The 280,204-nt window shown below is 57.0% G+C and overlaps 6 protein-coding genes and 1 long non-coding RNA gene across 12 annotated transcripts; 3 read left to right on the top strand and 4 right to left on the bottom strand.

The window, feature by feature from the left end:
- Positions 1–9,080: 9,080 nt before the first annotated feature.
- AIRE (autoimmune regulator) lies at positions 9,081–18,043 on the bottom strand. The gene is made up of 14 exons (XM_058296495.1): positions 17,894–18,043; positions 17,499–17,673; positions 17,172–17,327; positions 16,730–16,804; positions 16,071–16,184; positions 14,905–15,041; positions 14,715–14,795; positions 14,233–14,348; positions 13,679–13,778; positions 12,924–13,106; positions 12,611–12,732; positions 12,307–12,409; positions 10,612–10,680; positions 9,081–9,161 (listed from the first exon to the last, which is right to left on the bottom strand). Exons 1-14 carry the CDS (start codon positions 18,041–18,043, stop codon positions 9,081–9,083), a joined length of 1,662 nt encoding a protein of 553 aa, XP_058152478.1.
- A 10,471-nt stretch (positions 18,044–28,514) lies between these two features.
- On the top strand, positions 28,515–42,234 carry DNMT3L (DNA methyltransferase 3 like). Its single transcript, XM_058296494.2, has 12 exons — positions 28,515–28,623; positions 28,954–29,043; positions 29,286–29,330; positions 29,957–30,036; positions 30,119–30,231; positions 31,169–31,340; positions 31,991–32,078; positions 34,116–34,204; positions 36,227–36,302; positions 36,721–36,860; positions 40,619–40,704; positions 41,773–42,234. The coding sequence occupies exons 1-12, from the start codon at positions 28,515–28,517 to the stop codon at positions 41,936–41,938; spliced, it is 1,254 nt and encodes a 417-aa protein (XP_058152477.1). The 3' UTR covers positions 41,939–42,234.
- A 6,264-nt stretch (positions 42,235–48,498) lies between these two features.
- On the top strand, positions 48,499–58,985 carry ICOSLG (inducible T cell costimulator ligand). The gene is made up of 7 exons (XM_058296331.2): positions 48,499–48,671; positions 51,000–51,040; positions 51,813–52,162; positions 53,529–53,820; positions 55,486–55,647; positions 56,610–56,645; positions 57,380–58,985. Exons 1-4 carry the CDS (start codon positions 48,658–48,660, stop codon positions 53,694–53,696), a joined length of 573 nt encoding a protein of 190 aa, XP_058152314.1. The 5' UTR covers positions 48,499–48,657; the 3' UTR covers positions 53,697–53,820; positions 55,486–55,647; positions 56,610–56,645; positions 57,380–58,985.
- A 12,353-nt stretch (positions 58,986–71,338) lies between these two features.
- LOC131278318 (uncharacterized) lies at positions 71,339–75,941 on the top strand. Its single transcript, XR_011648738.1, has 3 exons — positions 71,339–72,289; positions 72,368–72,508; positions 75,175–75,941. It is a non-coding gene; the product is annotated as an uncharacterized lncRNA (long non-coding RNA).
- Positions 75,942–108,728: 32,787 nt separating this feature from the next.
- Positions 108,729–116,979, bottom strand: GATD3 (glutamine amidotransferase class 1 domain containing 3). Its single transcript, XM_071214996.1, has 7 exons — positions 116,724–116,979; positions 116,485–116,537; positions 115,173–115,286; positions 114,009–114,128; positions 112,149–112,241; positions 109,967–110,123; positions 108,729–109,526 (listed from the first exon to the last, which is right to left on the bottom strand). The coding sequence occupies exons 1-7, from the start codon at positions 116,883–116,885 to the stop codon at positions 109,398–109,400; spliced, it is 828 nt and encodes a 275-aa protein (XP_071071097.1). The 5' UTR covers positions 116,886–116,979; the 3' UTR covers positions 108,729–109,397.
- Positions 116,980–120,432: 3,453 nt separating this feature from the next.
- On the bottom strand, positions 120,433–139,253 carry PWP2 (PWP2 small subunit processome component). The gene is given in 23 exon segments (XM_058296326.1): positions 120,433–121,115; positions 122,578–122,652; positions 122,720–122,870; positions 122,966–123,008; positions 123,010–123,185; positions 123,927–123,992; positions 124,973–125,081; positions 125,728–125,875; positions 127,634–127,814; positions 128,506–128,656; positions 128,866–129,013; positions 129,106–129,254; positions 129,733–129,869; positions 130,439–130,509; positions 131,106–131,249; positions 131,620–131,702; positions 131,704–131,859; positions 131,996–132,131; positions 132,886–133,029; positions 134,946–135,045; positions 136,131–136,225; positions 137,081–137,193; positions 139,176–139,253. Coding segments are annotated over 23 exon segments (2,748 nt in total). The 5' UTR covers positions 139,194–139,253; the 3' UTR covers positions 120,433–120,961.
- Positions 139,254–139,906: 653 nt separating this feature from the next.
- On the bottom strand, positions 139,907–245,118 carry TRAPPC10 (trafficking protein particle complex subunit 10). Of its 6 annotated transcripts, XM_058296322.2 has the most exons (24): positions 242,371–242,489; positions 220,031–220,112; positions 195,017–195,152; positions 185,322–185,518; positions 181,381–181,576; positions 177,713–177,824; positions 175,192–175,439; positions 165,875–166,021; positions 165,189–165,303; positions 164,295–164,371; positions 163,447–163,538; positions 161,144–161,284; positions 160,733–160,845; positions 158,316–158,830; positions 157,545–157,686; positions 156,072–156,230; positions 155,200–155,429; positions 153,916–154,016; positions 150,950–151,076; positions 149,703–149,873; positions 145,624–145,746; positions 145,086–145,263; positions 143,305–143,499; positions 139,907–143,012 (listed from the first exon to the last, which is right to left on the bottom strand). In XM_058296322.2, exons 1-24 carry the CDS (start codon positions 242,435–242,437, stop codon positions 142,774–142,776), a joined length of 3,903 nt encoding a protein of 1,300 aa, XP_058152305.1. In that variant the 5' UTR covers positions 242,438–242,489; the 3' UTR covers positions 139,907–142,773. The 6 variants fall into 6 exon arrangements, with proteins under 6 accessions (XP_058152305.1, XP_071071095.1, XP_058152306.1 ...); XM_071214994.1 differs by lacking the exons at positions 145,624–145,746; positions 242,371–242,489 and adding an exon at positions 245,059–245,118; XM_058296323.2 differs by lacking the exon at positions 145,624–145,746 and having other exon boundaries at positions 242,371–242,488.
- Positions 245,119–280,204: the final 35,086 nt, after the last annotated feature.

Genomic DNA, 280,204 nt, shown 5'->3' with positions numbered 1-280,204 from the left:
GCGCCACTCCTGGGCGGGTTGCACTTTTTTCAAGTGGGGCAGCTATCCTTGCAGGGTGCACTCCTTGCACGTGGGGCCCCCCTACATGGGGGACACCCCTGCGTGGTACAGCATTCCTTGCTCACAGCAGCACTGCGCTTGGGCCAGCTCACCACACGGGTCAGGAGGCCCTGGGGATCGAACCCTGCACCCTCCATGTGGTAGGCGGACGCTCTATCAGTTGAGCCACATCCGTTCCCAGAAGTTTTTCATTTTAATGAAGCCCAACTATCAATTTTTTCTCCCATGGTTCGCCAAACCCAAGGTCACCCAGCTTCCCTCCTCTGTTGTCTTCTAGGAGTTTTGTAATTTTGTGTTTGCATTTAGGTTTACAATCCATTTTGAATTCGTTTTTGTGAAAGGTGGAAGTCTCTCAGATGTCCTTATTTGCATGGGCCCGTGATGTCCAGTTGCCCCAGCACCAGTTGTTGAAAAGTCTGTGCTTTCTCCACTGAATGGCCTGAGTCCCTTTGCCAGAGATCAGCTGACGGTCTGTGTGTGGGTCCTTTCCTGAGCCCTCGATCCTGGCCGCTGACCTCTCTGTCTGTTCTTTGCTGACCTCTCTGTCTGTTCTTTGGCCAAAACCACACTGCCTTGATCGCTGTAGCTCTGCAATAATTCTCAAGGACAGGTAGTGTCAGTCCTTAAGTTTGTTCTCCTTAAATATCGTGCTGGCCATTCAGGGTCTTTTGCCTTTCTATGTAAATGTGAGAATTAATTCGTCAATATTCAGAAGATCACTTGCCAAGGTTTTGATAGGGACGGCACCGAGCCTGTATACGTGTATCGTAACAACATTCCGCCCTCCTATCGGTGAACGCGGGCAGCTCTCCATTATTTTCATCGACTTTGATTTCTTCCAGCTTAGGTCTTTCTAAAAAGTCCTTTGCTAACCCTCAACAAAATACTTGCTAACCAAATCCAAAAACACATTTAAAAAATGATACATCCCGATCAAGTGGGCTTTATCCCAGGTAGCCCAGGGTGGTTAAACAGTAGGAGGTCCATCAGTATAATATACCACATTAATAATTGAAGGAGAATCACATGATCATCTCAATTGATGCAGAAAAGGCATTTGACAAAATACAAGATCCTTTCTTGGTAAAATCACTCCAATAGGTAGGAATAGAAGGAAACTCCCAATGTGATAAAGTTGCATATATGGAAAACCCCAGCTAACAAGGAACTCAAAGGAGAAAGGCTAAAAACCTTCCCGCCGAGATCAGGCACAAACCAGGATGCCCACTGCCCCCACTGTCATCCAGTATTGTGCTAAAAGTTCCAGCAATTAGGCAAGAAAAAGAAATAGAAGCCACCCAAATAGGAAAGTTCTAGCTGGAGCAATTAGGCAAGATAAAGAAATAAAAGGCACCCAAACAGTAAAAGAAGAAGTAAAACTTTCTTTATTCACTGATATGGTTCTATACTTAGAAAATCCCCCCAAAAAACACAACGAAACTATTAGAAATTATAGATGATTTCAGCAAAGTGGCAGGATACAAGATTAATCTGTAAAAATCAATAGCATTTCTATACGCTACTGATGAACAATTGGAGGAGGAAGTGAGGAAAAATTTCCATTTATAGTAGCAACTAAAAGAATCAATATTGAGGATAAACTTAACCAAGGACATGAAGGACCTGTATTTAGAAAATGATAAAACATTGCTAAAAGAAACCAGTGATGATCTGAATAAATGGAAGGATATTCTATGTTCATGGGTTGGAGGACCAAATACTGTTAAGATGTCAATTCTACCCAAATTGATCTACAGATTCCAGTATCCTTCTACAGATTTAGCATAATCCCATTAAAAATTCCAATGTCTTTCTTTGGAGAATGGGAAAAGCCAATTATCAAATTTATCTGAAAGGGTAAGGTCCCCGAATAGCCTAAAATATCTTAAAAAAGAAGAACAAAGTTGGAGGACTCTCACTTTCAGACTTTAAAGTGTATTATCTAGCTATGGTGGGACAAACAGCATGGTGCTGGCATAAAGATAGACAAATTGACCAAAGGAATCGAATTGAGATTTTGGAATTAGACCCTCACATCTAAGGTCAAGTGATTTTTGACAAGGCTGTCAAACCCACTCAGCTGGGCCAGAACAGACTATTCAACAAATGGTTCTGGGAAAATTGGATATACATACAGTTTAGTCAGCCAAAAGGGATGCTGATGTAAAAAATACCAGAAATTGGTTGGTTTTTATAAAGGGCATTTATTTGGGTAGGAGCTTACAGAGACCAGGCCATAAAGCATAATTTCCTTCCCTCACCAAAGTCTGTTTGGAGCAAGATGGCTGCAGACGTCTGTGAGGGTTCAGGCTTCCTGGGTTCCTGCGTTCCTGGGGCTTTTCTCTGGGTTCAAGGTTCCTTTCTTCCTGGGGCTGGCTTCTCTTTCCTCTGTGAGCTGACTTGCCGGGGCTCCAGCTTAAGTCTTCAGCATCAAACTCCAACATCAAAACTCCAACATCAGAAACCCTCAACTCTGTCCTTCGCCATGCCTTTTATCTGTGCCCAATTCATAATTCAATCATGCCCAGGTACAGATCAGATTACAAACATAACCCAATATCTATTTTTGGAATTCATAACCATATCTAACTGCTACAACATAGCTAAAAGAAAGAAAGAGGACCCTTATCTCTCACCTTATACAAAACTAATTCAAAATGAATCAAGGACCTAAATACAAAAACTAGAACCATAGAACTCCTAGGAGAGAACGGATGGAAACATCTTCAAGATGTCATGCTTTGTGGTAGTTTTTGGACCTTACACCCAAGGACAAGCAACAAAAGGAAAAATAGATAAATGGAATTGCCTCAAAATTAAACTTTTGTTTATCAAAATACTTTGTCAAGAAAGTAAAAAGTTAACATACTCAATGGGGAAAATACCCTTCAGAACCAATGTATGTGATAAGGGATTGTATAAAACACAGAGATCACACACTTAACAACAAAATAACAAACAACCCAATTTAAAAACGGGCAAAAGAATTGAACAGAGGGAAGTAGCTGTGGCTCGAGCAATTGAGCTCCCACTTACCATATGGAGGATTGGGGGGTCAATCCCTGGGACCTCCTGGTAAAAAAAAAAAAAAAAGAAAAAAGGTGTCCCAGACCTGCACAGTGAAGAGAAGCACGAGCCCCTGCATGGCAAAGCAACACGTTAAAAAAAAAAAAAAAAGATGATGACGTAACCAAATAGGAAAAAATAAAGAATGAAAAAATAAAAGAGTGGGAAGCGGACTTGGCCCAGTGGTTAGGGCATCCGTCTACCACATGGGAGGTCCACGGTTCAAACCCCGGGCCTCCATGACCCGTGTGGAGCTGGCCCACGCGCAGTGCTGATGTGCACAAGGAGTGCCCTGCCACGCAGGGGTGCCCCCTGCATTGGGGAGCCCGACATGCAAGGATTGTGCCCCATAAGGAGAGTCGCCCAGCGCAAAAGAAAGTGCAGCCTGCCCAGGAATGGTGCCGCATATATGAAGAGCTGACACAACAAGATGAAGCAAAAAAAAAAAAAAACACAGATTCCTGTGGCACTGACAACAACAGAAGCGGACAAAGAAGAAGACACAGCAAATAGACACAGAGAACAGACAACAAGAGTGGGGGGGAAGGGGAGAGAAATAAATAAATCTTTAAAAATAAATAAAAGAAATTTTTAAAAAAATTAATTAAAAAAAAAAAAGAATTGAACAGACATCCTTCCCAAGTGGAAATACAAATGGCCAAAAGACACATGAAAAGACGGTAAACATCACTAGCAATTAGGGAAATGCAGATCAAAACCACAATGAGACATCATCTCACACCATACAGAATGGCCATTGTTAAACAACAAACGAACAGAAAATTACAAGGGCTAGAGAGGATGTAGAGAAACAGGGACACTCCTTCACTGCTGGTGGGAACGTAAAATGGTGAAGCTTCTGTGGAAGATGACCTGGCAGCCGCTCAGGAAACCACACATAGAACTGCCATATGATTTGGCAACCTCACTTCTGGGAATATATTCAGAAGAACTGAAATCAAGGATGCAGACAGGTATTTGTACACCAATATTCACAGGGGCCTTGTTTGCAATTGCTAGAAGAAGGAAACAACCTAAGAGTCCTTCCACCAATGAATGAATAAACAAGATGTGGTGTATACATACAACGGAATGCTATTCAGCTGTAAGAAGAAATCAAGTGGTGAAGCACAGGCGAGCATGGAGGAACCTTGAGGCTATTATGTTGAAATAAGCCAGACACAAAAAGACCAATATCTTTGGAACTAAGTACAATGAGTAGACTTTCGGAGTAGGCCTATGGCGTGGAGGCTGGTGGGATGGAATGTGGGGTGAGAAGGGGAACACGAGGCTGGATCTGCATAAAATGTTTAACAAGGTCAGGTGTAAATAAGTGGTAATGGACTTGATGGTATCACGTTAGAATGAATGTCATAAAGCACTGTGGATTTGTGGATGTGGTTGTGGTGAAACGAGCAGTCTAGGGAGATTAATGTTAGTTGGAGGACAGCTGGAGGACACTATCGGGAATGTCAAAATGATTTTGGCAGTAGATAAGGACTGTGGTTAATAATATAAACACAGGAATGTTCCACAGGCTGTTAAGAATGTGGTGATACATGGGTAAAATATAACTAATGTAATTTATGGTCTATAGTTAACAACAAGATTGTGATGTTTTTGTAGCAAAAGCAAAGTTGATACTGTATTAATTCTAAAGGTAAAAAAGGAATATGGGGTTTGGTTTTGTGAGATAAAGATATGATAAAACATTTTTTTCATCAATAAGGAGCCCCTGACTATCTCATTTACCTAATCTGTGTTCATCTGTGCATGTTTCTGAACACTGGAGGAACAACTGAGTTAGCAGTTTGAATTAGATGAGATAAAAGTGCCTGAAAAGAACTTTTTAGGCGTAATGTTTCCGTAACTCGTTGAGCTGCGTTTTTCTGTTACTTTGTTTCTTTGAATTTTAAATAAAGTTATTAAAAAATAAAATAAAAAGTCCTTTGCTGTAATTTCAGCTGAGTTTTGGGAAGAAATGTGTGGTTCAATCCTTCTTAATCCAGAAGCCAATTTAGGCAATCTTTCGAGAAGGTCAGCCATGACGGGAGGTGCCAAATAGGGCAAAAGCGCAAGGAGTGTGTGGCGTGAGATGAAGTTTTTTTAAGATGGAACAGACATGAGCATATTTAACTATCTGAACAGAAAAAAAGAGAGCTGAGGAAGAGATCGGGATTTCTCACCTTCACACCTCAGCCACTGGTGTTTTGGAGCAGATGGTTCTTTATTGTGGGGCGTCCTGTGCTCGTAGGGGGATCAGCGCCATCCAGGATGCTACGTGGGAGGTGCCAGCAGTGACAGCCAAAAATGACTCCAGGCAATGCCAGATTGTCCCCTGGGGGGACACCCCCTGCTCAGACCCCTGCTACGTGGACAGGAAGTTAAGAGGCGGGTCAAGCAAACGCCTTGTCTGGATCTGGGTTTGAACAAACCACCATGAAAAGTGCCTTTGTGAGCGGTCAGGAGGTTGGCACCCCTGGGCACCAGGGGCCAGGTGATGCGGCTTGGTCATCATCATCCTGGCAAGCTGGTGGGAATCTAATCCGTTCAGGGACGCAGTTAGAAGGGCAGGTCAAGGTGCAAGGGTTACGAGAGGCTCTGGAGGGGGCTGGATGCCCAGGCAGGTGTGGGAGGAGCTCAGCTCCCCCTGCAGAGGGAGAGGAGTGGGGGCTCGGGGGCTCCTAATGTATCTTTGTGTGTGCAGGTGTGCAGGTGTGTGGGTGTGCGGGCCTACAGGTGGGTGGGCGTGCCGGTGGGCAGGGATGGAGGTGGGCAGGTGTGTGTGTGGGGGGGTGTGGTGCATATAGGTGAGGAGATGTGCAGGTGTGGGTGTGTGTATAGGTGTGCAGGTGTGCAGGTGTGTGGATGTGCAGGTTCATAAAAACCTGACTTTCAGAAAGTTGTGGCTCAACTGATAGAGCGCCTGCCTACCATACAGAGGGTCCAGGGTTCTATACCCAGGGCCTCCTTGACCCGTGCGGAGCTGGCCCATGCGCAGTGCTGATGCGTGCAAGGAGTGCCGTGCCCTGCAGGGGTGTCCCCCACGTAGGGGAGCCCCACGCACAAGGAGTGCACCCTGTAAGGAGAGCCGCCTGCACAAAAGAAGCGCAGCCTACCCAGAAGTGGCGCCGCCCACATGGAGAGCTGACACAGCAAGATGACGCAGCAAGATGACACAACAGCAAAAAAAGCAACACAGTTTCCCTGTGCCACATGACAAGGATGTGAGCGGACACAGAAGAACACACAGTGAATGGACATGGAGAGCAGACAACAGAGGGGAAGGGGAAAGAAATAAATAAATATTTAAAAAATAAATAAAATTAAAAAAACAACAAAAGACCCTAACTTCCAACGATCCCCCAAGTCTGGGGGCACAGTTGCGCCCACCCCTGTGGGCATCCTCGCCCTCTGCGCAGCTGCCGGCGGTTTATTCTCGCCCCTCCCTGGTCCTGGGGCAGGCGCTCGAGTCCTCCCGCCAGCTTTTCCACACTGAAAGAGCTTCTGTGGCCGGATGCGTGCAGACCGAGCCCTCCGGCCGCCGCGCAGTCCCCCGTCCTCTCTGTCCTGGGAAATGCACGCCTGGAGGAGGGCGCGTGGGAGGTGCAGGCAGGCCGGGTCCTCGGGGGCCCCCGGCGGCCTCCCCTGCTGGGCCTGGGCTCCTGGGCTCGTGGCCGCCGCGCCACCTCGGCCTGCATCTTCACCTGTGAGCCCGTCTCCCCCCTTCTCCCTTCCTGGGGACGCTTGTCTTTGGACGTGGGGCCCACCCTAAACTCCATTGACTCCGCCCGCAAAGACCCTTTTCCCAATCGAGGTCACATGCACAGGTTTCCGGGGTCAGCATGTAGGGGTGTCTTTTTTGGGGGGGTCACAACTGAACCCCAAACCCTTGCTCAGGAACCAAAGCTGACAGGGAGTCACTGTGGAAGGACCTCGTTCCAGGAACGAGGCAGACAAGGGTCTGTCCCCACAGTAAGACAGACAGGAACCAGCCAACGTGCAAGAGCGGACACACAGACCAGGGGAGCAGACGGGGGCCCACGGGGAGGCAGCGCCCGGAGCGGCAGCCTTCCCAAAGCTGGTCGTGCATTCCCAAATACACGAGAGCACGGGACGGGACACACGCGGGCTGACCAGCCACCAGAGCCGGGCGAGGTGCCCAGAGGAGCCCTGAGCCGAGACCACAAGTGTAAGTGCCCTTGCCCACGCCGGGGCCGAGCGCCCCTCACCTGCCCCAGGGCCCCGCGCCCCGCCTGTGCCTCCGCCTGCCCCAGGGCCACGTGCCCCCTCCCGCAGTCCCACTAACTCGCGGGGTCCCCCTTGACCAGCAGGGGGCACTGCTGCCCGTGGAAGCCCACGTGGCACAGAGTGGCTGAGTTCAAGGGAGTCGGGGCCTCGAGAGCTAAAGCCCCAAAGAGGAGCAGCCCCGAATCTGGGGACATGGCCAAATAACGGGGTGCACTGGAAGCCACTGGGCCCCCAGGAGTGGGAGTGCTGAGCCCCCGGGAAAGCGCCCCTCAGGCCCGTCTGGGAGGAATTGTGACCAAGTCTGGTCCCCTGGGTGAGACCAGTGGCCCCTGAGACCAGGGCCGCCACGTCTGAACGGGCTCGAGGGGGCGTCCCGGGGCGGGCACCGACGGGCAGGCAGGAGGCCGAGGCCCCTGGGCTCGCCCTGGCTGGCCCCCGACAGCCCCCGCTGCGCCTGGAGGGCCCCAGATACTGCCCCCAACAGCCCCCTCATCCTATCAGCGACCCCCCCACCCAAAAACCAGGGGTGGAGGGGCAGGGACAGCTGCTCTGGGGTATTGGCCCCGCGTGGAGGAAGGTGCAGGCTGCAGGCAAGCGGGGCCACAAGTCGGGGTGGTGCCCCCTCCTCCCGCCCCACCTCCTCTGCTTGCCAGCCCTGCTCCGTGCGTGTGAGCGTGTGAGCATGTGCGTGTGTGTGCATGTTCCCAAACCCGCGTCTGAGTCCTTCCCTTCTCTCTGTCCTTCCCTGTCCAGAGATGTGTTCCAGCCTCCAAGCCACGTGCCCAGGATGCACCACCGCTGGGGTCCACCCTGGGTGCTGGGTCCCCCGCTATCTGGGTGCTGGTCTGCGCAGGGAACCCCTACTCCTGCTCCTGCCCCGGCCCCCCCGGGGGGTTGTCAGCCAGGGGCCGCCCCAGCTCAGGCTCCCACACACCAAGGTCTACGGCTGTCCCCCCAGGGGCTCTCCCCCCGCCCATATGGGCTGTTCTATGAGGGGTCCCTGTGGTGGGGGCTCATGATGCACGAAGCCCCCAGGAACGCAAGTCCTGGCAGAGGGGGCAGCCGGGCGGGGGGCCTTGGATCCAGGAGCAGGGAGGTGGACCATGGAGGGGGCAGCCAAGGGCCAGACTCGGCCATCCTTTTTTTTTTTTAATAAAAAGCTTTTTTTAATTTTTAGGAGATACCGGGGAACGAAGCCGGGACCTTGTACGTGGGTGCTCAGGCAAGGAGCTATGTCCACTCCCCATCTTTTTTTAAATGAAACAATTTTAATCAAATTCTCCAGTTGTTTCTAAAACGTACGTCACGCTTTATGTACTGCTGTTAATGATTTCGTCGCTTTACAGTTTTTCATGTTTTTAAACAGCTCTTCCCAGCGGCCGGAGTCCTGCACTGCCCAGCTCGGGGCATCAGATCCACCACTCGGATCATGCTTCCGGCCCGGGCTGGGCGTTGCCGGCCCCAGGGGTGCAGGGCACGACCCCAAGCCAGCGCCCTGCAGCGGGCATTGCGGGGCCCGGGCAGCGCCGGCCACGTCCGCGGCTCGGGCACTGCTCTCAGCGGCCAGCTCGTCTCCGTCCTGGCGGCCCCGGCGGGGCGGAGACACGTGTCCCCCGTGGTCCCTCGCCGTCCCTCTCGGAGCCTGAGCCCAGCGGCCGCGCACGCCGCGGGCGCTCGCGGGGAGGGCAGGGTCCCGGCCCGCATCAGGGGGGGAAGGCGGGCGCCTCGGCCAGCGGGCGGGACATGCTCTGCACGGCCCACTGCAGGATGCCGTCGAAGGAGTGCTGCGGGCAGGCGGGCACCTCGAGAGGACCGCCGGGAAGGTGGCATGCCCGCCCGGCCCCTGCGCGGCGCGGACAGGAGACCCCCGAACTTCACCCTCCCTCTCCCTTCCCCTCAAGGGGGCCCAGGGTGAGCCAGTCAGGGGGATGCTCGTCCAGGGCTCCACGGCCACCCCGAGCTCAGGCCCCCTGGGGCCAGGTCCTCCTCGCTCTGCTCGGGGCAGACACCCCAACGGGATGGGGTGGCGAGGCCAAATGCCCCCCCATTGCTCCAGGCTGGGTCGGGGTCCCCCCTCCCTCCGTCCAGCACCGTGAGTCACCCCTCACCCTCCCGGGGCCCCTGGAGCCCCCCAGGCCCCCGCCCCATCTGAGGTGCAGCGCCCACTGCCGGGGTCGGGCCTGGCCCCGTGGCCACCGGAACCCCAGGGTGCCCCACTGTACGCCGCAGGGACGCACGGGACCGGGGGCGGCCGGAGGAGCACGAGCTCCTGTCGAAAGAAGATGGGGCCCACTAAGGCCATTTGCTTCCCCGTGACTCTCACTGTCCATCTTGGGGTGAAGGGGTGTGAGTCGGGGGGGCTGAGTGGGAGACCCCAGGGGAGAGGTGCAGGACCCCCGCCGGGGACGCCACCTCCTCCGAGAGGCTCATGGGACACCGAGGGTCGGGGGGCCGGCGGGCTGCCAGGGGTCCTGGCCCGAGGCGCCAGCTCAGGAGCTGGGACCCCGCTGGCCCGGTCCCGCCCGCAGTGTCCATCGCCAGCTGGAAAGCGTGCCCTGTAACGCCTTCCCTCCTGCCCCGCACTCCTGGCGCCGCGGCGCTGGCTTCCTATGATCTAACCTTCGGGGTTTACTCTGTACTTGGTCCCACCAGGTCGCCGAGCTGACCTCGCCTGATGCCCTGACCGAGTAGGATGACATCCCAAGGCAGACGCCACGGGTGGCCGGAGAGGCCAATGGCCCCGAAGCCAGGACCGTGCTCCTAAAGGCACGCGCTCGGCAGCCCTGACGGGGCGGCGGGAGGACGCCTTCACGGGGGCGTGCACTGGGACGTCCGAGTCTAAACCCGACGAGCCACCGAGACCGACCCCGGGAGCAAGTGCGCCGTGCCTGTGGCGACCCGGGACGAGAGGGCGCCTGCTCACCAAACCCCACGGACCCGAGAGCGCGCCCCGCGGCCACCACGCAGCTTCCGGCCCTGGCTCCCGTCCTCTACCCATGAACACGCAGCCCCCAGCCCCACGTGGGACGGGTCTGGGGGAGACTCCCCAGTTCCCTGCTTGTGTGCGCGCCCTAAGCTGCCTTCCCACCGGCAGACAGGTTCTCCTCCGTGGCGCCGCCACGGGCAGTGGCCACGCCCGCGGGGACCCCCTCAGGACTCCCGGGGCCCCAGGGGGCTGTGTGGGGCTGGGGGCCCAGGGCAGGCCAGGTGTGCCCGGACCAGATGGAACCTTACCTCGCTCAGGAGGGCCTCCAGGTCGTCCCTCTGCGCTGCAGGCTCGTGCCCCGCGCCCACATCCCCCGCCTGGAACCCACAAGGCCCCGGGTCAGCCCAGCTCCCGCCGGCTGGCTGGGGCCACAGAAGCAGGACCCCTGCCCAGCCGGCCCAGGGCTGAGAGTGGGGGGCTTTCGGCAGGTGCCCCCCCCAGGCTGGGCCCCGAGAGCAGCCCCTGATGCCAGTTGCCTGGGGGCAGCCTGCCAGGGAAGCTGGCCCCCCGGGGGGAGCCGCTGCGATGGAGAGCTCGGCCCCGAGGGAGAAGGACGCGGCCCGGGCAGCCCCTCTCCCTCCAGGGAGCAGGGCTGGGGGCACCCGGGGTGGGGCTGGCACAGGGACCACGGCACAGGGCGCCCCGGGAGCGTGGCCATGCGGGGACCCCGTGAAACTGCCGCTTTGGCAGCTGGAAGCAGCTGGATCTCAGCTCATCCCGGGGCACCCAGGAGCGGGCCCCGACGGCCGGGGCCCTGGGCTGTGAGTGGGGTGGTGCGGAAGCCCCTTCGGGCCGGGTTTGGAGGATGCTGTGGGGGTGCCTGGGTGCACTCGGGAAGGATGGGGAGGTGACACCCCCACTCACGGGGATTCCCCTGGGGAAAGCGAGCCAGGGGAGGGGCAGCTCTGACGTTTTACTCAAAAACCGCCTTCTGTGCGTGACAATAAGGGGCCTTGGGGTGCAGAGGGCTCAGGTGGTCTGTGAGATAAAGCATCCGTGGGAGGCTTCCTGGAGGAGGGGGCGTCTGAGTGGGCTTGGTGGCCCCAGGGACACCTGAGGTGCACACAGCTGGCGGTGATGCCAGAGACGTTCGGGAAGAGGAGGGGGCGGTGGCAGGAGCCGATGGCCTGGGTCCCTGCTCCTGCCAGGCCCTTGCCCCCTGGGGCTCTGACCCCATATGTGAGAGGGAGGGGGTGGGACTCATTGCCACCCCTGCTGATTCGGGAGGGACAGGGAGGCCACTTGGAGGGGCTCGGGGAGCAGGCCGCAGCAAGGCCCCGCTGCAGGCAGACGGGAGGCTGACCCCCGCGGGCCCTGCCCGGTCAGCCCCGCCTGGCCCCGTCCCTGCCCCCAGCACAGCACGTCCAGCTCAGGGCGAGCCTGGCTCTGCACCTGCAGCATGCCCTTGGCCCCGGCTGGCTCCCCTGGAGCCCATGTCCCCATCTGACAAGCAGGACACCACGAGGACAGAGAGAGCTGCCCGCTGTCGGGATCGGGCCGAATTTACTGGGGGGGGAGCGGGGGCTGTCGGGATCCTGGGCCAGATCACAAGGGGGGGGCAGCACTGAGCCTGCTTCACTCAAGGTCAGCCTGGAGGCCCCTCCTCGCCAGGGACGTGGGCTCTGGGCACCCAGGGCTGCGGGTGGGGGGCTTGGGGGGGCTTGGGGGTCCAAGTAACTTGTGAGAGTCTAGCGTGGAACCAGCGATTCCAGAGCTGGTATTACCTGGGTTGCTTCCTTTTTAAAAAGACTTAAGTTACCAAAAAGGAGGGACTTGGAGGAAAGCGTTTTTAAAATCGTGAACACGAGCTGAGCGGCAGGTGCAGGCCGCGAGCTGGCGCCCCGGTGCTCGTCCCCATGCCCGCACCCGACTCTGCCCACTCTTTGGGGCCGGCGCGAAGCCCACGCCGTGGCCCCAGGCCCTGAGGGGGGGACGGCACTGACCTTGGCGGGCCCAGTTGCTGAGCGGCCAGGGCTCGGGGCGGGCGCCCTCTCCCCGGGGGCGGGAGCAGGGTCTCCAGAGCAGGCCTTGCAGCGCGGGGCGGCCCTGTGCACAGGAGAGGAGGGGCTGGCCCCAGCGCGCCCCAACGGGGGTGTGGGAGGCACTCGCAGGCCCCCGGGGTGCCGGCCTCGCCCACCGCCCCACCCCCGCCTCTGCCACTCCCATGGGACCCCACCCCCCAGTCTCCCTGCCTTGCTCTGCTCTCCTGCCCGGCTCGCAGCTGAGCACCGAGCACTGAGCACTCACCCGGGCCGCGCGGCGCCCGTGGGGAAGTGGCAGTGCCAGTGGAAGGCGGCGGCGCAGTGTGCGCATCTGAGCGCCTCCGCGCCGTCCCCGCACACGCCACAGCGCGCGCCCGCCGCGAGGCCCTGCGAGGACAGCGACAGCGCACACGTGACCCTGCAACCCCCGCCACGGACCCCCGTTATTCCAGGGCAGGGGTCTGCGTGGCTCCCTGGGCCCAACTTGCCACCTTCTCGTCCCAGGTCCACCCGCCTGGCTCCCTGAAGTCCGACCCGCTCTCCCCACCCCACCGCACCCCCGCCCCGGGGCCCCTCACCTGCTGGCCCTCGGGGCCCGCACACAGGAGGGGACGCAGGGCTGAGGCGTCCAGCACGGGCAGGGGGCTGGCGGCAGGCGGGGCCAGCAGGTGCTTGTAGGCGAGCGTGGCGTCCCCCGTGGCCGGGGGCTCCCTGGGCAGCCCCCTGTCCTCCTCTGCCACCGGCCTCAGTCCCAGGAGGGCCTGGAGCAGAGGGTCAGTCTCGGGGGTGGGGGTGGGCAGGGGACACCCCACACACCCAGAGGGTGGGGACGCTGGTTCCTCGCCGCCCCCGGCAGCCAGAGAGCAGGACGGGTGAGAAGAGTCCACGTCGGGGCGGGAAAGGCTGGACGTGGTCCCCACTCCGTGGCTTTCCCCATGGGCTCGATCCTTCCCCACGGAAGAATGGGGGTGCCCGTGGCCTTAGCGTGGCCAGCACCCTGGATCTGTGGAGCATCCATCCTCAGGCCCCTGGACTGCAGGGGGCAGCTTAAAACCACTTTTGGAAAAAGTCCTCTGTGGTCTTGTGGCCCCCTGGTTTGGGAGTGCGGCACCGAGGCCACTCACCGGAGCCTGGGAAGTCCAGGTGGGACAGTCTCAGCTTTCCAGGGGCCGGGGTGCCCCTGTTCTAGTCTAGAAAGCCGGGCTGGGGCAGCCAGCGGGGTGGGGCCATGATTCCGTGGCCTGGGCTGCCTGGCCCTGAGGGTGGCCAGGACAGAGCACTCCAGGGGACAGTGGACGGGCAGGCGACCCGGCCGGAAGTGGCCTGAGCATACCAGGGTCTCGAGGAGCGGCTCCTGGGGCCGGGGACCCTCAGCCCGGGGCAGGTCCCGTGGGGCTCCTCCTGGGGCACAGCTGGGGCACCTCCAGGTCCCACTGCCCACGTCGTCACCAGTCAGAGGCATGCAGGGACAAGGCAGAAGGGATAATAGGCTCCTGCACCTGCAGGGCAGGGCGGTCCGGGAATCCCCCAGGTCGCCCTCTCCTCGGACAGGAGGGGAAACCGAGGCCCAGATAGGGCAGGGGGCAGAGCCACCGTGGAAGCCCTTGGCCCCCACTTGGGACCTGCCGGTCAGCAGGAGGGCGGGGAGGCGGGTGTTCACGCCACCGGCACGGCCAGCGGACCCTCTGCACATCAGGGGGCTTCTCCGGGCACCTCAAGAATTCTCCCGGCTGCCCCTGCTGGCCAGGCAGGGCCAGGGGGTCGGGGGGAGGGTGGGGTCCGGGCACCCCACCTGGGGCTCACCCCCCGGAAACTGGAGACTCCTTGCACTGCCAGCCCCGGGTGTGGGGAGCAGGGGTGGGGCGGGTGCTGGAGGGGGAGGCCCACCTGGGGACGCCAGGCAGGGGCGGGGACAGGCAGGCCAGGTGGAAGGCGCGGGGGCAGCCGTCGCAGCAGATGAGCTCGCCACCGTCCCGGCACACGGCGCACTCGTCCTCGTTCTTCTAGCGCGGCCAGACACAGGCGTCCTGGCTGCCAGGGCGGGGGTGCCCGGGCGGCCTCCCCAGGGGCACCGGCCCCTGGCAGGGGCAGCCCACGCTCCCTCCCACTTCCCCGTGCTGGCGGGTACCCGAGAGCCTGCCCACCCCCCGCCCGCGGGTCCCCCATCCTCCCTAGGTCCCTGGATGGCCCCGGTGCTCCCGGCAGAGCCTGCCAACAGGGACCACCCACCCCACCCACGGGCGCACCGCGGGCAGCTCGCCCAGCTGGCACGTGCGTCCAGACGCCGTGGCTTTAGGAGCCGGGAAGGGCCGCAGGTTCTGGGACTTATTTGAATTTTTACAAGGACTGTGTTACGCCTGGGGCGTTACCTGGAGGGGCTGCAGCTCGCTGGGGGGAGCAGGCGGGGCGTGCGCCCTGCCCTGCGGGCCTGACCTGGGGTCTCCTCCGCTCTGCGAGGGAGAGGGCAGGGTCACCGACAGGAGGCCCCCTGGGACCACCCGGGACCGCGGGGCGGGGGAGCCCAGGGCCGGGCCTCCGGGGACACCGGGCTGCACTCACCGGAGCCGCGCCCTTGGCTCGGACGAGGGGCTTCAGGCTGCCCCCGCTGCGCGCTCTGCTCCTGCCCCCACCGGGGTCTTCCAACTTGCTGGGCGTGTAAAACTCCCCTCCCACCTGGATGCACTTCTTGGAGCCACCTGTGGTGGGGGCAGGGATGCTGACAGCCCCGGGCCCTCACCTGCCCGGGGCCTCACCTGCCCCCCCCGCCTCACCTGCCCCGGGCCTCACCTGACCCCGGCCTCACCTGCCCCGGGCTCTCACCTGCCCTCTGGCTCTCACCAGCTCCTGGCCCTCACCTGCCTTGGTTCTCCCCTGCCCTTGGCCCTCACCTATCCTCTGTTCTCACCTGCCCTCGGCCCTCACCTGTCCTTGGCCTTCACCTGCTCCACTGCGCCCCTGCCTGACCCTTTACGCCAACACCAAGGCTGGCGGGCAGCACTGGACCCCCTTGGCCGCACTGCAGGACCCCTGGCCCGCTGCAGGCGGGGCCAGCGGGGGACTCAGTGCCGTCTCCAGAGCTCGCCGCTCCCCTCCCTCCGCCGCACCCTGGCTGAGCCTGGGGCCGGGGTGCTGGCCGCAGACAGGGAGTTCCTGCTGGGGGCCCTTGGGCGGCCCCGGTGGGTGGGTCAGGGGCTGGCTGCCCTTGGCGTGCCCCGCGGTGCCCAGCAGAGGAGCTGCCACGGCAGGGGCTGCTGGTGAACGGGGCCCGCCTGTGGCTGTGTCCAGCGGACACTGATGGACCGCACCGGGCCACACCAGGGGTCAGTCAGCCTCCTGGTGATGTTGGAGGAGTGGCCGGGTCAGGGGGTCTGGACCCTCACCATGCCATGCCCCAGGAGCAAGCCAGGGGTCAGGAAAAGAGCAGCTGGGGGGCTGGAGGCGACAGGCAGCCCTGGTTGCTGGGCAGAGCCACGGCGCAGGCTTCAGGCTGCGGGGGAAGGTTCGCGGATGCACCCCTGGACCCTGAAGGGGCTGCCTCTGACGCAGGCGACGCAGCCACTCGGGCATCAGCGCTGGGTGCAGCCCGGCGCCAGGCCCCGCCACAGCCCCAGCGCTGCGCGTCCACCTCCCGCCTCCCTGGGGCGGCCAGGGAGCCACGGCACGGCCGTCCTCCTCCGGGGCGGGGGCCTGCCTCTGCCCGGCCCCCTGGGGCCCCGCGCCGCTACCTGACTCAAACACCTGCTGGATGAGGATCCCCTCCACGGCCCCGCGGGCTCCGGGGACGTCCCCGGTGGACACGGCCACGGCTCTCTGGACCGAAGCAGACACGGCCTGAATGCCTGGGGACAGAACCACCGAATGGGGGGGTCGGTCGTGCGTGGGGAGGGCCCGGCGGGAGGCCCCCCCGGCCCCCGTGTCCTCGGCCCTGTCCTTGGGCAGGTCTCTGGGCCCCTGAGCCCTGGGGGGGGGACTGGCTGTGTGTGCAGAGGGAGAGTCTAAGGCTGCCTTCAGGGGGGCAATGGGTCTGAGCTGGCCGCACAGGGGCCACTGGGGACCCCCAGCTCTGTGAGCAGAAGCTGGAGCGGGTGCCGTGCTGGGGGCATGGAGAGGAAGGTTCTGGAAGCAGAGGTGGTGGGTGAGGTGGACAGCAGGCAGCAGGGGAGGGCCCTACGGTGTCCAGCTGAGCCCCTGGAGGAGGGTCTCAGGGCCTGGGGGCTGCAGCGAGGCACGTTGGGGACAGGCACCCGCACGTCCGGCCCGAGGCAGCCCCCCCCAGGTCTGCTGTGCAGCCGCCGGCCTGGCCCCGCTGGCCCTGCTCCCCGAGAGGCCCTCGGGGGGCAGGCGGCCCCCAGCCCCACCCCCCGGCCCCACGGGCGGCACTCACCGTTCCCGAGCGGGAGGCCCTGCGGCTCGGCCGTGCCCTCGGGCTTCTTGGCCGTCTTGGGCTTCGGGTGGGAGCCTGGGGGGGGCGGAAGCCGGAGCAGCTGGCCCCTGTCCCCTCTGGGGGCGAATACCAGGGCCGGCCGGGGCACGGCGTGGCGGGCAGCGTGGCGGGGTGGGCACAGGAGCCCTGCTCCCCCGCTCCCCGGGCGCCCCTTCGCGTTACCAGGCTGTTTCCTCATCGGTGAGGTGGAAGGAGAACCGACCTGCCTCTTCCCAAGACCCCCAGGGAGCTCGGCGAGGGGGGCAGAGGGAGGCGTGAGGCCTGGCCAGCTGATTACACAGAGGGAAACCGAGGCAGCGAAGGGGGCCCGGGGCAGCGGCCGCGAGCCTGGGGCTGGGCTGGGGCTGGCCGGGGGCTGTGGCAGCAAGTCCCCGCTGGGCACCTGGACTGGGGCCGGCCCGCGGGGTCGGGGCTGCCGGCGGGGCGGCCCGCGCCTCCTCTGGGGCCTTCCTCTTGGCGGGGGGCCTGGGCGGCAGAGCAGGGGCCTTGGGGCCGGTGGGGGGCCTCCGCGCCTTCCGGGGCTGGCTGAGGTCCACGTCTGCGGGGCCAGGGCAGGGGCCGAGCCTCAGCACCTTTCCCGGCCCCCCGGGGCCTGGACCAGGGCCGGGGGCGAGGCTGGGGCCCCCCCGAAAAGCTCCCCGGGAGGTCAGCCCACCCCCGTGTGACATCTTCTCCGGCACGGGGGTGCCCCAGCCCCCAGCGCCCCCACCTTTGGGGAAACTGTCCAAAATGGGCTGCAGCCGGGCGTATCTCTCCAGGTTGTAGTCCTTGAAGAGAACCTTCCAGAAGTCCAGGATGGTGGCCGCGTCTTGGGTCAGGAGCCAGGAGAGGAGGGCGTGGAAGGCCTGGGGGCAGCCCTCCTTGTCCTTCAGCCTCAGGGTCTCCTGAAGCGAGAGCGGCGGAGCTGGGGGTGGCTAGGGGAGGGGGCCCTGCCTTACGTGATCAGACAACCCTTCGCAGCCTGCGCTCTTGGGCTGGAGGGCGAGGACCCCCACTCACGGCGGGGGACAGTGGGGTAGCGCCCTCTCTGGGGCCTGAGCAGGCGCTGGGGGCCCCCCGGCCCGTGGGGTGGGGTGGGGGCCCTGGCACCCGTGCGGGGCCCACCTGGAACCTGTCCTCGGGGACCACGTCGTGGTCGGCCAGCGCGTGCAGCAGCGGGAAGGCGCTGTCCACCGCCACGGCGATGTCTGTGCGGTGCCGCCGCAGGAGCCGGCGCAGCGCCGCGTCCCCTCCGGGCCGCGCCTCGCTCGCCATCCGGCCACCACGGGGTCTCGGGGTGTCGGGCTTGGGGCGCCGCGGGGGACGCGGAGTGGAGGGGTCCCCAGGACTCTCCCGGGTCGGCCTCTGGGGCTTCCCGCGTGTCTGTCCGTCCGCCCCACCGGACCCTCCCTGGCACCTGCGGGCACTGCTGGCCGCCCCTTCCCGCCCCTGCCCTGCAGGGCTGGTTATACCCGCGGGAGGAGCAGGGGCCATGGCAGGAGCCAATCAGGGCTGGCCGGGCCGCTGGGGTAGGGGAGGAGGAGAAACCCCCGGGGCCCTCCCCACACCCCCACCCAGCCCTGGAGGCGTGGCTTTCCTTCCCGGGTGCTGGAAACTTCTGGCCCTGCCTGTCTCACTCACGGGACGGCTGCTCTGGGGCCCAGGCCCCCAGGTCTCTCGTCCCCTAAGTGGTCCTGGCCAGGCCCCATGCGGCCGCCCAGAGGGCCCTGTCCAGTCCCGGGAAAGCCCGCAGAGGGGGCTTCCTTCACCCCAGGCCCAAAACCGCAGTCCCTCCAGGGCCAGATCAAAACCACAGCGGGGATAGGTTTGGGGCAGGGGTCCCAGGTGGGACAGGGGGACTCGTTGCTGCCCCCGCCTTGGGTGCGAGTCCTTGGTCAGGGACCTGGGCCTGGCCAGAGGGATCAGACAGAGGGGTCTCAGTCTGACGGAGGAGACGGGGCAGCCAGTGGCCGCAGGGCCCCGCCCCGCCTCCGTGCTGGCCCTGCCCTGCTGGCTGTGACGCGGGCCCATCTCTGGGCCTCGGTCCCTCCTCTGCAAAACAAGCACACTGGACAGAAGACCCCAATCAGGCACATCCTGTGGCCTAGAAAAGAAAGTGCTGGAAGCAGCTAACCTTATGGCAGGCGCTGGTCCCATAGGGGCCACGTGCGGCCTGGGCTGTCTCCTGGGGGAGCCCGCGTGAGCACGGAGCTTCTGGGGCGGGGAGGGAGGGCGGCATCCTGGAGGGGTGCAGAGAAGTAGGGGATGGGGTGGACAGGGCGTCCAGGACCCGAGCCCCCCGCAAGGCCTGGGGAGTGGGGATGGGCGGCGACGGGTCAGGCTGGGCATGTGTTCGAAAGCCGCCGCGGCTGTGTGGTTTGGGCTACAGAGCGTCTGCGTGGCGCGGGGAGGCGGGCGACGCAGTGGACTCTCACGGGGCTGCTCGGGGAGACGAGAGCCCGAGTTGGGGTGCTGGGAGCCTGAGGTGGGGTGACGGCGAGAGGTATCGCTGAGTCATCTCACCTGGGTTGGCTGTGAGGTTTTGTGCTGAGACGGGAGCTCAGGACGGAGAGCAGAGAGGGGCGCTGCCTCCCTGCACGGGGAGCCCTGCCTCAGTTTCCCTTCCTGCCTCCAGGCCCAGGGCCCCACCTGAGACTTCAGCTCTGACCACGCTGAGATTGGCTTCTCAGGAAGGTCGAGGTGGCCGCCGTGGCAGGGAGCCCAGGGCCTGTGCCTGGGTGCACAGGAGTAGCGGGGGTGTCAGGGCTGCTGTGGAATGTTCCAGGAGCCGGACTTCGCGTTGCCCGCCCCGGCTCTGGGACCTCCGGCCGCAGTGCCGCGGCTTGGGGTGTGGACGCCTGTTCTAGAGTCAGGCGTGCCCTGTGCCTCCTGAGCACCGAGGGGGTCCCCGCCCTCCAGGCAACGCCGGAATGGGGCCGCCCATGGGGCAGGCGTGCCCCTGACCCCGCCGAGCTGGGGCACCTGCCCAGGGGCTTTTCCTGCTCTCTCCTGCGCGTGTGTCTACCGGTAAAAACACGAAAGGAGCCTAAACCAGTCCCTCGTCACCGAGGCTTGGCCCCCGTTCCCAGCAGTGCCTTAGAAGGTCCCCAGCCTTTTACCACTGCCGGCTGGGGTCTCCTGAATGCCATGTTACACAGCACCACACGGCCAGCAGCCCCGAAATCCACGCCTAAGGCACCAGTGGCCGTGGAGCCCCGTCCCCCAGCGTCACCGTCCCAATGTCACTCCTTGGGCTGGGGGACTGGGGGGCAGCTTCAGGATGAGTCGACCGTTAAGGGGGAATTAAACCCACTGAGGAAGCTCAAAGTCCCCACTTGGCGTGGTAAAAAGAGCCCTGCCATCGCGGCAGGTGCACCTGTGGCTCCCGGCGGCCTCTCCCCGGCCTGGCAGCTAGCAAGGAGGCTCCTGTAGAATTCTGGACTTTCCGCCACACCGGGGGCTTTCCAGGGGCGCAGCCCCTTCCCAGCGGGTGGCCGGGGCGGCCGGGAGGAGGAGGGCGGAGGCCCTGCTGCGAGGCGCTCGGGACCAAGTGTGGGTGCCCCCAGCCCCTGCGGCCCCTCCAGATGCTGGCCACCTGATATCGGACTCACCTGACCTCCCGGGCGCCAGGCCCTGCTCTAAGGACTGGACGGCCCCTGCCTCAGTCTCCAAAACTGTCCACACCGTTACTGGCCCCACGCTGCCAACCAGGCGAGCCGGGCCGGAAGGGCCAAGGGACGCGCGCAGGGCGGCTCGGCTGGAGGCGGCAGCACCGGGCAGGGCAGGGGGGGACCACACCTCGGCTGCCGGGACTGCCCCCAAAGAAGCCTGGGCTCCCTGGCCTCCTCCCCCACCTGAGATGAAGGTTCCGGTTTGGGGGGCGGGGGTGCCCGGAAAGGCTGGGCGGTCAGTGCCTCATGAGGTCGTGGGGCAGGGGGCCCTGGGATCCCCGGGAGGCCCAAAGAGCCCGGGGTATGCAGGTGCTCCAGGGTCGGGGGGCCCCTTGGGGGACCCTCTTTGGGCCTCCGTTTCCCCATGGGTAAAGGGAGGGAAGGGCTTTCCCTCGTGGAGGTAGGACGGCCTCCAGGTGGGCGCCCGAGTCGGGGCAGGAGCTCCCAGCTCACCTGCCGCAGGGCAGGCTGCCTGCGCGCCCTTCCCGCTGCGCGGCCTCAAAGCCGGCCCTGCCAGGGCGTAGGTCTGCGGCCAGTTTCCCCACTGGGGTCCTGTGCGGTGTTTGGCCCTGGGGTCCCCTGTGGGGTGTCTGGCCCTGGGGTCCTGTGGGGTGTCTGATCTTGGGGTCCCTGGCAGGGAGTCTGGCCCTGGGCTTCCTGTGGGGTCCCTGAGCCCTGGGGCCATCCGAGTTTGCATCCTGAGCAGGTCCCTCCGGGCTTGGCTCCCGCAGCCTCACATCCTCGCACTCGGCACCGCGTGGCCGGTCTTGGGAGCACAGACCTGGGTCTGTCCTAACCCGAGGCGGGGCCGGCAGGCTACTTCTTCCTTACCAGCAGACCATCTGCCCTGCAGCCTGACCCGAGTCGGGGGGCCGCTCGGAGCAGTGACCCAAGGCCCTGCAGCGGGAAGCCCAGACAGCCCAGCCGCCCCACCCTCAGGGGCACCGGGTCCCCACAGGGCCCACCCCGACAGTTTCCCCGGCCCCTTGAGCTGGGGCTGAACAGACCAGACCCACGAGGCCCCTCCCCCAGAGGTGAGGGTGGGCGGGGCCTCGGGGGCTGTGGGCGGGGCCTCCCCTGGAGGTGATGGTGGGCGGGGCCTCCCTCCTGGAGGTGGCAGTAGGCGGGGCCTCGGGGCTGTGGGCGGGGCCTCCCCTGGAGGTGATGGTGGGCGGGGCCTCCCCTGGAGGTGATAGTGGGCGGGGCCTCGGAGGGCTGTGGGGCGGGGCCTCCCCTGGAGGTGGCTGTGGGCGGGGCCTCGGGGGCTGTGGGCGGGGCCTCGGGGGCTGTGGGCCAGGCATCCCCCTGGAAGTGCCATTCGCCCAGAGGCAGGCGAGCCCCGCCCCTGAGGTATGGACAGCACAAACCGGGTGAACTGAGCTGAACTGAGCGGCACCCACACACCCCATGTCAAAGGGCGTGCCAGCAAGGGGAGGACGTGTGACATCACAGCCACTGCGCTTACGTGATGTCTTGAAATGGTCCTATTTTGGAGGAGCTGGGTTAAATAAAATAAACTTTAGAACGCATGTCCGCTGTTCATTTTGCCTTTCACAGTGCGACTCCTACAGACTCGTCGCTGTGCCTGTGGCTCGCGTGATGTCTTCCCTGGGTGGACCTCGGCTTTCCTCGGGCTCGGGACCGCCAACCCAGCTAGCGGGGCAGCCAGGCTTGCGTGGGTTACAATTCATCAGGGAAAGCCACGGTCGCCTGGCTCTTTCTTATGCTTTTTTAAACAATACTTAAAAAATCTGAAACCCTTTACCTTGAGACCCTGGCAGATTTGTGTGCAGCTGTGAGAAGCAGCGAGACGCCACGTGCTCGGTGCCCACTTCCCTGAGGGTCAAGCGGCCACTGCAGCGCGGCATCACGAGGTCACTGACGAGGGTGCGGACCCTGGCAGCACCTTTCCGGCCGCGCCCACTGCCCGCCACCCACTCCCTCCGTAACCTTGGCAACACGCACCTGCTCTCCATTTTATCATTTCAAGAGCGTGATACGAGTGGAGGCACGTCACGGTTTGGAATCTGCTCTTTCACGCTGCGTAATTCTCTGGAGATTTGGTCGTGTTGAAACTCTACCCCTTCTCCTTGCACAGTAGGTTTCCATCGTAGGGGTGTGCCACGGGCTGCTCACCCACTAAAGGACATTTGGGTTGTTTCCGGGTTTTCGGCTGTTATGAATAAGCATCTGTGAACAGCGTGTGCAGGTTTCCTGTGTGAGCATCTTCACTTGCTGGGACAAACGCCCAGGCGTGCCGTCACCACGGCGTGAGGCGCGCTGGCCTCGGCGGCTCCTCTCTGCGGCTTTCGTTCTTTCCCCAGCGCTGACGATGTTCTCTTTTCATGTTCTTATCAGCCACTTGCTGATCTTCTCGCGTGACGCGTATTCAGATCGTTTGCCCATTTTAGAGTCGGTTGCTGGCATTCTGTTGCTCTGTAGGAGTCGTTTCTGTGTTCCGGATGCAGGTTCTCGGTCAGCCTGTGTATCGTGGGCACTCTCTCTCGGTCTGGGGTCCACCACCTCATTTTCCAGCGGTGTCCTTGGATGAGCAGGGGCTCTGGATACTGGTGAGCGGTGCTCCCGCGGTCGCTGCTTCCCGCGTTTAAGACGCCTTCGCCTCCCTGGGGCCACGCAGGTGTTCTCTCTGTACTATTGGGGCGGCTGCCTCCTTACCGTCCTCACGTGCTCGTGTGTCCCTCCTCGCGCTGACCTTTGTGTGTGACGGACGTAGCCGAGGCCGGGGCGACCCTTTGCTTGTGGCCGTCCAGGGTCCGGCCCCCTGGCTCAGATTCGCTGTCTGCGTGCGAGGGCCAGTCCCCGGCCTCTCTTCCATGGCCCGCGTGCCTGTCCCTCCGCCAGGTGTGTACGTGGTGACGTGGGTGGTGGGACCTCAGCGCCTGCTCTTTGAGGGCCTCGGCTTTCCCTCGGGGAATCTTGTCCACTCTGCCCACTTCTAGGGCAACGCCATGGGCCGACCTGCATCTTTCCACGTGGCTGCCTGGAGGGTGTGTGTGGGGGGGCTGCAGGGGCCCTGAGACCCCCGACTCCAGGCCCGTGGCCAGCTGGTCAAGGGGCGGCAGGCCGAGGACCGCCACTGTTGGGGCTCCAGTTCTGCTCTGCTCACCCCGGAGGCCCGCCTGGGGGTCCCCAAGGGCGCACCAAGCTGTGGCTCCCCCCCCCCCCACCCTAACTGAGCAGCGCCAGGGCCTCCCACCAGACCTGCCCTCGGGGGCCTGCACCCCGCCAGGCCTTTGCCCCACTGAGGGAGCGGGCGGGCGCGTGGCCCCGGGGAACTCCCGGAGCGCTGTCTGGGGACCCCCGTCTGTGTTGGGGTGGGGGCTGGAGCCCCCCCCCACGAAGGAGCTGAGAGCCGGCAAGGAGCTGACACGGCGCCAGAATTGGTGAAGGTGTGCAGGGGGAGCCCTGGGGAGCACGCGGAGGGGCTCCCCGGGCCAGTGGGGGTCCGGGTGGGCTGGAGAGGACGTGTCCGGTGGAAGCCGGCCCCGAGCGTCAGCCGAGGGCCCCGAGTGTCAGCCGAGGGCCCCGAGGGCCAGACGGGCAGATCCGCGGAAGGCCAGGGAAACGCCGCGCCAGCGGGCACTTGGCCGCCCCTGGGCTGTTGGTGGCTGTGGGCAGCCATCCCCGATCGGCTGTGACAAGACCCCTGGCCCCGGGGGCTTGGGGTGGGGCTGCCGCACCTGATGCCTCCCGGGTGGGAAGAGCCCACCTCCCAGGCGGGAGCCCACCCTGGGAAGGGTTGCTGGGCAGCGGAGCCAGGGCCCTGGGGGGCCTCCACGCCCCTCCTTGGCCTTGCGGGGGTCAGCCCCGGCTCTCACTCTGTGGTGGGTGCCCTTGTGTCTCCAGTGGTGCCCCCTGACCTTGCCCACCCCCCTCCCCCAGCTCCTTGACCCCAGCTACTGCCCTGCCCCACAGGGCCATCGCCCCCAGCTCCTTGACCCCAGCTACTGCCCTGCCCCACAGGGCCATCGCCCCCAGCTGTGCTCGCTGGTCCTTGGGCCAGGCCTGTGGGGCAGGGTCAGCACGTGCTCGTTGGGCGACCAGGCCAATGACCAGCGACCTCAGCCTCGCTGCCCGGCCAGGTGGTCTCACACAGGGGAAGCACCTGTCAGGATGGGGCAGGGGAGCTCAACCGCCTCGTGTACGGCGCTCCGGGGTCAAAGGGCACCCGGCGGCACCCCCATTCCTCAGCCTGCCCTCCGCCGCCCTGCGGGATCCTGACCCCGGGAGGTTGTGGAAGCCACACGCTGAGACCTGGGCTCTGCGGGACGGCTCAGAAGGCAGCTAGCCTCCCCCCATGCCCGCTCAGGTCCAGTGCTGTGTGCCGGGGAAAGGGCGGTGGACCTGGGTGTGTGGGGAGGGACTGAGAGGTGCCGCCACAGTGAGCTTCCAGTGCTGTGTGCGGGGGGGGGGGGGGGGGGGGGGGAAGGGCATGGGACCTGGGTGTGTGGGGAGGGACGGAGAGGTGCCGCCACGGTGAGCAGCCGCCCTGAGGCACGGGGCGGGACGCAGGTGTGCCATGAACCTGGACCCGGGCCGAAGTCAGCTGCAGGTGGAGTGGAATACGTGGAGGTTAGAGGTTAGAGGTCATCCCATCATTGGAAAGGCCAGGGAGGGGAATATTGAAAATAGAAAGTAATATACAATGGAAAAACATTCACAATACCACCCAAAATATCATCAAATGATTAAGAATAAAGATGATACCTGAAAAAAGAAAAAGATAAGAAATCTGAAGCACTCGTTTCAAATAAAAGAAAGGAGAAATAAAAATATATGTAGCATGTTCCTGGATTTAAATTCCTAATTGTATTATTAAAAGTCAGTTTTTCCTTCATTAATCTATAAATTTAATATCATTCCAATCCAATTTCTAACGGGATTTCCTCAAAGTTAATTCTAATGCTCTTTTGGAAGATGAATGGATAAGATGAGAACTTTTTGAAGACTGTCACAACACAGCAGGGAAGTGGACTTGGCCCAGTGGTAGGGCGTCCGTCTACCACGTGGGAGGTCTGTGGTTCAAACCCCGGGCCTCCTTGACCCGTGTGGAGCTGGCCCATGCGCAGTGCTGATGCGCGCAAGGAGTGTCGTGCCACGCAGGGGTGTCCCCCGTGTAGGGGAGCCCCATGCGCAAGGAGTGTGCCCCATAAGGAGAGCCGCCCAGCATGAAAGAAAGTGTAGCCTGCCCAAGAATGGCACCGCACACACGGAGAGCTGATACAACAAGATGACGCAACAAAAAGAAACACAGATTCCCATGACGCTGATAAGGATAGAAGTGGTCACAGAAGAACACGCAGCAAATGGACACAGAGAGCAGACAACTGGGGGGGGAGGGGAGAGAAATAAATAAAAAATAAATCTTAAAAAAAAAACCACACACACACCAGGTATGTAAATATAGCTTCAGAGAGTGCGACAGGTGTCTGCCACAGAAACAGGTCACCAGAGTGAAGCACAAAAGCCCCAGAGCACTCCAAGCACTCCTGGCCTTCGCTGGGTGGTAAAAAGCATCACTTGGAATGTCTGGGGGAATCGGTGGATTATTCCCTCCACGATCTTGAGACAACTGGCTTATCATTTACAAAACTCATACCAAACATCCAAAAAAGTATCCCATCTTCTTTAGAGATAATAAACTGAGAATACTAGATACAATATGGTAAGAGAATAAAGATGGATGTCCCTATCCTGGAGTGGAAGAGAACTTTTTAAAGTATGATACATCAAATAGAAACCCTAAAGGAAAAGATTACTAGGTTTGACTTAATAATAATGGAAAATGTTTGTATATAAGAATACCATAAACATTAAAATGGATACAGCAAGCTGAAGAAAATAGAGGTGGCATATATACAAGGATTACATGAGAGCTAATATCCTCCATATGTAAACAGACCTTTTCAAATCAATAAGAAAAAGACAAATCCCTAAGCATTCAAAAAAAAACACAGAGGAAGGAAATTGAGTCTTTGTAAAAGTTTTATTCCACAGCTCACAGCCATTGAGCTTATTTCATTGCATCTCCTTTGTGTCTTTGGAATATTGAACTATGAAAAATGTATCATCTAGGCACAGATAACACTGTTTTGTGAAACACAGTTTCACACACAGTGTTTGTCAACGTGCCCTAGCGGGACTCTGCTTAATTAGGTTTGGGGACACAGTGGTCAGAGTAACGAAGCGGACGCGGGTCTTCTCAGAGGCTGAAGCAGCGCCCGAGGCCCTGAAGCTGCAGGAGGGGGTGCAGTGCCCGCCTGCCCCAGGCGCACACCTGCCAGCCGGGCTCTGGGCCACCTGGTCTGCTCGGGTCGGGGCCCAGCCTTGGGAACCGGCCACTCAGGCCCCGGCTGCAGGGACGACGCGGTAGCTGCTCGCCGCGGCCAGGAGAGGGGGGTGTTTGGTCATTTTTGCGTGTTTTGGGTGTTCCGGCCTCGCTGGCCGCCTGTGAGGCTGCTCTCGTCCCCCAGGAGGGCCCGAGGCCACGGAGAGCTGTGGGGCCCGGCTCCGGCTCGCCGTCCAAAGGAGCGGTCAGCGGAGGTCCCAGAGCGGGGACAGCGACAGGCAGAGCAGGGCTGGGAGCGGCAGGGGCGGGGCGTGCTGAGGTGTCAGGTGACGGCACCCCCACGCCTTCGCACGGAGTTTTCAGTCCCTTGTTCTTGTTTAAAATCTGAAACTAAGTAAAAGGAGGAAATGGCAAGGCAATTTTACCCAATGCGGGGTACATGATCGCCGTCACCAGCAATATCCTCTTCCCTCTGCTTTTCAAAAACAATTTTTTTAAGAATCGTTTAAGGTTTGCAGAAAAGGTGCAGACGGCAGAGCTCCCGGCACGGTGCCCAGGGTCCCCTGCCGCACGCGCCGTGCCGGGGGGACGCTGCGACAACTGACGCTCAATCTCACCAAGGACTGAGCAGACTCGGGGCCCCCAGGGTTTCCTCAAGTCCCCCCAGGACGGGGCCTTGGCCACTTGGGGGAGCCGGGAGGTCCGTGGCCGCCCCTCAGCCGGTTTCCGGGGTTTGCCCCCCGGGGAGTGAGGGGCTGGGCTTGGGGAGGGCGCCAGGGCCGAGAATCGTCCTTCTCCTCAGCCACCGGGGGCCCCGGCGCCCGCGCCCCTTCCCTCCGGCCGGAGCGCCGGGCTGGCGTGCAGCCCGTCGGGTTTGTCCGACAGCTAAAAGCAAGAGCAAACCCCAACCCGACTGCTGTCCCCCGCCCGCCCCGGCCTTTGGGGAAGGAAGTGACCGCGCAGCCCACGCGTAGGCGGGGGAGGGGCTTTATGCTCCCCCTCCTGGAGGGTCCTCCCCCACTTTTCATTTTTTTAATTCTGCTAGAAGTTTATTTTTAAGTCGTGTTTTAAAAAGCAAAATTTGGGGTAATTCCGTACCTTTTATTTACTTATCTTTGAGGCTTTTTTTTTTCTTAAATCCCACTTTTGGTCAGCGCTGTAATTACCCCACCCCCTCGACCCCTCCACCCTGCCTCCACCCCTGCTGAGCACCCCCTTTGCTCCATTGCCCCCCCAGCCCACCAGACCCGACAAGCTCCGACGCTCCCACCCCCCCACGAGAGCCCCAGCTCCCCCCACGAGAGCGCGCCTCCCCACTGCACTTCCACCCCGCTCAGCTCCCTCTCCCCATTCCACATCCCACCCCGCCCCCCGTGACCTTCTGCCCTCCCCCCCCCCCACCGTGAGTGCCTCCCCCGCCCCCTCTTCCTCCACCCTCACCTCCGGGCGGCCCTAAGCGCCCCCAGCCTCCCCGCGAGCTCCCTAACCCCGCCCGCCGCCGCACCTCGCTCGCACCGTGCGCCCCGCAGAGCCCCTCGCTCCCCCGCCGCGCGCCGCCTCCGCGCCTCCGCGCCTCCCCGCCCCGCACTGTACGCCCCCGCAGAGCCCCCGCCCACGATGAGCGCCCCCCGCCCCCTCGCCGAGTGCCCCTCCCGCCCCGCCCCCGCACGCCGCACCTGGACCTGCTCCGGACACCCACCGCGGGGCCCCTGGTCTGCTCGGCCCATCCTGCTCCCCAGCTCCTGGGCAGCCCGCCCTCGGCCCCATGGCCCTGACCCCTCCGCGGACCCTGAGCCCCGAGGCCCTGGGGCGCTCGGACCCTGACACAGCCAGCGGCGTGGACGGCAAGCCGTGGGGGCTGCCGGCGTCCATCCGTGAGGCCCTGTCCCCTTCTCCCGCACCCTCCCCCGTCTTTGGGGGGCTCCCCAGCACTGCGGGAGGGGGAGCAGGGCAGCGAGAGGCCCCCGGCTGCCTCTGAGGCCTCCCTCCCCCCCCAGCACCCCCTTACCCATAGGGCTCCCAAGGGGCCCCTTGTCCCAGGGTCGGGGGGGGGTGGCAGGGTGGGGGCTGGGTGGGCCGAACCTGGCAGGGCGCCCGCCGACGGCCTGCCTCTGTGTGTGCATGCGCCCTCCCTCCCGCGTGGCGTCCCCATGGTGCGCCCCGTGGCCACCGTCCTGGCCTCTGGACCCCCGGCCTGGCCCCAGTCCTGGACGCGGAAGACGAGGGGAGCATGGACGTGATCTTGGTGGGCTCCAGCGAGCCATCACTGCCCCCTTCGCCCCGGCCTGGCAGAGGTACGGGTCACTCAGACCAGACCCCCCCTGCCTGAGTCCTGGAATAGCCAGTTCATTCAGACCCCCCAAGCAGGGGCGGCCCCCCACCCAGAGCCCTCAGCAAGACAAGCAGAGGGGGTGGGGGCCGACGGGGCCGGGGGGCTCGTGTCTTTAGGAGACCAAGTTAGAAGGCTCGTTCTCACGACCTTTAAATAGGGAAGCACAAGGAAGGAGGAAGGTCTGTTTCTTATTTTCTTTTCCAGAGCGCATTGCCTATGAGGTCAAGGTCAACCAGCACAGCATAGAAGGCGAGTGGCAGCCGGGGGCATTGGCGGGCGGGGAAGGAGGTGGCCGCCCCACGGGCACACAGGTGTGGCCCCTCCGCCCGCCCCGGACCCCTGGGGCTTCACTTCAAGTGCACAGACCAGTGTTTTCACTCTTTTTACAGAGTTGTGCAGTCATCACCACAATCTGATCTTGGAACATTTTCATCATCCCAAAAAGGAATTCCCCGTTCCCCCCCCACTCCACACCCTGGGGTCTCCCCCTCCTTGAACCCTAGCCAGCCACTAATCTACATTCCAGCCTGGCGGTTCCATGTGGGTTTTAGGACCAACTTGTCAGTTTTGCTAAAAAGCCCGCTGGGTTTCTGCGAGGCATCTCAGGGACAGTTTGAGCAGCTCTTTAGGCATCTTAAGTTTTCCTATCCATGAACATGGGATGCCTCTCTGCTCATGTAGATCTTCATTCTCTTCCAGCAGTCGCTTTGTCGTATTTGGCGTTTCTCTTGTCCAATCCATCCTTAAGTGTTTTGCTGTTGTCACAGCACACGCGCTGCGCTTTGTGCGCCGCGATGCCTACATCTGTGACACACACCCTGCTTTGTGCGCCGCGACGCCTGCCTCTGTCACACACCCCCCTTTGTGCCCTGCAGACGTCTGCCTCTGCTGCGGAAGCTTCCAGGTCTGGACACAGCACCCCCTGTTCGAGGGGGGAATGTGCGCGCCATGCAAGGTGAGCGGGGCGGCGCGGCGTGACTGCGGCAAGGCAGCCGGGCTGAGAGGACGGAGGCGAGCTGGCTTCGCTCTTTGCCAAGGACAAGTTCCTGGACTCGCTCTTCCTGTACGACGAGGACGGGTACCAGTCCTACTGCTCCATCTGCTGCTCGGGGCAGACTTTGCTCATCTGCGAGAGCCCCGACTGCACCCGGTGAGGAGGGATGCCCGGGGGGCTGCTGCCAGGCCTGGGTGGCTGCGGGAGGGGCGCCCCGAGGTCAGCTCCCTGGGACTGGGCAGTTTGGGGTTGAGGGGTGCCCCGAGATCACTTCCCATGTCTGGGCAGTTGGGGGAGATCAAGGGGTGCCCCAAGATCAGCTCCCCATGTCTGGGCGGTTGGGGGAGATCAAGGGGTGCCCCCAGTTCAGCTCCCCATGTCTGGGCAGTTGGGCGAGATCAAGGGGTGCCCCAAGATCAGCTCCCCGTTACTGGGTGGCTGGGGGATGCGGGGTGAAGGAGCCGTGGCCCACATGTCCGGGGCGCCCATCTTTCTCAGCTCCTCACCCCGGGGTGTGGACGAGTGCCTCTCCCCGAAAGGCTCGTTTCCTCCCAGGGCTCCATGTCAGGTCCTGTCCAGGGCCTTGGCATTCGGGAGGTGGGGGGCCGGGAGCTCTGCGCTTGGGGTTTTGGTGTTATCACTGCCAAGGCGCGGCCGCTCCCTCCGTGGTGATGGGGGCCAGTGACGGGCCCACGCGCAGGCCGCCGGGCTCAGCCAGGGGCAGAGGGCACGCCCCGCAGCCGGCCTCCGCCCAGCGCCCTGCCTGTCCCCTCGGCCCTGCCGGACAGCCGCCCCGCCCCCGGCTCGCCCCGGCTTCTGGTCTTGCTGCGAGCCCCTAAACTGGCTCTTCAGGCTCCGGAGTTTGGGGGGCAGGCAGGAGGTGTCGAGGCTCCTTCGAGACCTGCCGCTGCCCGCAGGCCCCCTTGCCGTCCCCGCCGGTGGCTCCCGCCGCTCGGACCCTCCTTCCGCGTTCCACCGCGCGGACCCCTCGTGGGCGGGCAGCGTCAGACGAGCCCCGAGCGGGGGGGGGGGGGGGGGGCCGCAGGGTGCGTGCAGGACCCTGCCTCCAGGCCGCGGCTGTGTTTGCCTCCAGGTGCTACTGCTTCGAGTGCGTGGACACCCTGGTGGGCCCGGGGACCTCGGGCAAGGTCCACGCCATGAGCAACTGGCTGTGCTTCCTGTGCCTGCCCTTCCCCAGCCACGGGCTGCTGCAGAGGCGCAGGAAGTGGCGCGCACGGCTGAAGGCCTTCCAGGACCGCGAGGCGGTGAGCGGCGCCCGGGGGCTCCCCTCGGCGGGCGCGGGGTGCCCGCGGGCCACGGGACGCCAAGCGCGAGGCTTTCAGGCTCCTGCCTTCTCGTTCCCTTTGGGACTGCGGAGTCCACCACGTGGTCTGTGCTGTGGCAATGACTTTAGCAATCACAGGACAGGGCAGGACGGCCGTGCGGGTGGGAGGGCCAGCTTGGGGGGGGGGGGGGACGCTGGCGAGTGCTGGGCCCCTGGAGTGGCCGCTTGTCTGGAGGGACTCAGGAGCGTCCCCTGCTGTGGCTGGTTAGAATTTCTGGATCTAAGCCTTAATTTCAGGATTATAGAACAAGTATTTCCCCTTAGGATGGTGTAACCTTCCTTTAAAACCAGGAAAATCCTCTCTCCCTCTGCTTTTCCTTTGCCAAGTCAGGGTTGGAAGTGGCTGCGGCCAGTGGCCTGGACGGGGTGGCCGCCCTGGGGAGAGGTGGGGTCAGCCTCGGGGGCAGCAGCCAGGAGGGCCAGCAGGTCCCCAGGGCACGCGCCGGCCATGGGGGGACGCGCCCCTGCTTCACCAGAAGGGCACCTGTCTCTCGTGGGCTTGGGGCCAGGCAGGTGGCAAGTGTGTTTTCCTTTTTTTTTTTATTTGAGCGTCTTTCTCTCTCTCAACAGGAAAGTCCTCTTGAAGTGTTTAAGACCGTGCCTGCGTGGAAAAGGGAGCCCATCCGCGTGCTGTCCCTCTTCGGGGCCATCGGGCAAGGTGAGCCCACGGGCGCCCCACGTCGCCCCCCCCAGACGGCCGCGGGAGCTCCAGGAGGGCGCGTGGGCAGAGGGGGCCAGGAAGGAGGGGGCGGCAGGGGGGCGGCCTCAGGGGGGACCCCCGAGAGTGCAGGGCCGGTGGGGACGTGGGAAAGCGGATCTGCAAAGCCTGGGCCTGTCCACCCTGCGCGGCGCACCCTGGCGTACCCGGCCACCGGCCCCTGCGTCCCTGTGGGGGTGCGCGGCCGTGGTGGGGCACGGGCTGCCTCCCAGGACGGCTGGGCCTTGGGTCGGGCGGGATGGAGTGACTGACGGGGCGGGAGCCCGTGCCAGCTGCCGCCGCCTGGCGCCCCAGGCTGCCCCCCATCTTCGGTCTTGGGCTCTGCATCCTCCCCTCTCGCCTCCACACCCCAAGGCACCAGGCATTCCAGCGGGGAGTGGGGGGACTGGGCGGACCCCAGGCATGGCCCCCTGTGCCTGCCTGCGGCCCGACCTGGGGGAGCTGCAGCCCCCCGCCTGGAAGGGGAGCCGGAGTTCACGGGCCAGGGGAGGGGGCTGGGGCCACGTCCCGGGTGCTCTCGCGTCCACGCACACCCGCGGGACGCCCTGACCTCGCCCTTTGGCTGAGGGCGCGGAGAGGCCCTGGGCGAGGCGGGAGCACAGATGGCTGATCCCGGAGCCCGCTGGACACAGTGTGAGGGGCCGGGCCCCCCGCGTCCAGGCTCCACTGCAGGTGCCCACGCGGGAAGCCCATTCTCCGGCCTCAGTCAGCCTCGGCCTCGCTCAGGCCACGACCCCCGCCCCGGAGACCCCAGTCCATGGGTGGCCCACCCCCCCTCTGCGCCCAGCACGGCTTCCAGGCCTTTCCGCCCCTGCTCCCATCACCTGCCATCCCTGCCCAGTGCCGAGGTGGCCCCGTGTGGAGGCACGTCTGGGGAGGGAGGGCACAGGGTCTCCGGAGCCCACCCCCAGCAGAAAGACCCAAGGGTGATGCAGTGGACAAGCAGCTACCGAGGGGACGGACCCTGCGCCCACAGCTGCCGAGGTGACCCGAAGCCCTCCGGATGCCACCACACACCTGGCCACCATCCAATGCCCCCCGTCCTCCCAGGACCCCTGCATTCTCCTTGGGGCCCCCACAATTCTCCAGGGCACCCCCAATCTTCCAGGGCCCCCCTGCAACCTCTCTCTGCCCCCTGAAACTTCCCAGGGTCCCCCATCTCCCTAGAGTCTCCCTTCATTTCCAAGGCCCCCTGCCCTCCCATGGCCTCCTCTACCCTCCTAGGGCCCCCCACAACCTCCCAGGGCACCCCCAATCTTCCAGGGTCCCCCACAACCCCCAAGGGCCCCCCACCATCCCAAGGCCGCCCCCCCCTCCACCCCCATCTCCAGCTCACCAGGCTCCAGCTTACCCAGGGGTCCTGCCCGCCTCTGGGCCTGCGCTGACCCCAGCCAGCGCCTTGCAGAGCCTGCCGTGGACCTGGGCCCGACAGAGACAGGGGGCCCCCCCCGCACCTGGCCAGCTCCGCTGGAGCCCTGAGATGCGCGTTCTTCACGGCGTCTGCGCACGACGCCACACGGGACACAGGGTTACCCGCAGCGCCCCATGTCGCGGTCGGGGAGACTGAGGCACGGGGTGGAGGCAGCAGCCTGTCTAGCCGTGCAGCTAGGCTCCTCTCGGCCAGTCGTGCAGCTGTCACTCTGGGCGTTTCGTCTGTCCCCCGACGGTGGCCTCCTGCAAGGCCAGTTCCTGGGTCCCTGCAGCCCATGTCTGCCACGGGTGGGCGGCGTTGGCGTGGAGGCCACGGACCGGGCTGTTGGCTGACCCACAGAGCGCCAGGCCTGGTTTGGCAGCCAGTCAGCCAGTTTTCCTATTCGGTATTTGGTGTCGTCTGTTCAGCTGTTGGACAGTCCCTGTCATGTCTTTGAAGGGCGACGGGTGCTGGCCGGTGGCGGGCGCGTTTCCCGACAAGCCCCGGGCCTTCCTCCCGCGGGAGGCGAGTGGACACCAGCCCCTGCGCCGCCTTCCTCCCCGCAGAGCTGGCGAGCCTGGGCTTCCTGGAGAGCGGCTCGGGCCACGGGCGGCTGAAGCACCTGGAGGACGTCACCGACGTCGTGCGGCGAGACGTGAGCGCAGCTGGGTGGGCTGGGACGCCCGGTGGGGCGGGGCGGGCCGGCGGCCTGTCGAGAGGACGGGGGCGGGGAGGTGGGGGAGCCTCAGGGAGCCCCGGGGGCGTCCCGCCCTTGCAGGAATTGCTCCTCCTCTGGCGCAGCCGTGGGCCGGGGGACGCCGCGGGGAGCTGGGCTGGGTGCTGTGCCGCGGTGGGCCCCCAGGGGCCGTGGCTGGGCGGTCAGGGCCGGTGCCTCCCGCTGGCAGAGCTGTCGCCCTGTCGTGGCCCATGCCCCAGCCCAGAGCAGGCGGCGTCCGTCCTCGCCCGTCCTCCTGAAGCCCGAGTGGCCGGTTTCCACCGCCCATGGCGGGGAGGGGGGGTGCTGCTCGGCGAGGGCACCGCAGCCCCACCCCTGCCGAGGCGCGAACCCGCCACTCTCCCATCGCCGGGGCTCAGTGACGTTGTCCGGGCGGCGCGCCGAATGTCCCGGCGCTGGACTCTAGGTGCACAACGCCCTGCAGGCGGCCTCGTCGCGAGCGCCTGAAAGCGGAGAAAGCGCCCGAAGCGGGCCCGCAGCCCCGTTGCGCCACTCGGGTTCTGGGCCGCTGCTGCGATGGGGTGTGACCGCGAGAGGGTGAGGGCTCCGCTCCCAGGGTCGGCAGTGATGAAACCTGGAGAGGAGGGACCCCAGGGCCTCCGGGGGCTGCAGGGCGCAGGCCCGGAGGGTGGGGGCGGGAGGAGGGGGCCGGGGGCCTGCCCCCACCAGCGCCTGCGTGGAGCCGGGTCTCCCTGCTGCACCCACCTGGACGAGGCTGGGCTCCTCCGCGGGGGGCCCCGAAGCCCAGAACTGTCTGGGTGAGAGGACGCCGCCCGCACCCCTCGGACCTCACCTGCCGGCCCCAGAGCCCCCTTTCTGGCCTCTGTCCGGTGCTTGACCCAGTCACCCCAGGGCGCCGTCCCCTCGAGGGCAGCACGTGGGAGCTCTGGAGGCCTCTGGGTCTGGCTCCCATCGGCCTGGATGCTGTTTCTGGGACCGGGAGGGCACCGAGGCCACCCCACCCCATGACGGGCGGTGGGTGACGAATTGTCAGGATCTCCAGAGGTGGGCTTGGCCCCCTCCCTGCGCAGGGCGAGCTGGGGCATCCGGTAAGGCACCAGGGCAGGGCTGCGCGGGGCCCGCCCTCACCTCCCGTGTGCCCCTGCCCTTCCTCTGTCCGCACCGCCTGCCACGCCCTCCTCCGCTCAGCCAGGCCGGCCGGAGCTCCGGTGGGTGCAGCGAAGGCCACGAGGCATTTGGGAAGGGTGGCACGGGGGTGCTCGTTAGGGGGGGGCGCTGGCGAAGGGCTCAGGGGTGGGTGAGGCGGGGTGCTGCCGGGAGGCAGGCGCACAGCGCTCGGGCACCGCGTTGGCTTCCACCGAGGAGGCGGCGTCCCTGGAAACGCAGGTGGCCTGGGAGAGCGGCCGGCGCTCCGTGCTCCCGCGTGATGCCCATGCTTTTGGGGTCACCCTCCCCCGAGCTATTGGGGGACCTTGCCAGACGGCCGCGCGTGTGCGGAAATCGTCTGTCTTCAGCGGGCCGGCCACGTCCAGTGTCCAGCGTGGCACGGGGAGCCCGTCTCGTCGCTTGCGCACAGAACTCGGGGGCTCCGTGCCAGCCCCCAGGGGAGGCCTGTGAAGGGCGGTGCCTGGCGCCCAGGAATGGTCCCCAGCGCCCGCGTGCCTGGGGTGGGGGTGGCCCTTCCCAGGTGACCCGTCCGGGCGCCCCTCGCTCGGCCCCGGAAGAGGCCAGGGCTCTGTGGCTGCGCAGCTCCACCTGCCCGCCACTGGCTGGCACGGGGCCCGAGGGGCCGGGGGCTTCTGTCATTGCCAGGGGCTGGGGTTTCCTGGGTTGGGGTCCTGCAAGCCAAGCGGGGCGTCATGAATCACGTGGTGGCCGCAAGGCGCCTCCAGCGCCCGCTCTCAGCCGGGAGCGATCCTTGCCCCGCAGCAGGCGTGACCTCGCGCTGCAACGAGGCGTCCGGTGCGCCGTGTCTTGCAGGTGGAGGAGTGGGGCCCCTTCGACCTCCTGTACGGCGCTACGCCCCCCCTGGGCCACACCTGTGAGCACCCTCCCGGTAAGAGCCGCTTCCGGAATGTGCTGCACTCAGCCCCTTCTGCTCCACCCCTACCCCTGCCCCGGGAGGAGGAGACGCAGCTCAGCCGTGTCTCGTGAAACCACTTTCCGCGAGGGCTCCCGAGCCTTGACGAGCCGCCCTGGTTCAGGGGCACAGCCCGATGAGCTTTGGCACCGGTGTCCCCGGGAAGCCGTCGGAGTGCGCACGCCGCGCCCATCCCCTGAGGGCGCTCCGTCCCCGCCCGGTGCACAGAAGGGGAGCTCCTGGGTGGCAGCTCGGCCCCCCCACCACTGGGCCCTGCGCTAAGCTCCTGGGTGGGGTGCCGGGGCCTATGCCCCGAGGCCAGGGGTGGGGGGCAGCGAGCACGGGGGCAGGGGTGCCCCTCCCGCCACGCCCTGCACCCCCGCCTGCCCCCCAGGGTGGTACCTGTTCCAGTTCCACCGCGTCCGGCAGTACGCGTGGCCCCCGCCGGGCAGCGGGCGACCCTTCTTCTGGATGTTCGTTGACCACCTGCTGCTGACCGCAGATGACCTGGCCGTGGCGGCACGCTTCCTCGAGGTGCGCCCTGCCCCGCGCCGTCCGCGCCACCGGCCCTCGGCGGGGACGTGCTCCCCGCAGCCCAGGCTCAGGTGGCCCCGGGCGCCTGCGGGCTGCTCGGGAACAGCCAGGACCCCGCTGCGCAGAGCCCATGCCCTTGGGACACGCCCCACTGATGCTGTGCACACACGCTCACACACACATGCACACGCTTACACACACGCATGCATGCACTCACGTGTGCACTCACAATATATTCACACTGACGTGCATGTACACACGCCTCCCCTGGCCTCTGGACCTGGCGGACCCTCCACTCCTGGCTCAGGCTCCCCTCCAGGTCCTGGCCCGCCCCCTCCCCTGGGGCGCCCCTGCCCCTGGAGCTCTCTTTCAGGCCATCTCCCCACATCCATGTGGTTCAGCTTTTTAAAAATCTTTCAAAGTTTACGGTAAACGGTCTCTTTGCTTCTCCTGTCCCCAGCCACCTCTTTCCCCTATTTTGTCTTTTTTTTTTTGGTGTCTTAGTTCTCCTTCCAGAGCTTACTTCGCGTCCGTCCCAACAAGCCCGAGCAGAGTTTTGCACCTGCCTTATTTTCATTTCCGCGTTCCCTCAGAAAGCCTTGCCTTGCAAAAACGCGCCTTTCTCGTTCTTTGTTTTGTCTGTGTGTCTTTTATGCAGAGTTTTCTTTTGTACAGACGTACCAAAATGTATTTGGATGGTTAGCCAGGTCTTCTCTAACCTTTTGCCCTTACAAACAAAACTACAACGAAGGGCCTGCATGAGAGTGTCTGCAGGAGAAATTCTGGAAGTGGCCTCCTGTACCAGAGGAGACAGTGCTGGCCCTTTCTAGATAGCCCTGAGCTGCCTGTCAGGCCCTCCCGGCCCCCCTCCCAGGCCCGGCCGTCCTCCCGGCTTGTCTTGCCCACACGACATGCCAAAAACTCCGTGACATTGCTTACTTTATTCCCAAGCATTTATTCTTTCTTTCTCCTCTGGTGAGTGGAATCCTCCATTTGATCGTCTACCTGGCTATAACTGGTAAATGGGGAACTACCGGTTTTTATTGATTTTCTTCCTGTTTCCTCATTGGATTATTAGTCAGTTTACACTTGGTTCAATTAGACTTTCTACGTATTTGCTCGTATTGTCTGCAAACGGAGGTTTTGTTCTTCCAACTTCATACCTTGGTCACCTTTCTCTCGCCCAGTCGGGCCGGCTGGTACCTCTAGCACCAAGTTCAATCACAGTCCTGACAGGACATTCCCAGCTTATTCTTGTCATGGGAATGTTTCCCAGCTAAACGCATGCTGACTTTTAGGCTGAGAAAGATGTAGTTTAATACGTAAGGAAGTTTCATTGATTCTTAGTTTTTGAGCATTTTTATTGGGAATGGTTGTTGGATTTTGTCAAATGTTCTTTCCAATATCTATGGTGATAATCAAGTAATTCTTTGGTCTATTACTAAGATATAATATACAAACAGAATTCCTATGATGAACCATCCTTGCATTCCTGGAAAAAGCTCCACTTTGTCATGTGTGTTGGCCTTTTACTCTATTACTGAGTTCTGTTGGACGGAGTCACCAGGATTTGATCCGGGGGACCTCTGATGTGGAGAGAGGTTCCCTGTCAATTGTACCACCTCAGTTCCTGGTCTCTGCTGTGCTTCCCTTTGACTCTCCCCTTCATCTCTCTTTCATTGCATCATCATCTTGCTGCATGACTCACTTGCACGGGCACTGGCCCACCGCGTGGGCACTCAGCTTGCTGCACAGGCACTGGCTCACCCCATGGGCACGCGTTCCTCTTCTTCTCTTTCAGCAGGAGGCCCCAGGGATCTCCTCCCATATGGTAGGCGGAGGCCTTATCACTTGAGCCACATCCGCTTCCCTCAAAAATAGTTTTTGTGGAGTTGAGCCCAGGGCCGTGATGCTTCTTTCACTCTCCTGAGTCTGGGTGTTTCCCCTTCTTAGGAAACCTGTTTTTTTCCTGCACTGACATCACGCCACAGAAGAGCAGTCAGGAACGGGTTTGCAAGTTGCGCCGTTTAAAACTGACTTGCAGGTAGCCGTGGGTGACAGGGAGCACGCTTTCCAAACCTGGGCACCAGCTCTGGCAGACTTGGCCGGCAGCAGAAGGCCCACTCTTCATTCTTTTGCTCACACTTTGAAGGGTCAAAATTCATCAGGTCAACTCAGAAGGGGGCAGAAAGTGAAAGTGCCCTCGCCAGGGGCCCTCACCCCCGCTGGGGGCCTGCCTCTCCCTCCCAGCTGGGGTCTGGGGGGGGGTGCCTCCTCTGCAGTCCCGGGACCAGGCCGCCTCGTGGTTGGGGGACGGGACCGGCGGCCTCGTGCACAGTCCAGCCCCCGGCTCTGTCCCCCGGGCTGCTCCTTCCAGCGGTGGGCGGCCCCTGCCCCGCTGCCTGCTGGGTCCTCCCCTTCCCTTCCAGGGCTTCTGGGGGGCTGCGATCCTTGCGTTCTAGGAGCCCACAGAGCTCCTGACGAGCACAGGATGTGCAGGCGCTTTAGGAAACCCCTCTTCCTGCCGGCAGAGCCCCTTACCTCCCCGGGACAAAGCATCAGGCTCACTCTCCAAGCCCAGGGCTTCATCAGCCTTGGGGGGCGCAGGGACGAAGGCCAGCGGGCAGCGGGTGGGGCCACTGGGCACGTCAACGTGGGGAGTGGAAGTCCATCGGCCATGGTGCAGAAGGACAGATGGCTGTGCAGGACAGATGGCTGTGCAGAAGGACAGATGGCTGTGCAGGACGGATGGCTGTGCAGGACAGATGGCTGTGCAGAAGGAACGATGGCTGTGCAGAAGGATGGATGGCTGTGCGGGACAGATGGCTGTGCAGAAAGACAGATGGCTGTGCGGACAGATGGCTATGTAGAAGGATGGATGGCTGTGCAGAAGGACGGATGACTGTGCAGGACGGATGGCTGTGCAGAAGGACAGATGGCTGTGCAGGACGGATGGCTGTGCAGGACAGATGGCTGTGCAGGACAGATGGCTGTGCAGAAGGAACGATGGCTGTGCAGAAGGACAGATGGCTGTGCAGGACAGATGGCTGTGCAGAAGGACAGATGGCTGTGCAGGAGGGATGGCTGTGCAGAAGGAACGATGGCTGTGCAGAAGGATGGATGGCTGTGCGGGACAGATGGCTGTGCAGAAGGACAGATGGCTGTGCGGACAGATGGCTGTGTAGAAGGATGGATGGCTGTGCAGAAGGACGGATGACTGTGCAGACAGGTGGCTGTGCAGAAGGACAGATGGCTGTGCGGGACAGATGGCTGTGCAGAAGGACAGATGGCTGTGCAGAAGGACGGATGGCTGTGCAGAAGAATGGATGGCTGTGCAGAAGGATGGATGGCTGTGCGGGACAGATGGCTGTGCAGAAGGACGGATGGCTGTGCAGAAGGACGGATGGCTGTGTAGAAGGACGGATGGCTGTGCAGGACAGATAGCTGTGCAGAAAGACGGATGGCTGTGCAGAAGGATGAATGGCTGTGCAGAAGGACGGATGGCTGTGCAGAAGGATGAATGGCTGTGCAGAAGGTCGGATGGCTGTGCAGAAGGATGAATGGCTGTGCAGAAGGACGGATGGCTGTGAGGGACAGATGGCTGTGCGGGACAGAGGGGCTTGCTTTCTCGCAAGGCGCCTTCTGAGCAGAGCGGTGGTGGGCGGGAGCCAGGCCGGCGCCCCCGAGTCCAGTCTGGGGCCGGTGCCGCCTCTGGCCGTGGGCAGGAGCCCGCTGAGCGCCGTGTGTCCCACCCGCAGACGCAGCCCGTGACCATCCAGGAGGCGCGCGGCAGGGCGGTGCAGGACGCCGTGCACGTGTGGAGCAACATTCCCGCCGTGAGAAGGTACCGGCTCCACACCACGTCCATCCGCCAGCGTCGCGCTGGCCGGGGAAGCAGGGGTCGCAGCCCGCCAGCCCTGCATGCCCCTCCCCCTCGGACCCCCCAGCTGCCTGCGCAGGCCAGCCGAGGTGCTTGCCCGGGGCCGTCCCCGCATCTGGGGCCTGAGGAGGGCCCCAGGCCTGGCCACGGGCCACACGCAGCCAGCAGCCACGGGTGGCCTTCCCTGGGCACCACCCGGCTCTCATGCTCACACACCAATATGTGTGCCTGCACACGGGCCCACACGCGCACGTGGCTCCCTCGTGCTTGCACACTCATCCACGCTCCCACGCATGCTGGCACACCGAGGCCACATGCACTCTTACCCACCAGCTCACACAGCACTCGTTCCAACAGTGCTCAATCTTAGACTCACACCCGTTCACACCCCACCCTTTCACACATCCCCACTCACGCACACTCACACACACTCTGCTGCCCAGAACATTCCTCTCCCACTCCGCCCCACTGTCCTCCCCCTCCCATCCCAGCTGCCCCCCCACCCAGCTCCCCATCCCTGCTCCCCCATCCCAGTTCCCCCTCCCCTCCCAGTTTCCCCTCCCCTCCCAGCTCCCCTCCCCTCCCCCTCCCATTCCCCCTCCCCTCCCAGCTCCCTCTCCCCTCTCAGCTCCCTTTTCCCAGCTCCCCCTCCCCTCCCAGCTCCCACTCCCCATCACACCCCCTTCGGCCACCTCCCTTCCCTCTCATTGGTGCCCTGCGCTGGCTGTCACCTGCTCCCGGAGTCGTGCTTCCACAGCCTGTTCTTCACATGGAAAGGGGAACCACCCTGCACCCCGTGGGGAACCAGGAGAGGGGGTGCCCAGACCCCAGGTTCCCTGTTCCATGGCTGCGTGGAAACCAACAGTAGGAGCATCTGACCTTCCGCGGACGCTGCCCTAGAGACCCCAATACGCTCGAGGGGCTGCTCCAGCCACAGCCCCACGTGCACGGCGCCCCCGCCCCCATGCGCTGCCCCCACGTGCTGCAGGGCGGTGGAGCTATCGGGTGCAGGGGTCCTTGTCTCCTCTGCAGCAAGGATTCGGCTCTGGCCTCTGAAGACGAGCTGTTGCTGCTGGCTCAGGACAGGCAGAGGGCAGCACTGCCCACCCGGGGCCCAGCCAAGCTGGTGAAGAACTGCTTTCTCCCCCTGAGAGAATATTTTAAGTATTTTTCATCAGAACTCACTTCCTCTTTATAAATGAGTCATTAGACTCTGGAAAAAAAAAAGGACTTCCTAGAACAAAGACAACTTTCCTTACATTGTCCCTTTTTCTTCTTCGGAGGGTTGTTTACTGCTTGCCTTTCGGTTTCTCGTGGTTGGGTGGGTCCATCTTTTATTTGGGTGTGGGGTGCAGGACCCCGCCCCATCACGCCCGTTTGTGGGGTGGCGCGGAGCTCTCTGTGATTACAAACAAGCCCCTGACATCAGAACCCTGTGGTCCCGCCCAAAAATATTTGTGTTCTTTTTGAAAATAAAAAATATTTTCTTATTTTTCTGGCGTTTTGTGTCCATGCCCAGCCTCCACATGATTCCGTGGGACACGGGGAGTGTGGGGGCAAGGTGGGCAGGAGGATTCTGTAAGTGCCGGCCGCTGGCCGCGCTGGCCATGCACGTCGGCCCCGCACCTCAGGCCACCCCTGCGATCTGCTGAGAGCCAGCGCACACGTGCTCATGGCGTTTAAACATCCATCCTCTGCAATGTAAAGACTATCCAGCTTGGAACGTGAAGAACGGGATGAAGGTAAAGCCCAGAGACCGGGGTGGAGTGTCTCAGTTTGCTAGGGCCGCTATGACAAATATCCACAGAGAGCTGGCTCCAGCCGTGGGAATCCCCTGCCCAGTTTCGAGGCCAGGAGAACCCACAGTAGATAAGACAAGGCTCTCTCCCAAGTCTGAGGCACTCTGGCACTCTCTGCCAGCCGTCCTCGGGGCTCTGTGGCTCTCACCTCTGCTTCTGCCAAGTGGCGAGCTCTCTCTTTGTGTCTGTCTTTGGTTTCCGCTACTTCCAGCTTCTCCCTGTGGCCTTCTCTAGCTCTGGCTTCCAGTTCCTTCTCTCTGTAAGGTCGCCAGTCACAAGGGTTAGGACCCACTCTCATTCAGCTGGGCTGCATGTGAACTGAAGATGACACTTTCAAGAGGTCCTCTTTGCTCTGCTGCACACGGGACACAGAGGGGGAGCACGGCGGTGCTGGGCGTGAGGCTCAGCTTTCCACACACAGTACCTTGTTGCTCCTCCTTTTCCCAGAGGGAAATGCCCACGAAAACAGGACCCTCCTCTCCCTTGAGTCCCAGGAAGGTTTAAGGTAAGAGAGCTGAGGAGAGACCACCACCACAGACCACCACAGACCACCACCACAGGCCACCACAGACCACCACCACCACAGGCCACCACCACCACAGACCACCACCACAGACCACCACCACAGAATACCACAGACCACCACCACAGGCCACCATAGACTACCACAGACTACCACAGACCACCACAGACCACCCACCACAGACCACCACCACAGACCACCACAGACCACCACAGACCACCACCACCACAGGCCACCACAGACCACCACAGACCACCACCACCATAGACCACCACTATGGACCACCAACACCACAGACCACCACAGACCACGGCACCAACATAGATCACCACAGACCACCAGTCCACCAACACCAGCTAGGGACAACCACCACCAGCCCATCAATATGAGAACATCTACTCAACCTGGGCTCAAATCACAGGCCACAAGCCCTAAAAGACTCTTCCCAGGTTAGCCAGAAAACTCCCACAGGGATTTGAATTTAGCTAATTAATGGACTCAACTTGTCCTGGGCACTGCATCTGGGATTTGAGACCCCTGGCAGCCAGTGCTCATGCTCTTGGTGGTATGTTAAATGCTTTGAGAAAGAAAGGTGGGGTTAAAATGTAATCTTTTGAGAATTGTTTAAAAATATCTTGAAATAGAAAAGTCTTGAGTCTATATGAGAGGACACCTGTGGTGGTTTGAAGCTCTAAGCACCCCAGAAAAACCTGTTAATCCATCCCTGTGGGTCTGGACCCTCTGTAAGGAGGACTTTTGATGAGGCGACTTCAGGTAAGGTGTGATCCTGTCCGATCAGAACGGGTCTTAATCCTCTTACTGGAGTCCTCTGTGAACAAAACGAATACAGAGAGAGAAAGCCAAGGAAGCAAGAGGCTGGAATCAATGAAACCAAGAAGAGGAGGGAGAGCCCAGCAGGCGCTGCCACGTGCCTTGCCATGTGGCAGAGGAGCCCAGGATCACTGGCATCCAGTGTCTGGGAAGAAAGCCTTGCCTTGAGGGTGCCTTGATTTGGGTATTTTCCTGGTCTCAAAACCAAGAGCTAATAAACTCCCATCGTTTAAGCTAACCCGTTGCATGGTATCTGCTTTAAGCAGCCTAGAAAGTGGGGTGCTGCTATTGTAAATATCCAAAAATGTGGGAATGGCTTTGGAATTGGGGGACAGATGGACAGAGGCTGGAATAATTTTGAGGTGCCTGGCAGAAAAGACCGAGATTGCTTTGAGGAGACTGTGGGTAGAAACATGGATGCTAGATGTTCTTCTGATGAGGCCTTCTATGGAAATGACGAATGTGTTATTGGAAATGGGAAGAAAGGCAATTCTTGTTTTAAAGTGGCAGAGAACTGGTGAAATGGAGTTCTGATGTCAGGTGCAAGGCAGGACTTGAGAGTGATGAGCTTGGCTATTTAGCTGAGATTTCCAAGCAAAAGGGGGAAAGTGCAGCTTGGTTGCTCCTTGCAGCTTAAAGTAAAATGTGACAGAGAGGGGTAAGCAGAGAACTGAACTCCTGGACCCAAGGAAACCAGCCATCGAGGGTTTGGGAAATGCTGAGCTTCTGCATCGCGAGTCCCCAGAGACTAGTGCTCCAGGTGAGGCTTTACCGGAACACGGGCGCGGTGGGCTTTTCAGGGCAGGTGCAGCCTGGAGGTGCAGCTGCGGGAAGGGCGGGCGGGGGTTCTGCTGTCGGGGGGCCTGGGCCCCTGGGAGCTACATGCAGCACCCACAAGGGTTCTTTTTTTGCAAGATCTGCATAAAGAGACCACTGCCAGCCTGGAATAAAAGACGGAAAAGGGACAGACTGAAGGAAAAATGACTTCAAAGGCAGAATGGAAGCTGAGGTCTGAACCAAAGACACCTTGAGCCGAGAGGGTGCACCCACCCACGTGTGCAGAGAGGGCGAGCCTGCCCCAGAGCCTGGAGGGGGGCTTCTGCCCTGTTGTTCAGGAAGAGCACTGCAGACCCCCAGGGGGCCGGGCCGGGGAGCCTGTGCTTCCCAGTGGGGTGCAGCGTGGCCAGGCTGCTTGCGCCCGAGTGGGGGAGCCTTGGGGCCCGACGGAAGCCATTTGCCCATCTCCGTCATGCGCTGCTTCGAAGGGGGTCCCGGCTTGAAGCCAAGGCCTCGGCCCCACGGCTGGCCGCTTTGCCACCCCAGCTTCACGCCCAGCCCTCTCCAACGTGTGGACAGCCTCACCCTCGCCCCTGAGATCTCCCCCGGAATATTCCAGTCGTGCCCACGAGGCCCCTTTCTATCGGCTCCCAGGGTAGATGGGCTCGGTCTCCCAAAACAGTCCATCACCCCCAATCCCTGGAACCTGTGAAGGCCACCTGAACTGGCTCAAAGGACCCCTGCAGGTGCGCTTAGACTAAGGACCTTGAGGCGGAAGTCGCAAAGGGTGGGCCTGCGGCAACCCCCGGGCGCTTTTGACAGGGGAAGGGGGCAAGGTCGCGGGGAGCCAGATGCCCCAGCAGGGCGGGGGTGGCCTGCCCAGCCCCCGCACTGACCTAGAGCCTCCAGCGCTGGGGGAAGCAGAGCTCTGTGGTTTTCAGCCACCAAGTCTGTGGTCCTTGGTGACAGCAGCCCGGGAAACTGAGGCAGCCCCTAGGAGAAGAGGTGGGCTTCCTGGGACCAGAGCAGGAGGTGGTCCAGCCCCGGCGTGGCTGAGCACTGGCCACATCGAAGGGATGCCTGGGGCCGAGGGAAGCCTTGGGGTGCCTGCGGCCGAGCAGGGGGGTGGGGTCTCTGGGCGGCGAGGCCCCGCCCACCTGGGTCCCTGGTATGCCTTGGACTCTGGCCGGCCCCCTCTGCAGGGGGCTTCCCCCCACCCCAGGAATCAGTCCATGTGGCCTGCCTGCCTGAGAAATGGACGTGGTCAGGGGCAAGGAGGGAAGCCTCCCCCCAGCGCCTGGAAGCCCCCCCCACGGCGCCCAATCATGCCCATGAGATGGCTGGTGCCGGGCGCGGGCGCTGGCCAACGCAGGGCACGGGTGACCTTTGACAGCTCTGGAGAGCTGACGGCGTACCCCGCTTCCCAGCCTGGAAAATGAGGGGCTCAGGGATCTGCCCAGTCACCTGGCTCCTGGCTTGGATAACCACAAACTTACCATGGCCAGGATTGAGGGGCTGGTCTCAGCTGCCCCTCCTCACAGGGGGCCCCCGAATTGCCCAGGCCCATCTGAACACCCCCTTCCAGCTCTGCCACGCTCCCTGCTGCTTCTCTGCCGTGCTCAAGACGTGGCAGGTCTCCCCCAGCCCAGGGACCCCCTCGGGTGGGCCTGGCAGCAGCTGCCCCCTGGAATCTCCGGGGGACTCCTGGGATGCAGGGCCGGGAGATGGAGAGCTGGCCCCTCTGCAGCCGCAGCGCCGGCCCCAGCCCCCGTGTGCGGCCCGCTTCGAGCCTCTGGCCCTGCCCCACTGCCAGGGGACAGCAGCCTGGGGGTAAGGAGCCGGCCACGGGCAGCCCCCTACCCCGGGAAGGGAGCAGCAGGTGTGGGCTGTGACTGGAGCCCTCCTTAGCCTGCCCCTGCCAGCCTGGGGGAGGGAGCGGCACAGGCTCCTAGGCCACGGCCTGCCCCTGCCACACTGCACCTGTGGACGCTGGCGGTGGGTGCTCTGGGAGTGGGCAGTGTCCCAAGCCCGCCCCAGCCCCCTCTGATTCACCCACACCCAGGCCCTGCTTGCTCCTAGCTCAATCCTTCCTTTTCCTCTTGTATCCCACCGCCTCCCAATGGGCCACGGCTCCGAGGTCTCGCTCTCTGCCCCGCCCGCGGCCTGGCCTCCTGGCCTCCTGGCTGAGAGGCAACCCCGAGGGGGCCCCCCCTTGGCCCTGGCTGGGGAGGGGGGCTCTCACGCCACGGCAGTGAGACCGCCAGGCTCCCTCTGCCTGCAGCCCCCACCCCACTCCAACTTTCTCAAGAGCACGGGTCACCATTTCACGTCCCTTCGATTTGCGCCCTGATTTTGTCACTGTCTGTTGCCTCCAAATGTTAACTTCCACGTGGCCAAGTTTTAGGCTATTATCTGGCGTGGGCGCCTGGGCCTGGCCTGCGGGGGGGCCGGGGAGGGGGCGAGCCACCCTAGTGCTCTTGGACAGCGTCTCCCTGCCTCCCTGAGCCCCCTCCAGGCCGGCCTCTGGATGACCTGCAGCCTGGGGGGCTGGGGGTATCCTAGTCAGAGACCACCCCATCCTGCCAGCCCCACGGAGACGGAGCGTGCAGACCTGAGGTGGGGGCCTGGGAGGGGCTGCAGCTGGCCCCACCCCCCCATCCTGGGCCCTGCCGGGTGCAGCCTCTGCACTCCCTCGCCCCTTGCCTTGGGCCTGGCTGGGGTGGGGGTGGCACTGGCTCAGCTGGGGGTGGCAGGCTCCGAGGAGGGGGGGGGCAGGTGCAACCTGAGCGCAGGCGCCGGGCAAAAAGCAGCCTATCCCAGCCCAGGTAGGGTCAGGAAAGCAGGTGCCCCGCAGGGAGGAGCCGGGAGCAGAGCCTTAGCAGGCGACTGTGCCGAGCAGGTGCCCGCGGCCCCCCTGGGGAGAGGGCGCCCAGTGCCCGCCCCGTCCGCCGAGGACGGAAGCTGCGAGCCCTCCCCCCGCCCCCTCCCCACTCATTCCTGCCTGAACAGTTGCTGGGAGCTCACTTGGGGGTGCCTCCTGTTTCCCACGCGGTCGGTCGGGGACGGGGTGGGAGGGGAAAGTCAGGAGGGGCGGGGCGCCCTGGGCGACTCCTGCTGGGGTACCTCCCCCTCCCCCTCGGGCACCTGCCCCGCCCCCCTCCCCTGGAGTACCTGCCCCGCCCCCTGGAGCGCCTGCCCCGCCCCCTGGGGCACCTGCACCCCCTCCCCTGGGGGTGCCTGCCCCGCCCCTTGGAGCACCTGCCCCTCCCCCGGGAGTACCTGCCCCGCCCCCTGGGGTACCTGCCACGCCCCCCTGGAGCACCTGCCCCTCCCCCGGGGGTGCCTGCCCCGCCCCTTGGAGCACCTGCCCCTCCCCCGGGAGCACCGGCCCCGCCCCCTCCCTGGAGTACCTGCCACGCCCCCTGGGGCACCTGCACGCCCCTCCCCTGGAGTGCCTGCCCCGCCCCCTGGGGTGCCTGCCCCGCCCCTTGGAGCACCTGCCCCTCCCCCGGGAGTACCCTGCCCCGCCCCCTGGGGTACCTGCCACGCCCCCTGGAACACCCTGCCCCTCCCCCGGGGGTGCCTGCCCCCGCCCCTTGGAGCACCCTGCCCCTCCCCCGGGAGCACCGGCCCCGCCCCCTCCCTGGAGTACCTGCCACGCCCCTTGGAGCGCCTGCCACGCCCCCGGGGGTACCTGCCCCTCCTCCACCCCGGCGCCCCGGCCCGCGGGGAAGCCCCGGCTTTGCCGGGCCCGGCAGGCGCCCCCGCCTGGGAAGGGATCCACTTTGGGGAGCGGTGGCCAAACTTCCGCCCCCGCGCGGGGGCGGGGCCCGGGCCAGGACGTCAGGCGCCCGCGGCTCGCGCAGCCCAGAGCGCGCTCCGCTCCAGCCCGGCTCCCGCGGTCCGAGGTCCCCGCGGCCGGGGTCGCCCAGGGGAGCGGGTCTCCCGCAGCCGGAGGTCTCCGCGCCCGCACGGCCCGCCCCCACCATGAGACCGACGAGGTGAGCGGCGGGGGACCCGCGGGGGGGACGCCCGCGCCCTGGGCCGGCCGCAGGGGACCGGGCTGGCGGCGGACGGGGCTGGCGGGGCTCGCGGCCGAGGGGCCGGGGGCGGGGGTCGCGCGGGGGGCGGACGCCAGGGGCGCCGGGCCCTGGAGCGACCGGGCGCCCCACCTGCGCCGGGCGGGGACAGGCACCCCGCCCAGGCGGGCGCGGGCCGGGAGCGCGCGGCACCCAGCGGCCCCGGGGGACGGACGACCCGGCGGCGTGCGTGGGTGTGCTTGGGGCGGGGTCCACGCGGAGGGCAGCTGCCCAAGCTGCAAGGCCAAAGCCGCATAGGCGGCCCCTGCCGCGCAGGACACAGCCACGGCGGGGCACACCCCCCCTTCCTGGGCACCCCTCACCCACGGGCGCCCCCACAGGCCTGGCACACGACCCCCCTCCCTGGGCGCCCCCACAGGCCTGGCACACACCCCCCTCCCTGGGCGCCCCCACAGGCCTGGCACACACACCCCCCTCCCTGGGCGCCCCCACAGGCCTGGCACACCCCCAGCCTGGGCTCACACTCTCCCCAGCAGCCCCCTCCCCCAAGCCCTGGGGAAATCCCAGCAGGTAGAAGAGGGAGGAGGTGGCCTTGCTGGACACCTGGAAGGCCCCGCTGGTGCCTCCCCTGCCCCACCTGGGATCCCCCCATCAGTGGCTCTGAGCTGAGCTGGGGGTGAGGGGCTCCTCTGGGCCAGCCCCCCACTCCAGCACTTTGTGGCTTGTTCCCTGGCTTTGTGCCAAAAAGCCCCTTCACTTGTGTCCCCCTTGGTGACCTGCAGAGGCAGCCCCCCCCTCCCCGCGTGAGACCCCCAGGTGGAAATCATCCCCAAGAGAAGAGAACATAAAATCCCCAGGGAGGGAGGCAGCAGTCACGGGCCACCTCTCCTCGGCTCCACCCCACCCCCCGCCCCCCCCCGTGCTCTCTGTCTGTCCCAGGGCAGAGTGGGCTGGGACTGGGCGGTGGCCTGGTGGGTGCTGGTGGCAGCGGAGGCCGGGCTTGGGGGAGGGCACCGGTGGGGCCCTGAGGGGCAGCGGAGCGGACAGCACCAGGGGAGGGGCAGACCTGTCTCCCTGCACCCCCGAGGCCCCGACAGTGCGAGCCCCTGAGCCCAGGCAGGGTGGGCCTCCCCGCCTGTGGCCGTGGGTGCCGTGGGAGAGAAGGCGGGTCCCGAGGGGTCTTCGCAGCCCCTGGCTCCCGGAGGCGGGACAGGGGTGTGGCAGCGTTCACAGGGGAGGCTGGCCGTGGGAAAGGGAGGAGGGGCCGCCCTGCAGGGGCGGGGACAGTCCCCTGGGGCCCTGGGCCGGCTTGGGCAGACAACGGTGCAGCCCCAGTGCCAGTGCCCGGGGCGCAGCGGGCTGTCTGTGGGCAGAGCCCAGTTCTTCCACCCCTGCGGCCACTGAGCTCCCCCAGGCGGGGGGGGGGGGCAGGCATGAGGGTCTCCACAGGCAGACCCCCGAGCGACCCGCGCTGGAGGTGCTGGTAGATGGGGGATGAGAGGCACGCGGCCCCTGCTCCAGGGGTCCCTCGGCATGGGGAGTTGGCCACAGAAACACAGGTTGGGGGGACTGGGGTGAATGCTGGGGACCGAGGGGCCCCTCAACTGCCGGGGGCATCCCGGGAGGTCTGCCTGGAGGAGGGGGGTGGCTGGGCCCAGGCAGGAAGGGGTGGGGGCTCCCAGGCCGCAGGCGAAGGTGCCTGGAGCCTCAGACCCCTTCGCCAGGGTTTGGTGGGGCCGGAGGATCTGAAACCAGCAACACCGGAGGTTTGCTTTCAGAATTACCCTCTTCCGTCCCCCGGCTTGTCCTGGAATTCTCCTTCCCCGGCCCCTGCTGTTGGGTATTTTAAATGTCTCCCGACTCCCCAACATTGAGTGAGGCTGCTGCTTCAGCGCCCAGAAAGCTGGTTCCAACGCTGTCCTCGGCATCCATTCCCAGAAGGCCAGGACACTGGGGGCAGAGCCGTGGCCTTGGCCGGTGGCTCTTGCCAACGGTGGGTCTCCTCGCCTGGGTTAGGAGGTCCCTGCGGAGGGCGGTGTGGACGGCCACAGGATCACGCTGTCCCGCGGGGGGCTGGCCAAGGACACCCAGCCCCGGTTTCCCACGCCAGGGAGGGAGGGCCCAGCTCGTCTCCCAGGATCCCCAGCCCCCTGGAGGACCAGGGGCCGGCCGGGCTGTCGCCATGGCCAGGCTGTCGCCCATGTACTACAACCACCACCCACGAGGACCTGCCCACTGCCCACGCCTGCCTCACCGGCCTCACCTGCCTTCCCGCTTGTTTCCTTCCAGCCTCGGGCTGCTCTTGCTGCTGCTCCGTGGCCTGCTAGCCGGTAAGTGCAGCTGCGGCGACGGGGAGACGTGGGCCCGGAGCCTTCCCCCGTGGACGCAGGGCTGGAGGAGCTGGCTTCCCCTTTCGAAGGGCCCTGTGGAGAACTGGAGAAAGCCGGGTCCCCCGAGCCTGGGGAACGTGGGGGCCCTGAGGGCACTGCTCCTTGGCCCCTGGCTCCTGCTCATCGCGCACCTGGAGTGGCAGGGCCGCCCCTCTGCGCGTCGGCCCCCGTTTCCAGAGGAGCTGGGGGTGCCTGCCTTTCCCAGCCCCCAAAGCCACCAGCTTCCGAAAGAGGCAGGAACAGGGTGGGCCCCGAGCAGGGGCCCCTGAGAGCTGGCCTTCCACCCCAGGGGCGGGGGCAGAGGGGCACGCGCAGGCATTTAAGGGGCTGTCCCTCGAGTGACAAATGCCTTTAAGATATGGTGTGAGTACCATTGTCAAGCTATTGTTGAGAAATTAACGTTTTCTTTAAATGTCTGAATTTTTAAAAGGTTCTTATTTTGAATTAATCATAAACTCTCTAGGAGTTCGTTGCACCCCCGCTGCTCCCCTGGGGGCCTCTTGTGTCACTAAACCAGGGCGTCTGCCCCTGGACAGCACAGCGGCCTCGTCTGCGGGAGATGCCGGGATTTTTAAGTATTCCTTCGCCCTGAAGCGTTGCTCTTCCTTGAAGTCACTTCTGCCGAGACGAGGTGGACTCGGGGCTCGGTCGGGCGACGTCACGGCTCGGTCGGGTGACGTCACGGCTCGTGTGGCTCTTTCTCTCCCCGCAGAAACCCAAGGAGAGCGGGCGCAGGGCCTGGGTGGGCGGCAGCGTCGAGCTCCGCTGCGTCGACCCGGGGGCCACGGCTTCAACCCGAACGAGCTCTTCGTGTACTGGCAAATCGGCAAGACCGTCGTGACCTACTACCTGCCGGGCAACAGCTCCCTGGGCCACGAGGAGAACCGGTACCGGGGCCGCGCCCGGCTGTCGCTGGGCGGCATGCGGCACGGGGACTTCTCGCTGCGCCTGTTCAACGTCACGCCCCAGGACGAGCAGACCTACAGCTGCCTGGTGTTCCAGCGGTCCTCGGGTGTGGTGGAGAAGGTTCTGGATGTGACGGTCACGCCTGGTACGTGGCGGGTAAGACCATCAAGCTGAGAAAGCGGATCCTGGAAGAGGACGGCCCCCCCCCTTTCCGACCCGGTGCCCCCAGTTTCCTTCCTGTGCCGCGCGCGGTGCCGCTGCCCGGCCGTGCGTGACGCTGAATTGCCTGACGAGTCGCTAGGCGCGTGGGAAACTTTTCCACGGCCGGAGCCCCACCCGGATTTGCAGAACTCCTGATCTTGTCTTTTCCTTGAACTCTCCAGCTCAGCTCCAAAGGGGTGTCGTTTTAAAAGAATTAGGAGGGAGCGCTTCACCGCAATAAATGAGTCATGATTTCGGGAGAAAAAGTCAAACTGCGAGCTCGGTGGGGAGCCGTGTCCCCTTTCGGCCAAGTGCAGTGTCCCCTTCCCGCGAGACATTCCACATCCAAGTGGTGCAGACCTCCCTGGAGCAGAGCCCAGAGCACCCTGTATTGTGACGAGGGTGGGGTGGCTTCTGTATGGGGTGGGGCTGGCGACCCCTGCCGCACCCACGGCCCCGGGCTCCCCTGTCCCTTGACCAGGGTAGCTACCCATGTCTGAGGGTCCCAGGGCTGCCGTGACAAACCGGGCGCTCAAACCCTGAGAATCAGTCTTCTCAGAGGCTTGGGCAGCCCCTTGGAATCTGCCGGGGCTTACCCCTGGTGTCTGGGGGTCCCTACCCCCGTGGGGCCCCGTGGCTTCATAGTGGCCACGCTGCAGCCTCTGCCCGTGGCCTCCTCTCTGTCTCTCTGTGTCTCTTCCCTTCTTTTTTATTTTAGATTTATTTATTTATTTATTTATTTCTCTCCCCTTCCCTGCAACCCCCCCATTGTCTGCTCTGTGTGTCCATTCGCTGTGTGTTCTTCTGTGTCCACTTGCATTCTTGTCAGTGGCACCCGGAATCTGTGTCTCTTTTTGTTGCGTCATCTTGCTGCGTCAGCTCTCCGTGTGTGCGGCACCATTCCTGGGCAGGCTGCACTTTCTTTCGCGCTGGGCAGCTCTCCTTACAGGGCATACTCCTTGAGCGTGGGGCTCCCCTACGCGGGGGACACCCTGTGTGGCAGGGCACTCCTTGTGCGCATCAGCACTGTGCATGGGCCAGCTGCACGCAGGTCAAGGAGACCTGAGGTTTGAACCCTGGACCTCCCATGTGGTAGGCAGACACTCTATCCGTTGAGCCAAATCCACTTCCCTCTCTTCCTTCTTAAAAGGACGCCCACAGTGCTGGACTTAGAGGGCCCCTGATCCAGGATGACGTCATCTTAACTAACTCCATCTGCAAAGACCCTATTTCCAAATGAGGGCTTGTCACGGGCGGGGTGGGTGGGGAGACTTTGACCACGTCTTCTGGGGGTCACTGATGCCCGTGTCCCTCCCTGCAGCAAACTACAGCATGCCCGACATCAGCGCCCGCAGCAACCCCCTCTTCCGACGAGCTGACCCTGACGTGCCGGGCGGCCAATGGCTACCCCAGCCGAACGTGTACTGGATCAACGAGACGGACAACAGGCTGCTGGACGGGGCCCTGCAGAACGACTCGGTCTCCCTGAACGCGCGGGGCCTGTACGACGTGGTCAGTGTGCTGCGGCTCGGGCCGGTCCCACCGCGGCCACGTCAGCTGCTGCATCGAGAACGTGCTTCTGAGCCAAAACCTGACGGTCAGCAGTGAGACAGGTGAGGCCCCCGGGCCTGCACACTGCTCCCAGCCCACAGCGCAGGCCCAGGACGGCTCCACGGGCCACTCGGCCGCTCCTGCCCGGGTGCCTGGGCAGCGGCTGGGGAAGAGGGGTGGGGCAGGTGGCAGCCCCCCCGAGAAGACCGGAGCCCCCAGGCGAGGGCTCTAACTAGGCCCGGGCCCCCCATGGGGGAGCGTGGGCAGCGCACCTCGTGGAGGCCACGGCCCCCCAGTCTGCACGTCTGTCCTGAGCGTTGCGTGGGGGGCTCGAGGGCGCTCTCGCACTGCCCCGCACAGGGTGCTGCCAGAGGGCCCCACGGCCCAGTTCGCAGGGTCCCGGCGCAGCGTGACAATGCAGAGCGCCTCCTTTAAAACGTGCTTTGAATTTCACGTCAGTGACAGCAGAGCCCTGGACCGAGCGCGGGCCCTTCTGAGCACAGCGTCGTGCACCCGCGAAGCCACCCCTGGCCGCCGGGAATCCCTGCAGCCTGGACACCCTCCTGAAAGTGGGGTGCAGCCCTTTAACTCAAAGCTCACGGCCTTGGAGCGGACCAGGGCACAGGCTGCCCCCAAAAACCTGCCTGAGAGCTGCCTGGAAGCTGGCCTTCTCCCCGGCCACGCAGCCCCTGTTGAAAGGTGGCCCTGGAAAGTTTCCAGGAGCTGGGCCAAAGCCCCAGGGCCCCCCCCCGGACCCCTTCTGTCAGAGGAGCTGGCACCGGCCATCATGACCGTTTTTTCAGGGCTTCCAGATGATTCTAAGGCGTGCTCAAGGTCAAACCAGTGCCTGGGTCATTGTCCAAGTGTTCGTGGGACACGGGGCGGCAGCTCCCAGGGGACGCCGCCACTCGCCCGATGTGTGAGACCCGCTCCCTGGGACAAGAGGGGTGGGAAGCCCCATGCATCGCTGGCGAGAACATGAAACGGAGCAGCTGCTGCAGGAGACAGCCCGGAGGATCCGCCGAGAGCGAAACGTGGCGCGGCCACGGGACCGCGGTGCCACGCCCGGGGATAAGCCCCAAAGCGGTGGAGGCGGGGACTCGAGCAGACGCTCCTAAGCAGCGTCTCTCACCATCGCCAAAGGTGGAAGCACCCCAAGTGTCCCCCGCTGGGGAGCGGATGAGTAAACAGGGCCGCAGAAAGGAAGGAGGTTCGCCACGTGCGACCAGGGGGATGAACCCTGCAGAGCGCGCTGAGAGCATGCAAGAAGCCAGACGCGAAGGCCACACGTGGGGCGATTCCTTGTGCAGGAAATGCCCAGAATCGAGAAATCCGTAGAGACAGTGCGCAGGGCGGGAGCTGCCGACGGGGACGGGGTTCCCTTTGGATGTGCTGGAATCTCCCGTGGCGGCTGCACGTGGCCAGAGTCCCAGATGCCCCTCACTGTTGGGTGAAAAGAAGACGGGGCTCTGCCAGACCCCTGCCCCGATGGAGCCTTCCAGAAAGGGCTGGGCCGGCGCCTCACAAGGGTGGGTGGGAGGAGAGAGACCCCCGGAAGTGCTTGCGTGCTAGAGGTGACCCTCCCGTGCAGCCTTACGCGTGAAGGCGATGATGAAGGGGCGTCGGTGGAGCCTGTTGGGCGACGCTTCCCCGAGCTCTGCCTGACGGTGGAGGCCCCGTTTCCCCCGGCCCCCGCTGAGCCGTGGGCTATTTCCTGTTTCCCGCAGACCCTCCCAACGGGACCCAGGGCAGGATCACTGAGAACCCTGGCCACACCCCTGAGCGGAGCCACACGGCTGTATCCAGCGTCTTTGGAGCCCTGGCCGTGGCGGCGGCCGTGGCCGTGGGCTGGCTTTGCAGAGGCCGGTGTCCCCGGGGGAGACACCCAGGTACGGGGTGCATTTCACTCGCGTTAACCCTGAGCGTCAACGGCTTGACCACTCCCAGAGGTGGACGAAGCCCCGATGTCTCCGCGTTCCCGACGCGGACGGGCTGGGGGCGGCGGCGGTGCCCGCTTCCGGGTGGGGGGAGCGGTGGGGTCCCGGTTCAGAGGCCAGGCCGGGCTCGTGTCTGCAGCTCAGCCCGAGCCTTTCTGAGGCCATGGGTGGGCTGGCTCCAATCCCAAAGATAGATCCGGAAAGCAGGCGCTGAACCACGTAACACCCAGGGGCAGAGCCCACGGCGGAGCGGGCAGGCTGGAGTGCAGCCCTCGCGGCGGCTGCTGCCCGAGGGGCCTGCCGGGTCTGCCCGTGCCCAGCTCCTGCCACTGGGGGCGAAGGGCAGTGTCCCCAGGTCGGCTGGATGCAGCCGAGGGCAGAGCATGGCTTGGGGGGAGCCCAGCGGCCCCGCAGAGCGGGCACATGGGCAGAGCGCTCCCTGCTGCGTTCTCCTGCGCTGTCCTGTGTGTGCAGCTGCCCTGGCGTTTCTGAGCTCGAGACGGCGCCCAGGAGTCCTTTCCCCGCCCCCAACCCGCGCTGCTGATGGGGCCCCTGGGAGGGCGCTCGGTGTCCGGGGCACCAAGGGTCTTACGTTGCGTCCCGCTCGCTTACGCGGTGGCAGCCCCTTTCTCCGGGGTGAGGGTCGAGAGCGTGGAGGCGGCTGTTTGTGGAGGGGACCCTCATCTGGGTGTCGACTCCCGCCCCTCCCGCCCCGAGCAGGGAGCATGGGACAGACGGCCAAGCCCAGGGCCCAGGAGCGCGGGGCGGGGCGCAGGGCCGGGGCTGACCAGGGGCGCGGGAAGGGGCGCACGGTGGGGAGGGCAGGGTGGGGGTTCCCGGACCTCGGGACCTCCCGGGTCTCTGCAGCACCCGCTCCGCTGCCCACCCTGAACGCCTGTGCTTCGCCCTCACAGGTGCCTGGAGAGCGCGGCGGGAGCTGGAGCCTTTAGGTGAGTGCACGGGGGAGGGCGTGGGGCTCGGGGCCTATCTTCACTTCCAGGGAAACGTCTTTTCCAAGCCCAGCGATGCGGGGGGTGCGCTGGCATTTCCCACTCGCCCCCTTGGGCGCACTGTCTCTAACGTTCCGGAAGTTTGCAAACGTACCCAAAGGTAGAGGCTAGCCTGACGGACCCCGCCTCCCCTGCAGGCGCCCCCCCACCCCACTGGCGTCCCGGGCGCCGGGCTGTTTGTCTCTGATGGTCAGCTCTGTCGGGGCTACAGGGGCCTGGCTCTTCCGGCGGTGCCGAGCCCCTCGCAGTCCCGGGACAAAAGGCCAGGGGTCCCCGGCCCGACTCAGGGAAGACATTCAGATGCTCTGAGCCAGTCCCTGTCTGGGGTCCCTCGGCTTGGGGTGACGAGCTCTGCGCTCGGGACACGGTGTGACCTCAGCAGACCCCAAGACCCTGTGCCCTGACCCCCCACACGGCGGAACGGGCTTCCTGGGAGGGGGCCCGGCGGTGGACAGTGGCTGCGCCTGGCCGGTTATGCGGGGGCCTGGGCCCTCTGGCTCTGCGAGGGATGCGTCCCAGAGGCCTGGGCAAGCCGAGGTCGGGTGACGCTGGGGACATCGCCTGCTGCACAGCAGGGCTGCCCGGCCTCACAACACAGAGCACGGGGCAGCGGCTGTCCGCGGGGCCCCTCCGAGGGCTTCACACCCCTCTCCTTTCTTCTCTTTCCCTCCAAGACCACGTTGGACTGGACATGCCACCAGGACACAGCATGGCTCCCGGGAGGTGCCACCAGGAAGACTGTCAGGCGGTGGTGACCGCTCAGACCTTGGCCGCCTGAGCAAGTGTCTGTCCTGTGCAATGCAGGGCCGGGGCTTGGACAGGCCTGCGGCCAAGGGGCAAAGGGCCGCCTGTCCCCACGTGCGTCCCCGCCCGGGACAGGGGCGCCCCGGCACGGAGGGGACGTGCCTCCCTGGGCGGGACCACAGCCACGCCAGCGAGGACGTGCTGGGGCAGCAGCTCAGCGCCAGGGCCCCCGAGGGCAGGGCCCGCCTGTGCTGACCTGCGCCCGCCGTGAGCCCGTGGCCCCGTGTGGCTTGGTGCTGGGCCCTCGTCGGTGTCAAGTCCTGCGCCCCAGGACCCTCGCCTGTGGGCACGGGGCTTCTGGAGCTGAAAGGATGTCCAGGGGGAAGAGGAGGGCTGTGCCCGCACGCGCCAGGACAGCCTCTGGAAGGACGCCCTGCGGCTGAGGCCACGGGACCTCGCTGCCCCCTCCTGCCCGTGGGCTCGCGCTGCCTGCCGCAGAGGGGCAGGACGTACAGCCCGTGCGTGCCCGTCCACGGACGCAGGAGCCGTTGGCGCTGAGGGGACCCCAGGGAGCTTCATTCTCCTCCCGGACGTTTACCCGGAAGAAAACCTGGCCTGGCTGGTGTTGACCGAAAGCCACCTTTTCCTCCTGGAAAGGCCCCGTGGAGTTTTGCAAGAGGAAAGGCTGCGCTGGGGCAGATTCCACGCAGACGGCAGCTGGGGTCCTGGGTCTGAAGTCACGTGCCCCGAGGAGAGGCCCCCGCGAGGCTGAAAACACCTGCCCAGTGCCCCCGTGGGCCGCGGGGCGCCGTGACCCCTGTGGTAGAAGCGCTTCCAGGCAGGCTTTTAGGGAGCGGAGAGGCCGTTTTCCCGCCGGCTGCCGTCCTCCTTCAACACGCGGGGCCGCCGTTCCGTCGGCAGGGTGGGAGGGAACTCTGCACCCCTGCGGCCTGCGTCTCCCTCCGCCCGGCGCCCACCCTCCGCCTACCAGCCTCAGCAACCCAAGCCTGCTCTTCCCAGAAAGACTTTGGTGGCGGGGAGACGGGGTGCACGGCCATGGCCCCGCACCCCACCGCCACCCCGGCGTGGCTGCCGCGGCCTTGCCCGGAATGGGCCGGGCCGCGCGTGTTTTCCGGGTTCCGGGAAGGAGGCTGGCCGGCCAAGCCAGGGGCGCACACGCCCCGGGAGCGCGGTGGGGGGCGGCTCGTGTCCGCCCAGAGCTGCAGGTGCCGCCCCTCCCTCGGCTTCCCCCAGAACCCCCAGCCACCCGCAGCGCCGGCAGGCCCGCTCCTTACCTCCGTGCTCCTCCGGCGCTGACCAGCGCGGCCTGCGTTTCCCTGCCCCTGGCTTGTGGCAGAGGGGACCCGGGGTCGGGGGCTCAGTTGCGAGTTCAGCACTCGCTACGACAAAGTGATTTGGTGCAAAAAGTTCTCACGCGGGCTTGTAGATGCGCATGAGTGATCCGCACAGACTTTGAACGCGAAAGCATTAGACGATGTGTGTCGTTCCGAAAAGAGCAATAAAGTTATCCACGGATGCCTTCGAGTCCAGCGGGGCGGGGGCGAGGGGGGCAGGCGCGTTTTGCAACAACCGTGAATTCAGCTCTTTCTAGAACAGCCTCCTTGGGAAGCGTCCCAGGAGCCCCCCAGCCCTGGGATTGGGGGGCTCGGCTCTGGTACCACCTTTCTGCCCACCGTCAGGTCCCGACACCCCTGGCCACTCTGGGGTCCGGGGACCTCGTCAGGCCAGGACGGGGGCAGCCAGGCGGGGAGACCGAGTCAGCTTCCAGCCCTCCCGCCAGAAGCCTTTTCCCTCTCCCAGGGAAGGAGAGGGGGTGCGGCGCCAGCTGGGCCCTGCTGTCGGGTGCCCTGGCCCTCCCACGCCCCCTAGCCGGGCGCCCCCGGCGCGTCTGCGGCCCCCTTTGCTGCCTGCAGTGCGGCGCCCAGGACGTCATCTCCCCGCTGTCCCCGCTGGGGCTTTTGGCCTGCGGCTGCTGACCCTTCCTTGGCCTGCAGCTCCCGGCCACAGGCCATGAGATCTTTCCAGAAGGTGCCGGGGCTGCTGGCGGGGGACCTCCCCAGGGGTGCCCCGCGCAGCTTGTCCGTGGAATCCCTTGCCCCTCCTGGCCTAGAGGGGCTGCTGCGTGGGCACGACTCCACCGTGGAACAGGGCACATTGTGGAGCTCTGACCTCGTCTCTTCCGAAACCTGATTTATGAGGCCACAGGAGCGCCTGGCCCCGCAGCCCGCGGCGGCCGGTCCACGGCCGGCACCGTCGGAGGCCCTGGCCTGCGCGATGGCTGACCCGGGGCAGGTCTGCCCCCCGCGAGCGGCAGTGGTGGTGGCGGGCCGCTGGTTGTCATGGACAGGCCAGGGGTGCTGCTGAAGCCCCACAGCGGCCGAGACCCCCCCCCCAGCCCACGGAGAACGAGCCGGTCGGCCCCGGGTGTCGGCCGCAGCCCCCCCGTGGTCTCCCTCCCAGGCGAGGGCGAGCAGGTGTGATGCCCCCCGGAAGCCGCCTGCCCCAGCCCCCCGCGGCGACTGGGCGAGCTCAGCCCCTGGCTCATGTCGGCAGGCCCGGCTGAGGTGCCAGGTGGGGGCAGCCCCCTCCCACCGCTCGCCCGAGCCTGGAGCCTGGAGCTGGTGGGTGGCTGGGGGGCGTGGGGCCTTGCCGTTGGGGTTGTCGGTCTGGGTGGGGGTGTCCGTGGCCCCTGCACTGGCCCCACCCCTTGTGAGCAGTGGGTGCACAGTGAACTTTCATCAGGCACGGCTCACGTCAAGGCCGGCAATGGGATGGCTGTTTGCTTTCTGTGCCTCAGTTTCCCCTCCTATAAAATGAGGCAGCTCGGACACGCCCTGACCCCAGTCCCTGCCTCCCCCAATTCACGGGTGGAGCAATGCCGAGTGCCCAGCCTGGGGTCCCCCAGTCCACGGGTGGAGCCTGAGTGCCCAGCCCAGGAGTCCCCGGGGAGCAATGCCGAGTACCCAGCCTGGGGGTCCCCAGCCCACAGGTGGAGCAATGCTGAGTGCCCAGCCCTGGGGGTCTGGCCAAGGCGCTGCCCCTGGGGGCCTGAGCCTCCCCCCAGGACCTGTGATTGCTCGAGAGCCTCCAGGGAGACCCCAGGATTAATGCTCCCTTGGAAACACTGCTCTTGCCTGAAGGGGCAGAAGCAACGAGCTGGGGGGCTTCTGGGAGAAGGGGGTGGGCAGCTCTCCGTGGGCAGGGCTTGTACCCCAGCCCGGGGGCCTCTGGCCTGTGCCATCAGGGCCCAGGGGCTCCGTGCAGGCCAGCGTGTCCTCCATGGTGTGGCCGGGGGGGCATGGCGTCCCTGCAGCCCCTCGTGGGTCCAGCTGGGCTGAGAGAGGGGCAGGGACGGGGGCCGGCTGGCCCCGCGGTCCCCCAGGCCCGGGCAGGGCCCTCCTCTGGCACTTTCCCCGAGGAGGGTGCAGCACCCTTCCCGGGAGGGCTCCTGGCCCCCTGCCGCACGCACCTGGGTCCCAGGGCCCTGCGGCAGGGGTGGCCGCCCCCCGCCCTGACCTCGGTGGGGGCGTGTCCGCGGAGAGTCCACGGGGAGCTGCTCAGGCGCCCACCCTGCCCCCACACTGGCCTCTCCACTGGCTTCCCTCATCCCTCTGCCCCCCCGGCTACCCTCCCCCCACTGGCCTCCCTGCCTCCTCCACTGCTCCCCTCCCCAGCCTCCCCACTGGCTTCCTTCATCCCTCTTCCCTCCCCCCACTGCCCCCCCAGCCTCCCTCACTGGCTTCCCTCATCCCTCTGCCCCTCTGGCCTCACCCCCCACTGGCCTCCCTGCCCCCCCACTGCCCATCACCCACTGACCTTTCCCTCCTGCCCCCCACACCAGCCTCCCCCTCTCACTTCCTTCATCCCTCATCCCTCCCCACACTGGCCTCCCTCGGCACCCACTTTCCTCCTGCCCCCACTCCCCGCCCTCCCCCCACCTGTGGTCCAGCCCCCCCTCGAGGCTTCGGGAGTGGGGGAGGGGTGTGACTCATCTCTGGGCTCCCTCCCAGCAGCCTCTGCAGGGTCACCCCGCCCCCAGCGACCACGATGGGTGTGGGCAGCCACAGGCTGTGAGTGATGGGGGGGCACCCAGAGAGCATTCGTGCTTGGCAGGAGGCGGGTGACGGGGAGCCTCTCCTGGGTAGGTGAGGCTCGGCTGTCCCAACGGGCAGAGCCCCTCACCGAGAAGGCACCCCACTCGCAGGGATCCGGGCAGGCCCCTCCTCCTCTCTCGTGGCCCCCCTGAGCCTGGAGGGACCGGAGCAGGCGCCGGAGCAGGGGCCTCCCACCCCGCGGGCCGAGGGCCGGGCCAGGCCTCCCACAGCCCCCCCATTTGTCCCCCTGAGGCCGGGCCACGCTACCCTCTGTCCCTAACGTGAGGCTCGGGCCAGGCGTGGGGGCCTTGCCGGGAAGGCTTTGGGACCTTCGCCGCCGGCTGCAGCCTGGGAGAGGCCCCGGGGAGACCCACCGCCCCCTCTTCCTGGAGGCCAGAGCCCTCGGGGGTGTGCCGGGCCCACAGTGACGTGCACCCAGGGGCCACCGCTGCTGCGAGGGAGGCAGGGCCCAGGGCGTGGGGAGCGAGGACCGCTGAGTTTCTGGCGGAAGCTGGGCCCCCAGCAAGGACAGCGGGCCCTGGGGCCTGGCTGTAGATGCTCGGCGTGTGGGACGAGCATGGAACGAGGGTCCGGGGCAGCGACGGCGCACGCTCAGCCGTCGCGGGCGCTGAGGACTCGGCCCGCCGCCTCTGAACTTCAGCACGAGCGCGGCGCACTTTGTCCACCAGGCCCTGCTCGCCAAAACCTTCCCCGCACGGGCCAGGCCAGGGGCGGAACGCCAGCCCTGCCCGGCTCAAGAGGCCAGTGCGTGGCCCTGCCGGGAGAAGAGACCCCACCCTCTCATTCCAGACTCCAAACTCGGGCGACTTAAAGCCACACTTTAGTTTTTAGAAAAAAAGGTTACTTTTTAAAAAATCGCTTCCTGTAAGCCTCAGTGTCACTGGTAGTGAGTGCACCTCACCATCCTGTTTTTACCTTGGCCCCAGAGGGACCAGCAGGGAAAAATGCCCTCGAGAGCCAGGTGGGGGTGGAGGCAGGGACAGGCTGGGCCACGGGTGCCGAGAAGCAGCGATTGAAGATGGGAGAAACTGGGAAGTGGACGTGGCTCAACTGATGGAGCGTCCGCCTACCACATGGGAGGTCCAGGGTTCAAACCCAGGGACTCCTGACCCGTGTGGAGCTGGCCCATGTGCAGTGCTGATGCGCGCAAGGAGTGCCCTGCCACGTAGGGGTGTCCCCGTGTAGGGGAGTCCCACACGCAAGGAGTGCACCCCGTAAGGAGAGCCGCCCAGCGCGAAAGGAAGTGCAGCCTGCCCAGGAATGGTGCTGCCCACACGGAGAGCTGACGCAGCAAGATGACACAACAAAAAGAGACACAGATTCCCAGAGCCGCTGACAAGAATATAAGTGGACGCAGAAGAACACACAGTGAATGGACACAGAGAGCAGACGATGGCGGGGGAGGGGGGGAGAAATAAAAGAAAAAAAGAAAATGGGAGAAATCTGTGTTTTGTGCTTTCTACAGGCAGGGGAATCTCACAGATCTGGAAGGGGTTATTTATAAAACATTGCTTGATAGAATAAGCCCAGAAATCTTTTACCCGTATGTGTCAGTTTGAGTCTTTTGTGGACCCCAGAAACTGATGTCCTTAAATTGACCTATCATGAGCCCTGGATTAATTAGACCAGTTGAGGCCTGTTTGATTAGCTGCTCTGGGGCATAGCCCAGGGCGGGTCTTGGTCCTCTTACCGGAGCCCTTTACCAATGGAGGAATAAAGCTGCAGACACAGGGAAAGCCACAGTGAGAGAGAAAAGCCTCCAGAAACCAACAAACCCGGGAGAGAAAGTCACAGGTGGAGCAGCCCAAAGTAGAGCGAGCAAGAGGCTGGAGGGAGAGGGGCCCCTGCCGTGGGGCTGGTCGCCCGCAGCCGAGCCCCGGAGACGCCGCGCCTGGAGAGAGGAGGGCCAGCCCGCTGGGCCCTGCCCCGTGGTGGGGTCCAGGGCCCTGCTGCCCTCCTGCAGGAGACCGTGTCTCAGATGATGCCCTGGTTTGGCCACTGTCACGCCTCAGAACTGAAGCTTTCACCCTAATAGATGCCCATTGTCACAGCCAGCCCTTCTCTAGTAAATTGCTCCCAGCAGGTTTAGTAAACGAAAACATCCTGCTGCACAACAGCCAGGCATGGGCTGGCGGCAACGCGGGCAACGCAGAGGCCTTGAGAGGGCCCTTCACTGCTGGGTCCGGAGTTGGGGAAAGCTGGTGGCTTCGGGCCCACGGCGCCACGGCAGCCGAGGTCAGCGCCCCCCATTGTCCTTCTCCATGAGACTCGGGGGGCAGAGTCAGAATCGGCGAGCCTGGCCCTCTTGGCGGCTACGGTTAGGGCTCTCCCAGCAGTCCCTGCCCGCTGGCATCCTGGCCCGAAGGGGCGGCTCTGCCACGCCACGCGTCCGCTTTTCTCGGGGAGTGCTGGGCGTCTGCGTGGGAAGGGAGTTGTGGGGGGCATTTGCTTCAGTGCAGGGGTCTGGGCTTCGGCGAGCATCATTCCAAGGAAGATGCTGGAAACGCTGCGTCACCGAGGGCCGGGAAGGTCCTGGAGCAGCGGCCAATGGCAACACGGAGACCGGAACTGCAGGACAACCCAGCCCCGGCCGTCAGAGGAAAAGGCAAGCGGCGCTTTGTTAGAATGCCCTCCCTGAGCTTCCTGTCCCTCCTCCAGGCCCAGGAGAGGAAGTGACACATTCCTAGCCCGGCAGGAGCTAAGCTGGAAGGGCCGTCACCTGCGGGGCCCCCACGCCAGTGCCCGTGTTCCTCCCGGGGGGGACCGCTGCGCCCACCTCCTCGGTTCTGGACAGCGTGGGGGGCAGCGGGCCCCGACCTGGGATGCCCGCTCGGCGCTGCGCAGGCAACACCATCCCGCCCGCCACCATGGACAAAGTGGGAGCTGCGTGCAGCAGACGTGTTAGGGGGTCGTTTTGCCAGGGCTGTTGTGACGAGTACCCCAGCCTGCTGGCTTAAACCGTGGGGCTGTGTCGCCCCCCAGGCCTGGGGCCCGAGGTCCACGGTCAAGGCGTCGGGGGGCTTTCCCGCCGCCCGGGCTGTGGCGCCAGCTCGTCCTGGCTCCAGGGCTTGCAGGAGCACCTCTGCCCATCCACGCGGCCCCCTCTCTCCTTCTCCTTCCCTCGCTGGCACGGCTGTGTCCATCGGGTGGGGCTCAGGGCATTTCAGGGGTCCCAGTTCCAGCTGGGCCCCTGCGGGAACAGGGGCAGGAGGCTGGTTTCAGGGGTGCCACCAGTACCCTAGTGCAGGGGCGAGAGGGGAGCAAACAGCGACCCGTGGAAGGGTTTTCAGAGACTGGAATGTTCTCCCTGGGGGAGCAGGAAGCCTCCTCCACTGCTGGGCAGGGCACGCGGGGGGCCTCGGCGGCCCCCCACGCACTTGGAGCGCGGCCAGCCGGAGCCCCCGGCAGCTGCGCACACCCGGACGCAGGCGGCCGGCGGCTTACGGGGTGACGGCCTCGGCGGATGATGAAATGGACAGGCAAAGCCGTTTCTAAATTGTTGTATCAAACCCCAGAAGCCTGCAAGCCCGAACAGCTGTTGCCCTCTCGTCTCTAGATTCTCGGGCTGGTCTCCAGCTCCGACTTCAGAAAAAAAGAAAGGAGCCTGGCTGACCCAGGCAGGAAGACTATTCAAAGAGCGTGCCCCAAGTCGTGCGCCACAAAGCTGCTTTTTTTCCCTAGAAGTTAATTTTTTAATTTCTCAAAACAATTTTATTCACACACCTTACAATCCATCCAAGGTGTACGATCAACGGCTTTCAGTATAACGAGGGAGCTGTGCTTTCATCACCCCAATTTTAGAACATTTTCCTTACTCCAAAAAGAAAACTCCTATCCCCTTTGTAGCCCCCTGTCACTGACACTTGGCCGTGGTGGGGTACCTTTGTTACATTTGAGGGAAAAAGATGGACTTCCCACTGTTGACCGCCATAGCCCATCGCTGGCACGAGTTCTATTTTTCCCAGCCGCCACCCTGTTGCTAACTGTGACGTACATTTGTTCTAGTTCCTGGAAGGCCATCCTTGTCCTTGGGTGTTACCCACAGTTGTGGCCCACCATGGATTCACTGTGCTGTACGCTCCCAGGTCCACCCTCGAGCCTGCCTTCCAGTGACGTGCGTGACCCTAACTTCCCCTTTCAACCAGTCACATCATGTAGCTTCTTTATAAAAGCAACTTCATTGAGACGATTCACATACCACCCAGCTCACCCATTTCCAGGGCACACTTTCTTGTTGTAGACTAGTCACAGGGTTGTGCAACCATCGCTGCAATTTTAGGACATTTCATCATGACAAAAAGAAACTCTGTACCCTCCAGCTGTCACCTCTTAACCACTCCCAGCCCCGCCACAGCCCTGGATTTCATCTTCTAGACCTTCGCATGAATGCAGTGATGTAATACGGGCCTCTGGTGACTGGCCCCTTCCCCGGCCATCGTGTTTTCAAGGCTCGTCCCCGTCTCACAAGTATCAGAACGTCTTTCCTCTCCACAGCGCAGTGCTGAGCCCCTGCGTGGACGGACCACGTTTTGGAGAGCCATCGTCCTTGGAGCCACCGTGCGTCGTGCTGTCGTGAACATCTGCATTCAAGTTTCCGTGTGGACACGCGGGGTTGTTTCTCTTGGGAGCGGAATTGCTGGGTCACGTGATACGCCAGCGTTCAATGGTTTGAGGAACGGCTGTGGGTTTCCCGTGGTGGCAGCACCATCTCACGCCCCCACGGGCCGCCCGTCCCCACCCGCCCTCCTGGTTCCGGTCAGGTTCAGACACTGAGGACCCACAGCAGGAGGTGGGAGGAGGGGGAGGGGTGTTCCCCCCACCCCCCGGGTCCCTCCCAGCAAGGCAGGCCCGGGGTCAGAGGTTGTGCTCTCTGCAGGTGGCCCACTCCCCCTTGTCCACCTGCAGCCGCTGAGTCCTCAGGCGCGTGGCCGTGGGGGCTACGGCCTCAGCCTTGGAAGCAAGCCTCCCTGGTTTAGCCCCTGCGGCACGCCGTCCACCCTTCACCATGCCAGCGGCAGGTGTGGCCAGCGCTGGTGTGGCGTTTGCGTCCCACGGCGGCATCGTCGTGCAGGCAGGAGAAGCACACCCATCCCCTTCGCAGAGTCCCAAGGTTGCCACCTGCCCCACCTCACATGGCGAGGCAGCAGCTGCCACTGTGCCGTGCCAACAACACACCTGCTGGGTCGGGGGCTCCCCCGAGCGGGCTGAGTCGCTAGGGCCCACCTCGGGGCCCGTCAGAACCGCCCGGCAGCTGCGAGGGAAGCTCCAGGCCAGGCCAAGCAGACAGAGGTCAGGGATGGGGCGGTGCACGGCAGGGCCCCCCGGTGAGTCTCAGGGGCAGCCCAGGTAGAGAACGGCTGCGCTGGACCCCTGGGGAGCAGCCCGTGCCCCGCGGCTGGCGGACCGGGAGGGGAGTGATGGAGCAGGGGGTCCCGCCGCCTGACTTCTCTGAAACAAGACGAAGCCCGGGGGGCTGGGAGGGCCTGTCCAGGGTGCGAGGTGCACGCCCCAGGCGGGGGAGGCCAGCGCAGGCTGGACGGAGGCACTCGCGCCAGCTGCACCCTACGAGGGGCCCCGTTCAGTTCTCCTCCCTGGGAGCCCCACTTGCCCCACCCTGGCCCTGCCCAAGACCCCAGGCGGTGGGTGCCAGCGGGTAAATCTTCAGGGATTCTGCAGGCAGTAGTGAAGGGGCCGTGGGGGGAGCATGGAGAATTTGCTCCACGGAAATCAGCCAGCGTGGCGCGCAGGGCCGGCCCGCTGCCCCCTCCTAGCCCCAGCGCCTCTCCAAAAGCCCTGGGCCTCTGCATTTCCTGTCGAAACTTCGCGTCTTGCAAAGCGCTAATCTGCCAAAAAAAAGCCCACTTGGCACAGATTGGCCCCCATCCTGCTGAAATCGGGCTGTCCACAGGCCCACGGTTCGTTTGCAAAGTCCAGCGCGAAGGGTCTCTTTCCTGTGACTGCTGAATGGCTGTCTCAGACGCCCCACCTGAGCCCCCCACCCCGTGTCACCCCCAAGCAGGCGGCCTCTCACAGGCACCCCGGGAAGCGCCGGCCCCCGAGTGACATTCTCAGCTCCTGGAAGCATCAGTTTGTGGCTTGAATCGCTGCGGCTGCTCCTGCAAAAGGGAATTTCCAAAAGTTCGTTACAAAAATCTTCTTAACGGTCTCTATTTTTAACCTCTCAGCAGTCGCCCCAACGTTCGCCTCGTGGGGTCTGAGGTTGGAGAGGCTTCCCTTGGGTCAGCCCCTGCGGCCGCCACGGCCAAGTTCCGGCCGTGAGGTGGCCGCGGGGCCCCGCGAAAGACGCGGGCCGCGTCCCGGTCCCGGAGGTCAGAGGGGGGCGCAGGAGGGGTGCGCGGGCCGCGCCGCCCCTGAAATCCGCACGGCAGCTCCTCTGGGACGCCTCCGCTCCCGGGGGCTTAGAGAGAACCGTGTCCCAACACACAAACACCCTCCGTCGTGCTCCGGGTGCTGGGGTGAGCCCCGTGACGCGCGCCTCAGCTGGGGGTGCAGACCCATGAGGGTGGGCCTCAGGTCACGTGACCAGACGCCTGGTAAAGTGCCCTGGACTCCCGGGGCCAGGAAGGGGGGACGCGAGCCCGAGAGGAATCCAGCCTTCCCGCCTCCAAACCCCCGACACAGCGCGTCCTGCCATTACGCCGACGCAGCGCGTGCCACCGTCACAGCAGCGCGTGCCACAGTCACAGCAGTGCGTGCCACCGTCACAGCAGTGCGTGCCACCATCACAGCAGCGCGTGCCACAGTCACAGCGTGTGCCACCGTCACAGCAGCGCATGCCGCCATCATAGCAGCACGTGCCACCGTCACAGCAGCGCGTGCCACAGTCACAGCGTGTGCCACTGTCACAGCAGTGCGTGCCACTGTCACAGCAGCGCGTGCCAACGTCACAGCAGTGCGTGCCACCATCAGTGTGTGCCACTGTCACAGCAATGTGTGCCAACATCACAGCAGTGCGTGGCCTTTGCCCACACCCTGGGGCCCTCCTGGGTTTAGCGGTGCAGCGCTGCAACCCCCGCCTCCTCCGGCCCCGTGGCCTCCCCTGTGGCCCTCGTGTGCCCCTGCCCACTCCTCTTCCTCGGGGGGCACCAGCTGTATGGGTCAAGGCCCCCCTGCCCACAGCGACGGCGCCTGCCTTAACTAAGGCCACCTTCAAAGACCCCATTTCCAGCGGGCACGGCCACGGGCCCAGGACGCGTCTCTTCGGGGACACAGGTCAATGCTTCCCGTAGAACGCTCTGCCCAAGCCCCTGGGTGCGCTTCGGCTTTTGGCTTTCCAGCCATTCATTCATTCACTCAGCCGGCATTCATTCATTCACTCATCGATCTCTTACTGCCCCTGAGGTGGGGCTGGGACTGCTCCAGGCCCGGGTGTGGGGAGCGCCGGGAAGCAGGAGGCAGAAGGTCCCTGGAGCGCGCTGGGCGCGGGGGGTGGGGGGGAGGACGCCGGCCGTGGGCCCAGGCCTTCCCCTCGGGGGTGACTTTTGCCCCCACCCGTGTCCCCGCCTCCTTCACCCCTGCCCTGGGTGAGTAGCCGGGACGTTTGCGCTGCCCCCATAGCGGGGTCACGGACACAGGCGGGCACCGTCGTCTCCCAGTGGGATGGGCCGAGGCTGACGGGGACGCCCACGTGGGTGCCCCGGGGGGCTTCGGCGAGGGGACGGGGGCAGCGCCTGCCTGGGCTGAAGCCTCACCCACGGGCGAGCGGGGGTGCGGGGCTCCCCGGCCCGTTTCCCAAGGGGTGGGCAAGCTGGCCCTCTCCGGGTGGGCTTTTAAGAACACCCTCGTTTCGGGGCCTAAGGATGCGCGCTGTCAGGGGACCCCTGCTCTTCCCTGGCCACTCCTCGTTTCAGTCCTGTGTCGTCTGGCCGGAGCGGGGGCACCCCAGCACCTCCTGCATGCTGCACCCACTGCCCAGGACCCAGGAGGGGCCTCCTGCCGCGGGGGCCCTCAGGCTGGGTGCCAGGGTGCTGAGCTCTCTGTCTCTGTGACGATGACTGGCTGTCCCCGCCTTGTCACCACGTGGCACCCCCCCCAACTGCGGGGGCCTTGGGGTCTGGCCCAGTGTTGTGGAGGGCGTGGACGGGGGGCCCCAGGTCTGTGCTGGGGGGACGGGCAGGATGGCAACGGGGTCACCGGCATCTCCTGGGGTCACCACCTCTGGGGTGTTGGGAGGGCCCCGGGCCTTGGCTTCCAGCCTCCGGGGGGCCCGCCCACGAGGGGGCTGCAGCTGAACTGCTGGTCGGGGGGCACGGCCCACTGGGCAAGGGCAGGGTGGGCAGCGGCGCCGGAGCGCAGGCCCTTTGCTGCTGCCCGTCAGCCGAGAGAGGCCATTAGAGGGTCTGTGTCCAGGTGCAGGGGCCCCGCTCAGGGACGCGACACCCCACAGCCCAGCTCGGGGGACCCCACAGCCCTGCTCAGGGGACACAGCACCCCACAGCCCTGCTCAGAGGATGTGACACCCCTCAGCCCTGCTCGGGGGACCCCACAGCCCTGCTCGGGGGACCCCACAGCCCCGCTCGGGGGACACAGCACCCCACAGCCCTGCTCAGAGGATGTGACACCCCTCAGCCCTGCTCGGGGGACCCCACAGCCCTGCTCAGGGGACCCCACAGCCCCGCTCGGGGGACACAGCACCCCACAGCCCTGCTCAGAGGATGTGACACCCCTCAGCCCTGCTCGGGGGGCACAGCTCCCCAAAGCCCTGCTCAGGGGACCCCACAGCCCTGCTCGGGGACACCCCACAGCCCTGCTCGGGGGACACAGCACCCCACAGCCCTGCTCAGAGGATGTGACACCCCTCAGCCCTGCTTGGGGGAAACCCATCAGCCCTGCTCGGGGGACACGACACCCCACAGCCCTGCTCAGAGGATGTGACACCCCACAGCCCTGCTCAGAGGATGTGACACCCCACAGACCTGCTCGGGGGACACAGCACCCCACAGCCCTGCTTGGGGGACACCCCTCAGCCCTGCTCGGGGGACACGACACCCCACAGCCCTGCTCGGGAGGCACAGCGCCCCACACCCTGCTCAGAGGATGTGACACCCCTCAGCCCTGCTCGGGGGACATGACGCCCCACAGCCCTGCTTGGGGGACACACTCAATAGCCCTTTTCGGGGGATGCGACACCCTACGGCCCTGCTCGGGGGCCGCGACTCCCACGAGTGGGCGGGCGGGTGAATGGAGGGACAGCCGCGCCCGCGCCCGTGGGCTCCGTGGAGGCCAGGCGCGTCCTCCCGCTCCACCAGCCCCTCCCGCGGCGCCCGGCGCTGAACCTGCCCTCTAACTCGGAAAGCCCCGGGCAGAGCGCGGCGGAGCAGGTGCGCAGCTGGGTCCCGGAGGAAGTGGTCAGAGCCCGTGACAGCGGCCGCGCCTGGGTGGCCGCCTGTGACCGTGGCTGAGCGCGGCCTGCCTGCTCCACTGCGCACCTGGGGTCTCGGGGCCGCGGCCGGACGGGCCTCGGGAGCGCGGGGGGCGGCTGTGCCCCGGGGGTGGCGAGCACCTGGAGGCGGCGGAGGGCCCGCTGCGCGGCCTGGGCCCCTGGGTCTCCTCGGGCCCTCGGGTGCACGGCCAGCCTGGGGCCCTCGGGGTGCACACTTGCACCCCCCGGAAGGACCACTCAGGGTGTCGCCGTGGCCGGGCCTCAGCATTCCCAGTGCGGGGGTCTCCGGGCCGTGAGCGCGGGGAGGACGGGGGGCGTGGGGCGACGGCTGCGGGCGGCACCCCCACATTCTCGGCCCGGTGCCGCCAGCTGTGTCTCTGCGCTGCCGCCTGCCGCGCTCATCCCCCCAGAGCAGACGGCCCGCCCCAGCGGCCCCCGTGAGGGGGTGGGCCTGGGGTCCCCGCCCGTGACCTCCCCGAGGCGCCCGGCCGTTCCATTTCCGCTTCCGGCGCTCACGGCCTGTGTCTCCTCCAGAAAGCCACATCCGGGCTCACCAGACCCGAACGAGCCTGCCGCCCCCGCGGGCGCCGGACCCGCGCTGCCCGGGGTTCGAGCCCCCGCCCCGGGAGCACCGGCTGACTTGGTTTGTATTTAATTGTGAGTAAAGAGGGCGCAGCAGGTACGTGGACCGGCCGCCAAGCGCTGAGTGTGTGTCCAGAAGTTTCTGTTCCACCAATTCCTGCATGACTCATGTCAAGAGAACCTCCAGAAAGAGGCGCGGCCTCGCTCCGCGCAGGCGTGGGGCACCCGCGGGGCTCCCAGGCCCCCCGTCCCTAGTGGGCCCCGTGGGCGCTCGGAGCAGGTCCAGCCGCAGCGGGACAGGCACGGGTCTCCGCGGTGGCTGCGCACCGCGCGGGTGAACCTCAGGGCAGAGTGTATTTGCATGTCTATTATTTTCCTGCCCTAACAAAGGCCCACTGAAGCTGGGTGGCTTAAAATAACAGAAATCCCTCCCCCAGAAGTTCTGGGGTGTCGGCAGGGTGGGGGTGGGATGGGGGTCCCTCCCGGAGCTTCTGGGGGCCCCAGGCCGTCCTCGGCTTGTGGACGCATCAGCCCGCTGCCCGCCTTCCCGAGGCAGCCCTGTGGGGCCATGGGTCTCAGTTCTCCCCCTTTTCTCTTGCAACCTGTCGTTGACTTGCAGGCGCACCCCGAATCCAGGATGGGCTCACCCCGAGATCCTCAACTCAATCCTACCTGCAGAGACCCTGTTTCCGGCAAGGTCACGCCCCCAGTGCCTGGAGGTAGGACGTGGGTCTGTGTTTTTTGGGGGGATGGCTAGAAATGGGATTGCGCTGCTCTCGGTTACCCACAATTTACAGACCCAAAAGAGCTCCAAGAGGAAAGGCCAGAATCGCCCGGAAGGGGAGCCGCGAGCTGTGCCCCATTGCCGCCCTTGGGGCTCAGAAAAGTACCCCAAAGTCCGGAGGCTTTTTATGCCCGGGGCGCACATTGGGGACCTGGTAAGTTGTTCTGGGGACTGGGGGAGCCTGAGGGCCTGGGGCCCCGGGGCAGATGGAGAGCCACAGGCCTGGTGCCGAGCAGAGCAGAGGGCACTGGGGGTCCTAAGAGGGGGCAGGTGGACCCTGCCCTAGGAGCCTGCCGCCCCTCGCTCCCTGCTCACCTGTCTCCCCTCCCGGGCAGGCCTCACTGCCACCAGAGGAGCAGGCCACCCCCCTGCCCCGCCCATCCCTCTCACTCTCTTCCCTCCCCCATGGCCCGCCCCTCCCATCCCTCTGGCTCTCCTCCCTCCCCCATGGCCTGCCCCTCCCATCCCTCTGGCTCTCCTCCTCCCCCCTCCCATCCCTCTGGCTCTCCTCCCTCCCCCATGGCCTGCCCCTCCCATCCCTCTGGCTCTCCTCCTCCCCCCTCCCATCCCTCTGGCTCTCCTCCCTCCCCCATGGCCTGCCCCTCCCATCCCTCTGGCTCTCCTCCTCCCCCCTCCCATCCCTCTGGCTCTCCTCCCTCCCCCATGGCCCACCCCTCCCATCCCTCTGGCTCTCCTCCCTCCCCCATGGCCCACCCCTCCCATCCCTCTTGCTCTCCTCCCCCCCCATGGCTTGCCCTTCCCATCCCCGTGCTCCCCGCCACTGCCATGCCCTCGTGCCGCAGGCTGACTGGCCCACCCTGCCCTCTCCCAGGCCTGGCACAACCCCCTCAGCTCTGACCGCAGCCCTCACCCTCTCTGTTCTTTCCTTCTTTCCTTATTCCTTGTTCTCCTCTGCCAGGGGCTCTGGCTTCTCCCCGTAAGGCCCCCCACGAGGCTGGCTCTGGCTCATCCCTGTGAGGGCAGAGACAAATTAAAATTCAGGAGAAAGAGCCAGTTCTGGCACCAAGGAGAGGGTCTCCCCTCTCCCCTTTCTAAGAACATTTCTGATAGGAAACATCTAAAGGCCTTCTCGGCCCCTTTGAGACGCACAGAAATCTTTTTAAGGCTAAATAAGCCTCTTGCCAATTTTACAGTCAGGAAGCTCTGGGAAACGCCGTCAGCAGCACCAGGCCACGGGGGCCACGGGACCCCCGGGTGGAGTGTCCTCGGGATGTGGCAAGCCAACTCCCCTGGGGCACCCCTGGGGATCACCTCCCACACCGGCGATCCCACGAGGAGCAGTGAGGGGACCGACGGCCCACTTCCCAGGGGCCCACCGGGAGGGTGGGATCGTGGGGGGACCCAGGCTCCCCCGGGCCAGAGCGTGGGGTGCTGCTTGGAGGTCAGGAGGGGGCTCCTGCTCACCAGGGCCAGGCTCGGTGGGAAGCTCCCGGGGGCCCCGGGAGACGGAGGGCGTCGCCCAGGAAGGGGGGCAGCAGGACAGACCCCTGCCCCTCCCCCACCCTTCCAGGGGGCGCCCCGGTCAGCCGAGCTGGGCTCCACTCCCAGCAACTCTGGGGCCAGGGCGAGGCTGCAGGCGGTGCGGGGGCTGCGCGGCCTCAGCCTGGCTCGGCCCTGTGGCCACGGCGGCCTGGCACGGGGGGCGGGCGTCCTGGGTGCTGCCCACCCTGGCCCGGCCGGCACCCACCAGCTGCTCTGCAGAAGCCCACCGCGGCTGCTGTGGCTGGCGCCCGGGGGAGCCTCGTCGGCGCTCACCGGGCGGCTCAGGGGGCGCCGGGGAGCTGGGCAGACGCGGCTCTCGGCGCTGAGGGAATCCTAGGGGTTTTCGAGAGACCAAAGCCCATTCTCTCTCCCCTGAACTCACACAGGGATCTCAGAAAACCCCAAATATTGGGGTCTCTGGGCAAGCAGGCGAATTTGGGGGGTGAGAAGACGAATCTGGGGCCTGGCAGACACCCATGGCCGTGAACCTGCCTGGACTCACCCCCACCCCCCGCTGGGGGAAAGACCCCCACCAGAAAACCGCTGGAAGAACCAGCGAGAATTTTTCTTGATCTTCTGGGATCATGGAAAAGCCCCAGATATTCTCAAGGGGCTTAGCATCGGGTGCCCCCAGGGAACTGATGGGTGGGGAAATCAAGCAAAGCAGCCGACAGCTGGGACCCCTCCCCTGAACCTTAGCAAGTGGGAGGAATAACCAGCTGCTTAAAAACAGCCCAGAGCTACAGCGCCCCTCTCCTCCCCTCTCTGCCTGGACCAGCCCACAAGGACACCTGGGACCCACAATCTGGAACTTTCTCCCATTTCTATTCTCTTCGCTGGTTCCTTGTAAACCCCTGTCCTAACTCAACCGTGTGTTCTTAAATTCCTGCACGTAACGTAGCCAGGGGCCGAGAGGACTCCGGCCACCCTGGGATTTTTTCCCAGAGAAACACTCCAAGTTTGCACCTTGACTGTGGCTGATGGGGTCAAGTCGCGTGGTCCAGGCAGAAGCCCCCGAAGGGCGGGCTGGAAACCCCTCCCCGAGGAGGAGGAGGAGGAGCCAAGCACTAGGATGAGAGACCTTCAGCCAATAGGGTCATCGCCTAATTAATAATCAGCCAATCAGCACCTCCCAGTCAGCATGCTCCATTAACATAAAATGCTAAACTGGTCTCCAAACCCTAGCCAACGCTCTTGCGCAGAACCCAACTACTGACCAATCAGAGCATTGCAACTTAGGGCTCCACCCCGAGGGCGGCTGCACAATGAACCTAGATCTAGCACAGCCCCAAAGCCTGAGTGCGCCTCCATCCTCAGCCTGGCCAGTTCACCCCCGAGCCGAGCTGCACCCCTGAGCCAAGCTGCACCCCCAAACAGCTGCACCCCCGGGCTGAGCTGCACCCTCAAACAACTGCACCCCCGAGCGAGCCGAGCTGCACCCCCGACCAAGCTGCACCCCCAAACAGCTGCACCCCTGGGCTGAGCTGCACCCCCAAACAGCTGCACCCCCTAGCCGAGCTGCACCCCCCAGCCGAGCTGCACCCCCCAGCCGAGCTGCACTCCCTGGCTGTGCGCTCCTTTGTTGCCCCAGCCAGGCTCGAGTCTCCACTCTGAACTGTAACCAAATAAATATCTGGTCGCTGTACTGAGGTGGCCTTTCTTCATTCCGAAGTTGGTCCAAACTGAGGAATAAAGTGGCGATGACACCATGTGGGATCTAAGCCCCCTCTTGATCTAGAGGTGGAGGGGACATCTCCATCCCAGGGTCCACAGGATGGAGGAATAGAATATGGATATGACCTTCTATAAACTATTGTGATGATAAATTGTAGCACTGAGGTGGAGAAAGTGGCCACGGTAGTCGAGGCAGGGAGAGGGAGGAAGAGAAGTGATGTAGGGGCATTTTCAGGACTTGGAGTTGTCCTAAATGATGCTGCAGGGACAGATGCTGGACTTCATATATCCTGCCATAACCCACTGACTGTACCGGGGGAGAGTGTGAGCTACAGGGTAAACTGTTATCCACATGGTGCAGCCGTGCTCCAAAATGTGTTCACCGAGCGCGCGATGAGTGTGCCACAATGATGGGGGAGGTTGTTGGCATGGGAGGGGTGGGGGGTATATAGGAACCTCTTATGTTTTTTATAATGTAAACTTTTTAGTGATGTATGTATCTTAAAAAATATATAATTCACAAATATGATGTGGTGGGGGGTGGGGAGTGGGGTATATGGGAAAATAAACAAATAAAAAAAGAGAAAAAAAGTGGCGATGACAGCCGCCCCCCCTCCGGCCCGCCCTCGCCGGCCTCTGCTGCTTTATTTCCCAATTGCTTTTTTTCTATGAATAAGTCACTGGGCGCCCCCTGGGTGCTCAGCACCCGGAGAGCAGGGCAGAGCTCAGGGTCTCCCCCAGGACAGGAGACACCCAGCCAACCGCGAGGAGCCCCGAGGAGCCCCAGCGCCGCAAGGCCTTCCGCTCCTGCCTGCAGGAACTGACATGCGGGCACAAGCGGCCTGGGGGGAGAAGGGGGTTTCTGAGCCCCTGGGGGGATGCTCAGCCACCCAGTGGGGGGCCGAGGGGGGCCGACTGGGAGGGGCACAGGGGACTCAGCAGCCCCTGGGGGAGGAGTGTCCCCGGAAGGTGTGCCGAAGCCCCTCCCCCAGGGCCTCAGCCGAAGCCCCTCCCCCAGGCCTCAGGCCGAAGCCCCCTCCCAGGACCTCAGCCGAAGCCCCCCCTAGGGCCTCACCCAAGCACCCCCCAGGACCTCAGCCGGAGCCCCCGCAGGGCCCTGGGGGAACTTGTTTGGAATTGGGGCCTTTCCAGACGGAATTAGTTAAGAAAAGGCTTTACTCCAACAAGCCTGTGTCCTCATAAGACGGGGCAAGGGACACAGGGAAAGAAAGAGCAGGGAACTGGGGGAGCTGGGGGAGTTGGGGGGAGCTGGGGGAGCTGGGGGAACTGGAGGAGCTGGGGGAGCTGGGGGGAGCTGGGGGAGCTGGGGGAGTTGGGGGGAGCTGGGGGGAACTGGAGGAGCTGGGGGAGCTGGGGGAGCTGGGGGAACTGGAGGAGCTGGGGGAGCTGGGGGGAGCTGGGGGAGCTGGGGGAGCTGGGGGAGCTGGAGGAGCTGGAGGAGCTGGGGGAGCTGGGGGAGCTGGGGGGAGCTGGGGGAGCTGGGGGAGCTGGAGGAGCTGGGGGAGCTGGGGGAGCTGGGGGGAGCTGGGGGAGCTGGGGGGAGCTGGGGGAGCTGGGGGGAGCTGGGGGAGCTGGGGGAGTTGGGGGGAGCTGGGGGAGCTGGGGGAGCTGGGGGGACCTGGGGGAGTTGGGGGGAGCTGGGGGAGGTGGAGGAGCTGGGGGAGCTTGGGGAGCTGGGGGAGCTGGAGGAGCTGGGGGAGCTGGGGGAGCTGGGGGAGTTGGGGGGAGCTGGGGGAGCTGGAGGAGCTGGGGGAGCTGGGGGAGCTGGGGGAGCTGGGGGAGCTGGAGGAGCTGGGGGAGCTGGGGGAGCTGGGGGAGCTGGGGGAGCTGGGGGGAGCTGGGGGAGTTGGGGGGAGCTGGGGGAGCTGGAGGAGCTGGGGGAGCTGGGAGAGCTGGGGGAGCTGGGGGGAGCTGGGGAAGTTGGGGGGAGCTGGGGGAGCTGGAGGAGCTGGGGGAGCTGGGGGAGCTGGGGGGAGCTGGGGGAGCTGGAGGAGCTGGGGGAACTGGAGGAGCTGGGGGAACTGGGGGAGCTGGAGGAGCTGGGGGAGCTGGGGGAGCTGGGGGGAGCTGGAGGAGCTGGGGGAGCTGGGGGAGCTGGGGGAGCTGGGGGAGCTGGAGGAGGTGGAGGAGCTGAGGGAGCTGGGGGAGCTGGGGGAGCTGGGGGGAGCTGGGGGAGCTGGGGGAGCTGGGGGGAGCTGGGGGGAGCTGGGGGAGCTGGAGGAGCTGGGGGAGCTGGGGGAGCTGGGGGAGCTGGGGGGAGCTTGGGGAGCTGGGGGCAGCTGAGGGAGCTGGGGGAGCTGGGGGAGCTGGAGGGAGCTGGGGGAGTTGGGGGGAGCTGGGGGAGCTGGAGGAGCTGGGGGAGCTGGGGGGAGCTGGGGGAGTTGGGGGGAGCTGGGGGAGCTGGAGGGAGCTGGGGGAGTTGGGGGGAGCTGGGGGAGCTGGAGGAGCTGGGGGAGCTGGGGGGAGCTGGGGGAGTTGGGGGGAGCTGGAGGAGCTGGGGGAGCTGGGGGAGCTGGGGGGAGCTGGGGGAGCTGGAGGAGCTGGGGGAACTGGAGGAGCTGGGGGAGCTGGGGGAGCTGGAGGAGCTGGGGGACCTGGGGGAGCTGGGGGGAGCTGGAGGAGCTGGGGGAGCTGGGGGAGCTGGGGGAGCTGGGGGAGCTGGAGGAGGTGGAGGAGCTGAGGGAGCTGGGGGAGCTGGAGGAGCTGGGGGAGCTGGGGGAGCTGGGGGGAGCTGGGGGAGCTGGGGGGAGCTGGGGGAGCTGGGGGAGCTGGAGGAGCTGGGGGGAGCTGGGGGAGCTGGGGGAGCTGGGGGAGCTGGGGGGAGCTGGGGGAGCTGGGGGAGCTGGGGGTGGGGGTAGCTGGGGGAGCTGGGGGCCGCGGCCCAGGGCCACGGGGAGGACAGGCCGCAGCTGGGCGGGGCGGGCACGTGCCCTCGCAGGTTTCTGAGCACCGCAGCCCCGACACCCTGGTCCCCCGTTCCGGGCTCCGGAGCCAGGGAGACCGCAGCCTGGGGCTTGAAGCCCCCCACTGTCCTGGCCGGGTCGGGGCCTCGGGCTGGGAAATGAGCTTGCGCTGGAGCTGGGCCCAGGGCTGGGGCCCCCAGGGAGCCCGCGGGGCCTGGGGGGAAGGCGCGGTCTCGCTGTTCTGAGGGCTGGAGCAGCTGCAGGCACCGCGGCAATTAAACCAAGTCTCACCGCAAAGAACCACATGCCGGAGAATCTGAGAAAGAAAACACTGACCTTGGGGTCAGTTCCTCTCCAGCTGGAGGGGACGCAGCGGGAGACAGAGCTGGGGCCGCCAGGGCGCCTCGAGGGCTCCGGGCGGCCCCTCCCAGCTGGTCCATTTTCTGGGGCAGGAGGGAAGGAAAAAAGGGGGTCTTGCCCTGTCCCTCTCCCCCCCAACGCCTCCACGGCCACCGCCACCCGCCGCCGCCCACCCGCGGTGCCCATCCCCCGGCCGCCCGCGCGTGTGCCCACGCGGGCCCCAGCGCCTGGGCTCCATCTATTCCGTGGCTGATGCGGGGGGTGCCAGGGGTGAGAGCCTGCAGCCAAGTTTTCCAGAGAAATGTGAAGTTATCTGAAGATGAAAACTACTGCGGCTGGCAGTGTGCGCACAGATGATTCTCAGGCGGCTGTGAAAAGCTAGGGAAGGGCTCGCTCTCCTCTGCGGGCGGGCGGGACACCAGGGCCTCTCCCTAAGAGCTGCACAGTAATGACGATGCGGGGCTCGGAGCCAAGTGCGGCTCTTGTGTACTAACTTATTTTTTCAAATGTGAGGGGGGAAGAGGAGAGCGCTGGCCGCTGTCCCTGGGAACCGACCCGGGACCCCCCGCGCGGCTGGCGGGAGCCCAACCGCTCAGGCCACGTCCGCCTCCCAGCATGCCTTCATGGCTGATGCCACCAAGAGCGCTGTCGCCGGGCTTTTCACTTATTTATAAACTCCGAGAGTGCCCTTCACGCACACACCTGCGGGCACACTCACGTATGCACAACACAGTTGTGCACTCACACACAAACACACACACATTCCCACCCTCACGACCCACCAAGGAGCCAGGCCTGTACCGTCCTCTCCTCTCACCAGGCGTCATGATTTTAGCTAGGGGTTACACCGTGGTGTTAAAAATGAAGGGGGGAGGAAGCGGGCTTGGCCCAGTGGATAAGGCGTCCGCCTACCACATGGGGGGTCCGCGGTTCAAACCCCGGGCCTCCTTGACCCGTGTGGAGCTGGCCCATGCGCAGTGCTGATGCGCGCAAGGAGTGCCCTGCCACGCAGGGGTGTCCCCCGCGTAGGGGAGCCCCACGCGCAAGGAGTGCGCCCTGTAAGGAGAGCCGCCCAGCACGAAAGAAAGTGCAGCCTACCCAGGAATGGCGCCGCCCACACGGAGAGCTGACACAACCAGATGACGCAACAAAGAGAAACACAGATTCCCGTGCCGCTGACAACAACAGAAGCAGACAAAGAAGAACACACAGTACATAGACACAGAGAACAGACAATGGGGGGGGCAGTGAGGAGGGGGTAAGGGGAGAGAAATAAAAAAAAAAAAATGAAGGGGGGAGCCAATGTGACTCAGTGGTTGAGCAACAGCTTCCCACATGCAAGGTCTGGGGTTCAATCCCCGGCCCCAGTACCCCCCCCCAAAAAAAGAAGGAAGATGAGGAAACTTGCTTATGTTTACGATTTACCGGACATGAACAAGGTAATGAGAGATGATTTTAGTGTCCGCTGCTGCTTGGAATCTACGTGACGCCCAGCACACTTCACTTCTCAGCGGCTCCGGCAGAGTTTTCCGAAGCCGTGTTAGCGCGTGGACGTGCGCTGATAATGAATCGCGACTGTTGCTCTGACGGAAAGTTCGATTTGGAGATCAGCCTGGCAGGAGGGGCGCTGTTGCCAGTGGGGGCACAGAATTTGCAGCTCGCGTTTTTTTTGTAAAAATAAATTTGAAGCCCAGAAGTAAGATAATGTATCAAAGATCGCGTACAGAGAAAAGTCTAATGACATGGGCGGTATCTTTTAAACTTCCCCAGCCCGTTGGAAGCAGGCAGGGTAAACGAAGTGCTGCTACCTGGCACCGTGGGAGAAAGCCAGCCGTTCTTCCAGGCCAGCCAAGCGCTGTGGTTTCCCCCGAGGTTAAAAGACAGTTACATAAGCTCAATAAATCCTCTTGTAAAGGACATTTCCAGTTTCTCCCATTTGAGGAGCGCAAAGGAGAATCCAAATGAGTCGGCACGTGGTAGAGCACAACAAGTCATTTGCAGTGTGATTTTTGGCATTTACCTAGAAAAAAAATAAAGGACTGAAGTCGCGGTGACTGCTACGACGTCCTCCCAGGGTTCCAGGGGGAGGACGGAATTGAGGGGGCGCGCGGTCATCCTAGCATAAGGGAGTTCAGTCCTGGGGGCTTGAGCGCCAGCGGCAGTCACCTCCTTAGATGTATTTCCAATAAAACTGGACGCGTTTAATTGTTCATCTAAATTACACGTTGGTTGTTTTTCACCCAGTGGGGACTAACTGTTGTAAGTGCACACAATTCAGAAGAATTTTCTTCACACCGCGAGCGTTCTCCCACAGTCAGCAAAATGGCTTTTGGTTGTCCACGTCCGTGCATGTTTTGCTGCAGGGAAGTCAGGAGAGTGAGGCGGGGAGGAGCCGCCTGGTCGCGTCCCTGTGCCCAGGCGCGGGCCCTGCCGGCTCTCGGGGTGGGCACTTGAGCCGGGGCTGCCCCCCAGAGGGTGAGCCAGGGCCTGGCAGGAACGCTGGGCTCCCCGAGGCCACGAGGCGCCCCCTGCCACCTTCTCCAGGTGAGCCGGCAGCGTCTGGCCCCACTGGCTGGTGGGAGTGAACTGGGCCGGCGGAGAGGCGAGGGGCCCCGCCCGGGGGACCCGGCAGCACAGGGAGGACCCCCGTGAGCCGGTCCCTGGGGGCGATGCTTGTTTCGCCCCCACCCCCCCGTGTGGCAGGTGGACACAGTGATCTCTCAGGTCCGGTACCTTCCGTCCTCCCCGCTGCCTGGCCGCCCGCCGCCCACTCCCCTGCCTCGGCCCATGGGCACGAGCCCGCAGGCCGCTGGGGCCAGTGGCGGTAGGTGGCCCCTACGCCCTCTCCCCGGGCCACGAGGCTGAGTCGGCCACTCCTGAGGTCCCCCAGAACACGTGGACGTGGGCAGGCCCCGTGTCTGCTCCGCTGTGCACCCCCGGCGCAGCTCTGCGGACCCCCAAGCCCCCCAGGAGTGGGCACCCCTGGTTCTCTGCCAGAAGCTGCCTCACAGTGCACCCCAGGCCCTTGGAGGACCCTCCCTCTTTCCCACCATGTCCATTTGACCCATTGGTCAGAGGGGTCCATTTTCAGCCCCTGTCGTGGGAGGGGGCTCCTCCCACAAGCTATCCTTAGACCCTGTCCCTGGACCCCAGACCCCAGAAGCTGCCAGCACCCCAGAGCCCCCGGCGAGAGCGCAAACCCGGAACACACAGGCCAAGGTGGGGGGCGTGCGTCGTGCAGCCCTACCTGGTAACAAGCATGACTGGAAGCAAGCTGCCCTCGAGGGCTGGACAATGGCCCAGCAGGGCCCAGGCCCCAGCATGCAACGGCACAGAGGGCCACCCGAAGCTCGGCAAGAGGAGCCAGCCGAGGCTGGAGCTGGGCCAAGGGCCGCCGGCGCGCCGCGGCGAGGAGGAGCGGGGGCAGCTGGCGCTCACGCCTCGGCCGGCGCAGCGTCCTCGTGGCTCTCCCCGCCTCCGCTCGCCCTGTGAGCAGCGCCATCTCCCGCCAGGGAATCAGCGCCCGGCGGGGCTGAACGCAGAGGCGGACCTGCTCCCAGCACTGGAGGCCGCAGCCCGAAGCCCGGGTGCGGGGCGGCCCCTTGCCCCCGACTGGCGTTGGGCAGCTGCGGCACTCCTGGGTTTAGGTGGCCTGTGTGGCCATGTGGCCGTCCTCCCCGTGTCTGTCCACATCTCCTGTCCCCGACTGAGAAGGGCACCAGGTGGGCTGGAACCAAGGCCCCACTCCAGGGGGCCCTCACTGCATTTTTTAAAACTTTTTATTTGGGGAAGCAGACTTGGCCCAGTGGTTAGGGCACCCATCTACCACATGGGAGATCCGCGGTTCAAACCCCGGGCCTCCTTGACCCATGTGGAGCTGGCCCACGTGCAGTGCTGATGCGCACAAGGAGTGCTGTGCCACGCAGGGGTGTCCCCCGCATAGGGGAGCCCCACGCACAAGGAGTGCACCCCGTAAGGAGAGCCGCCCAGCATGAAAGAAAGTGCAGCCTGCCCAGGAATGGCGCCGCACACACGGAGAGCTGACACAGCAAGATGACGCAACAAAAAGAGACACAGATTCCCGTGCTGCTGACAACAACAGAAGCAGACAAAGAAGATGCAGCAAATAGACACAGAGAACAGAAAACTGGGGTAGGGGGGAACGGGAGAGAAATAAATAAATAAATCTTTAAAAAGAAAGACAAACAACTTTTTATTTGAAACAACTTCAGACTTATAGGAAAATTGCAAAAATAATACAAAAACAATACTTAGAACTCCAATATACCTGCTCACCCAGATGCCGAGATGAACCAACTTTCAGCATTTTGTGACATTTGTTCTATCATTCTGTCTCTATCTGTCATCTACCCACCTCCCTATCGTCTATCATCCATCAATCATCTAAACACTAGTGGGGCTGCCCCCAGCTCCTCTACCCCTCTGCGCTGCTGGGACAAGGCGCTCTGTAACCACTTCAGTGGAGCAAGGTCATGGTGTCTATTGTTGCTACAACCCAGTTGTCCTCGTGTGTTTTGTCTTTTTTTATCATTTTTATTTTTCTCTTCATTTTTACTTCCTCCATTGGCAGTGACCCTAACCCACAGGACTGGGGTGCAGATGTGTCTTCTGGGGGGACACGGTTAAGCCCAAGCGATCATCTCCGGCATCTTCTGGAAGCCCTGAGTCCAGGCCTGTCTTGGGGGTGAGCTCAGGTGCTGGGGTGGGGGTGGGAGCATGGGTTCCCTGGCTCCTGGGTGCCGGCTTCCGTGGCCCCGGCAGCCCCACCCTTGCCCCAGGCCCCTTGGGACGGGGTGTGTTGAGCGCAGGGAGGGCCCAGCAGGTGGCTGAGGGCTCTGGGGGGGGGTGCTCAAGCGGTGGGTGGGCCAGCGCCCTGCACCCCAGCCCAGCCGAGGGGCGCCGGTGGGAGGGGGAGAGCTGGAGCGGTCGTCACTGCGCAGGCCTTCCCCGAGCGCCGGGGCTAAGGCCGGGCCCGGCCGGGGGCCGCGGGCTTCGGAGTGGTGGGATTTCCAGCCCCCAGGCTCTGCTCACCCGGCTTTAGGGTCCGGGCCTGAAGGTGCGTTTACTTAAAATCCTGACCGGTTCCCCAAATGGCCTCCCGTCAACAATGAACTTGTCCCAGCTCCACAATCTGCCAGAGGCTCACCCAAGGCAAGACGAAACAGGAGAACTCCAGAAGGAAGCGCTGCCGGCTCTTTGGTTACAAAAGCCCATCCACCGGGAAGCCGACTTGGCCCAGTGGTTAGGGCGTCCGTCTACCACATGGGAGGTCCGCGGTTCAAACCCCGGGCCTCCTTGACCCGTGTGGAGCTGGCCCATGCGCAGTGCTGATGCGCATAAGGAGTGCCGTGCTACACAGGGGTGTCTCCCACGTAGGGGAGCCCCACACGCAAGGAGTGCACCCCATAAGGAGAGCTGCCCAGTGCGAAGGAAAGTGCAGCCTGCCCAGGAATGGCGCCGCACACACGGAGAGCTGACACAGCAAGATGACGCAACAAAAAGAGACACAGATTCCTGGTGCCGCTGACAAAAATAGAAGTGGACACAGAAGAACACACAGTGAATGGACACAGAGAGCAGACAATGGGGGGGAAGGGGAGAGAAATAATAATTTTAAAAAGCCCATCCACTGAGTTCCCCGGTCTCTTTTGGTGAAACTGAGGCCGATTCCTTTGGAAGAGGTGGCACGTGCAGTCGGCCAGGGGCTTCTGGTGCTGGGTCACCGGGGAGGGCACTGAGCAGAGGCCAGGTTCAGGGAGCAGGGGTTTTGGGTGACAGATGGGCAGAGCCCCCCCACTATAAAAATGTCTGAGCAGCCAGAGCTGGCGGTGGCGTCCTCTCCCCGAAGCTTTGCCTTGAAGCAAGCACTGGAGGGGGCGGCGAGGAGTTTACAGTACTCCAAAAGAAAAATCAAAAAACAAACAAAAAAGAGAAAACAAACAAACAAAAAAAACCAAAAAAAAATAACCGCACTCGGCCACCTGACGCCCTGGGCGCACGTCACCCCATCTTGGCCTGGGAGCTCCGAGGTAGGGCCGGGGGCACGGGGTCGCGCCACAGCCTGCCTGGGCGCGGAGGGCGCAGATACGGAGCAGCCGTGCGGGTGAGTCGGGTCAGTACTTGGATGGCGCTGCCCGGCTGGACCGCCCGGAGCCCTGGCTCTAAACGGCCGCCGGACACTTCCGGGGCGCTTCAGCCAGCGGCTCCTGCAGGCGTGACCGCGGCCGGGGCAGGGGGGCCCTTAGTTGGAAATGGCCAGACAGCGGCCACCCGCCGGCCTCCCACCCCCACCCCGCACCTAACGTCCAGCCACCATCGCCACCAGGAGCCCACGCCCGCCCACCGCCCATGGGGGGGCTCTGCCCTGTCCCCACACAGTTGGCGTTCTAGAACCCACCACGCTGTGGTGAGAGCTGCCTGGCCCATGTCTCGGGTCTCCCAGCCTCGAAACCACGGCGTTTTCCCGGCAGCTGCCCCTGGACGCGGGCGGGAGGGGGGCTCGGCCGGGGCCTGAGGGACCCTGCCCCTGGCTAGGCGTAGGGGAGGGACGGGCTTGCCTTCGTTTTGATGGCCGTGGCCTCGGAGTCGACCACGTCCCCTTCTGGACCAGCCTTCTCCACCCCCTCCCCAGGAGCCGGCGAGGGGCCCCTTCGGCCAGGACCCCGCCCCCCTCCAGCCGGGCCGCAGCCTCCACCCGTCCCAAGGGCCTCCAGACGCCTCTGGCTGGACGCCAGCCCCACCTGGGGACCGGGCCCTGGACACAGGGAGCCCCCCATGCCAAGGCAAGGCGGACCTTGCCATCCGGGGCCCCCGGCCCGGCCCCTCTCCTGGCTCCATGGCTGTCCTTGGGGCACCAACGGGCCAGAGCTCGTAGGGCCCTTCCTGCAAGGGGCTCGGCCCTGGGCCTCTTTGCCTTGGACCAGTGTCCACGGGGCCCAGGGGCTAGGTGCCACGGTCAGGGGCGGAGAGGGGGTGTGGGGAGCAGCAGGAAGGGCAAGGGGGGCGCGGCGAGGGGGGGCTGGTGGAGCTGGCCAGTCCGAGTCCCACCCGTACCCCGCCTTGGCCGCACTGCCCCTGGCGGCAGGGTCCCAGCCCGGAGCCCCTGGGCTCCCTCTCGCCTCTGCTCCACCGTGGCCTGCCCTCCCCTGGGGCCAGCACCCCCAGCCCCCCTGTCCATATTGGAGATGAGTGTTGACCTTGGGACGTCGGGACACTCTGCTGCAGGCGTGTCTGCGCTGCGCGTGCGGGCTGCCGGCCGGCCTCCCCTCCCTCCCCGCCCTGGCCGGGAAGCCCGCCGGGGGTCTGGCTTCTGGGGACCACCTGTCCCTCCCCCATCCCTGTCCCGCCCTGTTCCAGCTCTTAGAAATAGTCCGTGTGACGGTGAAAGCGCAGTTCAGTAATAAACTGTGTTGACTGGGTAGGAAAAAGAAAAGCCCATCGATGATGATAAGTAGGAAAAAAAAAAGGCAAGAAGTCCAGGCTGAGAAGCCCGGAAAGTTATCTAAGATTACCAGTCTTAAACTTGGTTCACCAGCTGAACATGTTTCCAAACGATACAATAATGTTTGGTGAATGAACATTCCAAAGTGTGGGGGTCAGCATCGCCTTGGGTGATTAAGACAGCGCTATTGGAAGTGAAAATGCGTGGGAAACCGAAACAGCCTTCCAGACACCCGCTCTCTTCTCAGCAGCTGTTATTGTCACTGCCATGGAAACCTGGTCCCAAACACCGTCTGCTGCCCGACTGCGCTCTGCCCCGGCAGCGAGAACGACCCGTGGCAGCCCAGCCCTGGGCTTGGTCCAGCGAGGGACATAAGGCCCAGCTGACCACGGCGCCTGCCCCAGCCCCGGCCCGGACGGCAAGGGGTGGCGTCTCACAGCTGGGCAGCAGGGCCTGGCCCGGGACCCTGGGGACAGTGGAGAAGACCACAACGGACACTCTTGCTCTTCTAGCAGAATAGAAATTACCGAAGCGAATCCCAGAAGAACTGGAAGGCAGACAGTCTAGCTTCCTTAGGATAAATTAGGAAAGGTATTGGTGAGCCATCTTTGGAAAACGTGCAGCTCCGCTAAATTTTGACTTTCAAACAGATCATTTCAATCTTCTTTAAACTTTTTTAGGCCATAGCAAGAGATGGAAACTCTCCTATTAATTTATGAAGCCTGCATGACTTTCCTAAAGATAGCACATAAAAATGATAATGCTGTTTTACTTATACCTGTAGAGACCAGAAGTACACACACAAAAAAAATTTACAAAAAGACTCTTCTATGACCAAGTAGGGTTTACCTTAGGAAGGCAAGGATGGTTAGAGAGCAGAAAGGCTACCCACAATAAAAGGAAAATTAGAGAAAGAAGAAAATTGCAGAGAAGCCGGGAGAAGGGGTCCTGGCAAGAGCAGCCCCCCGCGTCTGCCTGTGTCTCAGAGGCCTGGGGGAGTGCGGAAGGGGCGCTCGGGCTGTGCCAGGGCTGAGCTGGGGGTTCCGTGACGGATCGCTGAGGTGTGAGGTGAGACCTGCCGCCAGGTGGTTGGTGCAGGCTCCTCGTGTCATTGGAGGAACCGAGAGGGCTCGCTCTGGGCTGCAACACTTTGGTTGCAGGTTACGACGGCCAGCTCGGCGTTGCAAAGGCCGAAGAGGGATTTACCAGAAAGGTGGCTGCCGATGTCACCAGCCCGGGCCGGGCGCGCGCTGTGTCCCCGTTCACCTGGCTCTGGACTCAGCCCTCCGCTCTGCTCCCTCCCCTTCCAGCCACCACGGCTCCAGTCCAGGGGCACCCAGGCCATCCCCGGCCCTAGAGGGAAGGGGGTCTTAGCTGCGGATGCAACACCCTGAAGGAGGGGTCTGACGGGCCTCCCAGTGCCAGGTCAGGGGTCAGGGGTCAGGAACAGGGTGGGCGGGAGGGGCAGTTCAGAGACTACCCCGCCCCATCCCCCCTCCTCTCTTGGCCCTTCACTGGTAGCAGGAAAAGTCCAGCTGGGGAAGCTGGACTAAGGCCACACTCGCCAAAGTGACACCAGGGGCCTAGGTGGACGGAAGGCGCCACGGCTTTACGCGGCCCGCTCGCGCGTGTGTGTTCGTTGCCACGGCTCTGCCCTCCTCCAGGGCTTGCAGGTGTCCAGCTGGCCCTGGTGCTCTCACGGCCCGATGGAGGAGGCCCCCTGCCCCCATCTTACCGGGAGGAAGCTGGAGCAGGAATGGCTGAGCCGCTGGCCCAAGGCTGAACACCGGCACCCAGACGGCGCGGCTCTGGCTGGTGTTTCTGACCCCTCACCTGCTTCACCTGCGGCAGGTAAGGACGGCACCCGTGCCACCGAGGGCAGGTAAGGAAGGACCTGGGACGGGGCAGGGCAGCCCCGGGGCCAAGCTCACCAGACCACCCAGGACAGGGCGTGTTTGGAGGCCCCGGGCGCCCCCAACTCCCTACTTTCAAACCACACGAGTCCACACTTGGGAGCCCCCGGCTGGTGGGAATCACACTCGGCCGATGCCAGAAGCCTCAGGGGGGGCGTTGGGGCCCCGAGATGGGAGGGCATCGCGGGGCAGCCACGGAGGGGGCCAAAGCCGGCGCAGGGAGCGTCTCCCCTGAGAGGAGGGGGAGGAGGGCGCAGCCCACGGCGCCCGGCCATGCCACCGGGGCCCCGGCCACGGGAGAAAAACCACGCCGAGCTGAAGTTCCCCGCTGGAATCCCCCAGGCCCGCTCCCACCCTCTCCCCCCAAGCAGCTGCAAAACCCAGCGGGCAACCACCGGGGCCTCGGCCACAGCAGGAACCCGACCACAGAGTGAACAGTGACGTGTCTCACAAGAGCCACTCGCCTTGCCTGGGGGACGCCGGGAGCTCAAGAGCAGTAACGAGGAAAAGAGAACGGGGACGGGCCTGCTAAGGACTCTTCCACCTGACAGGGGGTCACGGCGCTCTGGAAACGGGACGACGCGCTGGGGCGGGGGTGGGGGGCAACGAAGGAACTAATAGTCAATTCAGGCTGCTCTTTTCACTCAAAAAAGCTCCAGAAGTGTTGAAACACATGACGCAAGGGCTGACAGCCAGGATAAACCAGACGAAAATTAACCGAAAGAAGGAAGCGGATGAAATGGGGAGGAATGGAGGTTGTGCAATCAAGATTCAACGAGTGGAAAGAGCGGCAGCCACGCACGGCCAGATGAGCTGGGGACAGCGGCGTGCGCCCTGGGACGCCTTCCCAGGGGCATGGGAGGGGCCGGGCAGGGCTGACGGGCGGGGACGAGGGCCAGGGGGCAGCCGCCGTTCCTGGCAAAGGAAAGGAGCAGGTGGCACCGCGGCGGTAGTCCAGGACGCGGTGGAGGCCTCTCCGGAGCGAAGCCCGCCTGCCTCTGCTGGCCAAAGCGCTCCTCCCCTCAAAGGCACGCCGGTGCCAGTGGTCAGGTGCAGGCGTGACGTTTCCGACGAGCGCCTGGGGGAGACCCAGGGCGCCCAGGAGACCGTTCCACCGAAGCAAACGCCGCCTCGCGTGGCGTGGCCTCGCGCTTGTGTACAGGCCACGAGAGGTGTTTCTCAGCCACGCAGGGGCTCAGAAGTTGTGAACTTTCCCTTCCTGAAAAACTGACTCAAATCATGAACCCAGACAAGCCAGAGGGACTCAAAACAAGCCCCCAGGCAGGGAAGCGGCGCCCACGGGACGTGGAGGCGAGGCCAGCTAGGGATGGCCCAAGAGACGTACATGACAGGGCCGTCACCCAGTGAACGCCGTCCCCGCCCTATTGGGGCTTAATGCTACCTCCGAGAGGTCGGAGCTGCAGGTGGTGTCACCTCCATCCCACCGCACCCCACCCCAGCTTGTAGCAGGGAGAGGGGTGCCGGCCCCACCTGCCCGCGCCCCGATCCCCACCGCGCCTCTCCTCCTGCTTCTGGGGCGCCCACGGCATCCCGCAGCCTTCGCTCCTGACCGTTGCCTGGTCAGGCCTAGCAAGATCCAGCTTCCAGGAAATCAGGGCAGGGAAGCCTCGGCCGCCAGCTTGTCCCTCGTCCCTTGTCCCTTGTCCTCGTCCCTCGCGGCCGCGGCCCTTGGGCCAGCTGCACGGCCCATGCCCTGCACTTCAGACACTCACTTTCCTCAGAACGGCAGAGTTGGGGGGCAGGAGGGGCGCGGCTGGCAGGGGAGCCAGATGCCAGGGAGACCCAATGAGGAGCATTCCCTGCCCTTGGGTCAGAGCGGCCGCCCGCGCTGGACCGAAGCACGGGCAGCAGGGGGATGCCCTGGAAAAGTGGAAGTGGAGTCGTGGGGAAGTGTCCCCAGAGACGGGGAGAGCAGAGTGGGCGCCGCAGGCGGCACGGCCTCGCGCTCCTGCCAGCACTGCGAGGACACGGGTGCTCCTGGGAAACGGGGCACTGGGGGGCCGGGGAAGTGGCTGGAGGGGGTGGCCAGGGCCTGGAGATGCTGAGGACCTCGGCTCAGCCTCCCACGCCCAGGACAGGCTTGGAAAGCTCCGCCTGGGCCGTCCGAGCCCTGAACATCCACCTCAGGGTGCTTGGGGGGGCCTGGGGAGGGGTGTGGGTGGCCCAGGTCAGATGGCAGAGGCCCTGGGATGTGTTGATGGAGCCTGAGCTTAGCTCTGCCCCAGAGGCTGCCGGCCCGTGGGGTGGAGGGACAGCGTCGGGGTTCCCAGGCTCGGCCGGGCCGGCGAGGGCCCCTGAGCTCCCCCCCGGGCTCGTTTCCTCCACGGGAGCCGCCGCCCGTGTTTACTTTCTCTGTGGCCCGGGAAACCCCATGGCCCCCTCGCCCGCTCCGCCGGGAGAACTTCTCTGGGATTCCACCCACCGCAGGCCCGGGCGCCGGGAGGAAGTGGCCTTCAGCCCCCAGGCCTGGGTGGGGGGGGCCTGGGCCGGGGCCGTGTGGGTGGGAGAGGGAGGGTGCCTTCTCCTGGTCTTGACCCAGGGCCACAGGCATCACACGCCACCTCCCAGGCGCTCCCGGGGCAGCGGGGCTGTCCAGGTGTCCCACAGCTGTCCAGGTGTCACACTGCTGTCCAGGTGTCCCACAGCTGTCCAGGTGTCACACTGCTGTCCAGGTGTCACACCACTGTCCAGTTGTCTCATGGCTGTCCAGGTGTCACACTGCTGTCCAGTTGTCCCGCGGCTGTCCAAGTGTCCCACGGCTGTTCAGGTGTCACACTGTGTCCAGATGTCCTGTGACTGTCCAGGTGTCTGGCGGCTGTCCAGGTGTCACACAGCTGTCCAAGTGTCCCACGGCTGTTCAGGTGTCACACTGTGTCCAGATGTCCCGTGACTGTCCAGGTGTCTGGCAGCTGTCCAAGTGTCACACTGCTGTCCAGTTGTCCCACGGCTGTTCAGGTGTCACACTGCTGTTCAGTTGTCCTGTGGCTGTCCAGGTGTCTCACCGTTGTCCTATTGTCCCGCAGCTGTCCTGGCATTCTGGGGCGCTGGACTTTCTCCAGGGGAGGGGCTGAGCCTGTCCTGGTTTGTGGGGGTGCTCTTTGGGGGCCCCTCCTCCTCTCGGGGCACTGCTCCTCAGGCTAGTGGCCTGGGGGAGGGCCCCCTCCCCACCACCATTAGGGAGTCCAGCCACGGAAAGGGGCGCCGCCCCAGAGCAGGGCTCCTGGACGCGCAGGCCTCCCTCAGCCGCGCACGGCTCCCGAGGCCGGGGGCGCCAGGCGGGCAGGCGGCCTCCCCGAGGACGGCGGGGGCGGGCCGGGGCGTTTCGGAAGGCTCGTCCCCGAAGCCTCTTTCTGCCCGTCAGAATCACTGGAAATCTCCCGCCGGCGCCCACCCCCCTCACCCCTGCGAGGCCCCCAGCCTCAGTTTCCTTCCTTTAGACGTTCTCCGTTTCTGCAGGAAGCACGAGGGAAGGCAGGGTCCACCCCGGGCACAGACGTGGGCCCAGGCTGGCTCGGGCCTGGGGGCTGGCCCAGGACGGCCACGCCTCCCGCCTCCGTTTGTAGCCCGTGGGTGACCAGTCACCTTCGAGAGGCCCGAGCGAGGATTCCGAGAGCCGCCGGGCCTCCCCTGCGTGCCGGCGCCTCCCCTGCGTGCCCGTGCCTCCCCTGTCCGCACCACACCTGGAGGTGGCCGGCCTGTCCTGGGCGCCGGGGCAGCCCACTGCTGGGGGCCGCGTCCCCAGGGCCAGGGCACACGGCTGGGCCGCGCCCCTTCCAGCCGCCGCGGGGGCCGAGGACACGCGCTGAAGGTGAAGCGCAGCCGAGCACACGGGGTGTGGACGGACCGAGGGGCAGAGCGGAAGGGCCGCCGACGGCAGCCCCTGCACGCGCCGGGACCTTCCTCCAGGTCTGGAAAGCAAAGCGCTAGTTAAAACAAGATAGGGACCACCTCGCGGAATGGCTGAGTCCCCCCAGGGAGACTGCAGCCGGAACCCCAGCAAGTGGAAAACAGCTCCGCGTTGTTTTCTGACCCCAGGGGCACGGGACAAACAGCACAGCCGGGCCGAGGCTCGGAGGGGCAGGGGCGGCGGGTGGGGACGGGAGGGGTGGGGTGGAGGTGGTGCTCAGTGGCGGGTCTGTGCCTAGGTCCAGGGCCCTGGGACCGCCCTCCCCCTGCTCCCCCCGTAGGGGTCACGTCTGCGAGGCGGCACCCTGTACCCGTGGGCCCTCCCATTGGACGGGCGCCCCTGCCAGGTGTGGACTGCCGCTCACCTCCACACCTGTCGCACCTGTCGGAAGCACGAGGACCCTGCCTGGCCCCTCAGGTGCCCTGGGGGTGCCCACGGTAAGAGCCAGTGGGCCAGAGACCGAGGGGCACGTGGCCCCTGAGCTGTCCGGGCTTCCTGGGACCCCCGGGGAGGGGCTCGCCCACCCTCCCCCTCCACTCCCTCGACCTCTCCGGGTGCTTGCGGGACCCCCAGCCCCTGACCGGAGCCCCCTCCCTCAGGGCTGCCCCGGGCAGGGAAAGCCCCGGCCGCCAGGGCCCGCACAGCCGGTGCTTCCGCAGGAGCAGCCCACTTCCTCCTGCCGGGCCGGGCCGGGGGCTGCGCGCCGCGCCAAGGCAAAGAAACCGAAAGCCTGGGCAGGCGGCCAGGTGGTGTCCCTGGAAAGCCCCCGCGAAGTCCCCTCCGGCCCCGGCGGCACAGGGCGCGCACCCTGCAGCCCCGGGGCGGGGGGGGATTTCTCTCTCGCTGACCCGGCCGGCCTGGTCCCCGCTGCCCTCTGGCTGCCACCTCCCTGCAGTGACCACACGGCCTCGCATCAGGAGGTCCCCTGACCCCGACGGGCACCTCGGGGAAGGCTGGGGCCCGCCCCCCGCAGGCATCCACCACCCCCTTGGCCAGTGGGCACCAAGCCCACTGTGCAGTGCGCGTCCCGGGCAGCCTGGCAGGGCCCCCGTTCCGGTCCCTCTGCTGACGGCGCCTGAGGCGGTGGGCTCGGACCCCTGAGCAGGCAGAGCCCCCGGGCGGCCGCACCCTCCTCCCCGGCGGGGCAAGCGGGCGTGGCGAGGGGACGGCGGCTTGGGGCTGCGTGGAAGGGAGCGTTCCCGACCAGGAAGGGCCCTGGCCCGTGGGGGGCACCTGCTGGGTGAGCGCCAGGGGCCGGCACCCCCCAGGCCCTGCCCCAAGAACCAGGAGGCGGCCCGGGCGGCGAGCGCCCTGGAGGGGTCAGGGGAGCCTGGCCCAGGGGACCTTGCGGGGGGCGCGAGGGAGCGAAGCAGGGGGCCGCAGTGTGGGGACAGCGGCGGGGGCGCCAAGGCCCTGGGGCAGAGCTGGGGGGGGGGGGGAAGCGCTCAGGACAGAGGGGAGGGGCCGCGGAGGGGGCGTGGCCGCGGGAGCCGGCGCTGGAAGTTGTGCGGGGCTCTGCTCACCTGGCCGGCCAGCCCCCCCCTCACCTGAGCCAGGACGCCCCAGAGCACCCCACTCCACGCGTGGTCCTGGGACGCCCACTCCACACGCGCGCCCCAACACCCTGCTCCTCACGCGTGCCCTGACGCCCACTCCACACGCGAGCCCCGATGTTCAGCCCCACATGCCTGACCCGAAGCCCCACTCCACACGTGTCCCGACGTCCCACGCACAGCCTGGGGTCTCCCCGGGGCTGCTCTCGGGGGCTGTGGCCCCCTCACTCGGCAGCCCCCTGCCATTCTCCCCGAGCGTTTTGGTGGCCCTGGGGGGCGGCAGGGGTGGGGCTGGGCCCACAGACCCCAAAGGCCGGGGCAGGTGACTCAGCACAGCCTGGCGGGGCGCACAGGGGGTTCCGAGGGCGGGCAGGGTCTGCTCCCTTGGGGAGCCGGGAGCCACCTCAGGGTCACAGTGACTGGGGGCAGAGACAGGCCAGGGGGGTGTCAGGACGGGCGGGCCCAGCCTGGCCTTGAGGCTGGAGGGGGCAGCTCGCCCCCGCCTGGGCCCTGACGCCTGGTTCTCTCCCGAGAGGGTCCATCTGGAGGCCGTAAAAGGCCCCTGGCTGCTTGTGGAGGACGATCCAGGGGAAGGGGTGCAGGACGGAGGGGTGCATGGGGAGACCACAGGGCGCACGAGGGGAGGGGGACCACAGGGGGGACCCTCGGGGCGCGGACCCCCAAGTCCTGAGGCGGGGCAGCCACCCCACCCCCGCGCAGGCATCTGCTCATCTGTTCACACGCTCGGGAGCGCCAGGGCCAGGCTGGGAGACAGGCTGGTGCTGGCTGCTAGGTGCTGTGGGTGCTGGGTGCTGTGTGTGCTGGGTGCTGTGGGTATTGGTGCTAGGTGCTGTGGGTGCTGGGTGCTGTGTCTTAGGTGCTGTGGGTGCTGGATCTTGGGTGCTGTGGATGCTAGGTGCTGTGTGCTGTGGGTGCTGTGGTGCTGGGTGCTAGGTCCTGGGTGCTGTGGGTGCTGTGGCCGCCACACCTGCCCCTCCCCAGGGCTTGCTGCCTGGGCACCCCTCAGGCCCACTGCCCGCTGAGAGGGCGGATGTGCTGGAACGCGGGCACTGGGCCCCTGCAACGCTCTTCTCGCGGGCTTGGGAGCTGGAGGCAGTGCAGGCGGCACCTTGAAACACCCATCAACGCGTCCGTGTTGCCAAAATTTGAAAGAAAAACGTCCACGCGCAAGGTGCTGCACTGGGCGCCTTGGGGAACCAGTTTACGTTTCAAGGAGCTTCCAGAGAGCCGGCACCGCGCAGGGACCAGAGCAGGTGCTCCTGGAAGCTTCCGGACGGGCTCGTGGCGGGCAAAGCAGATCCAACAGACCAGGACCCCACGGGGTGCCACGCCGCGCTGGTGACGTGGCGCTGCCGCTGCCCGCTGTGAGGTGAAGCAGGGGCCCCTGGAGCCGACTTAGCACCCAGGGGTCCAGGAGAAGGGGCACGGGTGTCAGGAGCGTGGGTCCCCACCGTGGTGCCCTGAGGGCGGCGGCTGTGGGCGCAGCCACGGGGCCTCGGGACAACGGCCTGGTCGTCGACCCCCAGGCTCGGTGGTGACGACCCCTGTTCCCCTAAAAGGAGCAGGAGGAGGAGCTGGGTCCCGGCGGGGGCCGCGGGGGCCGGAGGAAGCCCCAGCGACTGGACTTGGGACAGTCTGAGCTTCAGAAAGCACGACGGCTGCAAGCCACGGCGGCATGCTGGGTGAGTAGGAGTTCACGAGGCACGGAGACGGGAGAGACGCCGAAGCAAAGCCACCAGGCCGGAGGGTCTGGGGACAGGGAGCTGCCTCCCCGAGGGGCCAGCTGGCGGCTGAGGAAGGAGGGGGCTCTGCGCCCCCTGGGAAGTGCCGGGGCGTGTTTGCCCGGAGACGCTAGAGACACGAAAGCGAGGCCGGGTCCCAGGGGGAGATCTGGGAATGGACCGGACGCCGGGGGCTGCTGAGGAAATCCTGGAGGGGTCACGGCAGAGGCGGCCCTCCCTCGCTGCAAAAAGGCTGGTGTACTTCGGGGCAAAGTGCCCAAATGCCCACAACGCGCCATCAAAACGGGCATCGAACTAGAAGCCACGCGTTGCGACGAGCGCGTGTGAAACGTGGCGGCTCTCCGTGGAGAGCGTGGTGCCGCCGCTCCCATTTTGTCGCGAGAAGCTGGGGACACCCTGCAGCGTGCCGCCCACGCCGGCTCCCCCGCCGGCTCCCCCGCCGGCTCCTTCCTGGAGACCTCCAGCCACCCTGCTCCTGCTCAGGGGGCCACGCGGGGCCACGCGAGAAGCAGCCGCGGGGGCACGGGACCCTGTTTCTGCCTGGTCACCGCCGTGGGAGGGACTGCGCCCTGCTCTGACGCTCAGGGCTGCCCACGGGCCACCCCAACACCCCTGCGGCCCCCCGCGGGCCTCAGCCCTCCTCCCTCCCCGTCGGGGCTCCCTTCCCGGGCCGCTGCTTCTGGGGTGTTCTCTCAGCCCCGCCCCACGGCGCCCTCCTCTGCCTCCGGCTGCTCCTGTGGGGCCAGTTCCGGGCCTGGCTGCTCGTGGGTGGCACGTGGGGGCCAGGGAGCGGGCGCTCGGGGTGCAGCCCCCTGGGGGGGGTGGGCAGGGCCCTTGACCGCGGCCACTGCCCGCCCTGCGGCCTCCACGCTGTGCCCAGGCCCCTTCCCCCCCGTCACCTGCGCGTTGGAAGTGGGGGGCCTGGGCGTCGTGGCAGCACCGTCTCCTCGTGGAAGTGGGGGTTCCCTCGTGGAACGGGGCTGGGATCAGGGAAGCGCTCACCGGGGAGCAGCCGGCTCCGGGGCTGCCCCCAGTCCACCACATCCCGTCACCCAGGCCTGGCGTGGGTTCGGGGGGCACCCCCCCACCCTGGTGGTATCCTGGGGGTACCAGGAGCTTGCCGCCCTGGGTGTGGGGTGGGGCGGGCGACGAGGGAAAGGGGCGAGGCCGAGGGTCTGTCTGAAGCAGAGGCCGGCAGGGCAGGGACCCCGCGCCCGGCAGTGTCTGACGGCCCCTTGCCCTCCACAGGACGGGCCAGTGCCCCCAGCCCGAGCCCCCTGCAGGTGGCCTGACCATACCGGGTGGGTCCATAGGATGCAGGCCGGGGAGGGGCAGCACCGAGCCCCCCGCAGGCGGCCTGACTGAGGAGGGGCAGCACCAAGCCCCCGCCGCCCGGCTGGGGGGCCGTCCCTGGTCCCCGGGCAGGCAGCTTGTCTGGCCATGCAGTCCCATGTCCCCGGGCGCGGCACCTCCCGTCCAGCGTGCGTGCCAGGGTCTTCTGGCTTCCGGCCCTGTGGGGAGGAGTGGCCCGCGGCGGCTCCTGGCGGCCCCCGGCTTGCACGCACCAGGGAGGGACACGCTGGGCCCAGGGGCCTCTGGCGGTGCACGGGGGCCGTGGGGCTGGGCTGGGCAGCGCCTCTGCGCGGCGTGGGTTCTGGAAGCCACGTTCAGGGCTGCTGCGGGGCCAGGGAGGGCAGAGGCGTGTCCTGTGGCCCCTCCAGAGCTGCTCCCGCAGGGGCCGGGGAGGGTTTGCAGCCCCGCAGTGGGAAGTGACCGCGGCCAAGGTGACACCCCAGAGGGACGGCAAGGCCTCTGCTGACGCCACGCAGTGGTCCTGCGCTGGCTCGAGGGCGTGGGCCTGGGGTGCGCGGCCAGGCGGGGGACCCCCCACCAGCTACGGCCGTGCGGTGCCCAAGGGCTCCAGGAGGTCACAGGCGAGGCCGGGCCTGGCACGGCCACTGGGCAGCAAGGGGCCTCCCAGCAGCAGGGCCAGGAGGCGGGCGGCTGCACGGCCACGGCTCTCCCCAACGTGGGCCCTGTCGGATCCACGGCATCCGCTCGGAAGCCCGGGTGGGCGGAAGCCGGCGCCCGCCCCGAGTCCCGCGGCCTTGGCTCTGGGGTGCGGCCGTCGCCCGCTGTGAAGTCAGCGGGTGCTTCTGCGTGGCGGCAAGCTCCCCCCGCTCCTGGGGCTCAGCTGTGCCGATTCCCAACGTGTCCCGAGGGTCCCCCTGCGGGACGCCAGGCTGGCCAGCACCACACGGCTCCGGGCGGCCAGTCCTGGGGGCCCGGGGGGCGCCTGCTCCTGTGGGAACCGTGTGACCCCCGCCGCCCAGCTCAGCCGCTAGGATGCTCCGAGCCCTTGTTTCCAAACCCCAGTCTTGAGAAATTCCCTAAGACCAGGGTCTGAGGTGCTGGAATGTTCTTCTCACCAGGAGAAATGGCGAAGCACCCAAATGCAGAACAAAATAACAGGGGAGGAAGAGGGAAGATGAGATGAGATGTGGGGCATTCTCAGGACTTGGAGTTGTCCTGGGTGGTGCTGCAGGGACAGTTACTGGACATTGTGTGCCCTCCCATGGCCCACTGGGTGGACTGGGGGAGAGTGTGGGCTATGGTGTGGACCACTGACCATGAGGTGCAGCGGTGCTCAGAGATGTATTCACCAAGTGCAATGAATGTCTCATGATGATGGAGGAGGTTGTGGTTACGGGGGTAGGAGTGGGGTGAGGGGGTGGGGGGTATATGGGGACCTCATATTTTTTAAGTAACATTAAAAATAAGTAAAGACAAAAAAGAATAAACGGAAAAGAAAAACAAACAGGGGAGGACATTTTCTGCAGATGGCCCTGAGGAAACACCGGTGGCCGTGCTGCGCTCCGGGGAGTGGGCAGCGCTGCGGGGAAGGCCCTGGGGGGCCTGGGCGGCGACGTGGCTGTCACACGGTGCGGCCTGTCCATGGACAGTGCAGTCAAGGGATGCCACTGGCCAGGCTTGCCGAGGCTCTTTCGGCCTCCCCTCTGGGCAGGAGACGAGCCCTCCGGGCGCTGCCCTCAGGGGCGCTCAGCAGAGGCTGTTCTGGAATGTTCCTGTCCTCCCCTCCCAGGTCGCCGGCGCGCTGGGCTCCTCCCTGAGAGGCCGTGAGCACTACCTGGTCGACTGAGGGCTGCCGTGGGGGGCGGCCACAGCCCCCCGCCCTTGCAGCCCCCACAGCCGTCCTCGGCCTCTGGGCTGGGGCTGGGCGGTGGGCAGTGGCACTCAGGGGGCGGGAGACACTCAGCTGGGACTGGCGCCTGGGGCTGGCAGCCGTCTCCCTAAGTCACGGCGGGGTTGGGGGGTTGGGGCGCCGAGAGAACGGGCAGCTGCGAAGGCCCCCCAGAAGGGCAGCCCGGCCCGCTCCTTCCCGCCGTGGCCACCGCCTTCTGTAAGGGACTCCCCTGACAGCAGCTGGCCCTTCGGGGCCATTAGGCTCCCCAAATAAAGGCCAGCTCCTGGGTGGAACTCCTCAAAATCCCCGCCCTGCCGGAGCCCACTTCCTGCGCCAAGCTGATGGCCGTGGAGGCGCCTCTGGGCAGCAGCCTGAGCACCCAGCGCCCAGGTGCCCAGCACGGCAGGCGGGGACGCTGCCGCGGCCCCTCCTTCCACACCCGCCACTCCCGGCCCGTGATGGACGGGGCAGTGCAGGGGCGCCGAGGCCTCCCCAGCACCCGTGGGCGGGGTGAAGGGGTGCCCTGCTCCCCGAGGCCCCCACTCCCACTGCATGGGAAGAAGCTGGCCCGGGAGCTGAACGCCCCTTGGCAGGCGGGGCCCCTCGCAGGCCCCTGCAGGGGGGAGGCCTTCAGGCCCCGCCCCCGCCCCCACCGGCCCAGCCAGGCCCAGGGGGCCCCGCACGCTGCAGCCAGCAGCAGTCCCTGGCGCCCAGGCTCGTGCCCCACACCCCCGCACTCCCCACCGAAGCCCCGGGTGCTGCCAGAGCGCTCAGCTGCAAACGGGGAAACTGAGGCGGAGCCAGCGTGGCGCCGCTGGCAAGGTCAGCGCAGAGTGGGGTGCCAGGCCGGCCGGCCCCCCTTCGTCCCCTGGGGAGGTTGGCTGGGGTTCGGGCACGGGTGCCGGGGGCTGGGGAGGGGGCTCCTCGGGGTGGCGGGATAGTCCAGAACTGAGAGGTGGCAGCTGGGCAGCGTTCCCTGCACACACTGGAAAGCCCCGGGCGGGGGTCGGTGGCCCCACGCGGGGCCCCCGGCAGGGCACAGCCGAGCCCCCCCATGCACGCGCTCTGCGCTGAGCACGGCGGGCGGCCAGGGGAGGCCAGGGGCCTCGAGGTGCCGCCGGTGGCCTCAGCTCGCCCCGTGGGTTAAAACGGGGGTGCAGGCCCGGCCCAGGCGCTCCCTGCCCCGCGGCGCGGAGGTGCCCCCTGCTCCCCCGGCCCTGCCCGGCCCCGGCGGCCCCTCTTTGAGCGCGGTGACCATGGCGCCTGTCGCTAAACCTCCGCCCGGCCCAGGCCAGAAACGCACGAGCAGCCCATGAAAAACGTTTCAGGACTTCTGTTATTCTGCCCAAAACCAGGAAGCACGAAAACGTGGCTAAGTGTACAAGGACACCCAGAAACGGCACGCACGACCGCACCACTCTAAGATTAGCCCACGCGCCCTTCACGCTCGGGGCGCCAGCGCCCTTTGCTCGGGCCACCCTGCTGGGCTTCCCTCCGACCTCGCTGAGAGGTGGGGACCCTGGCACAGCCAGCGCACCCCGGAGCTGCAGGATGGGGCGGGGGTGGGGGGGAGGCCTGGAGGCTCTGGGCAGGGAAAGCGTCTGTGGAATCTTCTAGGGCCAGAAATTGCGCCACCACCACCCTGCAAGCCCTGGGCCAGGGCCCGGCGTCGCGCAGTGACTGGCTTTGTCTTTCCTGTGGCTGCGGCAGCTTTCGAAGAAGTGCTCAGACTGGGAAACGAGTGACGCCACCGCCTGGTCCACGCCCACGGCCACGTCTGCAGCGGTCCGTACCAGCCGCCGCCCTGCGTGGGTGCAGGGCCTGGCGGGAGCGGTTCACTGCCCGGATGACGGCCACTGCCAGAGGCGAGCCTGCCACCAGGGATGGCACCTGCCAGCTCACCTGGGCCGGCGCACCAGCCCGGGCAGGTCGTTCCCAGGAGGCCACGGGTGGCCGCAGAGGCCCTGGGCCCTCGACTCCCCCAGCCGACCCCGCTGCCCTGGCACCGGGCACGTGGGATGGAGCACGTGGACGCTGGCCGAGCCCCTTAGCGACACGCATGGCCCCCAAGCCCGCCCCGCGTGCCCCGCTGCCGCACGCGCCCTCCCCTTGCTGGTGCCTGCCGGGGGACACCCTCGGAACCGCAAGTCCAGCCGGCTCCTGAGGGCGCCTGCCCGCCAGGCGAGCCCGTGCCACTGCCCCGAGGCCCGTCTTTCCCGGGCCCTGCTGCACCCCGTGCTGGGCCAGGGGCCCGCGGGGCGGCAGCTCTATTCATGAGCAGACAAGGCCAGGGGTCTCCCGGGCACCGGGTGTCCAGCTTGACTCGGCGGTGGGGACAAGAAGTGGCCCGGAGGGCAGCAGCCACTCCAGTGGGAGGCAGGCGGAGCCCCGGGGCCCGGCCTCAGCACGCCCCCCCATGAGCCACCCCACCTCCTGCCTGCTCAGGTGGCCGCTGCCGCCAGCTCCCCCAGCCAGCACCCTTTCCCAGGGTTCCCTGCACCCGCCCCCAGCACCCAGGCCTCCTGCACCCATCCCCAGTGCCCAGGCCTCCCTGCACCTGCCCCCAGCACCCAGGCCTCCTGCACCCGCTCCCAGCGCCCTTTCCTGGGGTTCCCTGCACCCACCCCCAGCACCCAGGCCTCCTGCACCCGCCCCCAGCACCCTTTCCTGGGCCTCCTGCCCCCACCCCCAGCGCCCAAGCCTCCCTGCACCCACCCCAGCACCCTTTCCCGGGGTTCCCTGCACCCGCCCCCAGCACCCAGGCCTCCAGCAGCCAGCGCAGGGTAGAGACGGCCCGTCCTCGGCGGACCCCAAAAGGCCATGTCCCAGCCACCCCGTGGCGTGACGTCGCTCGCGCTGCGAGCTGCAGGGTGAGGAGGGGGACCTCTTAACAGGGGAGCCGCACCCCAGGGCGTTTTCCTCACTCTGCCACGGGGGCACAGAGGGGGCCCTGGGGGACACGGAGTCCTGTTGGGCCGGGGGAGGCAGGCTCGGCCCGGGGTCAGCCCTGCAGAGCGACAGGTCAGGGCCTTCCTGCCCAGCCTCGGCCCAGCCCCTCCCCAGCCGCTGTCCCCGGGAGCCTCCAGGCGGGTGCATGGGCCGTCCCCGCAGCGTCCCGGACACGGCGGCCCCAGGGCTGTCCCGGGCGAGCTCCCAGGACTGCACGCCTCGGCGACCGGGAGGAAGCTGGCGCCGAGCACCCCGCCCTCGAACCCTCGCCCCCGGGTGGGGCCTGCTCCGGCACCTGCTCGGGTCCCCAGTCCCTATGCTGCCAGCTGAGGACCCCTCCAGGGGCAGAACTGCCCCTGCCGAGTGCTGCTGTGCTCGAGGGCGCAGCAGGCGCGGACGCGGGGCCGCAGGGCCCTGCCGCACTCTGGGGGTCCCGGCCCTGGCTCTGGGGGTCTCGGAGCTCGCAGAGGAGGGGGCAGCAGTGCCCAGCCCTGCACACACTCTGCAGAGCCGGCCCCTGCAGGGTGGCAAGGCGGGGGTCAGACAGGGCCCCGGGGCCAAAAGTCACTGGAGCAAGCCTCCTCCCCCAGAGCAGGGCGGCCAGGGCCCTCTCTGACCCTCAGACTCCTCTCCTGGGCTGGGCTCCTCAGGGCCCCCACAGTCCCCTCGGGGGGCTCCAGCACCCACCCCCTCTGGCAGGAGAAGCTGCTGGGTAGAGTGCTGCCGAGGGCGGGGCCCAGAGCCAGCACCCCCCAGCAGCCCCCACCCCAGGAACGCCTGCCCCCCCGTCCCAGACGCCCTCCCTTGGCTCCCGTCCACAGGACACAGGAGGCCGCCCTGGCGTGGGCTGGAGCTGCTGCCTGGGGACTGGGGGAGCCCCAAGACTGGCCACCGAGCTGGGTGCGGCCCCCGCCCCTGCCTCAACCCGCCCACGTGCAGGGCACGTGTGAAGGCTCCGCTCGCCCCTCCGCTAAGGGCTGGGCTGGAGGCAGGCGTGGACAGGGCTGGGGCTCGGGGTGGGGCGGCAGCAGGGGGGCTGAGGGGCAGGGCCCGCGTGGCCCCCACGCCGTGAGCCGGGGCTGCCACGAGCTGGGGCCAGCCTGGGCGCGCTGCCCCGGGACGCCTCCCCTCCTGGGCCCTGGACCGGCGGGGGAAGGGCCACACCGGTGACATGGGCACTCCCGTGTCCTTGGGGACGAGCTGCCGGGGGCGCAGGTGGACACAGGGCAGAGGGACAAAGGGGCTGGGGGGAGCCCAGCGGGGACGCGGCCAGTGGCGGGCGGTAGGGACAGGGCTGCGCAGCCCGACCAATGGAATGGGGGGGATCGGGAACGCGTGGGCTCCCGCCAGAGGCCCCAGGGCGGCTCGGTGCAGGGTGGGCCAGGCTTGGGGGGTAGGGGAGGGCGGCAGGGCCGCGCAGGGACAGAGACGAGGGTCCAGGACAGCGCCCGGGAAGGCCCGCAGGGCGCCAGCGGGCGGCTCTGCGGCGCCCTCTGCTGGCCGCACCCGGAACACGCGCGCTGGCCCCGCTGCAGGGTCCCGCGGGGTCTGGGTCGCCGCGGCCTCAGCCCGGCTCTGAGTCCATCGTCAGGCCGTGCTTGCGGTCCCGAGCGCGCTCGCCGCCCTCTGGGCAGGTGAGAGGCACGCGGCCCCGCGGCGTCCGGCGTGCACCCAGCGGGCCCAGGGTCCGGTCCGGCCGATGGGCGAGGAGCCACGCGGGCACCTGCAGTTCACAGGGGGACGCGGACCAGCTCATGGGACGTGAGGCGCAGACCGGAAACGTGCCGGAGTCCCGTGGAGACAACTTCTCCAGTCACCCTCCCCTTGATCCAAGACACCGCGGAGATGGCTGCCGCCCACAGCCCGAGGGGCCGCAGCAGGCACGGCCCGCCCGCGGGGGCAGCGGATGGCGCTGGGCCGGCGGCCTCGGGACCCGCCGCTGGGCTTCGGAAAGCCTCTCGAGGCCAGGAAGCTGAGCCGGGGGCGCAACCCCGGATTCCCCGGCCGCGGTTGCGGCCCTGCGGCAGGACCCCTGCAGCGGGGACTCCTGTGAGCCGCGGCGCCCCAAGAGCTGGGGCCCATGGCTCAGCGAGCAAATCTCAGGCGCGACATTCCCGGCAAAACGCGGCTGCATAACCAGGGTCCCGTCAGGCCTTCTGCCCGAGGAGGACAGGTTCTGACCTGACCGATGCTAATTGTTTTTTGGCCATAAAAGTAATTTCAGTAGTTTCCAAATTCTGGAGGCTCCAGGAAGGAGCACAGGGTGAATGTTTTAGGAGTTCTGGACAGCTTATGGGAAGAGTAAGGAAGACAGAAACTTGGAAGCATCAGCAATAATCCCAGCAGAACTGGGGTAATAAACCCAGCAGAGGTCCCTGTCCTCGGTCCCTGGCGCGCTCCGTCTCGGGCCAGCATCTCACGACCGTCGGCTGCTCCCTGATTTCTGGAACCCTGAGGCTCGGGGGCCTGGTCGGGCTCTCTGAAGCGATGTCCGGGGTGCCCGGCCACGGAGCCCGGCGTGTCCCTGCAGGGGCCTCTGGGACGGTCTTTTCTTGAAGACAAAGCCCCTGGCCTGTCACCGACAGCAAGTTCTCAGGGGACCAGCAGAATAAACTGCCTGTCGGCGCGCAGACTCCAAGCAGCTGGGGTTCACGCCTGCTCCTTCACCAGTGGAAGTTGTGATCTAAAACAACCAACTGCGGAGGACACCGGCTGATCCAGGACGCACGACGTCCTGAACTTACGAGCACCGCCGCTGCCCGTGGCCAGCAGCTCAGCCCTGGCGCCTCTCCTGCGCGCATCTCCGGGAACTTGATCCCACTGCTGAAATGTCTGTATGCACACCATCTTACCTGTGCAAATCTAACCACCGAAAGCCAGAAAATCCTATTTGACACCACTTCCTGTGCAACTCACACTGTCGAATAAGCCTATTTCTAGCACCTCTCTTCCTACGAGGTGAAAGGACAACTCCTCTGAGATTTTCCAGGGACCCTCTAGAAAATCCCAAAGACAGTTGGAGATCAAGAAGACGTCACTTAGGGTTTGATTTGGGGAAGGCAAAATGTCAAAATTTGTCAGGTTTGTACATTTTGTCAAATAGGAAAATGAGTCACTGTGAAAGAGTAGTTCCCTATGTAGCCAAAGTGACAAAAAAGGCTTTAAAAGTAAATGGATAACATAACTGTAATTAAAGAAAACACAATCTTTGCCTTCTAAGCAGATTTTCAGATGATTAAAGAAAAACCTTTCATAAACTCTCACTACAAGTAGACCAATAATCTAAGAAAACTTGGTCAGTTTAAGAGAAAACCAAATTATAATTTTGCATAAAGATACTATCTGGTATGAAAACGAAAAGTCTTACAGTCTTATAAAATCTTAGCCAACCTTGCCAAAGACAAATTAATTTCCTTTTCCACAAACTTTTATAGGTTTATATTTTTGTTTTCTCTCACACATTCCTGTTTCTCATTCTGCAAAAACAATCATTTTACTTTAGGACTAATTACTCTCCTTTTCCTTAATGAAAACACATCCTGCACACATACATACTTAAGTTATCAAAAAGATCTTGAAAAATGTCTTCAAGCCAGCATCCTACAAGACACAGTAATTGTTAAAGTTTGTAAGAATTAATTACTCAATTTGGTTAGACACAAATTTACTTTTTTTTTTTGGTTTTTGCTTTTCTTGGGCATCATTCCATTTATTTATTTAAAATTTTATTTTATTTCTTAATTATCTTTTTTTAAAGTTAATAGACCACACATAATTTACATTTTCATCATCTTAAAAATCTAGAATACTAGCTTATTTAGTCAGGAAACCTGTATAAATTTAGGAATATACCCAAGTAGAATGAAATGATGCTTACGTGGTACTTAACATTTATGTCAGAAGACAGAGCTATTTTTATTTAACTAACAACATTAAACTAGTTCTTATCAGAGGTTTATCTGAATGACGTGAATTTGAATTTTTCCCCCCATTTGGTCTGTCCTACACTCTTCCCTCCCCCCCCCCCAAAATATTGTAAGCTTCGTTTCCTTAATTTCTGGGAATTTAGGGGTATTGATTTACATACAAGTGCCTATTTATCTAAGCCAACTTGCATAGAGCTCCTTTTAGGTTTATAAATTAATCCGGTAATACCTCCCAGAAGTAGCAAAGTATCATACCAGAAATAGAGAGCTTATAGCTTCAATTAGAAATTTCTCAGCCATGAGTCAGACATAAAAACAGAACACAGAAAACAGAAATGCAAAACCCGCTAGTTGACAGTGACCATTTCAGTCTTGCGTTTCCTTAGACGTGGCGTTAGGGCGGAAACCAGTGGCCCACGTGTCCTAGTCCCGGGGAGCCTTCACCCCGAGTGCGCCCCTGGCTGGCGCGAGCCTGCCCCCGCAAGTCCACTTGCCTCTGGGGAGACTGTGCCCTTTGATGGGAGAGGCACAGCTTCCCACCCTCAGCTGAGCAGTGTGGGGTCCAGAGGGTGGAGGGCCCCAGCTTTGAGAGGTTGGGGGTCCCACCTTCCCGTCGCCCCACCTGTTCTCAGGACAAAAAACCCAGCAGCGGCGAGGCTGAAAGTGTGGGCTGCACATGCCCAGGGGGGTGCCGGGGAGGCCAGCGGGGCAACGCTCTGATGGGCTGAGGAGGCGCTTCTATCACTTAGGAGCTGAGAAAGCGGGGAGCACATGTGCGCCCCCTGTGTGTGCTGGCTGCGCCGGGCACTCCGTGTCCCTTGTGTGCATGCTGGCCACACCAGGCGCTCCGTGCCCCCCATGTGCGTGCTGGCCGCGCTGGGTGCTCCGTGTCCCTGGTGTGCGTGCTGACTGTGCTCCGTGTCCCCCCTGTGTGCGCGCCGGCCGCGCCGGGCACTCTGCGCCCCTGGTGTGCGCGCCGGCCGCGCCGGGCGCTCTGCGCCCCTGGTGTGCGTGCTGGCCGTGCCGGGCGCTCTGTGACCCTGGTGTGCGTGCTGGCCACGCTGGGCGCTCATTCGTGGCTTTCTGCCGGGTGCTGCTCATCTGCAGCTCTGCTTCCAGGCCTTATGCTTGCAGAAAAGCCCACAGGCCAGCTGTCCTCGTCCCCTGGGAAAGCCCTTCCCAGACAGGCCCGGGGCAGCCACTGGAGGACGGTGCGGCATCTGGCAAGGCTGCAGGGGTGGGTGGCGTGAGGCGGGAGGGTCGGGCACGTCTACACAGCTGCACTGAGCCGACAGTCTCATAAGGAAGGGGTCAAGGGCAGCCGTGATGGCCGACCCACAGGGAGCTCTCCAAAGTCAGTGACCACATAGACGTCTTCCCCGGGGAGTCCTCTAAGTCCCCTCAGCCCCGCTGGCCAGCTGCCTCGCCCGTGCACCAGGCTTATGTAGGGGGAGGTGAGTGCGAGCTTTTTGGGGTCGTGTTCCCTGGGCGGGTTCTAAGGACATACGGCCAGGCGGGCACGTCACAGCACCTGGCCTGCAGCAGCCCCTGCTCCCGGGGCGTCCTGGGGACCGCCAACCCACAACCTCTGACCCCGGCGCGGCCTGGCCTCGGTGTTTCTGGAGGGCCAGGTCTGTTAAGACAAATCAAACTGCACTGCCAGGGGACAGGCCGGCTGAAGGCAAAGCTTCTGGAAGCGCAGCGGATTTAAGGACATCCCTCACCAAAGACATCGGCAGCCATGAGAAGTTAAGCGGGGGGGGGGGGGGATGTGCGCTCGTCGCACTGAACGTACAAGCAGCCCCGACAAGACAGACAGACGGCTGATGAGGATGGCCAGGCCTGAGCAGATGCGTCCCAGGACTGCACAGTGCTCTGCCTGCAGGGCCGAGGCGCCCCGTCCTCCACGGGTGGCGGGAGCCAGACACGGGTGCCACGCTTGGGCCACCGACCTGCCGCCCCCCGCCCGAGGGCACCGCGCGGGACCAGGCCCTCCCAGAGGCGGTGTCTCGAACCCAAGGGGGAACCGTCCTGTGATCAGGTCAACCACGTCTCCACACCGCGGGGATAGCGAGGACAGTGCAGCTGACCCACACCCGGCCCGCCGTGCCCTGCACGTGCCCACCGCCCTGCACATGCTCAGACCGCACGGGCGTGCCGCAGGGGAAGGCGCAGGTCCCGCGGGCACCCCTTGGGGAAGTCTCGCCCCGCCGCCCACCACGGCTCATGCTGCAGACGCACAGGCAGGGTCCGCACCCCGTGTCCAGACTCCAGGTGGCTCGGGGCTGTCCAGAGCATTCGGGGGCACGGCTGGTACTGCCACAGGCGCCACCGCCCCAGCCCTGTCGTCCAGCTGCCGGGGCCCCCCGAGAGGAGGCAGGCCCCCCAGCCTCGAGTCTGCACAGGGCAAGGGCCAGAAATGGGGTGGGATGCCGGAGCCATGGAGACACCAGGGCCAGGGGGCACCAGTGAGGGGACCAACTGCCACCCACAGCCCCAGGCTGCGCGGTGCTCTCACAAGGCCGAAGACCTGCGCTGTTATCTTGTAGACGACGGCGGGGTGGGAGGGCGAGGGGCCTTGCCAGGCACAGGTGAGTCAAGTGCCAGGGAGGGCGCTGCCAAACCGGACCAAACTGACGCAGCAGCGGCCCAGAGCCGCCTCCTCAAAGTCGCAGCTCCGTCAGGTGAATCTGCAGGGGCCGGCTGGAGCGCGCGCCGCGGGGGTGGGTCTGCGCGGCTGGGATGCGGTCATGGTGGGGGCACCCACGCTTCCCAAGCACAGGATCTTCAGGGCACAGCCTCGTCTGAGACAGGGTCTTTGAGGCGTCGCTGTTAAGATAACCCTGAGCCGAAGTTGCTCTACGGCAAGGGCTGGTGCCCCCGTAAAAGGAGTGGACGTTTGGACATGCGGGTGTGTGGACATATGCGTGTGCACATATGCGTGTGTGCACGTGTGGACAGGCGGGAGCGTGGACGTGTGGGTGTGCCTGTGTGCAGGTGTGGCCTTGGAGCAGAGCAAGGGGCACAGCCTCAGCCCAGGAACCCCAGCGGCCGGGGAGGCAGCAAGGGGCCTCCTCGCAGGATGGGGGGGAGGGATGGCCCCGCCCCTGGATTCTGGGGAGACGGGGAGCCCCAGCCAGGTGCCCCAGCTTCCACTCCAGGCTTTCTCCCCAAGAACAGAAACCACAACGGAAAAAGGACGCGCACACCAGGCGAGGCTCGATGGACTTTACTGCCCCTTCTGCGTCTTAGGAAGTTTCTGTTGCTTCAGGGCCGGAGATCAACTTACAATCACGGGGCAGGGGCTATGCAGCTACTACCTCCCTCTTCCTGATCATTAAGGGAAGCGAGAAAATCTCAAGAAACCTCATTTATATTCCTCATTTAAAGTTTCAGAAGACCTAAAATGTGGCAAAGTTTCCACTCTGGAAGGGAATTTATGCTCCCAGGCAAGGGACTCCTGCCCTAGAAACTCCCTGTCACACTGGCAGGACGCTGTGTACCAGGGCGGGGGTCCTTCGCTAACCACAGTTCTTGTTTTCTGGTTATCGGGTTTGTAACCTTAACACTAAATGTAACACTAAATATAAACCAAACCCCAGCTAAGACTCGAAGGCGGTATTTTGTTTACCTTCCGGATTTTAGCTTCAGCAAACACGTGGCACATCAAGTCCGAGTGCTTCTCCAAGGCTGGGGACAAACCATCCGCTGCGCTGCCACTCTTGACCCGTGAACTGTGCCTCCCTTTTCTCGGTGAAAGGAAACTAGGCCACACCGAGGTCAGGTCTCACCCCAGCATCCCAGAAAGAAAAGCTCAGCAACCGTGAAAGAAACGCCTAGACACAGCGGCGAGGCAGGTCCGGGCAGGCGTGGCTGGCGGCCCTCACTTGGCGCAGAGCACTAGCACCTCCCGCACCAGCGCGCCAAGGCCGTCGTGGATGTGGTGGAGCGCTGTCTCGCACATGAAGGCCGGCGTCGTGACCACCTTGTTCTTCCGGTCCACGTGCGCGTCGTGGGAGGGAGTTACGGGAAACCTCACGAGCAGGACCAGCGGGAGCTGCAGCCGCCAGGCGCAGCCCCTTCCCACCCCCAGGCGCAGGCGGGAGGGACTCGCAGCCAGCTGCTGTGCTGCAGGGGTCATTTCCAGCACCACCTTGGTAAACGGAACACAGCTTCAACCAGCCTGTGCCCGGGAGCAGCGCCGGCGCTCACGCTCGGGGCGCACACACTGGGGTTCCTGAGAACCGCCACAGGCCCGCCGCGGCCTCAGGCTGGGGGCTCTGGGTGAGCAGGGGTGCAGCAGGGGTCCCATGGCACCCAGGGTCGGCCTGAGCAGGGGGCTCCATGGGGCCACAGCGGCTGCTCGAGGCCATCTCTCCACGCAGCCCCGACAGGAGGAAAGATGTCCCCACAGCCCCCACGTGCCACCCCGCTGGCTGCCAGAAAGGATATGGTGACGTCCCTCACGCAGTGCCTTGCGCCCAGGGCTCTGATGGCCTCCGCAGTCCCAGCATACGGCCACCTGCCACCCTCCTCCTGCTCGTGGCCGACGGTGACCTCGACGCCAGGCAGCACCTTGGCTGCAAGGACCGGAGCAATGCAGCACAACCTGAAGGGGACGGACGGGAGGTGTGAGCGGGCGCGGGGGAGCGCGCCCGGCAGCAGCAGGTGCCCTGCTCCCTGCCAGGCGGCCCGGGGCTTGTTGCCTGGCGTCTGAAGGCGGTAGAGGGCACGGGGGAGCAGAGTCCACAGGCACGTGCTGAGCCACCCTGGGTGCCGTGGCTGGGTCCTGCGAGAAGCCACTCACAGGAAGTGAGGAGTGAGGGGGCCGGCCCCACGGCCACAGAGACGGCGACCTCACTGCTCATCTTCTCCGGAAAGCGCGATGGGCAAGGGCACCCTGCTAAGACCAGGAAGCCTGGCAGACGCGCTGGCATGCGTGGCCACAGCAGATGGTGACACACGGACGGCGGGGTGAGTCGGGCTGGCAGCAGGACACTGGCACGCGCAGCCCAGGACCCCCGCAGCGAGGGCGCCCACACCTCGGCCGTTCCTGCCTGGGCTGGTCGTGAAACCCCAGCACGTAGGGGTCCGAGCGCCTGCCCCCTGGGGCCATTACGCCAGGTCCGGCAAGGAGCCCTTGACCGCCCTTGCTGCCAGCGGTGCTGGGGACTCGGGGCAAGGCAGGAAACACGAACCAACACCGAAGAGGCCCGGGGAAGCAAACGGCCCGGGAGAGGACGCGTGGCGGGGGCCATGACGACAGGAGGGGAGCACTGGCGCTCTCTGAAAGGAGCCATGGCGCCCCCTAGGATGGGGACTTAGGCCAGGTCCCCGAGCCACGGCAGCAGCTCAGAATGAAGCGGCGTGGCTGCGGCAGCAAACCCTGGAAGCCCACGCTCCCCTCGGCACCCCCCGCGCCCATGGACGGCGCTGGGCCGGCACTTCCCTTGGGGTCGGCCCAGTGCAGTGGCGCGGGTGGCATGAGTGGGCAGAAGAGTCGACGGCAGAGCAGTGTAGGGCTGCCGGCCGGCAGGCGTATCCAGCAGCAGCGCCTGGGGCTACACGCCACGTCTCGGTTCAGGCAGGAGCCCGGTGCCCTTGCGTCTCCCTGCCCAGGAACGCACCCAGCAGGACGGGGCGCCTGCTCACAGAGCAGGGCTCCCCAGCCAATGGCGCGGGCAGCTTCCCAGTGAACGACGGGGTTATAACCTGGGGAGGACGAGGAGCGCTGCGGCGGTGGCTCCAGGACCCCGAGTGGCCTTGCTCTCTCCTGGACGGCCTGTGATGCAGGTAGTGACCAGCCACCAGGCCAACGCGGGGAGGCGCCGTCGGAGCCTATCCAGGCAGTGCCTGCTTTGCAGAGTGCTTCTCCAACCCGAGGCCCCCGGCCCACCTGGCTCAGCCCCCAGACCCGACAGCCGCCGGGGCATGCAAATGGAGTTACAAGACTGCACCCGGCCATGAGGACGCCACCAGCCGGCCACACCAGACCACCTTCTGGTGCAGACCACGCACAGCGTGAGGACCCCGTCCACTGGGACCCTAACGGTGACGAGCACGGGCGCAGCAAGAGCGAGGTGCTGGAGCATGTGGCCCCTGGGGACTCGCCCTGGAGCGCCAGGATGCAGGACGGCGGGGTGGGTGCGAGCGGCCTGGGTCTCCCCGGGGCTGAGAAGGCCCTGCAGCAGGAGCAGTGCGGAGGGAGCACGCAGCCAGGGCTGCTCTCCCCGGGGGGGCCACACGGGGTCCCAGAAGGGGGAAGGGTGGGAAGCGGGGTGGGAGGCTGGCCAGAGGCCAGGCAGCTGGTAAAGGTCTGGAATCAGGAACGGACTGACCAGTGACCACTAGAAGGTGACCGGACTTTTAGAAGTTTCTAGAAGGGGAGGAGCATCCCCTCTCCTGTCCGAGTCCCCAGAAGGGCCGTGAGCGCGCAGCCATGGAGCACGCAGAGCTGGGCGGCCTGAGGCCCGAGTGGGGCACTCGGGTACGAGGAGGTGAGGAGCCGCGTGCCCTCCGGCCGCCTGGCACTCCTCAGCCTAGCAAAGGCCCTGTGCCCAGTGCCCGGCCGTGGGCCCCGAGAGCCGTGGGGTCCCATGCAGACTCGCCGGCTTCGCCAGCCGCCCTGCTGTACCCGATGGGCTTCCCGGCCCCGTGGAACTCCTTCAGGATGCGCTCGACGTCGGCGCTGACTCTGCAGTCCTTCCCGTCCACGGCAAACGTGCTCCTGGTGAAAGAAGAGACCCTCCTCAGGCACCAGGACCCGCACCCTCCCGGGCCTCAGCCCCGCTCCCAGGGCTCCCAGGTGCGCGCCGCTGCTCTGAAGCACTTGGATAAAGACCCAGACGAGCAAAGAAATGCTTCCAGTGCGTGCACGTACACACGTGGTGTTCGTAAGGACGCTGACAGAGCCGCGCACACATTACGCACCATGGGTATATCTGCCTGTCTCTAAAAACTAAAAGTGGAGGAAAGGGGCACGTGGGCAGGGGCTGGGAGAGGCAGGGGCCCTGTCACGTGCCTGCTGACCCTGTCCAGTGTTCCACGTAGGCGGCAGCAGAGCTCCTGGGAGGAAGACCCGGGAGTCTCAGCGGCATGTGAACAGCCTGCAGACCTAAGAGGGCTGCGTGACCTCCCACGGGAAGCCCAGGCCCCGCCGTGCTCAGTGGGCACCGAGCTGTGGTTGAGGTGCTGGGGAGGTGCGGGGCGAGGGCTCAGGTGCAGATGGCTGACGCCCTTGGAAGCAAGGCGGTGACGCCACCTCAATTAGAACGCCACGTGCTCCCACGAGAAGCCCTGCTTCTGGGGCTGCACCCGCTCTACCCCTTCGCTCTGAAAGCCCTGGCACTGCGCGCCTCTGAAAGGCCAGCACCTGGGGAGGGGCTCTCGTCCCGAGGGGCAACGGGGCGCCGGCTGTGTGCTCTGCCACGCTCAGGCCAGCTAGTTCCTAAGACTACTTAAGACAAGTGGTGACCCTGGGAGGCACAGCCGGAGACTGGGTGAGTTGTCAGGGCCCGCCCACCACGGGTGTGGACGCAGCTGGTGACCGCAGCGGACCTCCTCCCACCCGCCCCAGCGAGACGACCACCAGTTCAGGCCATTTCAGACACACCCTACAGAGCCCGCTTGCAAAAAATGGCAGCAGCGCCAGGGAGGGACGCTGAGGGCAGAACTGGGTGAGAGGGCTACTGGCACGACCACACTACCACGCACATGTGGAACGTGGACTGTCCAGGGACAGAAGTATCTGGAACCCCAGGTCAGCCCGGCTCCGGCACAGGAGAGCTCCCGTCCACGATGCGGGAGAACGCCGCGGTGGGGCTGATCCGTGTGCCCAGCAGGGCGCTACCCAGTACTTTTCTTAACAGCGCGTTCCCGTTAGACATGCAGGCGCTTCCCACTTCTCTGTATTTTAACAGCTTGGTGCCAAACGTCCCCAAAGACTTCACAGGACTCGTGTTAAAGACCGTCCCCGGCCCCACCTCTGAGCAGGGACTGGACTGGGACATGGAAACCAGCACGCGCAGCACTTGCAAGGAACATGCAAAAAAAGGGCATTCTGGAGAAACTGAGGGGAGGGGGTGTGAGCCTGAGGCATGTTCCTGCCGCGAGGTACCCGCCAGCCTTCCACGGTCAGACTGTCAAACCCCACTGCCCCGTGGCCAGGTGCACACGCAGGGAGGGTGCCCTGCCCCCTCCCGAGGGCGGCTTCAGGCTCCAGGCGAGCACTGGCGTCGGCCAAGGCCCACCAGCAGCCTCGGCAGGACGGGCGAGCCTGGTGCCCCCTAGCGGCTGCCCGAGCACCGGAGAGTCGCTCAGGGGAGGGGCGGCCAGGCCCCGTCCTGCTAACTCGTGGGCTCAGGCCAAGCCTCGTCTCCCTGGGAGACCGCAGAAACACACACCGTCTCGACCCCGAGGTCCCCGATGGCCACCCGCACTCCACCCGGTCCACATCCACCGCTGCACCTGAGAAGCCAGAGCGCATGGTACCCACAGGTTCTTGGCGGCTCCAAATCCTCCGGGGAAGATGGCAGCGTCGTGGTTGGCGGCGCTGAGCCGGGCCAGGTCTGTGATCTTGCCACGGGCAATTCTTGCTGATTCAGCCAAAACGTTCCTTGAAAAGAGCAGAGAGTCTTGACGGAAAGGCTCAGTGTGCACGGAAGGTGGGGAAAGGCGGCAGCGGCAACTCAGAGACCGCCCCCCCCCCCCAAAGGCCGGAGGAGACGTCTCCGACACAGGGCCGGACAGCATGACACAGGCAGGACTTCTGTCCTCGCGCAGCACGTGAGGCCGCCGCCTACGTCCGGACTTCCCTGAGTTCTGTTCGGACGGCATTCCAGAACCTACACCAGATTATCCTCGACCTCCAGTGCCGGTCAAGGTCAGGCAAGAAAAGCAAGCACCGCAACGCTCAGAGCAAACAGGATTTAGTGCAGGAACGGGCTGAACAGAACGGAAAAGTTAAGATGCTGCTACACAGGATGAGGAATAAACGGCAGGAAACTGCCCCTGCCCTGGCTGGGGTGAGCAGGCGAGGGTTCGGGAAGCCGGGGGCCGAGGGTCTCCGGGCAGATACAGACACCACAGGCCTGGCTGCTGGGAGCTGCCCCAGACAGCGGCAGCTCCTCCCTCCCGCCACCCTCTCCCGCCTGAACCTGGCTGGAAGGCCACTGCCACCAGAGCCTGCAAAGAGCTGGCAGGGGCTGCAGCACAGCTTCCAGAGCGGGTCAGGCAGGGGCGTGAGGGGAGCTGGGGGCCCACAGGCCCAAGACCACACACACCCCAACAAAAGAAACGATTTGGGGAGCCGGGTGGAAGCCACCAGACACAGACTACGAATAAGGGGGCGGCAACGCCAGCAGCACTACCTCAGGCCCAAACCAACAACGGTGCAAGATGCAACAAGAACCACCTTCCTTCCGGTTTAGGTAAACACCAGGAGACAAGAAACAGGCTGCGCCCTGGCAGCGTTACGTAAACAGGGGCCCGGCAGGACAGCACTGAAGGACGCACGGGAACGCACCGTCCAGGCTATCGGCTGAGCCGCAACCTAAGGACGGGGAGCCCCACCGCGGGCAGCGGCGTGCACTGGACCGCAGCGCTCAACAGATTCCACCCCCCGTCCTGCCCAAGGCCAAGGACGGCGGCGAGGTCGCACCTGGTTTCGCTCTCCGAGGGCTGCCCCTTGGCATGGTCAATCACATGCATCTGCGCAACGTCAGGAGCAAATATCTCCACAGCGGCGCCCGCGCGGCTCAGGTGCACCAGGATCCTGTCCAGGAGAGAAGCACAGGCCCAGCCTTCCCAGCGTGCTCCCTCGCTCTCACGGGGCTCCAGGAGCGCCAGGCACGCAGGAGACAGCGCGCCTGTGCCTGACTGTCTGGGCTGGGTGGCAGCACCCGGCGCCATCCCGGGCTCCCGGGCATGTGGGCATTCTTCTGTCACCAGGGCCAGCTGGGGGGCTCCACCGCAAACACGCGGCAGCTACTGCCTTGGCGGCCACACGCAGCATGTCTCCCTACTCAAGAAGCTCATCGCTAGTTCTCCCCCAACTTCCCCCGCTGTGGGGATGGGAAAGAGATGCCAGACAGGCAGGCAGGACACCGTAAGGAGGCCGGGAAGGGCAACCGGACGAAGCTGCTGATGAGGACTGTGGTCTACTGAGCACTCACGCTGTGCCACGACAATTCCCAATGCCAGCACACGATGACGCAGGGGTCCGTCCTTATCGGCCCCCTTTCAGAGAACGAGGTCACACGGCCAGTGCTTGGCGGAGTTAGGACCTGGTCCTGGTCACTGACCCACCTGGTGGGGAGGCCCCTGACTCTCCACTCTTTGCATTTTTTCCCCCAACTCCAAGCCCAAATGAGGAAACGCACCCCTGCCCCTGGTCTCCTCCCAGCTCAGCTCACTGTGAAGTCCACTTGGCTGGTGACACTGCAAAAGGGACAGCTATCAGGCTCCTTGGGGAGATTCCCAGGCAGGAGATGCAGGAGGCAGGGCTGGGTCACGCCCTAACGGGCCCCTAACTGTCCCCCGCTGGGAGCCAGAATATGGAGACCTGGCAAAAGGGGCAGCCCTGCTGCCCACTGCTTCTGCCCAGAGTAACTAGTTTTAAATAAGGTGAAAATCAGAATACAAAGTACTCAGCAAAAGCTGGTAAGTCAGGAGCTTGCCACAGCCCAGAATGCAGGGCGTGGGGGCAGGAAAGCGGCCCAAACAGCAGCTCTGCGGGGGACCCCAAAACTCCTAAAGCACAGGGTGCAGAGCAAACCCCTGAAGGGAAGTGCCCGGAAGCGAGGTCCAGAGAGAGTTTTACAAAGAGCTTTCCAGATATTCTTTAGCGGCCCCCTGCATTTTGCACAAGCGCCGTTTCCAAATTTTTGGGGGGGTCTCCCTGCCTCCTCAAGGCGCTGCCTCGTGAGACGCGTTAAAGGCCTGAGCGAACGCGCTCCCCGGCGCGGGCTTACGCGGAGGCCTCGTGGATCTCGGTGCCGTCGTACACGCCGCAGCCGGACAGCACCTGCGGGAGACGGCAGCGCGTCACGCGGCCTCCCCCCCTCCACCTCTCCCTGCCCCGCCGCCGCCCCCGCGCGCCGCCGCCCCGCGCGCCGCCGCCCCGCGCGCCGCCGCCGCCCGCGCGCCGCCGCCCCGCGCGCCGCCGCCCCGCGCGCCGCCGCCCCGCGCGCGCCCCCCGCCCGCCCCTCACCAGCGCCACCCTGGCCCCGGGTCGCGGCGCGGAGCCGTGCAGGGCCGCGCGCGGGGAGAGCGCCCGCCCGTCGCGGGGCAGCAGGCGCAGGCGGCCCGGGAGCGGCGCGCAGGCGGAGGCCGCCGCCAGCCTCGGCACCAGCAGGGCTCTAAAGGCCGCCATGGCTACCAGGACGGCGGGGTCAGGAGGTCACGCAGCGGAGACCTGCGCAGCCTCAGGCCCACGCGCACCACGGTCGGTGGGCGGGGCAGCGCCTGCGCAGAGCCGCCGGGCCCGCCTCCGACCCGGCCCACCCCACGAGCGCCGGCGGGCGGGGGCGGCGCCTGCGCAGAGCGCCGGGTGCGCCTAGGCGCCGAGGGCCTTTGGAAGGCTGGGTGCTCCGGCGGCCGCGCACACCCTCCTGCCCGCCAAGGTCTCCAGGCGCTGCCCAGCGCCCGGGGAGGGCGTGGTGGAGAATCACTGCTCCACGGAAAAGCCCCCTTGAGGAGACCTTCCCTGCGGCTGTACTGCCTGTCCGTCGGGCAGCTCAACTCCAAGCCGCCTGGTGGGAGCAGGGATCCCGCGCTTGGCCCGGCCGACCCCGCCCCCTCCGTCCTGCACCCCGCGGCGCCCCGGGGTGCCCGGTCGACCCCTCTGCAAATTTGCAACTGCCCTGCAGCGGGACTGCGGCTGGGGCCGGTGCCGTTGGGGGGTGCGCCTAATCCCCCCCCCCCCCCCCCCCCCCCCCCCCCCCCGCTTGCTTCTTTCTGCCACGGAGCAGCCCGGAGGCTCAGGGTCGACAGCCACGAGGTCCGTGCAGAGGAGTGACAGAATATCACTCGCTGGAATTTCCCACAAAAAAACATAACTGTTCGGTCTGTTCAGTCATCCAGGGGTTAGTTCATACAGGACAGCAGGGTAATGCTTGTTTTAAGTCATTTTAGTGTATTTGCGAATTCCCATTAAGTTCATATTGCAACCAGTCATGAATTAACAAGTGTTTTAGCCCACTAATTTGCAGTTTAGGCACTTACTAACCCTTCGATATATTGCAATATAGTCTTAATCTATGTTAAATTTTAAAAATAGCCAGAAAGAAATACCTATAACTGTCATAACTCACTGAACTATAATCCAAATGCTCCTTTCTCTGACACTGCTGCTGTTTTATCATTGAACAATCTTTACCTTGTCAAGGAACAGTAAGACGACTTGTAATGGGCCCCCCTCTATCCCTTAGCCTGTTTTGCAACCTCAAGCCTGATTCTCCCGCACACAGCCCTCAGTGTCTATTAACGAAGTCACCACTCCAAGGCTACCTCGCCACACCAGCCAGCCCTACATACGGCTAACCCGCCCGGCACCTTGCTGCAGCAGCCAGCTCTACCCACAGCTAACCCGCCCGGGACCTCGCTGCAGCAGCCAGCTCTACCCACAGCTAACCCGCCCGGCACCTCGCTGCACCAGCCAGCCCTACATACGGCTAACCCGCCCGGCACCTTGCTGCAGCAGCCAGCTCTACCCACAGCTAACCCGCCCGGGACCTCGCTGCAGCAGCCAGCTCTACCCACAGCTGGTAACCCGCCCGGCACCCTCGCTGCACCAGCCAGCTCTACCCCTAACCCGCCGGCACCTCACTGCACCAGCCAGCTCTACCCACAGCTAACCCGCCCGGGACCTCGCTGCAGCAGCCAGCTCTACCCACAGCTGGTAACCCGCCCGGCACCTCACTGCACCAGCCAGCTCTACCCACAGCTAACCCGCCCGGGACCTCGCTGCAGCAGCCAGCTCTACCCACAGCTGGTAACCCGCCAGGCACCTCACTGCACCAGCCAGCTCTACCCACAGCTAACCCGCCCGGCACCTCGCTGCCCCAGCCAGCTCTACCCACAGCTAACCCGCCCGGGACCTCGCTGCAGCAGCCAGCTCTACCCACAGCTAACCCGCCCGGCACCCTCGCTGCCCCAGCCAGCTCTACCCACAGGTAGCCTGCCTAACATGCGCAACAGCCTAACCTCAGGCCTCAACTAAGCACGCCATCAACCTGCGCATGCTAGACGTCAGATGACCTCTAACCCCCGTCACCTCAATCCACCCACTCTCGTCACGCAGCACGAGCCAGCGGTGCCCAGCTGTCACGTTCCCTAAGGCAGGGTTGTGCTCCCCTCGGCCATCGCAGCCCCACCTCCTTTATTACACCCCACAAAAACGCTTCCAACTCAGGAGACAGATCTGAGAGCGGCCCGCCCGTCTTCAAGCTCTTTGCTGAATAAACTCTCTTCCCAAAATCCTGGTGTCACTCAACTCGGGCGCGTCGGGCAAGGACTCGTGAGCTACAGCAATCTGAGTCACAAGTTCACCTGTTGCCCTCACTATCCTCACTGATATCGAACGTGGAGACCTGGAAGACAGCTGGGGTCCGTCTACACTGGAGGACACTCCTGACACCTCGAGGTGGGGTGAGGAGACCTGGCCGGCTCCAGGCAACACCCCTAAGTGCACACTTCCCCTCCTGCGCCACTGCCCCAAGGGCGCCTCCACCCCTCACTTCCAAACAGAAGTGGCATTTCCTTTAGTAGTTCACAGCACGTGAACTCATGGGTGTGCTGAGATCACCCCACATTTCCTAAGTACCTCGACTACACTGCACACCAGAGGCGTCAAATTATTTTCTGTGGGGCACACGCGAATCTGACAGAACAGCTGGTGAGGGGGACCTCTGAAGTCCTTTGGAGAACACAGCGAATGCGCCCACCTTCTGTCTATGCTAGGCGTTGAGCTGCTGCCAGGGACTTGCGCCCTGCGCTCCTCTAGCTCCCTGGGCTGCAGAGTCTGTCACACCAGCGCGGCACTCACGGCCTGTGCAACTCCACAGGCATGCCGCGGGGGTCTGCGAGGGGCTCCTGCACAGGGCAGCAGGGACGCGGTGGCTGCTGGCACCAGGTGTGGCATGTGCATCACCCCTTACCTCGCTCCAGCTGGAACAGAAGGTTCTAGCTCCGCTTTAACAGGCAAGGCAGGGAGAGCTGTGCGGCGTCCAGTGACCTGCAGGCGTGACGACCTGGCCAGGGCCGACACGGCGCCGAGCCGCCTGCCAGGACCCTCCATCTGGGGGGCTCCAGCTGAGTGCCCTGGCGGCTGCTCCTCCCAAGCCGCAGGCAGCCCACGGTGCCGCCGGCAGTGGAGCTCCTTGCCCAGGCAATCAGGACCCTCTCCCAAAGGCACCTGCAGGCCCATCTGCTCCCCCTGGTCCCTACAGAGCATGTGCACCAGGCCTGAGCAAGATCACCAGGGGGAACTGGCGGTCCCCACGAGGCCAGGAGCCCGTGGTTAGTGAAGCAGACCCCTCCGCTCTGGCCCGTAGGGCAGTCAGCCCCACTGGGAGAGGGCTCAGCTTATCTGTCCCCCCCAAATAAACAGGTGCAGGGCGGGGGGTCCTGACCTCTGTGTGGCACCGAGTTCACCCAGATGGTCACACACCGCCCCTCCACCGACGGCGCCCTCGTCAGTTGGCTCAGGGTTTTTTGCTCGTTGTTGGCCCTCGTCTGTCGTTTTCTTTAGGAGACACTGGAAACAACTCAGGACCTGCCGTGTGGGAGTCTGGTGTTGAACTGCTTGAGCCCATCCACTGCCCTGCTCGGACATTTTTAATTCCAGTGGATGGACGTGGGGTGTTTTTAGGGCAGGGGACTGTTCTGCAAAACCCTGCAAGGACAGATCCAGGCCATTATGCATTTTTCTCAAACTTATTAAAATGTTTTTGGTACAGAACGTGAACCGTAGTGGTTAGTGGCAACGCTTCAGTTTTTGTTCAACAACTGTAATATACTGGAGGAAAAAAAAAAAACGTTTTTAATTCAGAGTCAGACTTAACCGTCCCTTATGCTTTAGGAAGGCCCGTCTCTTTCACCTCTTGCTTCATCATCAAAGCTTTCTATAAAAGTATAAATAACCTCAGGCCAAGTCCACCGAGGCCGCACCGGCCCATCTGAAAGGCTCCGCGGGGCGGATGTGCTGCACTTATTCCAAGCGCGGTCCCCTCGGCACGCACTGCCCACTGTCCGGCCCCTGAACGGCCTGGGAATGGGCCCGAGCCCCAGGCAGCCCCACGTGCTTTTCTTCTGGGGAAACAAGTCACAGGAGACAACACTCCCGGGCCTTGGAGCCCCGCCTCGTTTCCTGGCAGCCATGAAGCCCCCTGGGGCCCCTTCTCCGGCAGGCCTTAGTGGGATGACAGGAGCCGCCTGGCGCCGCGGCCTCTAAGCCAGCGCTCCGCCTCCGAGCAGGTGCAGGCTGTCATCATCAGACGCGCCACCATCGTCCTCACTGCCCAGCGGTTGCAAGGGGCGCTTCATGCCCCGCTGCTTGGAAATGGCCAAAGCGTACTGAATGTTGTAGCGGTTCCAGTCGCAGCTGGTGAAGGAAAGGTAAAGGAATTACCAGGGCGGGAAACAGCAGAGCCGGGGGCTCATGCCAAGAGCCCCAGCCCACCGCCACCCCCCTCCCCCAGAGGAGCAGCTGTGCCCCCGGCTCCCCGCCCCTCCCAGACCTGGCCTCCAGCCGCCTGCCCACCCCCGCCTGAGGTGGCGAAGGCCCCAGGAAGGACGGGAGACCCCACTGCTGGCCCTTTCGCTGCCCCCGACAGCCGAGGGCCAACGGCTCCCCAGCGAGTTTCATGCCATGTGCCACGGGAAGTGCTGTCCCCACGAGACGGTGGCCTTTAAAGAGGGGGAGGTGGCTGCTCCAGGCCAGCCAGTGCCCACGTCAGCAGCAGAGGGGAGAAACATCGCACACTCAATGCGGAAAAACCTTCAGCGATGCCGCAACAGTGTTTGTGATAAAAATATTGAGCAAAGAGCAGGCAGTCCTTAGCATGAAAGGAATGTCACAAGGGCCCACTTGATGCTACACGATGCAGAGGTGGGGGCGCCAGGCGCCCTCTCTGCCTGCTCTTGGGGCCGCAGGCTGGCAAGCAAGAGCCTGGCATGGGGCGAACGTGGCCTGCGAGTCGGCAGCCCGTCGCCAGCCACCCCCATGCCTGTCCACAGCAGGGCAGGAGCTGCTGCCAGGGCCCACGCCAGCCCCGCCTCCGAGGGGCGCTGAGCCCCCAGCGTGAAACGTCCTGCTGACTCCGGGTGCCAGGGCAGCCCTGCACTCCTGGGCAGCTGGGGAGGAGGCAGGAAGGCAGGGCACTCCGTGGCTCTGGGGCCGCGCCGAGCCTGTGGGGAGGGCCGCGGTCCCCCCTGCCCGGAGACTACCTGCAGGTCAAGCCCAGCTGTAGCCTGTGCCCCCGGCGACCCAGGGCGAAGCTGAGGAGCACTCCATGCACGGGACCCCGAGGTGGAGCCCACAGTGTGCAGGCTGCGGGGAGGCACACAGCGCCGGGCGGAGGGCGCAGGCGCCTGTGTACAAGGTACACTGTGACGCTCACGAAGAAAAACCAGAGCAGGGCGCCCGGGACCTTGGGACAGGTGCAAGGACAGACAGAGGCCCCGGGATGCGCTGAGCCGACGGCGAGGACAGCGCCCGTGGTGAAGGGCCGGGGTACGGCCCACGCACTGCAGGCCCGCTCGGAAGGTGGCTCCGGGGCCGTAGGGCCTGGCGCGTGGCTGGGGCTCGGACTTGCTGTCACCTGGGGCATGAGGAGGTCCCGTGCCCGGGAGGAAGGTACACGGACCTCACCTGGGGACCCGGCCGCGGGCCTGAGGTCCCTTGTGAGCGGCCCCTACACCGCCCCACAGGCTCACACGGACCAGACAACGCCCGGCAGGGCCCGAGCGTGCCCCCCTCCCCGCGAGGCCTGGGGCGTGGACCGCGGTGCAGGCCTGCTCTTCCCAGGCCAGGGGGCGCGCCCTGCCGCTGCCCCCAGACTCACAGTTTGGAGATGTCATCCAGGTGCCGCTGGATGCTCTTCTGCAGGAACTGGACCACAGGCAGCAGCGTCCCCGCCCTGCAGGAGATGCCACCTCAGCGCGCGGCTGCTCGCACGGGGCAGCAGGCCAGGTGCAGCCCTTTACCTGGACTTCAGCTTCTGTCCGTGCTGCATGAGCAACTTCTGCGTCCACGTCAGGTAGAACTCCAAGTGGCGGGACACTTCAAAGGACGAGGCCAGGAACTCAAGAACCCTCTCCACATACGGCTCGGGGAGCGAGGAGCTGACCACCCCGACTGCAGATGGGCAGGAGGAGGGAAGGACGCGAGCTGAGCGAGGCGAGGCGCCACCTGCTGCCGCCCGGGGCCGTGCGAGCCCACCCGGGACGCACTCTCGCTGCTGGGCACCGCCTCCAGGGCCTCCTGCACCAGCGTCCGCTTCGTTCAGCCGGAAGGCCATCAGGACGGCCCGCGTGAACGCCTTCTGGCGTAGAGCGGCGCGGACCCGGCCGGGGGTGACGCTCGTGTCCAGCTCGTAAGGGTCGAAGGCCACGCTGGAGTCCAGGGAGTAGACGAGGAGCCCCTCAGTGGTGGTGGCCGCCCAGCAGCGCCCTGCGGAGGGGGCCACGGGCTGAGCCTGTGCAACTTGCCCTCACGTTTCCCCCGTTTCCTTTGGAAAGGCCCCTGACGCGCTCCCACGGCCCAGGATGCCAAGGGGCCCCGGGGCGCATGGGAGCATCTCGCTCCCTTAGCCGTCGCCAGCACCCTGCTCCCAGCGCGGAAGGAACCGGCGTTTCCTTTCCGGTTCGGCAGGGCTGTTTATGGAGCACACGTGGAGGCAGGTGGGCTTTCCTGCGAGGGCAGGTGCTTCTGGCCTGCGGGCAACGCGGTCCCTGATGCTACTCAACGCTGCCGCTGTGCTTGGAGGGTGGCCACGGGCAGGCCTGAGAGTCAAACGGGCAGCAGGCGGGGCGCAGCCGAGCCCTGGTGCATAAGGCAGCACACGCGCCCTTCAGGGCCTCGGCCTTATGCCCAACCTGCCGTAAACCCCAGGCGGTGACCCGGCTGCCGCCCCCCGCCCCGTGGCCGGGCCGCAGTGGCCGGCAGCCCCCGGCCTCCCCAGGGCCAGGCAGGCAGCACCGGTGAGCAGGGGCCTCCCCGCCGAGCACCGTCTGCGGGGACAGCTGCCCAGGGTGGGGTAGGGAGGGGAAAGGGGACAGAGGGCCGGCGGGGGGCCGGACCAGTGCCCCGCCCTCGGGCAGAGGCTCGAGTGGCCCTGAGGACGGCTGACCACACGACGAGACGGGCCAGGCTGCCCTCTGCCCGCACCCAGCCCCTGGGCCCGAGGTTTACCGGTGGGCGAGAAGCGGAGCGAGGTCACGCGGATTTCAGGCTTGAAGTGGCGGGAACTCATGTCGCCTGCGGAGCAGACGCCGCTGAGCGACCGGGAGCATGCCCCATTACCCACACCTCAGACAAGGGCCGCTGCGGGACCCCCACTCACCCATGGGCTAGGCGCCACCGCGGGGGCGCACCGGGAGCCAGGCCACCCCCACCCCCAGCCGCCGTGACACCAGTGCCCTCGTGGGGCAGACGCGCTCAGGGCATGGGAGTAGCCGCCTCCCGCAGGAAGCAGCCCCCTAGCCGAGGGCAGGACCCCAGCCCCGCGCAGGCCACGGGTCAGGACCGGCAGCCGCACCCTCTCCAGGTGCCACCGCGTGGCCCTGCCCGCACGTGGCTCTTACAAGGGGCCTTCTGAGGGGGACGCGCTCCCAGGGCTCAAGGGACAGTCAAGCAGCGAGGGCAGGCCTGCTCCTTGCCCCTTCCCCACCCCGAAAGGCTCTCTGGGGTTCTCGCCCTGGCACGATGCATCCCGGGTTGTCCCTACCCTTTCAGGGCGACACCGGTCGGTCGTGTGTGCCGGGGTGCAGAGCAGGCCCCTGGGTAGCCCTCGGGGCCCAGCGCAACAGCCAAGAGCATCTGCGGACCTAACGCCCTAGGGGCCTCCAGGTGGACCCTTGCCCCCCGACAGGCCTGCGCACGCGCTCATCAGGACGCTCTTGGTGACCCGTGGGGGCCCCGGCTGCTCGGAGGCGAGCGGCTGCTCCAGGACCTGCGTGTCCACACATGTGCACCTCACGCCGCCAGCACCGCCAGTCACGGTGGCAGGCAGGGGCCCCGACCCGCGCCCCAGCACTGCCCCCCCCTCCACCACGGCGCAGGCAGGACCCACAGGGCCGTGCGTCCTCAGGAGGGCCAGGGCCACGTGAACCCAGGATACTCCTTTGCTGAGGTTCCCCAGCACGTGAATCCCCCCAGCACGCGAACCCCCCCACCTGTGACCTCCCATCCTGCAAAGTGCCCTCGGCCTGGGAGCTCCGCAGCCTGAAGAGGCCCACCTTTCCTCACGCCCGGCAACGGCACGGCCACGCCAGCCTCCTCCCCGGCGTCCTGGTCGATGAGCGCCAGGTTGCCAAACTCCGTCATCTTCCTGCGGTTCAGAAATTCCTGCAACAGCGAAGCCAGGCACGCCCCGCGGGAGGGTGAAGCCAGAGGGGCAGCAGGCCTTGCCCGTGCTCCTGCCCCCTCCACGCACACGCCACAGAAACGTGCCACGGCACAGGAAGCGTGGGGGGGCTGGGCCAAAGAGAGGGGCCAGAAGGCGGAGGGGGACCGGGTGACGAGAGCCAGGTGGCAGGGGGTGGGAACTGGGCTGCAGGGGGGCCAGGTGGCAGGGGGCCCTGACCTCCTCACTGTGCACTCCCCAGGGCGTGGGCCCCACGCTCTGGGAATGCTGAGGACACTTCCCACACTGCCGGGGGCCGGGGGCTCCCGCGTGCACGAACGCACAGCACCCCCCAGCTGGGGGGGCACATGCCCTGGGACCTCGGGGCCGACGTGCAGGAAGGTACCCTGATCCCCTCACTCGCCCGCTGTCCCCCCCGTCTCCAGAGGCCCCAGCACAGCCAGGTGGGCGAGGAAGGCCTCCTGCGCCGGGCCAGGCCTCCCCTCGGCCCAAGGCAGCTCGACACTTTCTAGCAGCTCAGACGCACGGCCACACTGGGGTCCCGCACAGCCCGCCGGGGTCCCGCACAGCCAGCGCTGCACGACTGCGGGCCTGGACCCATGCACCCGGCCGGGCCTACGGACTCACCTCCATGGCGTCCAGGGAGAGGTTGCAGGAGATCTCGAACTTCTTCATGAGGATCTGCTCCTTGACATGATAGATGCACACGAACTTGGACATGCCTCCGGCCAGAATGCTCTGCCCGTCCGCCGAGTAGCACAGGGTGGTGAAGGACCTGGGGTGGGCAGAGCAGACACTGTGCTGGAGCCGCGAGGTGCAGCAGGTGCCCAGAGATCCCGCCAGGGGCCCGCCCCGTCGCCAAGGCTCAGCTCCCGGGGGCGAGGAGCACAACGGGGGCCGGGGACGGGGCGGCTCCTCGCTGGGGCCAGGACGCGCAGGCACCACGTTTCTCCCACCCTCTCAGCAGCTTTCAGCGCCGTCTCCTCAGGCACAGAAACGAGCAGCCAGGCACTGCCCCCACCTGGGCCAAACACGACAAAACACAAGCACCTAAAGGGAGAAGCTAGACTTCGTCAAAAAGGGCACCTTGTGTCCTTCAAAAGACGTCACCCAGAAAGTGAAGAGACAACCGCAAACTGGATGCATGTGTTAGTAAATCGTACACCTTATGAGCCACTCGGGTCCACAATAAATAAAGAGCAATTGTGACCGAACGGCAGTAAAATAACCCAATTAAAAAAAGGAAAGGAGTTGAACAAGCATGTCTCCAAAACAGACACATGATTGGAAAATCTGAGATCCGACTCCACACCCTGTAGGGGCTAGACTCAAAGCGTCAGCCCAGGCTGCTGGCGGGTGGCGGGCAAGCGCAGGCTCCAGCTGCTGACGGGTTGGAGGGACCGCCCCCATGGGGGACGCTCTGGCAGTTCCTCGAGGGTCAAGCACCGCATCGCCTCGTGACGCAGCAGCCCCACTCCTGAGCGTGTCCCTCACAGGGCCTGCTGGGAGCGAGCTCGGCAGCGTTACCCCACTCCACCGGCACTGCCACGTGGTGGACCTGGACGACGCTGCGGGGAGCGAAGGCGCCGGGTGCAGGGGCAGACAGCGTGCTCTAGTTTAGTGAACGGTCCAGACCAGCCAACCCACAGGTCAGCGGCTGCCCGGAAGGCGAAGGGGGGAGGCATGTAACGTCTAGGGGGTGCAAGAGCTGCTGTTCACTCATGACCATGTCCCTGAAACACAGTGCACGTTGGCGCGATCAAGTGCAGACTCAGAGGCAGTGAGGACGGCGATCTCCGTTAGACACGGTTTACCATGACCAGAGCAGGTAGGTCAGAGAAGGGGAACTGCGCTGCGCTAGCCCCGTCCTGAGGAGCCCGCTGGGCGGCAACAGCGAACGACCCGCCAGCAGCGCTCGGGGTCGTCATCAACGCTGTGGTGGACCTGCCGGACGTGCGTTTCACAGGACAGCAGCTTACACCTGCCCGTCCTCCACCCCCTCGGCTCCTAGCGAAACCAGACAACGAACTCCTGGGTAACCGGTGGGAAACCCTTCTGAATAACGCCTGGGTCCTCCGCTGTTCAGGAAGACGCCGCGACCTGCCGCTAACACGCACACTCAAGGCAGGGCTGCGGCTTCCCCTGAAGGCCCCTCCTCGCGCCTGAGCGCGGCTGCCCAAGACGCTCACTACGCCTCAGCCGGGGCACAGCCCACGCAGGGTCCTACTCAGGGCCTCCAAGAGCCCCCGCATGACGAACGTTCCAGTTCTCCACCGTCCAACATGGTGGCCCCACGCCATGCTGGACGGGGCTGGCACGATGGAGGAACTGGGTTTCCACTCATACTTAATTTCCACTAACTTAACTTCAAGCGGCCCACGTGGCCAGTGGCTGCCACCGTGCCGGACAGTGCAACCCAGTCTGGTTTCCTGATCGTCCAGAGCCAGGGAGGGAGGCCCTCCTCCCGAAGGCGATCATGTGACCAAGCCCACGCCCGCCCGCACGCTGCCCTCCTGCCCAGAGCGGCACTCACTTGCCCTTGGCCGAATGCTTGGCTGTGACCTTGTCCAGCTCCCTCCTGCCCGTCTTGAGGTCGTGCCTGCCCTCGATGGAGCCCATCTGCACGGCATTCTCGGGGTCCCAGAAGATGATCTGGGAGTTCAACGTGGCCACAGCCAGCTCGGCACCGTCAGGGCGGAAGGTCACCGCCAGAGCTGGGGAGAGACACTCGCGGGCTCCAGGCCCAGGACGACCCAGCGCTCCGGCCGCCCGCCGCCCACACGGGGCCAGCCGGCTGCACAGGCATGGCCACAGGAGGAGCCACGCGAAGGGACCCTTTGGGAACCCAGGCCCCATGGGGGGCTGCACAGAGTAGGACGAGAGCGGCAGGAAGCCTGAGCAGGCAGCGCGGCAGTGGGGAGCAGAGCATGCTGCCAGGAACCAGCAGTGCGAGGCAGCTAGCGTGTGTGAGTGCGCAGCCAGGGGAGGTTTGAGGCTCAGCGGCCCACAACTCGGCCCTGCTGCTGCAGCGCAAGGGCAGCCGCTACCTACACTGGACTAGACGTGCGGCGATCGAGCGGCCCAGGGCGAGTGCGGGAGGGAAAGCGTGTGGCTGGTCTCAGGCGTCCAGGCCCCGGGCCCCAGCCGAGCCGCCTCGGCGTTCTCCCTGGGCTCAGCCCCAGCAGGGCACCGGCCACTCGGCAGGGGCACTTCCAGAGGGCAGCAGGAGCCAGGCCCAGCCTCAACCCTGCTTGGCTCGCTCACCGCCAGCCTTGACCGCTGCGTGACTCCCCTCCCACCCCGAAGGGGTTTGTCCCACGTGTCCTGAAAGGCATGGACAAGGCACCCAGATAGCAGGTGCAGGCCCAGCGGCCACTATCCCTGCCCGTTCTGCCGGCCGCCTACCGTCAGAGGTCAAGGCCAGTGTCTCCTTGGCCCTCCAGCTGTCAAACATGTCCCACAGCCGCACGGTCTTGTCCCAGGAGGCGCTGGCGAGGATGGCCTTCGTGGGGCTGAAGCACAGCCCGCTGATGGGCGCCTCGTGGCCGGACAGGACCTGAGGGTGGAGAGGGGCCCTAGAACGCCGAGCGCACCAGGAGGCGGCCGCTCCGCTGGGGGGCCCCGGGCACGGGAGGGGTGTAGTCTGTTGCCCTCCCGGGCACTGTGACTGAGTGGCTGCACACGGCCCCCCGGCAGGGCGAAGCCCCCCACCCAGCCCGGTTCCCGCTGGGTCCAGCTTGGCAGGCGAGGGGCCTGGGGTCTTGCCTCTAAGAGCCGACCCATCTGCATGGACCAGACGAAGACCTCGAAGGAGTCCTGGGCCCCAGCCGCCACGATCTCGCCGCTTGAGTCCACGGCCACGCAGGAGAACTGCGTGGGGCGGGGCGACGTGAAGGTGCGGAAGTTCCGGTACCTGTCGGGTGCAGCCCACGGCTGGGAGTCCGGCCCCGCGCAGTCGTGTGCTTAGGAAGCGCCGCGACCGCGCCCAGCCCGCCCAGGACTCACCTGTGCAGGTCGAAGGCGCGCACGGTCCCGTCCGAGGATGAGCTCACGATGGCGTGGCCGGAGGCGGTGAAGGCCACGCCGGTGACGCCGCTCGAGTGCTCCGTGAACGTGATGAAGCAGAAGCCGCTGAGGGTGCTCCAGACCTTCACCTGCAGGGCGGCCCGTGAGGCGCAGGGGGCCACCCTGGACCCCCGCAGGGCGGCCCATGAGGCGTGGGGGACCGCCCGGGACCCCCGCCGGGCTGACCGCCGTCCCAGGGTGGACAGGCCCCCAGGGCCTGCTTGGCCTCATGCTCACGGAGGCCGCAGTGTGCGGACACTAGGTCACCGGGGCCACCTGCCCCCACCAAGGGCACGTGCGGGCCGCTCCCCAGCGGAGGCCGTGGCGCTCACCATAGCCGCTGCCCTCGGCCCAGCAGCCAGGGCCGGCAAGCTGAGCAGAGCGGCTAACAGCAGGCATGGCTGTGACAGCTCAGCCAGCACCGGCAGGCGGGTGGGCCCAGGAGCCGGCCTGCGTGGACGCAGGGCTCGTGCCCGGCCGCCCCCAAACCCTGGCCATGCTCCTTCCTCACCGGCCTCCAGTCCAGCCTGCTTCAGGCCCGGGCGGGGTGGCCGGGTCACAGCCTACCTTGCCGTCGTCCCCGCCGGTCACGATGTACTGCCCGTCGGGGGAGTAAGCCAGGGTCACCATGCTGTTGAAGTGGCCCTGCTGCTTGAGCACGTAGCACTCGCTCTGCCACTCCCACACCAGCAGCTGGCCCAGGCCTGCGGGCACACGGCGCCGACACTGGCACACAGCAGCCCGGCCCAAGAGCGCAGGGCGGGCGGAGGAAATGGCCTCAGGAGGGCAGGGGTCGGGCCCACCAGCAGGGAGCAGGGTGGGGGGGGGCTTGGGAGTCACAGAGTCACCAAAAGGACTCTGTGTCCAGCCGACCTGAGCCAGAGGGCGAGGCCACCTGCCCACAGGGTGGGGCCGTGGGGGTGACCCCTGCAGCAGGCTGGGCCGTAGGAAGGAGAAACGCGGGGGCCGGGGGAGAAACCACTCGTCGAGCAAGCAGCCCGGACAGGACGCAAGCAGGGGCGCTCGCTGTGGGAGGCCCAGTGGCCCCCTCTGCCTGAAGCCGGCGGACGAGCCCGCTGGCCGCGGTCCCAGCTCTGGTCCGAGGCGCCCCGAGTGTCTGAGGCTCCCCGTGCCCCGCTGCCGCTCCCGGCCACAGCAGTGTGGTCGCCTGCCTCACCCCACCCAAAAGGCCCCCAGCACAGGGCGCCTGCGGCACCCAGGGGAGCAAGGCCTGCACAGGTGGAGCTCCGACGACCCAGGTGTAGAGACAAACCTGAGCAGCCAAAGGCGAGCCAGTCCCCGGAGCTGTTGATGGCGGCCGATGCGATCGTCTGGTCGGAGATGCTGGGCAGAGAGCGCGAGTAAGGCTTGGCGCAGGCGGCCCTCAGACAGGCTGATGCTGCCCGCAGCGGGGGGCCGGGCCACCCCTGGCCCTGCCTCTCCACAGCCCGCTGTCCCCAGTCCCACCCCACCCCGGGGCCCTGGTTCCCCATTCTGCAGCGTTTCTTCTCCCCACCCACGGATCAGACTCAAAACTAATCTCCTTCGCAGAAAGTACAGGAAAACCCAGAACCCCCCGCGGCAGAGCTAAGCCTCAGGGTTTCACGGGTCAGGGCGCCAGCCGCTCTGTGCGCAGGGACAGCAAGCAAGACATGGAACCGAGATGCCACTGCTGGTCTGAGAGCAGAGCAAGGAGGGCAAGTGCCCAGCAGGGCCGTGTGGGAAAGTTCAGAAACAAGAGGGCGGCGGAGGGCCGGGAAGCCGTGGCGCCGCAGCGCCGGCACCGACCCTCACGCCCGGCCTCGAGCCCTCAGAACCTCCGCCGGGCCCTGCTGCGGAGCCACCCGTGCCTGCGGCCACCGCCACACAAGGCCGGGACGACCCGCCTTGCGCCGAACCCACGCCCTGCCCTCTCCTTCCGGACGCGCCAAAGAACTCACCTCAGGGAATGGATGAGGTTGAACTCTGGGAGCTCGTGGAGGTGAAAGATTCCAGAAGCAAAACCAGTGACCAACAGGTGCGTCCTCTTGTGGTACGCTGCGGCTGTCAGGTGGTTGAAGTCGCCTTCTTTGTTGAAGAAGTGCCTGAGTGGGCGCGGAGGGCCGAGCTGGGGAGTGGCCGCAACGCCCAGCTGCGCAGGGCGGGGACCCGGCGGCACCCGCCCCTCACCCCCCGTGGGGCTCCCCGCTCACCCCAGGCGCCCCGTCAGCTGGAGGAGGGCCCCCGCCACAGCCCTCGACGAGCGCGAGCCCCCCGTGCCCCAGCCCCTCCATGGGCGCGAGCCCCCCGCGCCACGGCCCCTTGGCGGGCGTGAGCCCCCAGGACACGGCCCCTGCACGAGCGTGAGCCCCCCACACCACAGCCCCTGCACGAGCGCGAGCCCCCGCGCCACGGCCCCTCTGCGGGTGCGAGCCCCCGCGCCACGGCCCCGGCCCCCATGGCGCAAATACCCACTTGGCCAGCCGCGAGTAGCGCACTTTTCCTTCCTTCTCCTCGTCGGCGGGCGCGGCCTTCCCACGAATGGTGGTCTCCCGCACGCCCCCCCTCCTCCTCCTCTTCCTCCTCCTCCTCCTCCTCCTGCCCCCTCCGCAGCACGTCCGCCTTCCAGCCCCGGGGGGCTTTCAGCCTCAGGCCCTCAGGGGGGGTGTCACACTGCCACACACACAGGGCGCCGTCCTGGCTCAGCGTGTACAGCTGTGGGGGGAGCAGGGCCGTGGGCGCAGGGCCGTGCACGCCCACTCCTGCCTCCCGGGCCTGTCGCGCCGGAGTCCTGCCCTCTGTGCCAACCAGGGAGCCCAGGGGAGAGAGGGCCACGGGCGGGGCCACCCACATCCAGGCTGTTGGACTCGAAGAAGCAGCCCACGATGGCGTCCTTGTGCCCGCCCAGCGCGTAGTAGATGAGGTTGTCCCAGCGCTCGGCCCCGAACACCCAGGTGGACATGTCTTTGCTCCCGACCACGAAGCACCTGGAACAAGACGGCACGGTGGGCTGGGGCCGTGACCCCGGCTTCCCAGGCAGCACCCGCACGCCCAGGCGCCCTTCTCTGCAGGGCAGGGCTCTCACTTCCCGGTGGGCTCCAGGCCGGCTGAGGTGGCCCCACGGCCTGGCCGGGCATGGCGCTGCAGAAACCGGCCGGGGCCCCACCTGGGCACAGGAGCCCGGGGGGCGCGCGTCGCTGCCCCCACTCGCAGCAGGTGGCCCAGGCGCCTCCTCAAGAACCCGCTCCTCGTTTCTCCTGGGCCTGGCCAGAGGTTCAGAGGGAGGATGGCTGCCTACAGCGTAAGTGGAGGAGCCGACCGCTCGGACACGGGGGACGCCACCGAGGGCAGACGGGGCCGCAGGGCCTGCACCCAGCACAACGCGGAGGACGCAGGGGTGTGTGAGCGGTGGCGGGCAGCCAGCAAGGCTCTGTGCGGCGGAGGGCCGTGGCCGAGAAGCGAGCGGCTGCACAGACACGCTGCAGGACAAGCCTCGTGGGCCAGTGACAAGCTTGAGCCCCGGGCAAACAGGCCGCCCAGGCGCCCACCTGGCTGTTGTCTCGACACCGTCTACGCGCCCAGTGGCACAGAGCCCGATCCTCCGCGGCACGAGGTTGCCGAGGCCGTGCCCACGGAAACCTCAGGACGTTGGTCCCCTGGGCACGGTGGGCTCAGCGCGCCTTCTCCTCTGGGGCCCACTGCCCCCAGCCTCTGCGCCCTCGGCCCAGAGCCCGGGCCCACCTGGAGTCGTCGCTCCAGTCGATGCAGGTGGTCTCGTCGTAGGGCCCGAAGTAGGTCTTGTCGAGGACGAAGGCGTTGAACTCGCGCTTCCTCCCGGGGGCGTGGTACATCTGGGCGATGTTGCCCTTTGTGACCACAAACTTCCTGCGGGAGAGGCGGGGACACGGTCAGCACTTGAGGCCGCCCAGTGGCCCTGCGCCGGGTGGGGTGCAGTCCCTGGGGGTCTCTGCACACAGCCAGCCCCGGGCCCAGGGCGCCTGAGCACCCCCTGCCGCTGCGTCTTGCAGGGCTGGAGGCCAGGCACCGAAAGAGGACGAAGCTCAGGAAGAGGGACAGGCAGGGGCGGCCGCAGGCACCCAGTGCTGACCGCCTGCTCCGCCGAGTAAGCCTGGCACCCAGAGCGCCCGGGGAAGGGGAAGATTAGGGCTGGGGCTGGGGTGAGGGGTAGGGCCTCCCCCAGGCAGAAGGCCCACGCAGGGTGGGCACAAGGAGAGGCAGCCGCGCTGCGGGCGAGGGCCGGGGGACAGGCGCTGAGGAGCAGCCACTGCTGCTGTTCCCGAGTGTGCACGAAGGGGTGGGGAGCTCTGCAGGCGGAGACCCCCACCCGGGGTGCCCGACACAGGGAGCCACCCCACTCGCTCACAGCCGCGCTGCTGGGTGTCCCGACTAGCTCTGCTCCCAGCGCCCACCTCAGCACGGCCTCCACTGCGGCCCCTCACCTACCCTGCAGGCCAGACCGGGCTTTGGGGTCTGGCTAGGCCCGTGTCGCACAGGATCCTCGTCACTCAGGACCAGGAGCCCAGAGCAACGCCGCTCCCTCCAGACCCGCCCCGCGTCCACGCCGCCCCGACCTGCCCTGCATCCATGCCGCCCCCGGACCCGCCCCGCATCCACGCAGCCCTTCCTAGACCCACCACTACACCCGCCCCGTGTCCACGGCGCACCTCCTAGACCCACCCCGCGTCCACGCTGCCCCTAGACCCCCCTACACCCGCCCCGCGTCCACGCTATCCCTAGACCCGCCCCACGTCCACGCCATCCCTAGACCCCCCCCTAGACCCGCCCCACGTCCACACCGCCCCTAGACCCGCCCCACATCCACACTGCCGCCCCTCCTAGACCCACCCTGCGTCCTTGCTGCTGCCCCTAGACCCACCCTCCGTCCACGCTGCCCCTAGACACACCCAGGGCCCATGCTGCTCCTAGACCCGGAAGTACGTGGGCAGTCCCCAATAAAAACCCCGGGTCTCCAGTGGGCGTGCCTGGTGGACAGCACGGCTCGAGAGACACTGGCGGTGCTCCCTGGCTTCTCCGGCCTGTGCCCAGGCACCCTAGCCCTCTGCTGACTTTGCTCCCCGTTGTTTTGCTGCCGTGAACCTCAGCCACGGGAGATGTGGCTCAAGCAGCTGAGCACCCGCCAACCACACGGGAAGTCCCAAGTCAGTTCCCAGTGCCTCCTAAAGGAGACAAACAAGGAGCGAACATCAAGCAAAAACAAGCAAGTAGGGAATGGATATGGTTAGAGCAGTTGAGCACCTGCCTCCCACAGAGGAGGTACTGTGTTTGGTCCCCAGTGCCTCCTAAAGGAAAAAACGAGCAGACAACAAGCAAAAACAACAAGCAGACAACGAGCAAACAGATGAGGGAGCCATCTCAGAGGAGAAGATATGGGGAAAAAAAAGTCTCAGCCGTGAGCTCGACAAGATGCAGTCTCTTACGTCCTTCCAGCAAATCAGCGAATGGGCACCGGTTCTAGGGACCCACCACATGCCGACAGGAGACACCACCACAGCTCGGGCCGCTGAGGCTACTCCAACACAGTATAATCCACGTAAAACCACCAAATGAAGAAGAATCACCCACCCTGTGTCAGAGCCATGGAGAGAACCTCAACAGCTGGCTGGCTGGGAGAAAAGACTTGGGCAGAGCGGGGCGTGGTGGGCTCGCATGAGTGGACGGGGGACAGCTATGCAACCCGGCCCGAGCCAGCCTGGCTGGGACAGCTCCTGGAGGGGCACAGCTTGGCAGTTATTGGGAGCACAGCCAACAGAACCCCTTACCTGCCATCAGGAGAGAAGGAGACGCTGTGCACAGAGCCTTTGAAGTGGAAATGGTGCAGCACAGACCTGCACACCAGGCTGACCAGCAGGGCGTCCCCCCCTGCAAGAGGGAAAAGATAGTTGTCATGTAACGGCCACGATACATGCACCCCCGGCAGCAGGCAGCCAGGCTCCCTCAACTGGCACATCCCCTCACTCTCCCCGCTGAGGCCATGAGACCCTGGCGCTGTGACTGGACGTGTGCCTAGCTGGGACCTGCCCTTCCACCTGCAGGACTGATAAGCAGCACCAGCTTAGCCATTTCCCATCGCCCACTTGGTCCTCGGGGCCAGGCAGGCATACTCTGTCTCACGGACCTGGAGGCAGGCTCAGGGGCAAGGACATACCACCCCTGCGCAACCACCCAGGCGCACGCCCCCAGGGCTTTCTGCACACACCTTTTCATCTATCCCCAAAGGAAATTAACTCCGTTCCCAACCAGGCTATACAGACTCATTTTCTAGATTCTCCATAGTTCAACAAAGGCATTTTACAGACTAAGTTAATTTACGTGTTTTTGTGAAACGCTCAGTTAACGAGTTATCTTTAAATGCTACGTGACAATGATTACTTTTGCTATCTTCCTCCAAATTACACTTTTCTTTTTCTTAGTGAAACAACAGATTCACTGTACGCAGAAACCCTAACAAGAGGAAATGAAAAAAGTGAGTTTGGCAATACTGATCTGTTATACTGCCACCTAATAAAGAAACGATTAAAAAGGAAGAGAGAAATGCCATTTTAAAAAAAGAGAGAAAATGGTATTCAATTCTTTTGTACTCCGTTTTTAATATTAATAGACTTTGCTCACATCTTGGCCGTCCCTAGTGCCGGCATAAAATCTCTATTAAAATGTGCGTAACATATGATTAAAAGCTACCAAGACCTTGCTTTTTTCCACGTTAAGGAATTGAAATTCCAGAATGCTCGCCCCGCCCCCCACCATGTGACAAGAGGCAGGCCACGGCAGCATACCCCAAGCACGTGTCCTCCACACAGCCTCGTCCTCAAGCACACTCCGAGCCTGAGCCACGGAAACGACGGAGTGCTGTCCCGCTGTGCCCCTGGCGGTAGGGCCGGGCGCTGGCCCTCCCCACAGCCTCCCCACAGCCCAGGTCCCCCGGCAGCACCAGCACGGGCCAGTACCTTCATCGACGATGATGGCGAGGCAGCCGTCCGGTGAGAGCCCCACACACTTGACGTTGTACCGCGTCGCCAGGGGCAAGGTGTCAGATTTGTTGCTGAGAGAGAAGGCACAACAGTGGGCTGCAGCTCCGTGGAGTCAGCCGAGGACGAGGTGACGCCGGGCTACCAGTGGCCATGAGCCCACGACCCTATTCACAGCCCTTCCCACGCACCCTCCTCTGCCCTCAGATCACTTATTGCCCTGTTCGACCTCTTATCTTCCCTGGAGGAGGAGAAAACGAGACAACGGCCCTGGTGGGAATGAGGCAGGATACGTTAAAAGCCTTAAGACTGGGTGTGCCTTTTCACACATCAACTTTTCCTTCCAGGATTGCACCCTAAGAGGATTCTTCACATGTACAATGTCAGAAAGCTGGAAACCAGCCCAAAGTCCAACACAGGGTATTAACCACAACATAGAATGTCCACGGAAAAGTAGGGTTTAAGGAAATGGGAAAATACATAAAAAAGGAACACAAGTGGTGACAGGTGGATGTATCTCCAAACATCAGAACTACATTCCAAGTTTTATTTTCCAAGTTTCCTTCAAAGAGCATTGAGGAACCTCCCACGGATGTTGTGTAGACAAACGCACAGGAGAGCTCCCGCTGCAGCCCTGGGCCCTGACCCGAGGTGCGACTGTGCCCTCTTCTGCTCTCACCCTCTTCCCAGGTAACTTAGCCAAGTGACAGAGGAGCACCGTGCCAGGCCCTGGAGGGCAGGCACTGCGAATGCTGCTGCCAGTCCCACCATGAGCCCTTTCTGTGGCTGCCTCTGCCTCTTGAATTCCGAGTAAGAGAGGCTCAACTAATGGGTGGACTCCAAGAAGGCGAAGAAAATAGCTTTGAGGATCAATGTATGATTCTGTGTATAAATTTTAAGTACCGTTAGTGCCATTTTATCATACTTACTTTTTAAGGTCAAATATGGTGACTCTGTTTCCCACAGGGCTGATAACTGAATTTCCATCGTGTGTAAAATTTAAGTTTCCACGCCGATAAACTGTACCCAGCAAATTCGAAAACTGAAAACAAAACAAAAATTTAAATACAAAGGAAACACAAGGGTCTCCACTCACAGGTTAGGGCTTAAGTGAGGCACTTAGCGATGGCAACAGGGGCCCAGCGGGCACCAGGCTCGGTTCCTGGTGAGACCCCTTCAGTCTCTCTCACATTCTCTGAGCAAGAGCGACAAAGGAGGAAGGAGCCCAGCCCTCAGGAGCTGGAGCTCTAGCTAAGGTGGATAAGAGGTGCTGGTGAGTGTCATCAGGAAAGCCACCTAGACAGGAAGCCTTGCCAGGAGGAGAAGGGAAGGAAACGCCACGCCAGTGAAATGCCGCCCTAAGAGCGTTTTAGCGCCGGCATCCCCCACACTCACTCCTCCAGCAAACACGAATGCTTGCAGGCTGTGGCCACATGTGTGGGCCCGGTCTCTGCCCTCGATGGCCTTGTGGTCTACATCTAGCAGGTGGGACGGCAGGGGAGACAAGGTTGTCACACACAGGGACATGCCACACAGATGGCAGACCCAGCTGTGGGAGAGGCAGAGGCTACTCTAGCTGCAGGTCAGGGCAGGTGCCTAAAGAGGAAACCTGAGCTGGGGCCTAAATGACAAGGAGTCAGGATCTGGAATTCTGGATGAGGATGGCGAGGGAGAAGGGACAGGGTCACAAGATCCTCGGGGAGGCCACAGGGAAGAGCCTGGAGAGCTGAAGGAGGGACAAGGCAGGGGCATGATATGACCTGTTTCCCATTTCCTGAGACCACCCCAAGGGCTGTAGGAACAAGAGGGGACACAGGGAGCCCAGTGAAGAGGCTCTCCCAGGAGAAAGACAAGAGCAGCACCCTGGCTGGAAGGAAGGCCGGTGAAATCCAGGACCCTGTGGGGAGCATCACATGGAGAGGGCGTGACCAGGCCCCGGGCTTCTGGCGCCTCCACCAGCACAGGGGCACAGGGAAGGCACACTTCCAGGTTCTGCAGAGGATATGGTTGAGTGTGGTCAGAGCTGGGCACTAAGGCCCAGGGCCCAGCGGCAGGGCTGGAGGTCTGCACTACGGCCAGAGCCTGGCGCAGGTGGGTGCCAACCGGGAAGGATGTCTGGGGGGAAGGGGGGGGACAGGTCCAGGAGAATGCACAAACTAGGAGTGTTTCCAGAACAAGCCAGTGGCCGATTGTGTCAAATGCTCCTCAGATGTCAAGTAAGGTGAAGCCAGAAATGACAACCCAAAAGGCTCCGCTGCCTTCTCTCAGTCTACCTTTCCCACCTGTCCCACCTGGTCCCCCTGAGCCTGCAGCCCTCTCGCTTCACAGTTACATCCAGCCCCCACACCTTCAGCACTTCCTAAGTCCACCTTCCCCCTCTCTGGGAACCACTTCTGCACACCTTGACTTCCCCTTTCCTCTGCCGTCCAGTGAGCTCCCTCGATTCTTAGCTCACCTGCAAGTAGAGGTAACGTACAGCTCCTGCACCTTCTCCACCCAACAAATGCCACTCCACCCGCCGTGCTTCCTGTCCCAACACCCTGCATCCCACCTCTGGTCCTTCTCAACAATATTGCCCCTTCTCTCTTGCGGAATTAATTCCTCCCTCGCAGCTGGACCATTATTAGGTTGAAAAGCAGTTTGAGTCCTCCTCTGGGCCCGTGTCAACCCTAGCCCCACCCCATCTCTCTGCTCCCCTCGAAGGAGACACCGGGGAGCGCTGTGCCCCTCTGGGCGCCCTCCCACCCGGCCCTTGCGTCCCGCAGCTCCGCCGGCACCGTTCTGCTCCGGCAGCCACGCTCCGTGTGCGGCGCAAAGGCGACCACGCACCGCCCGCCTACAAGGAGACGCGCCCGCCGCTCAGGGCTGCTAAGCGCTCTGGCCGGGCGCCGCCGAGGGGCTGCAGGCTCACAGGGAACCCACGCGGGGCGCACGAGGGTCGGCCCGGGCCGGCCGCCTGCTCCCACTCGGCGCTCACTCAAGCCCCGTGGCCCGCACCCACGTGCCGCTGCCTCCCGCGCTCACCCGGTACGCGAACTTCATCTCCGCGCCGCACGTGTGCAGCCACCGGCCGCCCTCGCCCTGCCTCCGGCCCGCGGCGCCACTTCCGCAGACGGATCGCGGGACAGACGTTTACTTCCGGGACAGGCCCGCAGGGCACCGGGACCACAGCGCCCCGTGTGGCCTGGAGAAGCAGCACCGCCCCGCGCCCCGCCCCAGGCTGGAGCCTGATGACCCCGCCCCCCAGCACCGAGGCGGAGCCTAGGCCCGCGGCCCCGCCCCAAGGTGGAGTCTGGCCCCGCGGCCCCGCCCCACAGCGCTCAGCGGCGGTGCCCGGGCCGCGGGGTCCCAGCCCGCATGCGCTGGTCCCGCGGCGGGATGGCCTTCCTCCAGATGGCGCCTTACTCAGAAGTTCCTCGTTACAACGAAAAGGGAGCCAGAGACTAGGACCTCTTGATCAACAACGTTTCCCGATAAGAACTACTGGCAGCGCCACCACAAAACCAGAACGGCAGTCCCCAAGGCACAGTTGCCTTGAACCGTAAACGGGAGAATACGTTGTCGGCAAAAGAACTGAAAGCTCTGAAAGCGCAAATGTATCAGCTTTTGCTGATTTTATGAAAGTATTCCTAATACTCTCCAAAAGCAAACAATTTATGCCCGAGAGGAAAAAGACTGCAGAATGAAAACAAGAAAATCCTTTAACTTTATACCCGGGACTATTCAAACCCCACAACAAAAGTTCAAAACAGCAGTTTCTTCTTAAAATGTGTATTTTCAGAACTGTAATGCTTACATTTTAAAGTTTTAATACAATGGTTATAGTCTAACGATATATTACAGAATGTGAAAAGTGACTTTCATAGTATAACCATGAAAATGGAAATAATACCTGCAGAATCAAAGCCATCAACTTGCCACCTTTTCCAGTCACAGAATCCCAGCATATCGTATTAATGCTTTCAGGTTTTATATAACCTGATGTATATGATGGCTGAATTTAGAGAAAGGGCTGTTTCCATGAGAAGTAATATTTAAGAATCAAGTAAGACTTATTTTAAGAAATTACAGTCTAAAGTGAAACATTTAAATCAGCAGTTTGCTCTCTTATAAAGAGTGGTACAATTTTTCATTTTTATACACACACCCAGAGTGTTCCTTTATTTGACTTTGTGTTCAGTCTTAAACACTACAGGAAAACTGAAGAGAAGCCTGGATGCACCTTCTCAACCCACTCTGTGGGATGTGTATCCTTGAGACCAAGCCTTGGTAAAACAGGAATCTGACCCCCTCCGGGCTCTGCTGACTCCGAAACTGCAGGTAGAAGTCATTTTCTGATTAAATGCAATTTCCACATTAGAGTAGACAAGTTATAATTCTTCCCATCATAGGAAATTCATGAAATCCATGAAATTCATGAAATCCATGAAATTCACAAAAATTATAAAGTTTTCTTTTCCCACTGCTAGTATTTACATGTCCCACAGATATTTGTAAAATGGCTGCATATTCTTGGCTTTTTAGATAGACTTCTAAATTTGGCTTCACAATCATTTAACAGCAGCTATGTCTTCATCAACAAAACCAGCTTGTCTCAAACACATAGACCTGACTTTAAAACAAAACTCAGTTACAGCATCTTAGTTACTCTTGTGATATTAAGGGAAAAAAGGTGACAAAGTTTTGGGTAGCATTTTTCTTGTCTAAACCACAACAAAAAGCAGTCCGTCATAAATCTGATTTCATTCATTTCTCAGACAGTAAGAAACCAAAAGCATTTTGGGTTCCCTGTTCATTTTCTTCCTCTAACTACACGTCAGGGAATTTCATACTGGAGTAGAACGCAGACATAGCAACTCATGCCGAAGTCAAGTGGACATCAAGTCCTTCCCCAGGTGGAGAAGTGGGGAGGGAAGCCCTGCTCTCCTGGCTCTGAGGCTTTTCCCGCACAATAAAATCTCAGAGATCTTGTCATTAACAGCACTTGGCAGATTTGTTGGGCCACTGTCAAATTTTATAATAAAAACTCTTCTTTTAGAAACTCCAAGCTATTATAAGAATCTGAAAGTTTAATTTGCCTAACAAGTAAACTGTATTTGTTAAACTGCATGTAAGGAAGGTAAATTTCTGAAAAGTTCAATTAAGGACAGCTATTTCTCTTCTTTACATATTCCTCTGACCTAGACCTAAACAAATGAAAAGACATGGGGGGGGGGGGAAAATCACACCACCTTTATTTGTTGAAGGTTTGACGCCAACATACAGGATGCTGGACACGGGTGAGTGCTGTACAATTTTGACTGAGCCCTGGTCCTCCGCTGCAGCCAGCCAGCTGAGCCACCCAGGGCTCCTTCCGTCTCTGTGGGGACCCCGTGAGGCCCGCCCTCTGCTGGGCCTGGCTATGGCTGTGGGCTTAATTTCATTAAGTTCAATTCCAATCAAACTTTGCCAGTGAATTTAAGAGTACTCTATGTCATATATACAAAAATACATTGCTTTGGAGATCTGGAAAAGGTTTAAAACATACAACACTATTTACAAGCTGTGACTTTCACCACCATTAAAAACAAACACATTTATTTTGTCCTTGATTTTTGGTACAACTTATACATAAACATTACATCGGTTAGTCTGTACTTTTAAAAAGAATAAATCAACCATATATACAATTAAATTTACAACCAAAAGCCAATCAATCAGTGGGTATGGGATGGCTGCGATTTACAGGAGCAGCAGAGGTCCCGACTCCAGGCTGTGAGTCCTTCCCTGCAAGCAGACCTGAAGACACCGAGAGGACCCTCCCATCCTCCCTGCACATGTCTCAGAATTAAGGTGCAAAAGGAAAATGATGATTACTAGTTATAATTACATGGAAAGGCTTTAAGTTTAAAGGTGAGAAAAAGAAAACATGTGAATCCCCACATATTTAATGATAATTAAAATAAATATCTATTTAGTTCCAAGTGCATATGATATTCAACATTATGGGGACGAACACGGTTTTGCAAAGATTGACCCCTAAACTCTTCAAATGCCAAGTTGCTCCTGGCACGCTGGTCTGGTCTCCAACGGGAACACCCTGAACAGGGCTCCACAGCCCCTGAGGACAGCGAATGGACCCCGAGGCTCTGGCAGCTCACGGACCTCCCCACCCCCACCCCGCTGCCACCCGCCTGCCCTAGAGCGACACTCCCAGGTGGGGTGGGGTCAGGCCCGGGCTCTCTCCCCTCAAAAGACCACTGACCAGAAAGCCCCCGCCGTCAGTCCTGGAGCTGAGGGACGAGTGGAGCTCCACAGCAGGACCGGCAGGCCACGAGGCTGCTCAGTTCAGAGAAACCAGGTTGAAATACCTTTTACGGGCAGCGAGTGACTAAGTTAAGCTGAGGCTCTGGGGCAAAACAGTAGAACAGCGACGCAGGGACAGGGGATGAGGAAGTGACAAATAATTCTACATACACAACGTGAAAACAACAACAGCCCAGCCGACGCCAGTGACACTGCAGTGCAGACAGGGTCGCCAGGAGGCTGGGTGGAGCTAGAAGGTCACCGAGGAGTCAGGGAGCATCCTTTGACGTGCATCACGCCCCCTCTGCGACAGTTGCTGGGCTAACAGAAGGTGGCGTCATGTAACACTGACTTCTAGAACGTGGTCGTCTTTGCTGGGGATGACCAGGACTTGCAGGCCGGTGCTGGCATTGAAGACCTGACCGGCAGGGAACGCCTGGAGCCGGGGCATGGGCAGGCCTCTGGGCTCTGCGCTGCTGGAGGAGTGCGTGCTGCCTCTGCTCCTCACGCTGCCGCTCTCCAGCGGATCATCCACGTGCTTGTCCACCGCCAGGCTGTCGTTTTCTATCCAGCTGTCTGCAAACACACCGCAGTCAGACCAGACCCAGCCACGGGAAGCCCATGCCACCCCGGAGAGCAGAGAGCAAAGCCTCAGGAGCTGACCGTCAGCACAGCTGACGGCATCGGCCCCCAGAGCAGACACTGAGGCTCACGTCCTGTGCTAAATTTTTGGTATTAGATTCTCCTAGCACAGAGGACATGCTGCTAATTCTCAAACCCATTCTTGCCAAGTTACTTTAACACCGCTCCTCACAAAGTGACCACTCCCTCAATTACTTAAATTAAAACTTCTTGGAAATGCTCTTACCAGCATCCAGCTGTAAGGAGTGAGCAGAGTGGTGGGGGAGGTATTTGAACAGCCTGACGTTGGGAAAGGGGAGGTACCCGGCGAAGAGTGGCATCAGCTCCATGCGGACCCTGTGCGTGGCCCGGGCGGCCAGCGGCATGCAGACGACGCCGGAGCTCTTCCCGCACACAGCCCAGTTGCTGCTGTTGTCCACGACTGAAACCAGAAAGGGAGCCCCTGCTTTAGTTCAGAAAGGTCACTGGGCATTCACCCCAAAGCAGAAGCCATACAGTAACCAGTCCTCTCACACACCCACAACTGGAAAATGTAATAGAGATTTCAACGCCTTGTACCTGCACCTTAAAATAAAACACACATAATAACCAAGATAAGTTTTTCTTTTAGTTCAATGTTCAGCTTGTTCTATTTCAGACTGGATCACAGCAGACACAGAGGGAAAACCACTTTTTCCCACTAAAGTTAAAACATGAACATTGGCTTAATTTTGACTTGAGCTCTGAAATATTTGCGTGTAACATTTCCAGAGTGCGGTTGCCCTGTTAAAGTCGGGGCAGCACAGTGCTGGGCGCTGCCACACAGCAGGCACCCATGGCAAACAGGGCTGGGCTAGCTGCTGCTAAGCAGAACCCCATCCTTACAGGGGAGAATGGGGGGCAGGCGATGGGCATTCAGTCTCGGACATTTAGCAGGCATGGTCTCAATAATGAAGGAGGCGAGCCTGTCGCTTCAGGGAAAACCATCAGCAGTATTTGTTGCCAATGGTACGATTTGAGACTAAGCAAAAATTAGAATTTTGGAAAACTTGCATTTGCCACTATGACCCTGACTATGCCTCAATACTCAGAATTTCCCAATGAGACCAGCAGCAAAGTCCACAAGACTGAGTGCTAGATTTAGGGGAAGAAATGGTGTTCAAGTTCAGAAGAACCCGCACTGCTCGGAAATCCACACTTTCCAAAGAACTAACACGTGGTGCTGCAAAACCACGTCTGGGTAAAAGATCCATTCAAAGTGCCAGACTGCGGACTCCGTGAAGAGACTAGCCTTTCAAAAACCGCCATTGGTCACTCGCTGGGGAAGGAGCAAAGAAGATCCAGTGATCTGGAAAGGCTGTTAAATATTCCTCCTTCTCCAGCCGAGCTGAGCGCGGCCAGAGCGGCTCTGCCCTCGGCCGGGCGCTGTGTCGCCGCGGACCGGGCACAGAGGCAGAGAGGAGTCAGGTGCTAAAGAGGCGTGAAATGCAAAACCACATCATTCTTCTCCCTCAGTTTATGTGTTTATTTCTGAAAACAGCTGTTTCTATCTCTAGCTGGAGTGTCCTAACACTGAACACTTGGAGAACTGCTGTGCTCCTGACGCAGAGGCTCAGAAGGACATGGAGAGGCAGCCAGGGGGGAGGAGGGGCTTGCTCACAGGTGGACAGGACGGGCAGGGAGCTGGAGGCAGGAGGCAGGGGACACGACTGGGAGCAGGGCCGCTGCCCATGGAGCCTGCGCTTTGCGCCATGGGTAAAAGAACGCGCCTGCGTCACGTGAAGGAAGGAAAGGCAGATCTAAAAGCCATCCTGCTCCTGGCGGAGCCTGGCAACCCCTTGGTAGATACTGGTTGGAAGCATGAATCCAGGTAAGAATCCTGAGCACGTAGGCCCACAGGATATACAAAAACTGGTAAACACGGTCTTCTAATTCCAGAGCATTCTCTGGTCAAGGTGATACACCGGGTGAGTTGTTCTGGCACCGGATTATCACAAAAGTAATGGAAACACCAGGCTCTCAACCCACCTTCATACATGAGCTTTGTCGTATAGTACTCCTCGGATTCTGTCAGGGCTTCGTCCTTGTCCACCTCCAGGAGGTCCGCGAGCCGCGTGATGGACACCTCCAAGGAGCAGAGCGCACCTGTCTTACAGTACTCCATGCCCACCGGGGGCAGGATTTCAGCTCTCACGCTGTACAACGTCTGGGCAGGAAAGGGAGAGCAGAGGACAGGGGTGTGTGTAAGGCACACGTGGTGCTGTTGACAGACTGGAAAGCCTGCGTGCCTGGCCTCTGGTAGCCCACTTCAGCCAGAGCAGCCCCTGGGATCGTTTCCTCTAACAAGTCCTGCTGCGGGTAAGAAGTTCTCAGGGCCTTAAGGCCTTTTACAAATGCCGGGCATTTCCAAGCACACATAGAAGAAAGGCTAGCACGACTGCTCTGCCCACCTTGCGCCTCATGGCGCCACCTGCCCTTCCTCCTGCTGACCCTGCTCCCTCTCACTCCGTTTATTTATTTTGCCTGAAGCACTCTAAAGCAAATTCCAGACAGCCTGTCGCTTCACCTCATACTTCTGTGCACACGTCCCTGGTGGCTCCCTGGTGGCTTCCTGGCGGTCCATGGCGGTGTGGCGCTGTCCCCGGCAAAGCATGCTCCTAATCGTACTTCCACTCCCGTGGGCGTGGCCCTGGTAAGCAGGCTTTGGGTGAGGATGCCAGGTGGGGTGTGGCCCAGTCCAAGCAGGGTGGGTCTTAATAGGCAGAATGACATTCAGACAGAGAGCGAGAGAAAGCCGGAGAAAGACGCCAAAGTCTAGGAACCCAGAGAAGCCAGGAGGCCGCCGTGTGCATCGCCATGGGGCAGGAAAGCGAGAGCCAGGACGGCCAGCAGCCAGCCCCGAGCGCGGCAGCCTTCTAGGAGAGAGCAGCGTCCTGATGACGTCTTGATTTTGGTCTTTCCCTGGCCCCAAACCCATGGGCCAATTAACTCCTGCTGTTGAAGCCACCCAAGTGCATGGCTGTTTCAGCAGCCAGGAAACCACAACTATGTCTAAAAAACATGGACCTTCTTTTACAGAAACACAGTGCCACTGTCACAACTAGCAAAATCCACAGTCGTCCCCTGGTGCTGGCCAGCAGTCCACAACGTGCCCCCAGGACCTGTTCTCACAGACAGGCCACGCACACCGACATCAGCAGTCCCGACAGAGCGTCTCTGTCACTGCTGCCCAGGCGGCACCTGGCCTGACTGCGGCACACGGGCCACTCACTTCCTCAAGTCAGGCGCTCATCCAGTGACTACGTACCAAGTAGTGACAGAGTAACTCAACTAAGAAAACTGATCTGTTGGTATTGGGATATGTTCAAAAAAAAAACAGCCTTCAGGACTTGGAAAAGCAGCCATTTAAAGCCTGATACCAAGAAAAGAATTTGCTGGGAGTTAACTGCAGTGCTTGGGCCTTCCTCCGTGGTTTTCACAACATCCAAGAACGTCTTTGTGGCAACAGGACAAACTTCTCCCAGGGGGGCAGAGAGGCCATGTGGGGGTGTGTGCAGCCCGACCCCACACCCAGAGCCACAGGGGGGCCGGCCCCCACCGAGGGCCTGCCCAGTACACCTCGGGGAGCTGGACTCTACGGGGTGAGGTGAGGGAGTGTGGAGGAGGAAGGCTGCTCAGAGAGCACGGGCAGTGACCAGGCTGGCTGAAAGCTGCCGAGCTCGAGGAGCCCTGGGCGGAGCCTGCAGTCTGAAGCGTCTCCAAGCCAGGGGAGGAAGAGAATGCGTCTCACCAGTGCCGAGCAGCAGGCGCGCTTGCTCCTATGTGGGGGCCCCTGAGCACTGCTGGTCAGCTGCGTTCCAGAGCAGCACGGAAGTCATGGAAAGTACTAGGGCAGGGCCAGCAGGGAGGCAGCAACCTGGAAAATCTGCCTCTTCAGGAGTCCACTCTCCTACCTACAGCCAGCTGATCTTCAACACAGGTGTTGTGGCAGTTTGGTATTATTTAAGAATTCCAAAAAGGAGATAGTATGTTTGTAAACTTGTCTGTTGCTTTGGGCATGAGGCCCTTTGATCGTGTTAAGATTCAGCTGAGATGCCTTTGAGTAAATTATGTTAAGTTTAGGGTATGGAGGGTTGAGGCCACACCCCCCTTGGGCTGATAAAACACTCATACCCGGAAGTAATCACACAGAGAAGGAAAACAGAGAGCACTGAGTTTTGATGCTGGAGCCCCAGGGAGAGAGCAGAGCCGTTCACCTGACAGTCTGGAGCTGACCTTGTGAAGTGAGCAGAGCAGCTGAGCCCAGAAAGAGATGAGCCCTGGGAAGAGAGACAGGCCTGTGCCAGCTACAGCTGAGATCGGAAGAAGCTGGACCCATGGAGCCTGGAGAGGAAGAAGGCTGGACCCCCGCAGACATTGCCCACCATCTTGCATGACAACAGACTTTGGGTGAAAAAGTACCTCATTTTGTTCTCCCCCCACCCCGCCCTGCTGTTTTTGCTGTCTGTGTCCATTCACTGTGTGATCTTCTGTATCTATTTCTCTTTTTGTCTTCTCTTCTTCCTTTCTCCTCCAGGATTCACCAGGATTCGATCCTGGGGACCTCTGATGTGGAGATAGGTTCCCTGTCAGCTGTGCCATCTCAGTTCCTGGTTTCTGCTGTACTTCACCTTGACTCTCCCCTTGTCTCTCTTTTGATGCATCATCACCTAGCTGCTTGGCTCACTTGCGTGGGCGCTGGCTCACCACTCAGGCACTCAGCTTGATATGCAGGCACTCGGCTAGCCACATGGGCACTCACGTGGCACTCAGCTCACCATGTGGGCACTTGGCTTGCCACGCAGGCACTTGGCTCACCACTTGGGCATTTGTGTAGGCACTCAGGTCACTGCATGGGCACTGGCTCACCATGCAGGCACACTTTCTCTTCTTTTTCACCAGGAGGCCCCAGGGATTGAACCCGGGTCCTCCCATATGGTAGGCAGAGGCCTTATCACTTATCAGGTGGCTGGACCCAAAGACAGACCGGAAGTGATGGTGAGGATGTGGAGGACTGGAACCCTCCCACAGCGCTGGTGGGAAGGTAGACTGGTGCAGTCATTTGGAAAAGGGTTTTGCAGCTCCTTACAATGTTGAGCCTGGAGCTCCCATCTGACCCAGCCACGGCCCTCCTGGGATCTACCGATGGCCACGTCAGGCCTGCCCACAGGGCTCAGGGCAGCGTTGCTCCTGACAGCCCCGAGGGAGCAGCCCAGATGGCCACCGACCGAGGACTGAGTGGACAGAATATGGTCCACGCAGGTGGAAGAGGAAGGATGGCCTGACACATGCCACAACACGGATGCACCTTGAAAGTATTACGCTACACATACAGTATAATCCCATTTATGAAATGCCCAGAAAAGGCCAATCTATAAAAACAGATTTGTCTATTAGCGGTTGCCTGGGGTTGAAGAAAGGAGGTGGTGGGCAGTAACTGCAGGTGGCTATGTCCAAAGCTTCCTTGTAGAATGATCAAAGTGCTCCAAAGTAAGATCACGGTGATGCAGGCACCACTTGGCATATACTGACAGCCCATGACGCGCACCCCTCACGTGGCAGAACTCTGTGGTACAGCAGTTACATCTCCATAAAGCTGTTTTTTTAAGAAAGTGCTATCAATCTGGTCCTGAGAACATCAGTTTTGAGAAGTGCAATCCACCAAATATTTTTCTCTGTACTTTTACTCAGATCTCACAGTTCTAAAGGAAAATTCTCCCTATACTCCTACATTGAAGAGAAAGGGGAAAAAATGGCAGTGAAATCTGCTAAGGGCAGTAAACAAACTGGTGTTCACCACACTAATGATTTAATGTTCAGCTGCTAATACGTCAAAAAGGTATGTTTGGATTACAAAAAGACAAAATACGCTAAGGAGAGTTAAGTTAAATATAAGGTTCAAAACAGCAATATCTTTGGTTGGAAGGAGGCAGAGAAAAACTACTGACACCAGGAGTGATAAACACAAACACTTTCACACAAAACACCCTTTAACAATTTGTTCGGTGAAGAGGAGGGAAGGCAGCATCAGAAAATTGTGGGTTTGCTTGTAGACCTGCCTAATACCAGTAAACCCAGCCACTCCCTAAAGGAAGAGAACCACACCTGCGCCCACTCACCCAGCCTACTGCTGGCTGTAGCTTCGTATTTAAACCACTTCCACTAAAACAAGCGAAGGGTGTAAGACAATTTTCATAATATTGAACATATAAGTTTTTAAAACATTTTTCTTTAAACAAAAGCATGCCATATACAGTAATGCCGCTGAGTGGAAGCTAATGATCAAGGCGGAATGACGCTGATAAACATTTTAGGAAGTGACTAAGTAAACGTACAGGAGACGAAAGGCAGAAGGGAAAGGCGGCTTCTGGCGCTGGCATTAAAAACGCGCCTTCGCGGGCGGGGGAAGGGCCTGAAGGTCGAGAGCGGAGCCGCGTGACTTAACGCTTCAGGCACGAGCTCTCCTCCCTCATCTCCTGTTCCACTGGATCAAAAGATTTTGTCTCTTTGCATTTTTGATTATAAAGACTATGATGCCACCTTTTATTTTGTGGCATACTCCCCCTTCAATACCCACCTCCCCAAATAAAATAACACATTACATACAAAAAAATTGTCCACTTGGAATTCGTAAGTGTACGGCTTTAAGGAGACAGACAGCTCTTCTTCAGAAGCCGGGAAGAATCCGAAGGAGAACCGACAGTGCAGCGGAGGCGGGGGCTCTCGCGTCCACTTCAGCTCCCAGACGAAGAACACCGACTGCTTGCTGTGCATGTGCTGCAAAGAGAGCGGTCAGCGCGCACAGCATCACAAGCCTCACCGGGGCAACAATTCCAGTCACTGCCGAGACACGTGGGTGTTAAAGGACCCTGCGCGGCCCTGCCTCACGGGACCCCTGGGCATGAGAGGGCCCGCGCGGCCTTGCCTCGTGCTCTACCTGAGCAGCGCACGGTCCTGCATCATCTACCACTGCCCTCAGTCCCTCCCCCTGGTCTTGCTCTCCAGCGGAATGCTACCTAAAATCAGGTACAATAATTTAATTCTTTTGTAGGAGGTACTGGGGATTGAACCCAAGACCTCGTACATGGAAAGCAGGCGCTCAGCCACTGAGTCACATCCACTCCCTACATTTTAATTTTTAATGACTACACAAGCTTCGCAGCATAGCAGATCATTAAAGAAAGGCTTAAAGCTTATTTATTAATATAGAGTATTGCATACATTTCTAAAGTACGTAAAAATGTTGTCAACCAATTAAAAAGGAGAAATCCTTTTAAAATGCAAAAGACAGAGACATCCATTGAGAACACTTTCGCTCTTCTAAACACTCAGCACACACCCCTAGAACCACACGTGAGAACTGAGCAGGAAGAGCAAGGTCCAGACAGCCAGGCAGCAGGAGCACTTGCCAGGAAGCACTTGAGAAGCTTCCTCCAGGCATGCTCAGGGACTCACTTAGAGACAGGACACAAGAGCCACTATTTTCATAAAGGGTGAGGGCATCTAGTCAAATCAACATGAGGCTCAAGAATAAGCTTGTGTTCAGATAGAGCAGGACAAGTTTAGGTTTAAGTCTTCTAAAAATACAATTATCAAAACATTTCCTAATCCATCCACTGTGCCACTCAGCCCAGAAAATGAAGTATGAGCGCACACATCACGCCAAGCAAAGCTGTGGCTTCAGAGAGGATGCAGCTGCATGTGAGTTTTGACTATTGCCAGGAAGATTCTTCTGTACATCTGAAGGCCCAACCTCAAAGCACACTGCTATTTTCATCAAAAACAAGAGGGCTACTTCTCCCTTCCATTCCTGCTCTCACTCCGTTTTCTGGGAAGTGGGGGCAGCTCTTTACCTGCCGGGGCTGCGTGTTCAACGGCATCAGCTGCACGTCGGTGCTGTCACCCAAGTTCACGAGATGACTGTCTGAGAGCTGGAAGTCAAGTTCTGACAAATTCTGGACACAAACTTGGATATACTTCCTAAAGTAGGAGAACAAAAAATGTAATGTTCACATTTAAGAACTTGATATATTTCAGCTTTGTTAAGATCCTCTCTAGGGACTGAAAAAATAACAAGGCAGGACGAAAACAGGGTGCTTTATACATTTCTCCTTTTGATCCCACAGGTAAAAATGTGAGGGAACATCTTTTATTTATTTATTTTTTAATTTCTTTCCCCTCCCTCCCCCTGCCCCAGTTGTCTGTTCTCTGTGTCTATTTGCTGTGTGTTCTTTGTCCGCTTCTGTTGTTGTCAGCAGCCCGGGAATCTGTGTTTCTTTTTGTTGCGTCATCTTGCTGTGTCAGTGTGTCACTGTGTCAGTGGTGTCATTCCTGGGCAGGCTACACTTCCTTTCGCACTGGGCGGCTCTCCTTACGGGGCGCACTCCTTGTGCGTGGGGCTCCCCTACACAGGGGACACCCCTGCGTGGCAGGCACTCCTTGTACGCATCAGCACTGCACGTGGGCCAGCTGCACACGGGTCAAGGAGGCCCAGGGTTTGAACCGCGGACCTCCCATGTGGTAGGTGGACGCCCTAACCACTGGGCCAAGTCCGCTTCCTGGAAACATCTTTTGAAACGAGCTACTTCTGTGGGAAAATGGATAGGGCTCTTCCCTGCGTGATCATAGTTGATATCCTGAATCTACACTAGACTGCCGTGAGCTGCACAGGCCAGAGACCCACAGCACGGCTCTAAGTGGGGGCTACTCACCGAGGAACTAAAGTCAGATTTCCTTTCATTTCCGTTACACGTAAACAAGAGTTTTGCAAAGCCAGCGGTGGCAGCTTGTGTCATGTATCCCCAGTGCAGGTATGCTCTGGGCCTTGACCTGCAGCCCTGCGGGTGTCAGGCCCCTGGAGAAGGCAGCTCTTGAAGATCTGTCCTCAGCTAAGGTGTGGCCCACTTAGGAAGGTGGGCTCTAATCCAGATTACTGGAGCCCTTAAAGACGAGACTCAGAGGGAGAGAAAGCCCCTGCAAGCTGGAAGAGAAAGGAGAAGACACGGCCTTGCAGCGGGAGAGCCAGGGAACCCCAAGGATGGCCGGCACCCGAAAGGCTGCTGGGCCAAGAGAAAGCCAGCCTCCAGCCTCCGGACTGTGGGACAACAAATTCCGCTGCCTAAGCCAACCATGGTGTGGGATTAGTCCTGGAAGCCTGGAAACAGGACACCAACTCTTAAAAAAGCGTCTCCGGTTCTCCTTAGTTCCCTTGCTGTAATTTGTCAAGCACACGCATGAACAAAGCTGCCTGTGTAACGGTCCATTCCAAGCAGGTCCAGGAGTGTCTGTTTCCAGAGAGGGGCAGCACAGAGGGGCCTGCCCTGGACACCAGGCTCAGTGTCGGTGTCCTCGCTTGCAGAGGACGCCCTTTCCCCGAGGCTCCCAACACTGCCATTATGAAGCACGCAGATCTCCATGTTTCCTTGTGCACAAGTGAGCCTGGTCTAATTGAGCCTGGAGAGCGGTGGCTCTCACCCGGGCATGGCTGTGCCCCTACCCTATCCTGGGCGGCACACCGGGCAACATCTGCAGGCATGTCTGAGGGTCACCAGCTGGGGTGGAGCCATGGCACCTGGTGGGTAGGACAGGGAGGCTGCACCACACCCTACAACACAGAGGACGGCCCCCCACTGTAAAGAACCACGAGACTCTGAGTGTCAACAGTGTAGATGTCGAGGTAGCTACCAGGAGAGGAAATCCGGTGTGTGTGGGGGGTGGCAAATCCAGGACAGGGGCCTTCATAGACCAATGGATGGAAACAGTGGGACAGGCAGAGGGAGGAAGACAGCCTAAGAGTCGTGACAACCAAATGGGGTTGGATCCTACATCACCCACACCACCTATATAAACAATTTTTTAAGATAGTTGGGGACAGAGGAATGGGACTGTGTGGTAGCTTGAGACTATTTCAGGGAAATCGTGCTTGAAACTAATCCACTCTGGGTAGGACCCTGTTGTAAGCGGGCCACCTCAGCAGGACGTGACCCGGGGAGGGCCTTGAGTCCTGTATAAACAGGGCGAATGCAGGGACAGGGGCTGACACAGAGAAAAGACCCAGGAGTACAGAAGGAACAGAGATTGAGAGGGAAAGCCACAAGAGCAAGAAGTGGAATCAACAGAGCCTGGAGAGACACCCGCAGAAGGCGCAGCCAGAGCTGAAAGCAACCAAGCCCAGAGCGGAAGGCCGAGCCCAGAGCGGAAGGCCGAGCCCGCGGGCGCCCACATGCCTGACGGCCCGCAGCTGCTGCTCCGGGAGAAGCAGTTCTGACGAGGCCTCGATCTGGACACGTTCACAGCCTCAGAACTGTCAGCTTCTGAGTTAATAAATCCCCACTGTAAAGGCCAGCCCGGTTCTGGCGTACTGCCTCGGCAGCCCGGCTAAAACAGGCTGCGTGTCCGCAAAGACCAGGCAGCTACTGTGCATTCTAACGGTGGACAATGGCCTGGCGATAGTGTGAGAAAGCACCTTTAATTGCTAAAGATGAGTATTTAGAAGTAAAACAGTGTGAGTCTTGGGAACACTTTAAAATAGTGAGGAAAAAAACGTCCAAACATATCACGAGTTCTATTTCTCCCTCAAAGAAGTTTGACTATTTTTCTAAAGAGGAAAAAGGAAAATGTAAATGTTAAAATGATCTTCATCAATGGAAAGTTGCAAACTTTAAGAAACAAGAGGAAGATTACATAAACACTTGCTTCTTAATTTATCATCGCCACCCAGCTTCAGAGGAGGGCCCACCCCAACTTAGTCCAGCCTCATGGAAGCCAGGCGGAGACAAGGGAGAGCCCCGCTGCGGGCTGGGGACGCCCAGCCCCGTACCGTGTCCCGGCGGAGAGCAGAGTGTGCGAGGTCCTGAACGGCACACAGAACGTCAGCGCGATGACGGTGGAGTAGATGGACCACGGGCAGTCGATGGACAGCTGGGGAGACAGAGGCAGCGCCTGAGAGCCACGCCACGGACCCGTGCGAGGCACTGCACCCCGTCCAAACGGGCAGTGCTGCCAGCTTTCGAGACGTTTTCTCCTGCTTTTACTACTGTTGTTCAGAAAGGAAACCCCCAGCACGCACACCCGAACCAGCCCCGGGCGCCGAGGCGCAGGGCCGTGTGCTCCGACGGGAGAGGGAGCGCAACGAAGGCAGAGCCGCTGGGAGGTGTCCCTGGCGTCCGAAGCCTCCTCACCCAAGCGTGGCCGACGGCCCACGACCAAACGCGTGCCTGGGCCGAGAACCGGCCTGCTCTGGGCGTGGGGAGGGCAGGGCCGCTGCTCCCTGCGGGCAGGAGGCAGGCTCGGCCCCATTTCAGCTTCACACCAACCAAGGTTCGTGCTGAGGGGAGAATAGTCATTCACTCACCCATCACACACTTTAACGGAAATAAACGTATTTGCCTCCTGACTCTACAAAAAAGGGAGGTGGGACACCTCTATTTCTCTGTACTCCTTCTTAGGACTGGAAAGCGAAGACGCTGCTCTCGAGGTGTGGGCCTGGCTACGGCTTGCCCGTCACCTCTCTAAAACAACCCGCTTCTGCCCTCAGGGCACGCCTGCTCTCGTGAACGCCCTCCCAGCTGGGCTGCACAAGGAGCCCTCAGGGTTGACACCTGTGCTGCCAACGCAGAAGCACACGCTGAGCAGACACAAGGACAGCAGGTGCGTGGGGAGCTGGGTCCACAGACAGCGACAAAGCCATCAAGCTACCAGGAAACCTTCAGGCCATGCCACCAGCACAGTGGATGGAGCCCGAGGCGATGTTTCTGTGGGCAGAGCGGAGCGTGCCCCAGCCAGCCCTCCCCCAGCCCCAGCACCCAGCCGAAGGCTCTGCGGCCCAGGGCTCCCAGCTTCAGGCAGCCGCTGTGCCTGCGCGCACGCTCCTGGCCTCTTCAGCTGGAGCAGAAGAGTTAGAAGCAGTCTGCCGTTGTCCTTGCCAGAGGCATCCCCATGCCAGAAGGTGGGATGCAGACACAAACCCAAGTGTGAGCCCGGCCTGGGTGTCAGGACCTCGGAGCTGCCCTCAGAGGGGCCGCCACTGACTGCCCGCTGGCAACAAGGTTTTTCGCAACAGGCAGAATGAGCCAAAGCCACCTCCCCGTGTGAAGCGCCTTACTTTGTGGTCCATGGTGACCATGCCGGGGCCAGCTTTCTGCGTCTCCTTATATTTCCCGTGAGACTCATTTGTCACCAGCTTGTCACTGTCCCTGCTGGCTGCTGGCGTCGAAGGCAAGGAGAGAACTTCCAGCTCAAACTCCACCACGTGGTACGCAGGTGCCACAGGCAGGCTGATACTCGTGACCTTTTCAGAGGACTGAATCCGCAGGGACGTGGACGAAGACTTTTCTACAAAGAACAGAAAAAGCTGCTTCACCAGCAGCCCAGGGCCTTGTGTTCCCTCCCTCACACAGGAAACAGGAGAAGGGACCGCAGGGCCCGGCCACTCATGTCCACAGGGAAGGACTGGGCTGGGAGGGAGAGGCAGGAAACCAGAGGACAAAGTGACGCCGCGGCAGGCCAGGCCCAGGGTGCCGCTGCCGCTCTCAGGCTGAAGAGGACGGAGGCTTCCCAGGCAGCCTGTGTCCTCACACTTCCCTCCACCACCTGGGCAGAGAGTCGAGAGGCCGTTTTGTGTTAGGGCTTCCAACCAGTGCCTGAAAGGCCTGATTGGTCAATATGCCACTTTCTGTGTCTGCCTTTTAGAAGAGGTGAGGGGAGAGAAGGTCAGAGGAGATCTGGCTGCGTCCCACTTCCTGAGCAAGGCCAGCACGACACGGTCACGCAGAGCCCGCCCTCCCATCCTGCCAAGCCCAGGTGCGGCTCACAACCCCCTGTGACCCCGCCCTGAGAGCCTCGGGGAGGGGTGGCCTCAGCCTCGGCCCTGAGAGCTGACTTGGGAGAATGACGGCCACTGAGGTCAGAGCTCCTGCCCGCTACCTCCCTGCACCCTGAGTGCCGAGCACGGCGCCCACGGAGCTGCACACTCACCTCTTGTGTTAGAGTAGATGACGGCTCTGTTCTCGGTGTGGCACAGGATGAGCATGGCTTCCACGTTGCTGAGCTGGAGACTGTCCCCGTTCTTTATTGTGTAATGGCCAGTGGTGACAGTGAACTTGACCTTCTGGGGAATGCCAGCCAAAAGGCTATCTAAAGGGAGAAGACAGCAGCTAGCACCTCTGTCAACCAGAAAATGCAAGGAGGACCCCTGAATCAGAAGAGCACACTGTTCCTTAGACCGCAAAGGACACTTGGTTTGAGCTACTCCGCGGGTTCACTCAATTTCTGCTCCCTTCTGGGGATCTAAGTCATGTGGCTCAAGGGGTCCTTCCAGGCACACCAGAACCTGGCCTAGAGAATTAGGGGTGACAGCCCAGCCGTGTCCCTGAGGGTCTCAGGCTCTGCCGCTAATGAGGTTTGCAGGAAGGAGTCAGGTGATACCGAGGCTAAGAATAGACCACAGGGAAATGCAGATCTCTGGCTGGGGTTCCGCACTTTCTCCTGACTTCACTTTAGAGCATCAGGGACTTCAGCTGGAAGCAGCCCCTGCTCACTCCTAACAGGCCTGGAGGGGCAGGGCTGGGGCTTCGGATCATCCCACTCCAGGAAAGGCAGGGAGGAGGCGGCTAAACACACAAAAGACATCGGGACAGAAGGCAACAGGCAGAAAGGGGTGAGCAGGCCGCCCTCAGGGGACAGGGCAGGTGAGGCCCAGCGTCTGCCCTCAGTACAGAGGGCAGGTGGCAGGCCGCTGGCTCCTTCCCTCCCTTCCAGGAGCAGAGCTGGAGGACAGCCCTTCCCAAGCTGCTCTCTGGTAGAGCAATCACTAGAGAGACACATGGACAGATCCAGCACCTTTAGAAAAACAGGAAGCCTGGGGAGATTAAGTAGAAAAATATGCTTCCTTGATTGTTTCCGAATGGAAAAAACAAGCAAATAAAGTCTCCAATCTAAGCACCGCTAGGTAGTGGGTGATTTGCTGCCCTATCTCCCAGCATTTGCTTACGTGAACTCTTTCTAATTTTAGGACATATCAGAAAGGACAATAAGTAGCTTGAATTTCACAAATGTCTCACCAGTGAGTCAAGTTTAATCACTTTCAAAGTAAAAGACTAATGGGCAGAGAACACAACTAAATCAAGCATTTAGAATTCGCAATGGAGCTATGAGCAGGAAGCCTTGGACCTTTACTAAAGTCTCGGCAGGAGACGGCTACAGTCTGGCTCATTTTTATTTTCAGACACACCAAGTTTATTAAACATAAAAGTTAGCAATTACAGGAAAGCTCCAACTCAGATAACAAAACAGTTAGTTCCCCTTCCACCGTGTTAATCAAAAAGTCTCTTAACCTTAAATTTTAGAAAGCCCCCTCACTTTCGGTTAGCCATCAAGTGGGAAAAAGCACAGCCTCAGGCAAATACAAGGTGCCGCCACCAGCCTCCCTGAAGGGCAGGGCCGACTCACCAGTGAGTGGCTCCACGTGCAGCTGGGGCTCCTGGGAGTACACGTCGTACTGCGCGATGGGGTACATGTGGGGGAGCACGAAGCAGAGCGGCCCCACCGAGGCACACAGCTGCCGCAGCGTGTACGTCCCCGGCTCCCTGGCCTAGAGGCAAAGGAAGGCACTGGAAAGACATCAAGCCGTCTGCACTCTCGGCACTTCCCAAGGACTCTACCCTTGGCCTATGGAGCTCTGCATAAGGGATGCGGCTGAGAAGGCGTTTCAATTTTAGAAACTTTATTCGTAGCGTCTCGCCTGCAAAGGTGTTCAAGGGAAACAGTCAACAGGAGACTTGGGACCTGCTCGAAGATCAGACTAAAGGCCCGGGACAGAGCTGTGCATCACTGGCCCAAAACCCTCGGGTTTGTGGAATTACTGGTGCCCAAGACCTGTGTCGGGAAAGTACTCGTGCCAGAGGGAGCTGTAAGTAACCATGTGCGCATCTGTGCGGCCACTGCAGGACAGCGAGGCTGAACGTGCAAGCGTGCCACCCGCTCTGAAATCCACTTCTCTAAAGCAGCAGGGAGAGGCGGGAGCCAGGGCACCCAGGGAGGACAACACCACAGCTCTGCGCAGAGCTTCCTTCAGCACTCGCCAACCGCAGTGAGACCTTGCACACAGTCTGCTTTCCTTCCAGGTTAACGACACAAACAGGGCTAAGGGGACAGGACTGGGACAAGCCTTGCCAGCCCGGGACCCCTCTGTGAAAGCCGCGACCTGCTCCCAGCCCGTACCTGCGTCCTGAACGTGACTGTGTTGGCCCCTGGCTGCAGCGTCACGCCACCACACTTCAACCCCGGGGCCCCGTCCTCCGGGGCCGTGCCTGAAGGCATTTCCAGGGAAGAGCTGCTTTCCTGCCTTCTTAGAAGCATGTGGACGTTCTTGCAGATAATCCCAGTCGTGTTCAGGGAATTATCGGAAGGACTTCTCTCAAACATGGCGTGCAGCTCCAGCGCGGGCGAGCTGTCCTGGGGGGCGGGGAGGCGCGAGGGCTCGTGCGGAAAGGTGACGGTGCCGCTCGGTGCCTTGTGCCTGGTGAGCCACTCGGCCGTCTTGCGGTAGCTGTTCTTCTCCAGGCTGAAGTGCACGCTGACGGCCATCTGCTCCACGCTCACGGGGATGGGCATGTGGCTCCACAGGGTCACCGCGATGGACAGAGTGCCGCCCACGTGGACCACGGCGCTGGGAGGGTCGAAGTGGAGAGTTCTCAGCTGTGCGAGAGACTGCATGGGCAGCACTATTTTGTGACCTGTGAACACATGCGACAGGGCACAGGCCCCGGATTAGTCTGTCGGCTAATGGAGGCGCAGCGTGTGGGACCGGTGGGGCTGAGCCTGAGGGGGCAGAGCGTCCTGACCTCACGGCTCGCCACATCCCCCAAGAGCATGTGGTCAAGGGCAGAACCATGCCTGCGAATCAGGAAAGCTGAAGAGATTTAAGGTTTCCAAGCTTTTCTTTGGCAAACCTAAGAGAAATACAGGTTAACTAACTCCTCGACTTCAAAACAAAATTTGGAAACAGTCCAATTCCTAAAGTCATCTCATGGAATTCCAACATCTTCCCATGAATGAAAACATCTGAACTCCCCGCTGCCTGCTGGAAGCAGCCCCCGCCTCGCCCTGCCCGCATGGCTGTGAAGCACCGGGTCTGCTGTCCCTCAGGGGGTGACGATCTCCTCTGCTGCTCCTTGCCCTGCTCTCTGTGACCTCCTTTGCCAGCACCTCAGAGTGTCTAGAAAAATCACCAGGCTACAGAACTGGCCAGGAAGAACTTGTTAAAACTTATCAACTGAAGAACTTGCTGAAATTGATCCTACAATGTCATGAGAAAACTGTAGCCAGCTGTGGAATATTTTCTTTACATGGAAATTCTAGGAGCCTCACTGGAGAAGTCTAACTACAACAGCCACATGTCCCGAACAAGACAAGGTGCCAGCCTCCGCTAAGGGCCACCTCAGCACTGAAACCTCCCTGCATGGCTGCATGGCTCTGTCCGTGTGAAACACCCCAGCAGTGCAAAATCCAGCTCAAACCTGTGGAAATACTGGCTCTGAAGTGGCTAGTAACTATGTTAACTAAGAACCCTTCTTGGTAAACTGGGCATGAGAAGCTAAGCTTTACCGAAAATTGACCTTTGACACACAGCATCACCTAGGAAGCACTTACCAAAATGTTGAACCTGAAGCTAAGCCCGTTGGATCTAACTTCCAGTTAAATGCTACTCCAAGGAAACAGACACATTCTGCAAAGTGGGCAGTCCTGAAGACAACTGACTCAATGTCTTTAAGGTGTCAGGGCCTTATAACCCAAATGTCCATCAGCAGACGGATGGATAAACAAAATGTGGTCAGACTACACTGCAGAAAATTATTCAGCCTAAAAGGAATGACACTACGATGTGTGCGACAGCAGATGAACCTTGAAAGTACACTAAGTGAAAGAAGCCAGATACAGAAGGACACGTGCTCCCAATTCCATTTACAGGAGATGTCGTGAAGAGGCAAGGGAGATCGTGGCTGCCTGGCGCTGGGGGGACACACTGGGGATTCTTAGCGAAGTAATGAAAATGTTCTAAAATTGTGCTGACAGCTGCACAGTTCTGTGAATACACTATAAGCCACTGAATCTTACACTTTGCATCGGTGAGTTGAATGGTATGTGAATTTTATCTCCATAAAGTTATAATCAGTAACTTTTTTTAAAGAAGTGTCCTGAAAAATAGAAGAAAATGAGATGGGAATGCCTATTTAAGTTCAAAGAGAATTGAGATATACGGTTCTTGATCAGATGCTATTAAAAATAAAAGCACTTTCTGAGGCAATTAGGGAAATTTGAATATGGGCTATTTACTAGATGATAGTAGAAACATGCGAATTCTTTAGGCATGGTAATAATATCCTGGTTAGGAGAACGTCCTTATTTTTAGGAGATGTGTGTAAAACTATTTTCAAGTAAACTATCACAACTAGATTAGAAATTTCAAGTTCAACCAAAAGAAAGAAAAGTAAAAAAGGACACAGCTACGTTTGCTACTCGGCCAGTGTTAACAACTGCTGAGCTTAGGTGGTTGGCACTGTACCTGTATTCATCTTTTTACTTTTCTGTGTACTGGAAATTTTTCGTAAGTAGGGAATTTGGGAACTCAGTCTCACCTGGGCTGTTTGCCTGCTGACTGGCAAAGCTGAGGATCTCTTGGCAGAAGTGCCTCCGTTCCTCTTCTGGCAAGTGGCAGTCGCTGGCTAAAAGGCTACTGGTCTGAAGGTAGCTGAGCAGAGAGTTAAGGGGCCTGGAGAGGGGCTCCCCTTGCGGGGCGCTGGGCACATGCCAGCTCCTGAAGTTTCCACAACCTGCAGAGGGCTGCCCTGGGGCAGGCCTTGGGGACCCACGAGGAGATGAAATACGCTGACCAGGCACTGAACTCTTACTCCACCCAGGACGGGGTGACTGGGAAGGAGCCTTGTCTCCTAATCATTAAGTGTTCCTGCAACACTTAGTTGGGGCATTGCTGCTGGAAAAACAGAAGCCATTTTCCTCTTTCATGAAAATACCCCAGGTAAGGATACTTTTCAATCTGTCCCAGGTGTTTCTGGCACTCGGCTAGCTGCTTCCTCGTGTGTGTGATCGGCAGTGCCCAGCCCTCAGCCAGGTAGGTTTTTAGCGCCCCTTGAAGATAGACTTCTGCCTTTTGTGGAGACTTCTTCCTCCTGGCAAAGTCGACAGACAGACACTTTCATCCCAGCTCACAATAATCAACAAACTCAGACGCACGCTTTCCTGGCTTGCTGTACTTTCTCCCCCAGAGCCACACCTGATGGGCCGTCTTCAGGTGGCTCTTTCTCCCACCCAGCCCCGGGTCAGAGGAGGAACACAAAGCCAGGAGGACCTCACTGGACTCAAGGGGAGAGTGGCAGAAGGCAGCCGCTGGCCTGAACAGCCCAGCACGGGTTGCCTAGCACTACCCCCGAGGAAAGGAACTCTCACAGCCCAGTCTCGGGATAAGAAACAGCGCACCATGCTCACCCTTTCAAACCGGCAGGTTAAGAAAGTGGGGGGGAAAACAAGGGGAAAGGTTTGTCCACAGGTACATAGCTGGCGAGCGACAAGGCTCCGAAGCCTGGCTCCATCCCACACCACCTCCTGCGGTGCCACCGAGGGACCACGGGCAGCACGGGCTCAGGCAGAGCGCTGAGTGGGCTTCAGTGTTTAACAACACTAAGATGACCGAAAACGGCAGCATCTGTCCCCCAGCAGACCTGCCCAATCCCACTGAAAGGCTAAGGTGCTCAGGATAAGCAAAGCAAGTTCAATGCACGTGTTACTAAGAGCACAAGAGCACCCAAAGCGACCTCTGCACTCCCTTGCCTCCCCCAGTCGGGGCTGTGTGACCACACTGCTCGCTCTTTCCCGGGGTCCTGGGAGACGTCTCGGGACACAGCCCCCCACTCCCAAAGCAACCAGAGTTCTCAAGCTCCCTGGCTCCTTCTCGATCAAATCAACCTCAGACCTGGCAAACAACCTATATAAGTATTTCTAGACTCTTATCTTCCCCCTCACACCCTTTTTAAAAATAGGACAGCTGGTAAGAGCAATTTTACTGACAATGAACAACTGTGAACCCCTTTAAGAGAGACAAATAGGACTATGTGGAAAAGGAGAAAGAAAACCTTGAGACCTCCCTATGAATGTGTCTCAATTCTAAGAAAAATGTGACACTTCACCCTTTCATTACGGTCTTGCATGAACCCGTCCAGCTACTTCAGGTTCTTCATAGTACGTTTCTTCTTTTCAGAGAGCTTCCCATTACTTGAAGCAGCCAGAACCCTTGATTCTTCCTAAGTGACTATGGCTAACAAAAACGTTCTTAAATTCTAGACAGGGAGGGACTCCAGAGACCGCAGGCCCAGCCCCAAGGAGACGGAGGCCCGGCTGGCCCAGGCCCTGGCCAGCCCACACTCCGCCCTGCAGCTCCCCATCGGCCCGGCTACCCTGTCCTGGGCCAGTCTCCACGGGAGCGGCATGCAGCTTCGGGAAATGCTCCTCCAGCTCCCGGCTCCGCAGCCAGGGGAGGCTCCCGAGAGCCACGTCCCTGCCCCAGCTGCCCCTCAGCTCCCACCACATGGAGACCAGGGATTCTGCTGAGGTGACGACTCAGGCGTCCCTTTCCAGCCAACTCCTATCAGCTCAAACAAGCTACTCTTTCTGGCTTTATCCACTGAAATAACTATCAACCGCAGAGTTCAAGACATCACTTTAAATACACATTATTTTGGGAAAAATGAAACATCTTTTCCCCATATAATTTTTATGCACAGCTTTCCAGGGCTTTGAACCAGTGATCACATTCAGCCGGGGGTCTTCTCTTCGGAAGGCTTCCTTTATCAGACAGCTGGAGACATGCTACGTTTTCGGCCTGTTCTCTGGAAGCTGAGTGGACATCTGACAGCACCCACCTGCACCCCTAACCAACCCCTCGCAGAGCCGGCTCACCCCCATTAAGGTACAGGGTTCCTTTTAGGACTGCCTTGAGGCTTCCAGCACAAGACGCTTTCAGCATAGACTAGAGACAGTGCCACTCAACAGAATATTAGAAATCTGTATCCCAGTTTACCTGCCACTAAGGGACCTCCTAATTCCTTCATCAAAAACAAGAACTCTGGAGACCAATAACAGTTGCTAAGGGTGATGAACTGAAAACCTCTCCATTTGGTTTTTGGATTAAATTGAAAAATATATATGATTGGTTCATGGATCCTACATTATTCAGCCTACAAATTTATATAAATTTTACATTAATTCCATATAGAAATCTTTTATTATCCATGTGAATATTTAAAATTCAAAGAAAAGTTCAAGATCAATTAATTACATGTAAAACTCTGCCAAATCCTTTCCAACGAACTTAGCAGATCGAATCCTCCCAATACTTGTGTACATCTCAATGGTAGCATGGGACAAATCCTGTGGATAAGGAGAAAACCACATCATTACATGCTTGAAGTTTCAGTGCTACACAACCCCGACATTTATTTACCTAAAGCTTATGCCCCAGACATGGTTCCTAATTTAAGAGTTTTTACTTCACTTCTTCTTTTGTAATTGAAATTTTAATGTAAAATTTTACTTATACAACAGTATGAAATTTGCCTGTAAATGACCCAGCAAAATAAAAGAAATACCAAGCGTTCATCAAACTACCCACTTAACATGTTGAGGTGCTTTCCAAACACACAGGCAGCGTGTGCTGGCAGTGAGCCTCAACTGTCCTCGCAGCGGGGACAGACCGTCACTGGCTCCTGGCAAAGGTCTCCGGTTACGCAGGAGGGAAGCTGACCCCCAGCCTCAGTGCATAGCCATCTGAGGTCTCTGATTTAAATCTTTTTAATTAAGCACAACAGCTCTGCCCAGGACCAAATTATTCCTTTTTACATAGAAAATTGGTCATTACCCTCTCTTACAATTTGTAGTTAATGGAATGAGCAAGCACATTTTGAACACAATTATCACTATTCAAAGACGCTTTTACGCCTCGTGGTGGCACCGTGGGCACGGCTCGACAGCTGCTGAACAGCAAGTACCCGTGCTTCATGCCCAGGCCCCCGGGCCAGCAGGAAGGGCCCCATACGCCAGTGCAGCGCCGACTCCACAGGCTGCAGCGGCACAGGCGCTGGAGGCCCAGCCTCCGCTCGAGCAGACAGGAACTTTCCTAACACTTACCAAGTAGTGTTTTTCAAAAGCTTCTACCGACGATAAGGCTTCTTTGAGTTTCTTGTAAGGACTCTGAGCCGTGTTGGCTTAAACAAAGAGAAAGAAGGGTGCTTAGGCCCTTGTCACGGCCCGCCGCGCTGTCTGCATTTCCCGAGACACTGCAGGAAGGCGGCCTCATTGGACTGCTGTGGAATGACAAATAGTCTTGCAGACAGAAACCCCTGGTTTTTTACATTCTTTCCCAATGAATATTTTCACAGTGGTCTAAACCCTGCATGTACTACTTCCCTGATCTTTGAGAGAGGACTTTTCAAAACACCTACTATAAAAACTCTAATGAATTAAATAACATCCTAAATGATCTGAGGTAATGTCAAGGAAGAGTACAATTTAAGCGTACATTTTTCCCTAAAAATTATTCAAGTCAGTAGGAGCCCTTTTAGTTCTTTAGGTATTTTTTAAACTACACTTTAGCAACAACTTCGCTAAATCATACTCTTATCTTTGTATCTGTATCTGAAAGAATATAGTGGTATACCTTTCAAAGTGCTTTATTACCCAAAAGTAATTTAACAATGAAAAGAGTTTGTCTATGGTTAGAAAAGCAGATCACCCATAATTCAGAGGGAGATGGGTGGTACTTAAACCTCACAAGAAGAATGCCACAGCCAGCAACTTTTAACGCAAGACAACCTAAGATACATTTTTAAAAATCCTTCCGATTTCTTCGTTTCTGACACTTCACCATGCTGGTGAATGGTAAATGCCCTGCGTGTCAATGGGATCAGCTAACAGTGGGTTGATTTCCCTGACGCCTTCTTAAAACAGAGTCAGATTTGTCAGGTAACTACTAACGTTTTCATACTTGTCCCTGCACCACCCGCCACAGTCAGCCTCCAATACCTGTCTCAGGCCGCTCAGCTCCCAGACCTGCCAGAAGATCGACTGTCCGATTGAGGTCCTCTGAGGTAGGCCCTTTCTCGGACACAAGTCCACACAGATAGCCCAAGGCCTTGAGCTGTTGAGAGAATACCAAACTTCAGTCGCTTGCCTTAAGAGTCAGCAGAGAAGTCATGAAGTTAAACATGAAACCTCAAAACCAGCTAAATTCTAGAAGAAAATGAGCTTTTATATTAATTCCTACCTGGAAGTAAAAATCTCTCTTCTAGGGGTAATTTCAAGGCTCTGTAATTCCCAGCATGGCTCTGAGGTTAGTAACTGAGCTTCTGCCCCGCACCCACCAAGCCACCAGGTGCCCGCTCAGCCTGCAGCCTCCACGAAGGCCACGCTGCAGCAGCCCTTGCACCTCACAGGCCTCTCGGTGCCCGGGGCAGACACTCCAGGTGCTGCTCCGCATTTCTCCTGCGCAGCTCATGCTTCAGACTCCTGGTACCCTCCCTGCACGTAGAACCACATCCTTAGCAAGCGCTGGACACCCTCAGCTAAATTAATAGGCCAAGACCTCCGCAGCTGCTGGCAGACACGACTTAGAAATAGCCAGTGCTCTCGTGCTGCACCCCAAGCCAGCAACAGCTCCACCACCTGCTGACCGCCAGCTGCAACACCAACAGTGCTCGCCACCCAGGTACCTTTTCCGTGGCGTAGCTCCACAGGCCCACCGTGTGGGCAATGTTGGAGTCGATCTGCGCGCGGTCGCAGCAGCCTTCTATCCTCTGCAGCACCTCCAGGCAGCTCAGGAACACCCAGCAGTCCAGGGCTCCAGGCGGGACAGACACCTGTGAGGCACAGACAAGGCCCACAAGCCCACAGCACGAGTGAGCATTCCAAAACTTGTTCAACACTCCAGCTGCTCCCGAGGCTTGTGGTGCCAAAATGTGCAGAACTCTAAGAAAGAACATGGGAAAGCTAACACTAACCACCTGAGTCAGGTGTGAAGGAAGAGAAGCACCTGTCCCCAGAGGCATCCTGTGGCCTCACACCTGGGGTATGACATGAGGTGAGTGACCGACCAGGTGGGTCACAGCTCTCAATCTCATACGGTTCAAAACTTACAAGGAAAAGCAGCCCACAAAAAGGCCAAACCACCATGATGCAAGGGTAACAACAGGCTACTTCTCCAGCTGAAGGGCAGACACTACGAAGGCAGGAGAGGCCGGAGGGGCAGGAGGGAGGGAATCAAGACCTCAGGCGAGCGCCTGGTCACATTTAGGAAGTTCATGGCAAGAGGAGAAATCTGAACAGCAAGTAGAAGGTAGATGATACTCAGGAGCCACTGCAAACGGCTCAGGTGTAATAAAGGTAGTGTGAGTATGTTTTTTAAAAAGAGATCTTGCTGCTTAGAGATCTGCACTGAAATATTTCCAGATAAAATATGATGCTTAAAAAATAATCCAGGAGAGGGGAGGGGAAGGGCTGGGGAGCAGACGGGGGAAGAGGGAGGCCAGGAGGGTGCCTCTGCAGCTGCAGGCGGGACATCCACGTCCTTTACACTGCCCTCCCGACTTCCAGGCACAAAGCCACACTTTCCATAAAATTTAAAAAGTAAAAAAATATAAACAAAGAATAAAGAACTGTGATGAGGACTGCTACGGCATCGACCACCCTCTCAGTTCTGAGTCGTGCCCGCATCACAGCCTCGCGCCACGGAGTGTGGGAGAAGAGCCCTGCGCCCCATGACTGGGGGCATCCCCACCCTGGCTGGCACCGCTGATGTGATGGTCTCCCAAGTGCAATGCAGTGTGGGTGAAGCACGCCAAGTTCCAAGGGGAGCCTACAAGGTTAGCCCTGCAGGGCTGACAGGTGAAGCGCTGCACAGTCTTGCACGTGAAGGACTCCCTCAAGATGCCCGGGCACAAGAAGAGATGTTCCAAGGCCACAGTCACAACAGCAGGGAAGGACCGAGAGCCATCAGGAAGAACCAAGGAGTGCTGTTAAGCGCTCCTGTAAGAGCACTGATGGTGCCTGGCCCTGCAAAGACAATGACTTACTTAAATCCTCTTAAAAAGAAAACTCAGCGAAGAAAAACACGACATGATCAAAACCCTTGCCTGAAGTCATGTGCCTTTCTGGCCTGCATCACGGGCCACCACTAGAGGACGCAAGAAGCCCTGGCCTGGCACCCCAGTTCTGGCGCCCTGGACAGGGCCCATTCTTTCCGAGGACTGTGGCTCCCTCATCCACAAAACAAGGAAATCTCTGAGAGGGGGGACCTCCCGTCACTGGCCTGTCCTAGCTCCAAGGTGCCAGGCCATCTGGGAGACTTCCGCCCTCAAGACACCACCACCACGGGCTCCGATTCTGTGAAAAAGTGCTAAGTGCCACCTTGTCCTCGGGCACTCCCTGGGACAAACGGACCTGCCATGAGCATGAAGGAAGCACGTGGCGCGAGGCCAGGCACAGGGCTTCAAGCTAATGGACTCTCCTGATCCAGGTGCATCCAAGCAGAAGAAAGAAAACACCAAGGGGGCAGAGTGAGGAGCTGGCCGCAGCGGGAAGAGCCAGACTTGGCACGAGCAAGCAGTGGCCAAGCTCAGAAGTGCCAGTCCCTGGATCGGGGTGCCCGTGCCCCTGTGCACTGGGTCATCCTCCAAAACACAGCAGGCAGGGAAAGAGGGCTGAGGGCACTGCAACAACACAGCAGCAGATAGGCACGTGGACAGTCTGTGAAGATGGACAGCGAGCGCTCCTATTTCATGGTGAGATCATGGAATGAATGCTTTCTGGGTGTATCTGTGTTTTCCAGGTCACAAAGAACAAACAAACACCACTTTAATAAGTTTGAAAACATCGTTTAAAAAACCAGCAGGCTAAGTCAGGAGCAGCTTCTCCAGGAGTAAGGGAAAGAACCTATCTAGTGGCCAGCACTGGCTGCTGTGGCAGCAACCCCCTGCAGAAAAGACCAGAAGCAAGGCAGGACAGGTGCAGCTCAGCCCGCCCGAGTGCCACGCCTGCCAGGCAGGGGCAAGGAGGCCTAAGGGGGGTGCCAGGCCCTGCCGAGACCCCGCGGGAGCCTCCCTGCAGCCGCTGCAGCGTTCCGTGGCTCAACCCCGCGCATCCGGCCCCTCGCTCGGCCCTGCTGGTTTTATACCATGGTTCTCCTCACAGATCACAGTGTGCAAGTGCCTCGATTTTCAGAGCATATTCCGCGTCTTTTGTTTCTTGCCACATGCCATTTAAATTTGAAGAGCGTTCACTGAATAAAAAGGACACACGTGTGCTCGTCTGGCGTGCGTGCGTGCCTGACGCCTTCCTGCTGTTACCTGTCCGTGCTCCCTGCTGGTGCTCCCTGCAGGTGCCCCCCCAGCCCCGTGCAGCCAGACCTTCAGGAGCAGGGCATCGAAGACTTGGGGGAGTTTTAATGAAGCAAATTTATTTAGAGCAATATAACTGTAGCACTACTTTCTCGTGACTCTTTACAAGGCAGGTGTAACACACACACAGGGCAGGCACAGGGCCTAAGCTGCCATCAAGGAGCTCGAGGAGGTGCTGCACCCCAATCGAGAAACAGAGCGCTACCTCATCCCGGGGTGCCCTTATGCCCCTTTCCCAGACAGCCCCCACCCCAGAGAGGGGGCTGTACTCGGGCTTGCACGGACCCAACTCCTGCCGGTTTCTCTGCGCAGCACACACAGGCTCGTTCGCATCCGCATCTTCCTTTTTGGACCGTCTCTAAGGGGCAGCCCCATGGAGTCCATGAGGAGTGGACGCTTGTTACGCTGGCATGACTCCTTTCTAGAACACACCACAGTGTACTGACGCACTCCCCTACTGACATGTGCCGGGCTGCTCCCAGTGTGTGGCGACCTTGGACAAAGCTCGCTGACGCGCCATTTACGTATTCTCTTTTGTGAACAACAGACTTTTAAAATAAATTCTGTTACATACTTTCCTCAAGTTCTCGTAAACCTGCTCCTGCTCGCCTGATGTGTGTTCCTCGTAATGGTGAAAGCCATTTCCCCATTTTCCAAGCATAGAATTAAAGGGACTCTTTTTATTCTTTCTTTTAACAAGCCTCTGTTTTGAACCTAACACACAAACCATACGTGAACACCCTGGGATCAAGAAAAAGAGCTGCAGCCAGAGGCCCCTGTCCATCCCAACCCTGCACGGACGCAGAGACTCTCCAGGTTTCTCACAACAGAGAGGGGTTTGTTTATTTTAACTTTAGACACACAATAAAAAGTGCGTGTTATGTTGTCTGGCTTCTTCAGCCTGACGTGCTGGTGGTAGGACTCCCCCAGCCCCCCTCACAGAAGCCCACTCACCGCCCTGCTGCGGGCTGCCCCAGGTGTGCATGTACTCAGCTCTGCCCCTCCTACACAGCAGACATCAGGAACAGGTTCCAGTGTCAGCCTGCTAGGGCCAGTGGCCATTTAGAGACCGCATTTCCTTATTGACTTCTTGGTCTTTTTCTTATTGATTTGCACCTGTTCTTTATATATTATGGATGAGTCCTTTCTGACTGTCTATACTTCAAATGGCCTTCTACTCTGCGGCTGGCCTTTGCAGTCACTTAATGGTACCCTCTGAAGAAGAGGGTTCAAATTCTTAGGTAGTACAGTTTATCACTCTTTTCCTTTATGGTTAGTGCTTTTTATGTCCTGTTTAAGAAAGAGTTACCAACCTCAAGGTCATGAAGATATTCCCTTATCTTCTAGAAGCTTTATTGTTTTACCTTTCATGTTCACATCAAAAACACACCTAAAATTAGATTTTGTTTATGGTATGAGGTCAAGATTCACTTGTACTCGGGGATACCCAGCTGACTCGGCACCCGTCACTGAATACTTTTTCCCTGCATCTGCTGATTTAAAATGCACACGAACTGCCCTGCCTGCAAACATCGTCCTTTCTCCCTGGAGTCAGCCAATGTCTCTAAGCTCTTCTCCCTGCTCCCATCTAACCATCCTCTGCTGGGGCCCCACCAGGCCCTCACACCTCCCTTGGCCCCATCTTCCCACCCATCAGTGGTTCCCTACGATTGAGAAAGAAAAATCCAGTATTCCAAATGATACGCCAAGACCTTCAGAGGCCCCTTCCTAACCATTTAACAAAAACACAGTGGCCTTAGGAAACATCTTCCTGGTATTTTTTTCACCTACCAATGTGGTAAAGACTAAATACATACACGTCACACACTGTCCTACTGGAGGTGCAGGGAAACAGGCATTGCCAGTGCAACCGCAAAGGGGAGACCCTTCTGAAGGCAATTTGACAATGTGTACTAAAATGTGTGCCTGTTAACCTGTGTGTTAGTGATGCAAAGCACCAGAACCCTGTGAGCTTTTACAAAGGGGATTTATTTGGGGTAGAAGCTTACAGTTACAAGGCCATCAAAAGTCCAACTCAAGGTACCATAAGAGGTACTTTCTCACCTAGAGTCATTTGCCACTTGTTGAAGCCAGACGGCTGCCAATATCTGCGAGGATTCAGCCTTCCTCTTTCTCTTAAGGCTCCACGGGCTCAGCTTCTTCCCATCTCAGCTGTAGGCTGGAGGGCTTATTTCTTTCCAGGTGTTCTAAGCTACTCAGGGCTCTGGCCTCTTCAGCTGCAGACTGTCAGGAAAACTGCTCAGCTCTCTCTGGGAGCCCAGGATCAAGTCTCTCCTCTGCTGTGTCTATGGCGCTCTCCCTCTCTTCCATGTCTCTTCTCTGTGTTCTTCTCTGTGTCTACTTCCATGTGAGAGTCTGTTTTATCAACCCACCCTGGGGCTGGGACTCAGCACTGAGCCACACTCTAGTGACATGGTTGAATCAAAGCCCTAATCTCAAACCTCCCCGCCCCCACCACCCTGCTGTTTTTGCGTCATGCAGAATTTGCTGTGTGATCTTCTGTATCTATTTCTCTTTTTGACTTCTCTTCTTGTCTTTCTCCTCTAGGACTCACTGGGATTCGATCCTGGGGACCTCTGATGTGGAGAGAGGTTCCCTGTCACCTGCGCCACCTCAGTTCCTGGTCTCTGCTGTGCTTCACCTTGACTCTCGCCTTCCTCTCTCTTTTGGGGTGCCATCATCTCGCTGCACGACTCCCCGTGCGGGCACTCGTGCGAGCCCTCAGTTCACTGCACAGGCACTTGGCTCACTGCATGGCCACTGACTTGCCACACAGGCACACTTTCTCCTTTTCTTTTTTACCAAACCCAGGTCCTCCCACATGGCAGGTGGAAGCCCTATCACTTGAGCCACATCTCCCAAAGCCCTAGTCTTGACATAATTTAATCAGACATCCCAGCTGAATCTAATACAATCAAAGGGTATCACACCCAGAGGAACAGACCAGGTAAAGAACAATAATCAACATCTCTTTTTGAAATTCATAAACATTCTCAAACTGCCACACCTTGCAATCCTGCTTGTATGAATTTATGATTTACGTACAAGGACACCCACTACTGCCACTGCAATAATCTGTGGCCATGTCCACCCCAACAGGGCAGGACTGAGCAAACTGCACAGCACCTGGGCCTAGAAAGGCCGAAGGACAGAAAGGGAACCTCTTCCTGTCAGAACAAGCAGAGATTTTCTTCTGTATATTTGTCTGCATTTTCCAAACAAATATATAGAGAATATATTCAAGTTTTTGTAACCAAAAACTGTCATAGAGAAAAGCAGACAAAGTCTGTAAAGAAGTAATTTGAGCTCACAGAGACCTGGGCACTTATAGAGGCCACCCTTTCACCCTAAACGGCATGTGGGGTGGACACAGCACCCGTCTGTATGTACTTTCGGCTCTCGCAGTGCTCCTCCCTGGTACTGCGGGCCTGTCTCCACCTCACCTGCTCCCCACGCTGCCGCCTCTTCTCACAGAAGAGGGTTCACCCCCACTGATGGGCCAGCCAGGAAGTGCCTGGGACGTGCTTTAGAAACCCCACAAGCAGGCCTCCCCTGCTGAAGAAACCTCACTCACAAACACCTAAGAGGCTGTAAAACCCAAGGCTTGTCCTTAAAAGGACGAACAAACACCAGTGTAACTTAAAAAAACCCCACAGCTGCCAGCTGCCCCAACAGGTGAAGGGCGCAGCCTCGAGCTGCTCCGATGCACGCCGCAGACCCACGCTCTGCGGGCCCCCAAAGCCAATACGAAAGAACCAGACACGAGAAAGCTGGCCCGGGCACGAAAGCTAGTCCACGGTGAGAACCACCTATTCTGGGGAGGAAAATCAAATGCACAGAAGTCGACAACTTTGAATGCTTTGAAATCTCAATCTTTCCACAAAAATTTAAAACAAGCTCTATGAAAAAGTTTTTCAAATTCACTGACAACTGCAAGTATCATCTAGGCTGTAACACACCCCCACCAAAACAAAACAAAACAAAAAAGCCTTTAGGAATGAATCTACTTTAGAAAGAAAGCTGGACCAGCCGTGTGCCTGGGGGTGGCGAATCTGCTAGGGCCACATGGAGTTAGCACGGGGAATCCTCTACCCTCGGAAAGAAAAGCCTGCAAAGACAGCAGCCCGGTGGTGAGGACAAGCGCTGGCCCCCCTTCGGCCCTCCACACGGTCTTCACCGCCCAGCTGTATCTCCACTCCATGGGCAAGGAGGACACGCCAGAGGGTGACTCTTGGTCCTCAGGCCACAGCCAAAATGTGGGACTGGTGCAGAGTCTGGACCCATTTTCTCAAGTGAACACCAAATGCCTGGAGGACAATTACTGTAGGAGAGGGTACACTTGGCAGGGGGAGACGAGGCTGCCAGGGAGGCAGGGAACCAGCGGGTCCACCAGCTCGGAGCAAGCCGTCCCAGGAGGCGCGTGCAGTGCAGTCTGCCGAAAGGAGCAAGGCCGCCACGCCCAGGGAAAGGCCCAGTACGCCTGGAAGAAGCTTGCTTCCTGCCACCCCACGAGGGACGTGCAGGAGCTGCATTCGGCTCGGTCCCCTCCCCTCAAAAGGGACAGAGCAGAACTAGACAAGGTGAGGCAGTGCAGCACAGCCCGCAAGGGAACATGAAGACCAGGCTGACGTCACCGCCACGGCCACGAGGCACTACAACAGCAGGAAGCCCTCACAGTGCCCTCTGTGCACCCCCCGGGCCGGGTCGGGGCCTGAGACGCCGATGGCTGGACGAGGCGAGCTCCCGAGCCTCCCTCCACACAACGGCACCCAGGCGCTGCGAGCGACGCTGGCCACTCCAACAGGGTGCACCCTCCAGCACCAAGGCAACAATGGGCCTGTGCTTACTCACTGCTGCAACGGCTCAGTGAGGGCAGGGAACACGAGAGCCTACTCGGGGCAGGGAAGTCATCAAAGGACACAGCGTGCTGCTCTGCCATCAGGGGAAGGACCCTCGCCGGGCACAGGCAGACCCTCCCGGGACGAGGACTGCACCCTGGGGAGACAAAAGCGCTAGCGAGAACGACGTCGGGACGAAGGCCGTTCTCTCCCCCCTGCGCTCTGCCCTGGACGTGCCACAGGATGCCTGGTGGGCTTCCTGCAGGGTGGCCGAGGCTAGCTGCTCCTCCAGGCAGCCTCTCGCCTCATCTCCTAACTGGCCCCTCTGCCAGCTTCTGCGGCCTGTTGGCCAAGCTATCCTGGAGCAGGAAAACAAGCTGAGAAAGAGTCCTGAAGTCCTTGGGTTTGCAACTCAGCTGGTCACTGCACTCTCCTTTCTGGTCTTCCCACATTTGCCCAAAACTGTTACTGTCCCTCGGAACAAGCCCTCCCATGAGCACCCCGAAAGTGCCATGTGTGAGAAAGTGCCATGTGTGAGAAAGCCAACCTCACTCAAGACAGTACAGCTGGACATGAGTGACCAAACTGGATGATATAAATATATGTGACTAGAAGTAGCCAAAGGAATGTTAATTTCAAAGTAGAAAATGTTATTTTCCTTATTCGCTTGATTAGATGTTCAAGACAAGAAAAATAAGAAAAATTTGAATTCTTGACTTTGTGTCTCAGGTAGGCTAGGAGGCACTAAAGAGATTCATTCTGAAATAAGATTTTCTTCTTTAGCAATTAACTAAAATAACTTCTCTTCATTTGGGTTAGAAAAAAATGCTTAAATCTCTTATGATTATTTCAAACCGAGTGTTGAGCCTATAATTTAATATTCTAAGTACAAAAAAATTACAGTTACTGTATTACAAAATGCCATCTCCACTAACAGTTTAGCCGGGATGCTAACTGATCTCGATGACCTTTTAAAGGGCCTTGGGATTACTACTTGCACTGTCAGGGCAGGACAGAAACAAGGCCGAGCAGGAGCTTCAAGCCCCTGGCCTGCGACTGCGCAGACGGTGCACTCCTGGTCCGGCTTCCCTGCCTCTTCAGTGGAGTTAGATCACCTGTAGGCACTGCCAGGTGGGAAATGGGGCAGGCGGACTCACCTCCTCTGAAACCAGGTACAGCCTTTGGTATGTGCAGTGTGCCTTTCCCCAGGTAGAGGAGCCACTGGAACTAAAAGGAGTCACCACCAGACGGGGGCACCCTGACAGCTCCCAGGCTGGCACTGCTCGGGCAGTGAGGCGGGCAGCAGTCCTTGTGCGAGTCCACCTTTAGAGGCCAACGTCTCCTTCCAGGCCGACGAGGACGGCCTCTCTGGCCGGCTTCTTCCACACGCATGCAGGAACGCACACACGCACACACATGCCTGTCTTCCCACAGCTTCCCCTCCACTTGCACGCCCGTGCATAAAACCATTTGAAAAGACAGGTCGGTGATAAAATGAATGTGGACGGACCACAGCTGGAAGGGTCCTCAGTGAAGAGCAGCTCAGCCAGCCCAAGCCCAAGCCCAAGCCCGCTGGAAAGCCACACAAGAGATCCTCTAAGAGGCTCTGGGCCACAGGAAGCCCAGCACGTCGAGAGCAGAATGAAACTTTTGAGCAATTAATCAATGTAAGAATTACCTAGGCAAGTAGTCCACTCCAAGTTAAGGCAACTCAGAAAAACTCTTCCTAGGCTGAAGCAGCCCGACGAGGCGAGCCCTGGGAGGACGGCGACTCACCTCCAGGAGCTGCAGCTCCTGCACGCAGCTGTGCAGCAGCTCCAGGGCACGCTGGGCCACCTCCCAGGGCCTCTGCAGGAAGAGCAGCAAGGTGCACTGGCGTGAGAACAGGTAGCTGCGCAGGTCCAGCAGGGTGGCCTCTCGTCTCTGGATCAGTTCGCGCTTCTCCATGTCGATGGGCTTGCGCAGGATCAGTCCATTCCAGCTCTTCACCGGCTGGCAGAAAAAAGTCAGCCAGTTGGCACCATCTAAACAAACACACATCATGAAAGGCGCTGGCTACAGGTCACCTGAGAATGGGCAGCTCAGCAGCTAAGCGGACTGGAAAGAACCAGCCTGGTGTGTGGGGGGGGAGGGGCACAGCTGACAGGCGCAGTGGGCAAGACGACCTACACCACGCCTCACCAGTGTGGCCCGCGCCCAGACACCACGAGCGGGAGACCAACAAGCCAAGAAGCAGGAGAAAGACAGTCACGGGCCAGGGGTCAGGGACATCTCGGCTGTGCACCAGCAAGGCTGGCGCGTGGCTGCGCAGTCTCCTCTGCACACACCCCTGGTGTGCAGCCTGCTCACCTGCCTGCTCTCTCTCCTCCTTAGCCTCCATATGAATCTTTCCTCATTCCAGCCTTGTACTTGTGCCTAACTCAGTCCCGTCCACCACCGGAGTCCAGTGCCTTGTGGACGGGGACAGGATGGAGGAGAGCAGGAAGCAGAGGTCAAAAGATCCTTGCTTGTCAGAAATGTCCAACGAGGCTCCCAAATTTGAACTTATAGCCCACAGGGGCAACGAGATCTTAAATAAACCTAAGAACCTACAATAAATAACAAGTCACTCGATCTTTACAGAAAACAGGTAAATCCATTCTTCTCCCCCCAGAAGAGACGGTGGTAACCGTTCACCCTCCACTCAAATGACGGAGAGGCGGTACTGCGCACTGCGATTCCCAGTCGGAGGGCAGCTACACCCTCAACACCCTCTACAGAGCGGAGCTTGACGCGAGCCCCAGGCGCGCCTCGGAGCCCCCAGTGCACACTCCCTCTGCCCGGAAGGCTGTGCCCACATTTCACGCAGGCCCGTTCCAGTGCCACCTCCTCAGGGAGGCCTCCCTGACTGCCCTGCCTGGAATTCAACAGCACCTTGTGTCACTTCTCCCCAACAACGCCCTTTCCTCCACAGCATTTATGCTCCGGCATTAGGCTCCAGATGTGCCTTCCAGTGCCCGGCTCCCTATCTAGAAGGTAAGCTCCACGAAGGACGGGACTGTGTTCTGGTGCGCACCGGCGTGGGGCCGAGCCTCAGCCTGGCGGGCTCCAGCAGGGACAGGCTGATGAAGGAGCGCAGGTGAACACTGTGACTCCCTGGCACGGAGCTTCTGGATTTTAAATTGCCCCAGGCTTATTTTTAAATTGAGAAAACAAATGTGCAGTGTAAAAGCTATGTAAGGTATTTTAAAGCTACACATGTAGAAAATGCTATAGAAAACATAAAAAAGTAAGTGACATAATTTAATGTCCTCTAGAAAATTTGTCTTTAGTTAGTAAATACTTCGCTTTAATTATATGCTTGTATTGGCGTCTTAAAATAAGATACCCAAACCTGAGCTTGGTAAAAACCGGCCTGGAGCGGGCATGAGTCCACAGCACTTGAGCACTGCCACGTCCAGAATGAGGACAGTGCCCACAGCTGGGGCGGGCGAGCTGCCCCCACCCCTCCCGGCCTCCTGCGGTGCTCAGCGGGGGGGCCCCCCTCCCAGCTCCGGCAAAGCGCCCTCTCCTGGACGGATGCCAGCAGAGGTGCCTGCTGCAGCCCTGCGTGTGCCTGAAGCTCGCCCGGGGCGGGCCAGCAGGCCGGAGGGAGCCCCTCGTGAACGTCCCGCAGCTGCCACAGACGACAAGGCAGAACTCGGCCTGGCAACCCCGAGGGCAGCTTGCAACAGACTGTTCCCAAGAACAGCAGGCCACAGGGAAATAGAAACTACACAGTATGATGGCATTTCTAGCAAAATACACACCAGCCAAAAACGGCAAGGACTGGACACCTTTTCTTTGTGTATGGTTTTGTTATGCTAATTTTGTCATTGTTAAAAAAGAATTTAAGACAGTGTTCAAAAGTTTTGTTAAAAAGATGACCCTTCCATTACAATGGTGTCTTATAAAACTCACTGCAAGAATCGAGCACTCAAATATGAGAGGAATAAGCTCTAAACAGAAGAGATTTTCATTCTTACAAGAAAGTGCAGACTCAGAAGCTTCACTCACCAGCTGCTAAGTTGTGGAAATAACATTTTAGATCTGAAAAACAACTTGTAAAATGCTTTTATTGCTCAAAGCTTTCTAAGAGTGAAAGTGAGTCTTAATTCTCAATTCATCCCTACAGGAACCATGAGAATACCTCCTACACAGTTTGTAGAAAAACAACAGAAGATGATTCGAACATCAGGTCACTAACAGCAGCTTCCACACGATTTGGAAGTGGGACTGACTGCTCAGAAGAGTTTGTTTCTGAGGCTTTATGACTCACCGCCAGCCCCGAAGTTGACAACGTACTGAGAGAACAGGGCGTCCAGCTCGTCGTACTGCACCAGGGCGTCTTCAAACTGCTGCAGCATCTCAAAAACAAAGGCGAGCTCCTCCTGTCCGCCCAGAAGTGTGGAAAGAAGCAAAAACATGGATCAACTTCACAGACTCTTCTGCTGCTATTAAATATCACAACAGAGAAAGGCACTGAGCACTGAGGCTGTGCCCAGGGCTGGGGACCATGAGGCACAAGGAGAGGCCACGCTGACGTCACGATCCCGCTGGTCGCGCTCACCCCTGGCATCGCCCTCGCATCCGCGACACATGCCCACCGGCCTTCTCTGCTCACGGTGGCTCCTCCCTGGCCCTCCCTGGCTCCCCGACTGGAGGCCATGGGGTCTTTTTATGGACTTGCTTCCTTCTCTTTCTACATTCACGCCCCCACGTGCAGGCTTTAAAAGTCACCTATGAATTACGACACCAAATTCACAACTCCTGGCAGACCTGCACACCCACCTGCCCCTCAACACCCTCATGTGGTGCCGAACTCACAGCTCCAAGTTCAATGTGCAAACCTGAACCCACCCAACCTCCCCCAAAGTGCTCTGCACGGTCCTTCCCCTCTGTCACCAGCTGCTCAGCAGAAGGTCCTTTCACTGGCACCCTAGGCCCTGCGAGCCCTGCCACCCTCCCCATCCCTGTGCAGCCCCTCTGACCTCACTGCTCCACTCCAGCGCCCGGTCTCCGGAGGCTTCCCCAAACAAGCCGGCATGCTCCTGCCCCAGGGCCTTTGCCCTGGCTCCTCCCTCAGCCTGGAACGCTCTCCTTTACTCCTTCTCCAAGTACCAACATGGCCTGCTCCTTCGTCTCCAAGCCTCTGCTCAAGCACCATCTCTGCCTCGCGAGGCCTTCCCTGACACCCTATTTAGAACTGCTCCCCCTTGCCGAAGCCCCCACCACATCCACCCCAGGCCTAGAGGCAGCCGTCTGCTCATGAATGCCTCCCCCTGCCTGCTGCTCACACACTCTGTACAACTAGCTCACTGGCTGGCTGCCCCCACTGAACGTGAGCTCCGTGAGGGCTGTTCGCTCACCCAGCACCTAGAGGAGCACTTGGCACGTGCAGGTGCTTGAAACCAACGGAAGGGAAGAGCGAGAGGCCATGGGCTGATGGGGATATCTTTTCTGATTTCCATTATCACATATTAGAAGATGAAAACCACATGGGCCTACGTGCCTGCACAGAGCATGTTCACACACCCAGCCTATGCATCTACACACCCTATGTGGAGACCCCAAAGGCCGGGCCCCACTCCAGGGGCTAAGCAGCCGAGAGCACAGGCTCGCAGTCCCCGGCCAGGTCCCGCGAAGGCTGCGCCTAGCGGGGCCTCCTCTTCCCTCTCTGAGGAACGAAGCTGCCCGACGGCGCCTCTCGGAGGAGCAACTGAATGCGTTTCTGAGAAACGCCTAGACCGCTGCGAGCAGCCAGCCAGCCTCAGCCACTGTGGCCAGTGTAGGGGGCGTGGACTCCATGACCCCATAAGCTCGCTTTCGTGTCACTTCCCTGAAAACACTTGTGGGCAGGGTTTTGCAAGAGAAATTGCTGCGTTAAGCTCAACTTGTCTTTCTTTTCTTTATGAAGCATCTTCGGTGTTTTTGTGACTGAGCAATCCAATGAACTAATTTTTATCTTGAATTATAAACTTATATAATGTTGACAAAAAATCATCGCTGCCCTAAAGCCTTTATCTAACATTGTCTTCTATAACTGCAGAATCGAGATCCAAGCCCAAATCCCACACTGCACATCCCAGTTCCCACTCGTGCCCCTACCTTCTGCTCCGGGACCCCACCCGGGACCCCAGCCCACATCCTTCTGCGCCAGGCAGTGTGTCACGACCTTGGTGCAGGTCAGTCACTCTGCCCGGTGTCCCTCCACCCGGGGCGACCGCCTCCTAGCGCCGGCAGGAGGCTGTCCTCCAGTGCACCACAGGGACGTGCTGCTCACCTGGACCCTGAGGCTCAGGGGGCGCCTGCTGGCCCCTCTGTCACCAGCAGCTGTCTCAGGAGATGCTCTGAGCCGACCCAGTGCTCTCCCCCTAACCCCTGCCCACTGACAGCAGCCATCAGCCGTTCCCGGCTGCAGCAACTCTTCCTGGGTGTCTGCCTAAAGGTACTTTTTCATTTCTCTTTCCTTCCACATTCACTGACTAGAGTTCTTCATACAGAAGAGCTTTTCCACCACTGACTTAATCAACTGTTTGTTTACACCAACACACTCATGGGCATTTACTTCCCTCCATCGTTCTGCTCATCACTTGCTTTGGTGCTTGCACTGCAGCTGCTCAGCTTCAGCTGCCCAGAAGCTCCTTCGGGTGGACCCCTGGTCCTCTGACAGGCCCACCTCTGTTCTGAGCACTTCCTTACTTCTGGGTGTCACAGCACGGTTCCAGGCCCACCTAGTGTCCCTCCCTGTTGTAGCCCTGCAATCCGCCACTTCTCCAGGGAGCCTCGGCTCCTTCCTGGCGAAGGGATTTAGGAACAAGGGTCCTAGCACCAGGCGTGCCCACGGCTGCGAGGTGTCATCTCCCTGAGGCCGTCAGTAGACAGCAGCGACAGGCACCTGCGCGTGTGCACTCTCACATGCACTCGCACCTTGTCTGCACCGTCCCCCAGCCCTCCTCCATCATCGGCCCGACCAAGGGTTCCCAGTGACACTTCAGATTCCAGTCCATCACCTCTGGGCTCGCACCCTGCCTCTTCCTGGGGTGCGCTCTTAGAACCTGCGCGGGGCATCCCCAAGGGTGAAGAGGCAGGGTGATCAGAAAGGTCAGCGGTCCATCTCTAGGACACTATTAACATCCAATTCCCTTCACCATACCAAAGCCACTGAATGCGCCGCTAACGCCACCCAAACACCCGCGTAAGCACCAGGACTGAGAACCACAAGTCAAGCAAACAGAACTGGCCTTTCACAGTGCTGATTCCCTGAGAACTCATACACAAAGGGTGTTTAAATAGGAGAATAGGCTGTTCAGCCAAAAGGCTTCCGGGCTACAGTAAGGCACCCAGAGAGCAACACTCGCGCCACTCTCCACAGCATGAGGGAGCTCCTCCCTCCCCCAAATGCATCTATTACCATCCCCTTACTCATTTACGGCATTTTTTTTCTTAAAAAGGCAAAAGAGCCGGTTATGAGCTACCCTTTAAAAAGTGCAAACGTTTTAAAAAGTCACAGTGAAGAAATTAGCTATAGACGCAGCTCTACTGGAACCCCGGGCTAGGGGACAAAACCCGGCAGGCCGTTCCCCAGGGCCCTGCAGGCAGCACCCCCAGGGGACAAGTGGCCGTGACCGGCAGCCCCTGCTCCGGGTAGTGTGCAACCCCAAAGGCCCCCAGATGCGGACAAAGCCAAGATTACGCTGAAGACACAGCTATTCCAGAAGGAGGCTGAGAGCCAAGCTCGGAGGCCGCAGGGGAGCTGATGATAAAATCACCCTCAAGACCAGCTGTGAGCCAGGAAACCTCTCCTCCAGCTCATTTTAAACAGGACGCCATTCAGCATGAAACAGCGTGAGAGAGAGGGAGGGAGGGAGGGGAAGGGGGAGGTGGGGCAGGGGAGGGGCAGGTCAGAAGGGAGGGAACTGCTGGGTCCTGCAGCTGGCCAAGTACCTGAACCATGAAATATTCACAAAAGCTCCAGCCTGGCTCAGTCCTCTTCTCCCTCAAGGTTCTCATGTCATCTTCAAACTTGCCTAAGTTTTTGGTAAAAGACATAAGAAGCAATGTCCTGAGTTTGGTCAGGAAGGCATTCCAGGATTCCTGAGTTCGGGAAGAGTCCTTCAAGGGGTCCGAGAGCACGACACACCTGCAAAGACAGGAAGGCCTATTGGGAAGCGCACGCAGCTCAGCACGTGCTGGCTCTCCTCCATCCCCCGCCCCGCTCCTCCTTTCCGAGGTGGAAATCGTCAAGCAGGCGGTGAGCAACCCCATCAGAAACAGGCCTGCTCAAGAGCCCACCCAAGCCACGCGTGGAGTAAGTACCAGAGAAGTGCCAAGGAGTCTGCCGCTGAAGGGGCAGGCAGCGGGGAAGGGGCTGGCCTTCAGCCTTGAGTCTTATCCCATCCACCAGGCTCTCAGAAAAACAGGGTGACCACGCCACATTCAGCCCCCGGCTCCGATGCCCCTCAGCGCTTCCCCGGCTCCCCAGCACAGCCAGCCTAACCGTTCTCGGCGAGGCCTACAAGGATGTTACAAGCCGAGCCCTCCCAGCTCGAGCCACGGGCCCTGTGGCTCTGGGCCTCTCTCCCCCTAGCACCTTCCTACCTGCCCTCCGCACTGGGCTCAGGTCTGTCCTCACAACCTCCTCCCAGCCTCCCCGCTGCCCCGCCCTACCCCATGCCGGCAAAAGCACCTTGGCTCTCTCCCACCAGGCTGGAGGCCCTCAAGGGCCTCGGAACATGGATTAATATATAGGTATGATACAGGTTTAATGTCAAAAAACTTTGGACCCATGGATATAAAAATATTAAAGGCATAAAATTATAAAGTTCCCAATGGATTAGAAAAGGCACCATATTCATCCAATAGTTGTTAGAAAAGGTAGCTTTTTTCGCAACAGTGACTTAGAAAGAAAACTGACAGATTTGAACTCAGAAACGTTTAAATATTAAATATTTATGCTGTGACCGTCAATATTTTCCCTTGTAAATATTTTACTTGAGTTACCAAAAAGCAGCAAAATGAACCAGCTCTAAGTCTCCTTCTCTTGTCAGCACAGCCTTTGGAAGAAGGGCCAAATCTATTACATTATAAATCAGGGGATCAGAAGAGGGAAGCAGCAGAGGCTCTCGCTCCGCCGTGTGACCAGGAGCCAACTGTAAAGCTCGGGAGCCGCCCTTAACTGCCGTCACCTGCCCTCACTCAACACTGCCTCCTCCCCGAAAGACAAGGGATCACACCACCTCACTTCTGAGGCCCGAGGCCCTCGTCTCAGCTTTCGGGCTGAGCTGCTGGTAATCTGTCCTCACGGAACGCTCCAGGAGGACCGCTCCAGGTTTAGCCCTGCCAGGCGCGGAGCCCCCAGAGCCCCAGAGGACGCTCCCTGACGCAAACGCCAGCCACCAAGACGCCGCCTTCAGGGGCCCGCTGCTCTACACCACCAGACACGGCACACCCGCTGGATCCTCGATCCCTGTCACGTCCTTCAACACGTGCTGTTCCTAGATCTCCGTTTTTAAAAATAAAAAAAAAAGACCAATGCTTCAGAAATTCAAAACAAACCTACAAGGAAACCTCAGAAGGAGAGTCCAACACTGCTCATCGACTCAGGGATGCCCGACAGCAGCAACTGGAGAGCAGCAATTATATGGAGAGAGAAAAACACCAACCCCGTCAAAAGCCTGCACCATCCACAGGCCACACTGTCCATGGCCAGAACTGTCCACAGGCTGCATGGTCCACAGGCCACACTGTCCACGGCCACAACTGTCCACAGGCTGCACCGTCCACAACTGCACCACCCACAGCCTACACTAGCCACGGCCAGAACCTTCCACATGCTGCACCATCCATGGCCTGCACTGCCCACAGGCCGCACAGTCCACAGCCTGCAGACTCCATGGCCTGCACCATCCCCGCTGTGCCAGCAGTCCTGAGTAGCCCCTCAGTACAAGATGGGCACGTGTACCGAGGAGCCTCAGGCTAGACTCTCATGGGCTCAACCTGACTGCGACTGGCAGTTACCAAGTCAACGCGTTGATTTGGCAATACTTACCAAAAGCCTGAAAAGTGAGCAAAATCTTTTACAAAGCAATTTCCTTTTTATGAGTGTCTTAAGAAAACAATTAAGGATGTACATAATACCTGAGCTAGAAAGATGCTCATAATATTGTTATTTATAATAAAAAAAATAAGCAATAACCTTTAAATCTACCAGAGGATTGTATAAAAAACTTATGGCACATTACTACTATAGAGTATTAGACAGTCGCTAACAAGAATGATAAAGAAATACATGTTGTTTGTGAAAAATGTTTACAATCTATTAAGTGCAAAAAGCAGATACAAAACGTGTATACTAGGATATTTTTAAATATATGTTACATAGACACAGAGGAAAGCCTAGGAAGCTACATACCAAAATATTAACAGTTGATATCCATTTTCTTTTTGCTCATTACGTTTTTATAATAATTCTATAGTGAACATGTAATTCTTATATTTAAAAGAAAAACACACTTCAAAGTTAAAAAAAAAAATAGCAAGTTACTTCATGGTCAAGTATTCCAGAATTCTCAAAGGCCAAAAATTATACTAAGAAAAAAATGTTAATACAGACTCTACTACATTGAAATTTATGAAAATATGATCTAGCTTATTTACATTAATAAATACAGATTTGTTAAAGATAGCTCTGCAAATTAACAAAAGTCAAACTAACAAAAATCAAAATGACAGAAAGCAGGGTTAACCTATTGAGGGTTAAATGTTTAAAAACTTCAATAAACCCACAACTCCTCTAATTCAAAAATTCAATAAATTACACTTTACACCTAAAGAATGGTCATTAAAAGCTAGTAAACTGTAAATGGGCTCAGCATCAACATACTTTTGGTAATTAGATGAAATTACCAGACTTGAAAGTAATAAATGAGCACTATGGAAAAATTATTGCACTATTTGAATAGTTCACAAATTCAGAATAATACGCCCATTAGTACCAATTAATCTGCCTCACTTAATAAACCCCCACTAGCTGCGGTCGCTGGCTCCGGGCCTAAGCCCGGTGGGGGCCGCTGCGCATGTGGCCCCTCCCGCAGGCCTCGGGCCACCACTCCCCTCTCACACTAAAAAAACGTGAGGAGACCTTAACCCTGGAGGAGTGGGATTCCTTTCCATGGCATCCTATTAAAATTTTAAACAGACTCCTCTGGACAACTAATTTATGAATAACAACAGACTTTAAGGAAAAAAATTCCACAAATCCAGATTGCATATTTCTCTATGATAAAAATAGAACCCTGGAAGTCTAAGATTTAATTCAAACTGTAACTCAGTCAAGCCTGAACACTACCACGTGCCCAGCGTGGTGGGGAACTCAGAAAAAGAGCCTCTACATGGATGTCCCCGCAGGCATCCGCTGCTCGCTGGGCTGGCACTGATGCGGGCACGATGGCACCCCAGAGCAAGCGACCCCGAGCCTGCGTGCCCGGCGCTCTCGGCCCAGCTGACTTCACCGCGAGCCACCCAGTCGCCTTAGCCCAGCGGCACTCTCTCGGGGAAGTCTTCCCCAGCCCTGCGTGGCCCCCGCAGCCCCTGGGAGCACTGCACCCCAGCCCTTCCGACCGAGGTGGCCCCGGGTGTAATGGCCAGTGGTGACAAGCATCCACCTCGGCCAGCAGCCCCCACGGGCCAGGGCAGGGGCTGCGCCTCCTGCACTCAGGCCGGACTCCCCAGGGCCTCACAAGAAACATGAGGTTATCCTTGAACTCCCTCCCTGGCCAGCCGGGTGCTCCCAGAACTGCTGAGTCAGTGTTCAGTTTATACAGGAAGCCCATCATTGCTACCAGCCAGACACCAGCCAAATGAGGTAAAATTAAAGATACACTTACCTGTCACTCTGTTTATTACAAAAATCATTTCTTATTTTGTCCACAATAGAAGTTCGGGGAAGGATGTTGGTTTTGTTTTTTTTCTTGGCATCATTTTCAACTACCACTATTAACCAGTCCACAGAGCTATGGGCTCTCAGAACATTCTGCCACTTGGTGAGGTCATCCTTTACTGTAGCTTTATACACTTCAGTGTCCTAAAAACAAACAAGTCACTGTGAAAGCAAGTTGATCAACGCCCTTTAGCTTATAAGGCAGAAGTGTGTCTAATGATGGGGAATTCCACGACCACAGTGCTTTCAAGGGGCAGCACCAGGATGGGGACACTGAGTGAAGACACGAGGGCACAGCAGTGACTGCGGCCATGCCAGCCCCATATGTGCGTGAACCTAAAACACTCACAACACAGATACGTGACCATTCCAATTTTATAGAAGAAGAAAGAGAGGGTCTGAGAACTACGCAAGTTGCCCAAAGTGGCAGAGTTTGTTAGGCAGGCTGGGACTTTACAACCCAGGTGTGTCCACCTCCAGAGCCTCTGAGCTCAGTCACTGAATACAGTCCTTTCATGTGGCTGTTCCTTTCCCCTGAGAGAGACCCAGCTCCTTCCGCCACGGGGGGTTTCCAGGGCACAGCTGAACGGGGCTGCTCTGAGCAGCATCAGTAAGCCGGGCCTACAGCCCAGCGGCTCGGGCACCTCAGCCCCGCGCTGGTTTCTAAGAACCGCACCACTCAGGCCAGGGCAGAGCCGGCAGTCGAGGATGGCCGAGGATGCGAATCCCAGAGGAAAGGGAGCCCCAGGGCGTCTTTACAGCTGCCCTAAACAACAGAACCAACAGGTGAGCAGCACAAAGCCACAAAGCCCATCCTGCCCGGGAGGCCCAAACACCATCCTGCCACCCAGAGGCCAGCGAGGTTAGCCCACTTCTCTTCTGAAACCATGAGCACTTCAGAGAAGACGCAGAGAGAGCAATTTGACTTGTTATTGTAGCTTTATGATAACTGGCCTTGCGGTTCTGAACTCCACTTAACAGACTGAGAGAGAAAATCCAGAATCAAGACACTTAATTCACTTCAAACTCAGGCATTTAAAAACCCTCAGTGATGACAAGGAACAGCGACTGCTAGCACACATCCCAGCTCTCCCAAAGGGCCTCTCCGGTGTCCTGGCTCTGTGTTCTTCGCTACTCAGGCATTCTTGGGTTAACACTCAGGGACACGTACTCGGATGTGACTGACCACGCGTGAGTTAACCTGACTACTACACCCAGGCCCTCTTTTGGTTTAACGAAATAAGGAGAAAGTTCCAAAAGGCAATGCTTTATATAATCTGATTTTATAAATGCCAAGTCCTCAGTGAAAATTAGAAATAAACACAATCTGAAAAGATCGTCTATTTAAAAACTGAGGAAAATGATCTTGCAAAAACCATTTCTCTATAAATAAACATCCAACAGTGACCTAATCATTCAAGACACCCTCTCCACAGAATGGCAGCTTTCAGGACCTGAGACTTAGATCTTAAAATGCGGGTGTGATGCCTGCTCGCCAAGAGCCCCGAGCAGGTTCCCCCTGGAGAGTGAGCTGGAGGGGCCGGAGGGCTGGAGCAGCACCGGGCCCAGGCAGTGCGCACAGGCCAGCAGCTCACCCTGCGGCTCAGGGCTCGGCAGGCCACCAGGGAGGAGCCCCCGCCCCAGAGTCAGCTGGCCCTCTGGGGCCGTCTGCAGACCCTTGGGAAGAGCCCACCAAGCACCAGGCAGGCAAGGGGGAGGAGGAGGAACAGGCGCAGGCGCGGCGAGCAAGCGAGCAGGGCAGCCTGCCGACGGGAGCCGCGGCTGCGCGGCCAAAGCCTAGAGAACTAAGGTGCACGCAGGCAGTGACACACAACATGGTGATCGTACTCAGCCCCCGGCCACACACTGTGGATGGATCATAAGTATGTGAGCACATCTCTGTAAAACTGCTTAAAAATAAATAGCAGATGTGCAAGAGCGGCCAGAAACAGCAGCGAGGTACAGCAGGGGACGCCGAGTGAGAGGTGAAGAATCTTCTTGTTTGTCTATTTATTATTATTATTATTATTATTATTGAAATAATGAAGATGCTCTAATGATGATTGAGGTGGTACATGCACAATTATGTGATTATACCAATACCACTGACTGTACATTTTGGATGAATTGTATGCTTTATTAATATGTAGCAAGAAAATTGATTTTTAAAAAAAGTGAACACAGAACTATACTATCATAAGATATTAATACAGGACTATGCATGGGGGGGTTATATGGGAATTCCCGATACTTTCAGTGTAAATTTTCCATAAATCTAAAACTTCTCTAAAAATAAAGTTTATTTTATATACACACACACACACACACACACAACCAAGTGAAAGCAGGAAAAACCCACACCTGGAAGGGCAGCATGTGAAGGACCCCAGAGCCAGGAAAGGGGTCTGGGCTGGGGCAGCAGCCCAGGGTGGGGTGCCAAGGCTGGGGGAGGGGTGGCAAGGAGCACACCACGAGGGCGGCTGGCAGGCATGGGGCCACCTGGGCACCAGAGCCAAGGTGGCTTCAGGAGGGTCTGGATGGTGGCTGGAGGCTCAATACAAGACGTGGGCCCAAATGAAATGGGGGGGTGAGAGGGGGCCCAAATGAAATGGGGGCTGGCAGAGGGGACACAATAGGGCCCAGAAGGCATCCCAGACATCTGTGAGAATCAGGAACAGGGTACCTATAACATATGCCCTTTAGCTCAAAGTTTTTTGCTTTTTGGGTTTTTTGGTTTTGTTGTTTTTTTAATGAGAGCTTTATTTACTCACTCTAAGCCACAAAGTGAGGGGTAATTTCCCATGCAGTCCGGTTCGACGGTATGCACTTTTAACCAATATAGTATACTTCCTCTAAAACATGAAAACCTGACTCCAGGAAGACCCAGAAAAGAACTTAAAATACTCATCAAAAAGCTTCCCCTTAAAATTGTACTATCAAAGAACAGAAAGTCTCTATTCAGAGTGTGCCAGTACACAGAAAAGTAGAGAAAGCCTTCTAATGTAGCCGACCTAGCTGTCAGAATCCTGATTATCAAACAAAGACGGCAAAAAAAAAAAAAAAAAAAAAAAATGTAGGCCCATTTTAGTTTTAAATATAAAGTCCCAAACATTATCAACATACTCCAGGAACTTTTTTTCCTAAAAAAAACAAAAAAAAGATGATAATCAAGACTTTTTTTAAAAAAAAGACTCCTTATTAGAAAATATAAGTTTAAGAAGAGCTCTCATTCATAATTCATAAAAACTAAACCGAACAATAGAAGTGCAAGATTTGTATGGAAAATCCTATGGCACATTACAGGAAAAAAAGAAAGCATTAAAAAAAAAAAAAACGGAAAAACATACCATATTCCCAGATGGAAAGAGTCTCTATTAATAAAATTCTTCAAAAACGCCCTTGTGCCTTATTCTAGGCTGCCATGACTGACGCACCTGCAGTATTTTCTTGTGGATGGAGGCCCCAGTTGCCTCACTGCTGTGTAACAAACCACTCCCAAACGCCATGGTTTAAAACAGCATTTATTTTGCTCACAAACCAACATAGAGAGAACGTGAAGGATAGGGTACGCCTCTCTCACCAGGTGCCAATTGTGGGCCTGGAAGGCTGGGACCTGGCACTCGCCCCCATCAGCGGGTGACGCAGGGCCTCGGAAAGCAATTTGTACACCTGACAATCTCAATATAAAATTTATACAGAAGAGAAAGTATATAAGAATAACAGAGAAATTTCTTTTAAAAAGACAGGTGTCAAACACACAAAAATGTAAAAGTTAAAAGTGTGGTAATGGCACAGAATAGCTGATGATCAACAGAACGGGAGGGTCCCAAGTGTCATGAATATAGAATGCTGGCTTAAAATAAAGGAGACATTTCTAATATGTGGGGAAATGGAGAAATGGTGTTGGGCCAAACTGCTCTCCATTTAGATGGTAAAATCAGACCTCAATCCCCACAGTTCCCAGCAGGCACAAAAAGCTAAAAGTTATACAGATCTAAAGTAGTTATTAAATTACTGAAATAACAAATAGCGAAAACCAGTTATCTTCAGGCAGACAAGGCCTTCCTAAATAAAATATACTCCCGAGAAAATATTTTTAAGCAACATATTTACAAAATTTAAAAGTTTTGTACAAAAGAGGAAACTCCAAAATTTAAGGGAAAAACAGGGCTGGAAGAAATGGCCACCCTCTAAATCCAAATCTCTCCACACATCCTCTCCCACAAAAATACACAAAAACCTCAATAAGGGGCACAAATCAAATGACATGGTGACCTACAGCTTCTGTACTACAAATCAGAGAATACCATGAATTTCTAAATATTTGTCAGAAAGAAATAAACACCAAATTCTAACAGAGCTCCTGCTGCAAGCCTGTGAACAAGGGAGCTGGGGAAGGAAGGCTTAAGGGACTCCCAGAAAAAGAAAAAAGAAGGTAGATGATGCACAAAGAAAATCACCCCAGCAAGACAAAGCCCACCACAGACCAGGGGCCTGACACCCACAGCACTGGTCAGAGGAAGGCCTTGAAGGTGCCCAGACGGGCTGTGACAGCCTCGGCAAAGCCTCGCTGCGGGCAAGAATCGGACTGAGAAGGTGGTCTCCTTGGAGACGTGGCAATGAAAGGTAAGGGACGTGGAAGAGAGGAAATTAAATATCCGGCAAGATGCATCGAGGCTCCCGCTTCCTGTCCATACCAGCACGGGCTGAAGGAAGCACTAGTCACTATATCTTCTGATGGCACTTTTAAACTAGGAATCCATTCACAAAATGCTTAGGAGTAGGGGAAAAACAAAAACAACTCAAACTAACTCCTTGAAAAGCTCCTCTAAAATGAAAAAGAGAAGCCGAACATTTCCGTTGAAGAAAACTCTCCCCATAAAAAGCAACCAAGTGGAAGAGAATTATAACACAACAATCCAAACTGAATTAGATACCCTCAAACATAAGGAGAAATAATAATGGTAATAAATCCTAGAATCAGAAATATCCAAACCAAAAACTGAAATGGATCAAAAAATAAGGGGACATACAATAAAAGTTAATCATACTAAGGAAAGAAATTGAAGAAAGAAACAGGAAGATTAAATTAAAAGAAAACCAAGGAGGAATAAAGTCAAATAAAAAGTTAGTAAGGATTTAAGAAAGGCAGGAAAACTGAGAGAATAAAAATGAGATAAAGAAGCAAAAAGGGACAGAGAAAAATGGGTGAAATGACAGTATCAAAAAAAATCCATGAAACAAATGATTTAAGTTCCTGAAGAACATAATAATGTTAACAGAAATAGTATTTAACACCAAAACCCAAAAGCAAAACAAAACAAAAAAACCTTTCTGAAAATAAGGAAACAAACCAACAAACAACAACAAAAAAACAACCTCAGGACCTCCAAGCAAAGAGAGCCAATTATTACAAGGATAAAAAAATTAGGCTGGCAACGAATTTCAAGAGAGTCACACAAAGCAAGACAACAACAAAGCAATATTTTCTAAGAAACTCAGTAAATGACGGAAGGGAAGCCAAGGATTTTATATCCAGCCCAACTATCCCTCAAGCTTTACGACTATGGAACACCTGCTTTTATAAGTAAAATTCCATTTAAACAGTCACACCTGTTCCTTTAGTTACTGTCTGTGGCTGCTTTTGTGCTGTGAAGGCAGAACTGAGTAGCTGTGACTGAGACCATCCGCCACAGGCCTCAAATACTTCCTAGCTAGCCTTTACAGAAGTTTCCAACCCCTGCTACAGAAATAAGCAAGAACCAAAGTAGTCTACTACAAGATGAACTTCATCCAACCAAGAGATAATTAGGGAAACTTCCGCAAAAGGATGAGTTGGTTGACATTTAACGTAACTGCAGAACTCAGACGAAGACAAGGAAAAGGACAGAGGGGAGTGTGTGAATATCACACCCTTACATGAATATCACGTCTGACAATAAAGGGGGAGGGAGGAAGGAGAGAAGCAGTGAAATGAGATGAGGGCCTGCAGCAGAGGCAGGCGGGAGTGCGAGGTGGGGTGGGCATCCGAGCCAGCATCAGAGTTGGCAGACCATGTCTTAGTCTGCCACAGGGCTGCTGATGCCACGTACCAGTAATGCGTTGGCTTTTATGATGGGATTTATTTGGGGTAAAGGTTTACAGTTCCAAGGCCATGAAATGTCCAAATTAAGGCATCAGCTGAGAGATTTTCTCACCAAACTCAGGCGCCATGTGGTGAAGCACGATGGCCCCCGATCTCTGCTGAGGTCTCTGCCTCCCCTCCAGGATCTACTGCCGATTCCTGGAGCTCAGCTAGGGGCAGCCAGGCTCGGGGCTTGTCTTTCCGGGCCACCTCCCTTGGTCTCAGGTGTTCCACTTTCTTCCTGAGTTCAGCTGCAGGCTACCAGGCAGACCCAGCGCGGGAGTCGCACTTCCCTGACAGAGCCCCAGCTACCTGGCACCACGTGAGCTACTGCCCACACCCTCAGGAGACAGAGCTCAGAGATGAGACGAATTCAAAACCACGAGCGGACACTCAGGCCTCCAATTCCAGCCCAGCCCCCAGGGGTCTTCCTTACCTCACCCCGTTCCATGTTTATATGCACCCTGGGGGTCAGCAGGATCAATATACTTATTCATTCAGTTCTAGAATATGTACAAAATAGTCTCCAAATCGCCACACCCATACCACAACAAAAACACAACACACTTACCAAGAAGTCCAAAACTTTCCTGCAGTTCTTTCCTTCCTGGGCTGCCTGTACCTGCTCGGTCCCAGGGCGGGCTCTTGATACAGTATATATTTAAAGTAACAAGAGACCACTTTGCACACCTCAAAGAAAATAAATTTTAAAACTTAGCTGAAAAGATCATTTCTAGGGAGAACACAGTTTATCTAAATTGGCCCCATTATAAACAAATGGCTGTAACAAACCAATTTTCAGGGAAGAAATATAGACATTACCAAGGACCTATCCCACACCAAAGTACCAGGTCCAGATGGTTTCACAGGAGAAGTCCATCAAATCAAAGCTTTAGAGACCAGATAGCTCCAATGATACAAAAATTGCTTCAGAACATAGAACATGAAAAGTTCCAGGGCCGTGAAGGTATGATGAACCTACAATATCTTTTAAGCCAGAAAATTGGGCAGGGCTGAAAAGGGCAGAGGGGCCATCTTCAAGTGACTCCCCTGGCCAAACCTAGGACAACACAGATATCAAAATCAGTAAAGATAAAGTCGCCTATAACCATAATAAAATAGAAATGTGCGTGGGCCCTTCCTATCAGTGTAGGATGCTGACTGATAGGAGCTTGAACCATCTGGTAAAGTGTGGTTCAGGGAAGACTCATCCACAGATGCTAAATAAAGTGGGAACGTCTGAGGGCGAGGCGACTAGTCCATGCTGCAAGGTGGACACAGTAACCAGCACGGAGAAGCCAGGCCATCCGTGACGGAGCAATGGAAACTAAGGTTGCCATGGGAGGCCGTGCAGCAGGCTGGGCTCTGGGATCTCAGAAGGGCTCAGGCTGCCACCATTCCCGGAGCTCACCACGCCCAGCGCCTCGCCGTCGCAGACAACAGGGCCTTGCTGATGCCCTGCGTTCCTCCTGGGCCCTGCAACCTTGGTACTTGCCAAACAGAGACCACCTACGTGCACAGTGCCCAGGAAAACCCTGGGCCTGGGATCTCCAGGGAGCTCCCCTGACGACAACACTCCTGTGCTGTCACAACTCCCCACGAGGGAACGCCACAGGGAGAGGACTCTGGAAGCTTGCACCTGGTCTCCCCAGACGTGGCCCCAAAAACGCCTTTGCTGCCCTGGCCCTGCACCCTTTCACCACCAGGAGTCTGAGCCACGCCTATGACTAGATGCAAATCACTGACCTCAGAGCAGTCCTGGGGACCCAATACAAGGGCAGGTGTGCCACCCGGAGAAGGACACCAGGCCCTCACATGGCGTCCAGCTGAGTTCCATAACATATCAAATCACGAGGAATTGTCAGACAAGCTCACATTGGGGGATTTTCTAGAAAATGGCTGGCCAGGAGTCCCCAAAATGTCCATGTCTTGAACAGCAAAGAAAGGCTAAGGGAAAGCTCCAAATAAGTGGAGACTAAGCGGAATGGCATTTTAGCACACTCTGTGGTCCCGCGCCAAGTCCAGCACTGGAGGGCACAGTGGACAAAAGGTGAACATGGAGCAGAGCATAGTCAAGGCTGCTACATCACGCAAAACTCCCTGAAAGTGACAGCGGTGCTATGGCTATGAGAGAGAGCAGCTTTGTTCTTAGGAAGTACACACTGAAGTATAAAGGGTAGAGAAGCATGAGGGATGCTCCTGACATGGCTCAATAAATCACATAACAAAAATGTGTGTGTATATGTGTAGGTGTATACATATTGCAAATAATTATGGAAAACGTTAAAAATTGGTAATCAGGACAAAAGGATATGTAGACCTCTGCAGAATTCCTGAAATTTTGAAATTATTTCAAAACAAAAAGTTTTTAAAAATAGATAAGCAACACAGTAAAAATAAGTTTGTAGGGTATTTAACAAGGAAAGGATTGACATCCAAGAAAATCTTAAAAGCATCTACACATCAATAAGAAGGAAATAAGACCCAATTAAAAATGGACAAAGGTTCTGAACAGGCACTTCATAAAGGAAGGGAACGACAAAGGATCAATACTAATGGGAAAAGATGTTAAATTTTACCAGAAACCAAGGAGAAAGACATTTTTAAAATGATACATTTTTTGCCTACTAAGCCAGAAAGTTTAACAGAGTGATAATATTAAGTGTGGGTGAAGATACAGGTAAACAGGTCTTCCCACACTTCACTGGCAGAAGGAAAACAAGGGAAAGCTTTTGAGCAACTTCTCTCAAAATTGGCCTAGACAGCACACCATCGTGCGTAGGATCGATCCCAGTGGATGGTGTGCCTGGGGGTGGTTAAGCTGGGAAAGCTCCTGCTGCACATGTGTTACACAATTTAAAGGAGAGAGAGACTGAAGAGACAATGAAACACAATACACAGTCCTGAACCAGATCTGATAATGAAGAAGAAAAATGCCTGAAGGGGCATTATTGGGACAAACGAGAAACTGGAATACAAACTAAGATAGAGGCTTTGGTATATTGCTGAATGCTTGTATTGATGACTTAAAACCAATATAGACAAGAAAAAATGAACTTGCAGAATTTTCTACTATTCATGACAGAAGAATTCTAATACAAATGAAAATCTTCTTTCTGGGTTCAAGAATTTGCAGTTGCAGAATACATATAAAGATGACGCTTCCCACAGCTGAGCGTGCCCTCGAGCCAGCGACACTTAGGAATGCCTCCTGGAGCAGCTCTGAGACCGTCCACACCGGCAGGAACGACAAACAAGTATCCCCTCATATCCCCAGCACCACGGTGGGGACACTGCGCTTACTGAAAACGGAACAGGAAGTCAAGAGTCAACACACAGCGTAAACCAGTTAGACCTAAGCGGCCACAGGGCCAAAGCGGCGGCCCCAGGAGCTGGAAGCGTGACTGTGCCAGGACAGGCAGACGAAGCGGATGCCGGGGAGAAGGCGAAGGAGGCCGCCGAGCAACAGTGCCTGAGGCAGCAGAGTGCTGCCTGCAGCCCCCGCAGTGGATACTTACACAGCACTCCGTCCAGTAAACGTGAAGGAAAGGGAACGTAAGCAGGGCTCGGTTTCCTTCTTTGGGCAGAAGCTCCTCCTTGAACTGAACAAAACTGGACTCCAGGTGAATCATCTTTGGAGCACGGCCATAGGACCTAGAAACAGTTTTTAAAACGTCACTGAGAAAATGACTGAAGGGTATGCAGGAAGGGAATAATTTACCTCAGACCCATGAGTTCAGAAGTGTAGTAACATGAGTCTCTGTCCAAAACATCCTACCAACCACTGCCGACAGTCCACAGGGCAGAGCTCCCTCTCCCCAGCGTCTTCCCTCCACGTAGCGACACTCAAGAGCAGCACGGTCACGTCCCCAGGGCCCTGAGCGACCGGCAGGCCTTCGCTGGCCTGCAGCACAGCCTCCCAAGTCACTACCCAAGGGGCAGAGGGGCCCCAAGGCCCAGGGCACGTGTAAGTCACTACAGCTTTAAACAGCACCGAGGGTTCTGCAACTACCAGTATCCAGGAGAGAACCATCTGGTGAAAGAGAACAGGTTTTGATTTGCAGGGCTTCTCAACCCAAGAAGCTCCATCACCATACAGACTCCCACAAACTACATCCACCTAATCCAAGGCTATCAGAGCACCCAGATGCTATTTTACCATATGTCACAGTTTGATATTGTTTATGAATTCCAAAAATAGAGACTGGATTCTGTTTGTAAACTGGTCTGTCCCTCGGGGCATATTAGAGTCTATTTGATTCAGAAGTTTCACTTTTACTTGATGAAATGACTGACGCTTTGAACGGCAGTAGGATGTTGCAACGTCAGTAGGATGTTGCATCCCCGCCCCCTTGGTGAGCGGTGTGATGGTCAGGCTGTTTTGTCAACTCCGCCAGGTAACTGTGCCCAGTTGTTTGATCAATCAAGCACTGGGCTAACTGTAATACAAGGGCATTTATGGACTTTAGCCACCATTGACTTTACTGCAGTGGTAAATCATAGATAGCTGGTTACAATTACATCCATCAGGGAGACTGCCATCAGCAGTAAGTGATTAACTGAATGCCTTAAAAGGGGAAGTGATTCCAGCATTGAGTGAGAATTTCCCAGCCCATCTTTGGGCAGCCAATATCTCCTAGAACTCATCAAGAATGTTCACTGGACTTTCATCAAAGCCCCTGGTTGCAGCCTGCCTGCGGAACCTGGACTTGTGCATCCCCCAGTCCAGGTGAGAGACTCTGATAAATCTCTTAACTATTAACAGATATTTCTTGTTGATTCTGTTTCCGTAGAGAACCCTGACTAATACAGGATGGACTCACAGAGAAACTGCACTGCAGAGAAGGCACTTTGAAGTTTTGATCCTGGAGCAGGGGAAGTAAACACACAGAGAAGCAGATACAGTGAGGAAGGAGAGACATCTCTGTTAAACACAGGCAGAGGTCTCAGGGAGAGAGACAGAGCTGTTCACCAGATAGTCAACAGCTGGCCTTGTGGAGCGAGCAGAGCAGCTGAGCCCAGAGAGAAACGAGCCCTGGGAAGAGAGGAACCCAGGAAACCTGAACCCCCCCAGAGCCATCTGGCTCCAACATGTGGAATAGACTTTGGTGAGGGAAGTAACTTAGGCTTTAGGGCCTGGTAACTGTAAGCTTCCACCCCAAATACATACCCTTTATAAAACCCAACTGATTAATGGTATTTAGCATCAGCACCCCTTTGGCTAATACACCGTACTTCTAGAATACAAGTTATGCCACAGGTATCATTTTTCCATCCCTTTGTTTTCACCTCTAATAGCAGTGTCGTGTCCCTTTTAAACTTCTAAAGCTGGATTTTGTATTTTTTATCCAACTAAGGAGTCTCTGTTTTAATCATTTCAAACTAACTGTATTAACATGATTTTGCTGATGTTTGAACTTTATATCTTCTATTTACAGGTTCTCTATTCTTTCCTGTCCTTTGTTAACCTCATTTTCTCTTTCCATCTTGTTTTTCTGTTGGTCAAAAGCTTGAAAATGCTTTTCTATGTCACTGCTGCTTCCACTTTAAGTTTTTATAAGCATGAAAAACTTTTATGAAAAACAAAGTTAATGTCTACTCTTTCCTGAACAGACCCAAAAGAGTACACGTTCTTCTCTTTGCTTTCCTTCCACACACGTGATATTTTAGCTGTTTCCATTTTTAACATGACTGATATCCTAAGTTGGCATATTTCAACGACGAGTGTGCTGGCAGTTGCTTCTTTAAACCTGCTTATTCTGGGCTCTTTCTCCTTTTTGGGGACATGTCCTTTGGTGATTTCAGAGAGGGTGCTAAGGCTTTGATCCTGTACACTCTACGTCTGAAAATGTTTTTATTACTGCAGTTATTTCCCAGCTACCTCGGGTCCAGAGCCAGGCCCCTCAGCATGGCCGCCTGCGCCCCCACCCGCCGTGCTGCCTGGGAAGACCTTCAGCAGCGCCGCACCTTCAACAAAGAGAAGAGGACGCCTGACTTATCCCAGAGCAGCATCCCACCAAAATCCCAGTGATGGCAGAAAGATACCAGGGTGAGAAGCAGTTCCTGTACTGGATAAAACCGAGTCCTGGTACCAGATCATGTCACCATGAATGAACTAATCAAAATAACGAGAAGGCTTGCAGCGGAATGCTAATCAAGCCTCTTCCTTCCTGCCGGTGAACAGGCACAGCCTGCCGGCGCCCTCCCCCACGCTAAAGACACTTTAGAACTCTCAAGCCGCTGGGCCTGCACCTACAGCCGGGGATCCAGGGACCACCACCCCAGGAAAGGGGAGAGAGGGGACACAGCCTAAAGCTGGCTCAGCTTCTCACCCCAAATTTGGTCTGCTGTGTCCCATGAGCCCTTCCAGGTCAAGAGAGACCACACACTGCTTTGCCCTGGGAGCCAGGGAAGGACTGGAAAAATCCAACCCCTGCAACCGCTCTCTCTTCTAGCCAGCACTGATGGTTGAGGGAACGAGGGGGACAAAGCCTAAGGCTGACTCAGCTTTTGACTCACAAATCTGGTCTGCTGTTTCCCAGGACACAGGCCAGGTGGGGCCACTGAGTGCCTTGGAGCAGGCAAGTGGCTAAAGATATACAGCCCTCCCAATCTCCTCCTCTACTAACAAGGACCGATTGTTGAGGACTCAGAGGGGAGGGGAAATATTTCCGACCCTGGAAAAGGGCCAGGGGGCTGCCAGAGAAGGCTGGTGAACTGTCACTGAGAAAGTTTGAATTAGAAGGCTCTTAGCCTGTAGGCAGGAAGCTATACCACATTGATAAGGTCTCTGTTGCAACGAATACTCTCCAACCAGGCACTGAACTGAGAGCTGCCAGAGAGAGCCATCTTCTGACAGACCGAGGAAGTACATGCAAGAAAATTAAAAATATGTTGGAGGGGCTTTTTCTGGCCTCTCTAGCCTCCCTCCAAGGCCCTAGGAAGTGACTCCACAAACAATTACTGGATCCAGTGCCCAGTTTTGAGCAACCAGTAGGACAATCCTAACAATCCAGGTTGAGCCAAGAATCAAAGAGCAGTAGTAACACACAACCTTCTGCCACCAAATCCCTACAAAGGAAAAAGAAACTGAGCATCTAAGTAAACTATATCCTAATCAGAGGCCTAGATATCAGCAAAAAATTACAAGCTATACTAGGAAAATAGAAGGCATGGCCCAAGGAAAATATCAAAGTCCCAAAAGGGACATATGATTTCAGAGAACTAATTACCAAGATGTGCACAAATTTCCAAAATCAAATTAATGCGTTAAAAGAAAACATGTTCAAAGAGATAAATGATATCAAGAAGACATTAAGCAAGTGCAAAGAAGAATTTGAAATCCTGAACAGAAAAGTAGCAGAGCTCATGGAAATGAAAGATACAATAGGAGAGATCAAAACCACTTTTGAGGCATACGACAACAGACTGGAAATGAGAGAAGAAGGAATCAGTGATACAGAAGACAGAGCAGCTGAACCGAGGAGAAGAATGGGAAAGCCTGAGCTGGGGCTCGGGGGGGTTGAATGACAGCGCACATGCGTGTCACGGGGCTCCAGAAGGAGAGGAGAGGGGAAAGGGCAGAAAGAGCATATCTGAAGAAATTACAGCAGAAAATTTCCCAACTCTCAAGAAAGAAAGAACTTACAAGAAGCATACCGTACTCGGAATAAATCCAAATAGATCTACTCCAAGACACTACTCAGAATGTCAAATGTCAAAGATAGAGAGAAAATTCTCAGAGCAGCAAGGGAGAAGCAAAGCATCACATACAAGGGACGCCCAGTAAGAATGCAGATTTCTCAACAGAAACCACAGAGGCAAGAAGACAGTGGTATGATACAATTAGGATACTGAAAGAGAAAAACTGCCAGCCAAGAATTCTTTATCCAGTAATATTGTCCTTCAAATATGAAGGTGAGAATACAATATTCATAAACAGAAACTAAGAGAGTTTGCAAAACAGAACCCACTTTTGCAAGAAATATTAAAGGGAGACTTAGAACCTGAAAGAAAAAGACAGGAGAGACACACTTGGAGGAGAGTATAGAAGGAAGAATAGCAGAAAGGATAACCAAAAGAGTCAAAAGACAGACAAAAATATGACTTATGGAAACCAAAGAATAAAAAGGAAGAAGTAAATAGTGCATTCACAGTACTATCACTGAATGTGACTGGATTAAACTCCCCAATCAAAAGATACAGGCTGATAGAATGGATCAAAAAACAAAAGCCATCTATATGCTGCCTACAAGAAACTCACCTGAGACCCAGGGATACAAACCAGGTGAAAATGAAAAGCTAGAAAAAGATACTCCATGCGAAGAGTAACCAGAAAAAAGCAGGGTTACCTATACTAATATCAGAAAAAACAGACTTTAAATGCAAAAAAGTTATGAGACATACAGAAGGCCATTATATATTAATAAAAGGGACAACCCACCGGGAAGATAAAACAGTTATACATATCTACGTATGAAACCAGGTGCCCCAAAATACGTAAGATAAACTCTGAGATAACTGAAAGGAGAAACAGACATCTCTACACTAATCACTGGGAATTTCAACACCCCACTGACATCATTAGATAGAAAAATATAAAGAAAATCAATAAGGAAACAGAGAACTTGAACAATATAAGAGAGTTAGACCTAACAGACATATTCGGAACGGAACACTGCATCCAAACTCAGCGGGCTATACTTTCTTCTCAAGTGCCCATGGATCCTTCTCAGAGAGACCACGTTAGGGCACAATGCAGTTCTCAATAAATACTAAAAGACTGAAATTGTACAAAGCATATTCTCAGATGATAATGGAATAAAACTGGAAAGCAATAATAGGAAAAAAGTAAATTTGCTAATGTGTAGAGGCTGAACAACATACTACTAAATAATCACTGGGTCAAAGACGAAATTGCAAATGAAATCAGTAAATGCATCGAGACAAATGAAAATAAGAACACAATGTATCAAAATCTATGGGATACAGCAAAGGCAGTCTTAAGAGGGAAATTTATAGTCCTAAAATGTCCATACTAAAAAAGAAGAGGGAAGCAGATGTGGCTCAAACAATCGAGCTCCCTGGTTGGGAGGCCTAGGGTTCAATTCCCGGGGCCTCCTGGTGAAGGCAAGGTGGCCTGAGCAGAGAGCTGGCCCATGTAGGAGGGCTGGGCCAAGCAGAGAGCTGGCATAGCAAGATGACACAACAAAAAGAGACACAGAGGACAGAAAATAAGAGACGCAGCAGACCAAGGAGCTAAGGTGGAGCAGGAGATTGAGCACTTCTCTCCCACACTGGAAGGTCCCAGATCGGTGCCCAGTGCCACCTGAAGAGATGACAAGCAGAAACAGAAGAGTGAATGGACACAGAAAGCAAACAAGGGGAGGTGGTGATAAATACATAAATCTTAAAAAAAAGAGCTAAACTCAGAGATTTAATTGACCAACTAGAGAAACTAGAAAAAGAACAATAAAACAATCCCAAAGCAAGCAGAAGGAAAGAAATAGTAAAGATTAGACTAGAAATAAATGAAATTGAAAACAGAAAAACAAGAGAGAGGGAAGCGGATTTGGCTCTACTGATAAAGCTTCCACCTACCACACAGGAGGTCCAGGGTTCAAGCCCAGGGCCTCCTGACCCGTGTGGGGAGCTAGTCCATGCATAGTGCTGACATGCGCAAGGAGTGCTGTCCCACACAGGGGTGTCCCCCATGTAGGGGAGCCCCTTGCGTGCAAGGAGTGTGCCCCGCAAGGAGAGCTGCCCCGCATGGTAAAAGCACAGCCTGCCCAGGAGTGGCACCACACACACAGAGAGCTGATGCAGCAAGATGATGCAACAAAAAGAGACACAGATTCCCAGTGCCACTGACAAGAATGTGTGCAGACAGAACACACAGGGAATGAGCACAGAGAGCAGACAATGGGGGAGGGGGAGGGGAGGGGGGAAGGGGAGAGAAATAAATACAAAATAAATAAATCTTTAAAAAAAAGAGAGAGAAAAGCAACAAAACCAAAAGCTGGTCTTTGAGAAGACCAATAAAATTAACAAACCCCTAGCTAGACTAACAAAGAAAAAAAGAGAGAAGATGCAAATGAATACAATCAAGAATGTAAGGGGGGATGTTACAACTGACCCCACAAATAAAAAGAACCATAGGAGGCTCTTATGAGAAACTGTATGCCAGCAAACTAGACAACCTGGATCAAATGGACAAATTCCTAGAAATATACAACCAACTGACACTAACGCAACAAGAAATACAAGAACTTAACAGACCAATCACATTTAAAGAGATTGAATCCAACATCAAAAATCTCCCAGCAAATAAAAGTCCAGCAACAGATGTATTCACAAGTGAATTCTACCAAACGTTTCGAGAAGAATTAACACCAATCCTGTTTAAATTCTTCCAAAACACTGAAGAGGAAAATGTTTCTAAAACATTGAGAGAAAAAAATTACCAAACACCTTTTATGAAGCTAACATCACCCTAATACCAAAGCCAGATAAAGATACTACAAGAAAATTACAGACCAATCTCTCTAATGAACATAGATGTAAAAATTCTCAACAAAATACTTGTCAATTGAATCCAATAGCATATCAAAAGACTTATACATCACGACCAAGTGGGATTTATTCCTGGTATGCAAGGCTGGTTCAACATTAGAAAATCAATCAATGCAATACACCATATTAACAAATGGAAGGGAAAAAAATACATACTCATCTCAGTCAATGCAGAAAAAGCAGTTGACAAAATCCAGCATCCTTTTTTGATAAAAACACTTCAAAAGATAGGAATAGAAGGAAAATTCCTCAATATGATAAAAGGCATATATCAAAAATCCACAGCGAACATCATACTCAATGGGGAAAGGTTGAGAGCTTTTTCTCTAAGATTGGGATGCCCGATTTAGATGCCCACTGTCACCACTATTATTCAGTTTTGTACTAGAAGTTCTAGCTAGGGCAATTAGACAAGAAAAAAAAAATTAAAGGCATCCGAACAGGAAAAGAGGAAGTAAAATTCTCACTGTTTGCGGATAACATGATCCTATACTTAGAAAATCCTGAAGAATCCATGGCAAAGCTATTTGAGCTAATAAATGAGTTCAGCAAAGTGGCAAGATGTAAGATCAACACACAAAAATTAGTAATGTTTTTGTACACTAGTACTGAACAATCTGAGGAGCAAATCAGGGGGGAAATCCATTTTCAATAGCAACACAAAGACCCAAATACCCAGAATTAATTTAACCAAAGAAGTATAGAACCTATATGCAAAAAACTATAAAAGAGTGCTGAAAGAAATTTAAGAAGACCTAAACAAATGGGAAGACATTCTGTGTTCATGGAATGGAAGAAATATCAGGAAGATGTTAATCTTACCCAAACTGATTTATAGATTCAATGCAATATCAATCGAAGTCCCAACAGCTTACTTTACAGAATTAGAAAAGGCAATTACCAAATGTATTTGGAAGGCAAAGTGTACCCCAATAACCAAAAGCATTCTAAAAAAGAAGAGCAACATGGGAAGAATTTCACTACCTGACCTCAAAACACATTACAAAGCTACTGTGGTCAAAACAGCATGTTACTGGCATAAAGAGAGATACATCAATCAGTGGAGTAGTATTGAGAAACCAGAAATAAACCCTTGCCTACACAGTCAACTGATTTTTTTACAAACCTACCAAGTTAATGTTAACAGGGTAAAACAGTCTCTTCAACAAATGGTGTTGGGAGAACTGGATCTCTATAACCAAAAGAATGAAAGAGGACCCCTATCTCACTCCCTATACAAGAATCAACTCAAAACTGTTCAAAGACCTAAATATAAAAGTCAGGACCATAAAACTACTAGAAGAAAATGTAGAGAAATATCTTCAAGACCTTGTAGTAGGTGGGGGTTTCTTGGTCCTTATACCCAAAGCACATGCATCAAAAAAAACAGATAAATGGGACCTCCTCAAAATCAAACACTTTTGCATCTCACAGGTCTTGCCAAAGGAGTAAAAAGGCAGTCATCTCAATGGGAGAAAATACTCGGAAATCACACATCCGATAAAGGCTTAATATCCAGGATATATAAGGAGATGTTACAACTCAACAATAAAAAGACAAATGACCCAATTAAAAAATGGGCGAAAGACTTGAATAGACATTTGTCCAAAGAATTATAAATGGCAAAAAAGCACATGAAGAAATGCTCAATATCACTAATGATTAGGGAAATGAAAATCAAAACTGCAACAAGGTATCATTTCACACCTATCAGAATGGCGACTATTAAAAAGACAGATAACTATAAGTGTTGGAAAGGATGTGGAGAGATGGGAACCCTTATTCACTGTTAGTAGGAATGCAGAATGGTGCAGCCACTGTGGAGGGCTGTTTGGAAGTTCCTAAAGAAGTTGAATATACACTTGCCAAGTGACCCTGCAATTCCACTACTGGGTACATACCCAGAAGAACTGAGAGCAGTGACATAAACAGATATCTGCACACCAATGTTCATAGCGGCATTATCCACAATTGCCCAAAGTTGGAAACAACCCAGGAATCCAGCAACAGATGAATGCATAAATAAACAGTGGTGTATTCACGATGGAATATTATGCAGCTGTAAGAAGAATCGAAGTCGTAAAGCATATGAAACATGGATGAACCTGGAGGACATCATGTTGTGTGAAGCAAACCAGACACAAAAGGACAAATACTGTATGGCTGCATTACTATGACCCAAATATACTGTGTAATATTTTGTGTGATTAAAAAAAAAACTTACAGGTATCTAGTACATTTAATTGAGATGTGTTTTTATTCAACTGTGTTTTCTTTTTAATTGTTTATATTATCAATTATTAAATGTTCAAAACAAAGTTAAAACTAAAAGAAAAACAAGGAGTAGTGTTCCCACCTAGGAGTTTTAGGAGGTGGTTTTTATATTTCAGGCAGAATAACTGAGCTCCAAATTAGCACATTCAGCTTTGGAAAACTATATTATTTAACCTAGAGCATCTTGTTTTCATATTTAAAAGTTTTAAAATAAAATACTTTGCATTTTAAGTTGCCAATAAAAGAGACCTTTGGGTTGTATAATGCACTTTTTTCCCCAACAGGAACTTGCAATTTAAGTAGTAACTTAAAAACATTCCGAGAGAAACACCGTCTTCTCTGAGGTTCACAGAACCTGCCAACTTTTCAGAGAAGGGTTTCCATTCAGCTAGAGAAATTTCCATGGGAGGATCCTGAAGGTTGTGTTGTCAAGCTGAACCCCCAGAAAATCATGTGCCATAATAGTTGGCACAGATCGGGGTACGTGGGGTGTACAGAAACAGCTCTGACTCTGAGCCGCCCTCCCATGGTCCCAATTCCTAGCAGGTCGGATAGAGTCAGGCTCCTGCAGCAGGAAGACGTTTATAAACACCAAGCCACTGCCTTGGTGTGTTCTCTAGACAGCAACATGCAGAAGAAGACCACAGCTCTGTAGGACCCTTGAGTAACTTGGAATTTTGGTCTATCTTCTGAAAAGGCTAGAAAGAAAAAGGGAGTGGCATTTCTTATTTTGGATTTTTTCTGGGAACTCAAAGTAGAATGTGACTTGGTAAACAAGCAGTTGTATTGCTTTCATTAGGATAGTGGTAGAAACAAAAACTGAAGCATTTAAATTCAGATGTACTGAAATGATTCAAGATGGCATCAGAGAGGCCCGGGTAGGGTACACCTCTCTTTAAAACTGGGGAGAAGGGGAAGAGGCAGCTGGGCGCCGCTGGAGGTTCTCCGGGACCAGGCTTTTTCGGGATTTTTTCAGGGCAGGAAGTGTCTGGACATCGATTTGGTGGGAAGCTCCTGGGGGGAATCGGCTGGGAGGTGTCGGAGACTCTTCGGAACCGGCTGTTTCGGGATTTTTCCTGGTCCGGAGGTGTCTGGACATCGATTTGGAGGGAAGGTAACAGAGAGGATCCATCTGTGAAATATACACGGAGATCCCAGCTACGTGTGGAGGACTCCCTCCTTGGGTAGGCGGAGCCGAGGCAGCTAGCACCGCGGCGGGTGGCGGGCGGGAGAGCCGAGCCCCGCTGCGCCGAGGCGGCGGGTGGTGGGCGGGGAAGCCGGGTCCGGCCAAGTCCGGCTGAGCCGCGGCGGGCAGGGGGGCCGAGCCCGGCTGAGCTCGGCCGAGCCCAGCCGCGCCGCGCCGGGTGGCGAACAGGAGAGCCAAGCCGCGCTGCGCCGCGCCGGGCGGCGGGCGGGAAAGCCGTGCCCGGCCGAGCCCAGCCGAGCCCAGCCGAGCCGCGGCGGGAGGGGAAGCCGAGCCCAGCCGAGCCGCGGCGGGCGGCAGGCGGGGGACCCGAGCCCAGCCGAGCCCAGCCGAGCCCAGCCGAGCCTGGCGGCGGGGTTTCTGTTCTTTGGTTTTTTTTAATTTTTTTTATTTTTTGTTGTTCTTGTTGTTCTTTTTTTTTTTTTTTTCAATCCTCTCTTTCTTGTCCCCAATATTCTTCTTATACTATTTTACCTTAACAATACAATAGGTCCTACAGGAAATACCTCACATTTGCTGGGTTTCCTCACCCTCCACTTCTTATGTTAAGTGAAGCAACCCAGGCATTGAAGGACAAATACTATATGACCTCAATGATATGAAATAAGTTAACTGCCTCAGAGAGCTAGAGTCTGGAAAAGTGGCTTACTGGAAATCGGGGGGTGGAGGAAGGATGTGAGTTAATGTCTGTAGGGGTGGAATCTGTGATGAGCTGGGGGTAAGTATGAGCACAAAGAAGGGACAAAATGGGGGCAAGGGGTTACCTTCGGGTGGGGTTTTCTGGGTTTGAGGGGGGCTGGGGATGGGAAGAGGGGTAATATGGTCCAAGAAATAGGTGGGAGGGAGGGGCAACATACAAACATGGGAGAGTGCCAGAAGTTCGTTGAGAAGTAAATGTTGAGTAAAACGTATCAAAGTATAAGTAGGAGGGTTACCTGGTTAGGACGCTCAGGGGGTATGGTCTGATGCGGGACGGACTCCGGAGGGAATAGCTGAAGGCTCATTTTGCCAAGGTGGGTTCTACCATTGGGTGGGGTGGACCCATATCCTGGGGAAGACTAATGCCGTCGAATAGAGAGAACTGTATCTCTCGTGAGAAAGGACGGCTCCCAGGGCATTAGATTGGCAGGCGTTGTGGGCCCTAAGGGGAGGGGAAAATGGACGTGCAATGGATAGAACAAAGGTAAATAAGGGGGCAAAAGAGGAGTTATGTGAGAGTACACGAGGATGAATATAAAACAGCTAATATTACACCAAAAACATATAGGGGACGACAGACTAATAATGAAAACCATAAGACAAAACATAGGATAACTAAAAAATTTAGAAAACTGTACAACCTAAAGTATGGACCACATAGTAAGCACAAATGTTACCTTGTTTGAAAACTATAGTTTCGGAATCTGTACATCAGTTTCAGGAAATATGATATGAATAAGTTAAAAGATTATTGCTGTGGAAGGGAAAAGGTTTTATGGTGGATCTGGGGAAATACTGTATATTGTATATATGAATTTTGGTGATCTAAGACTCTTCTGAAGCTGACATTATGTTGGGATTCACTTTACGGGAAGTTTTGGATCACAGAGTGGTTCAACAATGGCAGCGGAGGAATACTGATATGGGATGTTATTGACAGGATATATATGGTTGACAGGGAGTTATACAGGGCATATGCCCAGGGTATATGGTAATGTCTATATATACTCATAGTGGAAACAATTAAAAACAACAGCTGGGGGGGTACTGGGCTCCTGGCCGGGGGGTCACTGTTGTGGGCCCTGGGAGAGCAGCAGCAATCCTCCAGGTGCAACGGCAAGAACCAGGAAGGAAGGAGGGCCCAAACAGTGGGCTCTTGATACTAATGGCTACACTTTTGAGCCTATGCACCTGCAATAAGAACAAGGCCTAGAGTAGCATTGTGCCTGGGGGTTTCCTCCTGACAGCCTTCATGTTACTCAAATGTGGCCACTCTCACAGCCAAACTCAGCGTGTAGATGTGATGTATTCCCCCCAGCGTGGGACACGGCACCCGGGGATGAGCCTCCCTGGCACCGAGGGATCACTACCACATACCAGCTGAAGAAGCAACTAGAAAATGACCTTGAATTAAAGATTCAATGCGGAACAGCAGAATATACCTGTCTACATATAATAACATGACTTCGGGAAGCGGTTTGACCTAATGTAAGGGGGAAATGGAAAGAAGAAATGAGATTATAAGGCTGTGAGTCTCTAAAAAAGAGTCTGGAGGTTGTCAGAAGGAATACCCCTATGTATAACTGAACAGAGTCTAAGAGACAGATAAGGTAGATACAACCCCAGGTATTGGTTCTTTTGAGGGATAAAGAGACCCACGGGTTCTATGGTCATGGCAGAAGGGGTTCACTGCCATGTCAGATGGCCCTTCTTTGGAGCTGGTGTTTCTGCATGATGGAAATGGACTCAGAGGGGATCTCTTTTCACAAGACTTGCATGCTACTTTATTGAAATTGTAGTTGGTGCTGAGTTTAAGATATATGTAGGGGATTTGAATCTCTGGACTGATAATATGACACCCAGGCCCAGAGCCTCAACAGACTTCAGCTCCTACACTTTGACTTATTGGACTTACTCCACTCAGCTAACATGGAGTTGAAGAAGGTCAACCACCACAACATGGAGCCTAGAGTGTCTACAACTAGAAGCAGGAAGAGTGCATCCAGTACCCATGTGGAATCTAAGCCCTCACTTGACATAGGTGTGCAATGGACACAACCAATCCAATGTCCACAGAGAAAATGTGGAATGGGTGTGGGAACGGTAGCCATGGGGGCTGCTGGGTGTGGGGAACGGGAGGAAGAGATGAGATGTGGAGGCGTTTTTGGGACGTGGAGTTGTCCTGGATAGTGCTTCACGGACAATTATGGGACACTGTAGATCCCCCCAGGGCCCACTGGATAGAACGTGAAAGAGTCTGGGCTATGATGTGGACCATTGACTATGGGGTATAGTGATGCTCAGAGATGAACTTACCAGGTGCAATGGATTTATCACGATGATGGGAGAGAGTGTTGCTGTGGGGGGAGTGGGGGGCGGGGGCGGTGGGGTTGAATGGGACCTCATATATTTTTTTTAATGTAATTAAAAAATAATAATAAATAAATATTAAAAAAAATAAAATAAAATAAAATAAAATAAAATAAAATAAAATAAAACTGGGGAGAAGACGCAGAAGTAGGCTGTCGCAGCCACTGTGGGGCCCCTACAGGCCGAGAAAGTGCCACATGCATCGTCCAGAAGGGACTGGGGATGCAGAGGCAGAGAAGCCAAAGGGAAAACCTGAGTTGACGCCCCTGCGCTGGGAATGCCACCCAGCCCTCAACCTAGGGGGGAACAGCCTCGGTAAAACCTGCAGCTGAGCAGCCAATGGAAAAGGACATCTCCTCCCAGGGAAGAAGGAGGGCTGACTGTAGTTCCGCTTTGGCGAATAACAACCACAGTCCACTACTCAGAAGAGCTCGTGGAAATTCAAGGATTCGTCTCCCTGAAGGGTTTGCCAAGGAGCGCCATCTGCTGGCCAGCGGGGGAAGTGGAGGAAGACAACTGGCCTCTCCGGATTCTTTCCCAGGCCAGGTAGACTTGGTCAGGCCCCATTAGCAGCTCCCTGCCCCAGTTTTGACTACAGGACAATACTAAAGTTTTAGAAAAAAAATGGAACTAAAATCAAAGAAGAGCTGTGAAATAAAACCACTAGACAAGAGAAAGAAGTTAATCAACAGAGCAAAATCATCAACATAAGCAGATGCTGAGGCATTAACACAAGGGAAGCCACATTAAGAAACAGGAAGCTATGGCCCAGCCAAAGGAACAAGCCAAGACTCTAGAGGAGACTCAGGATTTAGGACAACTGCTAAATGATGTTCAAACAAACCTCCTTAATCAGTTTAAGGAGATGAAGGAAAATATGACTGTAGCAGTTTGATGTTATTTATGAATTCCAAAAAGAAATACAGATTATGTCTATAAACTGGCTGGTTCCTCTGGTGTGATACCCTTTGACTGTATTAGATTCAGCTGAGTCATCTGATTAAATTATGTTAAGATTAGGGCTCTGATCCAACCACGTCACTAGAGTGTGGCTCAGCGTCGAGTCCCAGCCTTCTTGGGGATAAAACAGACTCTCACATGGAAGCAGACACACAGAGAAGAACACAGGAGCAGATACAGAGGAAGAGAGAATGCTCCACAGGCACGGCCGAGGAAGAGAGACGAGCCTGACAGTCCACAGCCGATGCTGTGGGGAGAGCAGAGCAGCTGAGCCCAGAGAGAAACAAGGCCCATTAAGAGAGACAAGCCTCATCCAGCACACAGCTGAGACTGGAGACGCTGGGACCACAGAGCCTTAAGAGGAAGAGGAAGGCTGAGCCCCCACAGAGACCAGCACGTGGCCACAGACTTTGGGTGAGGAACTACCTCTCTTGGTACCTCAAGTTGGACTCTTCAGGGCCTTGTGACTATAAGCATCCACCCCAAATAAACATCCTTCATAAAAGTCATAAAAAGAGTTCCGGTGCTTGACATCAGCACCCCTTTCAGCTGACTAATACAATGACTAAAGCGATAAAAGGATATTAAGGTGACGCTGTGTGAGCCTGTAAAAGAAAGTAGCAGCTTACGGGAAAGAAAGACACAATGAACAAGATTAAAAATACACCAGAGGGGGAAGCGGATGTGGCTCAAGCAGTTGGGCACCCACATACCACACGGGAGTTCCTGGGTTCGGTTCCCGGTGTCTCTTAAAAAGAGGAGCAAGACAGTGAGCTGACGTGACGGGCTGGCACAGTAAGCTGAGGCATCAAGATGGCACAACGAGATGAGGCAATGAGGAGACACAATGAGGAAACAAAATGAGAGACACTACAAGCAGGGAGCAGAGGTGGCACAAGCAATTGTGCACTTCCCTTCCACATGGGAGGTCCCAGATTTGGTTCCCAGTGTCTCCTAAAAAGAAGCTGAGCCAACACAGAGAGTACACAATGAATAGACACAGAGAACAGACAAATAAATAAAATAGACAGATAAATAAAATCTTTTTCAAAAAATGCATTAGAGGGAGTGGATGTGGCTCAAAGGGTTGAGCACCTACTTCCCACAGGGGAGGTCCTAGGTTGACTCCCCAGTGCCTCCAAAAAACAAACAACAAGCAAACAAACAAAAAAAACCAACTCAGGGGAGCCAATGTGGCTCAGTGGTTGAGCACTGGCTTCCCACGTACAAGGTCCCAGGTTCAATCAACCCACCCAGTCCCAGTGAGGCAAGAAAAAAAAATAGACTATTAGAGGCATTAGAGACATATTACAGCAGATTTGAAATCTTAGAAGAACAAATAAATGATTTCAAAGATAGGATATTTGAAATTGCAAAGACAGAAGAGACAGAGAAAAAAATGCAAAAACTTAAACTGGGTCTCAGGAAACTGAAAGACAACACAAAATGAACAAATATATGTGTTATATTTGTGCCCCAGAAGGAGAACAGAAAAGGAGTAGAAAGAATATTTGAGGAAATACTGACTGAAAGTGTTCCAACCCTGATGAAAGACATGAATATAATACTCAAGAAGGACAACATACCCCAAACAGAATACATCCTAAGACACCTACTCTGAGACACCCGCTATTCAGACTGTCAAAGCCAAAGCTAAAGAGAAGATTTTGAGAGCAGCAAGAGAAAAGCAATGTATTAACTACAAGGGAGTCTTAATAAGGCTAGGGCTGACACCATTTTAGAAACCATGGGGGAGAAAAGGCAGTGGCATGATATATTTAAGGTAGTGAAAGAGAAAAACTGCCAGCTAAGAATTCTTTACCCAAAACTATCCTTTAGAAATGAAGGTGAATTTAAAGTCCTAACAAACAAAAACAGAGTATGTTACCAAGAGACCAAATCTACAAGAGATATTAAAGGGTATGTTATAGCTTGAAAGGAAAATACAAGGGCAGAGGCCTGGAGAACAATTTAGAAATGAAGAATGTAAGTAAGAGAAATTTAAAGAGCTAAAAAACAGACAACAGTAAGATATAACAGAAAACCAAGGGATAAAATGGACAAAGTAACATCTTTATAGCAGTAACAATGACTGTTAATGCTTTGAACTCCCCAAATAAAAGACACAGACTGATAGAATGGATTGCCATCCATTTGTTGTCTACAAGAGACGCACCTTAGATGCAAGGACATAATCAGGCTGAAAGTGAAAGGTTGGGAAAAGATATGCCATGCTAACAGAGATCAAAATGAGCAGATAGAGCGATACTAATATAGGATAAAATAGATTTTAAATGCAAAACTGTTTTGAGATGAAGTAGGTTACTATATATTAATAAAAAGGACAATTCACCAAGAAGAAATAACAATAAGAAATATTTTTGTACCTAACATAGGTGTCAAAAATACATGAGACATACACTGGCAAAACTGAAGGGAGAAATAAATGTCTCTACAATAACAGTGGAGGCTTCAACATTCACCTCCCAGCATTAGACAGAACATGTGGACAGAGGATAAGGAAACTGAGAGCTTGAACAATATGATAAATGGACTATATCTAATAGACATTTACAGAGCATTACACCCTGTAAGAGCAGGATAGATCTTTCTCCAGGATAGACCATATGTTGGGACATAAGTCAGATCTCAATAAATTTTAAAACATTGAACTTATACAAAATACTTTCTTTGAGCATAATGGAATTGAGCTGGAAATTAGTAAAAGGCAGTAAAAGGAAAAATCCACAAATATATGGAGATTAAACTACGCACTCAAATAATCAGTGAGTTAAAGAAGAAATTACCAAAGAAATCAGTAAATACCTCAAGACAAATGAAAATGAGAACACAACATACCAAAACTTACGGGATACAGCAAAGGCAGTGCTAAGGGGAAAACTTATAGTCCTCAATGCTTATATTAAAAAAGAAGAGGTAAAATCAAGATATAACTGCATACCTAGAGGAATTAGAAAAAGAACAGCAAATTAAACCCAAAGCAATTAGAACTCATAGATGAGTTCAGGAAAGGGGCAGAATAAAAGATTAATGTGCAAAAATCAACAGCGTTTCTATACATTACTAATGGGCAATCTGAGGAAGTTAGAAAAAAATTCCACTTACAATAGCGACTAAAAAAATCCAATATTTAGTAATATATTTAACCAAGGACACAAAGGACCTATATTCAGAAAACCATAAAATGTTGCTAAAAGAAACCAATGATGATCTAAATAAAAGGAAGGATATACCATGTTCATGGGCTGGAAGACTAAATATCATTAAGTGTCAATTCTACCCAAACTAATCTACAGATTTAATGCAATCCCAATAAAAATTCCAAAATCCTTCTTTGCAGAGTTGAAAAAGCCAATTATCAAATAATCTGGAAGGGTAAGGGTCCCCAAATAGCCAAAAATATCTTTTAAAAAAAGAACAAAGTTGGAGCACTCTCACTTCCAGACTTAAAAGTATGTTATCTAGCTATATGGCAAATCGCATGTTACTGGCATAAAGACAGACAGATTGACCAATGGAATCAAATCTAGAGTTTGAAAATACACCCTCCCTCACATCTACAGTGAAGTGATTTTTGACAAGGCTATCAAGCCCACTCAGCTGGGGCAGAGCAGCCTGTTCAACAAATGGTCCTGGGACAACTGAGTATCTGTGTCTGAAATAAGAAAAAGGACCATTATCTCCCACCTTATACAAAATTAATTCAAAATGGACCAAGGACCTAAATACAAAAACTAGAGTTTTATGGACTCATAGAACAAATTGTAGGGAAACATCTTCAAGATATTGTGCTTGGTGGTGGTTTCTTGGACCTTACACCCAAAGCACCAGCAAAAAAAGAAAAAAAAAAAATCAATAAATGGGACTGCCTCAAAATTAATTACTTTTGTTCAAGAGACTTGGTCAAGAAAGTAATAAGGCAACCTACTCGATGGGAAAAAAATCTTCAGAAAACATGTATCTAGAAGGGATTGATCTCCATGTTATATAAAGAAATCACACAACAACAAAATGACAAGCAACCCCATTAAAAAATGGGCAAAAGAATTGGACATCTTTCCCAACTGGAAAAACGAATGGCCAAAAGACACATGAAAAGATGTTCAACATCACGAGCTATTAGGGAAATGCAGATCAAAACTACAATAAGATATCATCTTATATCATACAGAATGCTCATTATCAAAAGAACACAAAACTTCAAGTGCTAGAGAGGATGTGGAGAAATAGGAACACTCCTTCACTACTGGTGGGACTGTAAAATGGTACTACTTCTGTGGAAGACAATCTGGTGGTTCTTGAGGAAGCTATAGAAAGGCATATGATCCAGCAATCCAATCTCACTATTAGGAATACACTCAGAACTGAAAGCAAGGGCGGGAACAGGTATTTGCACACCAACGTTCAGAGTGAATTACTCACAAATGCTAGAAGATGGAAATGACCTAAGTGTCCATCAATCGATAAATGGATAAGCGAAATGTGTTATGTTCATACGAAGGAATATTGCTCAACTGAAAGAAAAAAATCAACTGGGGAAGCACATGACAACACAGAAAAACCTGGAGGATACTATGCTGAGTGAAATAAGTCAGACAACAAAAATGACAAATATTGTACAGTCTCACTGATATGAACAAAATGCAATGAGTAAGTAGCCTTATGGAGTTGGACTATGAAGTGTAGATTGGTGGAAAACAGAATGTGGAATGAGAAGGGGGAGACAATGCTGGAAGTACGTAGAATGTTTAGTAAGGTCATATATAAGTATGTGTTAATGGCTGGACTTCATGGTAACACACTACAATGAATGGAACAAACATTGTTGTTTATAGATGTGATTATGGCTGAAACAGTAGTCTAGGAAGATTAATGCTAGTTGGAAGACAGCTGGAGGACAATACTGGGAATGTATAACAATGATTTTGGAAGTAGATGAGGATTGTGGTTAAAAATATAAATACAGAAATGTTCTACTACAGGGTATTAAGAATGTAGTCAGGGAAGTGGATGTGGTTCAGGTGATAGGGCTTCCGCCTACCATATGGGAGGACCCAGTTTTGATCCCTGGGGCTTCCTGGTGAAAAAGAAGAGGAGAAAGTGTGCCTGCGCAGCGAGCCAGTGCCTGCGCGGCAAGCTGAGTGCCCGGGCGAATGCTCATGTGGTGAGCCAGTGCCCATGCAGCGAGCCAGTGCCTACATGGAGAGCCAAGTGCCAGTGCAAGTCATGCAGCAAGATGACGCAACAAAAGAGAGACAACGGGAGAGTCAAGATGAAGAGCAGAGACCAGGAACTGAGGTGGTGCAATTGACAGGGAAGCTCTCTCCTCATCAGAGGTGCCCAGGATTGAATCCCAGTGAATCCGAGAGGAGAAAGACAAGAAGAGAAGACAAAAAAAAAAAGAGAAATAGATATAGAAGATCACACAGCAAATGGACACAGATAGCAAAAACAGAGGGGGGGGGGGGAATAAAAATAGAGTTAAAGAAATATGTCACCTAAAATTAAAAAAAAAAAAAAAGAATGTGGTGGTATATGGGAAAATATAACTAATGTAATTTATGGTCTATAGTTACCAACAACATTGTAATGTTTTTGTAGCAGTGTGGATACTATATTAATCCTAAAGGTGAAAAAAATATGGGGTTTGGTTTTGTGAGATATGATTATTTTTTTCTCTTCATTAATAGGAAGAACTTATCTCTGTCATTTAACTAATCTGTGTTCATCTGTGTATTTTTCTGAACACAGAGGAACAAATGAGTGAACAGTTAGATGACATGAAAGTGCCTGAAAAATAACTTTTTAGGAGTAATGTTTCCATAACTTGACAAACTGCCCTTTTTCTGTTCCTTTATTTTTGTTGATTTTGAAATAAAGTTATTTTTAAAAAATCAGATGTATTCCCATCTACCTTCTGGCTTAACACTATAGATGATTCATGTTATCTGTTACTCAACTAAAATATGTTATTTAATATTTCTCACTTTTTTTTTTTTTAAGATTTATTTATTTATTTAATTTCCCCCCCTCCCCTGGTTGTCTGTTCTTGGTGTCTATTTGCTGCGTCTTGTTTCTTTGTCCGCTTCTGTTGTCGTCAGCGGCACGGGAAGTGTGGGCGGTGCCATTCCTGGGCAGGCTGCACTTTCTTTCACGCTGGGCGGCTTTCCTCACGGGCGCACTCCTTGCGCGTGGGGCTCCCCCACGCGGGGGACACCCTTGCGTGGCACGGCACTCCTTGCGCACATCAGCGCTGCGCATGGCCAGCTCCACACGGGTCAAGGAGGCCCGGGGTTTGAACCGCGGACCTCCCATATGGTAGAGGACGCCCTAACCACTGGGCCAAAGTCCGTTTCCCTATTTCTCACATTTTTAAGAGTACTTATCAACCATCAAAACTCCCCCACTCTTAAATGCATGTCAATTATGAAGAAAACATAGAAAAGGAGACGTAGTTCTTTACAAATATTAATGTCAAGAATTAAACCTCTTCCAAATTCCGCCAAAATAAGTGCCTTGATGCTTCCTGCTCCTTGTGTGGGGTTTACTCTTTACTCTTTCCTTGGGAGTATGACAAAACTACTGCAGTGCGTCAGCTTACACTGTCTACGTGTCAGGTCAGCGTTTCCTCCGCATACTCAGATGTGGTGCACTGCCTGTACCTCTGCTGAGAGTGGCTTCCCATCACGGGGAAGCCGTGCCGTCCCGTGGGCGCTGGTGCCCAGCCAAGGAAGGGACCTGCAACCTCACCGCCTCCTACCGCGTGCCTCTGTCCACACTGCTGACTCGGAACATGTATATATTTTACCACGTGATCTAAATTCTCAATCAGCCTGTCTTGTTAAGATTGCGTATGTCATCATCTCTGACATTCTTGTAAACTACTGTATGATCAGTAAGATTCCTATGAGAAATCCTGCTTAAAAAAACTAAATACCTTGCTGAGAGGGGTGACCATCCCACACTGGTGGGCTGTTGCTTCATTTATAGACTGTTTAAAAAAGGACGTTTTTAATGAACTAAGGTGAATAAAACAACCACAAAAGTCCTATCTGAATGGCATTCCAGGGTAAACACACAGGGCTTTTCGCAGCCAGAAGTGACTAGATGGCCCTGGCCATTCAGAGCCCCCCGCGGCCACCCCCGGCCTAAGAGGGACAAAGAGCTCGCACACCTGTACGTCTTCAGGGCCGGCTGGCGGGGAGCCCGGGCCAGCCCCTCTGCTGGACGACAGGGGGCGTGGGCTCACACCTCCAGGTGCAAAGGCCGAGTGTCTTCTGCACGTGGAGCGGGAACAGAGGCAAGCCTGGCCCTGCTTCCTGCCTCTCTGCTTGGCATGGTCATTTTTATTCTGCTCTTTTCATTCTGCTTGGCACTCAGGGGCTCCTGCCACCTCCTAATTCTTCACATCAGGGCAAGTCCTGACCACTGGGCTCGTGGAAGACTGCCTGTCCTCCGTTCCCTCTTCCTCCTTTGGAAGAGCCCCTGAGGCGGAGCCCTGGAGCCGCCGGCCCCTCTCCCGTGTCTCAGCTCTTCTTCAGGAGCCCAGGCCCAGCTCCTGGCATTAACCTCCAGGGTTTCTAAGCTCAACCTTCTCACTCACTAACGTGCTCTCACATAGTCACTGCATCTGTTAAAGTTTCTGCCTCAACTCTTTTTCCATTTCCAAGATTTAATCAATTTTAACTTTTTTATCAAATTAATCCATGTACCTACTTTAAAATGTAAACACTATCAACCTTTTCCCACACATGCCCCCTCAGTAGCTGCCTACCCTATCCTTCTCTGCCTTCCCTTCCCCAACTCTCTCAGCTCCTTCTCCGGCACACCCTGCTGTGCCCCTCAAGGGCATACTGGCATCTCCAGAGAGGTCAATTTTCAACATGACCTCGACCGGCTGTGACAGGAGCTGCTGATTTAGCTCTGCCTGTCCCACCCCCTCCAGACCCTCCAGGCTCCCAAGGGCACTATCACAACTTGATGTTGAGTCCATATTCCGTGTTTCCCTTATTATGAAGCATGAAGGCACTGTTCACTAATGAACCCAGTTATGTACATAATTATAGTAGCTTCGTAATGTAGTCTTGTTCTTAGAATTGACATAATACACCACCATTTTTCATTTTCTTAGCTCACTGTGTCACCATTTTTTATCCTTCCCAAACTCCTACAGAATCGTAAGCCTCTCCTACCCACAGAATCAAAACAGCCGGTAAAGCAAGCATCGGCCCCCATTTATCCCCTGGCACCACCCCTCTGAAGTCCAGTGCTGCTCCAACTGGGAATGCACTCGGACTCCCAAGTCTAACGGAGCACATCCTGAGAGAGGGAATGTGCTAGGGGTCTCCCCGGAGCCGCTCCTTTCTCCAGAGATAAATTCTCTATCTCTAGCCTGAGGACTACGGATCGGGCTGCAGGGTTCTTCGAGCTGAGCTGGCCAAAGGGGTGGCGGTTGTTTGGAAATCAGACCTGCGCTGGGCCGTGTTTGGAACGGACATCTACCCTGCCTTCTGCTGGGCCTTGTACCAAAGGGTCTGGAGCCCAGGTGTCCGCAGCATGACCCTCCCGGTTCCCAGCGGGATGCAGTCGTTCCATCATGGACACAGGAGGGGGCTCCTGGTCTGACTGCTCCCGGCACACATATGCCACCCCCTTCCTAGCCCTGCCCCCTCTTGCCTCCCAAGCTCCTCAGCCTTGTCCCGTTTCCAGCCTGGACACTTGGGTTCACCTTCCTCAGCGTTCTTTCCCAATTCCCTTATCTGTCCTCCTCCTTCCAAACACGACCACTATCTCCTGGCTGCTACTGGCACCCCCTCCCTCGACCCTGGGGACTTGGGTCTTTTCCAGCTTTACTCTCATGTGGCAGGATTGCAGGAAAATGTCAAGATGAATGCATGCACCTATGCAGTTTCTCCACTGGGTTTTTGTTCATAACCCCTTCTTGTTTCATGGCTATACTTCTTCCTTTCTTCCTCTCTGAATGTTTGCATTGTGAAAACTTACTTAAAAACCCTTTAAGGTGACTCCATTTCCTCAGGTACTAAACCTCTTTGGTGGGTTTGCTCTCTCATGGCCAAGGGCTCCCTCAGATGCTGAGCAACTCCTCTGTAAGAAGAGCTGCCCATGTTCTGTACACTCTTCAGTAAATATCAGTAACTAAATACATATCTTGCACAACATCGTAACTGGACACAAAAATTAGACTAGAGTCACTAAAGAGCTGGGAAAATTCATACTCAGTAAGCCTAGATAATTCTTCATATACAGGGGTACAAACTGATGGTCAGGAAGGAATAATTTAGAAAGAAGCAGGATCCCATGGATGTGAATAACAACATGAAATATTTCATACACCCTTATTAAAATCACATTACCTTCATTAACAAGTCAACATCAGTTTCCACAAATAATATCTAATCTTACCAGACATAAATCTTCCAGTATGATAATTCAAAGTCAATTATTTCCCCCAAATAAGTCATTAGATGAACAATTACATAAAATAGGGCAACTGAGAATGTTGATCTGTAATTTTTTTTACTCCATCTCTTTTTTCCTTCTAATTTTTTTTTTAAGATTTATTATTTACTCCTCTCTCCTCTACCCCCCCTCCCCCAGTTGTCTGCTCTCTGTGTCCATTCACTGTGTGTTCTTCTGTGTCTGCTTGCAATCTTGTCAGTGGCACTGGGAATCTGTGTCTCTTCTGGTTGCGTCATCTTGCTGCATCAGCTCTCCATGTGTGCGGCACCACTCCTGGGCAGGCTGCGCTTTTTTTTTTGTGCAGGGTGGCTCTCCTTATGGGGCACACTCCTCGTGCGTGGGGCTCCCCTATATGGGGGACACCCCTGCATGGCACAGCACTCCTTGTGCACGTCAGCACTGCACATGGGCCAGCTCCATATGGGTCAGGAGGCCCGGGTCTTGAACCCTGGACCTCCCATATGGTAGGTGGATGCTCTATCCATTGAGCCAAATCCGCTTCCCTCCTTCTAATTTTTAAATGACATTTTCCTGTGTACTTTATTACCCTTAAGGAAAGAACAGAGGCACTCAGCCTAGAGCGTTCTTGGGAAACCTGCAGGTAGACATCATTTCTTCAGCTGTAAGGGAGGGTCTAAGAGAGTGCATGTCTACTTGAAAATGCCTCTGGTTTCAAGACATTCTGATGAACCATCAAGAATCTGAAGTGATTCCTATAAAAGTGGGTCTTTAACTCAAAAGCATTCTCTTGCTTCTACCATCTCCCATATCTCCTTAAGAAAACTACCATATTCCTTAAAGAGTTAAGACCCATAGATTATGTGATCCCACCCAGTTTGTTTGCAATAAGGTTTGGAATTCAAGCTTTAATTTTTACTACTAGAGTTGCTCACATAAATATCTAAAACATGAAGGGGGGTGGCAAAACAATCCAAAACTAAACATGCCATACCTTCTCCATTCCATTGGTTCTCTTGGAAGCTGCTGGGAAAGCGTTGGATAAATAGAGGTAAATAAATTCTGATCTCCAGCACCTACAAAAGGAATGAAGAGAAATTCGGTTACAGCATTTTGAAGTGAATATAGCGAAATGGCGTCTAAAATTTATTAAATTGATATTTTTACATAATTTTATAGTCAATAAAATAACATCACAAAACAAGACCTTTTGTACCTTGAAGTAAATGGTCTCAAGAAAACCCAGCCCTGGGTCCCGCAGGCCCTGCGCTGAGACACGATGGGAGTTTTGCGGGGAGATCTGTGGAGGCCCAAGGACAGGTATGCCTATAGCAGACCGTAAAAGCCGTTCTCTTCAAAACATCTTTTTATACCACCTGAAAAGCACCTTGGTTCACCATGACAGTAGCAGCAGTAAAACGGGCCATATCAAGCAGAATTAGCTTGACACATTTATTTCCAATCCTAAACAGAATATGTCATAAAGTGACATGCTCTTCTCTTCAGATGGCTGTAACAGCAGAGTGGAGCTGCCTTGCCAATGGCAGGACGACAGCGTGCTGCCACCCTCTCTGGGCGTGCCCCCTGAACACACAGACCTATCCCTCACCCAGAAACTGTGCGTAATAATGAAGAAACACACGACCAAGTGCTAAAAACCAGACTTGAAGGAAAAGATGCACATCTGGAGCAAGACCCAGGACAGCGCAACTGAGCAAGAGGCTCCTCACTGCTCGGCCCCACCGGCACCCTCACAGGCAGGATCGCAGAGGCCGCAGGAACCTGAATCCCCAAGACAGAGGATCTTCCAGTTCTCACCGGGAATCCAAGAGAAATGTGATCCTTTGCCTCATTTGCCATTTGAGAAAATGTAATTTGGTGTATTCACTACCATGTTATACAGTAAATAGTAAGAAAATACTTTTTTATTAAAAAAAAAAAAAAAGGAAAACCTGGCCCTGGAGGATGGGCTACGTGACCCTCAGGACACCTCCCCTGGTGACAGGCCACACAGCAACCAGAGCCTGAGCCAGCTTGACTCCGCCCGGCTCTGCCTCCAGAGTCTGCACTCTACAACCACGCACCTGCCGCCTTCCACTTAAGAGAGGACCGCCAAAAAGATTCTAAGCAGCAGAGGGAACCTGGAAAGGCAAACACGGATTTCCTCATCCTGGAAAAAGTCCATTCTCCTCCAAATGCCAAGAGGAGCTAAAACATGCAGGGCGCTTGCTGGGGGCACCCACCCCCTCCATACTTCCATAATCCCAGGAAGCAGAAGACAGGCCCATTTCACAGGTGAGGACTTGCATGCCAAGGCTTGGCCCAGACACAAAGCTGGCGGCAGCAGGTACTGGTCACCAGCCCAGGCTGGCAGGCTGCACTGTTTTCAGCCTAACGTCAATAGAACTGAAAAATCCATTTTGTTCTCATAAAATGACAGTATAACTGTATGCCACTTAAAGCTAAAAAAAGAGCCTTTTAATATAGATGATACAATTCTTAGACCAGAAGAGTCGCTAACTACAAGCAAAATCATTTTCCAAATCGTTTTTATATTGAGCCCAGATGAATTACTAGGAATTGCTATGAGCCATTTACACATTTACTCATTATATCATGAACCTTAAGAAAAAAATACAACGCAGTCACCCTCCCAGTGAGAGCAGTGATATTTCTGGTGGGTGCAAGCTGTTAGACCCGAGGGGCAGCAGGGAGTGGGGTCCGGGGCACAGGTTCTGGAAGCCCGCTGGTAGTGCACATCTCAGTGCACCATTTACTGCCTCGCAACTGTGGGGCTCACAGACCCCTCTGCGTCTCAGCAGACTCCAGGCAGAGTGAGAAAATAACAGACCTACCCAGCAGGGTGGTGGGGAGGAGAGAAGGACCACCAGGGACCCCAACAAGCCCCGCACATGGTCAACTGTGTGTTTTACCATTACTGACATTCACTTTCGTTAAAAACAATTCTGATGTTTTAACTTCTCACTTTTCATCTTGTTCATTTATTTGGTTGTCATCTTAGACATTAAAGTAAGAAAATCTCAGCTAACTTGAGCCATCTGGCCTTTGACTGGCAACTCCTGTTGCCTAGCTACAAGATTCCAAGATTAATATATAAAAGCACACTCTTCGGGAAGCGGCTGTGGCTCCATCAGATGAACTCTCGTCTACCATAGGGGAGGCCCTGGGTTCACGTCCCAGAGCCTCCTTGTGAAGGGCAGGCTCGCCTGCACACTGCAGAGCACCGCTTGGCCCGCAGACGCCACAGAGAGCCAATTCAGCAAGGTGACGCAAGAGAAAGAAGGGAGACAAGCCAAGAACACAGAAGAGCCCGCAGCTAATGGACACAGAGAACAGACAGCAAGCAAGTCGCAAGGTGGGGGCGGGGTGGGGGGTGGAATAAAATAAATACAGAAACAGAAGAATATACAGTGAATGGACACAGAGAGCAGACAGCATGCAAAAGCCTCAAGGGAGGGAATAAAACAAAAACAAACAAAAAATCACACTCTTTGGGCACCTACATGGAAGCTTTCTCCCCGTCCGCTCAGTTTTTACAGAAACTCTCGAACACATGGTTCTTGGAATAAAGCCTCCCATAAATGCACAAGCAGCACCTCCACACACAGTGACGGGATCATCTGCGCACCCCACAAGCCTTCCTCCCACAGGAAGGCTCAACTATCAGGCTCGTCAAAACGGAGGCGATGAGTAAGGCGTTTTCTTACATTCTACCATGCAGTAAATCTTTAATCTGCGTCCTGAATTTAACTGTAAAATACTGTAGGCCAATTGGCATATCTGCCACGTAGAAAGATGTCATCTGAAGTAACAGGACTTAACCTGTGACCATTTGACTACGGCAACCCAAATTTAGATTTGACATTCAAACTGTTCTAGTCCACTGCAGCTGGGCATGACTGAGTAATAGGAAGTAAAGCCACCACAACTTTCCCAGAGCACATCACTATTATTAACTACCATACAACTAAGGCTTTTTAAATACCTTACCAAGTATTATGAAAACTGGAATTGCCCTTTAGAGACGGGCTGTCAAGAGCCAGGGCTGGGAAGTGGATTTCGCTCAATGGATAGAGTGTCCGCCTACCACATGGGAGGTCCTCGGTTCAAACCCCGGGCCTCCTTGCTCCGTGTGGAGCTAGCCATGCGCAGTGCTGATGCGCGCAAGGAGTGCCCTGCCACGCAGGGGTGTCCCCCGCGTAGGGGAGCCCCACGCGCAAGGAATGCACCCCATACGGAGAGCCACTCAGTGTGAAAGAAAGTGCAGCCTGCCCAGGAGTGGCGCTGCATACAGGAGAGCTGACGCAAGATGATGCAACAAAAAGAGACACAGATTCCCGGTGCCACTGACAAGAACATAAGCAGACACAGAAGAACACACAGCGAATGGTTACAGAGAGCAGACAACTTGGGGGGTGGGGGGGTGGGAAAAGAAAGAAAGAAAAAATCTTTAAAAAAAGGAAAAGGGCCAGGGCTCAAGAAGAAAGCTTAGGTACAAAACCTGAAAAAAATAAAATCACATCATGGCCCATGAGATCATTTAATTAAATTAACTCATGTATTTTGCAGCTGCCTGAAACAGCCCAAATACTAAGTCAAGTCATCAGAGCACTGAGGTCTGAACTGTCAGAGCAGATCAACTTCCAGGATGGTCTTTCATTTAATCCCATGGGCAACAGAGGCCTGAGAAAAACCAACAAGGAGTCAGTTGTTCACAATATAACAACCAAAAGCAAAAGTGGGCCTTAGGATCAATGTGCCCATGTTCGGAGAACCATGGTCAGGAAATTGCTGTTTATTTTTTGGATTCAAGAGGCTATTTAAAGAGTCAACTCAGAGGGCTTTTAATGTTGGAGTTTTGATGCTGGAGTTTAATGCTAAAGCCTTAAGCTGGAGCCCTGGGAAGTCAGATCACGGAGGAAAGAGAAGCAAGACCCAGGAAGAGAGAAACCCTGAGCCCAAGAAAAAGAAGCCTGAGGAAGGGAGGAACCCAGGAAGCCTGAGCCCTGGCAGACGTCAGCAGCCATCTTGCTCCAACACGTGGAAACAGACTTTGGTGGGGGAAGTAACTTAGGCTTTATGGCCTGGTATCTATAAGTTCCTACCCCAAACAAAAACCCTTTATAAAAAAAAAAAGTCAACTCAGACTATTATTTCAATGATGAGGATTTCTTTTTTGGTGGGGGAGGGAGAGACTCAGAAAAATCATTTATAAAAGTAATTTAAAGCACAAGCCATTTAAGTAAATCTGTGTGTGTCCATAAGTCCCCAGTTCTGAAAGCCACAAGGGGTACACGTGGGCGGGGCAAGGCTGCCACAAGTCAGGGGAGCACCCAGGGGCCCTGACACTGTCACCCAAAGGCTAACTGCCCCACACCACTGGAGCTCCAGGCGGCCCAGACTCAGCATGGCCACCCTTGCCGCAGGTGGGATTTAAGCAGCAGATCCCTGCCCATCAGAGCCTAGTGCTACCCTGGCAAGGGGGGCAGCTGAGGACGAGGTAGGTGAGCTACTTCAGTGGGATACCAGGGGACAGCTGCCTTGCTCTGCAGAGATGGGGGCTGGGCTAGGTATGCGCCCATGGCTGCTGGGTCCCAGGAAGGAGCTAAGAAGGTCCTGGAGGAGGAGGGCACTGCCCTGGGAATGGCCGAGAAAGCATGTGGAGCCCTGGGTGTCCAGTTCCAGCAACCGATGTATTCTGGCATTTGTGCCAGTTGGACCTGGGTTTCCTGTTACAGGCAGTCACAAATAAATGGCATAGACTTTCATTATTTCCTGAACACATTACTGCATTCTCCAAAATTTCTATAAGCAAATACTAGTGTATTGTCTAATTAAAATTTTTTAGGTTAAAGGCAGATAAGAACTAATTAAATACAGGAAAAAATAACTTAAAAAGATGATTTCAGTGATTTAAGTAAAAACAGGTTGTATTTCAACAAATTCAGCCTTTCATTTAAAAAGAATCTTTAAAACAAAAGGACCTGGGACCTCAATTATAAAAAAAGAAACTAGCAACTTGTACCAACCTTAAAAAGACACTGACACCTATGTAAAATCTATAAAACAAACATGGTAGCTAGAGATGCAGATGGATGAGGTTTTAGATGACCAAAAAACCCCCACAAAAACAAAACTCTATTTCTGAAACATCTCCAACATTCAAAGAAGCCAACTACCAACTTCAAAGCCCGGAGGCTGGCCCGAGCCCCACACCAGCCGAGGACAAGCCTACCAGGTGTGCACCACGCCCACCAAGGCTGAGCGACAGGAGGCCGTGACCGCACAGCCCAGGTCGCAGCCCTGTGCAGACACACCGTGCTTTCTACACCACTCGTTTCACCCTCCTTCAACCTAAAGAGCAAAGGAAAATTTTACATCCATTTTTTGCACTTAGCCCTGCATTATGGGGGTCTGTTAAAACTGCAAAGTCGGCGATGGACTTGGCCCAGAGGTTAGGGCATCTGTCTGCCACACGGGAGGTCCGCGGTTCAAACCCTGGGGGGCCTCCTTGACCCGTGTGGAGCTGGCCCATGTGCAGTGCTGATGCGCACAAAGAGTGCCGTGCCACGCAGGAGTGTCCCCCGCGTAGGGGAGCCCCACGCGCAAGAAGTGCGCCCGTAAGGAGAACCGCCCAGCGCGAAAGAAAGTGCAGCCTGCCCAGGAATGGTGCCGCACACATGGAGAGCTGACACAACAAGATGACGCAACAAAAAGAAACAGAGATTCCCGTGCTGCTGACAACTACAGAAGCGGATAAAGATAATGCAGCAAATAGACACAGAGAACAGACAACCGGGGTGGTGGGGGGGGGGGGGGGGAAGGGAGAGAAATAAATAAATCTTTAAAAAAACACAAAAAACTGCAAAGCCAAAAGGAAATATTCTAAGTGAAAGAAACTAGACAAAAAGTACTACATACTATATGACTCCATCTATACAAAATATAAATACAAATAAATTAGAAAGACAGAAACAATAGCTAGGTAGGGGAGGAGAAGCACAGAGAGAGGAGAGGTAATTATTAAGGGGTGAAGTTTCTTTGTCTTTTTATTATTATTACTATTGGAATGACGAAAATGTTCTCATAATGACTGAAGTGATGACTCCACAACCATGTGATTATACTAAATTCCACTGTCCATACACTTTGGAGTGTACACTTTGAATGGATTGTATGCTTTATTAAAACCTATCAATAAAATTGATTTTTTAAAACTGCAAAGTCAAAGTTATGTAATGTCAAAGCATTTTTTAATTTCAGTTTTAATTCTTAACAACCAATAGCAATGAGAACAGATTCACAGTTAAGATTTACTTAACAAGTAGAAGACTCCAGTATTTCCTGCCAGACAGACAACCAGTGTTTCATACACAGCCGAAGTTCTACGTCCACACCAAAGCAGCAGTGGTGGTTACACTTGGGGATGAAATCACAGGATCACTCACTTTCTAAACTAAATTAAACTAAAGAATGACTTTTTAAAAATACAGAAATCTATGCTCAAAAAATAATTTGTTGCTAATGTTTCTATAAATATGCAGTAAGATTTAAGATTTTAGACCCTGATTACTACATCATATTGAATGTGGCACTAAAGAGTCTAGAGAAGAACGGAGCGTACGTTTCAGAATGTGGTTCAAGTGTTCAGGAGCTCCTCTATGTGACGCTCCAGGAGAGACAGAATCAAACTGAAAAGCTGCCTCTTAGATGGGAAGGACCCAGCGTTTCCGAGACTTCCTATGGCTTTTTCAGACGTGATAAAGGCATTCGAGACTCCGCATCACACCTGAGGTTTGACTGTACAGAGGGTTTGGCACCAAGTAAAAGCTGACAGCCAAGAAAAAGGCCCCCAGGCCCAGTGCTCACCGTCCCCTAAGGGAAGCACGGTGGGCTCACCACTGCCCTCCACACCGCACACACACGGAGGCCGCACACCAGCCTGGGGAGAGGAAACCGAGGCACGGAGGGGTTCCAGAACTGGCCAAGGTCAAGCAGCTCACAAGTGGCAACGCTAGGGGTCAAAGGCAGGGCGCCTGGTCCGCGAGCCGGTGCTCCTGGTCGCTGCTCCGTGCTGCTTCTGTTTCTCAGCTCTGCCAGGGAAGCAGTCACCCTGCAGCGGCTGTGCTGACACGGGCTGGTTAAAAATACAGGTTCCAGAAGACGTTCCACTGTTAGAGCAAAAACTCCTGTCACCTGCTTTACGGTGTGCCAACGTCAAAGTGCAAATCCTTAACATGCAAAACTGGAAGAGCCTTAACACCAAAGGATAAAATTATCAGGAAATTAGAATTGAGAAAAAAATGTCAAAGAAGAGCAAAATGTCCAGCTAATGTGTAGCTGGTACACAGCTTTCCTAAATATTTTCAAGATCGGTATTTTTATTTGAAGATGTTAGGCAAAAATTCTTACTTCAAGATTTGAAGTACTGTTGATACTCCCAGACAGTAGATTTTCCCTTTAAATTCTTTAGAACATACTTAGTAAAGTATGTAACTTTTCTAAGGAAACACATCTCATTTCAGTTTAGCTTATTGAAGATGGGTGTTCTCAGCCTGTTAAGGCAACGGCTGTCTTCCACACTGAAGGGGCTGCCCCGTTTAAGGGGGGCTCCACGGTGCACTGCCAAGGGGTGGGAAAGACGGCAGGGTAACTGGTAGCTCCGCATGGTGCAAGAGTCTGGTCTAAGATGGCATGGCCTGCATTCGGGGCGCAGTCAGTGTCCCCCACCCGGAGGCTCTTGAATGTGGGCAAGGTGAGATGTAGCTGGGACCCCACAGAGACCTCAGGCAGCAGCAGGCGACTGGACTAGGAGTAGACGGCCCAGCTTTAAGGCCCTTCCAAGCAAGAGTCTACGATTCTACTTTAGAACCCCCTACCGGCACCCCCTGCTGCAAAATCAAAAGAAATATATAATTTATCTACCATTTGTTTTATAGTAAAGTTTGCAGAAACAGCTTTTCTTTAAGCATGCTATTAACAAAAGGCAGCTGCAAGCCACTGTTTGGCAGTTCATTCCTAGCTTTCAGCTTAGAATATATGTGCTTGTCCACAGGCTACAGATTAATTTCTCCTCAACGGGTTTTGGTGGGACAAACTTGCAAATGGGTGACAAAAAGGTCCAAGGACACAAACTAGGGAGTCACATAAGCCTGTTCAATAACACGGAAGGAGTATTTCCTACAATTCATGTATAATGCCAATGCAGTCATGAACATTAATTAATGACTTCATGTCGGTGGCTCTTCCACAGGGGAAATCACTTCAAGTGCATAATCATGGAACACAGCCATCTTCCCCAGATGTTGCCTAGATTCCTAAAGAAGAAAGCCAGGTTCAGTCTCTAGCTCCTAAAATGATTAGGAAACTTCTCATTTCTAAGCCTAAACATTGCCCTCCTTTATTGGAAGGTTCATATTTGGAAAGTAAAGCACATGAACACTCCAAAAAATTTTTTTTTTACCTTTAAGGCCAAGTTTAAAGAAGAAATTCCTACGGTTAACAAGATGGGAATGACATTCACTTGGCTGTCAGCTATCACTGGTCCTCCTGAACCAGGCCTGCCAAACGGCGTGATTTGAAATCACAACTCAGCATATCCTGCCAGCTCATCCCCACCTTAATTTCTGCCTCTTCCATCTAGTCCCCCCACCCCACCTCACCACCCTCACTGGGTCACCACCTTTCTATTGCAAGTCTCGCCGGCTCTCTTTCTCTCCCAGTATACCCAGTCGAGGTAAAAACTACCACTGCCAGCTGGTGTGGGCAAAGACTATGAGACACATGCGAAGAGTGTTAAGAGGTTTTTAAAGTAAATACCTTCGCTAGCAATCAAAGACTACACTTAAAACTGAACTGTTTGAAAAGAAAAAGATTGGATAAATGCCATATAAATGTAACACTGAAGAATCAGTCTTAGTAGTTTATTTTTAAAATAAAGAAAATATACGATTATTGTAGCAGTTTGAAGTCATAGCAATTACAAATTTAAGGATGACGAGCTTCCAAGACCCTGCCTCTTAGGGTTTTGGCTCCCAGGGTGGCTGGACCACCCACTCGTTCCAGATTTCCAGGGCAGCCCATTCCCTCACCTCCTCAAGAGATCACCTTCTCACGAGATCTCACTGCAGCTTCCAAATGGTGCAGCCCATCTGAAGAGGAATCTGGCAACATGTAGCAAAACTCTACAAGCACGTGCCATCAGTGCAGCAATCCTTCGTGTAAGAAGCTGTCCGTCCCAAAAGATACACAGGCCAAATCAGGAGAGGACAGCTGTGCACAAGTCTGGTCACACGGACCAAGACTGGAAGCCACTCGAACCCACCTGGGCCAGGTGATAAAACCAGGGCTCCTGTACCTAATGGAGTTAGCAAACACCAGCCTGCAGGGGAAGGTGAAGGGTCTCTGAGTTTACAGCCTCTTAGCTAAGAGGGAAACACAAACACACCTGAATTTGTTTACATTTTTTAAATGGAAGGATAAGCCATAAAAAAAATCTGAATGAATACATAGGTAAGGGAGGGAATAGGGTGGAGAGGGTAGGGATCGTGTGTGACATTTCTTTAAAGACACCTGGTTTTATAAATTTGATTTTGAACACATGTAATCTTTTCTATAATGATAACAGGAAATCAAACTTCTTAAAACTTTCCCTAAAAAAATCAGGAAAAAATAAAGCAAACCTAAATGTCTACAGAGAGAGGAACTATTATAAGTGACTTTAAAACTATAGTAATTTGACTGTTCTTAGTGAGCTATATCCTAATGACACAAAGAACTGCTAAAAAAAGTTTTTTCATCTTTGTTCATTAGCAATATTGTTAGTGGAAGATCTAATATTACTCTTCAGAGACTCTGTGCAATGGGGGATAAAGCAAATAAGTAATGAGGAAGTGCTTTATCCAGTTTCTCAAAGTGGGGTCCCCAGCCAGCAGTACGGCCATCACCTGGCAACCTGAGAGATGCCATGCAGACTCCCAGGCCCCGCCCTGGCCCACAGAATCAGAAATCTAGAAGATGGGACCAAAATTCTGTGTTTTAACAAGCCCTCCAATCTGAGAACCACTCAGGTTTGAGAACCACTGTTCTAATTCTATCACCACGAGGATCCATGAGAATTGGGATTTCCAGTGTGGAAGAAAAGAAAATACAGAAGGTAGAGCAGTCCATTAAAGCCCCGTCGTCCTGAATTTAAATAGAAAATAACATTATGAACTTAGGCTGTGTTTTATTTTTAGGGCTAAAATCAAAAAGCAAACAAACAAAAAAACAACTCCTAGTCTGTCACTAAAAAAGCCTACTGGCAATGAGAAGCCCCAGCCTGCAGACCGTGGTCCTGAAACACCATTTTCCACTAAAAGGACCCAAGGTTCCTAGGAGAAATGGCTCCTTTTTGGTCTGGGGCAGGAAATGTACAAGATGAGGCTAGAAGATCTTGCCACAACAGACAGCAGAGAAACTAAGCGAGAGGCCCACCCCGCAGCAGCCAGCAGCCAGCAGGGTGAAGCTGCCCTGGCTGCACATCAGGCAGGCACAGAGCCTACGGACCTGACTGGACCAACTCATCTGGAAAGCAAGTAAGGGAGAAGAATCTGGCATTCAGCACGCCTTTCCTATACAAATTACTCCACTGGATAACCAATATAAGGATCAAAACGTAGGTGCACATGCACACTCTTTACAGAAATATTTCACCTAATAAATGAAGAAATGGTAAAATTGGATACTACCATTTGGAACCCTTAATGAATTAATTAATGGCTGTGAAAATAAATGGCTGCTAGTGTCACAGAAAGAGAGACAACCAGACATCACATGCCTCCTGGTGGAAGAAAATGCCACCACCTAGGAAATAGTCTTGCCAAAAATAAAACCCAGCCCAAGTCTGATCAAGTCTCTCGCTCCAACTACTTCCCAGGACGACACAGAGGCTTGTAGGAAATGACACCATGGGGGTGCAGGCAGCAGAGTCCAGGCTGTGGGAAACAACGGGACACACAAGCTGGGCTCGCCAACGAGTGCAAAGAAGAGGGAGGTGGAGGGGAAATCTAGGTTTAGGAGACTTATAAGATCCATCTAGATACTTTATTCGGATTCAAACAGTTCAATAAATGACATTTAAGAGACACTGAAAATTTAATCACAGAATATTTGATGCTATTAAGAAATTATGGTCTTTTACGCATAATAAAGGTTTTGTAGTTAGGTCTTTTAAAAGTCCTTATCTTTTAGAAATACATTCAATTTATGGATACAATGTCTGGGACTTCGGGACTTGCTTCAAAATAATGTAGGATTGGGGGAGGAGGGGTTATAAACAAGATTGGCCAATTCACCAAATCACATAAGTTGGGTGATGTGTCCAGCGGGGATCTTTATTATAATATTCTACTTTTGTACTTACTTGCAAGTTTCCATAATAAAAAGTTTAGAAGATTACAATTCTCATGACCCTTTATCCTTTTCTCTGTCTTTTTTCCAGAGCATTTATCACCTAACATATAGTTCAGAATTTACATGTATTGTTTATGTCCTCTGGCTAGAATATAAGGCCCGAGAAAGCTGGGATCTTTGTTCAGTGATGTAAGCCTCACACCTGCAACAGTGCCTGGTCCATGAGAGGTGCTAGGTGAGTATGTGCTGCAGGGTGAACGTGGCACACCTGCTTCATGCTCTACATTAGAAAACCTAGGGTCCCCAAAGGAGAGGATCGCCTACAGCCAAGGTACCGTGCAGCCACCACAGTCAAGTTCTCAGAATTGCAGTTTATTTTTAAAATGCATACTGAAAATTCGTAGTGTGGCTGACACACCTTAACTCTACATCCAAAGCTTTCACTGAAGGACAGTCTTAGAAACACACCTCCCCTTAGGTTTGGGCAAACTACTGGGTAAAGCCACCGGGGCCCAGAAGGGGCCAAACAGGCTGATTCCAGTGCAGCTGAGCCATCACGGCCAAGGTACAGAAACGGGATCCAGTTCTTCAAGGACAAAACTCCCTCAGGCAGCCCTGCTGACCTGAACGAGAGAAGCTTACTCTAAGGGTCCACAGACGGTGTGCTACGGAGTTAGTAAAAAACACTACCCAGACAGCTTGTTAGTTCCAAGCCTCTGGCAAAATTTTCAATTCTGAAGTTTATATAATGACTTCTAACTGCTGAATAGATCTCAATGAAAAATAAGAAAAATCTCTGAACGCACAACTCTCCCTGGAAAACCAAAGTCTGAACCTGTTGCCAGTTTCTTCGCAATTTCTCCGCTCGCTTTATTTTTCTTTAATTTTGAGAAGAGCCTAATATAATAGTGAAGAATGGAAGGTCATATATCATATGTCCAAGAAGCTCAGTCAAGGCATCTTTCCCCATGGAGGGAGAGGCTGCGGGGAGAAGAAAGGAAGAGGGCAGAAGGGGTCTATCCTTTTGTAAGGAGAGATCTAGCATCGAGCTATCAACATCTAGAGTGACAAGCCTGGATGCCCAGAAAACAGTCCCTTGGTCAGTACTACCAGGACAACTCTCCAAAGAGGCAAAGAATACAAGAGCAGACACACAAGTGCTGGCCAATGCCCACAAGGTAGGTGAGTGCAGGTACCGTGGCAGAGTGACGACCCCCAAAGAGATATCCACTGTCCTCACCCCCAGAACCTGCAAATATGACCTTATTTGGATAAAGGTCTTAGAAGGTGTAATTAAAGTAAGGATCTCGAGAGCATATCATCTGGGTGGGCCTTAAACCCAATGACATGTGTCCAGGTAAAAGACAACAGGGAAGCCTTGGGAAGGGGGCCACCACGTGACCAGAGGGGCGAAGCCAGCAGCCAAGGGCGTCTGGGGCCACCAGATGGGGACGAGGCAGGAAGGCCCCGCCCGGAGGCGTCAGAGGGAACATGGTCTTGAGGACACTTTGATTTCTGACTTTTCGCCTCCAGCACTGCAAGACTATATACATTTCTTTTGTTTTACGCTTTCGAATTGCAAGTAATTTGTTACAGCCATCCTAGAAATCTAATATACATGGCATAAAATAAAGAGATGGCATGTTTGCTTGATCTCTTAAAATGTCAAAGGAAACACTGATGAACAGATAAATCAGAAGAGGTCAAATTACCAACAGACATGTAAGAGAAACTTCACTAATAATCACAGATAGACACACTAAAATAACTACGATAACCAGGTTGGACAGATAAGATACCTAGAGCATAATCCATTTAAAAAACTAATAAGTGGACTTCATCAATATTAAAACATTTTTATTTCAAAAAAACACTAAGAAAATGAAGACAAACCAAGACTACAAAAAAATTCACAATTCATATATCTGATAAAGGATGTGTATCCAGAATGAACTCTTACAACTCAATAACAAAAATACAAACCAATTTTAAAAAGGGCAAAAGAGTTGAAGAGGCATTCCCTCAAAGAAGAAATACGAATGGCTACAAAGTAGATGTATCATTAGTCATCAGGGAAATGTAAGTTTAACTCATAAGATACCACTTCACACCAGCAGGGTGACCAGAATTTAAAAAAGACAGACAATAACAAGTGTTGATGAGGGTGTGGAGAGACTAGAACCCTCATAAATTGCAGATGGGAATGTTAAAAAGGATAGCCACACTTAAAAAGGTAAGCTTCCCATAAGACACAGCAATCCTACACCTCAGAATCTTCCCATGAGAAGCGAAACATGTCCACACAAAGACATGCGGCAGAGTGGAAACCATTCAAACACCAAAAATCTGTCAATCAGTGACGTTTGGAAAAAGATGCAGGATCCATTCAGTGACGTTTGGAAAAAGATGCAGGATCCATTCAGTTTCATGAGACTTGGCAAGAAAAAAGGAGGACTACTGAGAGATGGCGCAACAAGGATGAACCCCAAAAACATGCCGGGTGAAAGAAGCCAGAAACTATATTGCATGATTTCATTTAACTGAAATGTCTAGAAAAGACAACTTTATAAAGACAGAAAGCAGGTGAGTGGCTGCCTATGGCTCGGGTGGGAACAGGGACTGACCGCTAAAATGTACGAGGGAACTTTTGGGGTGATGGAAATGTTCTAAAATTGAAATGTGATAGTTGCCCAACTCTAAAAATTTACTGATAGTTATATAATTGTATACTTACAATGGACCAATGTTGTAGTACCTAGAATAAAGCTCAATAAATCTGTTTTTAAAAACTGGATACATTTTCCCCCCATGCATCAGAGAGACAGAAATTTAAAAGATAAATTCTCTCTGGTGTCATGGTATAACGTGGTACAGCTATACCAATACGAAAGTAGCTTTCAAAATTTAAATTGCAAATATTTACCAGGCAATTCCACTTCTAGATTCCATTCCTTATAATAAAAAACATATTCATGTTTTACTTATGCATTTTTAAGGCTAAAGTTCAGTTTCAAAAAGTTAGAAATATATCTTCTTTCAAGGCTTCATCCAAATACTAGGCTGAGCCTCACTCACTCCTAAACGTCCCACCTCAGACCAAGAGCACCCCAGTTTGGTAGTCAAGGCAAATTTCTACTGGCCTGTAGTAGAAAAAGCATAACTGGAACAATTGCAGGCACCATTTTAAAGAATATGGTCCCAGCATACCATACAGTTAGTAATTTCTTTTACTAGATTAACATGTATTTCCTCATGACAACAAGCCCAAAGAATGTTCCAATATCAAAAAACTAAGTCCACAGTAGTTTATCTAAAAACAAGTCTAAGCAATCAGGATTCAATTCTTCAAGCACTTTGTTTTATAAAACTGTCTTACGTTGATTTAAAAATATGTAAGGAAACCAATACATACCAACAAAAGCTTCTAATTTATGGAAGTATTAAAAGACATGGCACAGTGTTTCCCTTAGAGAACCACTTATTCATTTACTTAATTTACTCAACAAATATTTACTGAGCACTGACCAAGTGCCAAGCCCTGTTCTAGGTGGCTGGAACACAGCAGGGAACAAAACAGAGTTCCTGCAATTATGAATCTTATATTCTAGTTTGCAGACAGCAGAGATTGGGGTGGAGACAATAAACAAAGAAAAAAAAATGTCTATATATATGCAGAATGGAGTCAATGGGCTCCTAGACAAGGTGCATTAGGGAGTAGTCAGAGAAGGCCTTGAGAGCTGAGCAGAGGTCAGAAGGAACTGGGGCGATGAGAAAGTCAGCCAAGGGGAACAGCGTGCTCAATGCCGGAAGCAGGTGCGGGCTTCACGCACCCAAGGCACAGCCAGAAGCGGGGCTTGCAGGGTGATGTGCACCGTCTGAGGTCTCGAAGCCCACTGAAAGGTCTGTGCTTGTTGTGAGATGGTAGTCAGCCCATGGAGGGTCAGGGCAGAGGAATAAGACACTGCAACTTTTCTTTCAGAAGGCCTACCCTTAACTCCGTAGGGACCCAGGGGTAGGAACTGAGAGACCTACGGGGAGGCCACTACGGTGGTCCCAGGGAGAAGTGATGATGGACTGGATTGGGGAGAACAGCAGGAAAGGTGGGATTCCAGATACCACGGTGGTCCTCATTACTTGCAGATCCCATATTTGCAAATTCACCTACTCACAAAAATTTATTTGTAACCCCTAAATCAACACTCGGGGCACTTTTTAGTCACCTGATGCACACATTCCCAATGAGGTGGAGCAAGGCAAGGCTCTGCCACCCTGTTCCAGCTCTCATGCTGCAAATATGTGTCTTCCTCATGGTCTACCTAGTGCCACGTTTTGCGTTTCTCTGCTTTTCCTTGGAGAGCTTGATGTTTCCCCAAGCATAGCACTGAAGTGCTGTCCAGTGTTTCTAAGTGCAGAAGGCTATGAAGTGCCTCAGAGAAATACATGCATTAGATAGGTTTCATTCAGGCAGGAATTACAGAGCTGTTGGCTGCAGATTCCATGTTAATGAATCAGTATATATTAAAATAAGCTGTCTTTAAACAGAATCACACAGAAAAGAAGGTTACGTGTTGATCACCTGGTCAAGTATTCACAGAGACTTTATGGGACATAACTACCATGACTAACAAGAATTGGCTATATTCCAAAGGTAAACAGCATGTATCTGTTGCTGGACTGGAAGTGTTTGAGTGAGAAAGAGGGTCAGGAAAGACACAAAGGTCATTGATTTGAAGTTAGAAAACAATCTTATATACCAAAATACTACGTATACATTTAAAATCCACATTCAGAACAGTTACAGAGGAAGGACAGAAAAAGTATGGCACCAGAGAGAAAAAAAAGTCACAGGAAGTCCTGAGGTAAATAGAATAAGGAGGCTGACACCTGAGAGGTGCGTCTTGGCCTTGGCCGTATGACCACTGTGCATTCTTCCGCCCCTTCTGGCTTGTGGCTATTTAGACCACAGTGTGGGAACAGAGGGCCCAAGAGTCAGTGTGCTGCACGAGACGTGTTCTTTCCACTTAATCATGCCATCCTCTGGAAACACTTTGTCAGCTAGCAAAAAAATCTTTACTACAAAAAACTCCGAAGTCAGTCCCCTGCACTTCCACTGAAGATGACTGACCCCTGCCTCTGTCTCAGCATGTGGACCACAGAATCATGTTGTCAAGTTCTAGGAAAAAGCTGGCTCATGCATTGTCTTCCATACTTGATTATTTCAAACACTCATCACAGCTTAAAAAAAAAAAAATCAGACCCTAATTGAGTTTCTTTTGCATAAACAAAATCTACTTTACTGGAAACTTTATAGAAATACATCTTGTAAATTAGACATGTGAGGTGACGTTCACATGGAAAAGGTAGCTTTTCAAATCCACCCTCACGTTGGGCTAAAGCGCTAACAACACAGGTTGCCAAACCATGGACCCCAGGTGCCCGAGATACCGCAACAGTTTCACAGGGCACCACATCTTTAATTTTCAAACATTTGCCAGATACCACTTAAGATACTTGAATGCAGCACTAGTTTGCACTGCTTTCCTTTCAGTGATGTCACTGTTATCACAAAATAGTTTTCCATGGTTGCTGTGATAAAAAACGAGTACTACAAAAAAATCAAAGCAGGTGGCAGGGCCCCATCTGATTCCTGAACAGAAGAAGCTTGCAATAACCAACACACATCCCATTTGGAAGTAACTGCAGTGACTTAAAAATTAAATAAGAGGGAAGCAGCTGTGGCTCAATCAGTTGGGCTCCCATCTACCATATGGGAGGCCCTGGGTTCAAGTCCCAGGGCCTCCTTGTGAAGGCAGGTTCACACGCACACCACTGAGAACCACTGGCCCGCAAGCGCTGCAGGCCTGCAAGTGCTGCAGAGAGCCAACTCAGCAAGGTGACGCAGCAAAAAAGGGAGACAAGTAAAAACAAAGAAGAGCACGCAGTAAATGGACACAGAGAGCAGACAACAAGCAAGCCCCAAGCGGGCAGGAATAAATAAAAATAAATACAGACAGAAGAATGCACAGCAAATGGACACAGAGAGCAGACAGCAAGCAAGCCGCAAGGAGGGGAGAATTTTTAAAAATTAAATAAGAATATTTTTTCTTTCAATTTCTGTGTAGCATTTTTTTTACGAACCACAAAGTTATTAAGCATAAATACGCAACAAATTATTTGCACTTAACTACATAATAAAAGGAATTATGAAGCAAACCTTTCAGCCTAGAGACATAGCAAAAAAATTACTGAGACGGTAATTTCTTAGCATGAACAGAAAAAGCTCAGGACTCTCTCATTAGTATCTACCATTTTCTGCTCATTGGCTATTCCAGGCACTTTTCTGACACTTTTCTTTCAACCCTCACATCAACACTATGAGACTGGTGCTTTCCCCTATTTCAAAGACAAAGAAACTGAGGCCCAAAGAGCTCACAAGACACCCAAGACCACACACAGAAGACGTTCTATTTGTAACCTTCCACACATGGAAACGAGTGAAACAGCATGTGGGGCACTGCTCACCAAATACCCTCCATGAAACAACCGAGGCTTCCTACGGAGAAATTCCTCTCCCATCTCTTAATCATTGGTCCACTATTTGCTTAGGAATTCAATATGGGCAGCGCACTTGGCCCAGTGGTTAGGGCGTCCGTCTACCACACGGGAGGTCCACGGTTCAAACCCCGGGCCTCCTTGACCCGTGTGCAGCTGGCCCATGTGCAGTGCTGATGCACACAAGGAGTGCCCTGCCACACAGGGGTGTCCCCCGCATAGGGGAGCCCCACACGTAAGGAGTGCGCCCCGTAAGGAGAGCCGCCCAGCGGGAAAGAAAGTGCAGCCTGCCCAGGAATGGCGCCGCACACAGGGAGAGCTGACACAACAAGATGACACAACAAAAAAAAACACAGATTCCCGTGCCACTGACAACAGAAGTGGACAAAGAAGATGCAGCAAATAGACACAGAGAACAGACAACGGGGGGGGGGGGGGGGGGGAGGGAATAAATCTTTAAAAAAAAAAAAAAGTTACTTTTCTTTGGTAATAAATCTAATAGAGTAGTTAAGTCACAGATGCCACACTTTTAGGCTCAGTGGAAAATGAGACTGCACAAATCTTATAACTTGACTACAGGGGAAAAAATCTAAACTCTAACTTGGTACGTGGCATTAGAGAGCTGCTTTTTCTGTATTTTTTTTCTTTAACTCCTTTTCAACTTTCAAAGTATATAATGTCAGATCTGGAACCCCAAATACAGAGATTCTGAAAACTAAAACAGGCAATTTAAGACATTATTGGGGGCAACTCTTGATCCAAATCAAGAGTACTGGTTATTTTTCAGACACTGTACAATTCTGAGTTGATAGTATGTGCTATTTTATTTTAGATATGATGCCAAACTGTCGGCAAAGAAAAGTCCCAAATCAGTACAGTTATATTGCTTTGTCCACTGAATAAGACTGCTGAAAAAGGAACATGTCTTTCCTAACACTCTTGAATCAGAAAACTTAAGTCTTATTCTAAAGCATAGAACTCACCCTATGGTTGGGGGAGGGGGAATTTAACTTAAATTGAGATCAAATGGAAATGCTGAATTTGTTGCAGCTACATGATTAATAAAATATTACTATAGGTGTAAAGCAGATGCAGCTTAATGGTTTGTTTGAGTGCCTACTCTACATGTATAAGGTCCTAGGTTCAAATCCCAATACCTCCCAAAAAACTGAAATACAAATATATACTATATACAGCTAAAAAAAAATTGGATTATGCTTGTAATCTGATCTGTACCTGGGCATGACTGAGTTATGATTAGGGCGTTGAGTCCCCACCCCTTGGTGGATGGGGCCTCACAGATCAAAGGCATGGCAAAGAACAGAGTTGAGAGTTTCTGATGTTGGAGTTTTGATGTTAGAGTTTGATGCTGAAGACTTAACCTGGAGCCCAGGGAAATAAGCTCACAGAGGAAAGAGAAGCCAGCCCCAGGAAGAGAGGAACCCTGAGCCCAGGGAATAGCAAGCCCCAGGAATGTAGGAACCCAGGAAGCATGAACTTTTGCAGACATTGGCAGTCATATTGCTCCAAATTGACTTTGGTGAGGGAAGTAACTTAAGCTTTATGGCCTGGTATCTATAAGCTCCTAACCAAAATAAACACCCTTTTATAAAAACCAACCAATTTCTGGTATTTTGTGCAAAATTTCTGGTATTTTGCATCAGCACCACTTTTGGCTGACTAACACAGTTACACACTAAGAGGGGAAGGGAATATAATACCAAAAAGTTTTGTACTTCTTTAAGCAATTTTCCCACTGAGTTTGTCTACACTGGCTGCTTCTGCCTTCAAAACACCTACAGTTAAAGAGGGGAACAAGGGAAGCGGATTTGGCTCAACTGATAGAGCATCCGCCTACCACATGGGAGGTCCAGGGTTCAAACCCAGGGCCTCCTGACCTATCTGGTAAGCGGCCCACACGCATTGCTGATGCACGTTAGGAGTGCCGTGCCACGCAGGGGTGTCCCCCCACGTATGGGAGCTCCACACGCAAGGAATATGCCCCATAAGGAGAGCTGCCCTACACGAAAAAAAGTGCAGTCTGCCCAGGAGCAGTGACACATACACGGAGAGCTGATGCAGCAAAATGATGCAACAAAAAGAGACACAGATTCCCAGTGCTGCTGACAAGAACACAAGCAGGCACAGAAGAAAACACAAGCCAATGGACACAGAGAGCAGACGACTGGGCGAGGGGGGGGGGGGGAACAAATAAATAAAATAAAAAATCTTTACAAAAAAGAAAAAAAGGGGGGGGGGACACAAGATGAAGAAAGGTCTGGTGTGAAACCAGGAAAACAAAGGCCTACCAAAGCTTTAGCCCCACATAAACCAAAATGTGGTTTCAAGTGTGTATCATTCTAAACCTTCCCCCCCCAAAAAAAAAGTTTAAGCAAGATCTTTTTCTTTTTCAAGTTAAGTTTCTCTGAAAGTTTCCGGCAGCCACTTTCTTTTCTGAGATTCCAAAGTGAGCCTTGTAAGACTGAGATGGCGGCAGTCATGTCGACTCATACCTGTTAGGCCTTAAAAACAGGGAACAAACCTCCACCAACATACAGTATTCTAATAAGCCTGTGGGAAACGTTAACTTCGTCCATCAAGTGTGGATGGGTGGATGTGTGCATGAAACTAATCATTAAACATGCATCACAAACATTTGCTACCAGGATAATAAGTTCTACCCTTTTAGCCATGGTTGAACGCAACACAGCCATGGGAAAATGTCTATAGAAAGAGATTTGCTGTTAAAGCGCAAGCTAAGGGGCAGGCAATATACTTAGCCGCGTGGGTGCCCCTAGAAGTCATAAATGTTTATCCAGCACCCACAACGTGCACAGCAGTCTGGGAGGAGAGCTTTCATGACGTGGAAGACACGAAAACCCTGACGGGAAAACCACACTGCGCGGGCCCTCTTCCTGGAGAGCGCAGAAAGTGCAGGGCCTCCCCGTGGCCCCCCAGCACATCCCCCAGCACGGCCCCCCAGCACACTCTGCAGGAAGGCAGAGCCGTGGTTAAGACTTTCCGTTGACAAATATTCTGGGGATAAAACTTCTACTGCTGAACTATGCCAGTTTCCCAAATTTGGATGAGATGCAGTCCCATTTCCCTAAGAAAGCTTGTCATCTAATGACGAAGCAACTGACTTAATCCTTTAATATGCAACTTCGCAGGGCCCGACCAGAAGGTGCGCACAGGAGTGGGGCCTGAGCCTCCAGATTCTGCTCTAGGAAGAGGGCTTCCTTTCCACCGTGGGTGACGATCTGAAAAAACAAACTGAGCACTGTTAAACACCGAGTACTGTCAAAGGTCAAAATCCTAGGAGCTGGAAATCAGTCTCTGCAAGTCATCAAAATGTCAGCCAACATTTCAACACTTCCCACAAGCTCAGTGTTTTTTACAAGTGTTTAAAGTCATGCTTATGAAAATCAGGGGAATTTTTCTGTAACAGAAAAACAGTCCCTTTGTGTAGCATTAAATGTGGAGGGAAAAAGGAGGGAGAGAGAGAAGTCCCAAAACAAAGTAGGAGGCGCCAGTCTAGCTGTCAAGAAAGCAGTCGGGGGAAGGCGTCAGGCGCAGCAGCCCCCTGCCCTCGCTGAGCCTCGCTTTCCTTCTCTGTGAAATGGGGCTCCGTCACCTGTGAGCTTGTCTCGGCGGTGCCTGCCTGGGGCCCGCAGTGACGACTCACTGCGAGCATGCCTGCAAAGCCTAGGCTTGGCTCGCAGTCAGGGTTGTCGGTGAGCGCTCGTCGTTTCATCAAAGTGTAGTTGACCAAACGGATGCGCTAACCCAGGACTCTCGCCATTTAACACTACGGAAGTACAAAACCTGTGCCTTCTAGTGTGACAAACGCCTGCACAATCGCCAATGCTGGCAACCCCGAAAAGCCATTCGCACCTTCCAGAGGGAGTGGAGGGGCAGGGTGCCTGGAGAGGGAGGCCGACCCCTGCCGACCAGGACGGCTCGCCCCAGGCCAGGGAGCGCGGCTCCGCCTGGGGACTGCACGGGGCCCCCGTTCCTCGCCCCCGAGGCTGGCCGCGCGCCCGCGCCCGCGTCCCCGGCGGTGTCACGGCGGATTCGGCCCGCCGGCGAAACCGCGCCGCCAACTGCCCGCAGCCCCGGCGGAGCGGCGCGCGGCGGGGTCGCAGGGCGCCCTGGCCGGAGGGGACGAAGAGAGCCCAGGGGAGGTGGACGTCCGGGGGCGTGAGGGGCCGCAGGGCCCGCGGAGAGCACCCCGCCGCCGCCGCCGCCCGGGCCACACCTCCAGGAAGCGGCCCGGCCGGAGCGCGCGGACCGGGCCGCAGGGGCCCGAGGGGCCCGAGCTCCCTCCGCAACGGCCGCCGCCCCCACCCCCGCCGGCCGGGCACTCACAGGTGACGATGGGCTTGTTCTCCATGGTGTAGATCACCGGCGGCAGCGGCTCCTCAGGCGCGGCCATGGGCGCCCGGCGTCACCGGCCCGGCCCCCCGCGCCCCATGGGCAGCCCCGAGGCCGCGCCGGCCCAGCCCGACCCGAGCGGCGCCGCCGGCGGCCACCGCGACGCCCCCACGGCCGCGCGAGGCCGCTCCGAGCCCGCCGCCTCCCCGCGCCGCCGCCGGCCGCAGCCACTTCCGGTCCCGGCGCCGGCGCATGACCACTTCCGGGGAGCGCGGGGCTTAAAGGCGAGGGGCTCGGGCGGGCCGGCGGCCGCTGTCCTCCGACCGGAAGGCGCGCGGGGGCGGCTGCGCGGGGCGGCTGCGCGGGGCGGGAGGGGAGCCGGCGGCCGAGGGGCAGCCGGGGGCGCTTGGCTGAGGGGCCGAGTTCCCGGGGGCATGGCCTCCTTCCCAGGGGCGAATTGGGGCTGCAGCCCCTGCCGCTCGGTGGCCTGTCCCGGGCGGCCGGCGGGGCTCGGAGGCGGGCCCGGGCCGCTCCCCGCAGGGCCGCCTCCAGCCGCAGGCCTTGGCAGCCACGCGGCTTACCCCGCGCGCGTCAGCTGCCGTTTCCACAGCGCCGACTGGCTTTCGGTTTGGACCTCAGGAGCGAGAAGCTGCTGCCACCTAGAGACGACGTGCTCTTTCCGGGCAAGCCTCCGGCTGCCCGTGTTTCCTTTGGGGCGAGAGCCAGCGCGCTGTCCGCGCCGAAAGCGCCCCGAGGAGGCCCCGGACGCCGGCCCGGGCCTGCGCTGCGAACCCCAGGGCCCTCCTGACGCGTGCCTGGCAGGTTCCTGAGAGAAGCGGAGTCCCAGGCCCTGGGAGTCATCAAAGGGGCCAAAGGGGACCCGGCGGGGCAGCCGCTTCCGGCCTCGCCTGTGGGCCGCTTGCCTTTAGCCTGTCTTTGTTATTTTTATCAACACTGGCTGCCCCAGTGGGAATCAGTTAATGCACCCTTGGACCAAATGGCACTCATCTCTTGTGAAACTCTTGGCCTTGTGTTTGCTTACTATAGTGGTTTTATAAAAAAGCGTCCTGCCTTAAAATAGAACAAGATGACATATCTTCTGGCTGCAGTCAAACAGCCCTGTAAGACAGGCCCCTATTCCCGGAATTCCTCCTCAAGACCAACTTCCCACAAACCCTTCCAGATCTCGCAGGTGGACTGAGGGGCCCCCGAGCCTCCACCATGCTCTGCTGACACTTGGTTTCGTGTCTCTGGACCCTGAAAAATTCTTGACTGTAGGGACCTACGCCTTTGGCTTGTGTCCCCATCCCCTCCCCCTGCCCACACGCACAGGACCTTCCACATGGTAGGAAGTGATAACACATTTTGGGGGTGCCACAAAATAAAACGTGCCTTTTATTAAGAATCGCATATACGTCTCTTGTGCAAGGAAAGTGGGTTTATGATAACTTTAGCAAGTGAAATGTATGTGAAATCGTTTTGAGTGTGAGCACACCTGCTGAGTGTGAGTGGCATGGTGCATCGTAACTGTGAGCAGGCAGAGGTAAGAGGCTGGAGCCGCAGAGCTGGTAGAGCCCGTGAGACAGAACACTGGAGAGGAGGAGCTAAGCAAGGCTGTGGGGCTAGACCTCTGTGCTTTCCCCAAAGTCCTTGGCTTGGAGTGGGCTAAGTATGTGTCTAGCAGACGCAAGGGCCTTACCGGGACGGGGCTGTTAGAGTTGAGAATGGCACAGAGATCCGAGAGGTGAAGTGGTACTTCAGGAGAGCCGTGTTAACACCTTGTTAACACTCAGCATATTCAGCAGAGACACGCAAATGAGGACTTTGCTCCCAGGGGCCAGCAAGCTTTATCAAGTGCCAGATAAGCATTTCAAACTTCGTACAGTTTCTACTTCATATTATTCCTTTTTTGTTTAAGCAACCATTTAAAAATATAAAAACCATTCTTCGCTCAAGGACCACAGAAAAATAGGCCAAGGCCGGACTTGACTCACAAGCTATAGTTTGCTGAACCTTCCCCTAAAATAAGAAATCCTGTAGACCTGCCGTAGCAAAGCCTGAAGCAAAGCGTTAACAAGATCTGCAAGATTTTGGAGCCTGAGTCCTGCCAACTTAGAAGAGTTTGGGAAACACCTTTGGCTTTCCACAGAGCCAACCTAACAAAACATAAAACAGCCTATGTAAGTTCAAGGTAGTAAAACTGTCAACTAGAACAAAAATCAAGACTCTTCAGGGGATGATAAGAATCCCAGAGATTAAAAAAACACAAAAAAGACTAAAAAACAAAGAATCCAGAGTCTCTACAACTTATTATTACCAGTGTCCAGGAGACACTAAAAAATTACTAGACATGCAAAGAAACAGGAAAATGTAAACCATGGTTAAGAGAAAAGCAGTCTAATCCAGGGTCCCAGATGTTATGTTTAGCTGATAGACTATAAAGCAGTAATAGTAATGCTCGAATAATTAAAAGAAAGAATGATATTAATAAGGAAATTGGTGACGCAGAAGACGACAGACTTCAGGTTACAGACCGCAAAATCTGCAGGGAGAGTCAGGGAACCAGCAGGCAGGAGACCTACAACTCAGTCTTTGTTTTAGTTTGCTAAAGGCTGCCAAGATAATATGTTACCCGGAATTGGCTGGCTTTTACAGTGGGGATTTCCTCATTGATAAGCTTACAGTTCTGAGGCGGTGAGCAGGTCCAGATGAGGCATCATCAGGACAGCGTCTCCCGGAGGCGCAGCTGCGGGCCGTCAGTCACGTGGGTGCCCCCGGGCTCGGCCTTCCCCTCTGGGCTCGGTTGCTTTCGTTTCTGGCTCCCTCTCTCCTGGGTTCCATTGACATCAGCTTCTTGCCCTCGTGGCTTTCTCTCTCAGTTTCCACGTGTTCTCTGCCTCGCAGCCTTTTTTTCTGTTTTCATTCCTTTATAAAGGACTCCAAAGAGAGACTTGAGACCCCGGGGCTACACCTTCCTGGAGTGATCTAATCAAATGGCCTGTCACTGAATCTAATCTAATCAAAGGTCCACAGTAGGTCTGTACCCACAGCAATGGATCAATTTAAACACATCCTGGGGCAAATCCTTAAGCTGTCAGCCTTTTTAAATAGTCACTCTAGCTTTTGCACTGTTGACATCTCCAAACACTTTTTCAATTGGTTAATTGTTATTTGCTCCATGTTCAGAGAACTCTCCTAAAATCTAACTCTTCCTGAAATGGTGAAATCACTAACAAGTCACTAACAATCTTTGTGAATATATATATATATACACACACACATATGCATACATATACACACATTTACCTGCACATGCATATGTATGCAGGCGCCTGTACAGATACACACGTGCATGCACACAGGCACACATGCGCATGTGGGAAACAGCGTTCTGGCTGAAGGTGACCCCCAGCACGGCACCAGTTCTGCACTCAGAGCCACTCGCTGAACGACTGGAGCCAACCTGGGGCCTTGCTCTGTTAGTTGGGTTCCCAAGAAGCAGAGCCTCAGGTGGGCACCCTTGCGTCCTTTTGATGAGGTCACTGCAGTTAAGGCGTGGCTCACACTGGGTCCTTTATAGTCCTCCTACTGGGGTCCTCTGTGACGCTAGAGGGAGGCCCAGAAGCAATGAAACCCAGAAGAGAAGGGAGAGCCTAGTAGGTGCCACCATGTGCCTCGCCATGTGACAGAGGCGTCCAGGATCCCCAGCAGCCCGTCTTTGGGGAGAAAGCATCACCCGATGACACCCTGATTTGGACATTTTTCTCAGCCTTGGAGCTGCAAGCTTGTGAGCTGTTAAATCCCCATGAAGAAAGCCGCCTCATTTCTGGTACACGGCTTGCAGCAGCCTACCACCTAAAGCGATTCACCTAAAGCAATAGCAAGAATTATTTTTTTTTTTTTTTAAGATTTATTTATTTATTTAATTTCCCCCCCTCCCCTGGTTGTCTGTTCTTGGTGTCCTTTTGCTACGTCTTGTTTCTTTTTTTTTTTTATTTTTTTAAAGATTTATTTATTTATTTAATCCCCCCCTCCCCTGGTTGTCTGTTCTCTGTGTCTATTTGCTGCGTCTTGTTTCTTTGTCCGCTTCTGTTGTCGTCAGCGGCACGGGAAGTGTGGGCGGCGCCATTCCTCGGCAGGCTGCACCTTCTTTTCACGCTGGGCGGCTCTCCTTATGGGTGCACTCCTTGCGCGTGGGGCTCCCCCACGCGGGGGACACCCTTGCGTGGCAGGGCACTCCTTGCGCGCATCAGCGCTGCGCATGGCCAGCTCCACACGGGTCAAGGAGGCCCGGGGCTTGAACCGCGGACCTCCCATGTGGTAGGCGGACGCCCTAACCACTGGGCCAAAGTCCGTTTCCCGCAAGAATTATTTTTAATGTTCACTTTTGTGCATTTCAATGTAGATTCACATCCAGACTTTCTCAACAAAGACCCCAATGTCGATGGTCTGCCGTGGGGTAACCCACGGGGTCCCAGGAGACACCCTGCTTCCCCTACCTCGAGGGTGAGGCACCGGCTCCCACCCACGACCCTGGTCCTGGCCACCGGGACTTTCTGGTGCCAGGCAAAGGGGGGCCATGGCTTCTCAGTCCCCCTCCCAACATCCCTTCCACCACACTGACCCCTAACCCTGCCCGATGCCGCGGCAGGCGGCCACCTCCTGCCCTGGAGCCCGTCGAGGCAGAGAACGGTGCGGGCATTGCCATTCTGGGCACGAGCCCCCCTTCCCTGGCCCCTGCGCCAAGCGAGGGCAGCGCCATTTCTCTGGCCTCTTCTCACAGAGAACCACACCCAGATACCCAGAGAAAACAGACCCCAACTCTTCCTTCCTGGGGGTGCAGGCTGCGGCTGTTCCCACAGCCAGCTCTGCAGGAAGGGGTTCCTTTGAGGGGACAGAGAGGGACAAAGCTCCCCCCGTGGCATCAGGCAGCCCTCTGCTCACCGGCCGTAGGTGCATGCCTAGGCTATTTGCCTCTGAGGAGCTCACTTAGACATTTTTTAAATGTAGAAATTTAGCAAATGCTTGATTTCAGCACAAATATCGGTTTGGCAAACCCGTGTAAGACCGATGAAAGCACTGACATTCCACTTCCAATGACCCGGTCCATTCTTTTTTTTCAGACCCCTTCTCCTTGAGACCACGCTTCTCTTTTGAAAAGTTGTGGGCACTTGAGCCCCAATGCTTCCTGGTAGCACATGGCATCGTCTCCAGGCTGCGAAGAGCCTCTTCAATTACGCACGGGATGTCGTAGGATTTATCTAAAGGGAGGTCCGCCCACTCTGCCCGGCAGCGCCCCAGCCCACTCCACAGCGGCCTGGCAGGTGCTTGGGGACTCAGCGGTGGTGGCAGCTCAAACCCCCTCTCCCCAGTTAGTTTGAAGGCAGGCCTTTCGCAAATGCTTCTCCTTCACCGTGCCCTCCGCAGCGAGCAGGCCTTGCGGGCACAAGCCCACGGGTGCCCGAGTCTCTGGGGGGCCCTTCCATCCAGGGCCGCAGCGCACCATGCTCTGGGCTGGGCCCATCGCCTCCCCAGAAAGCCACAGCCCCACCGAACCTCCGATAGGGGTCTCATTGGGAAACGGGCATTTGGGGAGGGAGAGGGGGCCATCGTGGGTGAGGACGGGCCCTGAAGCCAGGGAGGGCGTCCTTCTGGGAGGCGCACAGGGAGACGCGGCAGGGCTGGAGTGAAGGCGGAGGGCGCGGAGGCTGGCTGCCCACGTGGGACCCCCAGGAATCAGCACTGCCGACCCCCGACGGTGGACTTGAGTCTCCAGCACTGTGAGAGTGACTCTGCTGATGTAGCCGCCCGCTGGTGGTGAGACACTGGTTATAGAGGAATAATTGTAAGAAGTCAGGAATGTCCATTCATGTCTTCCCACAGAGGAGGGGGTCAGCCTGGCGGGGTGTGACTCCAGCTTGACCGCTTGCCAGCTGGGGGCAAGTCAGCAAACTGCTACCTGAGTCCTGTTAGTGCTGGTTAGTTTCCAGTTAGTGCTACCTGAGTCCTGTTAGTGCTAGTTAGTTTCCAGTTAGTGCTGAGTCTAGTTTAGCTTAGTTAGTGCTAACTGAATCTAGGTAGTACTAACTTAGTCTAGTTAGTGCCAAGTCAGTCCCCTGGTGTCCTGGCTGAGCACAGCGTCCAGCAGGTGGACAGGAAGCCCTGGGGTCCCGTGCTCTGCATGCTCGCCTGCCCTGAATGTCTCCAAGGCCGCCCTCAGGCTCCTCTCCAAGGTCCACCCTCCTTCCTCCTGGGCCCAGGGTGGCCAAGGGCCAAGGCCAAGGGCGGAGGACGGCTCCCGGGCTCTGGACCAACTGCTGGACTCTCCCGGGACCCTGGCCTGCTCTCGTGGCTCATGCCCCAGGGGCTGCCCACAAGACCACCAGGCGTGGCTGTCAAGAAGCTTGCCCTTCTGTTTTTAAACGCTGGTTTCCCTGCACTGTCACATCTCTTTTCCTGCCATCTCCCTGCCCCGTTTCTTTCTTCTGGCAACTTGATGGTTTTCTGTTGTAACAGAGCAGGAAGCCCAGCACAGACCCTAGAGGCTGTCATGACACGAGTCAGCTCCACCCCTGCTCTCCTCGCTGGGTACGCCAGCCAGGGTGCTCCTTCAGCTCATGGGTCGCAGACCGGAGGCTGGAGAAGCCAGCCCCCTGGGAAGGACAGTGGGCACAGACAGACCAGGTCCCAAAAAAGCCTACCCACGCTCTCTAGCCGAAGGACCAGGGAAGGAGCAAACTAGCCAGGCAGAGCACACTTAGATGGTACCTGTGTCTACTAGACAGCACCGAGACACCTGCACCCCACCCCTACCAGGTAAGGAGCCGGACTTCCACCCTCAACAGGTTATTTGGAGATACCCAGAGAAGGCAAGGGAGAGAGGCCCACCCTGGAGAGGCTGCAACCAGGCGCCCCTCCTACCCCCATGGGGGGGGGGGGAGGTGCTAGAGGAGGGCTGGTGGAGAGGCAGGACTTGGACCACCTGCCGCTGGGAGGAGGAGGCCCCGAGGCGTCGGGGAAGGCCACCTGCAGAGCAGTAACCAGTCGCTCCCACTCCTCTCAGCCAGGGGCATCCGCAGAGGCCCGGTGGGAGCTGGAACGCCCCCTCCCCCAGCAGCAGTGAGGAGCCCCTCCCCACTCTGGTGTCCACCAAGGCGGGTGGGAAGGCTGGACTTCTCCCGGTGTCTGGAGGTACTGAGGCAGGGCCCCCTTTCCCCTCAAAGGAATGTCGGAAGGAGCCAGCCAAAGCAGAAGATTTAAATAAGATCCGTCATCTGGTGACATGATACTCCCAATGTCCAGGTTTCAGTGGAAAATCACTTGTCATACCACGAACCAGGAAGATCTCAAACTGAATGAAGAAACATAGTCAACAGGGGCCACCATTGAGAGGGCCCGGAGCTTGGATTATCTGACTAAGATTGTGAGGCAGTCATCATAAAAATGTTTCAACAAGCAATTACGAGCATGCCTGAAACAAATGAAAAACTAGAAAGCCCCAGCAAAGAAACAGAAAATACAAAGAAGCAGCAAATGGAACTTTAGGAACTGAAAATTAAAATAACTGAAATAAACAACTCACTGATAGGCCAGACAACAGAATGGAGGGCACAAAGGAATGAACCAGTGAATTGGAAGACAGAATAATAGAAATCAGAGCAACAGAGAGGATATAAAATGGGGGGAAAGATGAGCAGTGTCTCAGGGCCCTGTGGGACTATAACAAAAGATCTAACATTCATATCATTGGAGTCCTGGAAGGAGAAGGAAAAAGGGGAGGCCGAATTACTCAAAGAAATAATGGCTAAAATCTTCCCAAATTTGACAAAAACAAAGCAAACAAGCCAACAACAACAAAAACAGGAAACGGACTTTGGCCCAGTGGTTAGGGCGTCCGTCTACCACATGGGACGTCCGCGGTTCAAACCCCAGGCCTCCTTGACCCATGTGCAGCTGGCCCATGCGCAGTGCTGATGCGCGCAAGGAGTGCCGTGCCACGCAAGGGTGTCCCCCGCGTAGGGGAACCCTCACGCGCAAGGAGTGCGCCCATAAGGAGAGGCGCCCAGTGCGAAAGAAAGTGCAGCCTGCCCAGGAATGGCGTCGCCCACACTTCCCGTGCCGCTGACGACAACAGAAGCGGACAAAGAAACAAGACGCAGCAAAAAGACACAGAGAGCAGACAACCGGGGGAGGGGAGGGGAATTAAATAAATAAATAAATCTTAAAAAAAACAAACAAAAAAAACAAAAACAAAAACAAAACACCATAAACCTACAGAGTCAGGAAGCTGAGAGAATTCCAGATAGGATAATCTCCCAAAAATCCACACCGAGCACGGTCAGCAAAACAGTGCCCCCCCCCATGTCTGTGTCCTAATTGCTGTAATCTGTGAATGTATTAATTTAAGCAGAGGAGAGTTAAGGTCGTAGATAGAATTAAAGTTGCTCATCAACTGGCCTTGAGATGGAGTGATTTTCCTGGATTGTCTGGTGGGTCCAATGAAATCACAAGAACACTCCAAGTAGAGGAGTGAGCAGGAGAGGGTGAGCCAGAGTAAGGCAAGATGAGAAAGACAAACAGCCGCTGCTGGCTTTCTAGTTGGTGGGGAAATACAGGCAGCCTCTAGGAGTTGGAAAAGGCAAGAAAACGGTTTTCCCATAGACCCTCCAGAAGGGAGCACAGTCCTGCCCACACCTTGACTTCAGGACACCGAGACCCGTTTCAGGCTTCTGACCTCCAGAGCTGTAAGATACATTTGTATGGTTTTAAGTCATTAAATTTGCTGTAACCTGTTACAGTAGCAAAAGGAAACTAAGATACCCAGATACATCATAGTCAAGTTTTCTGAAAACTATAGACAAAGAAAACATCTTGAGAGCCATGAGAAAGAAATGTTATCTTACCTATCGGAGATAAACTACTTTAATGACAGATTTCTCATCAGAAACCACAGAGCCAAGGAAGAATTGGCACAGTATTTCTCATACTCTGAAAGAAAAGAAAAGAAGTGTTGGTCAGAATATGACAAAACTCAGTGAAATATCCTTCAGAAATAAAAGAGAAATCAAGACATTTTCAGGTGAAGGAAAGCTAAGAGAATTTTTCACCAGCAAACTAATCCTAAAAGAATGCCTAAAGGAAGGATATCTAGAAAGAAAGGATATGAAGGAAACTTGTACACTAGGAAAGAAAAAGAAACACAGTAAGCAAAAATGTGGGTAAATACAATGGACTTCCCTTCTACTCTTGAACTTTCTAAATTATCGTTGATGGTTTAAACAAAAATTATAACACTGATGTGATAGGGGAGATATTTAAGACAATTATATTTTAAATAAAGAAAGATAAAGAAATGAAAAAGGAGATAAGTTTTCTATACTTCACTTAAACTAGTAAAATGACACCACCAGTAGACTGTGCTAAGTTATGTATATATAATGTAGTACCCAGGGGGAAAAAACACAAGAAAAGCTGTACAAAGAGATAGACTCCAAAACATGATAACTAAATCAAAATTGAATTATAAAATTGTTCAAGTAACTTACAGGAAAGCAAGAAAAAGAAATAGAAACAAAAACATAGAATTCAAGCAGAAAACAAAAATTTAAATGGCAGACTTGAGCCTAACATATGAATAATGACATTAAAGATAAATGAGTAGAGTACAAAATATGCCCCAACTACAGGCTCTCTACAAGAAACTGATTTCAAATATAACAATCTAGGTAGGTTAAAAGTGAAAGGACATGAAAAGTTATATCTTGCAAACATTAATCAAAAGAAAGGAGGAATGGCTGTACTAGTATCAGATAAATTAGACTTCAGAGCAGAGAAAATCGCCAGTGTTAGATAGGGACACGAGAGAACAATGAAAGGGTCTCTCCCTTTTATCATAGCAAGCTTAAACGGGCATGAACGAAACAAAAGAGCTTCAAAATGTGAAACAAAAACTGATAAAACTGGAAGGCGAAATTGACAAAGTACAATTAGAGTAGGAGAGTTCAACACTCAGTTCTTGACTGCAGGAACAAGCAGATGGGAAATCGGTGGGGACATCGACGCACTCAGCCAGCAGCACCTAACCAACCCTTAGAGGATGCTTCACCCAGCATCCCGGGAGAGGACACATCCTTTTCAGATGCCCACTGAACATGTACCAAGAAAGGCCGCATCCTGTGCCACGAAACAAATCTCAGCAAATTTAACAGAGCTGGAAACCTGCAGAGTGAGCTCTCTGATAACAATAGATCAAACTAGAAATCAATGACAAAGGCTTGGAGACTAAACAGCACATTTCTAAATAATCCGCAGACAAAGGATAGATTCTCAAAGAAAAATTAAAAACATTGAACTGAATTAAAATGAAAAGGCAACAGACCAAATTTTGTAGGACACAGCTAAAGCCGTAGGAAAGTTTATAGGACAAAATGCCTACACTGGAAATGAGAAAAAAAATTCAAATCAATAATCTAAGTTCCTTCCTCAAGGACCTAGAAAAGAGCAAAATAAACTCAAAGGATGCAGAAGGAAGGAAATAATAAGAGTGGAAACCAATTAAAATGAAACCAAAAACAGTAAGAAAATCAATGAAACAAAGACCTGCTTCTTTGAGAAAGTCAAGAATATTTACAAACCTCTAGCAAGACTGACCAGGGAGAGACAGAGTACAGGTAAGCAAGAGTAGGAATGAGAGGGGGTGTCACTGCAGCCCCTGCAGATGTTAAAAGGATGAGAAGGGGTTTTATTTTCCCAGCTGCTAAAACAAATACCGCACAACGGGGTGGATTGGCAGGAATGTATTGGCTCATAGAGTCAGAGGCTAGGGGACTGGCTTCTCCCAGAGTTGGTATCTTCTGGCTGGTGGAAATCTTGGGGTTCCTTGACTTTTCTGTCACATGGCAGTGTCCTCTTTCTCTTCCCGTTCCCTTGGTGTCCAGTTTCTGGCTGCTCTTGTGGCTTCTTTTTCTGTGTCAATTTGCTTTGCTCACAAGGATGTCAGCCGGGTTGAATTAAGGCACACCTTCATAGAACCTTCTTCAAGGGTCCTGTTTACACATGAGTTCACACCCACAGGACCAGGGTTTGGGACCCGAGCATGCCTTTTGTGGGGGATGTGAGTCAATCCCCAAGAGTCCACCCTCTGGACCCTGCAAAGACTTCTTCGCTCATGCAAAATACATTCATTCCCTCATCGCATCCCAAAAGCCTAAAGTCATTTTACTAACAAGGCTAAGTGCAAAGCCTCGGTTACGGGGTGGTCTTTCTTGGGGTACAGTGCCCCTGTCTGTGGACCTGTGAAACCCAGAAACCAAGCTAGCTGTTTCCAACATACAATGGAGGGGCAGGCAGAGGATAAACATTTCCATTCCAGAAGGGAGAGATTGGAAGGAAAAAAGGGGTGTTGGGTCCCCAACAATTCCCAAACCCACAGTCATCTATGGGCCACCGTTTCATCCTCCAGCGGCAGCGCCCCCCTTCCGAGCGCTTGCTCAGTGGCCGTGCCTAGGCGTTCCCTGAGAGCCTAGGCACGGCCCCACCCTCTCCAAGGACTGGGGGCTGCGCTCGCCCTGATCAGTGGGGTGCAAGGCCTAGCGCAGGGGCGGACCCATCCCTTCCACACCACGGCGGCCCGCACGCTTGGCCTGTGGAGACCTTTCTGGTCCAGACCTCGGCCTCCACGGTCCTGCCCTGGAAGTCGTCCTTCCTTCACTTTGTCCCTTCTCTGTCCCTTTCGGTCCAGACTGGCAGTGGTTCTGCTCTTGCAAATGATGCCAAAATGTATCAGCTCTGTGTGCTGTGGTCAAGCGGGTCCAGCCGCGGGGCACTGGACTCTGCCCGGAGCCCGCCTGCAGACCCGCCGTGCCGATCCGGAGGTCTCCTCGCGGCCAGCGCCCCGCGCAGCCACACCCTCCTTAGCAGAGGCCTGCTAGCGAGACCCTCCCGTGGAGCCCTGCCCTCCTGGGACTCACACCCCTGGATCCCCGGGAGGTCCCTGAGAGAGCTGCTTCTGGCCCCATCTCAGAGCACACCCCTGCGCTGGCTCAGAATTTTGGGATCACCGGTTGCTGATGTCTTTGTGCTCAACCATTCCATCCTCAGTTCATCCCTCTCCTCTTGCGTCTCACCATAAGCTACAAGGAGGAGCCAGGCTGCATCTCGCACATGTGCTTGGAAATCTCAGCTCAGTTTCTAAGCTTGCCACCTTCAATTTCTGCCTTCTTTCTGATGTCAGAACTCAGTTTCTCCAAGATCTCTGTGACTTTGTAACAAGGATCACCTTTCCTCCAGTTTCAATGACACACAGATCATTTCTTTCTAAGGCCTCATCAGAGGTGTATTTCATGTCCGTATGTCTACCAACGGTCTCCTCAAAGCAATCTACCAAGTACCTCAATTCTTCCAGCCTCTACTTGTTACCCAATCCCAAAGCCATTTCCACACTTTTAGGTGTTTGTCATAGCAGCTCCCACTCTTCTGGTACCCAAAACTGTTTTAGTTTTCTAGCTGCTAAAATAAATACCATACAATGTGTTGGCTTAACTACAAGAATTTACTGACTCACAGTTTTGTAGGCTAGAAGGATTGTGTAGTAGTTTGATATTGTTTATGAATTCCCAAACTAGATATAGGACTGTGTTTGTAAACTGGTCTGTTCCTCTGGGGATATCAGATTGTATTAGATTCAGAGGTTTCGCTTTTACTTGATTAAATCAAGACTAGGGCTTTTGTTTGACCACGTCATTAGGGCGTGTGGGGTAGAGTCCCCAGCCTCCCCACGCCCCTTGGTGGGATAAAACCGACTCTCACATGTAAGTAAATACAGAGAGAAGAAGAACACAGAGGAAGAGAGCTCATTAGACACGGCAGTGGGCCCAGTGAGAGAGGTGAGCCTGATAGCCTACCGCTGTCCTTGTGAAGGGACCAGAGCAGCTGAGGTGGGAAAGAAACGAGCCCCAGAGAGAGAGAGAGACAGGCCTAAGCCAGCCTGCGGCTGAGATGGGAAGAAGGGGGGCCACAGAGCCTTAAGAAGAGGAAGCCTGAACCCAACAGAGACAGCAGCCGTATTGCTCCACACGTGGCCAAAGACTGGGTGAGGAGCTACCTCTCCTGGTACCTCAGGCTGGACTCTTCAGGGCCTTGTGACTATCAGCATCCCCCAAATAAACACCCTCATAAAAGCCAACAGAGCTCTGGTATTTTGCTCCAGCACCCCTTTGGCTGATGGATACAGCTTTCTTGCCTCCTCCTGGGGTCAGTGTCTTCTGGCTGCCTGGGAATCTGTGGGGTTCCCTGGCTTTTCCGTCACATGACAGTGCATGTGGCAGAATCTTCTCCTTCCTTTTCCAGGTTCCACTGGCCACCAGCTTCTGGCTGCTCTCCATGATTATTTCTTCTTCTTCTCCTTCTCCTCCTCCTTCTCCTTGTCCTCCTTCTCCTCCTCCTTCTCCTTCTCCTCCTTCCTCCTCCTTCTCCTTCTTCATCCTCCTCCTCCTCCTCCTCCTTCTCTTTCTTGCTGTGGGTTTACAAGAAAATCACGCATCAAATGCAGGGTTCTCACATACCGCCCTACTGCTAACACCCGGCACTGGCATGATACCTTTGTTACAGCTGATGAAAGTGCATTTTTGCAATTGCACTATTAACTAGAGTCCATGGTTTACCTTAGGTTTCGCTGTTTGTGTTGTACCATCCCACAGGATTTTCTAAAAGCAATTTTCTTCCAATAAATAAATATCATCTCAAATTTCCCCTTTGAATCACATGTAAATATGTAACTCAGTGCTGGTAATTATGTCCACACTGTGGTGCTACCATCACCACCACCCATTGCCAAAACGTTTCCATCATCCCAAATAGAAACGCTGCACAATTTAAGCATCAGTACCCTATTCCCTAGCCCCAACCTGTACCCTCGTAACTTAAATTCTGGATTCTGACTCTATGCGTTTCCTTGTACTCATTATTTCATACTAGTGAGATCATACAATATTTGTCCTTTTGTATCTGGCTTATTTCACGCAACATGATGTCTTTGAGGTCTGTTCGTGTTTTCACCTGTATCAGGGCTTTATTCCTTTTTACAGCTGCATAATATTCCATTGTACATACATGCCACATCTTGTTTATCCGTTCATCGGTTGATGAACACTTGGGTCGTTCCCATCTTTTGGCAATCGTGAATAACGCTGCTAGGAACACCGGCGTGCAAATATCTGTTCAAGTCTCTGCTTTCAATTCTTTTAGGAACAGTCCTAGAAGTGGGATTGCCTGGTCATACGGTAATTCTATACTTAATGGTAGCTAGAAAAAATGTGATTATTCGAAGACATTTCCCAACTATGAGTCTCTAGTGCTCTGTCCCAAAACTAGCTGCGCTGGCTGTCCTTTAGCCTTCCATCAGTAGCTCGTTAGCTTCCTGTACGTAAGCATTAGCCAGTCTGCTTGGTCCCATGCACGTGGATAAGACGACATCGCATTGTGAAACCAGGCAGGTGGCATCGGAGACCCCTGTGGCTCAGTAAACCAGCAGCGTCCCCCTTAAGGACCGAAGGCTGGACATGCCCGCGTGGTCAGCAGAAAGGGAACGGGTGGAGCCTGCGCTCGGGGACATGCACATCGATCCATCCCTGAAACCGGATCACGAGGATAAGGCTGACGGGCTCGTGGAAAACAGAATGAAAGGGGTAACCTGCTCCTCACCACAAGACCTCGGAGAAATCCCGCGTTTTTGCTGATCAGGCAAAACTGTGCCATGGAGACTTCACTTGGTTTTTTTCCCTTGTTTTTTCCCCAGCATATAAAAACCCCAACTCACATTCTCTCAGGGAACTGGTTTGGGGAAGGTTTCTTGCTTGTGCACTCACAATAAATCCTTTTCTCACTGAGAACCTTGTTTCTCCCGTGCAGCCCAGGTTCCAGCAGGCCCTTCACTTCGAAATAGCCGCTGCCCCCTTTTACAGCGCCACCAGCAGCTCGCGGGTGTTTCTATTTCTCCGCCATCTCTAACACTTGTGATTTTCTGTTTTTGTTATTTTTTTCAATTGTAGCCATTCTAATGGGTGTGCAGTGGTAACTCATTCTGTTCTTTTTTTTTTTAAGATTTATTTTATTTCTCCCCTTCCCCCCCCCCATTGTCTGCTCTCTGTGTCCATTTGCTGTGTGTTCTTCTGCATCCGCTTGCATTATCAGGTGGCACTGGGAATCTGTGTCTCTTTTTGTTGCATCATCTTGCTGTGTCAGCTCTCCATGTGTGCAGCACCACTACTGCGCAGGCTTTGCTTTTTTCACGCTGGGCGGCTCTCCTTACGGGGCGTACTCCTTGTGCGTGGGGCTCCCCTACGCGGGGGACACCCCTGCGTGGCACGGCACTCCTTGCGTGCATCAGCACTGCGCATGGGCCAGCTGCACATGGGTCAAGGAGGCCTGGGGTTTGAACCCTGGACCCTCCGTTTGGTAGATAGGTGCCCTATCAGTCGAGCCACGTCCGCTTCCCTCGTTGTGTTCTGCTGTACGTTTCCCCGATGGCTGATGATGCCGCGCTCCCTGTCAACCGATACCACCATGGAGAATTCTGGTGTGAAGATCTTGTTCTCCATACTTGCTCCTGTGGAAACAGTATCCTCTCCCAGGTTTTATTCTGCAAAGAACTCGAACTGGCCGCAGGGCTGGCAAGTGCTCGGTGCTCCGGTTCCCGCACCAGCTGCCCTCCCTGGCCTCCTGCCCCGCTGTGTCCTCTCTGTCCCGCCAAGCCGAGGCTGCCCCGAGAACTGGGCCTTGCCCCCGCTTCCTGTCCCTGCCTCGTCCCTGGGCCACGGGCAGAGGGAGCGGAGCCAGCCCCCTGTGCCCGCCTTTGAGGCTGTGCTCAGGTGCCAGGGGCTGCTGGGGACCTGGGGCAGGAGTCTGCTCTGGCCCGGCTTCGCCCTGGTGGCAGAGCCAAAGCCCCTGCGGCAGCCCCTGGCGCATCGTGCGGGGGGCGGTGAGGGGGCAGCAGGGGGCGGGGGGAGTTGAGGGCAGTCCCAGGGTCGGGCTCCCAGAGTGCCCGTCTACGAGGGCACCGACACTTGGCTGGAGGAAGGGGAAAGCGTGGCATCACTGCCCAGGTGTCCGGGCGTCTGTCCCGATGCAGCTGGGTCCATGTAAAACCTCCTGGCACAGGGCCCTGAGCCCCTAGTGCCCCGGGACTCCAGCAGACACGCGGGGGCCCCAGGCCACATGTCCTCGGCCCGCTAGAAGTGGGAGCTCCGAGGCGCCTTGTGGGCTAAGCAGCAAGTAGGGGGACAGCGGAGGGTGAGGGGGCCCCCACTGCTCACAGACCACGTTCCAGCTGTGGCTCTTCTCCTTCCTGGCCCCCGAGCCCTCCCATTCCTCCACCACTGGGGACCCCCCCAGCAGCCGCCGGTACTCCAGTCCTTGCTCAGACTGCCTTCGAAGGGACTCAACCCCGGGCCTGCCAGCGGGGAAGAGGCGTTTCTGCAGCTCGTGCCACGGCCCAGCCGCAGCCCGGAGGCCCCGCAGCGCTACAGCCCGTGCATTCGTGGCCTGTTGACTGGAAACCAACGACTCATTTCTAAACATGAACGTATCTCAATGTCACATGCTCCACGTGCTGCCACAGAGGTCGACTGGTTCCACAAAGCTCCTGTAATAAATGCTTCATTTTGAACTTTAAGACTACTTCATGTTTATTAATAGAAAAAAAAAATGGTTTCTGCCTGTGCCCTGCTGGCAGCCCCAGGTGTGGAAGGGGCCGAATGGCTGCCCTGGCCAGGCCGTCTGCAGGCCTCGGCCCAGCGCTCGTGGCAACGGGGGCTTCCCTCTAAGTGGGCAGCCAGCTGTCCCTGGCAGGGCAGCCGGAGCTCCAGGCCGGAAGTGACCGGTGCCCTTGCGCTGGGCTGGCACCTTGTCCACGGGCGGCCGGCTAAGGGCACCGAGACGCTTTCCTCCTCGTGGCTCTTGTGGTCTTGCCTCGAGGGCTGCCTCCCCAGGCCTGGGAGCCCCCTCTGACCCCTCCCTTCTCCCTTTGAAGAGATTTCTACTCGGAGTTGCACAGACACATGCACCCCGAGAAGAGGGCCCGGGGTGGCCTCAGGGCCGCAGGGAGAGGAGCTCTGCAGCCCCTGGCAGTTTCAGCCAGATGTTCTTTTCAGGCTCCTGTGGGGAGGAAAGAAGCTTACTGAAAACAAAGAGAAAGCCTCCCACTAGCCATAAGAGAATGTATTTCACCTCTCTCAGCTCAAGACAGATCAAGCACAAATAATAATCACTCAGTAGGTTTGTTGTGATAGTAAAATTACACAGAACTAATAGCTTTCACAGCTATCAATTGATGGATAGATGTGTGTGTGTGTGCACCATATAGAAGCTATAACAGAGAATCCCATACCGCAACCCAAACAGTAAGATGTCTGTGAATAAACATAACAAGCAATGTGCAAAACAGGTAGGAAGGAAAACTTGAAAGGACACCAAAGTAGGTCTGCACAGTTGAAAATATAAACCCTGTTTTGGGACAGGAAGACTCAGTATCATGAATATGCCAACTCTCCTGAGGTCAAGTTCAAAATTTAATGCAAACCTTATAAAAAGTACTAATGTGTTTATTTTTCTATAACTAGAGAAGCTGTTTCCCAAAAATGATATTAAAAATCTACAACAAAGTTGGAACCAACCCAAATGCCCATCAACAGATGAATGGATAAATAAAACGTGGTATATACATACACTGGAATACTACTCAGCTGTAAGAAGGAATACAGTACAACACATGGGATAACATGGATGAATCTTGAGAACCTTATGTTGAGTGAAGCAAGCCAGGCACTGAAGGACAAATACTACATGACCTCTCTGATATGAAATAAGTAAACCAACTGTCTCAGAAAGCTAGAGACTGGAAAAAAAAATCTACAGGAAAGGAAAGCCAGGAAAGCTCTGGAAAGACAGAGCAATGAGCCTATCAGATGTTAAATCACCCTGGAAAGACTGACCGATGGAAACGGCGTGGCACTGCCAGCGTGGGACACACAGGTCCATTGAACAAAATTTAAAAAGCAGATACAACTCCAAATGCACGTGGGACTTCAGTGTGTGATAAAGTTGGAATTTCATATCAAAGAGTGTAAAATGGACTTAAATGAAAGTTTTTTCAATATTAGGGGAGCGCAGGATGAGAGGTATCGAACGACGAGGCACAACATCACAGTTCTCGTCTTCTCTTCTTTCTGGGACTGAGGCCGAGTTTGTCCAATGGGGCGAGGAGACGTTCCTGTAACTTACCCTCCCCGCCACGGCCACCCAGCTCGTTTCGTGCTGCGTGGAGCAGCGTGATGACGCTTAGACCAGAGATTTAACCACCCGTCTCGGAGCAGGTCCTGCGCCCAGCCTGTCCATGTGCGCACCCCTTCAGTCCCCAGCTGAGCGTCGTTGATCCATCTATGAAATAGAATCACTCCGACCTTTCAGGGGCTGGGAAGCTCACCACATATCTGAAGAGGAGTTCTTCACCAAGTCAGACATTTCTGAATCGTCTTGGGACACCTGAGGACCCCACTGCAGAAAGAGCCACGGCTCACGCCGTCTTCCATCCGTGACGCTCAGGGGTTTAAACGTGGAAAATGAAATCACAGACTTCTTAGAGGAAAAGACCGTGCATTCCTTTATAATCCTGGAGTGCAGAAGGCCTTTCTAATATGTCTCAAAATCCAGAAGACATAAAATAAAAGGTTGATGGATTCGACCGCGTAAAAATAAAAATGCATGCCTGGCAAAAAAATTCAAGAGAGAGAAGACAAACTGATGAAAGGGCAAGTCTAAGGCCATGTATAACTCTACAAGGAAACCTAAAAAAAATGTAACATGGGACTGTACAGCATAGTAAAACTGCCTGTGAAATATGAACATGGGTAAAATTGCCTTTATAAGACCATTTTTCTTTGAAACTAAACAAATGTAGGTTAATACCAGACCAAAAAAATCCATTATGCTAAGTGAAGGAAACCAGACACAAAGTACTACATATGGTAGGATTCCATTTATGTAAAATGTAAATATAAATCAATGTATAAAGTGAAATTAGATTAGTGGTTTTGTAGGACTGGGGAAGGACAGCTAAGGGGTGTGGTGTTTTTATTTTTGAAGTAATGAAATGGTTCTAAAACTTTTTGTAGTAATGAATGTACAACATTTGTGATTATACTAAAAGCCATTGGTCATATGCTTTGGATAGATCGTCTGGTATATGAATATATCTCAGTAAAACTGCTGAATGAATAAATAAATAAATGTGCACGAATAGCCCGAAATAACAGCTGTGCACAGCAGGGGGCGCAGAGAGACTGAGAGGGGAGGGATTTTCTTGTTTATCTGTCATTTGCTTATTGTTATATTCTTATTATTACCGAAATAATGAAAATGCTCTAATAGTGATTGAAGGGATGAGTGCACAACTATGTGATTATAGTAAATAACATTGATGGTACACTTTGGATGAATTGTATGCTTTATTAATACATATCAATAGATTTTTTTTTCTGTATCTGCTTGTCTCCCTTTTGCTGCATCATCTTGCTGCGCCTGCTCTCTGTGGCACACGGGCCGTCAGCTCTCCACTGCACACAGGCCAGCTTTGCCTTCACAAGGAGGCCCCGGGACTTGAACCCAGGGCCTCCCATATGGTAGGCGAGAGCCCAACTGATTGAGCCACAGCCGCTTCCCTCAATAAAATATTTGTTTAAAAAAGGTGAACTAAAAATATGTAATGTATACCAGAGAGAGTTAATCTTCCTATGACATAAAAGGCTGTAAACACAAAGAATGAAAAAGATGAATAACCTAATAAAAATGGGAAGTCATGACCAGAGTCACTGAAAAAGAAATACAAATGGCCTTAAACGTGAAAAGACCCTCAGATCTCGCTCATCGTAACCCACATACATGACATGATACAAATGAAAACTGCAGTGAGATTCCGTCCCTAACTCACCAAAACGGCGGAACCCGAGGTGGCGCAGGCACTTGGCGCCGACCCGCTGGCGGGGCAGAAGCAGCCCCCGTGGGGCGGGGCTTGGCGACCCCCGCAGACCCCAGGCCTCCACTCCCTGCCCGCCGCGCCCGCCCCGGGCTCTTCCTCACAGGGGACGTGCGCTTTCTGAAGGTCATTCGCCGCAGTGTCGTGTGCAGCAGCACAGGGTCCATCCGCTGGGCACTGAGTGCCGCGGTCAGCCTCCACACCACGCCGCACACCCGCTCCCTCTGGACGCCAACGCGGCGGGGCCACGCGTGCAGTGGTGCCGAGTGGGCGGCCGCCAGCATGAGCGCTGTTCCCGGGTGTGAGAGAAAGGACGAGCAAGAGAAGTGTGTGCACGTACGTATGTGGTGTGTGTGAGTGAATGTGTGCACGTGTGTGGTGTGTACACGTGTATGTGTGTACACGTGTGGTGCATGCACACGTACGTGCAAGTGTATTGTGCACACCTATGTGGTGTGTGCATATGTGTGTGAGTGTGTACGCACATATATGGTGTGACTGTGCACACGTTTCTGGTGTGAGTGTATTGTGCACACACATGGCGTGAGTTTGCACAAGCATGGTGTGTGTTGTGCGCATGTACGTGCATGTGTGCACTCATGGGCAGGTGAGTGTGTGCACACGTGTGTGGGTGTGTGTGCGTGTTGCGCTTAGATTTGTATAAAGAAACATGGGAAAGATTCACAAGCAGGGAACGCGCGTGTCCTCACGAGCAGGAGCGTGACCTACCCACCCTCCTGGCCACTGGGGCACAGACGTCGCCCCCACAGAGCCGCCAGCAGTGCGGCCCCGATGGCACAGGGACGGGACGCCCGACCCGGGCAGGGTCGCAGGGCCTGGGGACTCCCCAGGAGCTCCGGGTCCCCCTGCTCCAGGTGTGAGTGGCGTGAGGGTGTCATCCAGGCAGAGAAGGGGAATGATTAAGTTTACAGGCATGGAGCGACTGCTCTCGCGTGACCTGTCCACGCAGTCAGACCGGTCACTCCACAGAAGCAGGTGAGCCTGCGGGCCGTTAGAACCCAGCGGTGCCCTCAGGACCTTCCTTAGAGCCAGGCGGGGGAAGCGGCTGTGGCTCAATCAGTTGGGCTCCCGCCTACCATACGGGAGGCCCTGGGTTCATGTCCCGGGGCCTCCTGGTGAAGGCAGGCTCGCCCGCACGCTGCGGAGCACCGCCCAGCCTGCAAGCACCACAGAGTGCCAACTCAGCAAGGTGACACAACAAAAAGGGAGACAAAAACACAGAAGAGCACGCAACAAACGGACACAGAGTGCAGAGAGCAAGCAAGCGCGAGGGGGAAGGGGAACTGAAATAAATAAATACAGACACAGAAGAACGCACAGCGAATGGACAGAGTGTAGATAGCACGCCAAAAGCAGCAAGGGGGGGATAAAAAACAAACAAAGGCAGCCTTTTCTGCGAGCGGGGACCCCTGTGTCCCCAGCTGAGCGGGTGCGGCTGGCCTCTCTCGGGCGCACGCCGCGGGGCCCCCAGCTGGCCCTGTCCAGCCCGTCGGCCGTGCCTCTGCCCCCCACGGAGGCACAGTCCCGGGCTCCGGCTTTGATGCTCACTGGCTCTCTCCAGACGGTCAGCCAGGCTGGCGGGAGGGGGTGCTCCTGGGCACGGAGGCGCCCGCGGGGCCCGCTGGACGCGCAGCCCGGGGGTGAAGGTGGGATGGTGGGCGGGTGGCACCACACACGTGCCAGGCGTGTGCTCCGTGTCCACACCGTGTTCCTCCTTGACCACCCAGGGGACGAGACGGGATAACGGAACCAGCCCTCCCGAGAAGCGCCTTCTGCTCTGGACGACGGTGGCGCCTTCCCATAAGAACCCGCGACCTCGGCTGGCGCCGAGAGGCTCCTCTGGACGCCCAGAGTGCGTGAGTGGCGCGAACGGGGTATGAGCCGGACCAGGGGGTGTCGGCCGGCCCCCCGACGCTTCCGTCTTTTCACTGCAATGTGGCTGTCCCTAAAGCTCGCGGATTCCTGCCGTGAGTCAACAAGAACCCGCGCTGCTTGGTGCCCGCGCCAATTGCCGTTCGTAGTGACCTTCACAGGTGGCCGTTTCCATAAGTGCTGTGGTGGGTGTGGAGCTGCCCGTGCCCCTTCTTCCATCCCTGAGGGGGCACCCACTGCGGGGGGGCCTCCGATGAGGCGGCTTCAGCTCGGGTGTGGCCCCGCCCGGCAGGGTGGGTCTTGATCCTCTTACTGGAGTCCTCTGTCATCAACGGAGTCGGACAGACAGAAAGGCCACAGAGGCCAGGAGCTGCGTCAACAGAACCCACAAGAGAAGGGAGGGCCTGCGGGCGCCACGTGGGCCTTGCCACGTGGCAGAGGAGCCACGGATCATGGCAGCCCCAGAACCCCAGTCCTCAGGGAGAAGGCTTCACCTCGAGGATGCCTTGACTTGGGCTTTTTCCCAGTCTCAAACCACGAGCAAATAAATTCCCGTCGTGTGAGCCAGCCCATTTCAGGGTATTTTTTTGAGCAGCGGAGGAAATGAAAACAAGTAGCATGTCATAAAATTTTTTTAAAAAACCAATGATGTCATATTTTTTTAATGTAACCTTTAAAAAATAATAAAGAGAAAAAAATGAAAAAAAGAAAACAAAAAAAACCCCAATCATCTATTTTTCTCTAGTGGGAGTGCGGATAATTTTGTAGCCTTTATGAGGCATCTCGACCTGGCCCGTGGAGGGTGGCCCCAGCCATTGGTCCAGCTGCAGGTCCGCTCGGCTCCTCCCGCCCTCTCTCTGCCCAGCCAGAGACCCCCGCCCGAGAGACGCTGTCGGGGTGTCACAACGCCCGGGGTCCTCAGCCCCAGCCAGCACCCACGTGCTCGCTCCAGTGGCCTTCAGACGTCCCCGGCGAGACCTTCCTGGACGGCAGGACGTTCCACCTGGGGGCCAGCGGTGAGTCGTTCAAGTCCGCTCCCGTGGCGCTGGACTCTGCGCAGGGTTTCCGTGGATGTGACGGTGGCATGTGCGTGTGGCTTCAAGGTTGTCCCAGGGCCACGAGGTGGACACCTTTCGCCGGCGGTCAGCCCAGTGGCCGCCTCCGTGCCTCCTTCACGCCGGCGCCCAGCCCGGACGCTGGGAGGCCAAGCACACGCCCAGGCACCCTGCAGCCGGGGGCGCCGCGCAGCCGGGGCCGGCTGTCTCCAGGCACCAGGCGCGGGCCTGACCCGGCCAAGCTGCTGAGCCAGGTCAGCTCGCCCGGGCCTCGTGCTGGCTTAGGGCACCGCCCTTCTGGGTGGCTGGCGGCCGCAGGCATTCCTGACGACACGCGTCACAGATCCGAGCATGCCGGCCATCCACACGAGGCCTGCGTCCACGGTCAGTCGCCACCTGTTGGGGGAAACTGGCTTACATGTTTGCTATTGTAAATGTTACACCTGTTAAATGTAGCCGTTGTGAGATGTTGCACTTGTTCCCTGTTACTGTAAATGATGTTGCAGTTCAGATAGCAAACAGCTGCTTGGTAGTTTCCCAATAAATGCGATGGGAAAACTAGGGCTGAGGCTCTCAGTTCCAGAAGCTGTGAGCCCCCTGGTCCCAGGTTTGTCTCCCCTCTTGTGTCTCTACCTTTATTCCTGCGTTGCTTTCCCTTCGAGCCAGCCTAGTGTGAGCTGAATGCAGCAGCCACCCCGTGCCTTGGGCGCGGCCGGCACTGCTGGTGACAGCAAAATCCCACCAAAGAAGCTGACTCCAGACCAGAGGGGCCAGTCTGGCAGTGGAGGCTCAAGGAGATGGCTTCTGTCCAGGCGGCGCCCTCGGCCGGGGTCTGGGACCCATCACCCGGGGCCCTGCAGACGCCAGGACAGAGCTGGGTCACCGTGAGGCGGGGGCCGCCCGGAGGGTGGAAAGCGGGGCCCAGCCCCTGGGGCCATGGCTGCTCTCCGGGGCGAGGGCAGTGGAGCTGGTCCAGGGGCAACCTCAGCGGCCATGCCCCGAGGGGCCCCACGCCTGGCACGCGGGGTGCGCCACGGTCCTGGGAAGGGTTAGAGGGCTCCGGCTTGTGACAAGGCTCAGGGAGGGTCCCCCGGCCGCAGGCTCTGGGGGCTCTGGCCTGTGGGGCCGCCCCGGGGCCTTGTCAAGGGCCAGCAGTCGGACCACCTCCCGGTGGGTGGCTGGGCCACGGGGGCTCCAGCCGGCGGTGGCAGGACCCTGGCGTCCTTGCTCTGTCGCCTGGTGACCCCAGATGGCTTCTCCAGCCACACCAGAGCAGTGTGAGGTCGCTGGCCGGGGCGGGGGGCCGTGACCCTAGAAGGAGATAACCTAACCCCGGAGTGAACGATTCCCACTTCCTGTGTATGTCCCCCGCCGTGCCTCCCTCATCGTTTTGCTTGTGGTATTTTACTTGTTTGTGTTTTCTTTAGGAGGCACCAGAACCCGAACCTAGGACCTCCCATGTGGGAGGAGGCACCCAACTGCTTGAGCCACATCCACCTCCCTCAATATGGTTTCCTTTTTTTTTAAATTTTTTAATTAGAGAAGTTGTAGGTTTACCAAAAAATCGTGTTAAAAATACAGCATTCCCATATACCTCCCTCCCTCCTCATCTGGCCTTTGTGTGGAACGCTTGTAATAACTCATGAAAGAACATTTTTATACTTGTACTACTAAGTAGAGCGCATCATTTACAATGGGGTTCATGGTGCTGTGCAGTCCTGTGTTTTATCTTTTAATTTTTATTCTGCTAACATATACATGGTCTGAAATTTCTATATAATTTCTATATAATTCAGAACAGGTACCCTCACAATAACGTGCTACCGTCACCACCATCCATTTCCAAAACTTTATAACAAAACTAAGTAAGAAACTCTGCGAATTATGCTTTGCCTCCTCATTCTCTACCCTCAGCCCACCCCTGGCGCCTGTGTTCTAGATGCGCACTCTCTGAATTTGCTTATTCTAACTATTTCACACGAGTGAGATCATACAATATTTGTCCTTTTGTGTCCGGCTTATTTCACTCCCATGATGTCCTCAAGGTTTATCCATGTTGTCACATGAATCAGAATTTCATTCCTTTTTATGGCCAAATAATATTCCATTGTTTGTATATGCCACGTTTTATTTATCCAAACATCAATCGGTGGACACTTGGGTTGCTTCTATCTTTTGGCAATTGGAATGATTCCACTATGAAAATCAGGGTGCAATCGGTGTCCCCTAGGAGAAGCTGTTGGAGTCCCCACTTTGAATTCTTTTGGGTGTGTATCTAGCAGCAGGGCTGCTGGGTCATGCGGTGATGATACAGCCTGTGCATAAATTCAGCATTGTTTCCAAGAGTACCTAGTCCCCAAGATGGCCAAATAAGTAATATAGGCCCTGTAGTCTCTGAATGTTCAAAAAGGATGTAAGACAGATGTGTAGTCAAGGTTGCATCCGGATATGCAAATTCAAGCTCACCTGAGATGTGGGCGATATGCTAATTCAAGCTCACCTGAGATGTGAGCGATATGCTAAAGCTCACCTGAGATGTGAGCGATATGCTAATTCAAGCTCACCTGAGATGTGGGCGATATGCTAATTCAAGCTCACCTGAGATGGAGCGATATGCTAATTCAAGCTCACCTAAAATATGGGGGTACTATAATTCAAAACTTATCTGGTACTCAGACACACACTTAACAAGGAAAGTCCTTTTCTTTCACAAAAGCGCCATTTAACTCCCTACCCTTATATCTTTTCTGTATAAAAGGGAACCCAAAATTCTATTCGGGGTTCGGCTTTTATTAGGACGAGAGTCCGCCAAGCCGGGACGGTAGAAATAAACCAACTTCCTTCTCGGTACTCTCGTGTCCTGGCCTTCGATACCACGCACACCCGATTTCTCTACAACAGTAATTCTACTGCCCTCCACAGCAGCCGCACCATTTCACGTTCCCACCTACAGGGGAGGAGTGTTTATCTCTCCACATCCTCTCCAACATTTGTAATTTTCTGTTTTTTCACGAGTAGCCATTCTAGTGGGTGTGAAATGGTATCTCACTGTGGCTTTGATTTGCATTTCCCTGATATTCTCGATATTAAACTCTTATTGGATATGTGATTTCCAAATATTTTCTCCCATTGAGTAGTCTGCCCCTGGCCCTCGGCTTGTGGCTGCCTGGCGCCCATCCGGGCCTGCGCCGCCTGCGGCCTCTTCCCTCCGTCTGTCTCTCTCTTCTTGGAGGCCGTCCTTGGGTTTGCATGACCTCACTAAGGACGCTGCGGGGCCGTATTTCCAGACGAGCCGGCATTCTGAGGTTCCCGGCGGACGGGAACTTAGGGGAAGGTTGTTCAACCCAGTCAGTGCCGGGACCCAGCAACTCCACACTCAGGCATCTTCCAAGAGACGTGAAAACACACGCACACAAAGATGTGTACACAAGTGCTCAGAGCAGCATTCATGGTGGCCGAGAAGGGGAAGCGGCAAAATGCCCACCAACTGATGGGTGGATACACCGAGTGCGGTCTAGCCACACACTGGACCATTACTCAGCAACAAAAAGGAACGGAGGGAGTAGATGTGGCTCAAGCAGTTGAGCGCCTGCCTCCCACATGGGAGGTCTCAGTTCCAGTTCCTGGTGCCTCCTAAAGAAGATGAGCAGACACAACAAGCAGACACAAGGAGCAGACATAGTGAGCAGGCAACGAGTGGAAAGAGCAAGAAACACAGATTCCCAGTGCCACTGACAAGAATACAAGCAGACACAGACGAACACACAGCAAATGGACAGAGAGCAGACAATGGGGGTGGGGAGGGTTAATAAATAAATCTTTAAAAAAAGAAAATAAACGAGAGGATAAATGTCAGGTGAGCTGCATACAGCAGGAGCTTAAAAAGGGAAAAGCCAAACACATAGCTGGAGGACATGCCCTTGCCAGGACTGTCCCGTGTGATGTGCGGTCATGTTCACCATAGCTGCTCCAGCTCGTCAAGATGTGCCCCGTGAATGGTCTTCTCGTCTGCGTGTAATGGCAGCCCTGGTTGCCCTCGTTCTCTTTTTTTTTTTTTAATTTCTCTCCACAACCCCCCCCCAGTTGTCTGCTCTCTGTGTCTATTCGCTGTGTGTTCTTCTGTGACCACTTCTATCCTTATCAGTGGCACTGGAATCTGTGTTTCTTTTTGTTGCGTCATCTTTCTGTGTCAGCTCTCCATGTGTGCAGCGCCATTGCTGGGCAGGCTGCACTTTCTTTAGTGCTGGGCGCCTCTCCTTATGGGGCACACTCCTTGTGCGTGGGAAGAGCAAGACAGATTGGGGAGCAGAGGGGCAGGGGCAGGAATGTTTTTCTGTTAGGATGTGGGTGACCCTTGGAGACATTATGCTAAGTGAAAGGAGCCAGACACAAAAAGCCACCAATCAGGGAAGCAGATGTGGCTCAAAAGATGGAGCATCTGCCTACCATACAGGAAGTCCAAGGACTTGATGGCCAGGGCCTCCTGGCTGGTGTGGCGAGCTGGCCCATGCACAGTGCTGCTGTGCACAAGAAGTGCTGGCCGTGTGATGATGGAGGAGGCAGAGCCTAGAGCGGCGCGGCCACGAGCCGAGGAGGGCGCCCACAAGGTGCTGGGAGGGGAGGAAGGCCTCGGAGGGCGTGCACTGGACGGCGAGGCAGTGAGCTCCTACTGTGCAGCCCCCAGGCCGTGGCTCTTGGTCCCAGCAGCTCCGAGGACCTGGGACACTGGCCATCCGGGACGTGGGACGCTCAGCACCCAAGCAGGACCATCTCAGGGACTTCAGGGAGACCGACCTGCAGCTTCGACAAGGCTCCCGGGCCGAGCTCAGTGCCCTTGTCGGGAAGGAACGGCACCCTGAGATCCGGGGGGGGGGAGGTTTTACCAGGCAAGCCTGAACATCCGAACCCCCAAATCCCTGCCCCACCGAGACGGCAGGAGCAGCCCCCCTCTCCTTGCAAGGGAGAGCATCATCCCCTCCCCTGGGCCTGACTGTGCCCACAAGACAACGTTGATGGCAGAGAGAGCGCTCAGCGACGGGGCACCGGGGCTGCTCTGGCCGGTGCCAGCCACCTGCAGTCCTGGGCCACCATGGGTGGCATTCGTGGGCACGTGGGCGAGGGGCCGGGCTTGGGCCGGCGGAGTGGGCTCCCTCTCCCCTGGGATGATGCAGCCACTGCACATCCACTTTGCGGGCAGAAGAGGCTGCCGCGGGGCCCTGGGCGCGCACGTTCCCTCGGGGACCCCAGCAGCCACTTGGGCTCAGGCCAATTCCGAGGCGCTGTCCCTTTGGAGGGGATGGGCAGTGGCGCACCGTGGCCAGAGCTGACGTCCGCTCCAGCTGGCCTTGCCTTCCCTGCCAGCGCTGCTACGTAAGTGTTCTCCTGGTGCTGGCTTTTCCCACGGGGACCCCCGTATCTTAGCCACAGACCAAGGCGCCTCCTCTTTAGAGAGAGTCGTGACCACAGAAACCACTGGACCCTCAGGTACTCTCCCACCCCCGAAGCAGGCGGCCTGGGGAAATCCTGCCACACCTCCCGAAGGCTCAGCAGGGGCTCCGGCCCTGCCACTTGGGTGCTGGTCTCCAGTTTGGGTGCTGGTCTCCAGCCAGCCGAGGATGGAGCTTAATGTTCCCTTGTTGCAGAGGAGAGAGGTTCAATTATTTGTGTATGAAAAGGCTGGGACTCATAATAATTTTGGGAAGGAAAAAGTAATTTATTTATGGTTGGCCAGACTTGGGAGCTTTCTGTTGAAAACCCGAGCCCTGAACAAGATTTTTGAGTTCTTTTTATACAGAGGAAGGGCCAAATCATTCTTTGTTTCAGTGCTCTGTAAGTTGGAATTAGCATGTATCTTCCATATCCTAGGTAAGCTTTTAACATGGACTTCATACATTCTAGATAAGCTTTTAGCACATTTGGTTTGCATTTCCCCTGAATATTTAAAGTTCATAGAGTTTGCCTTGCTAAATTGTTTTTCCAGGACTGGAGTTGTTGCCATGGTTACCAAGGGCAGGGCTGCAGTTCTCGCTGCCCCACACGCACAGCTCAGGACACACACAGCTCAAGACACACACAGCTCAGGTTATCTAAGAAGCTCCGAACAGCCCCCCTGCCCCCCCCCGACCCCATCGCCTGCTTCACCCTTAGCTGGAATATCCAGGCTGGGGTCAAGGGTGGAGGAGGATCAGCTCCTCTCACCACCACCCCCAAACCCACTAGCAGGTTCTGTGCTTCCCTTCCCAGAAGGCTCCGACTTTGCTTAATTAGAGGCTCTGCTTTTGGGGATCAGGGGGTGGCACTGCAATAAGGTTATGGGAGCCCCTGGTGACTCTGATTGACCTTGAGGAGTCCTTGGCCTCGGGCTGGCACCCGCCCTGAACAAAAAAAAGTGGGCCTGGGACTCAGCATTTTCTGGGGTACCCCTTGGGTGCACAGGGTGGGACAACCAAAGGCGCTTGGGCGGAGCAGGCGTGGGTCACTCCCCAGGTTGGCCACCTTGACCAGCTGAAGGGGGCCCAGGTGAGGGGCCCGGGAGTGAGCGGAGTGGGGGCGGTGGCGGCCGCAGGGGGCAGCGTGGGGGGCTTGCCCTGCTCCTCCTTCACCCACCTGCCCGGAAGCCGCAGCCGCCCTCTCCCGAGACCCCACGAGGGACCCGGCAGCGTTAGACACCGCACAGCCCCACCCACCCTGGGTTTGGTCAGAGGTGGGGTGCTGCAGGCAGTGTAGACGCGCTCCTCACCCACAGCCCGCCTCCAAGGCAGCTGTGGCCTTGGTACCTTTGACTGGGTCTTCTCTGAGGCCCCAGAAGTCTGCTGGGCCATGGCCAAGGGCAGCCCAGAAAGGTGGCGGGGGCAGGAGCTACTGGGGGGCAGGGGCTCCTGGGGGCCAGGGACTGGTGGGGGCAGGGGCTACTTGGGGGCAGGGGCTGGTGGGGGCAGGGGCTGGCAGACAAGTGCCCCAGCCCCCTGCTCTGCTCTGCAGGCAGGAAGTCCTGCTGCTCAGGAACCCCAATGCCCAGAGGCCCCGTCGCCCGCGACAGTGACCCTGCCGGGGCGCCTCACTGAGGGTTTCCCCCTTCCCCTCTCTCCCTGCACCCCACCCTGCCCCCTGGGGTCACCTCCCAAGGGCACCGCCTGCACCCAAGTCCCCGGGCTCTGCTTTCGGGGCACCCCAACTCAACATACAAATGCAGCAAATGGGTGAAATAGTACGTTTCACTGTTTGTCTGTTTCCAAGAAATTCAGACTGTGGGAAAAATATTGCAGAATTTTTGGGGCAAAGTGGAATCTGGTATAGCTGAGAGGCGCGTGTCTGCTGCTCAGGCAAGGGACAGCCCCTGTCCCCACAGCCTCTGGCTGCGGGTGGCTGCTGCGGCCACAGGCGGATCAAGCCGGACTGGACGGTGCTTCCTGGCGTTTTATTTTGAGTAGGTTTCCAAACTTGAAAATGTAAGCCACAACTTTTATCTCTAGCAATATGGCATACTGAAGATCCTAAAAAGTCAAAATGTCATAAACATCCTTAAAATGCATAGGTGAGCCCACCAAATGTAAGGGAAACCCCAGCAGCCCACGCTGGAGGGGGAGGCATCAGCGGGGGTGGTGGGGTGGGAGATAGGGGGTTGGGGTGGGGATGGGGGGGTGGCTGAAGCTAGCGCGGCAGCTAGGGTGTTAGAAAGAAAGCTGCACCTGTAACAAAACAACAGTTCACCCGACTGTGGAGGAGAAAAGAATTTTATTAACGATCTTGAAGAATGGGCGCTTGACCTGGATGAAATGGCCAGCACACTAAACAAGAAACGGTGATAGGGAAACGGACTTGGCCCAGTGGTTAGGGCGTCCGTCTACCACATGGGAGGTCCGCGGTTCAAACCCCAGGCCTCCTTGACCCCTGTGGAGCTGGCCCACGTGCAGTGCTGATGCTTGCAAGGAGTGCTGTGCCACGCAGGGGTATCCCCTGCGTAGGGGAGCCCCACGTGCAAGGAGTGTGCCCTGTAAGGAGAGCCGCCCAGCGCGAAAGAAAGTGCAGCCTGCCCAGGAATGGCGCCACACACACTTCCCGTGCCGCTGACGACAACAGAAGCGGACAAAGAAACAAGACGCAGCAAATAGACACAGAGAACAGACAACCGGGGGAGGGGGGGATTAAATAAATAAATTAATAAATTAATAAAAAAAAAAAAAAGAAACGGTGATATTTATCCCCTAAACCCAACACGCAGGCCCCTCCCCTGTTCCCCACTGACTGGATGCTTCAGGGGCTACAGCCTACCCCAGAGGTCTAACCTGGTTCCCACCCTGATTCCTCCTCCCAAGTTCCCTACCCTTGCCCTGGCTGGGCGGGCTCAGCGCTGCTTTCACCCTGGCGCGCTTTTCAAATTTGGTGCCCAGTTCCACTACTGGCCCCGCCCCCACTTCTCACCATTGGCCCTCCTGGCTCTGGCCCCACCCCCACTTCTCACCATTGGCCCTCCTGGCTCTGGCCCCACCCCCAGCACTCACCATTGGCCCTCCTGGCTCTGGCCCCGCCCCCACTTCTCACCATTGGCCCTCCTGGCTCTGGCCCCGCCCCAGCACTCACCATTGGCCCTCCTGGCTCTGGCCCCGCCCCCAGTACTCACCATTGGCTCTCCCTCATTTCCTCACACATTCCAAATTCTTGGGGCACCAAAGCTGCTGGAACCACTACCCTTCCTCCTGGAACAGGAGAGCCGGCTCCGGCTGCCCCTTGTGAAAATAAAACTTGACCTTTCCCGCTGTAGATTTGTGTTTTAAAAGCCACTTGAGCAAGAAGAGAGCCAGGTGTAGACGCCTGAAATACCAACTAGCAGGAGTTGGAACAGAGCCCCCCGACGCACACAGACCCAGGAGCCACAAAGCGCTTTGTCTTCCTCGAAAGGGCAGGCAAAAAACTCACCCGCCGGCAAAGGGCGACCATGAGGAAACATGCCTAACCTGGTTCCAGCTCTGGGGGGAAAATTAAAGCCTTTTCTGAGACACATGATCACAAGTCTATTTAAATGTAAACCAAGGTGTGGTTTGGTGACTATCGAGCCAATGAGTTAAGTGGAAGTGGGCCCAGGTCAGTAGCAGCGCGGTGGCTGCATGCTAGGGCCCCCCCTCACAGCGCTCCCACAGACAAGGCTTAGATGAGCAGGAGCTCACAAAAATCAAACAGCCTTGAGGACATGTCACCACGAGCACGGGTCAGCAGCACAAGCAGAGTCCATGCGATTTCAGGTAATGGAATTTCAGATAGAAAATATAAAATGAAGGTGTTTAATATGTTTCAACTATTAAGAGAGGATCAAAAATTACAGCAAGGAACATGAAAGTACATGAAAAGAATAGGCCTGCTATTAAAATAGCACATAGCACTAAAAATTGAAATAAAAACTCTGGGGACAATTTAAATAGCAGATTAGATGTAGCTGCTGAGAGAAGTTGTAAACTAGAAGAGACACAAGAAGAAATTGCCCGCAATTACCCAGAATGCAGCACAGAGAGAAGAGATGGAACATTTGAAAGAGGTTTAGAGACACGGGGAGTGGAAAAGCAACTACGTGAACATCCGAATGGAGTTGCAAAAGGGAAAATAGAAGGAATGAGGTAGAGGCAATAGGTGAAGAGATGATGATTGAGAAATTTCTAGACTTGATACATACTTGCATTCTCAGGTTCAGGAGGCAAATCAAATTTCAAGTCAGGTAAAACGAAATCCCTGCTAGACACAGTGCGGTTAAACTGTAGGCCACCAAGGACAGAGAAAGTGGGAGTTTAAAATGAGACAGGGAGAAACGCTACTAACAGACTTTCAGCCAGAATAATGGAAGGCAGAAAACAGCAGGAAATGTCTTTAAGTGTTGAGAGAAGGTGATGTCAGTCTATAATTATATATATAACTAGACTGTCATTTTAAAACCAGGGGGAAATAAAAACATTTTCAGAAAAATTTACCAACAGCTCCCACTGAAGGGATTTCAAAAGGGTTTGTTTAGAGAAGGAAAATTCTCCTAGGGAGAAGTACAAAGAGAGGAGAGGGGCACATGAGCAGAGGAATTACAACCAGCGATGAAGCGAGGCAAACAGGAACTTTGTAAAAATAACAACCATTTTGGGTGTAAACATGAAATGGACTGAGAAGGCCGGGAAATAACACCATGTACTAGGAGAGGGGGCCAAGTGTGCCCGTTGGGGGACAGGGGCGACGTGTGGCCCAGGCTTGCCGCGCTGGGGCACTGCACCTGGCGCTGCCGCCCTCCCCCACAGGTCCACCGCCCTGGGTCCTGCAGCTGCTGCCCCTGGGCCTAGAGGTGGACCCCGTGCAGGGGCCTGTGCTGCCCACGCCCTGGGGGACCCAGGCTCGGGCGCATCCAGGGCCGATGGCCGCAGCAACTGGTCAAAGGCATGGGGCGCTGAGACCCGAGGCTGGGGCCCGGGGGGACCGGCACAGCCCTGGGAGCCCCTGAGAAATCACCAGCCTGATTTCCATGTCCTCCCAGCGTGCCAGGGATGGGCCAGGGTGCAGCCAGGGTGAGGGGCCCCCGGCCGGCTTACCTGCCCAGCGGTAGGGAGGAAGAGGTGAAGGCGGGCCGAGCTGGCGCTCTGCTGTGCCCAGCTCCAGGGCGGAAAAGCACCAAACGCAAGCGCTCTGGGGCCTGAAGGAGGCTGGCCTGCCAGCCCCAGAGGGCCGCGGCCCCTGCCCAGGTCCCCCCTCCATGGTGAGCTCTGCAGCGCCAAGTTCAGCTCGGAGGTGCAGGGGCAGCAGCCCACCCCCGGAGGGCCCAAGACGCCGAGGGGCTCCGCGGCCTGGTGGGCACGCCGACCTTCCCCGGGGGCCGCTCTGCCCCGGGCAGTGGCGCGGAGATGGCAGCAGGACCCCCTCGCCGTCCTGCACCCCGCCCCAGACGCACCCCTTCTCCAGGGACCGCCGACCACCAGCCCCTGCTCCTCCCGGCCCACCCCCGGCCATTCGACCTGCACACGGACCCACCCTGTGCCCCTCTACTGACCTCGACCCCACGCCCCCCCTGGCAGGACCCAGGCCTCGGGCTCTGCTGCCACCCCTGGCTGCTCTGGGTGGGGAGGGGTGGGAAGGAGAGAGGAACGCCCCCCACCTCAGGGAACCCCATCCCCAGCCCTTCCCTCTCTCCTAGAAAAGGGGCGTCACCTCACCCCCGCCCCCCTTGGAGACACCCCCTCCCAAGAGCCACGTCCAACCAGCCCACCCCCTAAACCCAGCAGGAAAGGGCTTCACCAGCCGTGGTCGGGGGCTGGGGCAGAGGTGGATTTTCTCCACAATAAGTGGACTCTCCCCCCCACCCGAAAACCAAAGCCCTTCTGTGGACACCCCGTCCCCTGCAGGGGGTCTGGGTCCCTCCTGCATGCTTTGGTTTCACCGCCTGTGCCCCCACTGCGCCCTCGCCCCAGGCCCCGCCCCAGGTCCAGCCGGACTCCCCCCCCAGAGGGACCTTCCCTGCCCTCCCCCCCAGCCCGGGTGCCCTTCCCTCCACCAGCGCCCATCGCCAAGGGGTAGGGAGGGGAGCACAGAGTCCAGCCCAAGTCCACCCCCGCGGCTCCACACAGGGACGGTGAGCAAAGAGCAGCCCCTCCCGCAGCCCTGGATTTCAAGGCCGTCCCCCCAAGCCAGACAGCGCCCCTGCACAGCTTGGCCGGGGGCCCTGTGGTTTCCAGGTGGGAGGTGGACCCCCACTGGCTATCCTCCACTGGCCGTCCCTCCCCATCAGCTCACTCTGCTTGACCACGGAGCAGCTCACCCTGAGCTCCCTTTTCCCTCCCCCATGAAAAGATCTGGATTCCTGGTGCCTGTGCCAAAAGGGAGAGGGAGGGGAGGGGGAGGGGGAGGGGGAGGGGAGGGGGAGCATGTTAAGAGCAGCCACTAGAAAAATAAAAGTGGTGTGTATAATGCCTAATCTAAAGGAAGACAGGAAAGGGACAAACAAAAAAATACTAAATAAGATGATTAAACAATCCAGATGATTCCATAATAAAAATAAATGTAAATGATCTAAGTGCACAGATGAAAAAATATTTATTTTCTCACTGGATCAAAACCAAAACTGGCCAGTTTATGTTGCTTACAAGAGGCATGAGGAACAAGCCCAACCTATAAGGATACAGATGGGATAAGAGTAAAAAGATGGAAGGAAAAAGGATATACTAGGCAAAAAAGTAATATGTAGCTATATTAATATTAGATCAAATATATTTTAAGGCAAAAAGCATTATTAGAAACAAAAAGGTTCAACTCACCAAGAAAACATTTCTAAAATCATATGTACCTAACATTATGAAGTAAAAATTGACATAAGGGGGGAGCAGATGTGGCTCAAGCAGTTGGGCTCCCGTCTACCATGCAGGAGGTCCAGGGTTTGATGCCCAGGGCCTCCTGGTGAGGGCAGGCTGGCCCACGTGGTCAGCTGGCCCATGTGGAGTGCTGCCCCACGCAGGAGTGTCAGCCAACACAGAGAGCTGGAACAGCAAGATGACACAACAAGAGACACAGAGGAGAGAAAATGAGAAGACGTAGCAGAACAGGGTGCTGAGGTGGCACAAGAGAGTAATCGCCTCTTTCCAACTGCGGAGGGTCCCAGGTTGGATCCCAGAGCCGCTTAATGAGAATGCAAGCAGACACAGAAGAACACACAGCGAATGGACACAGAGAGCAGACAATGGAGGGAGGGGGTAGAAACAAACAAATAAATCTTTTAAAAAAATTCATGGGGAGAAGTAGCTCAGTTGTTGAGCACCTGCTTCCCATGTACAAGGCCCTGGGTTCAATCCCTGGTACCTCCTTAAAAAAAATAAAATAGAACTTCGAGGAGAAATGAAAAATGCATCAAATTTTCTTGGGAGATTTTAATACCCTCCTCTCAGTGACAGATTAAAGCAGGCAAAAATAAGTAAGGCTAGAGAAGATTCTCGAAACAAAACGAGCAAGCTTGATTTAGGGGACATACACAAACTCCACAACCCAAATTGGTGGTGGGGGGCCCAGGAACAGAAGATGCGTATCATCTGCTTGGAAAAACCATCAAACTTCATCGAAAGACTTCAGAGAAGACAAACAGGAGGGCTGCTCCCACGTAGGAGACTGCGTATAAGCAAAACGTCCATCCCCCCACTCCCGTGAGAATCCCGCCAGGATTATTTCTTTAATAGAAATTGGAAGCCAATTCTACAACGTATTTGGGAGAGTGGTTCAAGAATAAACCAGAACGTTTTGAGGAACTAAGGGCGGGGTGCTTGCCCTGCCAGAGGTCCACTTCTCGGGGAGCCACGGCAGCCAGGAAAGCAGGCTCCGCGCCAGGCGGAAGGGGCCCAGGGGCACGGAATGAAGAGCCCGGCCCGGGCACCGCACGCGGGGACACAGGGCGCATGCCAGGGGCCGGATTGACCGGGAAGGCCGGGCTCTTGGACACTCGGTGCCGGCGCAGTTTGCTCTCCATGCAGCAAAAGCGCCTTCGGGTACTTTGCGCGCGTCACGGCCCCGGGTCGGCTCCAGCTGGGTGCAGGTTCTGAGTGTGAAAATCCAAACACGACAGCTTTGGGAAGAAAATGTAAGAAAACAAGTGTATGGCTTCAAGCAAGGGAAGGGCTTCTTAGCACGACACAGAACATGCGAAACAGCCAAGGAGAAGATCAGCACACTCAGATCCGTGACAAGGAAAACAATTCTGTAACTAAAGAGAACAAGCCAGAAACCAGGTTTTTACAATGCATGAATTGACAAAAAAAAAAATGTGTGCCCAAATCATATAAAAATGCTTATGAATTAATGGGAAAAAGGCCAACAAGGCAATAGAAAGAGGAGACGAGCTGTGGACCATTTCAGGGGAGGGCACTGCGGTGCCGACACACGGGGACGCGCGCTGGCCTCAGCGGTGGGCGCTGCAGACTGCAGCACCCTTTCAGGGTCCCCACCCGGCTCCGCGGGGCGGGGGGCCGCTGCACCTGCTCGGGGAAACCAAGGCGGGACCCAGGAGCTGAGGCCCCGCCCCCCTGCCTGTGCCCACTTACCCGCGCCCGTGTGCGCGAAGCGCCATGACTATCTCCAGGCCTGGGCGCTCCGGCTCCCTGGGGCCACGGGCACCTGGACCCCGAAGCTGCGCGGACGGCGGAGCCCGGGGACAGGTGCCCCTCGTGGAAAGGGGATTTTCCTGCTGGATGCCCCTTGATGACACTGAATGAGAAAAAGGAGCCGGAGAGAATCCCCGCCAGCGCGGGGCTGAAACTGCCGCGCAGCCGCCTGCAGACTGCGGGGCAGGCGCGTGGACGCGGCGCGGGGCCGGCCGGGCCAGGCTTAGGCTTTGCCGCTCAGGGACTGCGACGCTGACCCTGAGGCCACTGCCGCGGTGTCCGCGGCCGTCGTTGCGTGGGCAGGTGCCTGCGGGAGGCGCGCCGGGGCGCGACAGGAGGGCGCCAGGGGACGGCGGACGTCCCGACGGGGCTGCGGGCCTGGGCGCGGTGGGTGGGCCTGGACGCTCCCCTGCTCTGCATCCCCAGAGGTGTGCGTTGGCGCACCGTCTCCCCGCCGCGGTGCGTGGCTCTCAGCGCAGCCCCTTCCCCTTTGAGCAGGGCGGTGGCCTCGGGCCCCCTCCTCCAGCCTCGCTGCCCCCTCCCACCAGCCCCAGCCCTGCAGGGCGCGGGTGGAGCAGGAAGCCGGGCCCCAGCGCCACGCACCCGCCAGGTTCCCCCGCAACGACCCGGGAGCTTCAACCCCACGCCCTGCCGCGGGACCCGCCCAAGGTTTCTCCCCAGTAGCAGGGCGCGTCCTCTTGTCCTCGGGAGGGGGCCAGCGGGGAAGCTGGGCTGTGGGAGGGAGGCGGGGGACG

The sequence above is a fragment of the Dasypus novemcinctus genome, chromosome 4 (genome assembly GCF_030445035.2).
Source record: "Dasypus novemcinctus isolate mDasNov1 chromosome 4, mDasNov1.1.hap2, whole genome shotgun sequence".
NCBI lineage: Eukaryota > Metazoa > Chordata > Mammalia > Cingulata > Dasypodidae > Dasypus > Dasypus novemcinctus.
Note: the sequence above shows the minus strand (reverse complement) of the source record. Positions and strands in the feature narration are given on the sequence as shown.

Bases quoted from the DNA above. Each gene is read 5' to 3' on its own strand.
- AIRE (XM_058296495.1), bottom strand. From the start codon at position 18,043: ATGGCGAGCGAGGCGCGGCCCGGAGGGGACGCGGCGCTGCGCCGGCTC. The intron at 14,796-14,904 runs GTGAGTGCAGCC...TCTCCCTCGCAG, and splicing joins GAGCCAAGGGCGCGGCTCCG to AGCGGAGGAGACCCCAGGTC. The intron at 13,107-13,678 runs GTATGCTCAGGC...CCTCTGCTCCAG, and splicing joins AGCCGCTCCTCGAGACCCTG to GCCCTCCTGGGACTGAGGCC.
- DNMT3L (XM_058296494.2), top strand. From the start codon at position 28,515: ATGGCCCTGACCCCTCCGCGGACCCTGAGCCCCGAGGCCCTGGGGCGC. The intron at 31,341-31,990 runs GTGAGCGGCGCC...CTCTCTCAACAG, and splicing joins CCTTCCAGGACCGCGAGGCG to GAAAGTCCTCTTGAAGTGTT. The intron at 34,205-36,226 runs GTGAGCGCAGCT...CGTGTCTTGCAG, and splicing joins CCGACGTCGTGCGGCGAGAC to GTGGAGGAGTGGGGCCCCTT.
- ICOSLG (XM_058296331.2), top strand. The intron at 51,041-51,812 runs GTAAGTGCAGCT...CTCTCCCCGCAG, and splicing joins GCTCCGTGGCCTGCTAGCCG to AAACCCAAGGAGAGCGGGCG. The intron at 52,163-53,528 runs GTAAGACCATCA...CCCTCCCTGCAG, and splicing joins TCACGCCTGGTACGTGGCGG to CAAACTACAGCATGCCCGAC.
- GATD3 (XM_071214996.1), bottom strand. From the start codon at position 116,885: ATGGCGGCCTTTAGAGCCCTGCTGGTGCCGAGGCTGGCGGCGGCCTCC. The intron at 115,287-116,484 runs GTAAGCCCGCGC...TCTCCTGGACAG, and splicing joins GAGATCCACGAGGCCTCCGC to GATCCTGGTGCACCTGAGCC. The intron at 114,129-115,172 runs GTGCGACCTCGC...GCTCTTTTCAAG, and splicing joins CCCTCGGAGAGCGAAACCAG to GAACGTTTTGGCTGAATCAG.
- TRAPPC10 (XM_058296322.2), bottom strand. From the start codon at position 242,437: ATGGCCGCGCCTGAGGAGCCGCTGCCGCCGGTGATCTACACCATGGAG. The intron at 195,153-220,030 runs GTATGGCATGTT...AACTGTTTCTAG, and splicing joins GAACCAATGGAATGGAGAAG to GTCCTATGGCCGTGCTCCAA. The intron at 145,747-149,702 runs GTATGTAATGTG...CCTGCTTACCAG, and splicing joins TCCAAGTGGACAATTTTTTT to GGCCACGCCCACGGGAGTGG.